This window comes from Melospiza melodia, chromosome 13, assembly GCF_035770615.1.
Source record: "Melospiza melodia melodia isolate bMelMel2 chromosome 13, bMelMel2.pri, whole genome shotgun sequence".
In the NCBI taxonomy this organism is placed as follows: domain Eukaryota; kingdom Metazoa; phylum Chordata; class Aves; order Passeriformes; family Passerellidae; genus Melospiza; species Melospiza melodia.
Genome location: NC_086206.1, coordinates 22,704,572 through 22,986,298, shown reverse-complemented (window position 1 = coordinate 22,986,298; position 281,727 = coordinate 22,704,572). Strand labels below are relative to the sequence as shown.

General features: G+C 46.2%; 16 protein-coding genes, 4 long non-coding RNA genes and 1 other non-coding gene across 54 annotated transcripts in view; 8 read left to right on the top strand and 13 right to left on the bottom strand.

Annotated features, from left to right (window-relative positions):
- Positions 1-1,936: 1,936 nt before the first annotated feature.
- On the bottom strand, positions 1,937-19,074 carry LOC134424480 (uncharacterized). The gene is made up of 3 exons (XR_010029434.1): positions 18,903-19,074; positions 6,001-8,754; positions 1,937-4,860 (listed from the first exon to the last, which is right to left on the bottom strand). It is a non-coding gene; the product is annotated as an uncharacterized LOC134424480 (long non-coding RNA).
- A 25,302-nt stretch (positions 19,075-44,376) lies between these two features.
- Positions 44,377-55,285, bottom strand: LOC134424479 (uncharacterized). Of its 7 annotated transcripts, XR_010029433.1 has the most exons (6): positions 50,183-50,978; positions 49,508-49,571; positions 48,403-49,232; positions 47,960-48,285; positions 47,502-47,619; positions 44,377-46,665 (listed from the first exon to the last, which is right to left on the bottom strand). It is a non-coding gene; the product is annotated as an uncharacterized LOC134424479 (long non-coding RNA). The 7 variants fall into 7 exon arrangements; XR_010029429.1 differs by adding an exon at positions 54,871-55,285 and having other exon boundaries at positions 48,403-50,247; XR_010029431.1 differs by adding an exon at positions 53,680-53,850 and having other exon boundaries at positions 48,403-50,247.
- Positions 55,286-70,351: 15,066 nt separating this feature from the next.
- LOC134424476 (carbohydrate sulfotransferase 5-like) lies at positions 70,352-81,412 on the bottom strand. 2 transcript variants are annotated; one of them, XM_063168297.1, is made up of 4 exons: positions 78,392-78,490; positions 78,190-78,283; positions 77,778-77,929; positions 70,352-71,836 (listed from the first exon to the last, which is right to left on the bottom strand). In XM_063168297.1, exon 4 carries the CDS (start codon positions 71,806-71,808, stop codon positions 70,627-70,629), a length of 1,182 nt encoding a protein of 393 aa, XP_063024367.1. In that variant the 5' UTR covers positions 71,809-71,836; positions 77,778-77,929; positions 78,190-78,283; positions 78,392-78,490; the 3' UTR covers positions 70,352-70,626. The 2 variants fall into 2 exon arrangements, with proteins under 2 accessions (XP_063024367.1, XP_063024368.1); XM_063168298.1 differs by lacking the exons at positions 77,778-77,929; positions 78,190-78,283; positions 78,392-78,490 and adding an exon at positions 81,345-81,412.
- On the bottom strand, positions 81,134-86,232 carry TMEM231 (transmembrane protein 231). Its single transcript, XM_063168299.1, has 7 exons — positions 86,060-86,232; positions 85,814-85,983; positions 84,664-84,792; positions 83,134-83,277; positions 82,758-82,839; positions 82,525-82,630; positions 81,134-81,629 (listed from the first exon to the last, which is right to left on the bottom strand). The coding sequence occupies exons 1-7, from the start codon at positions 86,199-86,201 to the stop codon at positions 81,440-81,442; spliced, it is 963 nt and encodes a 320-aa protein (XP_063024369.1). The 5' UTR covers positions 86,202-86,232; the 3' UTR covers positions 81,134-81,439.
- Positions 86,233-86,599: 367 nt separating this feature from the next.
- On the top strand, positions 86,600-91,338 carry GABARAPL2 (GABA type A receptor associated protein like 2). Its single transcript, XM_063168300.1, has 4 exons — positions 86,600-86,758; positions 87,069-87,124; positions 89,036-89,208; positions 90,758-91,338. The coding sequence occupies exons 1-4, from the start codon at positions 86,725-86,727 to the stop codon at positions 90,846-90,848; spliced, it is 354 nt and encodes a 117-aa protein (XP_063024370.1). The 5' UTR covers positions 86,600-86,724; the 3' UTR covers positions 90,849-91,338.
- Positions 91,339-92,789: 1,451 nt separating this feature from the next.
- Positions 92,790-115,121, bottom strand: ADAT1 (adenosine deaminase tRNA specific 1). Of its 9 annotated transcripts, none has more exons than XM_063168287.1 (10): positions 115,049-115,121; positions 114,364-114,557; positions 113,530-113,598; positions 111,796-111,850; positions 110,888-111,015; positions 108,727-109,345; positions 106,426-106,571; positions 104,157-104,256; positions 101,180-101,266; positions 92,790-96,520 (listed from the first exon to the last, which is right to left on the bottom strand). In XM_063168287.1, the coding sequence occupies exons 2-10, from the start codon at positions 114,530-114,532 to the stop codon at positions 96,388-96,390; spliced, it is 1,506 nt and encodes a 501-aa protein (XP_063024357.1). In that variant the 5' UTR covers positions 114,533-114,557; positions 115,049-115,121; the 3' UTR covers positions 92,790-96,387. The 9 variants fall into 9 exon arrangements, with proteins under 9 accessions (XP_063024357.1, XP_063024362.1, XP_063024358.1 ...); XM_063168292.1 differs by having other exon boundaries at positions 114,364-114,485; positions 115,049-115,101; XM_063168288.1 differs by having other exon boundaries at positions 115,002-115,074.
- Positions 115,122-115,227: 106 nt separating this feature from the next.
- On the bottom strand, positions 115,228-123,709 carry KARS1 (lysyl-tRNA synthetase 1). 2 transcript variants are annotated; one of them, XM_063168285.1, is made up of 14 exons: positions 123,597-123,709; positions 122,767-122,911; positions 122,394-122,559; positions 121,913-122,006; positions 121,463-121,649; positions 121,083-121,208; positions 120,217-120,336; positions 119,850-120,012; positions 119,583-119,756; positions 118,761-118,846; positions 117,936-118,021; positions 117,491-117,617; positions 115,708-115,851; positions 115,228-115,414 (listed from the first exon to the last, which is right to left on the bottom strand). In XM_063168285.1, the coding sequence occupies exons 1-14, from the start codon at positions 123,662-123,664 to the stop codon at positions 115,337-115,339; spliced, it is 1,764 nt and encodes a 587-aa protein (XP_063024355.1). In that variant the 5' UTR covers positions 123,665-123,709; the 3' UTR covers positions 115,228-115,336. The 2 variants fall into 2 exon arrangements, with proteins under 2 accessions (XP_063024355.1, XP_063024354.1); XM_063168284.1 differs by lacking the exon at positions 123,597-123,709 and adding an exon at positions 123,399-123,513.
- Positions 123,708-125,836, top strand: TERF2IP (TERF2 interacting protein). Its single transcript, XM_063168286.1, has 3 exons — positions 123,708-124,215; positions 124,321-124,397; positions 124,966-125,836. The coding sequence occupies exons 1-3, from the start codon at positions 123,723-123,725 to the stop codon at positions 125,404-125,406; spliced, it is 1,011 nt and encodes a 336-aa protein (XP_063024356.1). The 5' UTR covers positions 123,708-123,722; the 3' UTR covers positions 125,407-125,836.
- Positions 125,837-126,002: 166 nt separating this feature from the next.
- CHST4 (carbohydrate sulfotransferase 4) lies at positions 126,003-132,325 on the bottom strand. Its single transcript, XM_063167588.1, has 2 exons — positions 132,234-132,325; positions 126,003-127,896 (listed from the first exon to the last, which is right to left on the bottom strand). The coding sequence occupies exon 2, from the start codon at positions 127,881-127,883 to the stop codon at positions 126,705-126,707; it is 1,179 nt and encodes a 392-aa protein (XP_063023658.1). The 5' UTR covers positions 127,884-127,896; positions 132,234-132,325; the 3' UTR covers positions 126,003-126,704.
- A 4,880-nt stretch (positions 132,326-137,205) lies between these two features.
- Positions 137,206-149,052, bottom strand: TAT (tyrosine aminotransferase). Of its 2 annotated transcripts, none has more exons than XM_063168279.1 (12): positions 148,917-149,052; positions 147,075-147,317; positions 146,791-146,892; positions 145,968-146,035; positions 145,435-145,593; positions 145,130-145,268; positions 144,568-144,620; positions 144,048-144,200; positions 143,015-143,143; positions 142,497-142,580; positions 140,851-140,949; positions 137,206-140,116 (listed from the first exon to the last, which is right to left on the bottom strand). In XM_063168279.1, the coding sequence occupies exons 2-12, from the start codon at positions 147,307-147,309 to the stop codon at positions 139,973-139,975; spliced, it is 1,365 nt and encodes a 454-aa protein (XP_063024349.1). In that variant the 5' UTR covers positions 147,310-147,317; positions 148,917-149,052; the 3' UTR covers positions 137,206-139,972. The 2 variants fall into 2 exon arrangements, with proteins under 2 accessions (XP_063024349.1, XP_063024348.1); XM_063168278.1 differs by having other exon boundaries at positions 146,791-146,895; positions 148,917-149,051.
- Positions 149,053-150,184: 1,132 nt separating this feature from the next.
- On the top strand, positions 150,185-157,326 carry MARVELD3 (MARVEL domain containing 3). Its single transcript, XM_063167590.1, is given in 5 exon segments — positions 150,185-150,215; positions 151,858-151,944; positions 155,092-155,464; positions 155,783-155,949; positions 155,952-157,326. Coding segments are annotated over 5 exon segments (1,302 nt in total). The 3' UTR covers positions 156,596-157,326.
- Positions 157,327-157,966: 640 nt separating this feature from the next.
- Positions 157,967-190,131, bottom strand: PHLPP2 (PH domain and leucine rich repeat protein phosphatase 2). The gene is made up of 19 exons (XM_063168257.1): positions 189,982-190,131; positions 189,530-189,774; positions 184,615-184,748; positions 180,269-180,459; positions 179,716-179,841; positions 178,483-178,637; positions 174,416-174,562; positions 172,736-172,966; positions 171,794-171,996; positions 171,219-171,279; positions 170,604-170,699; positions 169,153-169,308; positions 168,275-168,475; positions 167,609-167,771; positions 166,214-166,344; positions 165,719-165,829; positions 165,073-165,261; positions 164,713-164,944; positions 157,967-163,385 (listed from the first exon to the last, which is right to left on the bottom strand). The coding sequence occupies exons 1-19, from the start codon at positions 190,123-190,125 to the stop codon at positions 162,246-162,248; spliced, it is 4,056 nt and encodes a 1,351-aa protein (XP_063024327.1). The 5' UTR covers positions 190,126-190,131; the 3' UTR covers positions 157,967-162,245.
- A 129-nt stretch (positions 190,132-190,260) lies between these two features.
- On the top strand, positions 190,261-198,747 carry LOC134424470 (uncharacterized). The gene is made up of 2 exons (XR_010029424.1): positions 190,261-190,478; positions 195,691-198,747. It is a non-coding gene; the product is annotated as an uncharacterized LOC134424470 (long non-coding RNA).
- AP1G1 (adaptor related protein complex 1 subunit gamma 1) lies at positions 193,714-228,907 on the bottom strand. Of its 2 annotated transcripts, none has more exons than XM_063168258.1 (23): positions 228,842-228,907; positions 219,896-220,099; positions 215,484-215,608; positions 213,173-213,314; positions 211,876-211,972; positions 210,978-211,054; positions 208,715-208,810; positions 208,156-208,236; positions 207,813-207,911; positions 207,349-207,404; positions 206,820-206,933; positions 203,607-203,747; positions 203,256-203,310; positions 202,057-202,179; positions 201,664-201,753; positions 201,040-201,167; positions 200,368-200,472; positions 199,746-199,887; positions 199,050-199,176; positions 198,524-198,619; positions 198,133-198,293; positions 197,049-197,147; positions 193,714-194,962 (listed from the first exon to the last, which is right to left on the bottom strand). In XM_063168258.1, the coding sequence occupies exons 2-23, from the start codon at positions 220,094-220,096 to the stop codon at positions 194,861-194,863; spliced, it is 2,457 nt and encodes an 818-aa protein (XP_063024328.1). In that variant the 5' UTR covers positions 220,097-220,099; positions 228,842-228,907; the 3' UTR covers positions 193,714-194,860. The 2 variants fall into 2 exon arrangements, with proteins under 2 accessions (XP_063024328.1, XP_063024329.1); XM_063168259.1 differs by lacking the exon at positions 228,842-228,907 and adding an exon at positions 228,343-228,361.
- On the bottom strand, positions 205,331-205,417 carry LOC134424522 (small nucleolar RNA SNORD71). The gene has a single exon (XR_010029447.1). It is a non-coding gene; the product is annotated as a small nucleolar RNA SNORD71 (small nucleolar RNA).
- A 1,307-nt stretch (positions 228,908-230,214) lies between the features above and the next one.
- On the top strand, positions 230,215-236,501 carry ATXN1L (ataxin 1 like). The gene has a single exon (XM_063168260.1). It carries the CDS (start codon positions 230,244-230,246, stop codon positions 232,296-232,298), a length of 2,055 nt encoding a protein of 684 aa, XP_063024330.1. The 5' UTR covers positions 230,215-230,243; the 3' UTR covers positions 232,299-236,501.
- Positions 236,502-238,531: 2,030 nt separating this feature from the next.
- Positions 238,532-250,901, bottom strand: ZNF821 (zinc finger protein 821). Of its 15 annotated transcripts, none has more exons than XM_063168267.1 (9): positions 250,402-250,659; positions 249,263-249,354; positions 248,675-248,742; positions 247,015-247,503; positions 242,389-242,514; positions 241,802-241,944; positions 241,189-241,293; positions 240,149-240,315; positions 238,532-239,454 (listed from the first exon to the last, which is right to left on the bottom strand). In XM_063168267.1, the coding sequence occupies exons 4-9, from the start codon at positions 247,028-247,030 to the stop codon at positions 238,800-238,802; spliced, it is 1,212 nt and encodes a 403-aa protein (XP_063024337.1). In that variant the 5' UTR covers positions 247,031-247,503; positions 248,675-248,742; positions 249,263-249,354; positions 250,402-250,659; the 3' UTR covers positions 238,532-238,799. The 15 variants fall into 15 exon arrangements, with proteins under 15 accessions (XP_063024337.1, XP_063024343.1, XP_063024342.1 ...); XM_063168273.1 differs by lacking the exon at positions 248,675-248,742 and adding an exon at positions 242,611-245,762 and having other exon boundaries at positions 246,165-247,503; positions 250,402-250,658; XM_063168272.1 differs by lacking the exon at positions 248,675-248,742 and adding an exon at positions 242,611-245,762 and having other exon boundaries at positions 250,402-250,658.
- Positions 250,902-251,066: 165 nt separating this feature from the next.
- On the top strand, positions 251,067-258,182 carry IST1 (IST1 factor associated with ESCRT-III). 2 transcript variants are annotated; one of them, XM_063168280.1, is made up of 10 exons: positions 251,067-251,211; positions 252,182-252,281; positions 252,938-253,118; positions 253,343-253,430; positions 253,700-253,783; positions 254,160-254,270; positions 254,573-254,779; positions 255,851-255,943; positions 257,055-257,100; positions 257,254-258,182. In XM_063168280.1, exons 2-10 carry the CDS (start codon positions 252,194-252,196, stop codon positions 257,451-257,453), a joined length of 1,098 nt encoding a protein of 365 aa, XP_063024350.1. In that variant the 5' UTR covers positions 251,067-251,211; positions 252,182-252,193; the 3' UTR covers positions 257,454-258,182. The 2 variants fall into 2 exon arrangements, with proteins under 2 accessions (XP_063024350.1, XP_063024351.1); XM_063168281.1 differs by lacking the exons at positions 251,067-251,211; positions 252,182-252,281; positions 253,343-253,430 and having other exon boundaries at positions 252,986-253,118.
- A 160-nt stretch (positions 258,183-258,342) lies between these two features.
- Positions 258,343-261,846, top strand: DHODH (dihydroorotate dehydrogenase (quinone)). Its single transcript, XM_063167589.1, has 8 exons — positions 258,343-258,720; positions 259,018-259,217; positions 259,445-259,527; positions 260,056-260,243; positions 260,709-260,822; positions 261,088-261,241; positions 261,315-261,474; positions 261,593-261,846. Exons 1-8 carry the CDS (start codon positions 258,343-258,345, stop codon positions 261,645-261,647), a joined length of 1,332 nt encoding a protein of 443 aa, XP_063023659.1. The 3' UTR covers positions 261,648-261,846.
- Positions 261,847-262,803: 957 nt separating this feature from the next.
- On the top strand, positions 262,804-272,207 carry DHX38 (DEAH-box helicase 38). Its single transcript, XM_063168256.1, has 26 exons — positions 262,804-263,145; positions 263,375-263,562; positions 263,718-263,819; positions 264,259-264,424; positions 264,531-264,649; positions 264,760-264,836; positions 264,924-265,079; positions 265,706-265,867; positions 265,953-266,060; positions 266,930-267,042; positions 267,145-267,282; positions 267,502-267,688; positions 267,778-267,963; positions 268,381-268,521; positions 268,691-268,801; positions 268,874-268,990; positions 269,225-269,332; positions 269,442-269,554; positions 270,029-270,237; positions 270,323-270,477; positions 270,557-270,712; positions 270,788-270,922; positions 271,001-271,126; positions 271,506-271,601; positions 271,747-271,868; positions 271,974-272,207. The coding sequence occupies exons 1-26, from the start codon at positions 262,832-262,834 to the stop codon at positions 272,056-272,058; spliced, it is 3,690 nt and encodes a 1,229-aa protein (XP_063024326.1). The 5' UTR covers positions 262,804-262,831; the 3' UTR covers positions 272,059-272,207.
- A 5,059-nt stretch (positions 272,208-277,266) lies between these two features.
- Positions 277,267-281,727, bottom strand: part of LOC134424471 (uncharacterized) — a 7,332-nt gene continuing 2,871 nt past the window's right edge. Inside the window, exon 2 of the long non-coding RNA XR_010029425.1 lies at positions 277,267-278,376. This is a non-coding gene — a long non-coding RNA (uncharacterized LOC134424471). The remainder of the gene's footprint in view (positions 278,377-281,727) is intronic.

Genomic DNA, 281,727 nt, shown 5'->3' with positions numbered 1-281,727 from the left:
TTTTTTTTTTCCTGGGTTTTCCTTTTCTGGATTTTTTCTTCGCCATCTTAGTTTTTTGTTGCGATTTTTTTTCTTGCCCATCTTGGGGTTTTCCTCTGGTCTGTTTTCAGGGATTTTTCTTGCCCATCTTCCTTTTTTTTTTTTTTTTGTTGGTTTTTCTTTTCTTTTCTTCTTCTATTTTTTTTCCCCCTAGGTTTCTCCTTGCCCTCCTGGTTTTTGGGTTTTTTTATCTTTTTATCTTCTTATCTTCCTTCCTTCCTTCCTTCCTTCCTTCCTTCCTTCCTTCCTTCCTTCCTTCCTTCCTTCCTTCCTTCCTTCCTTCCTTCCTTCCTTCCTTCCTTCCTTCCTTCCTTCCTTCCTTCCTTCCTTCCTTCCTTCCTTCCTTCCTTCCTTCCTTCCTTCCTTCCTCTCCTTCCTCTCCTTCCTCTCCTTCCTTCCTCTCCTTCCTCTCCTTCCTTCCTCTCCTTCCTTCTTTTTTCCTTTCATTTCCTTTCCTTATTTTCTTTTTTTCTTTTTCTTTCTTTCTTTCCCTGCATTTCTAATCTTGGTTTTCCTTTCTAGCTTTAGAATAAAAAAGCAGCAGTAGTAACTTTCAGGCTACCTGGGAGTAAAAAAACCTCCAAAACGAAAATGATTTAAAGAAAACGATTTATTCCCTGGGAGCCTGAAATTTTCTACTGCTGCACATGACATAGAGCTTTTATTCCTTTTTATAGATAGTTGATATTTTATACTTTATACAGCGCCCCCTGCCGTGTGCACCGGCGCTCTGCAGGCACAGCGATCCCTGCCGTCTGCACAGGCGCACTGCATGCAGAGCGCTGCGGCGTCGTTCGGTTCTGTTTAATGAAACTCGGCTGAATTCGGCGTGGTTCGGCTCTTGGTCTAAACTCGTTTCAGTTCGGCTCTTCGGCTAAACTCGGTCGTATTCGGCACATTGTCTAAATGCGGCTCAAGTCGGCTACACTCGGCTATCGGTTCCAGTCGGCTATCATCGGCTCTTGGTGTAAACTCGGCTGTTTTCGGCCGCACTGGGCTCTTCGGCTCAACTCGGCTGTTTTCGGCCACACTCGGCTCTTCGGTGAAACACGGCTGTTTTCGGCCGCACTCGGCTCTTCGGGGAAACTCGGCTTTTTCCGGCCACACTCGGCTCTTCGGGGAAACTCGGCTCTTTCCGGCCACACTCGGCTCTTCGGGGAAACTCGGCTCTTTCCGGCCACACTCGGCTCTTCGGGGAAACTCGGCTCTTTCCGGCCACACTCGACTCTTCGGCTCTTCGGAACTATTCGGCCCGGCTCGGCTCCCTCAGGGCGGGAAAGCGGACGTGAGAGGACCCCGGCACAGCGAGGCGTTTACCCAGATGCCTCTCACAAACCCGCCAAAATACGCCCGCCCGCGGAGCCCCTGAGCCCACAGCATGTCTCGGGTACACATGAAACGCCACAGAAAAATCCGTCGGGGCCGCCATGACGTCGGTATTCCGTGCAGGCAGTGCAGTTAAACACCCACACGGTCCTCCACTTCCCCGCCCTTTTCGCCGCCATGCTGAGAAGGTCAAACAAAACTCCGCGACATCGCCCACGCGCCACTCCCAAGCTGGCCGCCTCTAGCTGCACGGCTGCAGTACCGCGCTCTGCCCACAAGGCGGCAGCACTGCCGCCCGCCCCAGCCGGGGGCGCAGCGCGCCTCGGGGCTGCGGCAGCGAAGGCGGCAAAAAAGAACAGGGGCGACCCCCGCCGAAAACTGCTCTGAAATAAATGCCCCAAAACAACCGGGAAGAGGGAAAAAAACCGTCTGCCTCTAATCTAATAGGATAAAAGACAAAACAAAACAAAACACAACACAAAAAAAATTATTAAAAAAAATATTTAAATATTTTTTAAAATATTTTTTCATATTAATATTCACATTTCTATTTACAACGTATATTGATGTACACTGTCCATTTATACATTTCTTTTTATAAATACATTTCTATTCCATATTGCATATATCCCTAAAACTTAAATTTATTTGTATATTTTTATAAATATTTTCACATAGTAAGTATACATTTCTGTTACGATTTTTACTTCGGTAACACTTGGATTATTTAAAATAAAACCTTTGCCTCCATCCACATTAAAGCCAAAAAGAACCCCTTTCTTCCAAACTGTACTTAAATATTTTATAAAATTCTATTTTTCAGGTTCATATTCACATTTACATTTAAAATGTATACTTATGTATACTGTTATTTGTATTCTTCATTACATCACTTCCTATTATTTGTATTTATTTATATTTTGTGTTTATATATATATTTATATCTTGATTGTATATCTCAATATTTAGAAATATATAACAATATCTACATTCATACTATTTAAAATAAAAACCCTGCCTCTAACACAACAATAAAAAAAAACCGAACCCTTTCTTTTAAAAAATATTTAAATAGATTTTATCCTAATGTTCAATTGTTATATTCATATTTGTATTTATAATGTATATTAATGTATATTGCTTACTTATATATTTATCTTTACCAATGTCAATTTATAAATAAATTTATATTCTATATTACATCCGATGCGAGTAGGTATTTATATTTTTTATATTTTTTTATTCATATTTTTATATGGATTAAATATTTCTGCGTCAAGATTTTTACTTCTGGAACACGTATAATATTCAAATTAAAAACCCTGCCTCTACTTAAATAAAAGCCAAAACATTCCATTTCTTTTAAACGATATTTACATATTTTTATATTTATATTCCCATTTATAATTTATATTGCCATTTAATGTTATTTATATTCCATGCCACAACTCCTCATATTACTTACATATATTTATATTTAAATTTATATTCATAGTTTAGCAATTTCTCTTTATATATTTATTATATATTTCTATCTTAAGATCCACATTTCTATATTGCTTATATTATTTAAAATAAAACTCCTGCCTCTAACCAAATAAAAACCAAGGACACCCCTTTATTTGAACCAGATTTAAAATTTACGAAGTAAATTTATTTTTCAAAATTATAATGATATTTATATGGATATTTTTATTTATTTTATGCATAGATTTTATCTATATTAGAGGGAATACCTTCTAATATAATCATAGAAATATATTTTCTGTATTATACATATTTTCTTACTTATATTTGTTTAAATTAAATATGTATAGATATTTGTATTTCTATATATATTTGTATATCTGAATTTATATTTTATTGCTATCATTTAAAAACCCCAGCCTATACCCTAATAAAACTGCCCAATTTACTTTAACTCTATTTAAATATTTTTATATTTACAATCTATATTTATATATCTTTGTGTATATATATATAAAATAGACTATCATTTATCTATATGATAACATGTTACAATTATATACCATATATTATAGTTTTATGTATGTATCTGTTATCTATATTTATGTTTACCACTCTAATTTTATATTTATTTTTAAATGTATATTTATTTCTATTTTCATCTCTACATTAAACCATGTCAGTTCATTAACCCGACGCACCAGAGCCACAACAATACTGTACCTTTGTCAGCACCGGCACGCAGCACACGCCCATCCCATCGCAGCACAGCAAAACAAAACCTATTTCTGTTACTAACGGAACAAATATCCCACAACGTCACTGAACCCTAATAAAAACTCAAATAAACCTAACTGTAAATAAATTTTAAATCCCACTATAAAGTAGCCCAAAACCTCCGCACATGCTCATCATAAACTTCCTCCTAAACCAGTATCTCAAAAACCCCAAAAAACTCAAACACACCTTGAAAATGACACAACTGCTAATAAAAACAAACACCCATTAAAAATTAAATCAAACCAACGCACTAGACTCAAAACTGCACAACTGACCCTAAACATTACTAAAAAAAGTCCCCAAAGCTCTACCTTTATGTTAATGCACAAATAATAACATGTAATCTATAAAAGTTATTTCAAAAAATTAAAAAAAATAATTAAAACCATGAAAATAAAAAACCTAAACTATTAAAATATTAAAAAATATCACTACCTAAATTAAAAAACATATTGCCTATAAAAACCCACCATATAAATGCCCCTGTCCCAAAAAATAAAAATAAAAAAAGCTATTGAACCACAAAGAAATCAGAACTTAGGAACACCAAAACCATAATGTTCAAGAACTCACACCACATCCCTTATCATACACCAACTACAAACAAGATAAAGCAATACAATGAATTCTTAAAAACCACCTTAAAACCACTACATTGAAAAACATTTCAAAAATTAAAAACTGCATCTAACAAAAGCCATCTAATAAATTCACACCCAAAACTCCAGCAGCCCAGCTGGCCCTACCAAAGCTCTAGGTTCATACATACAGTAAACAAAACCAAAATCCCAGTAATACCCATCAGAAATCTATGAAAGAACCCTACTGAAATTAATCCTGCCTCAAATACAAACCAACCCATCCAGAAAGTCAGCTTCACTCAAAAAACAATTTACACAGAGTTAATAATACCAAGAAATGAAACAACACACCATATACCACCAATGAATATCATAGTGAAGGAAAAAAAAAACACTACATTTTTTCCTTTTTGTTTTTTAAACTAACTTCTTTTATTAGCTAGAACAAAAGATTTTGCCAGGACTGTAACAACAACAACAACCTCTTTTTCTTCTTCTCCTTCTGAGATGTCCCTTCTCACTCCCAAATTCCTCTCAACTCCTGAGTTTACATCCAAGCAAAAAGCAAAATTCGTGCACTCGTCCCTCCGATGCTCCTGTCAGATTCTCTGTTTCCCTCCACATCTTCTTACACTTTCAGTCTTCACGCTGTCCCGCCGTGATGAGTCTGACAGAAGAATTGGCACATGTTAACAGAGCATTTCCCTCCCTCCGCTTTCCTCAGCGCATTTCAATCCATCCCAGGCCTGCAGTGATGCACGCTCACCCCAAAGCTCACAGCAAGCGTGCAGCAGCTCAGGCTCACTCGGCTCCAGGGCCCAGAGCCTGCAGGCCCTGCAGCTGCCACACGGATGGACCTGGTTCCCTCCCCGGGTGCCCAGAGGGAAACCTGAGGGCAGGCGTCCACCCCGAGGGTGCACCCGCAGCCCCGGGCAGGCATGGAGTCGCCGGCTGCTCTCTGGGGACGACACCCTCCCTGCAGGCCACACTGCCTCGTCCTCTCCCTCCCTGGGGGACAGGCACCTCCAGGGTCTGTGACCAGCCCCCTTCCGTCAGCATCCAGGGGCTCTGTCAGAGCCAGAGGGCTCAATTCGTGGTGAGTACCGATGGCACACAAACGGCAGCCCGAGGAAATCGTGTTCTGGCCTCTAAGTGCTTGGGACAGGGTCTGATTTTTTGTTTTGTACTTGTATAAGATTAGTACAACAGGGCTCTGATGGATGACATGGCAACAGAGAATTAAAAACTCCTCGACAGGATTACATCAACTTCAAGGAAAAGACAAAAGCTTAGGACCCTTCTGAAATCTACTTTTAATCCAAAGCACGGGGATTGTCAGCATGCTGCACCTTCCAGCTTTTCAAAGCAGCTTACCTCTGAAGACCAGGAAACATTGATTTCTACAGAAACAATGGGCAACCCCCAGGCTAATGTCAGCACTACTGTTTAATAGGGGACCTGCCAGCGTGCCAGTCCAGCTTCAAGTGTGCTTTACTTCAGTCTAACGTCCCCACAAAATTCTTCTCACATCTTCCAACCCTGAAATCTTATTTTCCCCTAAATCTTCTCTTCATTAGCAATTTCCAAGTAACATGGTATTTTTACAACATTCAAAAATGTCATGCTGGACTGTGCTAGAGAGTAATCTGCAAATATAAGCTTAGCAAAGTTTGAATTGACTTGAACAGAGAAAAAACCTACAAGTGAACACCTACACCTGCCTACAAAGTGCTAACAAGCCCCTGGCAGCTGCCAGCATCAAAGCACAGCGGATGTTTCTAATACAGGGTAAGGATAACAACATCACCTTCTGTTCTCTCCAGCTTCTTTTCCCTGCAGTCATATTTTGCTTCTTATGATTTTTTTAGTCTCTGTATCTTCTTGGACAGCACCGAGCCCGACGACAAGGATACGAGAGTCTTTCCCTGCCGTAGGGAGAGAACCAGGAAAACAGTTAAAAAAAGAACAGGGCAGTTTGAAATTCGTACTTGCAACGAGAAGCAGCGCCTAACCAACAGAACAAAAGTAAACAAAGCACGACACCTCCCTGGGGACAGAAGACTTATAAACTCTCCAGGATTCACAATTCTAGCCACCAACCCCTTCAGGACAGCAGGCAAGTGTCCCCTGGGGTGGTGCTGCACCAAAGAACCATCTGAGAGGTTCCAAAGAGTGAAATGCACAATATTTTGCAAAGACAAAAAATCCTGCAAAATAACAAAAATACAATAGATGTAAACTACAGGGCAAGAGTACAAGTGTTCACTTTAAGAGCTGGAACCATCCAGGTGAGCACCTGATAACTGGATCCTCACCAGAGTTTGAACCCTTCAGGACACAGAAGGGTTTTCCCCAGGAATTTCACAGACTGAGTTTTGATAGAAGCACGCTCGCCGGATTCTCAGAAATGTCGCCCATTCTCCAGGTGTCTGGAGAGAACTGCAAATGGCTCTCACGTAGTTGGAGCTGGTTCTGTAAGGTCTCAGGGTGAATTTCACCAGATGCAACTGAATTGGGCAACTCCCAGTGAGACAGAGGGAACCCAAAGCTTGTTTTACCCAAACCTTGGGTAAGCAGAGCTGCAGCAAATACTGAGGAAACAGACATAACAGGGTAAAAATAATAAAACTATTGCTTTTTCTTTAATCTTGCCTTTTTTTTTTTTTTTATTCAGATGAGCAAAACAATGAAGGAGAAGGTGAAAAACTCACCATTACTGAACATTTCATCATCTCTAAGCTGAGCATCCTTAGCATAGAGGACTCCAGAGTTAAAATTCACTGATCCCTGGGAAATAAAACCAAATATATGACAAACAGTCAAACAGAAGGCGTAAAAATTTGTTTCCTCTACGGACTTTCAAGTACGTATCTTTGTATATATCCTACACATTACAACATACACTTTACACCATCTCCTAATATATAATAATTTACCTTTAAACTTTGATAGTATAGTGTGGAGAAATGGCTCCATGACAGAGGTCACGCAGACATTCGCTCGTTAGCCGACCAGGAGCTGGGAAAGTACCGAACACAGGTATTTTTGAGTTTTGCACCTGCAAGATAGCGTGTGCCTGGGCCTAGCTGGGTAGGATAACAAGTAGACAGAGAGACGTGGGAAATAGGGAATGTAGGCCCAAAGGAATGAGGAAGAGTTGATGGTATAGTTTAACCAATAGATCGCTTGGCTTACAGAATATTCATAAGCTTATTATGTGCTGTATAAGTGTCTGATACTCTCTGCAATAAACATAGCTTGCTGATCTCATATTGAGTGTCCGAGTCTTCCCTCACCCAAGAGTATAGCATAAAATTATTAACTAAAATTGGTGATCTATTATTATTATTAAGTTGTGCTTAAAGTTATTTTTGCTGTCATGTTCAAAACAATTTTTTTTTTTTTACTGTAATGAATGAGCAATTGATCTCAAAGTCATCACAAGCCCATCAAAAAAACAAAGCTCTATTCACCGGGCAGGTCTGTGAGCTAGAGGGTAGTTAGGCTTGTACTTACCTCTTGCTGTTCATGAACCAATAAATCCTGTCAACAAAACCAGGATCTTTAGCCCACTCCTATTAAAGATTCTACAAGGATGATGGTTTGATTTGTGTTTAGAAGTTTAGATTTAAAATGGCCAGTTCAATGGATAAATAAAGACAGTTGAAGTAGTATTACTTTACTATTATTATTATTATTATTATTGGTATTAGTATTATCAGCTACTGGAAGAAACAAACCAGTAGTATCTATACTTAATTACTTCTATTTCCAGAAAACAATAAAGAAAAAGAACCAAACCAGAAAAAGTCACTTCCTACCTTTTGTATCTCAGGATGATGAATTTCTCTTGGGCACTTCTCCAATTTATCAAGACTCATAGCACTGAAAGGCAAACAAAACAGTGCTTTATAGAAGGCCAAGTGCACATTTCAAGGCTGAACCACCAACTGATTGCAGTGACAGCAGTTACAACATGAATCAGTCCAAGGGCCTCTCTTAAATGGAATGGAATGTTTTGTGGAACTGCCATTTCTTTCCCAAAATACTAACTTCCAACACTTCCTAAACTTATTTTGCATTTTAAAAACAGAAATTAGTAAGACTCTGTGTGGACATCAGGTTTATTTCCTTCTAATGCACAGAGCTCTGTTCCATCATCCTTCACTTTGGCTCTACACAGAATCATGGTGAGCTTTTTAGGAGTGCTCAATAATCAATTCTATTTCTTTTCCTAGTTCTCTCTCTTCTTCAATAATTAAAGGCAAGTCAAATGAAAAATGACAAGTTCAGCATCAGAGTCACACTTTTCCCCTTTGTCTGCTCAAGAACAGGCTTTAAATCCACTTATTGCTGCCTTCAACGATTCAGACTTGCAAAACCATTCTTACATGTTTTACAGGTTTATCATAAAACCCACAGAACACAAGCTCTGAATTACAGGAAAAGGTACACAGGCAAATATCTAAACTGATTACTTATTTGAAAACACATACCTTAATTCAGATTGCACCCAGAATGTTTCTGTGGGACACTAAGGGAGACATATTTTGTGAGTACCCTGTAAACGAGAAAAGCTAGCATAGATTACAGGACATACTCACTTTTTCTGCATATTCAGATAGAATTATTAATAAAAACAATTAAGTTTAAAAAGAAGGAAGATAACCAAGGTAATTTTACTCAGCTATATTTACTCCCGATTTAGAGAAAAAAAAAAAGGCCCGGGTGCTGCAAAGAAAAAAAAAGTGAACCACAAACGCTTACAGTAGAATTTTAAAACAATCGCTTGGATAAAAGAATCTTATGGAACGTGAAGTAGAAAAAAAGTGAAACCACTATCAGACCTGCCTATTTTCTCACCAGTGTACAAGAAAATCCTAAAAGCAGTATGAAGTCACTGCCTAAAACCGGTCATGGGATGTAACCAAGAACAATTTAGGCATTTGCTAATCTAGACAGAAACCTTTTCTGGATGCTAGTGTCAAATCACAAGTTTTGTCTTTCAGAAGCTCGACAATGCTGGAAAGCATTTTCTCCGGGGCTCGGGAGGGCAGGGGCGGAAGGGGGGGTGACTTTGCAGCTCGCACCTGTGCCATCCGAAGCACACAGCCCGCCCGCTCCCTGCGCTGGGCATTCTCCCGGCCATCTCTGGGTGTCCCGCTCAGCGCCGCTCCATCCGCTGTCACGGCACAAAGAGCCACGAGCACTAACGCAGGCAGCAGCCCCGTCATGCCGGCGATACCGCAGCGCTCCCTGCTCGCAGCGCCCAACACGCGGCGGAGCCGCCTCCGCCCGCAGCACCGGCAGCAGCCCGAGGGAGACGGCTGCAGCTCGGGGGCTCCTCCGGCGCCTCCGCCAGCCCGAGGGCGGCCGCCCCACCGGGACCGCGGCAGCGCCCGGCGCCGCTCGCCCGGGGCGGCTCCCGCAGCTCCCGGCCCGCGGCAGCAAAGCACCGCCTCGCCCTCCGCCATCGGCGGGCGGCAGCGCCCCCGCCCCCGGCACCGCTGAGGGAGGCCGAGGAACCGGGCGGACGCTCCTTCCGCGCTGCTCAGCTCCGTGCGGGCGGCCAGACGGAGGCTGCGCTCCTCCAGCGTCGCTGTCCCGCGCGGGAGAGGCGCCGGCAGCTGCGCGCGCACAGCCCCGCGCGACCGCCTGGCACGCCAGCCACTCATGTGCCGCGTCGGCCGTTGCGTCACACGCCGCGTCGGTAGCACGGCCTGCCGGGAGTTGTAGTCTCGGGCTGACAGCCACCGCTCCGTCCCCCGGGAGCCACCGGGACCTGCACTCCCTCCTGGGCATCAAACGGGTCCTTCGCCCCAGGGCGGGGAAGGACCTGAGGCAGCACCGCTCCTCCCGAATGCCCTCTCTTTTTCCTTCCAACTCTTTTTACTTTTTTCACTCTGTTTTTCACCACTTCCCTTCCCTTTTCCTTTTCCCTTTCCCTTCCCTTTCCTTTCCCCTTTCTTGTATTTCTAATCTTGGTTTACCTTTCCACCTTTAGAATAAAAAAGCAGCAGTAGAAACTTTCAGGCTACCCGAGAGTAAAAAAAAAACTCTGCAAAACGAAAATGATTTAAAGAAAACTATTTATTCCCTGGGAGCCTGAAATTTTCTACTGCTGCACGTGACACAGAGCTTTTATTCCTTCTTATAGATAGTTGATATTTTATATAAATTTATAGTTTATATTGATGCATTATATTAATAACTATATATAATATGCACCTTATTCAAAAAATATACGGGAATTATTTTTTAAATTATTTACCATATCTACTGCTACAACTTATTTTTCCTTATATTTCTAATTTTTATATAAATCTTTAATGTGTTTATGATATATTTCTATACTTATATTTCTACCTTTATATTATTTGTATTTGTAATTTTTACACTAAAACACCTGCTTTGGCAAAGAAAAAACAAAACCATCCATTATTTTAAACTACCTAAATTTTTTTTATATTTATATTTATCATAATATACAACAAATGATAGATATAGATAGATAGATAGATACATATATCACATACATATTTATATCTATTTTATATCCATTTCCTATAATATATTTAATAAAATATATGCAGTATTACGTGTATTATATACTTTACAATTCATGTTATTTTACATTTACAATTTATTATTAATTTTTGATATATCTGCATATAGTTGCAATACATTTATATATTTGTATTTTTGTTTGGGTTGTATTTACATTTATATTCTCTATTCATATATCTATAAACATACACAATACTCTATTAAAATTAGAGTAACTTATTGTAACATATAATGACTTATGTTACATGTTAAATTTTAAAAATTGACCGAATATATAAAAATAAAATTGGCCCATTCCCATTGCTACACATCTATTTCTTTTGTTTCAATATAGTTAGAGTCATAATTGCATATTTAAAATCCAATTCCTAAATGAAATGACAGAACAAACAGCATCAAATTCCCACCAATATCTTCCAAAAACATCAAGATACCTCCAACACCCAAACAAGTGTCAGCGAAAAAACAAAGAACACTCTTTTCAATAACAATTCTCATCACGACAGAAAAATGGAACCAAAATAAAAGAAAATCCTATAGAAACACACACAGAAAATTACAAAAAGTACTAAAAAAAAGTCAAACCAATCTACTAAACTCAAGACAGTGCCACTCACCCTGAACGACGTTACTAAAAAAAAATAAAAAACAACAAAATTCTACCTCTACACTAACTCAAAGAATAAACAATCCTCTGTAAAAATAACTTTAAAACCTGAACTAATTAACAAAATGGAAAAACATCTCAACCACTAAAAACTAAGAAATTAACTACCCAAATAAATAAATACTTTAAAAACCCACCATATAAATACCCATGTTTCCAAAAAAAACCCTGATAAACAATACGCAAATACATTAAAAGACAACAACAACAACAACAAAGGAAAATAAAGAAACCAACAACAAGAATAATACCAAAAAACAGATAAATCTGCAACAAAAAAATTATTCCCCACTGAATAAACCCATAGTGCCTCAAGCTATCAAAATAAAAATACCACCTAGAAACAAACACAAAGACTAAAGACAAACGTAACCATAAACAATGTCCCCCAAATTACCCGTAACCATAAAACATACACTACAATCAAACAAACCAAACAAATAAAAGCCCTGGAAGACGATAAACACACATGCAATTATCGAGATTAAAAACCCGCTGCTATGAACGACAGGACGCTACCCCAAGCCCCCCAAAACAAACACTACACACTCACGCTAATAAAAGCCACCGCAACAGAATTAAAATGCGAACCGCTGCTTCGCGCTACGACCCGTAAAAACCATTGCGCGCCCTTCTAAACATAATACCCCGGCAAAAAAATATATATCCTGTTATGAACAAAAACTCGGTTAATATTTTTTATGAGAAAAAGTTTCAAAAAGGCAGCCAGACCACTGGCCCTGCCCAAGTTCTGTGTGTTTTGTTATTGTAATCACGGGTCGTTGTCGTTAATGGTTGTTTTTGTATTAGTAAAAGCCCTGGCCGGGGCGAGGTAATGGCCCTTCTCCTGGGTGGGGACCTTGCCCGAAGCTAAGTTGTACCTTTCCCAGAATAGTGAAGACACCTGAGAAGGTGGGGGGGGGGTTATGCAAAGTGACTCGCAAGACCAGAATGCTTTGTGAGACCCCCATCTCCAAACTCATGGAGAAACCCCAAAAACAACGAGCCACCTAAGAGTTGAGAGACTAGAGTGATGTCTGGACGTGAGGAACCGAGTGCTGAGCCTGCAGAGACGCAGAACACCTTCGGACCCTCTCGCCCTGACCATGGGAGTTGACCCCGGAGCTGAGACCAGGCCGACTGAGTGAGAGAAACCAACATCTGATACCATCTTATGGGATCAGGAGACCCAAAAAGGCTCCCAAGAGGATCTGATCCCCAGCTCTGCCCCTGGTGGACAGAGCTGCGCATATCCTCCTCCTCTGAGTCGCCCTGGGAGACGACGGACGCTGCAGACCCGTCGAGCCGCCCAATCCTGAGCTGATCACTTTTTAATAAAGGCATTACACAGGAGAAGAAGTCTCCTGGCCCTGTTTATTTCAGCTGGGGGCTCTCGTCCGGAATAGCCACGCCGCAAGAGGACTCAGGACTGGCCATCTTGGATCTTCAGAGGACAGCTGGCTACCAGGACCAGAGGGACCGGCTCAGGACAGCGACGCAGAGGAGCACCGGACTGGTGAGAAACTCGGTGGCGGGAGCGGGAGACGTGCGCATGTGTGTGTGAGTGAGACGAGGGCCGGCAGCCGGACCTTCGAAGCGAGAGTGGACCCCTCATTACTGCGGTTCCGTCTTTTCGCGAGAAAAGCGGCCAGGAACAGGGGGACGCGAGTGGAATTAGTGTGAGTGAGTCGTCTCCCAAGGGGGAATAAAGGGCCCCCCCACTCCGGGCGTGCGGAGTGAATTACTGTGTATGAGTGGCACGCACCCCAAAGTCCTGACAAAGGGAGGTCAGGCACTTTTGTAAGTCTCGAGAAGGATTCGAGTAAGATTTGTCAGTCCCGAGAAGGATTCGGGTGGTTCACAAGCCCTGCAGGCAAAGTAAGTCCTGACAAAGGAGTCAGGCACAAACCCCAGCGAAGGAGGCTGCGGTTTGCTTTTAAGTCCTGATACGGTGAAGCCTAAAAATTGGCAGGTTAGGCAAACTAAAAATCAGGCAGTTGTTTCTCCTGACTGAGGGTGTCAGGCACGACCCGGATTCTTGGCCGTGGCTTCGTGTGTTTAAGTCCCGATAGATGTAAGACCTGACGCTGGGAAGTTGGGCAATCAAGAGATTGGGCAGTTGTTTCAGTATAAAGTCCTGAGCATCAGGCAGTAAATTAGAAGTTCAGTGGAGGAGGCTGGAGCTCCTCAAGGAAGGTTTTTTTTTTGAAATTCCCGGTCAGTAGAGGCACCTTCGGGATTTTTTTTTATTGAGACTTGAAAAATGGGATGTTGTAGTAGTAAAAAGACTGGCAAGAGACTGAGGTATATACATCCCAATAGTCCCTTAGGAGAACTGTTAGTAAAATGGGATTCTATAGAGGCCACGAAGGGATTAGATAAAGTGAAAATGATCCATTATTGTATGGAAGCGTGGCCAGAATTAGAGTTGCAAGGAGGATGGCCTTGGTGTGGGACAAAGGATAAGTGGATGTGCCAACAATTAAATAATTATCTGACAGCTCGAGGGGATACTGATCCTGAGCAATTATTGTATGTAGCTTGCTGGGTAAAGAGCGCTGTTGAGGATGAAGGGGTGCGAATTTGTAAGGTACAGAGGAATGAAGGAGGGGATGATAGAACTAGTAAAAGATGGGACCCCCTGGATTATTTGCCTCCTTCTGCCCCTCCACCTTATAATCCTCTCCTTCAAGCACCTCAAATGGCAGGTCCGGTTCCTCCCCCGGCTGCCATCTCATTACCACCTGCTCAAACTCCTCCTTCTACCTCTTCAGCTTCTGCTATGATGAACCCAGTATCTCCTCCAGTTCCTTCTGCACCACCACAAGTGCCTACTCCACCTGCTGCATTCTCCACCCCTTCTCCAGCTCCGATTAATATCTACTCAGGTCCCTCTCCCCCTCCTATTGCTGTCCCTTTACCTCCTTCTACCTGGGACACAAATGCCTCCTCGCCCAGTAGACAGCTATCAGCAAATACACCTGCTGATGGGCAGAAAGTTCAGGGTAACCCAGAGAACCCTCAAAGTAGTTTGGCATCTGAAGATGGGCCATACTGTAGCACCAGATCCAAGACCTCCAAGGCAGAGAGACTCTTTCCCCTCAGAGAGGTTCCTATGGGAGGAGTGGCGGGAGGTGTTGGCTTTGTGAATGCTCCCCTAACTGCTTCTGAGGTGAGGGGATTCAAGAAAGAGTTGGGGCATTTAGTTGAGGACCCAGTGGGCATAGCCAAACAAGTGGATCAATTTCTAGGTCCAAATATCTACACTTGGGGGGAAATTAATTCCATCCTGAGTATATTATTTTCCCCAGAAGAGGTCCAGATGATAAGGGCGGCTGGCATAAAAATTTGGGAGAAAGATAACAGTCCAGGACCCCAGGTGCCAACAGGTGAACAGAAATTGCCACTAACGGAGCCCAACTGGAACCCTAACCAGGAGGAGGGGAGGAAGGCCATGAGGGAATATAGGTCTTTGATAATACGGGGGATCAAAGAGTCAGTTCCCAAAGGAACTAATACCCAATTGGCATTTGAGGGTGCACAGGAGAAAGATGAAGCTCCTGCTGCCTGGCTTAATCGCCTAAGGCGGAACTTTCAGTTGTACTCCAGAATAGACCCAGACACCCCGGAAGGTCAAATGCTACTGAAAGTCCAATTTGTTACCAAATCTTGGCCTGATATACGGAGAAAATTGGAAAAGATGGAAGATTGGCAAGAGAAGGACATTAATGAGTTATTAAAAGAGGCACTGAAGGTGTATTTAAGGAGGGAGGAAGATAAAGCAAAGGCCAAGGCTAAGATCATGGTTGCTGTAGCTAGAGAAAGTGTAGGGTGGGCGGGTCCACCACCAGGAGGAGGCAAGAATAAGTCAGTACTGTCAGGTACAAGAGGGATGGAGACACCTCAAGGCCCTTTGAGAGAGCGACATTGCTCTTACTGTGGAAAGGCAGGACACGTCAGGAGGTTTTGTAGAAAACTCAGTCTTGATGAGGCAATAGCCAGGGAACAAGATAATTTAGGGAAGATCCTTAGAGGTGACAATTAGAGGGTCAGGGGCTTTACACTATAGGGGACCTGATGTAACATCTAGAAGAGCCCTTGGTAAACTTTGAAGTGGGACCCTTAAATGAAGAATTAGAATTTTTGAGTAGATACAGGAGCAGATAAGTCCTGTCTCAACAAAGTACTAAGAAGTATAGTATAGTATAGTATAGTATAGTGAAAAACATCTGAATTTAGACAAAAAACAACTAGGTAGAAAGGATATCCAATAGCACCAAAACTGGCCAGTAATACTTAACTTGTAATAAGTGATGTGAAAGTAAAAGGTACCTTATTGTTGTCTTGTTGTGTGCGTGAGAGTGAGTCACAAAGTCAGCCTCAACTTCCCGGGCACGTGGGAAGGGGGCAGTGGAAGTGTGTGTATGTGTGACCTGCAAACCAGGCTTGTGTCCCCCAGGCGGGTGGGGGCTGTGGCCAAAGTGTGTGCGTGACCTACAAACCAGACTAGTGCTCCTCAGGTGTGTGAGGGAGCCGTAGCTGCGAGAGTGTGAGTGACACGCAGACAGCCTCACAGGTGAATGTGCACCAGAGGCAACCAGAGCCAGGGCCCTTCCAAGAGGCCCAGGGATACTGAGACCTGTGGGCCAACCCCAAGGTGAGGGGAGCCACAGTGATTTTCTAGCAATAATGATCCAGTTTGTGTCTTGAGGGTGTGAAGGAATGTGTGAGAATAAATATAGACAAATTAGAATAGAGGTAATGTAGATTGTGCATTATAAGTTTTACCACATCTCCTTAGAGGGAAGTGTATTGTGTAGAAGAATGGCGTAAGAAAAAAAAAAAGAGAAAAAAATTCAAGTGTAAGGGGTTGAAAGAAGTATTTAAACTGTAAGTGAAAGTGAGAAACAGAAGCAAGAGATAAATAGATAAGATCTTGAAAAATAGAACAGAAAAACTAGTGAATTAAATACACAGAAAAATAGGGGAATAAAAATACTTTGGGAGTTAAGTTAGCTGAGAAATACAACTCCTTGCAAAATACAGAGTATGTAGAAGTTGATGAGAGAAACATGCAAGCTATGGAAAAAGAGAAATTAACCAATAACATTAAACAGAGAAACTGAGTTTTGATAAAATCATTAAATTGCAGACCATTAATGCCTGTGTTTGAAAGCCCGTTTCAGGTACTCTTCATTACTAATTCGACTGTGCAGACCAAAAGAAAAAGGTTGGACTCACATCACTCTCACCTCCTGGCATTGGACCAGGATTCAACACCAGTTTTTTTTTTCCCTCTGGCATTCTAGCATTGGATCGGACTCCACCCCTTTGTCCTTCTGGCATTGGGCCAGAGTCCCAGTTTTTCCCTCTGGCATTGGACCAGAGTCCACATCACTCTCACCCCCCGGCGCTGGACAAGATTCATCTGCTTCACAAGCTAAATCACCTGAGTACACTGTGGTAAAAGGACCAAAGGATTTAAAGTTGACTCTCAGAAGGAAGAGTCAAAAAGACTGAACTGTGTGGGAAAAAAAAAATTGTTAAGAGTTCTAATATTGCTTAAAATGTTTTAAGACTGTTCTGTGTAAATTATGTTGGTAAAAAGTTTAGGACTGTAAATAAGTAATTCTGGTTAAGTTCCCCAATTTATTTCTAAAGACTCCAGGTTAATCCTCTACAGAACACTCCCCTGGGAGGGGAAACCAAAATTGGTAAGGAACAGACCAAGAGAGGTTTAACCAGAGAAACGGGTAGAAGGGACTCTAAAGAGCTTGGAAGCTTTTCCTCAGTAAAGTTCCCCAAGAGGCAAGGCCGGGTGGGCAGGCTGTGCAAGATGACCCATACCGGACTCTTGGGAAGGGTAGTACTGATGGCTCTGATTGCTGGTGGTGCTCTGGGATGCCCAGCTGAGCCGTGCAATGAATGCTACCAAGCCCGCTGTGAGGAGGAAGTGAGCTCCTTGTCGAGAGTCCACATCAGTTCTAACCCTGATTGTGTTAACCTCTCCCAATTGGTCTTTTATCAAAAAAATAAGAGTGTATTGGATAATATACAATACTGCCACTTTTAGGCAGCCACTCCTAGGAGAGTGCCCTATAGGGGAAGCCTGGTTGTGCTTTGAATGGGATGCTGCTGAAACAAGCTCAGCAGATCTAGTAAAAAGCAAAGAAATGGTGAAAATGGTAAGAAAAATTGTTTGTTACAAGTATTTATATGAGTGTACTGGAAAAGAGATAAACCCCTTTAGGAACACATTTCAGGGGAGCCTTAAACCCCTAGATTTGATCTCGTCTGGCAGCTGCACCGCTGGAGTGATAAAACCAATTTTCTTATTACCCAAAGAAACTGGATCAAGTTTGGGAGTTCCTATATATAATTTGAGAGAAATTAAACAGAACAGGCGCAGTGAAATAGAAATTGAGAAAATCCAAAATTGTAAAAGCAAAATTCGGATCCCAATATCTATGTTAAACAAAATTATTCGTCTCCAGGCAGTATTAAAAACTAAGAATTCAATTATTAGGAACATTTCAAACGAAATAAAAAGGTTAGTATGTGTAAATAATGAAGATCAAACTCCTACACTTGATCCCAGTAGGTGGGAGAACCTGGAGATTTTCAAAAAGGATGTGTGGGAAAAGGTAGTTTTTCTCGCTGTGTGTGCACTTGGAGGATTGCTATTTTTACTATGCTTATTTATCTGTTTCAGTAAAATAGTGTTTGCCGTGAAGACAAACCTGAAGAAACCAAGGAAAGTAACAAGGTTAACTAACCGTGATTACCAAAGTGCACAAGAGATTTATAGTAGATTCAAAACAAAAATTAAGAGTTGATGCGAGCTTAGAGTTTAAGCTCGATCAAAGAAAAAGAGGGGGGACTGTTATGAACAAAAACTCGGTTAATATTTTTTATGAGAAAAAGTTTCAAAAAGGCAGCCAGACCACTGGCCCTGCCCAAGTTCTGTGTGTTTTGTTATTGTAATCACGGGTCGTTGTCGTTAATGGTTGTTTTTGTATTAGTAAAAGCCCTGGCCGGGGCGAGGTAATGGCCCTTCTCCTGGGTGGGGACCTTGCCCGAAGCTAAGTTGTACCTTTCCCAGAATAGTGAAGACACCTGAGAAGGTGGGGGGGGGGTTATGCAAAGTGACTCGCAAGACCAGAATGCTTTGTGAGACCCCCATCTCCAAACTCATGGAGAAACCCCAAAAACAACGAGCCACCTAAGACCATCTTATGGGATCAGGAGACCCAAAAAGGCTCCCAAGAGGATCTGATCCCCAGCTCTGCCCCTGGTGGACAGAGCTGCGCATATCCTCCTCCTCTGAGTCGCCCTGGGAGACGACGGACGCTGCAGACCCGTCGAGCCGCCCAATCCTGAGCTGATCACTTTTTAATAAAGGCATTACACAGGAGAAGAAGTCTCCTGGCCCTGTTTATTTCATATCCGACTACAAAAGCCAATCCGAAACGAACCTTTATCATCTCTACCGGCACCGAGAACCGTGCCGCTCAGGAAGAACACCATATCCCTTAGCGGACACCCGCTGCAAACCGAACCCAGCGATGCCATCAACGCCTCCAAAGCGCCTCCGAGCCACGGCACCGCCGAACTTGGAGCGGCCGAACCCCGCGCTCGCTGCCGGCCCCGGACGGAGCGCGGCTCCCGGCAGGAAAGCGGCTCCTGCGGCGGCTGCTCCGGCACGCGGGGCCGGCGCCGCCCCGGGGAGCCCCGCCCGCTGCCCCTGCCCGGCGGGGCCGGCACCGGGCGCGGGGCTACCGGCGGCGCCCGAGCCCCGCGCCCGGAGCGGACGGAGCGGCCGGCACCGCCCGGGCCGGCGCAGCAGCGCCCGCGCCGCCTCTGCCGCCCTTGGCCGGCCCGGCCCGGCTCCGCTCGGCTCCGCACGGCTCGCACCGGCGCGGCTCCGCCACTGCCGCCCTCGGCCGGCCCGGCCGCGCCGAATCCCCCGTGCGCCCCGGCAGCTGCCCGGGCCGTGCCAGCAGCGCTCCCGAGCGGGAACGTTCCGGGCCGGGCCGCGGGCACGGGCAGCGCCCTCCAATGCAGCGGCACAGCCCCATTGCAGCCCTGCAAACGCTGCCGGAGCTGCGGCTTCCCGCAACCAACCCCGAAACCGCAGACGGGGCGCACCTCACTTCAACAAGGGCAAAGAAATGTGTTCTCCCCTAAAATTTCACCCCCTAGGAGAGCAGAAAAGTAGGGGCGCTCCCCAAATGAAAGCCTTCGACTGATGGGAAAGGGCGATTTCGACCTCCATTCAAACCCTTGAAAAGGAGGGACACCAGGGCTGCCCCCGCCATTTAAACCCGAGGGTGGTGCAAATGGGGTGGCTGCCTTCAAATCAAACCCATAATACCACAAGAATACTTTTCCCATTCCCCTTAGAATAGAACCCCCGGGATACCCCTAACAGCCTGCAAAAGGCAGCTTTTCCTGCAATCAACACCTTTAAAACCACAAGTCAAGAGGGATCCCCTCAGGTCAAACGCAGACAATAAAAGAAGAGGAGCTGCTTCCTTCTCCTTAATCCCTTTTGTCTTCATAAGCTCCATTTGTGTTCCTGGGGAACCGGGGAGGGACTGGCAAGATGAAATTGCAAAGGGGAAGGAGAAAATTCCCCGCTCCGAACCCACACGGGCTCACCTGTTCGGCTGCTGCTCCCCGGCACAAAGATTCGTCCCTCGGCGCCTCCTTTAAGCGATGCTCCACGTACCCAAGCGCGGATCCAGGTGGTGCCCCCGACCCTGTGGGAAGCTCTCGCAGTCCTTCCATGAGACAGCGCCGGGAGTGCCCCATAAACCCCTCCACTCAGCAGCTCCATGCAAAAGGGAGCTGAGGCAAAGCCTCCCCCTAAAACAGCCTCGCCCCGGCAGGAGCCGGCCCCTCATCATCCTCACACTCACACCTGGGCTGCTCCGAGCCCCCATCATCCTCACACTCACACCTGGGCTGCTCCGAGCCCCCATCATCCTCACACTCACACCTGGGCTGCTCCGAGCCCCCATCATCATTACAGCTGACACCTGGGCTGCTCCGAGCCCCAATCATATATTTTTCATATTTATATTCGCATTTATATTTAGAATTTATATTACTCTATAATAAAAATTATATTATATATTGCATCTCTTCATGTTACTTGCATAGATTTCTATTTCTATTCATAGTTTGGTATTATATCTTTATATCTCTATATATTTATTATATATTTCTGTATGTCGATTTACATTTCTATAGTACTTATATTATTTAAAATAAAACCCCTGCCTCTAACGAAATAAAAAGCAAAGACACCCCTTTCTTTAAAACACATTTAAAATTTTAAAAATAATTTTGTTTGTCATAATTTTGTTCACATCTATATTTGTAATTTTCATTTGTTATATTTATAGATATTATATATATTGGAGAGAATACCTTTTTATATAATAATAGATATATTCTTTTGACACAATAGATTTCTTTTACTTATATTTATATGTATTAAATACTTATTGATATCGACATATATTTATGATATATTTGGATTTCTAGTTTTATATTTTTTATGAAATCTCCAGCCTATACCCCAATAAAAGCCAACCAATCCCCAATCTATTTAAACTATATTTAAACATGAATCCTGTCACGGCTGCATTGCACAGCAGTGCCCCAAGCTAATCTGACACTTGTTCATCTCCTGGACCTGAATCTGAACCCGCTCACCTTGATCGCACCTGGCAGAACCATTTTCGTACCTTTTTCTGGCATGCCTTGTTTTTGGGTTTTTTTGTCTTGAGTTTTTGTGACCTTTATTGCCTCTCTTTCTTGCCTTGTTTCTTGGGGCTTTTACTCCCTTTTTCCTTGATTTTTTTCTGGCACTTCTTGGGGTTTTTTCTTCGTTTCTTCTTGCCCATCTTGTTGGGTTTTTTTAGTTTTTCCTGTTTTTCCTTGCCCCGCTTGGGGTTTTTTTTTTCAGGTGTGTTGTTTTTTGGTTTTTTTTCCTTGGATTTTCTTGGCCTTCTTTTTTTTTCTTTTCTGGATTTTTTCTTCCCCATCTTGGTTTTTAGTTCTGATTTTATTTCTTGCCCATTTTGGGGTTTTTCTCTGGTCTGTTCTCAGGGATTTTTCTTGCCCATCTTGGGTACTTTTCTGTTTTGTTTTGGTTTTTTTTTTTTTTCTCTGCCTTTCTTACGTTTTTTTCTGGTTTATTTTTTTTTCTGGGATTTTTCTCGCCCATCTTGGGGGTTTATTCTGGGCTTTTTCATGCCCATCTTGGGGTTTTCTTCTGCGTTTTTTTCTTGCCCATCTTGTTCTTGTTTTTCGGGGTTTTTTTTCTTTTTTTTTTTTTTTTTTTTTTTTGTCTTTATTTTGTTTTATTCCTGTTTTTATTTCTGTGGTATTTCTGGGATTTTTCTTGCTCATCTTAGATTTTTCAGGGAGGGAGGTTTCTCACCCATCCCGAGGTTTTTTTTTTTTTATGTGGGTTTTTTTTTTTTTTTTTTTTTTTTTTTTTTCCGTAGGTTTCCCCTTGCCCTCCTGGTTTTTGGGTTTTTTGTCTGTCTTCCTTCCTTCCTTCCTGTCCTTCCTTCTTTCTTCCTTTCATTTCCTTTCCTTATTTTCTTTTTTTCTTTTTCTTTCTTTCTTTTCCTGCATTTCTAATCTTGGTTTTCCTTTCTAGCTTTAGAATAAAAAAGCAGCAGTAGTAATTTTCAGGCTACCTGGGAGTAAAAAAAACTCCAAAACGAAAATGATTTAAAGAAAACGATTTATTCCCGGGGAGCCTGAAATTTTCTAATGCTGCACATGATATAGAGCTTTTATTCCTTTTTATAGATAGTTGATATTTTATACTTACTTTATACAGCGCCCCCTGCCGTGTGCACCGGCGCACTGCAGGCACAGCGCCCCCTGCCGTCTGCACAGGCGCACTGCATGCAGAGCGCTGCGGCGTCGCCTTTTACGAAAATCGTGCTTTACAGCAGTCGCGCTTTACGACAGTCGCGCTTTACGGCACCTTTTACGACAGCGCTTCTTTACGGCACCTTTTACGACAGTCGCGCTTTACGACAATCTTTACGACAGTCGCGCTTTACGGCACCTTTTACGACAGTTCTGCTTTACGGCACCTTTTGCGACAGTTCTGCTTTACGGCACCTTTTACGACAGTCGCGATTTACGACACCTTTTACGACAGTCGCGCTTTACGGCACCTTTTACGACAGTCGCGCTTTACGGCACCTTTTACGACAGTCGCGCTTTACGGCCGTATTTACGACAGTCGCGCTTTACGGCCGTATTTACGACAGTCGCGCTTTACGGCACCTTTTACGACAGTCGCGCTTTACGGCCGTATTTACGACAGTCGCGCTTTACGGCACCTTTTACGACAGTCGCGCTTTACGGCCGTATTTACGACAGTCGCGCTTTACGGCCGTATTTACGACAGTCGCGCTTTACGGCACCTTTTACGACAGTCGCGCTTTACGGCCGTATTTACGACAGTCGCGCTTTACGGCCGTATTTACGACAGTCGCGCTTTACGGCATCTTTTACGACAGTCGCGCTTTACGGCACCTTTTACGACAGTCGCGCTTTACGGCACCTTTTACGACAGTCGCGCTTTACGGCCGTATTTACGACAGTCGCGCTTTACGGCCGTATTTACGACAGTCGCGCTTTACGGCCGTATTTACGACAGTCGCGCTTTACGGCACCTTTTACGACAGTCGCGCTTTACGGCCGTATTTACGACAGTCGCGCTTTACGGCACCTTTTACGACAGTCGCGCTTTACGGCACCTTTTACGACAGTCGCGCTTTACGGCCGTATTTACGACAGTCGCGCTTTACGGCACCTTTTACGACAGTCGCGCTTTACGGCACCTTTTACGACAGTCGCGCTTTACGGCCGTATTTACGACAGTCGCGCTTTACGGCCGTATTTACGACAGTCGCGCTTTACGGCACCTTTTACGACAGTCGCGCTTTACGGCCGTATTTACGACAGTCGCGCTTTACGGCACCTTTTACGACAGTCGCGCTTTACGGCACCTTTTACGACAGTCGCGCTTTACGGCCGTATTTACGACAGTCGCGCTTTACGGCACCTTTTACGACAGTCGCGCTTTACGGCCGTATTTACGACAGTCGCGCTTTACGGCCGTATTTACGACAGTCGCGCTTTACGGCACCTTTTACGACAGTCGCGCTTTACGGCCGTATTTACGACAGTCGCGCTTTACGGCCGTATTTACGACAGTCGCGCTTTACGGCCGTATTTACGACAGTTGCGCTTTACGGCCGTATTTACGACAGTCGCGCTTTACGGCCGTATTTACGGCAGTCGCGCTTTACGGCACCTTTTACGACAGTCGCGCTTTACGGCCGTATTTACGACAGTCGCGCTTTACGGCACCTTTTACGACAGTCGCGCTTTACGGCCATATTTACGACAGTCGCGCTTTACGGCCGTATTTACGACAGTCGCGCTTTACGGCACCTTTTACGACAGTCGCGCTTTACGGCCGTATTTACGACAGTCGCGCTTTACGGCCGTATTTACGACAGTCGCGCTTTACGGCCGTATTTACGACAGTCGCGCTTTACGGCACCTTTTACGACAGTCGCGCTTTACGGCCGTATTTACGACAGTCGCGCTTTACGGCCGTATTTACGACAGTCGCGCTTTACGGCACCTTTTACGACAGTCGCGCTTTACGGCACCTTTTACGACAGTCGCGCTTTACGGCCGTATTTACGACAGTCGCGCTTTACGGCACCTTTTACGACAGTCGCGCTTTACGGCACCTTTTACGACAGTTGTGCTTTACGGCACCTTTTACGACAGTTGTGCTTTACGGCACATTTTACGACAGTCGCGCTTTACGACACCTTTTACGACAGTCGCGCTTTACGGCACCTTTTACGACAGTCGCGCTTTACGGCCGTATTTACGACAGTCGCGCTTTACGGCCGTATTTACGACAGTCGCGCTTTACGGCACCTTTTACGACAGTCGCGCTTTACGGCACCTTTTACGACAGTCGCGCTTTACGGCCGTATTTACGACAGTCGCGCTTTACGGCACCTTTTACGACAGTCGCGCTTTACGGCCGTATTTACGACAGTCGCGCTTTACGGCCGTATTTACGACAGTCGCGCTTTACGGCACCTTTTACGACAGTCGCGCTTTACGGCCGTATTTACGACAGTCGCGCTTTACGGCACCTTTTACGACAGTCGCGCTTTACGGCCGTATTTACGACAGTTGCGCTTTACGGCCGTATTTACGACAGTCGCGCTTTACGGCCGTATTTACGACAGTCGTGCTTTACGGCCGTATTTACGACAGTCGTGCTTTACGGCCGTATTTACGACAGTCGCGCTTTACGGCACCTTTTACGACAGTTGTGCTTTACGGCACCTTTTACGACAGTTGTGCTTTACGGCACATTTTACGACAGTCGCGCTTTACGACACCTTTTACGACAGTCGCGCTTTACGGCACCTTTTACGACAGTCGCGCTTTACGGCCGTATTTACGACAGTCGCGCTTTACGGCCGTATTTACGACAGTCGCGCTTTACGGCACCTTTTACGACAGTCGCGCTTTACGGCACCTTTTACGACAGTTGTGCTTTACGGCACCTTTTACGACAGTTGTGCTTTACGGCACATTTTACGACAGTCGCGCTTTACGACACCTTTTACGACAGTCGCGCTTTACGGCACCTTTTACGACAGTCGCGCTTTACGGCCGTATTTACGACAGTCGCGCTTTACGGCCGTATTTACGACAGTCGCGCTTTACGGCACCTTTTACGACAGTCGCGCTTTACGGCACCTTTTACGACAGTCGCGCTTTACGGCCGTATTTACGACAGTCGCGCTTTACGGCACCTTTTACGACAGTCGCGCTTTACGGCCGTATTTACGACAGTCGCGCTTTACGGCCGTATTTACGACAGTCGCGCTTTACGGCACCTTTTACGACAGTCGCGCTTTACGGCCGTATTTACGACAGTCGCGCTTTACGGCCGTATTTACGACAGTCGCGCTTTACGGCCGTATTTACGACAGTTGCGCTTTACGGCCGTATTTACGACAGTCGCGCTTTACGGCCGTATTTACGACAGTCGTGCTTTACGGCCGTATTTACGACAGTCGTGCTTTACGGCCGTATTTACGACAGTCGCGCTTTACGGCACCTTTTACGACAGGCGCGCTTTACGGCACCTTTTACGACAGTCGCGCTTTACGACACCTTTTACGACAGTGCTGCTTTACGGCACCTTTTACGACAGTCGCGCTTTACGGCACCTTTTACGACAGTCGCGCTTTACGGCCGTATTTACGACAGTCGTGCTTTACGGCCGTATTTACGACAGTCGCGCTTTACGGCACCTTTTACGACAGTCGCGCTTTACGGCCGTATTTACGACAGTCGCGCTTTACGGCCGTATTTACGACAGTCGCGCTTTACGGCCGTATTTACGGCAGTCGCGCTTTACGGCCGTATTTACGGCAGTCGCGCTTTACGGCACCTTTTACGACAGTCGCGCTTTACGGCCGTATTTACGACAGTCGCGCTTTACGGCACCTTTTACGATAGTCGCGCTTTACGGCCGTATTTACGACAGTCGTGCTTTACGGCCGTATTTACGACAGTCGTGCTTTACGGCCTTATTTACGACAGTCGCGCTTTACGGCACCTTTTACGACAGTCGCGCTTTACGGCACCTTTTACGACAGTCGCGCTTTACGGCACCTTTTACGACAGTCGCGCTTTACGGCCGTATTTACGACAGTCGCGCTTTACGGCCGTATTTACGACAGTCGCGCTTTACGGCCGTATTTACGACAGTCGCGCTTTACGGCACCTTTTACGACAGTCGCGCTTTACGGCACCTTTTACGACAGTCGCGCTTTACGGCACCTTTTACGACAGTCGCGCTTTACGGCACATTTTACGACAGTCGCGCTTTACGACACCTTTTACGACAGTCGCGCTTTACGGCACCTTTTACGACAGTCGCGCTTTACGGCCGTATTTACGACAGTCGCGCTTTACGGCACCTTTTACGACAGTCGCGCTTTACGGCCGTATTTACGACAGTCGCGCTTTACGGCCGTATTTACGACAGTCGCGCTTTACGGCACCTTTTACGACAGTCGCGCTTTACGGCCGTATTTACGACAGTCGCGCTTTACGGCCGTATTTACGACAGTCGCGCTTTACGGCACCTTTTACGACAGTCGCGCTTTACGGCCGTATTTACGACAGTCGCGCTTTACGGCACCTTTTACGACAGTCGCGCTTTACGGCCGTATTTACGACAGTCGCGCTTTACGGCACCTTTTACGACAGTCGCGCTTTACGGCACCTTTTACGACAGTCGCGCTTTATGGCCGTATTTACGACAGTCGCGCTTTACGGCCGTATTTACGACAGTCGCGCTTTACGGCACCTTTTACGACAGTCGCGCTTTACGGCACCTTTTACGACAGTCGCGCTTTACGGCCGTATTTACGACAGTCGCGCTTTACGGCACCTTTTACGACAGTCGCGCTTTACGGCCGTATTTACGACAGTCGCGCTTTACGGCCGTATTTACGACAGTCGCGCTTTACGGCACCTTTTACGACAGTCGCGCTTTACGGCACCTTTTACGACAGTCGCGCTTTACGGCCGTATTTACGACAGTCGCGCTTTACGGCACCTTTTACGACAGTCGCGCTTTACGACACCTTTTACGACAGTCGCGCTTTACGGCACCTTTTACGACAGTCGCGCTTTACGGCACCTTTTACGACAGTCGCGCTTTACGGCCGTATTTACGGCAGTCGCGCTTTACGGCCGTATTTACGACAGTCGCGCTTTACGGCACCTTTTACGACAGTCGCGCTTTACGGCCGTATTTACGACAGTCGCGCTTTACGGCCGTATTTACGACAGTCGCGCTTTACGGCACCTTTTACGACAGTCGCGCTTTACGGCCGTATTTACGACAGTCGCGCTTTACGGCCGTATTTACGACAGTCGCGCTTTACGGCACCTTTTACGACAGTCGCGCTTTACGGCCGTATTTACGACAGTCGCGCTTTACGGCCGTATTTACGACAGTCGCGCTTTACGGCCGTATTTACGACAGTCGCGCTTTACGGCACCTTTTACGACAGTCGCGCTTTACGGCCGTATTTACGACAGTCGCGCTTTACGGCCGTATTTACGACAGTCGCGCTTTACGGCACCTTTTACGACAGTCGCGCTTTACGGCACCTTTTACGACAGTCGCGCTTTACGGCCGTATTTACGACAGTCGCGCTTTACGGCACCTTTTACGACAGTCGCGCTTTACGGCACCTTTTACGACAGTTGTGCTTTACGGCACCTTTTACGACAGTTGTGCTTTACGGCACATTTTACGACAGTCGCGCTTTACGACACCTTTTACGACAGTCGCGCTTTACGGCACCTTTTACGACAGTCGCGCTTTACGGCCGTATTTACGACAGTCGCGCTTTACGGCCGTATTTACGACAGTCGCGCTTTACGGCACCTTTTACGACAGTCGCGCTTTACGGCACCTTTTACGACAGTCGCGCTTTACGGCCGTATTTACGACAGTCGCGCTTTACGGCACCTTTTACGACAGTCGCGCTTTACGGCCGTATTTACGACAGTCGCGCTTTACGGCCGTATTTACGACAGTCGCGCTTTACGGCACCTTTTACGACAGTCGCGCTTTACGGCCGTATTTACGACAGTCGCGCTTTACGGCACCTTTTACGACAGTCGCGCTTTACGGCCGTATTTACGACAGTTGCGCTTTACGGCCGTATTTACGACAGTCGCGCTTTACGGCCGTATTTACGACAGTCGTGCTTTACGGCCGTATTTACGACAGTCGTGCTTTACGGCCGTATTTACGACAGTCGCGCTTTACGGCACCTTTTACGACAGTTGTGCTTTACGGCACCTTTTACGACAGTTGTGCTTTACGGCACATTTTACGACAGTCGCGCTTTACGACACCTTTTACGACAGTCGCGCTTTACGGCACCTTTTACGACAGTCGCGCTTTACGGCCGTATTTACGACAGTCGCGCTTTACGGCACCTTTTACGACAGTCGCGCTTTACGGCACCTTTTACGACAGTCGCGCTTTACGGCACCTTTTACGACAGTTGTGCTTTACGGCACCTTTTACGACAGTTGTGCTTTACGGCACATTTTACGACAGTCGCGCTTTACGACACCTTTTACGACAGTCGCGCTTTACGGCACCTTTTACGACAGTCGCGCTTTACGGCCGTATTTACGACAGTCGCGCTTTACGGCCGTATTTACGACAGTCGCGCTTTACGGCACCTTTTACGACAGTCGCGCTTTACGGCACCTTTTACGACAGTCGCGCTTTACGGCCGTATTTACGACAGTCGCGCTTTACGGCACCTTTTACGACAGTCGCGCTTTACGGCCGTATTTACGACAGTCGCGCTTTACGGCCGTATTTACGACAGTCGCGCTTTACGGCACCTTTTACGACAGTCGCGCTTTACGGCCGTATTTACGACAGTCGCGCTTTACGGCCGTATTTACGACAGTCGCGCTTTACGGCCGTATTTACGACAGTTGCGCTTTACGGCCGTATTTACGACAGTCGCGCTTTACGGCCGTATTTACGACAGTCGTGCTTTACGGCCGTATTTACGACAGTCGCGCTTTACGGCACCTTTTACGACAGTCGCGCTTTACGGCCGTATTTACGACAGTCGCGCTTTACGGCCGTATTTACGACAGTCGCGCTTTACGGCCGTATTTACGACAGTCGCGCTTTACGGCACCTTTTACGACAGTCGCGCTTTACGGCCGTATTTACGACAGTCGCGCTTTACGGCCGTATTTACGACAGTCGCGCTTTACGGCACCTTTTACGACAGTCGCGCTTTACGGCACCTTTTACGACAGTCGCGCTTTACGGCCGTATTTACGACAGTCGCGCTTTACGGCACCTTTTACGACAGTCGCGCTTTACGGCACCTTTTACGACAGTTGTGCTTTACGGCACCTTTTACGACAGTTGTGCTTTACGGCACATTTTACGACAGTCGCGCTTTACGACACCTTTTACGACAGTCGCGCTTTACGGCACCTTTTACGACAGTCGCGCTTTACGGCCGTATTTACGACAGTCGCGCTTTACGGCCGTATTTACGACAGTCGCGCTTTACGGCACCTTTTACGACAGTCGCGCTTTACGGCACATTTTACGACAGTCGCGCTTTACGGCCGTATTTACGACAGTCGCGCTTTACGGCACCTTTTACGACAGTCGCGCTTTACGGCCGTATTTACGACAGTCGCGCTTTACGGCCGTATTTACGACAGTCGCGCTTTACGGCACCTTTTACGACAGTCGCGCTTTACGGCCGTATTTACGACAGTCGCGCTTTACGGCACCTTTTACGACAGTCGCGCTTTACGGCCGTATTTACGACAGTTGCGCTTTACGGCCGTATTTACGACAGTCGCGCTTTACGGCCGTATTTACGACAGTCGTGCTTTACGGCCGTATTTACGACAGTCGTGCTTTACGGCCGTATTTACGACAGTCGCGCTTTACGGCACCTTTTACGACAGTTGTGCTTTACGGCACCTTTTACGACAGTTGTGCTTTACGGCACATTTTACGACAGTCGCGCTTTACGACACCTTTTACGACAGTCGCGCTTTACGGCACCTTTTACGACAGTCGCGCTTTACGGCCGTATTTACGACAGTCGCGCTTTACGGCACCTTTTACGACAGTCGCGCTTTACGGCACCTTTTACGACAGTCGCGCTTTACGGCACCTTTTACGACAGTTGTGCTTTACGGCACCTTTTACGACAGTTGTGCTTTACGGCACATTTTACGACAGTCGCGCTTTACGACACCTTTTACGACAGTCGCGCTTTACGGCACCTTTTACGACAGTCGCGCTTTACGGCCGTATTTACGACAGTCGCGCTTTACGGCCGTATTTACGACAGTCGCGCTTTACGGCACCTTTTACGACAGTCGCGCTTTACGGCACCTTTTACGACAGTCGCGCTTTACGGCCGTATTTACGACAGTCGCGCTTTACGGCACCTTTTACGACAGTCGCGCTTTACGGCCGTATTTACGACAGTCGCGCTTTACGGCCGTATTTACGACAGTCGCGCTTTACGGCACCTTTTACGACAGTCGCGCTTTACGGCCGTATTTACGACAGTCGCGCTTTACGGCCGTATTTACGACAGTCGCGCTTTACGGCCGTATTTACGACAGTTGCGCTTTACGGCCGTATTTACGACAGTCGCGCTTTACGGCCGTATTTACGACAGTCGTGCTTTACGGCCGTATTTACGACAGTCGTGCTTTACGGCCGTATTTACGACAGTCGCGCTTTACGGCACCTTTTACGACAGGCGCGCTTTACGGCACCTTTTACGACAGTCGCGCTTTACGACACCTTTTACGACAGTGCTGCTTTACGGCACCTTTTACGACAGTCGCGCTTTACGGCACCTTTTACGACAGTCGCGCTTTACGGCCGTATTTACGACAGTCGTGCTTTACGGCCGTATTTACGACAGTCGCGCTTTACGGCACCTTTTACGACAGTCGCGCTTTACGGCCGTATTTACGACAGTCGCGCTTTACGGCCGTATTTACGACAGTCGCGCTTTACGGCCGTATTTACGGCAGTCGCGCTTTACGGCCGTATTTACGGCAGTCGCGCTTTACGGCACCTTTTACGACAGTCGCGCTTTACGGCCGTATTTACGACAGTCGCGCTTTACGGCACCTTTTACGATAGTCGCGCTTTACGGCCGTATTTACGACAGTCGTGCTTTACGGCCGTATTTACGACAGTCGTGCTTTACGGCCTTATTTACGACAGTCGCGCTTTACGGCACCTTTTACGACAGTCGCGCTTTACGGCACCTTTTACGACAGTCGCGCTTTACGGCACCTTTTACGACAGTCGCGCTTTACGGCCGTATTTACGACAGTCGCGCTTTACGGCCGTATTTACGACAGTCGCGCTTTACGGCCGTATTTACGACAGTCGCGCTTTACGGCACCTTTTACGACAGTCGCGCTTTACGGCACCTTTTACGACAGTCGCGCTTTACGGCACCTTTTACGACAGTCGCGCTTTACGGCACATTTTACGACAGTCGCGCTTTACGACACCTTTTACGACAGTCGCGCTTTACGGCACCTTTTACGACAGTCGCGCTTTACGGCCGTATTTACGACAGTCGCGCTTTACGGCACCTTTTACGACAGTCGCGCTTTACGGCCGTATTTACGACAGTCGCGCTTTACGGCCGTATTTACGACAGTCGCGCTTTACGGCACCTTTTACGACAGTCGCGCTTTACGGCCGTATTTACGACAGTCGCGCTTTACGGCCGTATTTACGACAGTCGCGCTTTACGGCACCTTTTACGACAGTCGCGCTTTACGGCCGTATTTACGACAGTCGCGCTTTACGGCACCTTTTACGACAGTCGCGCTTTACGGCCGTATTTACGACAGTCGCGCTTTACGGCACCTTTTACGACAGTCGCGCTTTACGGCACCTTTTACGACAGTCGCGCTTTACGGCACCTTTTACGACAGTCGCGCTTTATGGCCGTATTTACGACAGTCGCGCTTTACGGCCGTATTTACGACAGTCGCGCTTTACGGCACCTTTTACGACAGTCGCGCTTTACGGCACCTTTTACGACAGTCGCGCTTTACGGCCGTATTTACGACAGTCGCGCTTTACGGCACCTTTTACGACAGTCGCGCTTTACGGCCGTATTTACGACAGTCGCGCTTTACGGCCGTATTTACGACAGTCGCGCTTTACGGCACCTTTTACGACAGTCGCGCTTTACGGCACCTTTTACGACAGTCGCGCTTTACGGCCGTATTTACGACAGTCGCGCTTTACGGCACCTTTTACGACAGTTGTGCTTTACGGCACCTTTTACGACAGTCGCGCTTTACGGCACCTTTTACGACAGTCGCGCTTTACGGCACCTTTTACGACAGTCGCGCTTTACGGCCGTATTTACGGCAGTCGCGCTTTACGGCCGTATTTACGACAGTCGCGCTTTACGGCACCTTTTGCGACAGTCGCGCTTTACGGCCGTATTTACGACAGTCGCGCTTTACGGCACCTTTTACGACAGTCGCGCTTTACGGCACCTTTTACGACAGTCGCGCTTTACGGCCGTATTTACGACAGTCGCGCTTTACGGCACCTTTTACGACAGTCGCGCTTTACGGCCGTATTTACGGCAGTCGCGCTTTACGGCCGTATTTACGACAGTCGCGCTTTACGGCCGTATTTACGACAGTCGCGCTTTACGGCACCTTTTACGACAGTCGCGCTTTACGGCCCCTTTTACGACAGTCGCGCTTTACGGCCGTATTTACGACAGTCGCGCTTTACGGCCGTATTTACGACAGTCGCGCTTTACGGCCGTATTTACGACAGTGCTGCTTTACGGCACCTTTTACGACAGTCGCGCTTTACGGCACCTTTTACGACAGTCGCGCTTTACGGCACATTTTACGACAGTCGCGCTTTACGACACCTTTTACGACAGTCGCGCTTTACGGCCGTATTTACGACAGTCGCGCTTTACGGCACCTTTTACGGCAGTCGCGCTTTACGGCACCTTTTACGACAGTCGCGCTTTACGGCCGTATTTACGACAGTCGCGCTTTATGGCACCTTTTACGACAGTCGCGCTTTACGGCACCTTTTACGACAGTCGCGCTTTACGGCCGTATTTACGACAGTCGCGCTTTACGGCACCTTTTACGACAGTCGCGCATTACGACACCTTTTACGACAGTCGCGCTTTACGGCACCTTTTACGACAGTCGCGCTTTACGGCCGTATTTACGACAGTCGCGCTTTACGGCACCTTTTACGACAGTCGCGCTTTACGGCCGTATTTACTACAGTCGCGCTTTACGGCACCTTTTACGACAGTCGCGCTTTACGGCCGTATTTACGACAGTCGCGCTTTACGGCCGTATTTACGACAGTCGCGCTTTACGGCACCTTTTACGACACTCGCGCTTTACGGCACCTTTTACGACAGTCGCGCTTTACGGCCGTATTTACGACAGTCGCGCTTTACGGCACCTTTTACGACAGTCGCGCTTTACGGCACCTTTTACGACAGTCGCGCTTTACGGCACCTTTTACGACAGTCGCGCTTTACGGCACCTTTTACGACAGTCGCGCTTTACGGCCGTATTTACGACAGTCGCGCTTTACGGCCGTATTTACGACAGTCGCGCTTTACGGCACCTTTTACGACAGTTGTGCTTTACGGCCGTATTTACGACAGTCGCGCTTTACGGCCGTATTTACGACAGTCGCGCTTTACGGCCGTATTTACGACAGTCGCGCTTTACGGCACCTTTTACGACAGTCGCGCTTTACGACACCTTTTACGACAGTCGCGCTTTACGGCACCTTTTACGACAGTCGCGCTTTACGGCACCTTTTACGACAGTCGCGCTTTACGGCCGTATTTACGACAGTCGCGCTTTACGGCCGTATTTACGACAGTCCCGCTTTACGGCACCTTTTAAGACAGTTGCGCTTTACGGCCGTATTTACGACAGTCGCGCTTTACGGCCGTATTTACGACAGTCGCGCTTTACGGCACCTTTTACGACAGTCGCGCTTTACGGCCGTATTTACGACAGTCGCGCTTTACGGCACCTTTTACGACAGTCGCGCTTTACGGCCCTATTTACGACAGTCGCGCTTTACGGCCGTATTTACGACAGTCGCGCTTTACGGCCGCATTTACGACAGTCGCGCTTTACGGCACCTTTTGCGACAGTCGCGCTTTACGGCCGTATTTACGACAGTCGCGCTTTACGGCACCTTTTACGACAGTCGCGCTTTACGGCACCTTTTACGACAGTCTCGCTTTACGGCACCTTTTACGACAGTCGCGCTTTACGGCCGTATTTACGACAGTCGCGCTTTACGGCACCTTTTACGACAGTCGCGCTTTACGGCCGTATTTACGACAGTCTCGCTTTACGGCACCTTTTACGACAGTCGCGCTTTACGGCCGTATTTACGACAGTCGCGCTTTACGGCACCTTTTACGACAGTCGCGCTTTACGGCCGTATTTACGACAGTCGCGCTTTACGGCACCTTTTACGACAGTCGCGCTTTACGGCCGTATTTACGATAGTCTCGCTTTACGGCCGTATTTACGACAGTCGCGCTTTACGGCACCTTTTACGACAGTCGCGCTTTACGGCCGTATTTACGACAGTCGCGCTTTACGGCCGTATTTACGACAGTCGCGCTTTACGGCCGTATTTACGACAGTCGCGCTTTACGGCCGTATTTACGACAGTCGCGCTTTACGGCAGTCTTTACGACAGTCGCGCTTTACGGCACCTTTTACGACAGTCGCGCTTTACGGCCGTATTTACGACAGTCGCGCTTTACGGCCGCATTTACGACAGTCGCACTTTACGGCACCTTTTACGACAGTCGCGCTTTACGGCACCTTTTACGACAGTCGCGCTTTACGGCCGTATTTCCGACAGCCGCGCTTTACGGCACCTTTTACGACAGTCGCGCTTTACGGCACCTTTTACGACAGTCGCGCTTTACGGCCGTATTTACGACAGTCTCGCTTTACGGCACCTTTTACGACAGTCGCGCTTTTCGGCACCTTTTACGACAGTCGCGCTTTACGGCACCTTTTACGACAGTCGCGCTTTACGGCCGTATTTACGACAGTCGCGCCTTACGGCCGATCAGCACCCCCTCAGGACCATCGCAGCATCCACTCAGCACCATCTCAGCAACCATCACAGCAACCATTCAGCAGCATCTCAGCAGCATCTCAGCAACCAATCAGAACCCAATCAGGACCATCTCAGCAACCAATCAGCACCCACTCAGCACCATCGCAGCACCATCTCAGCAATGACTCAGCACCCACTAAGCACCATCTCAGCAACCATTCAGCACCATCTCAGCACCATGTCAGACACCAATCAGGACCCACTCATACCAATCTCAGCAACCAATCAGCACCCACTCATAACAATCTCAGCAACCAATCAGCACCCCCTCAGGACCATCGCAGCATCCACTCAGCACCATCTCAGCACCCACTCAGGACCATCTTAGCAACCAATCAGCACCATCTCAGGACCTTCGCACCACCCACTCAGCACCATCTCACCACCAATCAGTACCATCTCAGCACCATCTCAGCAACCAAGCAGCACCCTCTCAGCACCATCTGAGCAACCAATCAGAACCTGCTCAGCACCATCTCACCACCAATCAGCAATATCTCAGCACCATCTCAGCAACCAATCAGCACCCACTCAGCACCATCTCAGCAACCATCACAGCAACCATTCAGCAGCATCTCAGCAACCAATCAGAACCCAATCAGGACCATCTCAGCAACCAATCAGCACCCACTCAGCACCATCTCAGCACCATCTCAGCAACCAACCAGCACTCGCTCAGCACCATATCAGCACCAATCCACACCATCTCAGCACCCACTCAGCACCATCTCAGCAACCATCACAGCAACGAATCAGCACCCCCTCAGAACCATCTCAGCAACAAATCAGCACCCACTAAGCACCATCTCAGCAACCATTCAGCACCATCTCAGCACCATCTCAGCAACCAACCAGGACCCACTTATACCAATCTCAGCAACCAATCAGGACCCACTCATAACAATCTCAGCAACCAATCAGCACCCACCCAGGACCATCGCAGCAACCACTCAGCATCATCTCAGCAACCAATCAGCACCCACCCAGGACCATCGCAGCAACCAATCAGCACCCATTCAGCACCATCTCAGCACCCACTCAGGACCATCTTAGCAACCAATCAGCAGCATCTCAGGACCTTCGCACCACCCACTCAGCACCATCTCACCACCAATCAGTACCATCTCAGCACCATCTCAGCAACCAAGCAGCACCCTCTCAGCAGCATCTGAGCAACCAATCAGAACCCGCTCAGCACCATCTCACAACCAATCAGCAATATCTCAGCACCATCTCAGCAGCCAATCAGCACCCACTCAGCACCATCTCAGCAACCATCACATCAACCATTCAGCAGCATCTCAGCAACCAATCAGAACCCAATCAGGACCATCTCAGCAACCAATCAGCACCCACTCAGCACCATCTCAGCACCATCTCAGCAACCAACCAGCACTCGCTCAGCACCATATCAGCACCAATCCGCACCATCTCAGCACCCACTCAGCACCATCTCAGCAACCATCTCAGCAACGAATCAGCACCCCCTCAGAACCATCTCAGCAACGAATCAGCACCCACTCAGCACCATCGCAGCACCATCTCAGCAACGAATCAGCACCCACTAAGCACCATCTCAGCAACCATTCAGCACCATCTCAGCACCATCTCAGACACCAATCAGGACCCACTCATACCAATCTCAGCAACCAATCAGGACCCACTCATAACAATCTCAGCAACCAATCAGCACCCACCCAGGACCATCGCAGCAACCACTCAGCACCATCTCAGCAACCAATCAGCACCCACCCAGGACCATCGCAGCAACCAATCAGCACCCATTCAGCACCATCTCAGCACCCACTCAGGACCATCTTAGCAACCAATCAGCACCATCTCAGGACCTTCGCACCACCCACTCAGCACCATCTCACCACCAATCAGTACCATCTCAGCAACCAAGCAGCACCCTCTCAGCAGCATCTGAGCAACCAATCAGAACCCGCTCAGCACCATCTCACCACCAATCAGCAATATCTCAGCACCATCTCAGCAACCAATCAGCACCCACTCAGCACCATCTCAGCAACCATTCAGCAGCATCTCAGCAACCAATCAGAACCCAATCAGGACCATCTCAGCAACCAATCAGCACCCACTCAGCACCATCTCAGCACCATCTCAGCAACCAACCAGCACTCGCTCAGCACCATATCAGCACCAATCCACACCATCTCAGCACCCACTCAGCACCATCTCAGCAACCATCTCAGCAACGAATCAGCACCCCCTCAGAACCATCTCAGCAATGAATCAGCACCCACTAAGCACCATCTCAGCAACCATTCAGCACCATCTCAGCACCATCTCAGCAACCAACCAGGACCCACTTATACCAATCTCAGCAACCAATCAGGACCCACTCATAACAATCTCAGCAACCAATCAGCACCCCCTCAGGACCATCGCAGCATCCACTCAGCACCATCTCAGCAACCATCACAGCAACCATTCAGCAGCATCTCAGCAGCATCTCAGCAACCAATCAGAACCCAATCAGGACCATCTCAGCAACCAATCAGCACCCACTCAGCACCATCTCAGCAACCAACCAGCACCCGCTCAGCACCATCTCAGCAACCATCACAGCAACCATTCAGCAGCATCTCAGCAACCAATCAGAACCCAATCAGGACCATCTCAGCAACCAATCAGCACCCACTCAGCACCATCTCAGCACCATCTCAGCAACCAACCAGGACCCACTTATACCAATCTCAGCAACCAATCAGGACCCACTCATAACAATCTCAGCAACCAATCAGCACCCCCTCAGGACCATCGCAGCATCCACTCAGCACCATCTCAGCAACCATCACAGCAACCATTCAGCAGCATCTCAGCAGCATCTCAGCAACCAATCAGAACCCAATCAGGACCATCTCAGCAACCAATCAGCACCCACTCAGCACCATCTCAGCAACCAACCAGCACCCGCTCAGCACCATCTCAGCAACCATCACAGCAACCATTCAGCAGCATCTCAGCAACCAATCAGAACCCAATCAGGACCATCTCAGCAACCAATCAGCACCCACTCAGCACCATCTCAGCACCATCTCAGCAACCAACCAGCACTCGCTCAGCACCATATCAGCACCAATCCACACCATCTCAGCACCCACTCAGCACCATCTCAGCAACCATCTCAGCAACGAATCAGCACCCCCTCAGAACCATCTCAGCAACGAATCAGCACCCACTAAGCACCATCTCAGCAACCATTCAGCACCATCTCAGCACCATCTCAGGATCATCCCAGACACCAATCAGGACCCACTTATACCAATATCAGCAACCAATCAGGACCCACTCATAACAATCTAAGCAACAAATCAGCACCCCCTCAGGACCATCACAGCATCCACTCAGCACCATCTCAGCAACCAATCAGCACCCACCCAGGACCATCGCAGCAACCAATCAGCACCCATTCAGCACCATCTCAGCACCCACTCAGGACCATCTTAGCAACCAATCAGCACCATCTCAGGACCTTCGCACCACCCACTAAGGACCATCTCAGCAACCAATCAGCACAAACTCAAGACCCATTCAGCACCAATTCAGCACCCATTCATCACCGTCTCAGCACCAACCCGCACCATCTCAGCAACCAATCAGCACCCAATCAGGACCATCTCAGCAACCAACCAGCACCCATTCAGCACCATCTCAGCACCCACTCAGGGCCATCTTGGCAACCTATCAGCACCATCTCAGGACCTTCTCAACATCCACTCAGCACCATATCACCACCAATCAGCACCATCTCACAACCATCTCAGCAACCAATCATCACCCACTCATAACAATATCAGCAACCAATCCGGACCCACTCATAACAATCTCAGCAACAAATCAGCACCCCCTCAGGACCATAGCAGCATCCACTCAGCACCCTCTCAGCACCGACTCAGGACCATCTCAGCAACCAATCAGAACACACTCAGCATCATCCCAGCAACCAATCATCACCCACTCAGGATCACCCCAGCAACCAATCAGCACCAATTCAGCACCATCTCAGAACCGACTGAGGACCATCTCAGCAACCAATCAGCAGTCACTCAGAACCATCCCAGCAACCAATCCGCACCAACTCAGGACCATCTCAGCACCGACTCAGGACCATCTCAGAAACCTAGAACCGTACCTAGCACGTACCGGGAACGTACTGGAACTACAATGCGCCCCAAGAGGTGCCATCACAGGCGCAGGCAATATTCTGCCATCGACGGGGTTTTCAGGCGCCACCTTGCAGCCCCCTTTCGCCACCCCGCACATCCTGTTCTACTATTAGTGGCAATACCCGGCCCTTGCATCCATGTCACAGGCCTACAGTGATCTCGGCGCAAGAACACTACAGTCTCAGGTACCAGCCCTAAGGTTAATGTGATGTGTTAAGGCGCAATTCCAGTCCCAGAATGAAGACCAGGCCCAGTGATCTCAGCTCTTTTAGTTCTTGACCCAGAAGCTTTATTTTACTGCCAGCTCTCTTCTTCCAGCTCCAGCTCTGAGTTTTTCCAGCTTCAAATGCCAGCATCTGGCTCTTGGCTCCAGCTTGGAAACAATTCAGCTCCCGCACGAGCCTCCGAAAGCCCACCCCCCACCATCCATATGCTAGCCCTGCAGTGATTTTAGCCCCCACCCAGCAGTCCCCAGTCACTTTGCCACCCCCTGCGTAAGTTCTCCTGGATGCCCACAGCCCCGTTCACAGGTCTAGTGCCTTTGCCATTTTCATTCAAGTTGCCAACCCCGCAGTCCACTTCCCAGCCCCACAGTGCGCCCCAAGAGGTGCCATCACAGGCGCAGGCAATATTCTGCCATCAACGGGGTTTTCAGGCGCCACCTTGCAGCCCCCTTTCGCCACCCCGCACGTCCTGTTCTACTATTAGTGGCAATACCCGGCCCCTGCATCCATGTCACAGGCCTACAGTGATCTCGGCGCAAGAACACTACAGTCTCAGGTACCAGCCCTAAGGTTAATGTGATGTGTTAAGGCGCAATTCCAGTCCCAGTATGAAGACCAGGCCCAGTGATCTCAGCTCTTTTAGTTTTTGACCCAGAAGCTTTATTTTACTGCCAGCTCTCTTCTTCCAGCTCCAGCTCTGAGTTTTTCCAGCTTCAAATGCCAGCATCTGGCTCTTGGCTCCAGCTTGGAAACAATTCAGCTCCCGCACGAGCCTCCGAAAGCCCACCCCCCACCATCCATATGCTAGCCCTGCAGTGATTTTAGCCCCCACCCAGCAGTCCCCAGTCACTTTGCCACCCCCTGCGTAAGTTCTCCTGGATGCCCACAGCCCCGTTCACAAGTCTAGGTCCTTTGCCATTTTCATTCAAGTTGCCAGCCCCGCAGTCCACTTCCCAGCCCCACAGTGCGCCCCAAGAGGTGCCATCACAGGCGCAGGCAATATTCTGCCATCGACGGGGTTTTCAGGCGCCACCTTGCAGCCCCCTTTCGCCACCCCGCACATCCTGTTCTACTATTAGTGGCAATACCCGGCCCCTGCATCCATGTCACAGGCGTACAGTGATCTCGGCGCAGGAACACTACAGTCTCAGGTACCAGCCCTAAAAGGTTAATGTGATGTGTTAAGGCGCAATTCCAGTCCCAGAATGAAGACCAGGCCCAGTGATCTCAGCTCTTTTAGTTCTTGACCCAGAAGCTTTATTTTACTGCCAGCTCTCTTCTTCCAGCTCCAGCTCTGAGTTTTTCCAGCTTCAAATGCCAGCATCTGGCTCTTGGCTCCAGCTTGGAAACAATTCATCTCCCGCACGAGCCTCCGAAAGCCCACCCCACCATCCATATGCTAGCCCTGCAGTGATTTTAGCTCCCACCGAGCAGTCCCCAGTCACTTTGCCACCCCCTGCGTAAGTTCTCCTGGATGCCCACAGCCCCGTTCACAGGTCTAGGTCCTTTGCCATTTTCATTCAAGTTGCCAGCCCCGCAGTCCACTTCCCAGCCCCACAGTGCGCCCCAAGAGGTGCCATCACAGGCGCAGGCAATATTCTGCCATCGACGGGGTTTTCAGGCGCCACCTTGCAGCCCCCTTTCGCCACCCCGCACGTCCTGTTCTACTATTAGTGGCAATACCCGGCCCCTGCATCCATGTCACAGGCCTACAGTGATCTCGGCGCAAGAACACTACAGTCTCAGGTACCAGCCCTAAGGTTACTGTGATGTGTTAAGGCGCAATTCCAGTCCCAGAATGAAGAGAAGACAAAGCCCAGTGATCTCAGCCCTTTCAGTTCTTGACCCACAAGCTTTATTTTACTGCCAGCTCTCTTCTTCCAGCTCTGTGTCCCATTCCGCGTTTAGTCCTGAGATCCACAGTGAGTATCCCTTGTAGCAGTGACTCTTTCTGCAGCACTGCCGTCCCCACCCCGGCCCCAGTGATTTCAGCTCCAGTCCCACAAGCTTTATTTAACTGCCAGCTCTTCTTTTGCACTTTCTGCTCAAAATCTTCACAGTAGTGCCACACAATACTACTTGTGCCTCTCAGGACAGGATCTTTGTTTTAGCTCTAGTTCTTGAGCTCTGATCACAGCCCTTACAGCAATTTCAATTCCAACCATGCAGTTCACCTCCCCACTCCACAATCCCTATCCCAGCCCCACAGAGGTTTTACATCAAACCCTACCATATTTCTGTCTCCTCCAGGTCTGCTGCCTCAGCTCCAGCTCCTCAGCTTCCTACTGGCTGCAGCTAAAAGCTGCTCATGCTTCTCATTGCACCTTGGGGCTGTTGATAAGGCCACAAATCAGTTACTGCCATCATTACAATTTCAGTATCTCTAGAAGCTCTCCCATCCACCCACCCAGCCCTAAGTGGCAACCCTAAGTGGCATCCCAACTCTGGGGACACTGGAAGCCTGAAGCTCAACATCCACCCTCCCCCTCACCCTGGCTCTCAGCCCAGCACCTGCACAAAGGCCCCCTCACCTCCCCTCAGGCAGCTCCGGGGGCTGGGAACAGCCACTGGACTCCTGCTCCCCCATCCCAAAAGGCACTCTTGGGCTGGTTCTTGGGCCCTAGAACCCTCTGAGCCCCCACACCCTCAGCCCCTCGTTGGTACCACAGGGCAGGGGCTGGGAACCCCCAGGCATAACCTGCAGGCCCTGTGCTGCAGCTCCATGCCTTCCTCCCATGGCATTTATCTAGCCTCAGCATTTCCACCACTCCACGTTGTTTTGGGCCTGACTCATGCCAAAATCATTATTCCACACCCTGGGGTTTTATGTCCCCACTGCTCTCACAACTGGTGTTTCAGCCCCAGTCCCACAACCCTTACCAAATTAACACGAGATATCTAGTAAAGAAAACAAATCAAACCAAAAAGATGTATTAAAACGGGCAAAAATAAAATAACACAATTAAGAAAAAAAACATTACAAATAAAAACAAAATAAAGTAATAAAAATACAAAAAGCAAGCTTTATTCCTCGTATTCTGAACATTTCTTTAAATCCAGAAACCGCGAAGCAGCTACTTCCCAGCCCCCAGTGACAGCAGGCGGCGCCCCCCCCACCGCGCCACTCCAGGCCCCACACCAGCCGCCGGCTACCCGCGCCACGCAGGGCGCGGCAGAAAGAACTGGACACGGCCGGCCCCAGATACTGCCGCAGGCGTCGCGCCCGTGCTTACCGGCGCTCCCCGGATCAGCTGCCGCGGGGGTCCCGTCCTGGCGCAGCGCCGCTCCTCGGACCGCGCATCCGCAGCTCCCGTCGCTCCCAGCTTCACCGCCGAACTGACGCCGCTGGCGCCCCAACGCCCGCTATTTATGCCCCACGGGCGGACAGCCAGCCAATCACAACCCGAGGCAGCGCCTGCCGGCTCCACCAATCCCAGCCCGCCCATTCCCGCCGCGCTCGGATCCGCGACTCCCCGCGGTCCCCTCAAGCGCTGCTCCCGCCGCCGCCATTGCTGTGGCCGCGTCCGCCCGCTGCCCGCCGCCTGCCCGCTTCCCTGGACCAGAACCTGATCCCGACCAGGACCTGAACTGGAAGCTCCCGGCCGCCCTTGCCGTCCGCAACAGCGCCTGCCGAGGCAGCGGCAGCAGGGACGCTGCTCCGCCGGCTCCCAAAGCGGCGGTGGCGGGAGCGGCGCCTCAGGCGTACGGGCGAGCGGGGCCAGTCTGAGGCGGCGAGCCGCGACTGAGCGGGCTGAGATTGGCGGGACCGCTTCCGGTTTGAAAGGGCGGCTGTGATTGGACAGGGCGGACGGAGAAAGGCGGGCCGTGATTGGCAGGCTTAGGAGCCGTCAGGCTGCGGCCCGTGGGAGCGTGGGGCGGAGCTCGGGCTGCCCGAAGGGCTCGCAGGCGGCGGCGGCGGCGGCGGCGCTCCCGCTCGCCAAACCCCCGTCCCCTTCTCCGGCCCTCTCTCGTGCCCAGGTCCCGGCGAAAGGACCCCCGCAGAGCCCCTACCGGAGCGCCCCTTCGGCACTCGGGGCAGGAGGCGGAGAAGAGTGTAGCCCGGGAGGGGTTCCGGGTCGTCTTTGTGACAGCAGGGCGGACTAGGGAGCGGCGGCGATTTGGTGAGGAGAGGGCTCGGGAGCGGGGAGGGCGTGCAGCGCCCGCTGCGGGCTCTGGGTGCCTCTTCTACCGCAGTGCTTCCGCTTCTGCGGGGACTTGGCCTGCCCCGACTGGCCGAGATCAGCACCCTGGCCAAAGTTAAGTGCCCGCGTCCCCCTGCCCGCCCTCCGCCTGCTGCGGGCCCGCTGCTCACCCTCGTCGTCGGATGTTATAGATGATAAAACAATACTGGCTTTCACATTCATAGATTAGCTTTTTGCATTACAAGTATTTTGATGTGGTAAAACTTATTCTTACTTTGAACTGCTTTGTATAGTGTAATATGCCAGTTTATGTATGCACTGTATATTTCATATGAATAGTAGCCTGATAAATATATGGTAGGCTTTAGCAAAATGTTAAAATAGAAACTAAAATACTTCTATGTAACTAACTCAGAAAATGGTGTAAAGCAATTATTCTGCTTCTTATAACTGCAGACTGCCCCTACCAAGTGATAAGATAATAGTGACACAAAAAGAGCTTAAGCATCCAGGAAGGATTTATCGACTCTTACCAGTGTTATCAGGGAGTGTGAAGCAACAGGATAAAACTACAGGAAGAAATAAAATATGTAGACCTAATTTACAGAACGTTCTGCAGACAAGTCAGAGGTTAAAACCAAACAAGAGAGTTCCTGGAACATCAAAAAGTCAAAGGAATGTTTGAATAATGTGTAAGTTAATGAATATGCCTGTAACCTCAGCAATGTAACAGTATATAGTGAACATGTTTTTAAGCTACCTCTGTGCTCTTTGGCTGTGTGCTAAAAGCATCCCAGTGCTGGATTATTTTGTCCTTTTATCCTTTATTAAAATTTTAAAAATTATAAAGAGTGAACTCTGTTTATCACATCAGTGAAGCTTAAGCTGATCTGCATCCAGGTGTTTTGGGACCTGCTGGGGCAGGCCATTGAGGTAAGCGTGGGGCTACCGCAGTGGAGGCCAAGTATTTCAACACAATAGCATAATCAGCAACGTTAATTAATTTTGTATTCTTCATGCAAGCCTCAGCCTAAAGAACGCTACCAGCCTCTACTAGGATTAATAATACGCATAGTAAGTGTTACTAGTATTAATATTTAGGTAAGAACTGTTAGTGTTAACACTGGCAGTCAGTGTGTTAGCCGGTGTTTACTGTGAAGCTCTGCTCTCCCACAGTATGACAAGATCCTGAAGCTGTCCTCAGGTGCACAGTTAAGTGAGCACTGCTGTCCTTACCACGGTCCCCCAATGGAGCCACGCTCCAGAGACGGGCAGCAGTGACTCTGCAGACGCCTTCCCAAGGTGACAGAGCTCGCCCTCCTTCCCATCTGCAGTCAGGGGATGTGAAGGCAACCATTGCTGTCCTCGGCTTCATCATCTCCAGTGCAGCCAAGCACAGTATAGACAATGAGTCTCTGTCAAGTGAGCTGCAGCAGCTGGGACTGCCCAAAGGCAGGGGAAGCCCTCAGGGTGGCACCATCAGCCAGACCTGCTGGGATGTTGCTTAGTTCCCAGCCCTGCCTTCTTCACACCCAGATGGAGGGCAGGCTGCCTGCTGTGCTGTCCTCCATCACCTCCCTTCTGTACCATCAGTCCCTGGGGGCTCCTCAGGTGCTTTGGTGAGGTTTGGCAGCTGCAGGTCTGGTGTGAGCAGAGGGATTCTTCTCTTGTCTCCCCTCATGAGCAAAGCATGCCAGCCAGCTGTGCTGTTTTACATGTGACTGACCCACAAAATTGCAGGAGACTGAGGACTCGTAACAGGTGCAGGACAGGTTCAAAAGCAACTTGGGACAAAACCTCTGTCTTTGTCAGTCCAAAGGGACAGCAGAGCTCACATCTGCTCACAATAATCCTCTGGGGAGTGGAGCAATGTCTGTATGGAAAGATGACTGGGGGTAAAATCAGTGGAAACCGAGAAGTTACATTTGTATCCTAACAGGAGCTATAATGGGACAGAAATTTTAGGGTAAAATACAGGTGCTGTTCCCAGGATGGAGCTGGGTTGGCATGCTCCACGATGATTCCCCATGCAACCATAAGGACCTGCTAAGGGTGGTGGAGTGGAGTGGGGCACCACAACCAGGCTCTGCCAAAATCTTTGCAGGGGCAGCAACTCCATGGTAATTTGAAGCTTATTAATTGCATAGCAAGGGCTATTTGGCATATGTAGGAACACTTTCCAACCTAGCGTCTGAAGACCAATTTAGAGGAGGCGCCTCTAAGTCGAAAGCCAGCCAGACCTTATGTTCTTAGCACCATTCATTTAGAAGAAATCCTGTGACATTTGCAAATTTAAGAGGTGACACCCCCATTCAGACCATGGCTCCTGGGTGCCAACAATAGCTCTTTTCAACAGCAAGGAAATCTGCATGCCCTAGTGTCTCAAGGTCACTTCACCTGAGAGTCCAGAGACCCAAATCCAGCCAGAGTCCTAGTTCCCAAAAAACTTCTGCTATAAGAAATCCTTCAAAGTGTGCAATTCTAGGAGTGGAAATCCTACAGGAAACACGAGGCTTCAGGCTCCAAATGGGATCTCTTTTCCACACAATGGAAAACTCAGCAAGCCCTTCTGGCAAGACCAGTTCACAGGAGGCCCACAATTCTCAAGGGCCAGGCTTGAGAGATCCGACTCCATGGAAGCTTTAATCTGAGAAAAATCCTGTGATGTTGGTACTTTTAAAAGGCAGAATGGCACATTTAGACCCTGGCTGATGCTTTGGAGAGTGATTCTTTTACACAGTAAATAATGATTTCATTCCAATGTCTGTAGGTCACTTTGGAAACAGCCCCTGAAACCCAAGACCAAGAAGAGCCATACTTCATGACAGCTGCCATCTGGGAGGAATCCTATGACATTTGTGATTCAAGAAATTGAACCCAAAATTTCAACAGCTGATATGCAGATGCAAAAGACTGCTGTTTTCCTGAGATAAGAAATACTCCAAACCTAACATTCTGAAGGAGTTCAGAATACACACCCAGGACTGCCATACCCCCCAAAGCGCTACCTCCTGGCAGATTGTCTCTATGGTAAACCCTGTCACACTAGAAATGTTAGGAAGCAGAATCCAAACTACAGCACAAGCACCTGTAAGGAAAAGGTACCTCTGTTCATGAGATAGAACCCTTTCTGTTCCCTTCAGCCCCTACAGCTGTTCTCATGCTTTCAGGGCACTTGATTGGTTCATTCCTAGATAAAACTTATGTCTTTATTTTCAAACATATTACCCATCTCTAGTCAGAGTTTCCTACATTCCTGTATACAAATAAGTGGATAGAGAGAGGGTTTCTTTCCAAATGAATTTAGAGATAAATTCCTTTTCTTTGCCAATACCTATAAAAATGAAAACCTTGACAGGTTTTAGTATTCTACACCCATCCCTCCCTGTGAAATTTATGGCAGTTTTGGGTCCCTCTGGGAGACGACATCCAGCATGTCATGCTGGACTGTTCTAGAGAGTAATTTTCAAATGTAAGCTTAGCAAAGTTTGAATTGACTTGAACAGAGAAAAAAACTACAAGTGAACACCTACACCTGCCTACGAAGAGCTAACAAGCCCCTGGCAGCTGCCAGCATCAAAGCACAGCGGATGTCTCTAATACAGGGTAAGGATAACAATATCACCTTCTGTTCTCTCCAGCTTCTTTTCCCTGCAGTCATATTTTGCTTCTTATGATTTTTTTAGTCTCTGTATCTTCTTGGACAGCACCGAGCCCGACGACAAGGATACGAGAGTCTTTCCCTGCCGGACGGAGAGAACCAGGAAAACAGTTAAAATAAGAACAGGGCAGTTTGAAATTCGTACTTGCAACGAGAAGCAGCGCCTAACCAACAGAACAAAAGTAAACAAAGCACGACACCTCCCTGGGGACAGAAGACTTATAAACTCTCCAGGATTTACAATTCTAGCGACCAAACCCTTCAGGACAGCAGCCAAGTGTCCCCTGGGGTGGTGCTGCACCAAAGAACCATCTGAGAGGTTCCAAAGAGTGAAATGCACAATATTTTGCAAAGACAAAAAATCCTGCAAAATAACAAAAATACAATAGATGTAAACTACAGGGCAAGAGTACAAGTGTTACCTTTGGGAGCTGGAACCATCCAGGTGAGCACCTGATAACTGGATCCTCACCAGAGTTTGAACCCTTCAGGACACAGAAGGGTTTTCCCCAGAAATTTCACAGACTGAGTTTTGATAGAAGCACGCTCGCCGGATCCTCAGAAACGTCACCCATTCTCCAGGCGTCTGGAGAGAACTGCAAATGGCTCTCACGTAGTTGGAGCTGGTTCTGTAAGGTCTCAGGGTGAATTTCACCAGATGCAACTGAATTGGGCAACTCCCAGTGAGACAGAGGGAACCCAAAGCTTGTTTTACCCAAACCTTGGGTAAGCACAGCTCCAGCAAATACTGAGGAAACAGACATAACAGGGTAAAAATAATAAAACTATTGCTTTTTCTTTAATCTTGCCTTTTTTTGTTTTATTCAGATGAGCAAAACAATGAAGGAGAAGGTGAAAAACTCACCATTACTGAACATTTCATCATCTGTAAGCTGAGCATCCTTAGCATAGAGGACTCCAGAGTTAAAATTCACTGATCCCTGGGAAATAAAACCAAATATATGACAAACAGTCAAACAGAAGGCGTAAAAATTTGTTTCCTCTACAGACTTTCAAGAATGTATCTTTGTATATATCCTACACATTACAACATACACTTTACACCATCTCCTAATATATAATAATTTACCTTTAAACTTTGATAGTATAGTGTGGAGAAATGGCTCCATGACAGAGGTCACGCAGACATTCGCTCGTTAGCCGACCAGGAGCTGGGAAAGTACCGAACACAGGTATTTTTGAGTTTTGCACCTGCAAGATAGCGTGTGCCTGGGCCTAGCTGGGTAGGATAACAAGTAGACAGAGAGACGTGGGAAATAGGGAATGTAGGCCCAAAGGAATGAGGAAGAGTTGATGGTATAGTTTAACCAATAGATCGCTTGGCTTACAGAATATTCATAAGCTTATTATGTGCTGTATAAGTGTCTGATACTCTCTGCAATAAACATAGCTTGCTGATCTCATATTGAGTGTCCGAGTCTTCCCTCACCCAAGAGTACAGCATAAAATTATTAACTAAAATTGGTGATCTATTATTATTAAGTTGTGCTTAAAGTTATTTTTGCTGTCATGTTCAAAACAATTTTTTTTTTTTTTACTGTAATGAATGAGCAATTGATTTCAAAGTCATCACAAGCCCATCAAAAAAACAAAGCTCTATTCACCGGGCAGGTTTGTGAGCTAGAGGGTAGTTAGGCTTGTACTTACCTCTTGCTCTTCATGAACCAATAAATCCTGTCAACAAAACCAGGATCTTTAGCCCACTCCTATTAAAGATTCTACAAGGATGATGGTTTGATTTGTGTTTAGAAGTTTAGATTTAAAATGGCCAGTCCAATGGATAAATAAAGACAGTTGAAGTAGTATTACTTTACTCTTATTATTATTATTATTGGTATTAGTATTATCAGCTACTGGAAGAAACAAACCAGTAGTATCTATACTTAATTACTTCTATTTCCAGAAAACAATAAAGAAAAAGAACCAAACCAAACAAAGTCACTTCCTACCTTTTGTATCTCAGGATGATGAATTTCTCTTGGGCACTTCTCCAATTTATCAAGACTCATAGCACTGAAAGGCAAACAAAACAGTGCTTTATAGAAGGCCAAGTGCACGTTTCAAGGCTGAACCACCAACTGATTGCAGTGACAGCAGTTACAACATGAATCAGTCCAAGGGCCTCTCTTAAATGGAATGGAATGTTTTGTGGAACTGCCATTTCTTTCCCAAAATACTAACTTCCAACACTTCCTAAACTTATTTTGCATTTTAAAAACAGAAATTAGTAAGACTCTGTGTGGACATCAGGTTTATTTCCTTCTAATGCACAGAGCTCTGTTCCATCATCCTTCACTTTGGCTCTACACAGAATCATGGTGAGCTTTTTAGGAGTGCTCAATAATCAATTCTATTTCTTTTCCTAGTTCTCTCTCTTCTTCAATAATTAAAGGCAAGTCAAATGAAAAATGACAAGTTCAGCATCAGAGTCACACTTTTCCCCTTTGTCTGCTCAAGAACAGGCTTTAAATCCACTTATTGCTGCCTTCAACGATTCAGACTTGCAAAACCATTCTTACATGTTTTACAGGTTTATCATAAAACCCACAGAACACAAGCTCTGAATTACAGGAAAAGGTACACAGGCAAATATCTAAACTGATTACTTATTTGAAAACACATACCTTAATTCAGATTTCACCCAGAATGTTTCTGTGGGACACTAAGGGAGACATATTTTGTGAGTACCCTGTAAATGAGAAAAGCTAGCATAGATTACAGGACATACCCACTTTTTCTGCATATTCAAATAGAATTATTAATAAAAACAATTAAGTTTAAAAAGAAGGAAGATAGCCAAGGTAATTTTACTCAGCTATATTTACTCCCGATTTAGAGAAAAAAAAAAAAGGCCCGGGTGCTGCAAAGAAAAAAAAAGTGAACCACAAACGCTTACAGTAGAATTTTAAAACAATCGCTTGGATAAAAGAATCTTATGGAACGTGAAGTAGAAAAAAAGTGAAACCACTATCAGACCTGCCTATTTTCTCACCACTGTACAAGAAAATCCTAAAAGCAGTATGAAGTCACTGCCTAAAACCGGTCATGGGATGTAACCAAGAACAATTTAGGCATTTGCTAATCTAGACAGAAACATTTTCTGGATGCTAGTGTCAAATCACAAGTTTTGTCTCTCAGAAGCTCGACAATGCTGGAAAGCATTTTCCCCGGGGCTCGGGAGGGCAGGGGCGGAAGGGGGGGGTGACTTTGCAGCTCGCACCTGTGCCATCCGAAGCACACAGCCCGCCCGCTCCCTGCGCTGGGCATTCTCCCGGCCATCTCTGGCTTTACCGCCCAGCGCCGCTCCATCCGCTGTCACGGCACAAAGAGCCACGGGCACTAACGCAGGCAGCAGCCCCGTCATGCCGGCGATATCGCAGCGCTCCCTGCTCGCAGCGCCCAACACGCGGCGGAGCCGCCTCCGCCCGCAGCACCGGCAGCAGCCCGAGGGAGACGGCTGCAGCTCGGGGGCTCCTCCGGCGCCTCCACCAGCCCGAGGGCGGCCGCCCCACCGGGACCGCGGCAGCGCCCGGCGCCGCTCGCCCGGGGCGGCTCCCGCAGCTCCCGGCCCGCGGCAGCAAAGCACCGCCTCGCCCTCCGCCATCGGCGGGCGGCAGCGCCCCCGCCCCCGGCACCGCTGAGGGAGGCCGAGGAACCGGGCGGACGCTCCTTCCGCGCTGCTCAGCTCCGGGCGGGCGGCCAGACGGAGGCTGCGCCCCTCCAGCGTCGCTGTCCCGCGCGGGAGAGGCGCCGGCAGCTGCCCGCGCACAGCCCCGCGCGACCGCCTGGCACGCCAGCCACTCATGTGCCGCGTCGGCCGTTGCGTCACGCGCCGCGCCAGCAGCACGGCCTGCCGGGATTTGGAGTCTCGGGCTGACAGCCACGGCTCCGTCCCCCGCCACCGGCAGCTGCAGTCCCTCCTGGGCATCAAACCGGTGCTTCGCCTCACGGCGGGGAAGGACCTGAGGCAGCACCGCTCCTCCCGAATGCCCTCTCTTTTTCCCTCCAACTCCTTTTACTTTTTTCACTCTGTTTTTCACCACTTCCCTTCCCTCTTCCTCTCCTGCTTCCATTCCTTTCCTTTCCCTTTCCTTCCCTTCGCCTTTCTTGTATTTCTAATCTTGGTTTACCTTTCCACCTTTAGAATAAAAAAGCAGCAGTAGAAACTTTCAGGCTACCCGGGAGTAAAAAAAAAAAAATCCAAAACGAAAATGATTTAAAGAAAACGATTTATTCCCTGGGAGCCTGAAATTTTCTACTGCTGCACGTGACAAAGAGCTTTTATTCCTTCTTATAGATTGTTGATATTTTATATATATTCATAGTTTATATTGATGCATTATATTAATAACTATATTTAATATGCACCTTATTCAAAAATATACGGAAATTATTTTTTAAATTATTTACCATATCTACTGCTACAACTTATTTTTCCTCATATTTCTAATTTTTATATAAATCTTTAATGTGTTTATGATATATTTCTATACTTATATTTCTACCTTTATATTATTTGTATTTGTAATTTTTACACGAAAACCCCTGCTTTGGCAAAGAAAAAACAAAACCATCCATTATTTTAAACTACCTAAATTTTTTTTATATTTATATTTATCATAATATACAACAAATGATAGATATAGATAGATAGATACATATATCACATCCATATTTATATCTATTTTATATCCTTTTCCTATAATATTTTTAATAAAATATATGCAGTATATTACGTGTATTATATACTTTACAATTCATGTTATTTTACATTTACAATTTATTATTAATTTTTTATATATCTGCATATAGTTGCAATACATTTATATATTTGTATTTTTGCTTGGGTTGTATTTACATTTATATTCTCTATTCATATATCTATAAACATACACAATACTCTATTAAAATTAGAGTAACTTATTGTAACATATAATGACTTATGTTACATGTTAAATTTTAAAAATTGACCGAATATATAAAAATAAAATTGGCTCATTCCCATTGCTACACATCTATTTCTTTTGTTTCAATATAGTTAGAGTCATAATTGCATATTTAAAATCCAATTCCTAAATGAAATGACAGAACAAACAGCATCAAATTCCCACCAATATCTTCCAAAAACATCAAGATACCTCCAACACCCAAACAAGTGTCAGCGAAAAAACAAAGAACACTCTTTTCAATAACAATTCTCATCACGACAGAAAAATGGAACCAAAATAAAAGAAAATCCTATAGAAACACACACAGCAAATTACAAAAAGTACTAAAAAAAAGTCAAACCAATCTACTAAACTCAAGACAGTGCCACTGACCCTGAACGACGTTAACAAAAAAAAAAAAAAAACAACAAAATTCTACCTCTACATTAACTCAAAGAATAAACAATCCTCTGTAAAGATAACTTTAAAACCTGAACTAATTAACAAAATGGAAAAACATCTCAACCAGAAAAAACTAAGAAATTAACTACCCAAATAAATAAATACTTTAGAAACCCACCATATAAATACCCATGTTCCCAAAAAAACCCCTGATAAACAATACTCAAATACATTAAAAGACAACAACAACAACAAAAAAAAAAAAAAAGAAAGAAAATAAAGAAACCAACAACAAGAATAATACCAAAAAAACAGATAAACTGAAATCTGCAACAAAAAAATTATTCCCAACTGAATAAACCCATAGTGCCTCAAGCTATCAAAATAAAAATACCACCTAGAAACAAACACAAACACTAAAGACAAAGGTAACCATAAACAATGTCCCCAAATTACCCGTAACCATAAAACATACACTACAATCAAACAAACCAAACAAATAAAAGCCCTGGAAGACGATAAACACACATGCAATTATAAAGATTAAAAACCCGCTGCTATGAACGACACGACGCTACCTCAAGCCCTCCAAAACAAACACTACACACTCACGCTAATAAAAGCCACCGCAACAGAATTAAAATGCGAACCACTGCTTCACGCTACGACCCGTAAAAAACATTGCGCGCCCTTCTAAACATAATACCCCGGCAAAAAAAAAAAAAAAAAAAAAAAAAAAAAAAAAATCCGACTACAAAACCCAATCCGAAACGAACCTTTATCACCCCTACCGGCACCGAGAACCGTGCCCACTCAGGAAGAACACCGTATCCCTTCGCGGACAGCCGCTGCAAACCGAACCCAGCGATGCCATCAACGCCTCCAAAGCGCCTCCGAGCCACGGCACCGCCGAACTTGGAGCGGCCGAACCCCGCGCTCGCTGCCGGCCCCGGACGGAGCGCGGCTCCCGGCAGGAAAGCGGCTCCTGCGGCGGCCGCTCCGGCACGCGGGGCCGGCGCCGTCCCGGGGAGCCCCGCCCACTGCCCCTGCCCGGCGGGGCCGGCACCGGGCCCGGGGCTACCGGCGGCGCCCGAGCCCCGCGCCCGGAGCGGACGGAGCGGCCGGCACCGCCCGGGCCGGCGCAGCAGCGCCCGCGCCGCCTCTGCCGCCCTTGGCCGGCCCGGCCCGGCTCCGCTCGGCTCCGCACGGCTCGCACCGGCGCGGCTCCGCCCCTGCCGCCCTTGGCCGGCCCGGCTGCGCCGAATCCCCCGTGAGCCCCCGCAGCTGCCCGGGCCGTGCCAGCAGCGCTCCCGAGCGGGAACGTTCCGGGCCGGGCCGCGGGCACGGGCAGCGCCCTCCAATGCAGCGGCACAGCCCCATTGCAGCCCTGCAAACGCTGCCGGAGCTGCGGCTTCCCGCAAGCCAGCCCCGAAACCGCAGACGGGGCGCACCTCACTTCAACAAGGGCAAAGAAATGTGTTCTCCCCTCCAATTTCACCCCCTAGGAGAGCAGAAAAGAAGGGGTGCTCCCCAAATGAAAGCCTTCGACTGATGGGAAAGGGCGATTTCGACCTCCATTCAAACCCTTCAAAAGGAGGGACACCAGGGCTGCCCCCTCCATTTAAACCCGAGGGTGGTGCAAATGGGGTGGCTGCCTTCAAATCAAACCCATAATACCACAAGAATACTTTTCCCATTCCCCTTAGAATAGAACGCAGGGATTCCCTGTCACCCCCGGGATACCCCTAATAGCCTGGAAAAGGCAGCTTTTCCTGCAATCAACACCCTTAAAACCACAAGTCAAGAGGGATCCCCTCAGGTCAAACGCAGACAATAAAAGAAGAGGAGCTGCTTCCTTCTCCTTAATTCCTTTTGTCTTCATAAGCTCCATTTTTGTTCCTGGGGATCCGGGGAGGGACTGGCAAGATGAAATTGCAAAGGGGAAGGAGAAAATTCCCCGCTCCAAACCCACACGGGCTCACCTGTTCGGCTGCTGCTCCCGGGCACAAAGATTCGTCCCTCGGCGCCTCCTTTAAGCGATGCTCCACGTACCCAAGCGCGGATCCAGGTGTCCCCCCGACCCTGTGGGAAGCTCTCGCAGTCCTTCCATGAGACAGCGCCGGGAGCGGCCCATAAACCCCTCCACTCAGCAGCTCCATGCAAAAGGGAGCTGAGGCAAAGCCTCCCCCTAAAACAGCCTCCCCCCGGCCCCTCATCATCCTCACACTCACACCTGGTGCTGATCTGGGCCCCCATCATCCTCACACTCACACCTGGGCTGCTCCCAACCCCCATCATCCTCACACACACCTGGTGCTGATCTGAGGCCCCATCATATATTTTTCATATTTATAGTCGCATGTATATTTAGAATTTATATTACTGTATAATAAAAATTATATATTGCATCTCTTCACGTTACTTACATAGGTTTGTATTTCTATTCATCGTTTGGTATTATATCTTTATATCTCTATATATTTATTATATATTTCTGTATGTCGATTTACATTTCTATAGTACTTATAATATTTAAAATAAAACCCCTGCCTCTAACGAAATAAAAAGCAAAGACACCCCTTTCTTTAAAACACATTTAAAATTTTAAAAATAATTTTGTTTGTCATAATTTTATTCACATCTATATTTGTAATTTTCATTTGTTATATTTATAGATATTATATATATTGGAGAGAATACCTTTTTATATAATAATAGGTATATTCTTTTGACACAATAGATTTCTTTTACTTATATTTATATGTATTAAATATTTATTGATATCGACATATATATATGATATATTTGGATTTCTAGTTTTATATTTTTTATGAAATCTGCAGCCCATACCCCAATAAAAGCCAAACAATCCCCAATTTATTTAAACTATATTTAAACATAAATCCTGTCACGGCTGCATTGCACAGCAGTGCCCCAAGCTAATCTGACACTTGTTCATCTCCTGGACCTGAAACTGAACCCGCTCACCTTGATCGCACCTGGCAGAACCATTTTCGTACCTTTTTCTGGCATGTCTTGTTTTTGTTTTTTTTTGTCTTGAGTTTTTGTGGCCTTTATTGCCTCTCTTTCTTGCCTTGTTTCTTGGGGCTTTTACTCCCTTTTTCCTTGATTTTTTTCTGGCACTTCTTGGGGTTTTTTCTTCGTTTCTTCTTGCCCATCTTGTTGTTTTTTCTGGTTTTTCCTTGCCCCCCTTGGGATTTTTTTTCAGTTTTTTTTTTTTTTCTGGGTTTTTCTTTGCCATTTTGTTTTTTTTTTTTTTTCCTGGGTTTTTCTTAGGGTTTTTTTCCGTTTTTTTGTTTTTTTCTGGGATTTTTCTCGCCCATCTTGGGGTTCTATTCTGGGCTTTTTCTTGCCCATCTTGGGGTGTTTTTCTGCGTTTTTATCTTGCCCATCTTGTTGTTGTTTGGGCTTTTTTGTTTGTTTGGTTTTGGTTTTGTTTTTTTTTTTTTTTCCTGTTTTTTTTTTTCTGATGTATTTCTGGGATTTTTCTTGCCCATCTTCGGGTTTTTTTTTGGGGGGGGGGGCGTTTTTCTCGCCCATCTCGAGCTTTTTTTCTGTGGGTTTGTTTTTTGTTGGGTTTTTTTCTTTTCCTTTTTTTTCCCCCTAGGTTTCTCCTTGCCCTCCTGGTTTTTTTTTGTTTTTTTTTTTTTTGTCTGTCTTCCTTCCTTCCTTCTTTCTTCCTTTCGGTTCCTTTCCTTATTTTCTTTTTTTCTTTCTCTTGCTTTCTTTCTTTCTTTCCCTGTATATCTAATTATGGTTTTCCCTTCTAGCTTTAGAATAAAAAAGCAGCAGTAGTAACTTTCAGGCTACCTGGGAGTAAAAAAAACTCCAAAACTATAAAGATTTAAAGAAAACGATTTATTCCCTGGGAGCCTGAAATTTTCTAGTGCTGCACGTGACATAGAGCTTTTATTCCCTCTTATAGATAGTTGATATTTTATACTTTATACAGCGCCCCCTGCCGTCTGCACAGGCGCACTGCATGCAGAGCGCTGCGGCGTCGTTCGGTTCTGTTTAATGAAACTCGGCTGAATTCGGCTTGCTTCGGCTCTTGGTCTAAACTCGTTTCAGTTCGGCTCTTCGGCTAAACTCGGTCGTATTCGGCACGTTGTCTAAATGCGGCTCAAGTCGGCTACACTCGGCTATCAGTTCCAGTCGGCTATCATCGGCTCTTGGTGTAAACTCGGCTCTTTTCGGCCACACTCAGCTCTTCGGTGAAACTCGGCTGTTTTCAGCCACATTCGGCTCTTCGGTGAAACTCGGCTGTTTTCAGTCACACTCGACTCTTCGGCTCTTTAGGACAAATCGCACAGTCGCGCTTTACAACACCTTTTATGACAGTCGCGCTTTACGACAGTCTTTACGACAGTCGCGCTTTACGGCGCCTTTTACGACAGTCGCGCTTTGCGGCGCCTTTTACGACAGTCGCGCTTTGCGGCGCCTTTTACGACAGTCGCGCTTTGCGACGCCTTTTACGACAGTCGCGCTTTGCGACGCCTTTTACGACAGTCGCGCTTTGCGACGCCTTTTACGACAGTCGCGCTTTGCGACGCCTTTTACGACAGTCGCGCTTTGCGACGCCTTTTACGACAGTCGCGCTTTACGGCGCCTTTTACGACAGTCGCGCTTTACGGCGCCTTTTACGACAGTCGCGCTTTACGGCGCCTTTTACGACAGTCGAGCTTTACGGCGCCTTTTACGACAGTCGCGCTTTACGGCGCCTTTTACGACAGTCGCGCTTTACGGCCGTATTTACGACAGTCGCGCTTTACGGCACCTTTTACGACAGTCGCGCTTTACGGCACCTTTTACGACAGTCGCGCTTTACGGCACCTTTTACGACAGTCGAGCTTTACGGCAGTCTTTACGACAGTCGCGCTTTACGGCACCTTTTACGACAGTCGAGCTTTACGGCACCTTTTACGACAGTCGCGCTTTACGGCACCTTTTACGACAGTCGCGCTTTACGGCACCTTTTACGACAGTCGCGCTTTACGGCACCTTTTACGACAGTCGCGCTTTACGGCACCTTTTACGACAGTCGCGCTTTACGGCACCTTTTACGACAGTCGCGCTTTACGGCAGTCTTTACGACAGTTTTCTCTCGCCCATCTTGGGGTTTTTTCCTTGGTTTTCTGTGTTTTCTGGGTTTTTTCTTGCCTTTTTTGGGATTTTTTTCCGGTTTTTTTCCCTGGTTTTTTTTTTCCTCGTTTTTCCGGGGTTTTTTCGGGTCCATCTAGCATTTTTTTTTCTGGGATTCTTCTTGCCCATCTTGGTGTTTTTTCTGGTTTCGCCTTGCGCCCCTTGGGGGTTTTTTTTCAGTTTTTTTTTTTTTTCCCTGGGTTTTTCTTTTCTGGATTTCTTCTTCCCCATCTTGGTTTTTTGTTGTGATTTTTTTTCTTGCCCATCTTGGGGTTTTTCTCTGGTCTGTTTTCAGGGATTTTTCCTGCCCATCTTGGTTTTTTTACTGTGTTTTTTTTTTCTCTGCCTTTCTTACGTATTACTCTGTTTTTTTTTTGTTTTTTTTTTTCTGGGCTTTTTCATGCCCATCTTGGGGTTTTCTTCTGCGTTTTTTTCTTGCCCTTGTTGTTGTTCCTTGGGTATTTTTGGTTTTGTCTTTATTTTGGTTTTTTCCTGGTTTTTTTTTCTGTGGTATTTCTGGGATTTTTCTTGCCCATCTTGGATTTTTCAGGGAGGGGGGGGGTTTCTCGCCCATCCCGAGGTTTTTTTTCTGTGGGTTTGTTTTTTTTGTTATTTTTTTCTTTTCTTTTTCTTTTTTTTTTTTTTCCCCTAGGTTTCTCCTTGCCCTGCTGGTTTTTGGGTTTTTTTGTCTGTCTTCCTTCCTGTCCTTTCTTTTTCCTTCCTTTCATTTCCTTTCCTTATTTTCTTTTTTTCTTTTTCTTTCTTTCTTTCCCTGTATATCTAATTATGGTTTTCCCTTCTAGCTTGAGAATAAAAAAGCAGCAGTAGTAACTTTCAGGCTACCTGGGAGTAAAAAAAACTCCAAAACTATAAAGATTTAAAGAAAACGATTTATTCCCTGGGAGCCTGAAATTTTCTACTGCTGCACATGACATAGAGCTTTTATTCCTTCTTATGGATAGTTGATATTTTATACTTTATACAGCGCACCCTGCCGTCTGCACAGGCGCACTGCACGCAGAGCGCTGCCGCGTCGTTCGGTTCTGTTTAATGAAACTCGGCTGAATTCGGCTTGCTTCGGCTCTTGGTCTAAACTCGTTTCAGTTCGGCTCTTCGGCTAAACTCGGTCGTATTCGGCACGTTGTCTAAATGCGGCTCAAGTTGGCTACACTCGGCTATCGGTTCCAGTCGGCTATCATCGGCTCTTGGTGTAAACTCGGCTGTTTTCAGCCGCACTCGGTTCTTCGGTTCAAGTTGGCTGTTTCCGGCCGCAGTCGGCTCTTCGGGGAAACTCGCCTGTTTTCGCCCACACTCGGCTCTTCGGAACTATTCGGCCCGGCTCGGCTCCCTCAGGGCGGGAAAGGGGACGCGAGAGAACCCCGGCACAGCGAGGCGTTTACCCAGATGCCTCTCACAAATACACGCGCCCGCGGCGCCCCTGAGCCCACAGCATGTCTCGGGTACACGTGAAACGCCACAGAAAAATCCGTCGGGGCCGCCATGACGTCGGTATTCTGTGCAGGCAGTGCAGTTACACCCACCCGGTCCTCCACTCCCCCGCCCTTTTCGCCGCCATGCTGAGAAGGTCAACCAAAACTCCGCGACATCGGCCACGCGCCACTCCCAAGGTGGCGGCCTCTCGGTGCAGGGCTGCAGTACCGCGCTCTGCCCACAAGGCGGCAGCACTGCCGCCCGCCCCAGCCGGGGGCGCAGCGCGCCTCGGGGCTGCGGGCAGCGAAGGCGGCAAAAAAGAACAGGGGCGGCCCCCGCCGAAAACCGCTCTGAAATAAATGCCCCAAAACAACCGGGAAGAGGGAAAATAAACTCCTGCCTCTAATCTAATAGGATAAAAGACAAAACAAAACACTACACAAAAAAAAAAAATAAAACAACAAAAAGACATCCACTTATTTTGAAAATATTTAAATATTTTTTAAAGTTTTTTTCATATTAATATTCACATTTCTATTAACAATGTATATTGATGTATACACTGTCCATTTATACATTTCTTTTTATAAATACATTTCTATTCCATATTGCATATATCCCTAAAGCTTAAATTTACTTGTGTATTTTTATACATATTTTTAACATAGTAAGTATATATTTCTGTTACGATTTTTACTTCTGTAACACTTGGATTATTTAAAATAAAACCTTTGCCTCCATCCACATTAAAGCCAAACAGAATCCCTTTTTTCTAAAGAGTATTTAAATAGTATTTAAAACTCTATTTTTCAGGTTCATATTCACATGTACATTTAAAATGTATACTTATGTATACTGTTCTTTGTGTTCTTCATTACATCTCTTCCTATTATTTGTGTTTCTTTGTATTTTGTGCTTATACATATATTTATATCTTGATTGTGTATCTCAATATATAGAAATATATAACAATAATATCTACATTCATATTATCTAAAATAAAAACCCTGCCTCTAACACAATATGAATAAAAAAACCCAACCCTTTATTTTAAACAAAATTTAAATAGGTTTTATCCTAATGTTCAATTTTTATATTCATATTTGTATTTATAATGTATATTATTGTATTTTGCTTACGCACACATTTATCTTTACCAATGTCAATTTAAAACTAAATTTATATTCTATATTACATCTGATGCGAGTAGTTTTCCATATTTTTAATATCATTTCATTCATATTTTTTTATACTTGATTAAATATTTCTGCGCCAAGACTTTTACTTCTGGAATTTTGACTACTGCAGCAGGCCATGGGCAGGGCAGAACAGCTCCGGCACGAATACCCGCAGACACCCGTGACACAGAACGTGACAAACAGGGGGACATGAAACACGACACATCATGCTTGTGGTGAGGGGAGAAGGCAAAAGGGACCCCAAAGACACACTAGGGAACACGGCACACCGGACAACAGGACACAGACCAGAGCTGTTCTGCACTGCCCACCTGAAAGCTGCCATCAAAAGTAGAGCCTCTCCCTTTAGCTGTCCTAAGAGGCCCTTGCAGAAGATTGCTTTTCCCTCTGCTCATTTTTAAATCTGTCCCAGGGATTCCCAACCTGCTACTCTCCCATCTCCAGGCCGTGGCCCCCGACTTATCTTTTGGATGATCGGCGATGTGGATCCACGTTGCACCTGAAATGAGTCTGCCACGGAGGGCCCCATGATCACCTGTAAGCCTCTGGTCTGCTACAATAAAGAAAACCAAAACCAAAGTATGAGTTTAGTGTTATGTGGGCCAAATCCCACCAAGGCAGCTACTTGCCCTTTCCTGAGCGTGCCTGGCTCCCTCAGGCTCCAGCTTCATCCTGATTCCAAGGCTATGGCCTTCATTAGGGGTGGGACCTGGGTAAGAGAAAGGCAAAGTTAAATGGCATTCCTGTGAGTGCACTGGATGACCTTGTGTGCTCTAAGACATGGCAATGCCTCTGCTAGGCTTCTGAACAGCCTTGTGGGGGGGGGGGGCCCTCAAATAAACACCCTTTCTCACCCTGCTGCTTGCAAACCCCCTCCCAAGAACTCCTAACTGGATACCTGATCACCCTCCCTCTCCCAGTCACAATCCTCAATCACCTGAAGCCTCAATCTCAAACATCATCCTTGACACTGGGCAGAGCTCTCTTGCGACACGATGAATCTGCTGAAAAATTGTTGTGCTTGAGAGCTGAGCAATAACAACCACTTCTCTCCGCTGCTCACCTTGGCTGCTGGTATCCAGATTGACTTCCTAAAAGAAAGACAAAGAACAGTGCTTAACACAGTCACCATACACACTTCTGCTGCAGAGACAAATGGGGCCTCACCTGCTCGGGGCAATCCCCTCACCCGGGATGGGGCCCTCTGGCACAGATTTAATCCATCTCAATCTGAATAAAAAAGGTAGGACAAGAGTCAAATTGTTGCAGGATAACTGAGGAGCTCCAGATATCCTGTGCCCATCTACAAACCCCATCTAGAGTCCAACTGCCCCCCACATTCCACATTCCAAGTCCCTGGGACTTGTCCTATCGCACCAGGCTGTGCGGCAGGGCAGAGCAGCTCCATCACAAATGTGTGCTGACTCCCGTGACATAGGACAGGCAGGACAGGACAGGACAGACAACGGGGACACAACAGGAACAGAAATCTCTTGGCAAGGAAAATGGCTGCAAGGACTGAGAGAAGGCAAAAGAAGAAGAGTTGAAGCTAATGGCGAGCTGATGAGGCTCAGAGAACCCTGCAGGAAGAAGATGCAAACTGAATGATTTATTCCAAAAACTGCAAAGATGGAGGCTCGGGAATCCTACAGTCAGAATCCTCTCCCTAACCTCACATCCTTACAAGTCCTAGTCTGCTATAATGGATCATTGCACAGCATGGCTGTCCATACAGCTCAGAACAAGACATGACAAGACATCTGACTGGAAGCTTCTAAAGCGAGATGCATTTCTGATGCATGTGTGAGCTCCCCAGTCAAAAGATCTATGGCATGGGTGCCAGGGCAAGGAACACTGAGATCACGGATGCTAGGAAAGGTTGCTGAGAGGCTCCTCACAGGGCTAAGATAAGAGACATGAGATATCCAGACAACACACAATACACAAAAGACAAGTGACACGAGACACACCAGGACTGCTCTGCCCTGCTGCGCACCTCAGCACTGTGATCAAAAGGGAGACTTTGCTTATATGGGGCCTAAGGGGCAACATCTTGGCTACCCTCATTGCCAGAGCCAACTCAGACCCCCACCTCAGGGAGTCCTGACCCAGCACCCCACGTTCATCCCCTCTGTGGGTTGCAGCCCTCTACTTATCTCTCAGACATCTGGGGATGCTGGTCCCTGTCAGGTGCAAAGAAAGGCCACCTCGTCACCTGGGAAGGTCCTGCTGGCACTGGGCTGGTGTCTCTCAGACAGCTACATTAAAGAGAACCAAACATCAGTGCCTGACCTTGGCACCGCATCGGTCAAAACCCTACCACTCTGCTACTCACCGCGCTCCTAAGAATGCCCGGCACCTCCTAACCCTGACCCTCTGCCACACACGGAATGCATCTGCGCCTGAAAGAAAGTTAGAACATATGTCAAACACCTCCACAATAACTCACAAGCTTCAAACGCCCTATGTCAATCTAGGAACAGCATCTAGAGCCCAAGTACAGCCCACATTACAAATTCCAACTCCCCATGGTTTGTCCTACTGAAGCACGCCATGCAGCAGGGCAGAACAGCTCCGGCAAAAATACCTGCAGACACCCGTGACACAGAACGTGACAAACAGGGGGACATGAAACACGACACATCATGCTTGTGGTGAGGGCCTCGAGGGGGGAAGGCAAAAGGGACCCCAAAGACACACTAGGGAACACGGCACACACCGGAGCTGTTCTGCACTGCCCACCTGAAAGCTGCCATCAAAAGCAGAGCCTCTCCCTTCAGCTGTCCTAAGAGGCCCTTGCAGAAGATTGCTTTCCCCTCTGCTCATTTGTAAATCTGTCCCAGGGATTCCCAACCTGCTACTCCGCCATCTCCAGGCCGTGGCCCCCGACTTATCTTTTGGATGATCAGTCATGAGAATCCACGCTGCACCTGAAATGAGTCTGCCTTGGAGGGCCTCGTGATGGCCTGTGAGCCTCTCGGTCAGCTGCAATAAAGAAAACCAAATCCAAAGTATGAGTCCAGAGTTATGTGGGCCAAATCCCTGCAAGTCAGCTACTTGCCCTTTCCTGAGCGTGCCTGGCTCCCTCAGGCTCCAGCTTCATCCTGATTCCAAGGCTGTGGCCTTCATTAGGAGTGGCACCTGGGTTAGAGAAAGGCAAAGTTAAATGGCATTCCTGTGAGTGCACTGGATGACCTTGTGTGCTGCAAGACATGGGAATGCCTCTGCTAGGCTTCTGAACAGCCTTGTGTGGGGGGGCCCTCAAATAAACACCCTTTCTCACCCTGCTGCCTGCAAACCCCCTCCCAAGAACTCCTAACTGGATACCTGATCACCCTCCCTCTCCCAGTCACAATCCTCAACTCACCTGAAGCCTCAATCTCAAACATCATCCTTGACACTGGGAAGATCCCTCTTGTGACACAATGAATCTGCTGAAAAATTGTTGTGCTTGAGAGCTGAGCAATAACAACCACTTCTCTCCGCTGCCCACCTTGGCTGCTGGTATCCAGATTTATTTCCTAAAAACAAAGACAAAGAACAGTGCTGTAACACAGTCACCATACACACTTCTGCTGCAGAGACAAATGGGGCCTCACCTGCTCGGGGCAATCCCCTCACCTGGGATGGGGCCCTCTGGCACAGATTTAATCCATCTCAATCTGAATAAAAAAGGTAGGACAAGAGTCAAACTGTTGCAGGATAACTGATGAGCTCCAGATATGATGAGTCCATCTACAAATCCCATCTAGAGTCCAACTACACCCCACATGACACATTCCAAGTCCCCGGGCCCTCTCCTATCGCACCAGGCTATGCGGCAGGGCAGAGCAGCTCCGGCACAACTGTGTGCTGACACCCGTGACACAGGACAGGCAGGACAGGACAGGACAGACAACGGGGACACAACAGGAACAGAAATCTCTTGGCAAGGAAAATGGCTGCAAGGACTGAGAGAATGCAAAAGGAGATGACTGAGTTCAAACTGACAGTCAGCTGATGAGGCTCAGAGAACCCTGAAGGAAGAAGATGCTAACTGAAGGATTTATTCCAAGAACAGCAAAGATCGATGCCCAGGAATCCTATGGTCAGAATCCTCTGCCTGCCCTCACATTCTTTCAAGTCCTAATCCACCAAAATGGATCCAGGTGGGTCATGGCTGTCCCTACAGCTCAGAACAAGAACTGAAAAGACATCTGACTGGATGCTTCCAAAGAGAGAACTTCTGACTGGAGAGCTCAGACAGGTGTCAGAATCGCATCTATGGCCTGGGTGCCAGGCCTAGGAATGCAGAGATCAGAGATGCCAATAATGATGCCTGGGTGTCTGACAGGCCCCTCAAAGGCTAACGTAAAAGAAACAGGATACACAAACAACACACAATGCACAATAGACAAGTGACATGAGACACACTGGGACTGCTCTGCCCTGCACACCTCAGCACTGTGATCAAAAGTGAGACTTTGCTTATATGGGGCCTAAGGGGCCACCTCATGAACACACCCCACCTCCAAAGCTGAATCAAAAACCCCTCCCAGTAATTCCCAAAACAGCACCATGCCTTCATCCCCACTGTGGGTCACAGCCCTCTACTTATCTCTCAGACATCTGGGGATGCTGGTCCCTGTCAGGTGCAAAGAAAGGCCACCTCGTCAGCTGGGAAGGTCCTGCTGGCACCGGGCTGGTGTCTCTCAGACAGCTACATTAAAGAGAACCAAACATCAGTGCCTGATCTTGGCACCGCATCAGCCAAAACCCCACCACCCTGCTACTCACCGCGCTCCTAAGAAGGCCCGGCACCTCCTAACCCTGACCCTCTGCCACACGTGGAATGCATCTGCACCTGAAAGAAAGTTAGAACATATGTCAAACACCACCAGGGTAACTCACAAGCTGCAAACACCTTATGTCAATCTAGGAACAGCATCTAGAGCCCAAGTACAGCCCACATTACAAATTCCAACTCCGCAGGCTTCTCCTATTGCAGCAGGCCATGCGGCAGGGCAGAACAGCTCCGGCACAAATGTGAGCACACACCCGTGATACAGAACGTGACAAACAGGGGGACATTAAACACAACACATCATGCTTGTGGTGAGGGCCTCGAGGGGAGAAGGCAAAAGGGACCCCAAAGACACACTAGGTAACACGGCACACCCGACACCACGACACAGACCGGAGCTGTTCTGCACTGCCCGCCTGAAAGCTGCCATCAAAAGTAGAGCCTCTCCCTTTAGCTGTCCTAAGAGGCCCTTGGAGAAGATTGCCTTTCGCTCTGCTAATCTTTAAATCTGCCCCAAGAACTCCCAACCCACTACTCTCCCATCTCCGGGCTGTGGCCCCCGACTTATCTTTTGGATGATCGGTGATGTGGATCCACGTTGCACCTGAAGTGAGTCTGCCTCGGAGGGCCTCGTGATGGCCTGTGAGCCTCTTGGTCAGCTGCAATAAAGAAAACCAAATCCAAAGTGTGAGTCCAGAGTTATGTGGGCCAAATCCCACCAAGGCAGCTACTTGCCCTTTCCTGAGTGTGCCTGGCTCCTTCAGGCTCCAGCTTCATCCTGATTCCAAGGCTGTGGCCTTCATTAGGAGTGGCACCTGGGTTAGAGAAAGGCAAAGTTAAATGGCATTGCTGTGAGTGCAGTGGATAACCTCATGTGAGAAAGACATGGCAATGCCCCTGCTAGGCTTCTGAACAGCCTTGTGTGGGGGGGCCCTCAAATACACAAATAAACACCCTTTCTCACCCTGCTGCCTGCAAACCCCCTCCCAAGAACTCCTAACTGGACACCTGCTCACCCTCCCTCTCCCAGTCACAATCCTCAACTCACCTGAAGCCTCAATCTCAAACATCATCCTTGACACTGGGCAGATCCCTCTTGTGATATGATGAATCTGCTGAAAAAAATATTGTGCTTGACACAGCTTGGAATTTCAGGGAGTTGTACTCCTCAATTAAAAAAAAGAAAAGCCAAAAAACCAAGAACAATCCCAAAAACAAACAAGGAAAAAAAAAAGAAACAAACAAAAACCCACAAAAATAATAAAACCCAAAACACCTAACTCCCCACAGAAACAAAAAAAAACACAGAAACCATTAAAAAAATCCAAAAAAAACAACAAAAATCAACCAAAAAACCCCAAAAATTCCACCAAAAGAAATTCAACCAAAAAAAAAAAAAAACAACAGAGCAAAACTAAAAATTACAAAAGCACCTTACCCCTCCTAAACACAAAACCCAAAATCACAAACCTAAATACTCCCTGTATTCCATGCTGTTTTCTTCACAGAATCTTCCAAGCCTCTGTGCTTTAGATGCCCAGAAACACCTGCTGAAAAGAAGCTGAGATAGTCTGAAAGAGCCTCTTCCCTGAAATGAGAGGAGAGCTCTTACCCCAGCACATCCCAGACAGGGAATGAAGCCCCTCAGCCACGGCTGGGGTTAATATACCCCTGATGGTGCCCGCCTCTCGTTCCCATGGCACCCAGGAAAAGGGAGGGGGCTAATCCCACCAAGCCCTCAGAGCAGCTGCAGCTGTTTGGCTCCTCTGACTCACATTCAAGGGCAGTAAAGGGCTTGTTATAGAAGAAAACTCTTCAGAAAAATAGCAGTGCTTTCTTTTTTACAACAACTACTTGGAGCAGAAGAACAGAAAAGTGGTAAGAAATAAAACTTTGTGGTAAGGTTACATAGCTAGATAAATTGGGTAATTTGCTGTTACCTTACATAATTATTCTGTGTTTAATAAAAGCCATCTAATAAATTCACACCCAAAACTCCAGCAGCCGAGCTGGCCCTACCAAATCTGTATGTTTATACATACAGTAAACAAACCAAAATCCCAGTACCAACACATCCAAAGTTAGCTTCACTCAAAAAACAATTTACACAGAGTTAATAACACCAAGAAATAAAACAACACACCATATACCACCAATGAATATAATAGTGAAGAAAAAAAACACCTTTTTTTTTTTTAATTTAAACTAACTTCTTTTATTAGCTAGAACAAAAGCTTTTGCCAGGACTGTAACAACAACTTCTTCTCCTTCTTCTCCTTCTGAAATGCCCCTTCTCATTCCCAAATTCCTTACAACTTCTGAGTTTACATCCAAGCAAAAAGCAAAATTCGTGCACTTGTGCGTTCGCTGCTCCTGTCAGATTCTCTGTTTCTCTCCACATCTTCTTACACTTTCAGTCTTCACGCTGTCCTGCCGTGATGAGTTTGACGGAAGAATTGGTAAACGTTAGGAGAGGATTTCCCTGCCTCCCTCCCCAAAGCTGGTTTCCTTAGTGCATATCTCTCAATCCCAAGCCGGCAACGATGCACGCTCACCTCAAGGCTCACAGCTGCTCGGCTAAACTCGGCTGTAATCGGCTAAACTCGGCTGTTGTCGGCTGCATTCGGCGGGACTCGCCTCTTCGGCGCGGCTCGGCTCGCTTCGGCCGAACTCGGAGCCGCTCAGTGCGCTCGGCGCACCTCGGCTCGCTTCGGCCGAACTCGGAGCTGCTCCGTGCGCTCGGCGCGGCTCGGTTCGGTTCGGCCGAACTCGGAGCCGCTCAGTGCGCTCGGCGCGCCTCAGCTCGGCTCGGCTCCCTGACGGCGGGCAAGCGGCGGCGCCTCACGTTAAACTCGCCCGGGAGCGCGGGGTGGCACAGGAGCTCATTAGGCTGTGACCGCACTCGCGCTAATTAGCGCGCACGAGAGCAGCGGGCTCGGTTCGGCTGAGCTCGGCTCGGTTCAGGCAGCCTCGTAAGCCTGGCCTCGGTTCGCTCGAGGCCATCAGGTTCGGCTGGTCTCGCCTTGGTTCAGCTGAAAAAAATTCTAAATTAACAGTACAAAGGACTGAGGATGATTAGGTCAGAGTACATGCAACCTTAAAAGTAGTGCATTTAGAGGAGTTTAGGACTGAAATTTTCCTGCATATTTGGGATTAGTCATGCAAACCAACAAATTAAAAAAAAAAAAAAAAAGAGGAAATAAACGTTTTCTACAGTCATTTACTCCCCCATTTTGCCATTTAAAACCACTGTTGCATGTTCTTATGCTGTGGAAGGTGTTTTCACTGGGTCAAAATAGAAGCATCCTAAATGTGCTGTACTTTAGAATAAATCTACTGATACAGACTTCACGGAGGATGCTACAACTGCAAATTAATTTCTCCATTCAATAAGCTATATCAACCCTATTAAGGAACAAGAATAACTCATAAGCATCTAACAGCTGTATTAATTTTCAAAGGGCAAGACATGGTTTGGATTAAGAACCCAGAATGCTATATGTGGCACTCCCTAAAACAGAAGAGCTACGTGAGCAGAGTCCACAGTGGTAAAGGAAACCTGAGAAACTGCGGAGCTGGAAAACGTCGTATTGGTTATGATGAGGGTTGCCCGGCAGCCGAGCGATGGAAAACCACAACACCCAGCATGCCCTGGGAACCAACACGGACTATAGCAAGTTCCGTCCCCTGGACCGCAGCTCCCGGCGTGCGGTGAAGCGCCCCCTTGCCCGCTCCGTTCCCCCGCCGAACAGCGACTGCAGCGCGCCGCGGGGCCACCGCAGCTCCGCGCGGCTCCGGACACACCGTGCCACCCGCTCCCGCCCGGCGCCGTCCTCGGCAACCCCCGCTGCCGCTCCCGCTCGGCACTGCCGCCCGCGCCGCTCCATCCGCAGGCAGTCCCCGCCACTCGCTGCTTGTGCCGCGGGCCCCGCCAGCCCAGCCGCGGTGCCCACAGGCACCGTCGCTCTCCTCGGGTCTTCCCCTGGACTCACCACGCGGTCGCCCGTTCACCGCTCACCTTCAAGTAGCAGTACCAGTGTGAGGCAGAGCGCAGCCACGGAAAGCGCCACTACGGGTTTCTTACCTGGAGTTCCTGGCCAGCAGCTGGCACCGGCGACGTCTCAAAACCGCCAAGTACAGGCTTCATGCTCAGCGGCGGGGCTGGGGACAGCCTCCCCCGGCCTCCACCCGCGCTCATTCCGAGCGTCTGCTCCCGCGCGGTGCTGGAGCATCACCGGTGCCCCAGGGGTTTCTCGGGCGCAGCACCGAATATTAACCGTACACGAACATCTGTCTCTGCTATCGAAGTTAAACGGATCACTTCCGTGCAGCAATATAATCGATACGCAAAATTTCAAGGCTTACTAAACTTCCCAGTGATCTTCACAAATTGCTTATAGTTGTACAGAGAGAGGATAACGGTATGGAGTGCGGTGGCAGGACCAAGCATGCACTTATTCTTTGTCACAGTATTAGAACACAACAGGGACAGCATTAAAACGCTATTTCCACTGTAATTCCACTGAAAGTTTCTTCATATCCTTTGGTTCTTGCAATCCAAGCAAACATTACATTCAAGTATCTGATTGTAAATATTGCCATTCCAAATAAACCCCTACGAAATCTATCAATAAATGAGGTTTCCATTTAAGCCTTTTACAACACAGCTGCTGCAGTTGCCCCACCTTTTGGAAAACTTGTATGGTAAGATTTAAAACATCAAAAGTCTGAAAAAAAATATACAACTGCAAAACAACTTTAAAGAAGAAAGTCAAGTGAAGGAATTTACTATTTACTTTGTTCCATATATACAAATAAAGAAATGTGATTCTTAAATACTTAAAGCATGAAAAAAAAGAAGTGAAGTATTATCAATAAACAGACATCTTTGAGAATCCATCTTTTAATAGAAAGTGCTTAAATTACATTCTTAAAACAATGCTGTGAGCAGCACAGTAACAGGCTGACCAAGTATCTTGCTGTCTTTTTTTTTTAATATGTAAAAAACTCAGGGGAACAAAAAACTTCTTACATTAACAGAAAAGGAGCAGACGAAAAGATAAAGTCATCAGCCAAGGATTTTCCAATTACTATATGCTGTGCAGTATAGAAATATTCAAACAACTACCCTGCCCCAACTCCCCAGATCTCTCAAAAATGTCTCAGTGCTTTGGATTAAATGATGACCAGCTGAATTGATTTTGTCGTCTTGGCAACACCAAATCTAATGTCAGATCTCTTTGTTCTTTTTCTGAATCCACTAGCTGATAACCAAGACTGTTTATAGCACCTTTGCAAACTTCCTGTATTTTCTTAACTTTCTGAAAGGAAAGAACATTTCTCCAGGCCTGTGAAACACTAACTGCATCTCGGGATGTTATTTTGAAGGCTTCTTTTTTTTCCCCCGGTCCCTGTCCATGAGTGATATTATAAACCCAGCTTTTGAGCCTGGGAGTCAAACTAAGATCTGCAAATTTATACATTTCTGAGATTTCTGATAATGGATCTCTTACCAGATCTTCAAAACGGACCATTAAATAGCGATCTTTCAGGAAATTAGGTGGTTTTAGAGTTGCTGTTTCATAAATCTGAACATGACTTCTACAAACCTCTTGCATTACTTTGTATTTGCTATCTTCCACTTTAGTGCCATTGGTACTCAAGACAATTCCATTGTCACGGGCTAACGCTTTTACCGATTGTTCCCGTGACTTAACAACTGCCCTGGGGTCACGGACCAGGTGAATAATTTTGAGATTCAGGGATGGATCAGTGAGGAGGGGGTATAGGACCTTCAAGTCAAAGAATCTAACTTCCTTGATGACAACATGGCTGTAAGTTTTACAGGCTTCCTCCACCTTGCTGAATGGATACCGTCCACAAAGAGTCTTGCATGCCAGTTCACTGGTTATGTCGGTACGTTGAAAAGAGTCACAAGCAGGAGCTGAACACAGAGCCCGACTTGCTGCCCACTGGAAAAGATCGGATAAGTTTCTTTTCCAAGGCATGTAAGCATCAAACACAGACATGTCACACAGAAAGACCGACCTGACTAAATCCCGCACTGCCATGTGTAAGACTTTGGCACTGTTCTGGTACATTGTAACCCACACATGCCATGCAGGCTCCATCAGGTAGAAGACACTGGGGTGCTGGCTGAAAAGTTGACCAACAAAAGAAGATCCTGACCGCCAAGAGGAGAGAATAAGTATGTGGACTTGTGATGGTTTCTCCTCAGACTGAGGCATGAAGCTACTGTACCGGGCATACATGAAGAGTAAGAATCCAGTCTGAACTGTAACAAAAATTATAACAATTGTGCTAGGAATCCGAATCCTTGCCATTCTCACCGAGGAAGAGTAATGAAAAAAGCTGAAAAAGAGAAGGGAGATACTGGTCAACCATTGCTCCTGTGGCACAATAACAATACAACACAACTTAGACAATACAAACTCTTGCATTAGTAAAACCTTTCTTCAAATGTGCGTGTATGTATGTGGCATTAACTGCTTCCTTAATCAGCTGCACTTGGGGATGATCACTGCAGGTGACAGCTGTTGGGAAAAAAAAAGGAAGTAATGTGTGACAGTAAGACCACTGCAGAAATAAGAAAACAAGTAAATGTTCAATTTTGAAGAAAACCTTGGGTTGATGCAGCTCAACCCTCGGATTAAAAAAAAACAAAACAAAACTACAAAATACACAAGGCCCTCAAATTGAACACTGGTAAACACTGCACTAAAAAAATAAGGAAAAAAGAAGTTTCTGACTCGCTCAACTGTATTTCCATTTCAATTTAACATTACAAGGATTTCTATCCCCTAAAAGGAGCGGATGCGAACATTGGTAGCTGTGGGTGCTGAAATAAAAATCATCTAATGTGAGCGCTGTACCCTACAGTGGCCACAGGGTGCCATACCAATTGGTGTTTGTCCACAACCCTCTATTTTCCAAACCGCAGGAGGCAGAAGATGGATGAAAATTCACAACCTGAAGCCACACCTGGCCACAGGTGACAAAATTTAAAAGCTCCTGACATGTATCTTTGGTCTGGAGCGCATACACCCCAAGACAGAATACGCTGAGTTTGCATTCAAGAATTACCAGTTTGGGAGTTAGATTTGTCTGCATATAACGCCTAGAAAATCTTAGGCCTGTCAAGCCCAAGTGGATTTCTGCTTTACTTTGCAGTCAAAGTTCAAGACACATGCACACCCCCCCCCCCCCCCCAGCTTTTAACTAGAGATTTTGGCACCTACCCTTTTGTGCTCTCACTCATGCAGATTCCACTTGCAAGCAAGACAGTAAATGTTAGCAGGCAAGGTAAAGGAAAGTAAGACTCCTCATGTATGCAGATCATCTCAGAAGTTCTACAAATCCCTATTTGTTATCTAGCTGCATTTGCAATTACATTTTTTTTCTTGTTACAGTGAAAGACACATTTTTCAACACACTCTGAACTCTTGAAAGAAAATCATGCAGACTAGTAAACAAAGATATATTCATTTGACATAATAAATTGAATTGAATTAAATGATCACCCATTACAAAACCTTTATGTACACTGCATATTAAAAATGTGAAACTCAGCTTCAAAAGTCTGTAGCAGCAAAAGTGTACAGGAGTTCAACAAATAATCACATTGATTTAAAATAAGTAAGGGAAGAAAAGCCTTCCAAGGACTGTTAAAGGCAAAAATGAGGCTACAGCCCATGGCTTAGCAATTCCCTAAACCATGGACAGCCCATGGTATACTGTACTGCTGTGACCTGCTACAAGAAACAAGGCTTAATGTATTACTTCCTCCTTAGCCGTCTGCTACTTGCTACTCTCAGGCACAAGAGCAGATAGATAAATCCTTAGTTTAGTTCAGCTTGGCCATTCTTCATAGATAAAATCTGCCTTGTTCAAATACTGATTTTTTTGCATATTACATCTCCAGAAGCATCTATAAGTTTGTCTGTTCTGTGAGGATCACCAGCAATCCAGCAGCCTGCACTGACATTTCACCAAACAGAGGGGATGAAAGAATCTAAGCTGAAGTCAAAGCTGAAGTTTCATTTTCTAATTGAAAGATTTTTCTTGAAACAGGCTCTATGCCTGAAAGTCAGCCAGACACAACTACCTTGGATCTTTTTCTTGAGTGCAAAACGTGGGTCAATATCTACACTAAGACTGCATTCTGCAGCTCCTTGCAGTCTCACTTATTATGTAGCTTTCAGAAACTCAATTATGCTTTTTAAAGAATAAATGTGCTTCCACTCTAGCTACACAGAACTGTTGCTCCACTCTAATCATGCTGCAGAGCTGCAACACGAACTGCTCTTTACATGTTATTAGCAGAGTGTGGGAGACTGAGGAATAAAAGCCAAAAGCTGATTTTACATTCACTTTTGCCTTGACTCTCTCAGACCTATCCTTGCTCCCGTTCCCACGCAAGTAGTGTTGCAGACAACACTGTGCCAAGGAAAACACAGATAACGTGAGTATTAGTCCACAATATGTGTCTGAACTAACAAGACTCAAGCGCTACAAATAACATCAAGTGACTACAGCTACACTTCATTATGATAGAAACTGCAAGAAAAAGGTGCAATGCCAAAGTAAAACACTAAGTAAATACCAGTTATCTATATTTAAGATTAATTTCCTTTCCTTTTAGAAAAGTTGGAGTGTTTCTAAGGAATATACACACATGTAGACACCATCAAATAAAAAGCATAATTACACAGGAAAATACAGCATCTGTAAAGTATTCTCTTGTGTGGCTTCCAGTGCATAAGGCCAAATATACCACTTTCTCTGTGAACAGTGCCCTTTATTTCTGCACTTCTCCTCTTGGGCGTGTGTAATTCTATTTTCTTACCACTTTTAATTGCATTCTGCAGTTAAGGTGATTTTAGCCCAGGTTAAACTCGCATTCCCCTAAAGTACAATTTTTTTAACCCAACAAGGTCTTCTGTGATTTTTTGATGAACTTTAGCTGAGGCAGAAAGCAGCTGTTATAAAGCCCCTTCTCATAGAGTTGCTGAAGATCTATATATGTATCTATATATATGTATCTACATATTTATAAATCTACTGAATAGATTACATTATATCATTGCCTTAGTTGTGGACTTGGCATTGTTGGATTAACAGTTGGACTTAATGATCTTAAAGGTCTTTTCCAACATAAATGATTCTACAATTCCAAATGTGAGGAGCGGGACCTCACGATACAGGCTACTTCTGATCCTCCACCTGTTCCACTGCAGGACTCGCTAGATGGTGCTGTTAGGCAAGCTTGCTCTTTCAGCACAGAAAGGCAATATGCCGAAACTGCACACTGAAGCTCCATGCTGAAACACTAGTCTGTGACTTGCTTTGCATTGCCTCTTTCTGCTAGTGCCCTCCTCCTCCACCAACAGCTCTACCTGCTCACCCCAAGCTCCTCTCCGGAAAGCAATACTGGGGTTTGTTACACCTCCTTTTATCCTGCTTTGTTCCACATAAGTGCTTCCTCGTAGTGCACCTGCCTGACTATAGCATGCCTGCCAACTGCAAACATGGGGGGGGGAAAAGGAGAACCAGCAGAGGGGCCGGATGTTTTAGCATTACCACCACTTCAGCTGCCATCTCAGTGACAACATCAGACTGACCCCAAGTGGCAAGGGAGCTACAACAAGCAGAAAAACAGGCTGTAACGGGCCTCAAGTTGCAGCAGACAGCACTCCGACACCTCTCACATCTCTCAGCTGAGACACATGAAGTATGGCAACACTCAGTAGCATCACAATACGTGTTTCTGTAAGTAATGAACACACCTTACTATAAGTTATTTTACTAACAGTTACACTGTTATTCCTTTTCTGTGATAGTAGTAGTACTTCTTTGGTGATACTATTTCTTCAAGGAGAGCTCTGGTAAAGAGAATCATTAGAAGTCTCTCAAATTCCTGAGGCACAATCATCCCTTCACAGGACAATGCAAATTTTCAAAATGTGATCTGAAAAGCATTAGCTTATATGGTTTAGTTGCCAGTCCTGAATCAAGCTCTGTTCCTGGGCTTGCCTGCTAACAGCTACTAATGCAAACAAGATCCTACACTAGATGAGCCCTGGGACAATTCCAAAACAACTATTCTTACATACTGTCCAAAGAAAATTAATTATACAAACTGGCCAACAGAGCAGTCATTTTCTTCATGGCTTAAACTGTCTCTGATAGACTGCTGAGCTGCAGGGCCACTAGTATTTGCTTGCCAAGAAACTACATACATAACAGAAAGCTATCCAGTTTTACCAAGCAGGGTAAAAATACAGTCAGTGATAGTACTGATCCCAAAAAGATCTCATTTCTAAGATGAGCACTTTTCAGACCCAGAAAGGCAGAAAACAAAGAAAAAAATTGTCCACTGGATGATCATTTAGCTCGTGCTTCTAGGGACTTTTATTTGTTTGTCACGTAAGACATATAATGTTGGAATCAAGTAATCAGATCTTTTCAGGTCAGCTCTGAAAGGAGTAGAGTTTCTTAGTAACTTCCTTTCAGCACAGAATTCAACCTGAAGAGACTTAATCGAGTAGCAAAAACTAACTTTATAGCTAAAAAAGACCCTCCTATTAAACTGCAATTTTTTTTTTCTGCGATATTAAAAAGACTGTAGAAAGACAGAAAGAGTGCCTCATATTAGAGCTGTCAAAAAACATGCTCTGTCTTTGAGCTTTGGACAAAAGGCTGGGATGAAATACTCCCTCAGAACAAACAATTCTGGGTCTGTTGTGGGAAGACTGAAAAACCAGGCTGGATTAAAGCAAAAACATTTCAGTGAAGAATTACAAATACCTGCTCCCCTACAATGACCTCTGAGCAACTGAATCTCAGCTGTCTTTGTCAAAGTCTTCCCTGGTCATTTTCTGTCTGAGAAAATTTCCAGCATACTTTCATTTTAAACAGTCCATGCAGCATTTTTAAAGTCAAAGAACTTACAGATTACACAGAAATTACTTCAATTAACGTACTCAGTTGTGGGTCCCTTTCAGCTCAGAATATTCTGTGATTCTGTTGATTTCCCAGATTGATTTCTTCCACTGAAAAATGAATAATGCTGCATTATGTGCACAACCTTTTGTTACCCAAAAATGACTGTCCTGTATGCTGACCTTTCTGAGCAATCATTCAAGATGAATGTAATTATCTCTTATGTACTTAAAATTCACCAAATGCAGCAATACTGACTGTAAAAAGAATGATACCAGTGAATGCCATCACGCATTTTATAGAATTAATAGGAAATTAATAGGAAATCACCTTCAGGTGATCTTTGCTCTATTTATCATGCCGTTTATTCATGGCATGATAAATAGAGCAAAGATCACCTGAAGGTCTACTTCTCCTCATCAAATTTACTCACTGCATTCTTCACCTATCAGACATTGCACCAATGCAATCACCACCAAAATAGGTTCTGTGAGCTAACGTTAGAAACATAGTTTGCTACTCAAAAAAGTAAAATGCTGGAACACGACAAAGCTGGTCAAAGAATAACACACAACAATATTACTAGTAATTCTTGCAGTAAATCACCCCACTGACAAAACATCACTTTCCAGTATTCTTATGCAGGTAGAAATCACACATCTTCATAAGGCAGAAGCTTACTGTATCAACAATATGCAGATTAGTATTTGAATGGGTACAGAAAAAGTTTGTTTGGAGGGTGTGTTCTAGGATCACTGGTAGTCCTAAAAGTTAAAAGACTTTCCGATACTAAATAGGTGAAACTCATAAGCCCGCCCAAATTTTTTAAAATAGCATAGCAAAGCTACAACTAAAATAATAAAATACAGTAAATGTACTGTAGTAATTCTGAATTATAACATTATATTAGCATTTCAGGTGATACTGCTAATTCATCTTTTGGAAATATACTTCTTTTTAGAATCTAGTGCTAAATGAGATTTGAAGAATTGTTTCCAGGAAATCATCACAATTAAAGACTTTATAATACAATGAAACATATCATCCATTTAATTATATGATCATTAAAGTTCTTTTTCTAAAAGGTACTGTTTCCTTTGGGAGATTTAAAAATATTTTTAGAGTTAGATAAAGTCGTCCAGCCAAAGCAAATAGCAGTGTCAAAGCATAGCCTTATAATACCTATTTCTCTATGCACTGCAGCTGAAGATCACAAAGTGTTTTCAGCTACTAGAATTACTGGTGTTCAAGAAATGAGGTCTGCTTAGCTGCAGCTTTTGTTAGGAATTTTACGATAGCAAAACTGGCGTGACAAAGAGACACCGGCAGTGACTGAATGCTATTCACTTACTTGAGACTCTGTCGGCACTGCTACAATAGCGTCCTCAAATTCAAACAGTCCGAGGACGATTGGACTGAGGTGCGCCCTGTGTGCCTCACTTGAAGCAACTGTTGCAGCTAAGAAATACTGACAAATGCTTCCGATCAGCATGTCACCTTCACCTAGAAAGAGGCGGGACACAACAAAAAAAATGAGAAGGCATTTCCTGAAATGATGGGAAGGGTTCTCTAAACTCTCTCATCTCCAACTAAACGAAACCACCTTAACCTGAATCAGCCACGTTCCATAGGGAAAAGGAAGAAGGAAAAAAAAAAGGGGGGGGGGGGAGGCGGGGCGCAGAGGAAAGGAGAGAGAGGGAAGAAAATAAAACAACCCCCAAAAACCCACCTAAAATAACCAGGCTGATTTTCGACAGCTTTACCTCTATCGGTGCGACATCGGCTCCGCCGCAACTGGTATCACCGCTAGTCCGCCGCCACAGGCAGGGGCGTGCGTAACCCGCTCAAAAACATCTCCTTTAAAGTACCGTTGTTTGAGACCGGAAAAAAAAAAAAAAAAGGTCTGACCGGGCCTTCCAATGCCGCGGCATAACCGCACCCCCACCCGCATCAGCCTGCCCGTACCTTGTCGCCGCCTCCCGCCACCGCCGCGGCTCCGAGCTGCCGACAGCGACAATGAACCGCTTTCAGACGTGGCCGAGGCGCCGGGGCAGCGGGAGGAGCCCGAGAAGCCGATCCGCCCGCCCCCGGAGCATCCCCGGGCAAAGGCGCAGCCCGGCAGAGGCGGTGCGCTGGCCTGTCCCGCCCCGCAGGGTCCCGGCTGGCTCGCCCGAACCGGCTCGCGGCAGCCAGCGCCCCGCCGCCTCTCCTCCGCGGGGTCCCGCGTGCCTCGGGCCTTCCCGCCGTAGCAGCCCCCTCCATCCCGGCCCTGCACCCCCAGGCGAACAGAGCTCGGCGCGGCCGCGTCCCGCTCGCCTCGTGCGAGTGGACCGAGAGGATAATACCCCCTGCAAAACGGGCTGCTTCGTGAGTTAAAAAGCTGCGAGGTGGTTTCTTTTCTCCTAGTTCTACCTCTTAAAACACGCCCGAAGCATGGCTTCTTAAACGGCCATGTAAGAGCCGTGTTCCCACGTCAGTTTATGCATAGGACTTTTAAGTTAAAGCTGATTTCTTTTTCCTTCTTACAGAACCTTGATTAATCCTAGCGAGCCACCATGTCCTTTCTCAATGACGAGCATTTAGATTGCTCTGTCATATGCATACAGAAAAGATCTGTGTAGTAGAACTGTGGTGCATGGTGGTGGTTTTGACTTTTTGTGTTGCTTAGCAAGCTGAAGGAAGAGTCCTTGCAGATAGCTTTCTGAGAAAGGCTCTTCCTTCCTAAGCCTCTTCTAACGCTGGTTGCAGTGGATCCTCAAGTACGTATTTTTCCCGTGTAGTTCAGTTTGTTGCTTAAGCTATAAAATCTTGCTTTTCTTTCTATTGCTTGGTTACTTACAAGAGCAGAATGTCTCTTCAAGCTCGAGAAAGGAGTCAGAACTGTGAACCAAGAACTACAGTCAGTATAAAAATCATCTAGGAAGTGACCACAGCAGAGGTATCACAGGGTTTTTTCCCTGCTGTGGTAACATCTGCCTTTATGGCTCCTTTTACCCTGCATTCAGTTATTAGTCCCAGTCATGAAAGACCTCTTTGACAAGAAATGGAAGGATGGCTTCAGGTCATATTAAACAATTACATGCCACCTGCAAGTAACTAACTCTTTTGATTGCCTCCTTTTAATGTATATAGTTTTTTGCTTACATTACTGTAGAGGATTTTTTCCAGTTTTCGCCATCTGAAGGAAAAGAGAAACTTAAGGATATTTTTCTCTGTATTTCTGGAACTAGGCCTGATCTCTATTTCTTATTTCACATGCATTCACTGAACTGTTGCTCTCAGCAGCATCACTTGTTCGAACTTAATGTGAAAGGCTACAACAGGAGAAAAAAGTGAGAGAGGGATTAATGGAGTCTCCCAGTACTGTGGCTTTCAGGCATTAGTCTCTTCTGTGTTTCTGTTGCTACCTAAAAAGACTTCTGTTCAGCTTGGAAGAAGATTCTTACGCATTCCATTTTTGTGGGAGTAGAACACTCAAACCCTTAAACTGCGGTCCTGTGGTCTCTCCAGGGATTTCTACCCCTTGCTCATGTCCACCTTAATGCTTGTGCAGATGTAACAAGTTCAGTCAGGGAACTGACTTGCCTGAAAAAATGATTATATATTTGGTAAAGACCATCTTCACTATAATCAACTCCCTGAATTAACTCATGCAGTCACACAAGCACCATTACTGCTGCAAGGGAGAGCACACCAAATGTACACCAGCAGGAGATATGGGGGAAACAAGCTCACAGCCCCCTTCGTTCATGCTGTGCAGTGGCTAGAAGCACAAAAAAGCAGTAGACAGTTGCTTTGACTCTGGAGATGTTGATACGAAGCCAGTTATCAGTAGCCCTACGCTGCCACATAGAGACTTCAAAGATCCAAGAGCAAACTGGAGACTTCTGGTAAAGGTAGCTCTCCCAGCTGCCAGGATGTTCAATTCTAGAGGATGATGGCCAAAAGATGGCCTACTGCTCGGCTGCTCTTTCATATTTCATAGCTGTACCATGTCTTAACAGTTCAAAAGAACCAAAGACACTTGGATTTTTTTGGAGAATTCTAGCATCTAGAATTGTTTTAAATTCTAGATTTACATGTCCTGCCATAACACTGCTTTGCTAGAATTAATTCTTTAATAAAAAACTGAAAATATAATGGAAATTTTGTTGTTTTCTCTTGTAAGCTTGCCTAGCATAAAAAGTAAGCCCAGAAAAAGAAGATAAAATAATCTTCCCTATGACCACCACCATCAAGAATTAGGGACATAGTCTTTCAATGTCTACCAGGTGATTATAATCTTTATCTGTTCTAAACAATTTAAGCTCTGAAGGTAATTATTCACTTGCTTTGAAACTCTGAGGCTTCCCCGGCAGAATTTTTTGCTAGTTTTCTTTCAATAGATAAAAGGATTCTCTGTTTTACTATTCACAATTCACAATTAATGGTCACGTGCTACAGTAATACCAGTAGTAAATGGTTGTGCAAATTTTGCACACACTATCACCCAAAACCTGATTTCTCACATCAACCTTGAATTTATTCATCATCCAATTTAATAATTAAATTGCTGATTAAGTATAGTCACAGTTACAGAAGTGCATCTCTGACCTTAACTCATCCCTGCAGTTTTCCACTTCATGGTGCACATACATAAATGCATGTACAAATAACTCTTGACAACTCTAAGAGTGCAGTGAATTGATTTACAACAAGTAAAATCAGTTAATGTTGTTACTTTTAGCATATTTTTATTTTCAGTTTTCAAAATGGTTTTTGATGCATTTTCCAGTTGCAAAAAAATAACTAGGCTGTTTTTTACTGTCAAATATATAAACTTTTCCAGCTCCAAAGCAGTGTTCCTAAAGAAATTAGGTGAATTAACATGTATTTTAAAAAACAATGCACAAATAGAGCATACTTAAAATATACTTACAAAATTCTGACCTTCTGAAGTAAGAAGTGTATAGAGAATAAAATCAGGTAACTATTTTTGAATGGCATTTCTATAAAGTCTTCTCAGGCATCTCTTCAGGACTGGTGCTGTTTGTAGGATAGTACTGGAGATACAGGCAGAACTGGTGATACTGGAATTGTAGTCAACACCTGATTCTGGAACAAAAATGTCTTAATCCTACCGAACACCCAAAGAAAGATAAGGAGGATGCTGACATACTGGATCCAGGCAAATTTAATAATTTCCCAAAATCCTGGCTGATATTTAAGGAAAGTCAAGGAGTGTTAATAGAGAACCTTCTGATGCTACCATTGCAATATCTAAACAAGGAAACTCATAGGCAGAAAGGCACAAACCTTGTTACGACATCGGTTTGTGTCACAAATGCTAAGCCTCTGAACCACAGAAACAGCTAAAAGCCTTCCACCACAGTAGGTAACAAAAGCTGGAGAGAACATCTGTTCTAGGAGACATCTAAACCAATTCTAGGTAAAGTACCTGCTTTGTGCCTGAGTCATCAGGAAGTACTTATTGCTAATATTCAGGCAGGTAAAAAAATCTTGTAAGAAGTGTGCTCCATACAGATTCTTCTAAATGCAGACTTGTTCTTGTCTCAGAAAAAGAACAAAGAACATAATCAATGAAGAATTACTTTTTCAAAAGAAAAAAATTCTGGTCTGTCTGCACATGAACAGATGTAACAGCCTCCCACTGCAGGAGTTATTATTTGGTGAGATGATCTTGCATACAGATTTTTAATCATTTGCTTTAGGTCACAGACTACAGTATCATGCTCTGTGAGTGACATCTGTGACAGATCGGGACAGCAGGTACTGCAAAACCAAAGCAAGATGTACTACGAATATTCCATGACAATAGCTAACAAACTGCTTTAAAGGCCTTTTTAGCAAAGCTGAAAAGCAACACGGGTTACCAATAAAGAAAGGCAAAAAGCGGTTATGAAGGCACAACCATCTGAAGGAATGGACAAATAGGTATTTCATCAGCTCCAGAACTGTAACATTTGCTTAGCTAACAAAAAAAAAAAAAAATTTAGCAACACATCTAAGAGAAAACATTTTCATTTGACCTGCACGTGGTGGAGGCTTAAATAATGTAACTCTGTTATGTCACAGTTTGCACAGTTTTTGAAGGATATAAGATAACTTCCACTGGGTAATGAATAGTGGCATTAATGATAAATGGTGTATCCGTTGCTCTTCCAGTCATCCAAACAGGGCTGGGATCTGAAAAGACTGTTGTCACTATAACAGAAAAAGGAAATGTCCAGGTTAAGGGGCTTTTAGGTATTAATACAGAAGTCATATACCTCACAAAACAGCTGCCAATATGCTAACTACTACTGTCCTGTAGCTACATATTCAGGCTTACCATTTCTATCCCAATATGCTGCAATGATGTTTGCCAGATCATAGTCACTTGCAAAAGGGCTTGTGCCATTGACCACAGACACCTGTTACAACAAGGAGACACTTTAATTATTCATCCAGTCTTCAAGACAGTAATTCTAGGTTTCTTACACAAAGTAATCATGCCCTTCAAGGAATGAACATAAACATTAGACTGAACATCTTGGCAGAATAACCTCTTCCTTGTAGTCTAACAAGAAAACACCAGTTCAAAAGTCTTACAGTTCACTCTGTGCAATAGTACAAATAATTAGGGTGTCACCTAAGAGATACTAGGAGAATTAAGAGATTGGGGTGGGGAGGTTGAATTGATGGGGAACGGACAAACATTTCCTCACATTGTATCTGGTATCCAGTCCACAGTGGTTAAGTAATTGCCTCTGGTTTAATTTCAAATCTCCATTCATATAGAGTTGAGACCCTGGCACAGGAGAAAAAAACTGAAGAAAAGCCATGCTCTGCATCACAAATGTCGACATTCTCTGAAATAGTGAACACAAAAAAGGAAAATTTAGCAGGGAGGAGGAGGGACACAATGTACTTTTCTACCTCTTGGTATCTACACATTTTTCTACATGGATTTGATTTTTCTAGGACTCCCAAGTTTAAGATCATCACCTTAGTCTATACAAGAGACCACCAAATAAAAAATATCACTTTTTTAAAAAAGAAAACTACCTTAGCTAATAGCTAACTAACTTTATTATCTCAACAAAGTTGAGATTCAGTGAAGTGCAATGTCTGTGGCCAATGACCAAAAGTTTTGACTAGCCATAACATGTAAAAAGCAGCAAGGTGACTAAAACACATTCATTGGAGACACACTTTAAAAAAACTCAGCAGTCAAAATCAAGGACTTGTACTCTGCAACAAGAACCAAATAAAGAAGGGAGGTCCTTAGTTCTTATCAACTACTCAGCCTGAAGGAAAATTTCCACATTTACAGTGGGATAAAAAAAAGTGTTGCGAATATGGTAACTCTCTGTGATACTAATACCTGACCAAATACTTCAGCCCAAAATCAGGACTGTTGGGCCTTTATTCTGGGCCTCTGGCTTAAGAATGTTTTCTACACCACATAGCTATGCTTGCTAAGCTTGTCCATCTGCAGTCAGCAATACTCTGTAAAGAAACAGCCTAATCTCCCTAGGAAAACAACTTTTTGTCTGTGTGGCTGCACCTAACGCAGCTCTGTATTACTGCTCCTTTCAGATGTATCCCTGGGTTCTCTGTGTGCTGGTGGTTTACTCTTTGCTTTAAGGTATTACTTGCACTGCCATTTGAGGTACAATGGCAGCAGAACTGCACTGTCTTGTCTTCCTATAACACTTCCTCGTCCCAGTTACAAGATACAGAAGATCCTGGCAGATGATTATCGATGCTTCACGAGCTGTTAAGCAAAATGTAAGGAGTTTTAGGCTGCTGCAACAGCCTGACTCCCCACCTCAGAAAATGAACTGGTTATGTCAAGACACAGCAGTTTGTAGGAATGCACATCCTTCTGCCTATTGCAAGAATCTCAGTTATTTTCAGGTGCCACCCACACTGATACTCACTGTTGTGCATTTCTGTCCTGTACAGTGAGTGCACTACAGCCCAAGAGAATATAGAGCTTTAAAATATTAAAAAAAAAAACAAAAAAAAAACCCAAAAAAAACAAACCCTAACAAAGCATATCAAAATACACAAGAGAGCTAGACTAGGAATGACACAGCAAAGGGGGAGAAAATAAAAATATTTTTCAGTAAAACACCTATTTTTGATAGGAATTTCAAATGTGCAAGTTTTTTTTTCATCTTTTGTATAATCACTGCTGGAATTTTACAATAGGTCTATACATCACAACAAACAAAACTAAAAATGCTCACATATAGCTGGTAGGAAAAGAGTAGAATCAGCTGAACGCCAACTACATGCTCTGTTGGTTGTAATGGAAGTTCCAGTTTAAAATGCAACTGATCCATTTTGCCATCTTGATTTTTGTCTTCTTCTCTCATCTAAATAAATTTTTTTTAAAGACGGGAATTTCTGTTAGAAAGAAAACCAAAAAAGTAAAACCCCAGGGGACCCTACAACTGCAGCACGCACATACCAAGGAAGCAAACAGACTGCACAGTCAGGAATGTAATAAAAAGCTACCTATTTACAGAGGACTAGAGACAAAAAGCTAACACTGCTGTCTGTTATACAAGGTCTCACACACCCCTCCAGGGAGGAAAAGTTTACTTCAAGGTCTTTTCTGCCTTAGACCATCCCAACCATCTTCCTTGCATGCCACAAAGCATGCCTTGGTGCTGATCTTCTGTGTAAGACACAGTTCAAATACATGACTGGTGGTCAGGCTTCTGCCTCCTGCTATTGTAGGATGCCTCTTAAATGGCCTCTGTATGCTGATTCCTGGCAGTAAGCCAAGGCTTGCTACGCTTGCGTGCCAGTGTTCAGTACTTCAGCTACTTGCAAAATATAGGAGGGCTCATAAAGAGGCAGACAGAAAAATAACTGCCACTGTGAAATCCCAGAAAGAAAAGTGATTGCAAGGCAGAGATTATGTGTTTCTGAAGGCACATATCTACTTCCAAATCTAGGTGTACCCTGCAGACTTCACATAATGACAAGCCATGTAGCCAGGATAGAGGGGCACAACTAATTTGATGAAAGTAAACCGACGTGTTCATACAAAGCACCAGCGGTGTTCATGGACGTGGTTTAGTGGCAAAATTGGTAGGGTTTGATTAATGACTGGATTTGGTCTTACGGGCTTTTTCCAACCTAAGTAATGCTACGATTCAGTAACACTGAGAGGGAGTGAAACAGGACTCATTAAAATTCCAGCAAATCCCGATGTGAGGCACAAGGTTATACATAAAGCTGCTGCTACCTGAAGGCAGCAGTGCCTGACGGGCCACCCGCTCAAAAGCGCCATCAGCACTCGCGCCCTGAGCCGGCTGCCGGTCCACTGGCCCCACTCTGCAGCCTCGCTTCTCGCCAGTGTTGCCGGGCCGCCCCCGGCAGGCCTACCGACAGGAGCGGGACTCGGAGCCGGTCCTCCTGGAGCCTGTTGAACGCTGGGAATGTGCTCCACGCCAAGAAACTGCCCGGGCTGGACCCGATGGTGGCGACGAAGAGAGCCTCGTACCGGAAACGAACAGTGGGCTGCTCCAGGTACGCGCTCTGCTTCAGCCAGAAACCTGAGGGCAGAAACAGCACGAGATTTCAGGGCTGCGCCAGACCCGGCCAGGCCGCGTGGGGTCCAGCGGCGCTCACCGTGGCTCCGGTAGGCCAAGAGCAGCGGCGGCACATAGGTGAGCGCCGTGATGAGCAACAGCGCCAGTGCAGCGGCGGAGCAGAACCCAGCTCGGTAGCGCGTGTACAGCGCGGGATGCGAGTACAGCTCCACGCCAGCCATGGCGAGCGGCCCTCAGCGCCCCCAAGCACGCCCCCTGCCCGCACTCGCGCCGGCCGCCCCCGCCCGCGCCTTCAGCGCTGCACTGGGCGGAGCGTCGGACTGACGAGACGCCGCGCCAATCAGCGCCGAGGGGACGGGCCCATCAGCCAATGAACGCGCACCGCTGCCTCCCGGGTCCGTCGGCGAGATAGCGCCCGGCAGCAGGATGGGGACACACGAACGGGGACACCTGCCGGGGCGATGAAGTCTGTGGAGCGGCTTCGAGTGCCCCGGGAGCCCTGCGGGCGGCTTCGCACCCGGCAGGTGACTCCGCGTCCAGATGCCACAGTCCCGCCCCGCGATCCGCGGCCGGAAGCGCGGCTGCTCAAGCGGTTGCCGGGGAACAGGCGAGCCGGAAGTCCCGCCTGCCGAGCCGCGGCTGTTGTTGTGACAGGGACCGTGACAGCGACAGGCCCGGCACGAGCCCCCGCCCCCCGCACACGGGCCTCGCCGCCTCTGGCTTCGCTCCCTGCCCGCCTGCACCATGAAGTGGATGTTCAAGGAGGACCACGCGCTGGGTAAGGGTGGGTCTCGGCCAGGCGCTGCCTGGCAGCGGCCCCGCTGCCCTCCATCTCCCGTGTCGCCATCTGTCGCGGTCGGCTTCCCCAGGCGGTCGTCTTGTAAGAGGGCGGACAGCCGCTGGCGGCCCTCGCCGAAGGGTAGTGCGATGCCCGGGGACGGTCTCCCCGAAAATCCAGAGACCCGCTCGGAGACGGGAATGTGATCGCGCTCCCCGCAGGCTCACGGCCCTGCCGGCGCTGCCCTCTCGGCCTAGGACACCAGCAATATAATTACTATGCAATGACTAATTACGAGTTTTGTTCACAGAGCACAGATGTGTCGAGTCCGCAAAAATCCGAGCCAAATACCCCGACCGTGTCCCGGTGAGTAGCCAAGCCAGCTTCAACAGACTACTTACAGGCAAAGGTGGATACAATGCTTTCATCCTGCCCACTCTGATGAGTTCCTACTAAGAAAATTCATTTTCCATTTTGTGACCTTAGATGTTTTAAAGAAGTCCCAAACACATATAACTAGTCCAACATTTCCTCCTATGCCCTAGTGCATATTGAAAAAAACACTTTCTAAAAACTTTCCAGGGATTTTTATGGTATATCATGGTCCTGCTTTCTTCTAATGGCAATTATATCCCACCAAATACCTTAATTGTCTTGAAGATTGTGCCTGATCCTTAGAAAGATTATAAAGACTATTGAAACCTTGACCATCTTCCAACCTGGCTAAATTAGTTAGACGATATCCCTCATGAATTCCACGCCTATAACCAGTCATCATGGTGAATTTCCCCATGCAAACCCTGTTTGAAGAGCCAATGCGAGTGGTGACCCCTCCTTTCTTGGAGGAGCATTAATACCTACCAATCTGCTAAATAGAGAATGAGCTCTCTTCTTCTCTCCGCAGTCCCTTTTACCATATTTCAGTCTCTGACAAGACCACAGTTCACATTCTTATGTAACAGCTAGCAACATGTCCACATTCTCAACTGACTTGCTGGAGTGTAAAATTTCCCACATCCCATCTGACTACATGCCAGTTAATGCCACTCCTGCCTCTCACCTTTTGGTAACTTTTCCATTAGCACAGCCCAGAGAAGAATCTTCATTCCCATTGACTTTTTCTGCTGCTCAGTTGCACAAAGTCACAAGATTTTCTCCAGTTGTAATCTGGCGAGCTGATATGATCCATGCTTTTCTCTCTTGACTAACTATTCCCTCACACATAGACTGCAGCATCCTTGACCATACATCTTCACAGTGTCCATGTATCCATTTCAAAAATATCCTTGATAACCTATGGGGAAAAAAAAACATAGGAACTCACAGTCATAATGACATGCTGCTGTATCAGGGATGGACAGCAAGGTAAAGACAAATACAGGAATTGAATCTCAAATTGCAGCAATCCTTTGTCCGGATCAGTATGTGTTTTCTGCTTGATGATTCAAATTGAGCCACATACCATTGATACCAAATAGTTGGTGTCAATTTAACAGTCAGAAGTACTTTCCAAATTTAATGTTTCACTTGGAATGTAGAGCTAAGGAATGGAGACCCTGGAACCTTGTGTAAACCCCATTTCCTGACCTGCTGAATTTTTCCTTCAAGAATCACTTTGTGTAGTACAATGAGCATCGGGTCTTTTTCACTAGCAATACTTAATTATCCTTCCCCCTGCACCTGTTGCTTTCTGTGTGGTTTATTTTTGTTTGTGGCCACCTTGCTATCTTTCCTTGCTGTAGTCAGTTTCTGATTTCCAGAGCAATGATGGAATACTCCAAATGTCAGTTCAGCAGAATACAAAGGTAGCCTCACCAGTACCAGTACAGAGGAAGGATCACCTCCCAGTCCTTTGCCTAATGCAGTCCAGGACACTATTAGCCTTACTCGTGTCTATGGTACACCGCTGGTTCATTTTCAGCTTTGGGTCCACGTTGCAGTAATTTCATATCATCAACGTACAAAAGGTTAAGTGATGTGCGTACTTTCCTGTCACAGGTGTCTTTAAGGCATAACACACCTTTTTACCCCATGACTGCCAAACATGGGCATAGGAAGTTTCAAGTCATTGTGTATATAAACGTAGGTTTCAGTGCAGCTGTAAAATCAGGTTTTATAGTGCTGAGCCATTTTTACGTCTGATTTGGTTGTGATCAGGAAACCTTTTTGTTCATCCCCTCTACTCACCACTGTAAGCCTGTATGAGCAAACAATCTACCAAAGCTGTCTGTTCATACCAATCCTGAAGAGCCTGACTTTCATACCTGCACTTTACAGGTCATAGTGGAGAAGGTCTCAGGATCTCAGATTGTTGATATTGACAAGAGGAAGTACTTAGTTCCGTCTGACATCACTGTGGCCCAGTTCATGTGGATCATCAGGAAGAGGATTCAACTGCCATCTGAGAAGGCAATATTCCTCTTTGTAGACAAGACTGTCCCACAATCCAGGTGAGCGGCTATTCACTTGGTATTCAGAATCATTACAGCAAGCCCGTGCATATTAGAGGGCAAGTAACACTGCTCTTCAAGGCTCATTTGGTGATTTTGGGAGATGTTTGTCACATCTTAATCTCACTAAAAGTTTTTTTTTTCCTCAGGAATTTGATAAACGTCTTATTTCTTGAGCTAGGCTGAAAAGAAAGGTGACTGAAAAATATATTATGATTTACTTCCATGGCACAAGGGTGAGCTTTGCAGTTAGGATGTTGTTGCATTTGGTTAAGTGCAAAAACACATACATCATCAATATCAAGAAAACAATGATTCTCAGTATAACAAAAAAGGTTGCACATTAAATACTCAATAGCAAATGCCATAAATTATTCTGAAAAAAACCAATAACCTGTCAGTTTACAAAGAAATTGTAACATTACAAACTAGCTGCTGGTTCTTTTTTTTTTTAATTATTTTTTTCTATGAAAAAAATAATTGCAATAGAAAGGTTTTTTGCATTGCTTTTATATAGGAATAACTTTTATTGTTTTCTCTTACATAACTGAATATAGCACAAGCAGCAACTACAACTTTCTACACTAGATAATTTAGTAGCATTTAAGGAAATAGTATGTCATTACATGCCTTAGATGTGATATCATTCTTAATACTTAACTGTAAAAGAAAGAGTCCCTCCAGATACTCCGATACACAATAGGGATCCATGAGAACCATCCTTTTCTGCTTGTTTTCTTTTAACAATACTGAGAATGCCTATATGTCGTCTTTATAACAGTATTACAGAATTGCTAGGCACGGGAAAGGGAGATCCATTGTCTCTTCTCATATGTTCATAATAAGATGTAACATCTCAGCTAGGAAAACAGGGCTTTGATAATTCAATATTAATGTAAAAATGGTAACTTCTTAACCAGTAAACAAAACCACTATCTGTTCATGGTTCTGCTCATAAACCTCTGTATGAGGAGAGAAGGATGTCAATGACTGGTGATCTATTTACTACTCACCAATTCACTTCCATTTCAAGTACTGCTTACAAATCTTCCCAGCTCCTCTCCTGGGCAGAATGACGTCATTGTTTTCCCTGTCACTCACATCCATCTCCATCTTTCAGTTCATTAGCCTTTTCTCAGTTTTGGGAAGTCAGAGAAAGGTGAGCTGAGGAGGCTTCATTTGTGCACCCAGCTGATGTCTACTGCTCCAACTATCTGTAAATAGATGGTTGGAGCAGTTGAGCAGCCAAGTAATTGCTAGGGTTTCTTTTTGATTTCAAACTAGAGACCAATTTCTAACAAAATAAGGAAGCATTCTGACAAAGGCATTTGTGAAGAAATAAAGAAAATTTACTCTGCAGAGTCCAGGATCATTTCTCTAAATTAGGAGTCAACTGCTTTTCATTTACACTCATTTTTTTGTATTGTAACCTATACACAGACTTAATAGTTTTAGCTTTTATTAATCCTTGTTTATATGAAGTTCTGACTGTTAACACTGACAACTTGCATGAGCCAAGCAAACCATTTCTCTTTTTTTCCCTTTTAAGCTTAACTATGGGACAACTTTATGAGAAGGAAAAGGATGAGGATGGATTCTTGTATGTTGCCTACAGTGGAGAGAACACATTTGGTTTCTGAATGGTGGGTCTTGGCTACTGTATCATCCTGCTGTGTATCTTGTAAATAGCTGATCATTTTCTGTTCTGACATCCTCAGAAGTTCCTTCTATATACATGCATTTGTAACTGGATTTATTTCTTAATATATTGCTAGGTCTTGTTTTATTAGACTGTTAAATTATAAAAAGAAAGTTTTGTTAGTTTTGTGCATTATTTTTTCTCACAGCTATGAATTCCCAGAGCCTCAGTTCTTTGGGGGTATACATTTGATGACATTGATTAAATAATAAAGCAAAGTAGTTGGGCTACTAAAACATGAAGAGAAGAACACACATTTATTCTGTTTTGAGATGTTGGTGTAAGAAAAATAAAAAGAATAAATTAGTATTGGAAACACTGGATTTGCTAGCTTATCCAAAGCCAGGAGCAAGATGCTGATCGTGTTGAATTGAGCTGGTATGTTCCTTTCTCAATGAACAAACAAGTACAATAAAAATTCCTGTCACAAACAGGCAGTGCTGTCATTTCTTTACCTTCATTTTGGCAGAAAGTTACTCATCACATTTACTAGATGCTACACAGCTGCTTCTGTTACTTACTAGACATTGTACAGCTTCTCAAACTTTAGTGTGTGGTTGCTGATACCACTAGGAAGAAACAAGGAGCTCTTTGTAGGTTTCAGAACAAATAGCTTCAGAGCTACTATATCTCACAGCTACTTCTATTTAGAGGCAAATCCTTGGATTGTGTGGGAGAGGGGGGAAAAACCAGCTAACTGACCTAATTGCACAGTGCTGGAGTTTGCACTCTGATATTAAAGGATAACACTGCATTGAAGAATTAGCATCACTTTGACCTTCCTAAGCCAGCAAGGAAACGCTAAATACAGTTTAGATTCCTGTTAAAAAGTTTTAATTCATTTTCACACTATGTGGTGCCTAAGAATCTAGTTCTTAAAATGCTTCCAGTTATAGTGGAATTTACCACTTCCAAACTTAAAGCAAATTCATACTAACTCAAACCCCCACGACGATACCTTACGCCTAGAATTGTTTAGCTCCACAGTCATTCACATGTATTGGCAAAAGGACTCAAAAATGTGAACGTAGGAGCCTGTGAAAGGTTGACACTACCCTATTACTGCGTGTTGACACAGTAACTGATGCATGTGCTTACTGCATCTGAAAATGCATTTTCAGATGCAGTAAAAGCACATGCATCACAGTTACTGTGTCAACAGTTACATCACAGTTACAAGATCTCAGTAAGCCTTTCATTAGTCAGAATAGCGCTGCATTGTAAACCACTGCTTTAGGCAACATTCTGTCAGTGCTTCCATCCTAAATTACTTCTAACTCCCTTTTTACACATTAATGTTTACTCTTAACAGAATTTTTGATTCAGAATGAAGAAAAGTGGTTTCACCTGTCATTTTCTGAATTACCTTTTATTACTGGAAAATGTTCTGTTTCCTTTATCCTGAAATGGTACCATTTTTCTACACTCACCAAGTAATATTTTTTCTTAGCTGTTAACAGAGGAGTAAGAAACATTTAAAAATGCTGAAGTTAGTTACATGCTAGCAAACAGATCTAAAACCAAGGGAAGATGTTATGATTGAGGTAACTTTTGGATTACCCTTCATAAGCCCCTAAAACCCCCACAAAACTGCTCTCTTTAACATCTCTGTATTTATTAGTTTAGATTCAGGAGCCCAGACACGCAAGCAGTTCCAGAGAATGTAAGCATAAAAGTTCTACAGCAGTAACTTCACTTTTCATCTGCAGATACATGTTAAATGGCAATAAAATATCAAGAGATTTCCTTTTGAAATTCAGAGGTGAAATGCATCCCTTTAGATAGAACACTCCTGTAAAATTTTACAAAGCATTTGAGCCCATACGATCTTCATTTTCTCTTAACCCTTCAACTGATGCACTGAACAAAAAACAAAGACAGCGACATCTCTATGTGACTTATCTTTAAGCTAAACTGAAATGTTATCTCCAATATAACTAAACCAGTACTGGATGAACTTAGCATTCAGTCAATATTGAGTATATTATTATAGAGCATTATCACATTATAGACATTATTATAGACCAAATTTAGACCATTTACATGGTCTTTCCTCAAAAAATACCTTGCTTCTACATGTATATATTTTAGTTGTATGTATTATGTACCTGTTGTTGCTGCAGCCCTCTTATGACATTATCAGATAGTCTGAGACAAAACTCCAATGCCTTTCTTTCCTCCTTGCCAACAGAATTCTGCCCTCAGCCGCACAACCCTGGCTCTTCCTTTCCTCTAATGCTTAATGGATTTATTGCAGAGATCTTTTAACTCCTAGTGAAAGGCTGCATCTTGTTTTGGGCTGATGGTTTGTTTTTCTACAAATATAGCAATTTAAATATTTTTCAGTTTACTCGCAATGTACTGAGATCAGTAAGCCTTCCAGCCTGTGTTAAGGTGAGCAGTGGAAGTACATGGTGAAGATCAAAACCTTGCTTTTCCAAAGACAGTGGGATGCTAACATCTGGTCTTGTGGAACTACAGCCTCAAGGTCAAACATGATTACTCTCACCCTTGGAGAAAACCACTTGTTTCTATGCTCCAGTTTTGACTTCCTTCAAGATATGCAGGGAGTCTGTCCTGCCTTCTTACTAGGACTGAAAACAGAATAACACATCTAACAGTGATGCTGTTAGACATTCTACTCAATGATTACAGTTTCTTTGTCTTGGCAATTAAGAGCCACTGGTCTCCAAACAAGTTTGGGACAGGCAAGGCCCTATCTGGGTAATACAGATGTGCTCATTTTATACATATGGTGGGAATCTTGGTGCCCTCCTGTGCTCTGCTGCTCCCACTCCCACTTGTTTGCTTGTCCTCATTAACCATGCACTGTGGGCACTTCATTCCTGCTGCTTCCCTCCCTGCCAACTCTGCTCTCCTGTGGCAGAGTCTCTGCATTCTGCTGTCCTCCCTGTGCCTCGCCTATCTTTGTTTTTCGGGGTATCAGCTATACCAGCGCAAAGGAGTGATACGGGCTTGGAACATATCAACTGTTCCTTTCCAGGAGCAATTCTTCCAAAGACCTGCTGACAGTGATCCAAGTTTAGTTTGCTACCAATTACAAAAACAGAGACTGTTCTTTCCTATCTCTGCATTTTTCCCTTCTGATTTTTAAATCAGTTTCATGGTACTGCCAACAGCATTTCCTGACATTTTCAAATGAAACAAATGCAGCATTTAAATACTGATTTTCCGTCACAGAAACGCCATCCAGTCGAGGATGAGCTCCCACAGGCTTAGCCCCTCAGCCTTTTAAATGCTGTTCTGTTTCAGCTCTTTCCTTCTCTTTGCATATTCACTGACTTGCTCTAGGCTTAAATATGTCCTCAGCTCCATCCAAGAAGTGAAGTTAGCATCAGTGTTCAGCACCTCAAAAACTACTTTTAAATCTGACAGGTAAAAAAACAGCAACAGTCTACAGTTCAGAGTATTTTAGAAATTCACAAAAAAAATCTTACCAGCAACAATCCTAACAGCCAGGCTCAAATTGTAGAAAAGAGTTAGAAGAATTTAAACCATATAACTGCTTATGTGAAAACTGATGCATGACTACAGAACTAGTCTTATGTAACCCATTTTAATATTGCAGCTGAATAGGAAATGGGAACATTCCAGTCTGGTCAGCAGGTTCACTGCAGACATTGTTGATTAACTATGCAAAACTAGGTATGGTAAGTTAGTAGTTTCTGCAAGATTTCAGCAAAGGCAAATGTCAGGAACCTGGAAATCTACTGATAGCTCTTTAGGTACACTGTAGAACTCTGTCCTTGGAATACTACTTGCTCGATTACAGGAACAGCTACCATTTATTTTCAGCAGTTCACCCTATAACCCATGTGCAATGGCATCTGGCCATTTTTTATCCTCTGATGACTACTGCAAGTCCCTAATCTACATAATCCCTTGCCCTCTACAAACACATAAAATTACTTCCCCCTCACCAGTACAACTGGTATTTCTGCATGTTAGTTCTGGATTTGAGAGAATGGGCATATACACACATAATTCAAGTTGTTACTTCTTCAGCAAGAGAATTATTCTTACTTGACAAGTTAGCCTGAGTGTGAAGTAACAAGGATTTGCTGCTATCACTTCTCATACTGTAACGTTATGTGTACTGTTTGGTCCCATATGTAGCTCAATAGGTTGACAAAAAAGGCTGTTTGGAGAACTGCTGTGCCCATTTTTCAAATCCAAAACTATAGACCACCAAAGAACAACAAAAAAAAAAAAATCAAATCACTAAGGAATTTTCAAGTTCTAAATTATCCACTTACTTCATCCTGACATTGCCTTGTCCAAAAATTTTATGAATTGTGGTTTACAAGAGAAAAATACAAAAGGGGAACGGGCTCAGGAGCAGTTACACAGTCCTGAAATTGCTCACAAAAGGCAGTAACTGGAACAGAAGGTTTAAGGAGGATTACACACTGCTTCCCCCACAACTGCTCACAGTGTTGACTGTCTTGTCATGCAGATGTTAGCTGGTAATAAAGCATAATGGCAAGAGAAAATAGAAGGAACATGCCAGAGACTACTTTCAATACTCCCCAAAGCATCTCCACCTTTGCCAGGCTATTAAAAAACACAAGGGCCAGTGACATAAATAGCTGAAGCATTTCTGCTTTTAACTGACCATTTCCCACAAGGGAGCACGGAGATGGGCGGTGCTTGAAACACTGAAAAGTAGGTAAATGTTTGCCTGTAATTACACAGGATTGGCCAATTTGAACCAAGTCATTCAGGAGTTTTCTTTCCTGCCTACAGAGGCAAAGCAGTTGAAATGTTATCTGGCAAAGTCCTGAAACTGAGATGCACAGAATATCATAAGTAGTATTATTTGACACAGACTCCTTCCCAGTGCTTTTGCTTCTGCTGTGGCAATATCTGAGGCTATGTTTAGCAAATAGCAGCATATATGAAGGATTCCCATAAAAAGAGACACTTTAACAGAACTAGTTTTTCCAGTTAGAAGCAATGGCGGGCGGGGGGGACACAGAAAATTCTTCCATGCACCAGACAAGAAGAGCTCAGAATGATGAAAGTATTACTTACTATACATGAAGGTTGTCCCAGCAACAGAAAAACAACAACATTATGAAAAGTGGAAGAAAAAAGTGGCACTAAAATTTTCCATAATAATGCTTGAATTTCAGTTGACATTTTTTTCACTGCAATGACTATGGCTGGTAGGCCCTACCTTCAGATACCAGGATAGCACAGCACTGCTTCCTTTCTTTCGGAAGCATATTATTTCATGCAGCTCAGAATTTAAAGTCAGCAATGATCCTTTTCTATATTTCAATTAAAAGGGGGCTTCAACTCAGTAAAAATAAAAGTATTCTCTAAATGGCTTTCCTTTTCACTCCTGTCTCTTTACAGCACATAAACTAGAGGGTGTCATTTTCTGGCCCTTGAACTACAAAGGTATCTGCTGTGGACCAGAGCTTATTCCTGGATTCACATAGTCACATGGATTCTCATGTGAAGTGCAGGTATTCCTTGGCATTCTTGACCCAACCACGCAGAGCTTGGCTACGCAGCACTCTCCAGGCTTCTTGATAATTTAACGCAGCTTCCTTGTAGTCCCAGTAGGTTTTTAGTGTCTTCATCCTGACAGAAAATGCACAAAAATGAAAACAATTCTATGATCCTATTGAATATGAGGTCACAAAATGAAAAAAGAAATAAAACATCTAAGGACCTGATGATCTCCTATGAACTCTTCCATACTACTTAGTGAAATTCTCTTCTAGGGAGACTTGGAGACACCCAGGCTTTAAAGCTAGACATCGTCATCAATCTTGCAAAATGAAGCAAAACAACTCTTCTAGCACTAGAAACGATTGTGTTCCATGACAGCGAAAGCCACTGAAGCAAAGCTGAAAAGGTAGCTAGGGTGCTTTGAATTAGGTGAAAGTAGCTTTAGCATGCTAGAAAACAGGCTGGAAAAGGACAGAATTAACTAGACAGTTTTTCTTTTCCAACAAAAAACTAACAGGGAAGAATGAGACAAAGGAGAAAACACTCTCTTTTCTTTCCCTAAAGCAAAAGAGACACGTCAGTTTTAGTGTCATTCCCCTTCCTCAAGTAGCAACTATGCCCCACAATCTCAGCAGAACAACTGATCACTGCTGAGTACATTACACCAACGATTTTCAAAACAGGGAAATGCAAGTCTAGAGTATCTGAACACAAGTGCCTGTAAGACAATTTCATGAAGATTTTTTTTCCTTTCATTGCATTCCGTTCCAAACCTCTTTCAGCTTCCTGTGCCAAAACACCTGCCAGCCACATGGGATAGGCAATGTTTATACATTAAACCCAATATGAAGGGAAGATCATAGGCAACATGACCTTCACCAAGAAAGAGCCAAACTACTGCAGGAATCCTAATCTGTGAGGTCTGAGAACTACTGCACTAACCTCTAAAACAGGCTCTCAGGCTCAAAGGCAATTATGAGCACCCCCAAAAAAACCCCACAGCTCTACCATAACAGCAGATCATCAGAAGCTGTGTTTGAGGCACTCAGCATTCTGCCATGAACTTATTTCTAAAATACCGTGACATGCAAAGCATGCCGTATATCTATCCTTCAAACCTTGTGTTCAGAAAGGTGCAAGAGTGGAGAACCTGTCTATGTAGGGAGATGTATTCTCTCTTAAAAAACCTGCCCTGCACTCTTATCACAGCCAATCCATTTTGCTTTCTCCACCTCTTTCACATTATTCATACTCTGTGAAACTAACCTGTGAGCTGCTCTCAAAAGTCCCATGTAAGGGCCCCACTAGAACTTTCCCCCACCCTGGCCAGTGGAATGGTAACGGAACCCCATTATCTATACTGGATCTGGAACTGGAATCCTCCATATTGTGAACTGAGCAGGAAGGAAGAATAGTAGTACAATCTTAATTGTGATGGCTCCTGACTACAATTTAAGAGAAAAGAGGATTAGTCATTAATTTAACAAGCCCAGCAAGAAAGTCAGGGCAGGTTTATTTTACAAAGTCTCCCTTAGATTCAAACAAAGGGCCACACAACCAGCCACACCTTGTTCAAACAGCAATGCCTGGAGACTCTCTACGGTGGATGCCACTGTATGACAAGAGAAGGTTTTCACTTCCCCAGGTGGTCAATAAGGCATGTTTTTTTTCCTAACAGCAGGGAAAAAAAAAAACCCAGTAATGAAAAAATCTCCTTTGCCACGTTACCATCAAGTGATCTGCAAATAATACTGCAGAGGATTTTATGTAACAATTCAGATTACCAATAGCACAACACTGTCCAATGGTGTGTCACCATTCCCTTGACAGTGAGCATGGAAAACATGAAAAGAAAAAAAAAAAGATGGACCAGTAATTTCAAAATGATAATGTGAGAGAGAATCAACAGAAGGGAATCAATTTATGCACCAGTAATTTCAAAATGATAATGTGAGAGGGAATCAACAGAAGAAAATTAGGTATGATAGGTGGCAGTAACAGGTAATAAATAAACAACATTAGTCTACCTATTAAGAGGAGTGAGAATTTAAGTAAGGCACAGAAGACAGATCGTAAGAATTACTGCAAAAGAAGAAAGAAGGTGGGACAGCATTATACAGTACTATCTGGTTCTTGGTGAAGTAGCTCATACCAGCCAAACACCACCTCCTTCTCAGTCTCATCTGAAAGCAAATAAACTAAATCCTGAAAAAACCCAAATTGATGAATGTCATGCTTAAGATCTTAGATAAGCTATACAACTACAAATACCTAAATTTGCCTTTTAGAAGAGCCAGCAAAGTTCTGGCCCCAGTAGGCTGTCTACCTGTTCCAATTCAACAGTACCCACACAGATCCTTCTGTGTGAAGAATGAATAAGAAAGTCACAAAAAACAGGAGAAGCAGATTTAGATACATGCACACAAAAAAAAAAAAAAACCCAAACAAACAAACAAGCAAAACCAAACCAAAACTAACCAAAAAAACAAATTAAAAAAAAAAAAAAGCCAAAAAACCAAAGCAAAATAACATCAGAATAGAATCAGTTCCATGTAAAGCTTTAAATTCCCAGTTCCTGAGTCTGACAGTGGACAACAGTAAATGAAGGCAGCATTACATGAAGAACAACCCTTGTCTTAATATACCCTACAACTACAAAACAAGCTATTCAGCAAATCTGAAAGTATTACAGAATGAGCATTCCTCGATGGATCAGAAAAAATGGAAGGCAAGAGAAGTGGACTAGAAGAGTCAGGGAAGGAACTTAGGGTCAAAGTGGAAAAAGGAAACTGCATGACAGCACAGCTTTAGAGCCAACCATTTGAGGGAAGAGATAACAAGATACATTTGAATGTGAAGAAAATACAAAACTGGTAACAGTTAAATACACAGAAGTTTAAAGAAACAATTGGAGAGTGTAGGATTTCTTATCTGAAGTTCACTCAGACTCCAAGAGGGAAAGAAAAATCAAAACATCAGAATACCATGTAGGGAAAAAAAGGGAAGATGAAGGAAACAGCAACACGAAGACACTTTTTAATTTTGCTTTTCAAAAGAAGAGGAGGAAAAACAAAATACTTCCAAGGCAACCAGCTGCACAAGCTGACTGGTGAGCTAGCACCTCCTCTGTATAAATAAAGTTTGTGCAGTAAAAAAACAATGTCACATCTGTGAATCAGCTGGACTTAGTCAGGAGAAGCCCAGACAGACAAACAGTAGAGGACAAAAAAGTCAAAGGAAACAAGGCCAGTGCTCTAGAAAAGCCCTGAGGTGAAGTGATTTTATGTAAGCAGCATGTGATCAGCATAATGAGTCACCTACCCAACAATGCACAAGTTCACAGTCTGTTTTGAGGAAATTATGATGGCTAAAAAAGTGAGGACAAATGCCCACTCAAAAGAGGCTAAAAATTTTATATTTCAAACTGATTTAAGGACAAAGTATCTCTACTTACAGAATCAGTTTAAAGCATCTCAGCAATAGCATGGTCCATATTGACATTGAAACTTTGAAACAGTTACAAGACACTTCCACAGACACAGAAGGTAACTGCAATGTTTAATTCAACAGAACTCAAAAGCAAGTAAGATCCATTAATTAAAGAGCCAGGGTGCACTTCGGGTAAGTTTGTTGCACCTACTATCTTAGTACCATGAAGGGCTGAAATGGCCTATCTCCCCTTCTTTCAGTCACATATGCCTCCTACTTCCTTGGCATGGGTTTTATCTGTTTCAGATTTCCATTAAGTTCGTTAGTCCGAGAGAAAACACAGAAGACAAATTGTTTTCAGCCACATTACCTAGTTGAAGTGGTTCATCATGAGATTGGAGAAATGCTACTGATACAAGGGAGAAAACACGAATCAACAGCCAGTTCAGCTGGCTACTGGCTGAAATGCTGTGGGACCACCTCATCAGCAGCTACAAGCAGTTAAACTGGCTCAAGAGTTGGGATAACTGCATCCTAAAGCTGGTGAAATTATATCTGGAAGTAAGTCTACAATAAAATAAACCTTCCGTAGCAATGGATTTGGAACCCTCTACATTCCCAGAAGTCTCTAAAATAAAAGAGAACTAAGTTTCTGTACATGTGAAACTATGCTTTATAGTACACCACCAAATACATAATGGACATAATGCTATGCCATACTGGATGATTACTGGAAGTAATTAACTCCAGTCTGATAAACCAAATTTGTTCTTAATAATGTAAAAGAAAATTCCAGCTATGGCGTCTTCAGACAAAAGCTGCTTTATTTTCTTCCCAGAAGGTCTCTGTTTATGCAACATATGCACTGCAGAAAGAGCCCTATCTATCCTTACCAACCATATGAGAGAAAAATGCAGAAAGAGCACCATCTCACTTTAGTAGCTCTTACTCCACCATATGCTAAGCTGAAAACTGATTTTACCCTAAACTTTAAAAAAAAAAAACAAAGAAAAAATTGGTTTTTTTACTCAAACTCTTCCTTCTTGTGAATCAAAGAAGTGGAATTTGACAGAATTACTGAACATCAACTAGGTATCAGTAACTCCATGGTAATTTTGCGATGTAGGATTTGAATACATCCAAGGGTAGAGAGGTGCAGGCAGCTGATCCATTAGCTCATGTTTTCAAAAACAAACACCACTTCCTCATCTTGCATCTCTTTCCACATTTTTCAAGTATCAAACTTTAACAATGGACTTATCTAAAATGAGATTCATGAGCAGATACTGTATCATTACAGTACTCTTCAGTTTCATTAAGATAAATTCATTCTTCTAAAGGCAATGATAATGTCTTTACCGTAGAGTGTCTGGTAGATCCTCTTGTGAAATACTTGTCACCAGCTTTTGGAATTTATGGAAGAGTTCCACTTTACAGATTTTGGATCTGATATAAAAAAATTTTTAAAATTAGGAATTCTGATGAAAAAAAAAATCATAAATTCACTCCACCTTACAGCAGAACATCCCATCCCACTTTTGATAGAAAGTATTATGTTCACTTCTCAGTTAATGTAAAAACTTCTCTATCATTTAACTTTTTCTACCCCATCCAAGCTGCCCACATGCCTTTTCCCTTAGTTTTAAATGCTATATTGACAAAAAGCTGCATTGCCCCATTCTCCCAGCCAGCACTCACCAGTTTGCAGAATGAACACTTTAATATCACACTGTTATCTGCATGAAACTGCACTGTCATCAGTTCAGAGCTACAGTAAGGTTTAGCCAGAAGGACTAGTCCCAGAACAGGGGACACAAACAAGCAGAACCTTTTTACAAACTGTTAAATTTTGTATTATTCAAAACAAATAAAAGAAGGAGCAGAAATATCTGGAACAACGCTGATGTTTTCACAATGGTGATGAGGACACATTCAGCAACAGCTGCAGGGCAGTTAAATACAAAGAGGCTCATCAAAAAATAAAGTGAGACAAAGTTTTAAAGATCTTTAGAAGACACTATATACATCTGTCAGCTTTGAGCCCTTCTACTTCCCCAAAGAGATGGCAACCAGAATCCAATCATTGTTTATAAAGTGCAGTTTTGTTTTGAATGGCCCAGCTGTTTGCTCTATTTAATTATCTTTGTGTACTTGTCTTAACAATGACAGATTCAGTTCTGCAACAAATACAAGCTGATTCTTCACAAGCACTGAAAACAAAATCAATTTAAAAAAATAAATCTTCCTATGTTGCTAGCATGTGTTTTAAGAACATCAAAAATTGCATAGTATCATAGAATCTCCACAAGGATCATCGAGTCCAACTCCTGGCTCAGGAAAACCCCAATAATCCCAGCATGTGCCTGAGAGCTTTGTCCAAATGCTCCTTGAACTCAGACCACTGTGACCACTGCCCTGGGGAGCCTGTTCCAGCACCCGACCACCCTTTACCTCTAGGTAAAGGTGAAGAACCTTTACCTAATACTCAGCCTAAACCTCCTCTGACAGAGCTCCAGCCATTCCTCAGGCCCTGCCATCGGTCACCAGAGAGCAGAGAACAGTGCCTGCACCTCTGTGTCACCCCACAAGGAAGTTGTAGCCTGCTGTGAGGCCTGCCCTCAGTTTGCCCTTCTCCAGGCTGAACAAATCAAGTGATCTCAGCTGCTCCTTGTAGGGCTTCCCCTCCAGACCCTTCATCATCCCTGATGGCCCCCTCCTTGGACGCTTAGAGCTTTATCTTCTTATATTCCTGTGCCCAACAGTGCCCGCAGGAGGTGAGGCTGCACCAGAGCAGCGCAGAGCAGGACAGTTCCCTCCTTCACTCAGCCACCAGAGCCGAGCCTGATGGCCCCCAGGATGAGAGTGGCCCTCCTGGTTGCCAGGGCACTGCTGACTCATATCCATTAACCAGGACTCCTAGGTCCCCTTCCACGGCCCTGCATTCCAGCCTCTCATTCCCCAGTCTGTCCATATATGCGTGTCACCCTGTGCCATGTGCAGAAACTGGCATTTGTCTTTGCTAAACTTCATATGGTTGGTGATTGCCCAACCATTTTATTTGTCAAGGTCTTTCTGCAGGGCCTGTCTTCTTTCAAGGGAGTCAACAGCTTCTCCCAATTTAGTGTCACTGGCAAACTTAGTGTACCTTTGAGTCCCGCATCCAAGCAATTTATTAGGAGGCCGAAAAGCACTGGCCTTAAAACAGAGCCCTGCTGAACCCCACTGGTGATGACAGCATGCAAAGATACTCTAAAATTTAATATTCAATTTAATCTGTCAAAGTTTCATCTTGTAGTATTTGGTGGTTTAGTTAATTAAGCATTAACAAAAGCACATACCAGACATTTACCTACAAATTCCTTTTAGTCAGTCAGCCTTACCGTCCTTGTATTTAATGTTATCTAGCATATTGAAAGGGGGAAAAAACCCTCAAAGAACACTTCCCAGCAATCACCCTGAGATTCCTTGAGAGGAAAAAGAATGTTGAAATACAAGTCCTGTTTATTATTAAGCACCATCAGTCCCAATAAGGCTGTAAATTCCTTATTTTCATTATAAAAGTTCCTTTTGTGACTGTTTACCTCAAAAGCGTAAATAGTTCACTTGTGCATTGATGTTGTTTTTAATTCTGATTTCCTAAGGAAACGAGATGTTTGTAATCACACAGTCTTGTAGGCTCTAATAACTTTTGAAAGTTTTAGCGAACTTCAAGCACACGTTGAGAAGAGGATCTTTCAACAATAATTGAGTTCTTACTCTTTTGTGCTAATTGCCAGCAAGGAGATGGCTCTCAAGTTTTAGAGCTGATGCACAAATGCTGTGTTGCAAATTTAATCCTACTGAGAAAAAGGGGTTAGCTGGTTTGTTTGATCTTTCACATGTTTTCTGGAATACTTACATATCGCATATTGAAAATAAATATTCTACAGTGCACATGGAGTCTGTCTTAAAAGATGCACTAAGTCACCTAGGTCACCTATGTTAGCAATATTGCACACATTTCCTTCACAGTCAAAACCAGAAAGCAAAAATTCTGTTTCCTTCAACAGTAAACATCCTTTTAATAAAAACTGATCACAGTTCCTCACCACCATTATCTACAATGTTCTCAACAGGGATAAAGAAATAGGATAAACTTGTTAATTCTCATCTAACTTCCATTATTCCAACTGCCCTTTCTCCCTTACACAGCGACTCTTCCTTTTCCCCTACTCTCTACCTTCCTCCTTCTTCACCATTCTCTAGATTTCCTCCTGCTCTGACAACATCACATGAGCTGACAAAGGCATGTAAGCTAACAAATGAAACATGTCTAGATATAACAATACTCTCACACCTGCTCTGCTGGCTCCCAATCCCCTTCTTTGTTGTTCCCTGGCGGAAGCCGTCTGAGGTGACATCCAGAGGTTGTTCAGGGACTGCACTCCAACTGATAGCTGCAGAAGACATTGTTATGAACAAGGGAGACACTCTTGTCACCTAACAGTTCCTTTCATTCTATTTATTCATGTGTTGCTTCCCAAAATAATTCAAACTAGAAAGAGGACCATGGTTTTCCAGGGACAGAATTCCAGTATGTAACAGAATGTTTACTTTAAAAAAACAAAAACACATACACACAGAGCTTTCGTCTTAGTTAGATCATTTAATAATCCATGTCTCTAAATTTCTGGCCTTCAGCTTTGTAATTTTGTGCATCCAGTCCAGACAACGCATGAAGAAATTTCCGAGTTAGATGGCTTATTTTCACATCAGGCTGTGAAATACTGCCCTAAACTACTTGCACCAGTCACTCTGTTTTTCTTAATTTACCGCCTGCTACTATTTTATTGTGTACTCTAAGTAGTTTCATGTTTGATAACCGACACACACCAAATATTTGTAGACTTTACTTGAAAAACATTATTAGGTAGTAGTCATACAAAAATAATTTGTTGAAAGAGATGGCAAATGCCAACAGCCTTAAACTCTACCCCAAATCTGAGAACTTCGTAATCTTCTCAGACTGTAAACTTCTAAATGCTGAAACTCTATATACAATACCTTACAATTTCTAAGTAATGAGCAAAGCATCAGCAGCATGTCAACAGAAACTGACATGTCGAATCTGTCCTTCCATAGCAAAACAGCAGATTCTTCAACTTCTACTACCATGAGACAGCTTCTGTTTCCTAAATTCTCCCTCTTCTCTGTGTTCATAACAGGCAGAATAGTTGAACATGCCTTCACTCCTAAGACCATCTTGTTACTCAAGATGCTCAAAGACTGCTTATGTTACTCATCCTTGTATTACAATTCAGCTGTATGCTGCCAATTGTACTTACACAGTGATTCAAGCACAATGCTGTATCACCCTAGTAAATTACAATCCTGTGTAACATGAAATAACATTAGATACATATGACTGGTATTAAATCCTCCACATGTGAAATATCTAAAAATCACTTGGTTAGAGGATATCAGTTTCTGACAAGCAGCTACAAAGTCACTTAAAAATTAAAACATTTTCTATTCTTTCACTTTTTCATCGTTATCTCAAACTTCAAAGCACTAAACAGAAAAGATACTTTCCTGAACTAACAGCTGCAATGTTCCTGTCAAGCATCTTTCAATACTCTGTGCAACAGTCCTAAATTTAGAGCTTATTCTGATTTTTATTCCTTCAAGAAAAGAAATCACCTGGCATAAAAAAGCGTGCTAAGGCATCATTCATCTTTCTTTAACAGAATGACCTGAGAAGTGTACAGCAAGAAAGACATACACTGAATTTAGTCACAGCTGCTTTCAGGCCTTTTTTGGTAACTCAACTGGCACTACTTTTCAATGATGAAATTTGTTTTTTATCTCACAAAATGAAAGTATTTTCCCTCCTGGCACTTGTAAATAACTCCAATTTAATGAATGTGAATTTCATTAAGGAACACTTTATCTCCATTCTATTTTATCATTAGCTGTATTGTAATAGAAAACTTCCAGTTCTGATTCAGAAAAAGTCTGATCAGAAGCAGAAGGCAGGCATGTCCAAGTTAAAGAAACTGCTTAGCCATGCACATAGAGTGGCAGTTCCTTTTCTTTTTCCCAAATGAGACCATGTTGCAAAATCACATTGAGATTTAAGCATTCATTCATCACCACCGCAAAAAATTGCCATGCCTAAAATATCTATCAATACAACTTTTACACTACACTACTCTGTATTCTTTCCTCATTCACAGATTTTTGGAGCAATTACAAACATAACTCAGCACGGCAAGTCTTTTGTTCATTACCAAAGAGAATGCAAAACTAACTGAAACAAGAAGTCTTTTGTTTTCTTCTTGTACTCAACTTTTATTTCCCCTGGTTATTTTCTGTCTGTGTTTAATTATAAACTCTTAATCACATCAACCAAGTGTTTATTCAGCCTGAAAACTTCCTACTGGAAACTAGAGGCTGAGACAAATATTATTAACAATTAAGTTATGACCTGAAAATAATTTCTTGCTTTTTGTATTTTGCCACTAGCATACTGGCAAGGAATGATGTTCCATTCCAAACAACCAGATCCATCTCATTTCTATTTGGACTTTTGCACACAGTTACGCAACTAGCCCAAATTAACTCACCTGCACTACAAGGAACAAGTTTTGTTTTGCTGTTACTTTGAACTTCCTGAACTGCCTGTTGGCTATGTTCAAATTGAAGATCTGATTGCAGCAGCTTAACCTCCTGAGTGAGAAAACCATCCGGTAAAGATGAGATGTGCTGACACCTACAGGAAACACAGAAATTTTCAGTATGCTCTTCCCAAACAAGACCATTTTGCACCATTTCCTTCGTTATCTAAAATACATTTCTTTTACATTAAAACTGAATCGAACATGAGTTATATAGGTGAGACAACGAGTTTTGGAGGCATTTTTCCATTCAGAAAAATATTTATTAACTAAAACCCCAAAGTCACATTAGTTTACTAGGACCTTGTCCATCCTAAAAAAAAAAATAAATTGACTTTTAAAAAGGCCTATTTAAAAGCTATTATAATCAATTAAGTCAAATGAAGGACAAAACCTGCAATATACTTCTGCAATCACAAAGATAAATAAAAATCATAAGGTATTTACATAGTCAACTGCATTACATCGGGAATTGTTTCATGAGGCTAAAGGTTTATGATCAATGCCTAAAAACACAAAGTACACCTAGAGTTCCATGTATAATCTCATCTTTGTTACCTTAAATTATGGTTGCATACTGAATGACATTAAGATCATAAAAGAAAAAAACAGCATGTGTTTAAACACTACAATATTTACACAGAGTGGTTTTTTCCTTGCTCTCCTTTCCCTTCACTCTGCCCAAATCCATTTACCATTCTCTACTGCTCTACTCTACTGATTTAGCCTCCCAAGTAAGAAAAATGTTCACTTCCTATCCTTGTTGCTGGGATAGTTTTCATCAGCTGAAGAATCTGAGTAGAAAGAAGGCCAGTGCACAACAGATAACCTTCCTCATTTTGCAGCAGTTCAGTTCATCTCTCATACAGATTTCCCTGAGGTGACAGTTATGTTATGAGAGCTCCACTACACACAGCAAGAAAAAGATCAGGTGTTGGATGTAACCGAGATTAAAGAAGCAGACAAATTTTTACAACCATGAAAACACATATAAGCTTTTCCTCTCCAGTGTAACACAATTGTCTTCTTCCAGCTGACCAGTACAATCTGTCACATACTATGTGTCCTGCAGCACTGCAGTAAATCACAGAACAGCTGAGGTGGGAGGGGACTTCTTGTAGGTCATCTAGTCCAACCATCATTCTCCAGATGGGCAACCTACAGACAACTGCTCAGGACAGTGTCCAGATAATTTCTCAAAACTCAAAGATAGGAGACTCCACAACTTCTCAGGGCAACCTCTGCCAGTTCTCAATCACCCTCAAAGTAACCAAGTGCTTCCTGACATTCCAAGGGAACTTCCTATGCTTCAGTTTGTGCCCATTACTTTTGTCCTATCACCAACACCACTGCAAACAGCCTGGGTCCATTTTCCCTACCACCCCCCTTCACATGCGTATACAAAGTGACAGGATGCCTACAAGCCTTCTCTTCTCCAGGCTGAGTAGTCCCAGCTTTTCTCATATGAGAGATGCTAAAAACCCATTGTGCATCTTCAAGGCCCTCTGCTGGCCTCTCTCCAGTATGTCCACATCCCTCTTGTACTGGGAGACCCAGAACTGGACACAGCCCTTCAAATGTGGTCTCACCACATCTGAAGGGGAAGGATCATCTCCCTGGACCCACTGCGATACTCTGCCTAAAGTGGCCTGAGACACCATTAGCCTTCTTTGTTGGTAGAGCACACTACTGGCTCATTTTCAACTTCACATCTAGCAGGAACCCCTAGGTGTGAAGCTGCTTTCCAACTGGGCAGCCCCCAGCATATATTGGTGCATGGGACTGTTTCTTTCCCAGGTGCAGGTTTTTACTTCCCCTTGCTGAACTTCATGAAGTTCCCACTTTTCTCCAGCCTGCTGAGGTTGCTGTGGATGGCAGCACAATGTCATGGTTGATCAGCCACTACTCAGTCTTGAGTCTTCAGTAAAATGTCTGAGCATACAGTCTGCACCATCATCCAGATGACTGATTAATGAAGATATTAAATAAGTTTGGACCTAGTATTGATCCCTGGGGTACATGGCTACTTACACCTTTAACTACATTTAGCCTAATGATCACTACCTTCTGGGCCCAGTCAGATAGTTTTCAATCCACATCTGCTCATCCAGCTCACACTTTACCAGATCCTCTATCAGGATTTTACAAGACACATTATTGAAAGCTTGCTAAAGTTCTAATATTTGTATGACATGCGTTGCCTTCCAAAGCTCCCTGTCTCCATATGCACCATCTGAGGAGAGCACTTACCTTTCAATAACTGCTCTCCGCATAGCTTCTTGGCTATATGGACACTTTCCCACTATAACTGCTGACAGATACACTGGATACTGCAGAAAATGCATCAGAAGAGCTCCTTGACACCCTAACACATTCCAGCGAGCCAGTTTATCACTGCAGGACATAGAGCATGTTCTGTCTCCTCGACCTGGCTTCACTCGTAATAATCCCACACAGTGGTACCCCAGCCCAGGTATTCGGGCATCATCCAGCTCTCCAGGTACACATTTGGCTCCGGTTCTATGAACATCTACTACCTTTGGTCTCACTAAGCCACTCTCCTTATTAGCTGTTTGCATCTCTGCAGAACATTGACAGCTCTTCTGATTTGCGTTGTCTTCTCGTTTCACAGATCCATGCTGAACAGCCAGGTCTTCAGTGGTTATGGAAAAACAACCACCATCATCAGTTTTCATTCTCTTGATTATACAATTCCTTGCCATCTTCTCGGATTTTCTTTCATCTTCTGGACAAAAGTGATTATGGTCACTTCTACATTCTGCTGATTGTCCAGCTGCATGACCTTCAGTCACTTGCTTAGGAAGCTGGTTCTCTGGTTCACTGATTGGAAAAATAGAAGCATCTCCACCTGGGACAAAAGAAATAGCATGAAAGTGGCCAAAAACCCATCTTGTGATGGGAACACATCATACCAGTAATATTGCAACTACTAGTAGCTTTCACAGATCTGAACTCAGGAAAACTTAACTATGAGAACACATTTTTGAAACAACATTGTCCTGTGCCAAGCTGAATCAAATCTCACTGAAATTTGAGCCAATATATGCTTCATTTCAAGTTCTGCTTTCTATGTAAGAGATAACCAAGAAAGCAAAATTTACAACCTATAAAGTAAAAGGTAATAAAGGCATTTGACAGACTACAAGAAGTGCTGAAGACACACGAAAACCAGTCTGATCTAACCAAGCAATATGAACTTCAAAAGATTAATGAAAGAATAATCTGTCAAGTAAGGGTGAAAACTTTAATCCGTATCACTGAAACAAGCTCAGAACCAAAATTCTGAAACTCAGTTCAAAGCTAAGCAAACCTGACAGGTCTGCTGATATATGTGAGAAATTTCTTACAATGTGAGAAAAAAAAGGCAATGAAATTATTCTCACTAATAAATTTGGAGATGTAATCTCTATTCTCAAATGCACTAATGAAGAAAAATAATATTGCATATTCCAGCAATGCACTCAAGATCATGAAAAAGTACGAGCAACTAACTCACTCTGAAGTACTGATGAGGCATATTTTGAGAGTTCTTAAAACTCCTTTGCTCCGTAACAGACTAGCAGTTGAAGAACACACCAGTGAGAGAGCATGGTAACATCAAGATGTGTGATATGTTGGTAGACCATGACGCTGCACTCCTTCATTCTGTTAACAGATCTTCATCTTTGTGGTGCTGTTTTTTTTAAACTTACAAATAATGTTTTCCACGACAGAAGTTTCATTACATTCCCAAAGAAGTTTTGTGCTGGGGAGCTAGTGATGATTCATGAATGGGGCTTTTATTCTTGTTTTTCAGGAGCGTGGTTTTGGTTTGTTGGGGGGTTTTGTTTGAGTCAGTGTTGGCTCTTCTCCCTTGTTTTTCTTTTTGCTTGGTTTTGGGTTTTTTCTTTGCTTGTTGGTTTGGAGGTTTTTTGGTGTTTGTTTGGGTTTTTTTTTTCTTTGTTTGCTTCATGGGGGTGGGGGTGGTTGTTGGCTGGGTGTGGGGTATCTTTTGTTTGATTGCTTTTAGGGATGGTGGTAAATGCCACTAGTTTTTATTAAAATTTTAATCCGAGGAGATAATGCTTGAAGCAAAGCAACTAGGCTATATGGCAGGACCTCTGACAAGTATATTATTTTCTGGAAAGAAAAATAATAGCTACTGTTTGAAGTGCAACATTCCACTATATAATGAACAGTACATCAGACTTACTGAGTTCTCCTGAATCACATCCAGTGAGATAAAATGCCAAATCTATCTTGGGGCAAATACATCTTGGGGCACGTATTTGTAAACATGAATTACTGCCTCACTCTCAATCCAGACCAAAGAGAGACAAAAGAAAGACATGGGGCAGAAAAGACTCTACAAGTGGGACCAATGGTACTTGGTTCACTCCAGCATACTCACATGGGGTATGGCTGGAGAAGAAAATAAAGATAATATTTGGTTTGAGTTTCCATTTCCCAGTTTCAGTTCCCGGACTAAAAATGCATTGCTGATGGGAAGCTGCAAGCCACAACTGATGGAGAAGATACCTGTTAGGCAGAAAGTTTTCATGAAACATTGACTTCCTTTTTGATGCATGAGAAAAAAACAAAGCTTAAATGCCCTCTAGAGTCTGTTCTTTCCTGATGGGAGTCTATCAGGAGCCAATCAGTTACACTTCTACAGAGAGATAGCATCCAACATAATAAATGTAAACTCATCATTGGAACTTTAATAACAGACCTTAAAGAGTTGGGTCCAGTGGGGTTAATGTTAACCATCTCAAACTGTATAGATAAGGTCCTCTCCCACCACTGTGTGTGTTTTTATCAACTCTGCAATTCATCTTATTCTATGAGACTCAGTTTAGTGACATGGAATTGCAAGAAACGTACTCATTTCTGCAGAATTACTGTTCCCCTGGCTCAGTTTCCTGAACCAGTTTATCCCATGTAAACAAGAGGACTGGCATACGGGAAAGAGCAAAAATTCTATCCTTGAATAATAGTCATCAGATCTGCACTGAAGTCAGATGAAATCAGATCCTAATTCTTCATACAGAGGCTCCAGAAGAACAAGGAAGAAGCTTTTGTGAAAAGGCCTTAACACTGCCTAGAAGTATAAAAATTAGGCTAAAATCCTGCTGACAACAGGAAAAAGTGTGTTGCCCACACAGAAGTAATGCAGTCTTTCACTACATTTTCATATGTGAAGCTACAAAATTTGGCTACTTCAGCAATAGGTCAAAACAATTTTTGTCACAACAACCTCAGGTGGCACTGAGTAACAGCACTGTTACAGCATTGAGTAAAACTTCATTCATGCCTCACCTCTGGAAGCTCCTCTTGGCCACAATTTCAGCATGGCTGTCATTCAGAATGTCTCCTAAACCAAAACCCAAATGCAAATACTAAATCATTACTAAAAAAAAGACAAAACAAATGGAATTCAACATAGGACAGTTCTCCATATTTATTAGTAAGTTTCCTATTGGTTTTAGAGTATTGCAAGATATTTAAACTTCCAATCATGACAAAAGGAGGTCAACAGCCTACACAAAAGAAGGATAAAAGTACTCAGTCTGCAGCAAGTCAGAGACTTTTTTGAATACCAAATTTTTACTCTTCCGATATTTGAGTTGAATAAACACTACCATCCTTCAAAATCTTCCTGACTTTTGTTTTCAAGGGTAAATCCTGATATTCTCAAAACACATTCCACCAGAAAATTTCAAGTGCTTGTTAAGCTTTTGGCTGAAGATTCATTTTGAACTATGTCCAACAATTTAAACTATTTTTCCTGCAAATAATTCTGATACTTACTAAGTATGCACATCTCATCTTCAGCTTTCCTGAACAGTATCTGCCTGTTATGCCATGTAAAGGAACTGGAGCCGTAGATCATCTTTTATTTCAGGCATAAAAGGCCAAGCGACAGAAATCCTCCTTAACACCTTTAAAAGTTTAGAAGTGATCTAACAAATAACCATCAACATGACCTACCACCAAGTTTAAAATGTTAATCATAAGCGGAGAGTATTTTCTAAATTTGAGATCACTGAAGAGAAACAATGGCAAAACAAACTAGTGTTACTTTTTCCTAGTCAATTTTCTACTTAGACTCTTAATATCTAGATTGTAAATGATACAACAGTTTGATCATAATTTTCCTAAATCAGTCAGAAAAATGTCTTTATCAAAACTCTTCTGAGATGGCCAAATCACAAGAAACATGCAAAAAGTTTAAGATACAAAATCTAGTTTCTTCTCTTTTGCTCCACTAATTCATTTCAAAATGAAGGACACTATAGAGAATATGAAGTAGCCTAAACCAGATACAGGCAAAACCCTTTCTCATATCTCAGTCTAGTCCTCCTCTGAAGTCTAAAGAGGGTAGAAAGCCGTGTACCTTCACAAGCATGAACACTTTGCACCCTTAGCTACTTTTCAGCATTCGTCATTACCACAGCTTCTTCCCTGTCCTAGTGGAGGAGACAGATACAGCATGAATTAAAAAATGGACACAGAGAGCAAGGAAAGTCTCCTACAATACACAGTAAGAAATGGTAGTTGCAAGAAGCTGTGTACGTATTCCATACACTTAGTGTACAACACTTAAAACTATCCAGCAGTAATATGCAGTCAGAAAGAAAAACCCTATTAGTACCTTCCTGCTGGTTAGTACCAGCAGTGGTAACCTCTTGCATCAGACCCCAACAAAATTACACTGCAACAGGTAACCAAAGCACAATTATTTGGCTTATGTTTTGTTTTGCTTTTTGTTATGAAGTCTTTGAGCATGCAGACTCAGGGACTAAACCACAAATTTCCAAATAGAAAAAGTTCATTCACCTTTGAGGCAGCAAGTGCAGCAAACCTTCCTGGCAGCCATTGTGGCTGCCAAAGCTCCTCACTCATTGATGAAGGAAGGTTGCCTTAACACTTCTGCCGTCAATCCAGAACAAGTCTAAGCAGTACGCCTTGGACATCTTCACTGATTCTATGACACCAGCAAGAAAGAAGGTAGCAGAGGTAGTCTGCTCTTGACTTTAATATCATACTTACCAGTTTTTCGCATTTTGTTTTGGCCAATACATTTTGTTCCAGTTCCCATAGCAACAACTTCCTTAGTTACTGAAAGAGAAACAACATTAATTGAAAAAAAACGACATTAACTGAAAAAACTATCACCTCCAACTATTGCCAGCAGCATTGCTCTCATACAGTCATTCTAGTAAGAAAACACACAGAACACTGAGTAGAAGGGAATGTACAGAGAGGCAGATCATGAAAGCTTACAGAGAGGAAACAGATTGAAAACTGAATATAGAAGCATTAGTGCTAGGAAAATAGTGCTAGGACTGCATAGAAGGAATGCTAAGACAGGCTTGATATGCTAGACAGCACACAGCAGACACTGCCATAGCATTCCTAGGCACATAAAAAATAAGAAATATGGGATACAATCTGCCTAACAACACTGAAGTGCCACTAAGGGAAAAGAAGATGATGACAAAATAACACAAACACAGGATGTAGTAACCTGTTACACGAGAGCAAACCTTTCTCCCATTCTATCAAACATGTTTTTTCAAGAGTTTGTATTAGTAATTCAGGCCCTGCCTAGACTTTCACCACATATTGAACAGCCAAATGAAGGCTTTCATTGTCTTGTTTACGGTCTGGGAAGAACAGCATTTCACTAAAACCACCTCTTTCCAGACCGAAGTTGTGAATCACAATAATCACAGAGTAAAGAATTTGGGTGGAGACAATGGAATAGGAAGGGATTTATGTCTTTTTAAACGCATCTTAAAAAAAGGAAATATAAAGTAAGCATGAAGAACCTTCTCTACCCCTCCCTTCTCTCCCACCCCTATCTCCAAAATTCATTCTTACCCTGCAAGTTTCCTGGACTATCAAGAGCCTCTCTTTGGGCTGCTGATTCCACTTTGACAACAGCTGCCAGGGAAGTCCATTCCCTGTTTGGATCTGGTTTCCCCTGCTTAGGAAGTCTGGTCCTGTAATGCAGGTAACATAACCCAGCGATTTCATCAGCTGACCACATGGCTCTTGATTCGAACGTGCAGGTTCTACACAGAATTGGATTCCATCACAACACTTGAAAAACAACCCCCATGTCTTCAACGTTATCAACCTTGTTCTGCATGACACTTTCCTGCACCATATTTCAACAACTAAGACCTAACTGCATCATCCCTTTCAGGACTACTTATAGGAAACAAGGTCTTCCAAATCGCAAGAAATAAAAAGCAACGCTAGACCCTTAAGTGTAACAGCAGGTGGGTCTGCTAGGTTCCCAAAGCTAGTACTATGCAGCAATCAACCGCATGCATCACGCCGCCACTCCGGTGAGGTGTCTGCAGCACACCTGAGGCGCCTAGCACCACCAGCGTCCTTCCGAGGCCACCCCCTTGCCGAAAGACCCGAGGCAGCCCACGCTCCGAGGGCGCTGCCTCCGCGCTCGGGCGCACCTCCCGCCACCCCGGCTGCAATCCCTGCAGGCCCCTGCCTACCCGCCGGGACACCGGCGCCGCTGCAATCCCTGCAGGCCCCTGCCTACCCGCCAGGACACCGGCGCCGCTGCTCCTCCGCCGCCAGGACGGGCGGCGACAACCGAACCGCCGGGGCCGCGCCGCTCGCAGAGCGCCCCAGGGCCCGCGCATGCGCAGCCGCTTCTCGCCCGTGGCAGCCGCCGCTCCCGGCGGCTCTTGCGCAAGCGCAGAAAGACTCAGAGACGGGTGCAGAGAAAGCTGCCTTTATTGAAAGTATGCGCCACTCCGACGCTCAAGCAGAGGTGCCCTCGCCGCGCTCAGGCCTCACGCAGAGGTGCCTGCGTCGGTCTGGAGGCTTACACAGAGGTGCCCTCGCCGGGCTGCGCCTCCTTCTTGCTGTCCTCCGGTTTCATGGCGGGGAAGAGCAGCACCTCCTGCGAACAGCGACAGAATCAGCGGCCGCGCCGACCGGCACCACCACATCCCGTGCGCAGGTCTCGCGAGAGCGGCCCTAGCGCGGGCTCCGCGGCTCAGCCGCGGCCCTCAGAGAGCTGAGCAAGGGCGCCCAGGGGCTTTGCCCAGGCGGGATTCCACGGCTCAGAACATCTCATACAGCTCCATTGCCAGGCACTGGCTCCGTCGAAGAGATGGCCAGCTTTGCTGAACCCCATTCCCTTTTCCCTGACAAAGCCAGCAGTAGGAAGGCACTACCGCTGCTTATGCTTACCTTGATGTTATTGGAATCTGTAAGGAACATGGTCAAGCGATCAATTCCCATGCCCCAGCCAGCTGTAGGCGGAAGACCATACTCCAGTGCGGTGCAGAAGTTTTCATCAATAAACATGGCTTCATCATCACCTGCAGCTTTTGCCTAAATGAGGAAATTAATAGTAAAACATGAGTTGTACAGAGTTAGTAGGCATTCCTGCTAACCCCTACCGAAGAGGAGGAATATTGCTATTTGTAGCAGCCATGTAACTGATGAAACCAAAGCCCAATAGAGCTGTGCAAATGAGTAATAGATGAAGAAATCTCAGCACAGAGAACTGTGGAGGTCCTTTGTATAGGTGCTCCCAAATTAGTTCTAGACTCCATTCCTTTCTGACATGTAAGTTTCCTATCTTGGCAAAGGCCCAGGCTCTTTACATCAGTAAAAGCCGTCTTTCAGAGCCATATGGCAGCAGATGAGAGCAGAATGAATTGCTTTCAAAGGCTTATGAGGTTCTTTATTGGTAGCAACTCTCCTTTCAACGTTTGCAGAAACCACAAAGCAGCATAATCGGTGGAATCATCAGTAGCTGCTCCACAAATAGGGCCTGTTTTCTTTCCTCTAAAGTAGAAGACTAAAAAACCGTACACTGAGATGTTAACTAATATACCTGACCCTGAGAGCCTTCAAGTGACAAAAGTCATAGTAATAAAAATACAGATTAGCCAACCATTTCAAATTGAGAAAAAAAGCCAAACTGCTCACAGTTCGAGGAAGACTTTGCAAAGACTGTTACAGCAAAATTTTCTCCTTGAAATCCTGAAATGAAAATCCTACAGGAAACTGTCATCCTTCATCTCAGTCTCCTACTTTACATTAAATTTTGAGGCTAATTTTCATTCAATACATATAATCATATGTCTGCAGTCTGGCTATAATCATGAGGGAACTGCTGCAAGCATAAATATAACAGACCAAAAATTAAAGGTACTTGTAATATTATTCATTCTGACTGAACATTTTGAAATTTACTATCAAGTTAGTTAGTTAACATAAATCTATTTTCCTGGCTTTGACAATTGTTTAAACCTCTCAGGCACTGTGAAGCCATTAGAAAAAATATGAAGATCAGGAACTCTGTTTCTGCCGACCACATCATTTGACCTCAGTCATGTGTGGCCAAGTATGCATTCATGGATGTGCATACCAAATCAATAACAAAATGAATTTCAGTCACTCCTTTTGGAGGCCCACAGAGAGAAATCTACTATTATAAATCTGCAAGCCTAATAGTTCTCAATGTGCATCTCTCTCCCGTGAGTCAACCTAATATATTAGTACTCTGCTCAGGAAATTGAGATATTTCTTAGACAGCATTCAAAGTCTTACAGGACATGAAAATTTATTTAAGAACCTAGAAGTATGATGTTGTATGACTACATAAATACTTAACTAAGGAAAAAAAAACCTTTCAACCTGGGAAAGACACAGAACTTCTTGCACATTTGTGTTTTTCCAGATTAGTACTTTAGGTGGAATAAAAGGGAAGATATCCAAAACAAAGTTGCACTAAAACAAAACTAATCAACAGCAGTATTTCACCTTGTTTACCTTAAAGAGCAAGATTCCTATAAAAGGAATGGCATTTTAATGACAGACTTTTACTTGAGTGACGAACACTCACTCAAAGTAGTAACAACTCTTTTCTGCAGTAGGTATTAACAACAGGTTTGGGACAGACATAGGAAATACTCTTTGCTTACATGCCTGTATTACATTCACTATCAGCATGACACCATACCTTGGCCTGATCCTCAAAAAGCTGACGCTGTCGGAAAGGATCATTAAGTTCTGTGTATGCATTGCACACTTCCTTCTTCATTACAAAGAGTTCAAAGCGTTCTGTTAGTCCCGGAAGAGAGCGATGCCTATGTGAAGTAGACAAAACAGACATACCGTAAAATAATCTTCCTTACAGAAGCAAACAGCACATACATTACTTAGGGGCATGGCTCACACTTAGCACTAACAGCTGTCAAAATTTCAAAGTACTAAGCATTGACACACCTCTTCCCTGGATGATGGGTTTCACAGCTCAGGAACCAACGTCTATCTTGGTTTGTGTTAGAATTCCTAAACTAGCATGCAACATCAAAATCTGTTTTCACATATGCAACTTTTTTTTCTTTTTCAATTAATTAAGTAGAAGATTTGAGCTACACACTGACCATGTGTGATACTCTTACCATTTGGCAAGTGGACTCATGACCTGTGGGTGATCACAGATGAATGTGGGGTTGATACAAGTGACTTCCAGGAATTCACCAACTAACTGGGAAAACAAACACAAAACAATGTAGGGTTGATACAAGTGACTTCCAGGAATTCACCAACTAACTGGGAAAACAAAAGTGAAACAATTATGCAGTGTACAATTATGCACGTTCCTAGCACTGCCTTCACCAAGCACCCTAATTTCCTCTCTTTTGCTACTGAAGAAGGTACCAAAACTCTGAAAAGTTTCCGAAGTATTTCTGCTTATGGTAATGTCTTCATCAACAGAGAGGGCATCCTAGTCAGGCAAGGAAAAATGACACAGTAAAAACTGTATAATAATTCAATTAGCACAATACAGCAAGGGCCAATAGGAAAAGCATCAAAAGAACAGCTATCATGTAGCTATCATTTGGGTACATCAGAAATAAAGAAATACAGCTGATATAACGATATTGTACTCCTACCCTTTTGGTCAGCTACATACAGATGCACACATCTCACAGATAGAAGTGACCTACAATAAAGCAAATCTGTTTTCAACACAAGCAGCCAGTTATCCAACTAAAATCCCCTAATGCTCAAGTTAAGCAGACATAAGTAAACTACACTTTGGTGTAGACGACATGAAAGAAGATTTTGACACTGCAAGTTTTCTCACTGTAATATAACAACAGCTGAAGTGCATTGCAGCATGCTTTTCCTGGTGCAGCTAAACCTTTTCTTCTAAGAGACTTCTGTTGACACAGAGAGATCCTCAAAGACATTAGGATTATAAAAATAGCACCCTTACTTACTTTGTCAAGAAGCCTGGCTGTTGTCCGGGGAGGTGGACACTCAACATTTCTCTCCACACAAAGGTTATCAAAGAACCTGCGAGTTTCTGAATATGCAGACAAAAATTAGAACAGCCATCCCAAAAATCATGTTTTGCTCTTACTAGATCCTTCAACATTTCTTAGAGTGACTTGTAAAATCCCAATGGTAGACATCATGGAAAACATGAGCTTAAATGTTAATCTACAGAAATGGTGTTTGGTTTTAATTGTTTACAGTAAAATAGTAGTTATTTTATACTTCAGAAATTTGACAACAGTTAAGCACACACCACATAACTGCTGGACATTATTATTTGGGGGCTGGGGGGAAAGAGAGAAGGGAACCGGGGGGGAAAACCAATCACTATAAATTATATGAACTTGTTTCCTTATGTGTCTCGATTCCAGGAATAAAATAGCACATAATTACATTTTTAAGAAGGTCCCAAATAATCATACACCCAAGCTACAATTACAAGCACAGAAACTCAACTGCACATGAGATAAGAAATAAGAAGCAAAAAGCTGAATCTCTTCAACAAATCAAGAACTCCATACATCAAGCTTCTTGAGTATATCCTTTCACATATATTCAACAAGGAAGAGCCAAAAGAGTCAGATCCTGCCAAAGATGGCAAGGAATGAACGCTTCCTTCTGGACTCACATAAACCAACAAAACCAGAGGAAAGATAGTACTACTGCAAAAAAAGCAGCTAACAGACTGCAGCCTTAGAACTGGCAACCTTTTGCCTGCTTTCTGTTAATGAAGAATTACAGGACATTCATACTCAGCATCTAACCTTCAGTTTCAAAACACTCAGTTGATGGAAACTTCACTCCCAGGACCTTTTCCAGATCATACACCATGCTAATTCGCCGGAAGGGAGGAGTAAAATCTATCTCATAGGCCTGTCCATCTTGACCATCTGGATGGTAAGTGATCTTGTAAGTCCCAGTAATATGTTTCACCATCCCTACAAAAGGAATGTGAGGTTTAGAAAAGGCGTATGCTACATAATAACTGATTCTTCCAGAATTCTTACTCTTTTTTAAATTGCATACTTCACCTGAAAGCAACTTCTCTGTAATTTCCATTAAGTCATGGTAGTCCGCGTAAGCCATATAAAATTCACAAGTTGTGAACTCAGGGTTGTGAGTCAAATCAATTCCTTCATTCCGGAACTGACGCCCAATTTCATATACTCTGTCCAGACCACCAACCACCAACATCTAAACAAAATGAAAATCTAGTATATACACTTTCTCAAAAGAACCTAAGAGAGCCCAAACACATGCAACTGCAACACAACCTTACAAAACTCATTCATGAGACAAATCCACCTTTCTTCAAAAATAATCTCCATTTCAGCTACATTTGCTTTTTTTAATACAGTTTGAAAAATATAGGCTTAGCCATGAGAGGCTGCATTTTACCTTATGGTAAAGTTCTGGAGCAATTCTCATATATAAATTCATATCCAGCTCATTGTGGTATGTGATAAATGGCTTTGCCACAGCTCCACCTGGAATTACATTCATCATAGGAGTTTCTACCTGTAACAACAAAAAAAAATTCCCCTGTTTTCATGAAATCTGTTTCCAAACCAGAAATGCATAGATCAAACAAACGAAAAAACCCCAAACCAGCTAGTTTTGATGAAAAATCTGTATTTCACTTACAGTTCGGCATTTCAGTGTATGAAAACAATTCTAAACTAAAGTCCACTGAACAAAACTGCGCTTTCTTCATCCAGTCAATAATAACAAATTCATCTGTTGCTCTGAAGAGTCACTCATATTTACTACAAATGTGAACCTGCTGGCTTCATGTTATCAAAGCCAGGAACAGTGCCGTGGCATTATCACAAAATCCTCTCTCTACACTCCAGAAAATTGAACTCAAGAAGGCCAAGTGCAATTTCCTGCACCTGGGTCAACACAATCCAATTCTGCCTACAGGACATAGAACTGGCTTCTATATCCAGAGGCAAAACAACATTTCAAAGATGTTGTTTTCACCCTAATTTACTGAAATATGGAAAGGACAGTAGTAGTTTGGAGTATAACCTTCAAAAAAGGTTCCCAAGCCATAACCTCACCAACTGATAAATAATCTTAATTTTACAAAGAGAGGAAAGGAATTGCTCCCATTACATTAAGCAGATAAAATACACCATGCTGAGGCAATTATTGTCAGTTCTGTAAGTGCTTCGTATATGAGCCTGAATATAAAACATCCTTGAAGCTAAAAAACTGTAAACACATTCAGTATGCAGAAAGAAAAAACACTGATGCCTTACCTCAAGAAAGCCCAACTCATCTAGAAAGCTACGAAGGTAAGTGATGATCTTTGCACGGGTTATAAATTTCTGCCTCACATAATCATTAAGAATTAAATCCAAGTATCTCTGACGATATCTGGTTTCCTGAAAAGAACACATATCTTTAGAATGAGCTAGATAAAATGTCATGCCAAAGGAAAAAAATACCAAAACAAAACTAATATTCTTTTGTTGACTGATAGTATCAGCAGGTAACAAACATCATCCGTTCAGACCGATCTATGGCATTCTTGCACATGGCAGGGATGTTGAACTAAACGATCCCGAAGGTCCCTTCCAACCCGAACCATTCCATGATCTGTCAAATTGCTTCCAAGACTGACAGGTATGACAAATACCTTATCTTTGAGGCCAAAATGAAGATGAGGCAACATGTGCAGGCATGGAGACAAGAGAGTGATTTCATAAGGAATAATACTCAGTTCCCCTTTCCTTGTTTTCCCAGGATTCCCCTCTACACCAATAATGTCCCCACGACGCAGCTTGCTGTTAACACGGAAATATTCTTCCTCGGATTTGTAGAGGCTGCAATTGCAAAACAAACATAAGCACGTTTATTTAAAATTCAATACTCAAAACTGTCCCCAAGTATCTTACAAGACAAAATCCATTTTAAAAAATATATATATATATAAGTTATTTTAACCAGAAGTCAACCACAGCATCTAAAGGAAAACATTACTTGGCTGCCTAAGCCAAACCACAGATAAAATAGAATATTTCATCTCAAAATACACATATCTAGACCACAGAATGCTAAATTGAATGCTGGGAATACCTCTACTTACCTGGAATTTGCCATGACCTGCAGCTTGACTCCTTCACCACGAAGATCATAGAAAATCAGTTTCCCTCCAGCAGCACGCTTTGCGTGGATTCGACCTAAATATCAAAAGTATGCTAGACATCAGGAAAAGAGTCCCTACCCGAAAGGGTACAGGGGCAAAAGCCACAGTACTATCACTTAGAATCATCATCTCTGAACTATTTAACTGTGAAAGAGCAGCAGTTAAGTCCCAAAATGAAATCTAGTGGAAATAAGACTGTAAAAACTTTGGATCCCAGAACCCATGTTACATACAACCTGATCTTATAGTTGCAAGGGATGCTGCACTGATCCACTCAGTCTGAAGGCTATGTCCTGAATAGTTTAACACAGCTACAAGGCTTCACGACTGAGTAAGAGATCAGCAAAATTCAAAAAAGACCAACCCATCAATACAAGCAGCTAAAACTTTAGATTTTCCTGTATCCCAGGTAAACTTTTACCTGCCACTCTCACGGTAATGTTTGTCAGGTGATCTCCTGGCTGCAGGTGACTGTACTTGTCTATAAAATCTGACAGAGATATGTCAACGTGGAACTTGTGGGGATAGGGATCTTCACTGGAGCCCTTAAGCTGTTGGATTGCATGGCTACGGATCTTGTAGTATTGCTGTCACCAAAAACAAACAAAATCAAATTATTTTATTAGAATCTGAAAATATGTTACAGGCTGTGAATTTAAAATGGAGCTGCCCTAATGTAGGAATATACATCTATCCCCTTTCAACCTTTTAATTACCCATGAATAAAAAAATCAAATGCAAGCCAGTAAGACCGATTCACAGAACATCCAATAAGCATGGGACCAGATGCTCACATTTGGATCCAAGCTCTCCTCATCGGTACCAACATTATCCTCAGAAGTCAAGGAAGGCTTATTTGAATGCTTTTCACTTTGCTCTTTCTGCTTTGCTTCTTTTTCAGCTATTTTTCTCTCAGCCTTTAAACGTCTCTTCAGCTCACTACAAAAGAGAAGGAAACCGGATGCAGCAAGTACTCTAATACTTCTACAGGAAAATGATTGGCAGGATTCTGCCAAAACCTAACTGTACAAATAAACCCAGCACGTCTCTTACTTTTTCCAATAGTCAAAATAATTCTTAAACACGTTAAAATATTTTCTACTTTGAACTCCTTCAGTTCATCCCCTACGACACACACACAGAAAGCGAAAGCGAAATTAAACATAGTTTAGACAGACCTTGACGACGCGTGCCTACGTGCTCAAGGACTTGAAGCACTCCATTTTGTCCCTAAGAGCCTATCAGCCCTACGCAGCGTGTAAGTGAGAGAAGGCAAACTCCCCCCTAAGTAATGCAGGGTTCCCGAAGCCACCTTCGCGGTCTAGCCTATTCCCCCATGGCCCTCAGGCTCCCGTCGCGCTCCTGACCCCACCTTCCACGACTCCATAAGGAAAGAAGCGGGCCAAGCCGGACGCAAAGCACCGACCTGCTTTGGTCATGAAGCGCCTGCTGCCGTCGGAGCGCGGGCGCGGCCCTCCAGACCCAGCTGCGGAGCCGCGCAGCGCCGGAGCTCAGCATAGCGCTCCGACGGGCGCCTTGACGGAGACAACGCGCCGGATCAGCTGGACACACTTCACTTTCACCTCCCCGGCCCGGCCCCACCTGACCACCCGCGCACCCTCACTTTTTGCTGAGGTGCGACTCAGTCTCCTCCACGCTGCACTCGCGCGCCTCCGCCGTCGCCGCCATCATCGCCCCGCAGCTGCCGCCGCCTCCGCCCTTCCGCCCTTACACGCCTGCGCAGGCGGTGATGGCGGCGGGCGGAGCTCGGGCGGTCATGGCGGGCGGCCCGGCCGGAGCCGCGCGATCCCGATCGCTGTTCTTGTGGGATGACGGGCATCCTATGCGGTTCTACCTGCGGCCCGGCCTAGCCAAGCTGCGCCTGGCGCCCCTAGTGCTGGCGGGCGGCGGGCGCCTGTGTCGAGTGCAGGAGCCAGGGGCCGTGCTCCTGGCGCAGCCCGGCGAGGTGGCTCCCGACGGGGCCGTCTCCACCGAGTACGTGGCGGAGTGCGTGAAGCGCAACCAGCGGCTGCCGCTGGAGCCCTTCCTGCTGACAGCCCGCGGCCGCCTGGCCTTCACGGAGGCGGAGGATGCGGCGCTGCTGCAGGCGGTGCGCGGCCAGGGCACGGTGCGGGTGAGCGGCCGCGCGCTGTGGATAGAGCTGGAGCGGAGCGGCCTGACGCGGCACAGCTGGCAGGCCATGCGTGACCGCTACCTGCGGCACCTGCTGCCGCGGCTTTGGGGTGAGCGGGGGCCACAGCGGCGGGGCAGGGTTGCGAGGGGGCGTGGTGGCGGCGACCAGCGCGGGTCGCTGTGGCTTGGCAGACGATCCGCGCGTGTTTCCGCAGAACCCCCGCAGACGGAGGATCCCACGCAGATCAGGGGTCTGTTCGCGGCAGCTAATCGGGAGTTCGAAAGCACGGAGGTGAGCGACCGGGGCCAGCCTGGGGAGCAGCAGCCTGCACTGCATACAGTGCTCGGGGCAGGCCTTCCCCGATGTCACAGATGGCACAATAGAAACTCATGATTAATGAAATTATTTTGCACCGCGATATCCCTTCTGCTCTGGCTGAACTGTGAGCTGTCATCTATGTGGTTTGCGATAAATGGCGCCTGGCTGGTGCATTTTTTCTTCCTTGTGCAAGTTAGCATGAGGAGGTTTATGTGGTGGGGGTTGTCACATTAAAAACTGTATTAGCAAATGAAAGTCATCCTTTCACCTCAGGCAAAAAACGTTCCTGCCGTTGCATCAACACTTACTTTTGCCTTTTATGCTTAGTTTGTTCAAATTCTCTCCTATGGTTTATGGATTTCTGTGATCATGTGCAGCCTCATTAACAGATATGGCTTTGCTTCAGTCACTAACTTTTACTATGTTTACTAATTTCTGAAGTTTTAATACACTGTGGAGTCAAAGGTGGTTGGTTGCAGTGGTAAAAGATTTGCCAGAAAATACCATTTCTAATTGGTGATTCCACTTCTCTTACTGTTAGTCGGAAAGTGACTCTTCAGATGTTGCAGAACTTTCCACACAAGATGGAGTGAGAAGGTCCCCAGGAGAAGCAGCATCTGAGCTGAAAACTGGGCCAGAGGACTCTGCTTTCCCTGACATTCAGTTACAAAGGCAAGAAAGACCACAGAACACTTGTTCTTCTTCCAGTGTGGTGGGACAGGTAATAAAAACTATGGAGCACTTCATGGAGAAGTTTGCTGTGGACCTGCACACTGTTACACAGGCCTTTCTGAAAAACAGCGGTGATGTGGAAGCTACTTCATACTTTCTGCAGACAGGGCAGCGCTTGGATGGGTACCCTGTATGGAGCAGAGAGGATGATTTAGAATTGCAAAAGGATGATGAACATGTCAGAAATAAATTGATAGCCAAATTTGGAGCTGAAAACGTAGCAAAGCGGATAGTGTTTAGAGAGAGTTAACAAGAGGACATTACTGATCCAGAACAGTTGCAGAAGTGTAATAGTCATTTCAGAAACACAGTGGAAAATTTGATGGCAGTTCTGAAGTTTTCAGAAATGCTTTGATTTTTTTTTTTTGTATTAAAAGGCCTGTAATGCTTGTACCAGGCCATATATTCTGCTTGGGAAAAATACACCAGCTTTCAGGGCTATGAGTAATAGTTGAAGTAGGAAATGAATGTTAAGAGGGAATTATCAGAGGTTATGTATCTATCACCTAAGCTGCATTTGAGAGAGAACACTATTACTAGGATAAAGTCATAATCTGAAAAACTCAGTACTTGTAGCCTGAAATTGTGCTTTGGTTACTTATTTTAATACTATTTGAAGTGAGTCCTAAAAATCTGGAATTCATTCTTTTGGTGAAATAAAATGGGCTGGCAAAGGTGAAGTTTGGTTTGTCTTTTTTTTAACCTCTCTAAAGAGTTAACATTTTAGGTTTTTAGCATATTGCACTGTGACACTCAGAAAATTAAAGTGGATAAATGGATTCACATAATCACAGAAATGGTTTCCCACATGAAAACCCAGGAGTTTTATTTTCAGCATTAGCTGGTTTATTCAATTTTCCCATAATACAGTAAGTGAACACAAACATTTCCCCACCTTTGCCACCAAGGCTGGATACTCAGGCACACAAATGGAGCAAAAGGAAAACTGGACTTGAAAATGCAACCATAAAAAAACCACCAAAAAAACCCAAACAAACAAACAAAAAAAACCCCAAAAACAAACAAAAAAAAAAAAAAAAACCCCACAAAAACAACTAAAACCCACAAAACAAAAAACCAACACAAAATCAAACCAAAGCTCAACGTCTTTCCAGAAATCAAATGTCTGGTCATCCTTGCATCTTTTCTGGCACTACATATCCTGCATGGCAAGCAATGTTTTCTTTATTCAGCTTCCTTTTATTTTTCCTCCTCCTTGGCAGTGCAATTGCTCCATGTGGTTTCTCTAGTCTTCAGCTGTGGTCTGTGGGGGGTTTGACCTTCTGCCATTTGGTCCTACTCCTTTGGCATTCTGTGTGCTCCAACCTAAACATAAGTAATTTGGAAAACAAACTTGCATTACTTTAGCCTCCATTGTGGCTGTATCTCCAGGGGTCTTGGAGAGTGACCCTGTACTGCTGAGAGCTCTCCTGAATGTAGTCAGGGTTCTTGTACCAGTTGTTCTTGCATCCACGCACGCTTCTACACCTCTATGCCTGCACCTCTGTCCTCCTTGGCTCTAGTGAATAGTTCAGCACTCTGCAGCCTTCAGAAAGTAGATGCAGAGACCAGCTTTCCTGCCTTCAAAATTTGATACTCAGAGGAGTTCAGGGCAAACAAAAGATCCAGAGACATATTTTTCTGCTCTTCTTCAGAATGAACAAGCCGGTAGCCCAGCAAATCCATTGCATCTTTGCACACATTTTGCACTTGTTCTATTTTCTGGAAGGGAAGAGTGTTTCTCCAGGTCTGGGATACTCTCACTGCATCTCTTGACCCAATATCAAAGGCCCGTGCTCCATCACCTTTTCCATGGGTGATGTTGTGGACCCACTTCTGAAGCTCTGGTGTGAAATGGAGTTCTGCAAACCTGTACATCTCAGCAGCCCTTGCTAGGGGGTCTCTGACAATGTCTTCATAGCGAACCAGCAGATACCGGTCTTTCAGGAAGCTTGGAGCAGCCTGACTTCCTGCCTTGTATATCTCAACGTGGCTTTTGCAGATTACCTGCATTGTGTTGTAGGGCCCCATTTCTCCCTTTGTCTTGTGAGACCCCGCCACAATGTTACTGTCGCGTTTCAGTTCTTCCACGGTGTTCTCTCTGGACCTGAACACAGCCCGAGGATCACGTACCAAGTGAATGATTTTGAGGTTCAGGGATGGGTCGGTGAGAAGGGGATAGAGAACTTTCAGGTCAAAGAACCTAACTTCCTTGATGGCAACGTGGCTATAGGTTTTACAAGCTTCCTCCACCTTGCTGAATGGGTACTTGCCACAGATGGTTTTGCAATTGCCTGCAGTGATTATGTCACTGCGACTGAATGAGTCACAGGCAGGTGGGGAACACAAGGCTCGGCTTGTCTCCCACTGAAATAAATCAGACTTTTTCTTCTGGCTAGACATGTAAGCATCAAACACAGACATGTCACACAGAAAGACCGACCTGACTAAGTCCCGCACTGCCATGTGTAAGACTTTGGCACTGTTCTGGTACATCTTAACCCACACGTGCCATGCAGGCTCCATCAGGTAGAAGACGCTGGGGTGCTGGCTGAAGATTTGTCCAGTGAAGGAGGATCCTGACCGCCAGGAGGAGAGAATGAGGATGTGGACAGGAGAAGGCTTTTCTTCCATATGGGCATTGTTGCTGCAGGGTAGGAAGTGGATAAGAAGGAAGGACAGAACTACCAGAATCAGGAGCACCTGCACTCTTCTAGACTTCACCATGATTGCAAGGGACCTGCAGAGACAGAGGAAGTTCAGCATCACAAGATGATGAAAAAGGCAAGATGTGGTGCATCAGGCTCCTGTGCATCCCTCTGCAGGCACAAGATTTTGAAAGCTGCCACTCTACTAGTGACACTGTGACAACCACCACACAAGGTGTCTTTGCAAAGGACATAAGTACTGCAGGGCTGAAGGTTTTCTGCAGCAAAACCACTGTCTGTCAGGAAGCCACTCTAATATAGTCTTATAAGATAGTGAAAAGCTTGTCTGTACTTTTATTGAAGTTTAACAGCTAGTTGAGTGCACTGAAGTCAGTATAGACAAATGTGTACTTCATGTGCATAATCCCTGCAAATGATCCTGCCAATTTTTATGGAGGAAAAATGCAAACCTTTCTCTTTTTGCTGAGGTGTTCAGAATTCAACAGTTCCACATTTTACTTTTAAACACCTTACTCTCACTAATATTTACAATTATTTTTATGCCAAAATGCTGTAAACATACAATGTAAGTTTCCTTTTGTTTAGATTATACTCCTTTTGAAATTTCAGGAAACATTTATTGTCACTAAACATGTATTGTTACCAAAGGAAGAAGCTTGGCACTGTAATAAATCCAAGAACAGTATCTCCTCCAGACAGAGCTTTGTAGGCAATTTTGCTAGAAAGATCCATCTTTTTGTAGGCAGGTTTAACTGCTTACCTGCCCCAATAACCCTCTTCTTAGCCTAACTCCTTTTTAGAGACTGTCACTTGCTGTCCCTCCCTCCAAGCCCACTCATCCTATTGGTCTTTTTTGAGGAGACATACAAAAGAATGTGCTAGTTGAACTCAAAGGTCTGCCCAAAGCTGGGTCCTTGTTTCATACACCAAACCTCTCTTCTGCCTGTGGAGGATGAACTGAATTATTGGAAAGTGTCTAAAAACTTCCATGCCATTGGGGACATTGCATGAAAATACCACAGAAAGAATTCATAGCCTGAATACCAGCTGGCACAGTAATCTGGAGGAAATACACCACTGAAGATGGGATCTGAGGCAGAAAGAATTAATTAATTTTTTAAAAAATACATTAAAGGACACTTTGCCTATTACTCCTGTCTTGTGCACTCTCCTTCTGTCACCCAGCAGTGCCTGACTGTGCCTCAAATACAGGTTGGGTCTGCTGCAGCATGGGCTGCCCCTGGGGACAGGCTCCTTGTGCATCACTGAAGCCCCGGCAGGATGGAGTGCTCCCCAGCACCATCTGCCAGGTTTGTCAGTTTAGCTGTGCCACAGTGGAGACTGACCTCTCTTGCTAGTGCAACTGCTTTGTATTTTCTAAGGTGAAATAAAACTGAAAAAACTTTTCTGTTTCCTAGTCATGGTCAGTCCTTCTGGGGGATGCACAGCAGGACAGGACAGAGAGAGCAGGGCTTTTAGGGCAAGGTGTTAATCCCATACAGAGCAGCATCCGAGCCCAGGCCCTTACAGCTTCGCACGCTCCTTTTGTGAGGTCCATATTGCATGAGACCCAAGCAGCTATTCCCATGCCGGCACCAGCCCCCCTACTCCAGCAGCAGAGGTATAAAACAACTCAGCTGCAATGCAGACATTGCCTCCCTGCTACATGCTTGCCATGCCATCTGGGTCCACAGTAATTTTGAATGTTCCCAAAGTTTCCCTAGCCTCCTCCTTATGCCCTGCCTCAATTTTCCTCTGCAGCAAATCTTTCAGACTAATTTGCACAGGGGTGCCTCCTGCCATGATTTCAGTTCCTCTAGTACTGATGTTTTAGATTTTCACATACAGTCACTGCTGCTAACCAATGAGGAGCAGTACTAATCTGTGCCTCCAACATACATGCATAAATTGGCTTTTTTATCATAGTAACCTGCTGTGAATTGTGTTGAGCTTAGGGTTTATAAGGCAGCAATTATAATTTCTTGGAGTAAGGAAAATACCCAGCCTAATGGGTAATTCTGGTTGTTGCCAACACGTGCTACCACAGTATGAATTTTACTTTAGTAACGTCTGGCAAGGATGGGGCTGTACATTTAGAGAGGGACCACAACATTCCTGTCTCCTGGACAAGAAGCCCTCTGATTTTTTTTGGTTACACAAATGGCCTGTAGTGTTCAGGTCTGACAAGGAGCTGAATCAGGTTGCTATTTGGACCAACCCTAGGAAGAGCTGCAAACAAAGACTGTTGTGAAAATAAGTGATGTATCAGTTTCTTTCTTCCAAATGAATACAAGCAGTGTTTACCAAAAGTCCTGGCTTCCAAACGAACTTCGATGATATCGCTTCCATCTGGCACCATTAATATTATTATTCTAACTCCTGACAAAGTTCCTGGAATATAGCCAGAAGCTATTAATTGAGAAAAATTCTGTTGAGCAGACATGAACAATGGCATGAAGGTAGACACCCAGGCAGATTTAAAACCACAGAAATAGTTATTTCTTTGGAAACCTACATGTGAATTGCCCGAGTATGAGAATGAAATCAGGTTTTTTTCAGGAAACAAGAGTATACTTTTATCCCAGGGTGGGATAGCTGGATGTTTTAGATATTTCACAAAGTGACTGCTTTTGATAGAAAGCAGCAGATGACCTCATGTGAGACCACAGTTTCAACAACTTCTTCACTCATATAAGAAGTAGCGATAATTGTTGCCATCACAAGTCTGTTCCACAGGGAGTAGAAGGATTGAAATGAATTGTGTGCCTGATGAAGAGGAAGAGCAGCATCATACTATACTATCTATCGTACATTCCCTAATATGAGAGAAATACTAATTATATAACCTTAGTTCTCACCACTGCATTTCTCAATCATGGGAGCTGGGATGTTTCTAAACCAAGGTCTTAAGCTTAACATTTTCTCTACAGCAAACATCCACAGTCACCAGTGAGAGAATTAATTTCATATTGCAAAAGTGAAAATATGAAGTTCTCACGGAGCTGGCACGTAAAGATCAGCCCAGAATAATTGAGACAATCTCAGCTGCAGAACAAGAAAAGCACCCTGTTAGCAGTGTGTGTGCTAACAGAGAAGAGCCAAGATTTGGCTGAGAGCAGAAAGAAGTGGAAGAATCTCAGGGCACAGGGGATGCAATATAGAAACTATTGAAAAGTACAACAATCCAGTGTCAACATCTTAGTGTCTCCCATGGCAAAGGTATTAAAATACTGCCTGAGCAGCTAGCAGCAGAGACTTAACACATAGAGACTTTGGAAAAGCTTGATCCTGGCAAAGAGCAAGTGTTAAAGAAAGCAGCAAGAAGCCCAAGGGAAATGTACCCATGAAAAGCCCTCAGCATTAGGCACCATAACCCCAGATTACAGGGAATTTATTGAACATGTGCATGTCTCTGGCAGGTGTGAGGCAGTTACGGCCCAAAACCACCTTGTGCTGTGCAAACCAATGTTGAGTGCTCTGCCAGTCTGAGGGAGCTCTCCAGACCTGTACAGGTTCCCCACTGCTGTAGCGGCCCCAGTATAGCAAAGAGGATTGGCACCAGAGAAGCTCCTGTCACTGGTCTTTGATGGCACTAATGGTGGCTCACAGTTTTTTCAAATGCTGCTTCAATTTGGCCTGGTCCGTTTCTGCAGAATTAGAAGTCGTCTGCCCATTCAGGGGTGAGCAGCTGGAATGACTGTCGCCAGTGGGAGAAGCTGAGCAAGGGCACTGAGAAGACTGTCTGGAGAAGCAGGAACTACCCTCTAAGCCAGACCCATAGCTTCTGTCTGCAGAAAATTGTCACAATTTTCTGGCATCAAGAGCATCTACACTAGATACCAAGAAATGGTTGAAAATCTCACCTTAACAAGTCCTTGTGAAGCACCACCGGACCTGATTCAAGCAAAGTTGCCCTCACACACGTTCGCTGTTGTGGTACACACGCCTCCAGGCAGTCACACAAACAACAGTGCATTCATGCACAGGCGCTCTGTCTTCATCCTGGGGTCTCACATACACGTGTACTTGGCTCCTACCTACACCTGTGCCTGCCCCTCCCTGTCCTCTTTGCGTACATCCCATCTCTAAGACTGACTGCTCTACACTGCCCGCCTACTTTGACCAGCCTTAAACTAGAAACTCCACCCTGCACTAAGCAAAAGGTATGGAAATGGCAGTTTCCTGCGGGGTGTGAATGACCAGGCACTGCTAGTAAAGGAACAGGGCCAGAAAGTTCATGAAGGAGACTGAGAGATACTTTAAACTCCTATTACAAGCCCCCAAAAAGACTGCTGCCTGTAAGAGCAGGAACAGGGATGTCTGTAGCATGTCAGAGCAAAGGACAAACAAGTTGCAAAGAGGATCAGCTTGCCCACCATGAGTGCAGAGATTGGGCATACTTTCCTACCATTGCTCTGGCTGCTTGTCATGTCAGCAGATGCAGATTCACATAAAATCCCTTTTACTCTTCTCTGTCTGTACCTTGCTTGAATTAAACATTTAGGGGCTGAGAAAGAAAACTGTGTGAAAGGAGAAGCTGTGAAAGGAGCAGCTGGACTTGGCCAGTTAATGATTCACAAGGGTGCTGGAGTTGCAATGGGACTGTGCCAGGTAAGGTAGTGAAACAGGGCAGCACTGGGCTCAAGACAAATACTTACACACAGGGACAGTTGCTTTGGGTCATTCCTATTCCAGATCTCATAGATTCTGTCACACAGTCTGGAGACATCTAGACCTCTTAATGGTGTCCTCTGTGTTCCCAATGACCTCACTGCTGCTCTTAAGGCAAGTGGAGTATAGGAGACAGCAAAAGAAAAAATCTGGGCAAGGCTGGTGCTTCCAGCAGGAGGAACAATCTGAATGGGGCAGGTCATGTTCCCTTTCACTTGTTGCATTGCAAACACAGACGGTCAAGCCCTGGTAACCCTGGGCTGGGAAACAAGGTGAGAAGTTGGCAGTGGTCCAGGTAGGGCCCTGTGGAGGACCATGCAATGTTCGGTGCAATCTGGACTTCTGCTATGTGTTCCCATGCTCTGCACTGACACACAGGATTTACCTGTACGTCATTCGGTGTTAGAAAACCTTTGTAAAGACCACACCACTTGAGTGGCTCTTCCTGAAGGATTATTTCTCCCTGTCTAACAGTTGCATGAAAAAAGATGGATCAAAACTTCTGTTCCAGTCATATGTAGTTTGCCCAAGAAATGCTGATCCCTTGGCATCAATATGTATGCTTTATGACAGCACTGAATACTACTGTGCAGTCATCTTGTCAAAGAGTTGAAAGATTTTTCTACCTGTATGTATGCCATGTCCCAGTTTTTAGTCTGGCTTTCCACAGGGCATCCTCTGTAGTATGAGCAGTTGCACAGAGGAGGAGAATATGCTCTTCTTTGGATTTGAGATTTGGGAGGACAAACTAGTCTGGCACACTGTATTTCCTGAGACCTGCACATTGTGACACTTGAAGGACAAAACCTCTGGCTCCTGAAAACAAACAACACGCTCCCCATAAGTCTGGCTCAAAAGCTTTATGATGCAAAGCAGAAGCATACAGGGTTGGAGTAACGCCAAGCACAAATATAGACCATGTGGAAAATGGATTGATATCAGTTCTAAGAAGGACTTTGGAGGTGTTGGTGGACAAGAAGCTTCACATGAGCCAGCTACGTGTGCTAACAGCCCCAGAAACCAGTCATGTTCTGGGCTGTGTGTCACCAACAGCATGGGCTGCAGGATGTTCTGTTCTGGCAAGATCCCACCTGGAATAATGCATCCAGCTCTGGGCTCCTCAGCACAGGAAAAACAAAGGCCTGTTGCAGTATGTCCAGGGAATGACACATTTCTATTTTCTACCCTCTCTCTGAGGACTCAGAGACTAGTGATCTCTGTGAACTGCCCATGCAATCACACTTTGTATTTCTTACACCCTGAAGACGTAAGCAACATGTACTGTGCTCCCAAGCATGCATAAACAGATCACACCTCACCCAGTGCAGAAGCAACAGAAGTAGGCTGAGGAGTAACGCAGATGGTGTAGACTACAGTTTAACTCCACAGTGCTTACACTGGACATGCCTCCCTACCTGAGAGCATGTTTTTGACAGCTGATAAGAGAGACAGGCATACCTATGGCAGTGAAACCTGATCAGCTCTAAGGTTTGACTAACTCCATGCTCTGTCTTCTGCCATCATCTAGAGGAGATGCCTAAGGGAGAGAACAAGAAAAACATTTCCTCCCTGAAGCCAGGGATCTGGAGTACACTATTCACCTCCCTGAATGCATATGTTAAAAATAAGCTAGTGAGGAAGATCCTGTTTCTTTCTCTTGGCTGTGACAAGAGTGGAGAGTGATGTCTGCCAGTAGACAGAAGCTGTCTAAAATCAGTTCAGATCAAGTTTGTCATTGCATTTTATATCACCTAGATATTTTTCTATTCACTTTTCCAGTCTTCTTTTGACCTTAAGATACTTTTGGCAGCAACAGGATTTCCTGGCAATATGGGTACATTTAGCTGCATGTTGTGGGAACTACTTTCCTCTGCCATGGACGTACAATAAAAACTATATTTGGTATAATCACAATTTTTAAAATCAAGACACAGGAGTAATTTCTCCCTATTTTTAGGCTTCAACCTACACGATTAACCTATGCTGTTATATGCCCTGAAGAGCACAACTCATACCAGGCTGATATATAAAGCAGCTCATGGTAATCATGCTGCCAAAATCTCTATCACTTTCAGGTGTGTGATGGGATAGTTCATATTTTCTGCATCTCAAAGGTATGATGCTGGGGAGCTGCTGTAAGAGTCAATGCTGTGATTTTGCATTGGTGAATGTTTCCCTTTCAAAGCAGAGGAATTTCAGTTGTTTTCTAGCTTACACTTCTGAAGCTGTAGAGGAAAATGAAAATTTATGTCTCTGCAATGTCACTGAGTATGACACAAAGCTGCAATGTCGCTGTTCACACAAGCGTCATGCATGGTCTCCTGTGCTGATCAGTGGATTTGAGTACTGCTATACTGTGTTTTGAAATGCACAGTTCAAAAGTAGTTTGTTTACTGCTCCTTGCAGTAAACAAACTTGACAGTAATCTACAAAAAAAAAAAAGTCTCTATGTCAATTGCTCATTACTTTCAATGGGATGAAGGCAACAGAATGGAATTCTGCTTTCAGAAAAGAGTCTTTTTTGTAGGGATGCTGTATACAGTCACCCTGGTTGTTTAGAAGTCATCATTCATAGAGGACGGAAAGAATGCAGCAGTCAGAGAAGCTTGAGAATGCATAGGAGCAGAGGTGCAATGCCTATGTTAAATTCCAGTCAGAGCAAGTTCTTTCTGAGCTGGAGCAGATATTGGCCTATAGGTGTTCCAGAACAAGGAAAAATGAGACAAATTATTGATATGGTGTCCTATATGGCAGCAAGGACAGGCTGATGTGCCTGTGGCTTTTTTCTTGTGTTTGAAGTAAGTTTTAAAGTTATATTTTTATTTAGAGGCATTGTGAGATAAATAGACTTGTCTGAATTGGCACACAAGAACCCAAAGTTGTGTCAGGCAAGAGCAAGGACAGTGGCTGATCTCCCTCTCTCGCCCTTGCGCAGTTGCAGTATCATTTCTTGCCTTCATTGTAATACAGCACTCTAATATCAAGTGGTGGGGGAACAGGAAAATGAGAAAACACAAGAGAAAGAAGGAGGTCACATAATACTTTACCAACACATTACAGAAATGGGAAAAATAGTAAGAAAAAAATAGATATATTCAACTTTTGAATTAATTTCACTGGTCAGCTTCTGTTATGTACATAGGCAGTCTAAAACTGGAAATCAGCACAGGAACTGAAGGGGGAGCAGACCAGCTAGTTTAGAGTGGGGAGAAGCAACAGCAGCAAACAGACCTGAAGCATGAATAGCCCATGCAATGCACTGGAGTGCAGAAGACCCTGTGCCAGCACCAACTATTTCTGTCAGGTATCCAGGAAATAACTCATTCAGACCTATTGACAACACCTCTTTGCTTTGGCAAAGCTTCAGGGAACACTGACCCAAGACAAATAAGGAAAACAAAGACAATATATGACAAAGCAAAGGGCTGGTATTGATCTGGGCTCCCAGCACTGTAAGAGCCCATGCCAGACAGCCAAACCACGAGGAAGATTCCAGTGCTTCTGCCCTTCAGGAGGCTCTCCCCAGTGCTGGGGACTGAGGCTGAAGGCTAGTGTACAACACAAAACCTCAGTCTTGTTCTGAGTGGTTTTTAAGCTCAGCTGGCTTGGTAGGTGCCTTCTAGCTACTGGAACCCTGCTGAGGATGTGTCTTGCGTGGCTGTCCTGTCAGTGGTATGACTTTCACCATGCTAAGCCTTCCTTCTCCTGCAGAGCTCCTCTACACTCTCACAATCTGGTTTACAAAATCCCTCCCATTCACCTCGAGCAAGTACTGTCTCCCAGCCCACTGCTACCACCTCCTCTCACATCCACGGTCTCCTCCTGGCCACTTCTCATGCTTGTGGAAACCTGTGTGTGCCTCTGGTGGGTAATGCCACCAGAGCAGGTCAGCTCCTTTGGCCCCTGACAAAGCAGCATGCCCCAGGAGAACAAGGTTACGTACTAGGCCTCACATACAAAGATTTCACAGACACCTTCCCTTGGGGTTCCACTGCCATGCACTGCCCAGGCCTTACACCTGAGCTCCCAGAAAGGCTGGGCTCTGACTCACCAGGGCCTCCACGATCATCCCCCGGAGTGCTTCCTTGGTCCAAATTAGAGAAAACCACATCTTCCCACTGCTGGTGTACAGCGTGGCTACACGATGGTAGAGAGCAGGCTAGTGTAGACAGGCTCCTGCAGCCAAAGGCCGCGCCCCCAAGGCAGGAAGACCCTCAGGGACCTCCCCTTTGGTCTGCAGACCAGCTGAATGCAGTCAGGGCTACTGGAAGAGGGAGTTGGTGAGGCCAGAGCCAGGAGCCAGGCTACACTGAGATTCCTAAAACACCTGGGGGAACTGATGATCTCGTTGCTGGCAGGTGCAATTTATCCCAGCTTGCCTGCAGTGCCAGTTTCCCTGTCAGGGTTGAACCTACTGCCAGGCTCTTTGGAAGACGAGGACTAGTACACTTAAAGATGAGAAGTTCCTTCATTTCCCAAAGAGAGCCCTAGACATGAGGCTGCCTCCTTGCCTGGGTCCCCATATCTGAAGTAAATCACCCTAATCCTAAACATGGCCAGCCCACACAGCACAGAAAAGGCCAGACACACAATGCAAGCCTGTGCCAGGGTATAGCACTGCTGCTCCCCAGCTAAGACAGGGAGGATGGCTGTGGATAGGTGTGTGAGCCGGCACGGACAGCATGCAGTAACAACCACAAAAACACAGATGAAATGCACAGTAAATTTATTTCCATTACCTCACCAACCAGGGAATCCTCAAAGCAGGACCCAGGCAGAGGCACACAAACAGGGATGCCAGCACTGTGGAGTCTAGTCCATGCTCAAGGATCACCAAATCTGCTATTTTCACATGTATATCAGGGATTATTGCAGGAACAGTTTACCATTGAGATTTGATCTTTACCACAGCAAAGCAGGAATGTCAAGCATGTTCAATAGGGTGGTTCTAAGTCTAGCACAGGCCTATGTTATATAAAGACAGATGTACCACTTACCAAACATACAAGACTAAACAACAATTAGTATAGGTGGTTTTCTACACTTCACCTGCAAGACATTTGAGTGTATTTACAATCCTCCTTGCCAATCTTCCTTTATTTTCCCAAAATCAGTTATAAGGCCACTGGGGCAGCTCTGCTAAAGCTCTGCAGATCTTGTCTGAGCATCTCTGAAGAGCAGTTTCAGATCTGTCTTGACTTTTTCCTTGGTCTCAATGCTGCAGGAGTTTCCTTTGGCACAGAGTACCTCCAAACTCCAACTTAGGCTAGTTTGTATGGCTGGCAGGGTGCTCTAACCTATGCCCACACTGTGACGCAAAGCATCTGTGAGTATAATACCTGAAAAATGATACTAGCACATTTGTGGTTTACTGCTAGTTTGCTATTGCCTCAGGGAAAACCTAGGTGTGGTCAAAAGGATATGTTTACAAAAGATGACAATGGAGGATGTGGCTTTGAGATATCCTGAGATTTATGAGATATATATATGCCTATGTCTCTGGCTCTCTCAGCCTTTTCATTCAAATGTGGCAGGGTCAAAAAGAAACAGGATTGTGTTAATTATTGCAGAATATTTGCATATTAACTTCTCTTTTTTTCTGAAAGAAAAGGGGTTCCTGAAGGAAGAGTGATCTCAAAGGATCAGCTTTCTCTAAAACCAGGATCTGTTTATTATGGGGATTAAAGCCACAGAACCTAAGGTATGTGGAGAAGAGTTGAAGGAAGCAGATGGTACATGAAAGCTGTAGTAGGTTCAAGATGGCATAACAATGCAGCAACATCATGCTGTAAAGGTGTCCTGGTCCAACACACCCGTCATACACCACCCTGCTTGTTACTTGTCAATGTCTTTTCTTGAGCAGTTCTGGTTATTCAGCTCTATTTGAAGGTCTAATGGCATGAAATCTCTGAAGCTGTGTACCATTCACTCATATCCCCAGCTTCCCTCTCTTTTTGTTCTGGGATCACTTTCTGTGAAAGGAAAAGATGTAGCATGGACACTCAGTTGACATGTCAAAGACTTTTCCATACACTGCTATCTTTCTCATTTAGCCCTTCCCTCTAATGGAGTACTGGTACCCAGACTTTGTACTGGGCAAGGTAAGGGGAGACAAAGAGACCATTATGGAACCTGGCAGGACTGGCCAGGTGTAATCTAGAGCTGGCTCCTGTCATTGGGGAGGCAGGGTTGACCTATGGATCCCAACCCTGTGGGAGGAACAGAGCTGCAGGTGGCAATGTAAGGTACTCCACAAGTTGCCCCTTCGATAGTTCCAGAAATGGAACATCTCACCTGCACATCTGACCAGAACACGTGTTGCAATAGGCATTATCATCTCCTCCCATTTCCACTGAATAAACAGACAACAGCAGGCCACCAGTTCCTTATTACTTTATGGAGCTTACGTATTCAGCAATCAGTAACCCTGGTACCACTGGCATGTCACAAACACCACACATAGTATGAGCCATGGGGTGCCACCCCATGATTCACCAGTACAGCAGGAAAGGCATGCCAAGCCTCGAGTATTTAGGCATGGCTGGCTCCAGTCCTGGGGACAGCTGCCTCCCTGCAGCAGCAAGCACAGCACTCACTGCTCTGCTGGGCTCCACATTGGGGGAGGCTGTGAGGGCCAAGGAGAAGGTGCAGACATGACTGTATTTTGGGGAGTGGACAGGCTGCCACAGCAAGCTGCCAACATCATCACGGCAGGAGGGGCTGGCTCCAGTTGGGGTCAAGCTTTCAGGGCCCATCCTGCTCTCAGGGTTGGTGGGTTTCTTTGGGGGTCTGAATCACTCTCACCATATCCCCACCGGCACACAGGATGGCCCTGGGCACGCAGGCACATGCCTGGTGCACTGCAATACCATGAGGTGAGCAAAGGTGACCCACACAGTGACCAAGCCTAACCTAGCGCAACAGTAGGACAGTGCAGGACTGCCATGTCAGAATTTTTATTAATAAAAAAGTTACAATAACTTACTCCCTTTATCACACAAAGGGCTCAGTATAAAGAGCTCTGGCCTCCTAAGGTAACACAGGGAAGTGAGAGGTGGGTACTTCTCTCTTATCCTCCAGGACAGCAGCCTTCTCCTGTCCCCAAGGGGAAGTGTGGCCAACAAAGGAGCCACAGGCCAACAGGGCCCTTGCCACAGGCCCGACCCAGGAACAACCTTTTGCCCCTGCTTGCAGCTGGTTCACAGGTAGCACAGAACAACACAGGGCACAGATGCCGAGTCTACAGAGACATGGGGGACTGGAAGCAAGAGGATGTGCAAGCTCTAGTGGAGGAGGAGAGAGAAGTGTCTTCCTCTTTCCATAATGCTGAGGAGTCTGTGGAGCACAAAAAGTGAAGCAGCAGGACAGTGGCTGCTTACAGGCGGGGAGAGGTGGGGCTGGCTGGAAGTAGCCTTGCCTGCCCAGCTGCTGCCTCATACAAGGTCTAGCCTGACAGAGGCAGGGGGCCAGCTGTAGCTACTTGTCACACTCCAGATCCTGGGCCCCCTCAGCACCCTGGTAGTGCATCTCACAGAATTCCTGAATGCGACTGCAGGCCTCCAAGATCATCTCCTCGGGCACGGTGGTCACTACGCGGAAGAAGTTTGGGTACTCAAAGCACTGAAATGAGAAGAGATGGAGCTGGCAGATTACCTGGGATAGTGCCAGTTTTAGAGCCCTGCCTTGGCACCATGAGCTGCATCAGCACATGAATACAGTCAGTGCAGAAGAGGAGGGCTTGGTTCTTGCTGCCTTAGACCATTTTTCCTGTTGCAAGCAAATCTCCCATCTCCATCAGTGTAGACATGATGCTGTGAGGGGGACAGGCCAGAGGACTTTGTGTGAACTGTGCAGACCAGACTGTGCAGGGAATGGGCTGAAAGGAGTTAGCAAAGGAGAGGGCTGGAGAATATTTAAGGCCCTGTCCATATTCAATGTTGGAAGTGAATGCAAGGCACAGATGTTCTCAGCCTTCCCTGTGTCTGGAGGGGTGAGGGACTGGAAAGACTGAGGAAAGGAACACAGGTGGGAGCACTCCTCTGACGGAGCACCTTCAGCAAGGAAGTGTGGGGTATATGGATTTCAGGGATACAGCTCTGCCAGGCTGAGAAATACTGGGCAAGTCTGGAGTTGGGAGGATCCTGGCAGCCTGACTGAGGGCTGTTAGTGAGCCAGAGACTGCCACACACAGCACGGGGAGCTGACAGCCAGCTCCTACACGCTATTACATTACTATGGACACTTGCATGCACAACTCCCAGCCTGTCCTCAGAGCTCAGGGATGCAAACCCCTACAGTTTCTCCCACCCTGCTTTGACCTCGCAGCTCCTTGGGGCTCTCAGTGTTAGGCTCACCGTGGCTGGCAAGCAGAACACAGACTGCTCCGAGATGAGTCGCTCAGTGAACTCCACATCATTTTCAAACTCCGGAAAATGCTCCATCTCTATCTCAACCTGCAGCAGAGGGATGTAACATGGCGATCAAGGGCACCAAAACTATCTACAGTGTCCTTGTTTACATATATGGCCCAGTGACTTCCCAGTCAAGAGCAACTGTCTGCCCTCAATTTTTGCTTATGATTTGGGCTGCCTGAGAGAAACGTATAAAAAAACCAAAACCTGGGCTTCTGAAAAAGCCTTCATTAACTACCTCAAGATGGAATTTCAGTTAAATGCTGCTTCAATAAAAAAACACCTGATAGAAAAGACATGGTAACCAATTAGAAGTGAAAAGGAATAAATAAGACATCGAGACAAAGCTTGGTAGAGAACTCAATATGCATTAATAATTCTGTCATGAAAGAAAAAAAACTAATGCTTTGGTTTAAAATAAAAAGAAAGAAATATAGCAAGGTCTAGAATATTATGAGAAAAATAAATCCTTGTAGGATGATATAATTGGTAAAATGACACGAAAATGGTAAAATCATCAATAAATATTTCTTTTTTGTATTTGGAAAGAAGGCAGCTGTCCATCTCTCACATAAAGACACTGCTATTCTGGCCATTTGTTTATAGAATCCCAGAATGGTTTGGATTGGAAGGGACCTTAAAGCTCATTTAGTTCAATGCTTCCACTACGGGCATGACTGCCACCCACTAGATCAGCTTGTTCAGGGCCTCATCCAGACTGACCTTTACAACCAAAGAAGATTTTTAAAATCTCATGAAAATATTCTTAAACTGGTAATTTGAGAGATACTTTGCAGACATAAGTTCTGAAAGAGCTAGTAGAAAATAAAAATAAACACGTGATTTAATTAGAAATAAACGGCCAGCCACTGCAGAAATACGATAAATGGGAAAGAATCTTAGAGCTGTGCCTCTACCTAAAAAGCATAAGCAAAATGACCTATGTAGCTCTGAGTGAAATTTGAAACAGGGTCAAGTGATAAGGATTTTTCTATAGAAATGAGTGAGACATATACTGCAGTATTGTCCAGTTCAGAGTCCACATTTTAAGAGTGAATGAAAAACTGGAGACATTATGAAATGGAACAAAATAAAAGGAAAAAAATTCAAATGTGTCAAAGTGTCATAAATTTCTCAACTGAGCTTGATTAGATGAAGAAGGAAATTTTAGCACATTATAAACTTTAAAGCAAACAGGCATAGGAAAAGGCAGAAGAAAAGGCAACACCACAGGCAGAAGACAGGCATGCTAGTATGAAGAAGGCTCCATCTTCTACAGGAGGTATGATATTCTGCCTTGTTTTATAATAGGGGCCTCCAATTGCCAGCAGGCTTCATATCCAGGTGATATGGATCTTGAAAAATCATGGAGTTCTGTGCAGAAGCAAGTGGGTTAAGTGCACTGGCCTCTGCTCTGTGAGCAGTTAACAGCATATCCTGGCCTTCTAAGGTGACCAAAGGATGCATTTACGGCACAGGGCAATTTGAAAATGCACAGTAAACGGAGACCTGCTGGCAAGTACCAATCTGAAACATTGACTAGCTCTGGCAAGCAGACCCTAGTGTGAGTGTTGGCAATCCTCACTTACCATCAGGTACATGGCTCCAGCAGGCCTGACAGGCTGAAGGCCAGGGATAGCTGATAAGGCAGCATAACAAAGGTCAGCATTAGACTGAAAAGCAAGAAGGAAAAATTTCAAAACAGGAGAAAGTCTAGAAAACAGGTCAATGATTGGAAGCCAAATTCTGGACTGGGACTATGAACAGGTTTGCCTACTGTAAATAAAGGGACAACAAATGCAAACAGAATGGGAGATCATGGCCTTGAGTGCAGCAGGTGTTACTGAGCTGAGCTCAGAAAGTCAGTGCCAAACTCCATCCCCTGATGGAGGGATGCAGAGGTAGGCTGCCTGAACGTTACCACAGTCATTACTTCTGCCCATTGCAATGTCTCCCGCTGGAATCTGATCTGTTGAGTCATCCTAATCACAGACAAAACTGCACTTCCAAGTGAGGAGGAGGGGAGGAAGAATGATGAACTAAAGAGAAAGGACTCCCTCCAAACAATTTGTGAACAGCCCTTCTTGATCTATAACAGCCTGTTTACCTTGAGGATGCTTAGGGTGTTGTGATAGAACTCAGGTGGTGTTCGGTGCAAGATACGCTCCAGCGCTCCTTGGACAATTGTACAGGGTCCTAGGATCCTCTGACTCAGTCTCACAAGGCCGTCTCTGATCTGACAAAACATAGTTTTTGCAGCTTAGATTATGCTTCCCTAAAGGAAAGGAACAGCTCCAAGGCTCACTTCCTGTATTTCTACAGCTGTTCACACCCTTCTCTTCAGTGAGCATACAAAGTACTAAAGAACATTTGTTTGACTATATGCCAGGTTTAGCAGACTATTTACAGTGTCATTCTCTGTTCCTCCATTGCAGATTGAAATGCCAACAGAGACAACTTTTGGAGCTTCCCAATCTGACTCAAACCAGGCTGGAATATAGATAATACAAGTAAAGCCAGAGCTGTTCCAAATACAACTTTGCATTTCCCTTTGCTTTGTGCCCACATTCCACACTTTCAAAGCCAGGTAAGGACAATCAATATTAGCTTTTCTGCTCACTCATTTGGTCCTCTCTTCTCCCTCTTCCTCTGCAGAGAGCCTTCTAGGTGGAAAGGTCACTGCAGTAGATGGTTGTCCTTGTAACACTGCTGAAAAATAGCCAGATAAAGTACTGGCAGCACTGCAAGGTGCTTTATTCTTACTTTTAAGAGAAACCATGTAAGAGCACATAGACACCACACATGGACTCCACGTGCCTGATAAGCCATGCAATACTTTCAGTGCACACTGGAGCTCTCTGAGAAGTTAGAAGCACAGAAAAAGGACAAGGCATACATTAATGAGCAGGAGAGACACAGAGTGAGTTACAGTGTAGATGTGGGTAGAAGACCATGTCTGGGAGCAGATGGAGTAAGGACGGGACATGAAAGAGGGGGAGAAAAGCAGGTAAGCACGACTGGGTGACACCTACATGAGACCAAAAGTACCTGCCTGTACTTTTAGTAGTTAAAGACCTGGTGATCCACATACTGAAGACTCTGCAAGTCTGTTGCCATGACAGCAACACATTGGTTCTCACCTCATTACCAAAGATGTCTCTCCTGTCATGAATTAGGATCCAGCCCATCCGCCAGCCAGGGACTAGCCATCGCTTTGCCAAGCCTCCGCAGGACAGGACTGGCACATTGGTGCTGAGAGTTGCAATGGGTTCATACTTGCAGTCAGCGAATACCTATGACCAGAGACTGTGTTAGGGCTGTCCCTGCCTCCTACTGTGAGCATGGGTGTGAGCAAGAGGCTTAGCAAGAAGGGATGCAGGGAAGTGATGGGAAACCGATGGTGAAAACTTCCAGCTTCAAAGTATGAACATGGTAAGTGCACAGGCATAAAAGAAAGCTGTTTGGGAAGTGGAAGGGAGCTGGACAGGAGAGGCTCCCCTAGGACTGTGCCCCAAAGGACTGGGAGCTCCAGGCACAGACTCAAGCCCAGGTAAGTGAGCTGTCCCTCACCTCTAGAGACCTGGCTGCCAAGGCCAAGGATTAGTACATCAAAAGGGACAGGCAGCATTGTGAGTGGAAAGGACTGCAGGGGATGCTCACCATGTCTCCGTAGATCTCATCGGCCAGGATGGGCACACACTGTCTTGATGCCACTGTGGAAGAGAGGGCATTCAGCCTGGCCACCTGCATCCTCCATGGGAACAGACTTGCCCTTTGCTGCAAAGCCTGGCAGAGCTCTGAGGGAAGCTCTGTCTCAGGTCACAGGGTCCCTATCTTCCTCCTACAGACTGTTCATTTGGAGAGCCTGACCACTGGAGATCCCTGCCCTGACTGAGCCTAGTTATGCTCCAGTTGGTGGGGACTGGCAGCACAGCCCTCCCTGTCAGGACAAGGAAGCACAGGGCTCCTGTGAACACTCCCAGTGCAGAGCCAGAGGGAGAAAAATGAGCAGTCCAAGTCACACAGAGCTCTTGAGGAAGACACATGGTCTGCATGTGATAAGACAGCACCTCCACACTGAGCAAGCCCTCATTCCTGAGGTGGAGTCAGTCAGAAGCAAAGCCTTTGGCCATGGTGTTGCAGTGATTGAGACACGAGCAATGGGGGCAGACACTAGACTGCAACCATGCCCCAGGCCCCAGAAACACACAGGCAGGCTCACCTGCCAGGATCTCCTGGAGGTGGCTCTTGCTGAACACAGAGCCACAGGGGTTTGATGGGTTGTTCACAATGAGGCAAGCTGTTTTCTCATCCACCAAAGACTCCAAGTGCTCCAAATCAATTTCCCAGGCCTTCTCTGGCTAGTGAAGTGAAGAGAAAGGGAAGTAAAAGCTGAGGAACTGACTTGACACACAAGGTCAGGTGTGCCAGGGCACCCAGGTTATTCTGCCACTTCCCAGGCAGAGCCAGGGTATTTCTGAGAGGAGAAATGTCAGGGTTGCCCCTTCCAGGCCTGCCACTACTTACCAAGAGATTATAGAGTTTGACCTCTATCCCCAAAGACAATGCCAGAGTCTTGTAGAGGGAGAAGCCAGGCCGTGGCACCAGAATGTTCTGGCCTGGGTTGGCCAGCACTGCCAAGGCAAGCTCTATGGCCTGGCTGCAGCCACTTGTTAAGATGACATCCTGCAAAAAGCACAGAGAGGTCAGTGGGAAGCACAGCCACTCTGAAGTACTCTGGACACACAGGAGTGACATAACATCCAGGCTCAGCTCTGCCAGGGAGAGCTTCTCAGCCAAAAAAGACAGTGCCAGGACCTGACTGAAAGCAGGGAAACTTCAGCTGGTGAAAAGAAAAACCTCCTCCTGGGGAGGATGGAGGTGAAGGGCTCCAGGAAGGGATGAGAGCAGCAGGAGGCCACCTTGGGACAAGGTGATTTGACTAGCCTTTAGTCGCATAACTGGGCAGGCAGGGAGAGCTGGGGTAGGGCCCCCGTGGTCTGCAGGCAGCAGCACCCTGTCTGCACTGCAGTGGGAGTGCCTTGGCTGGGCACCAGTACCTGGGCCTTCAGCGGTGCCTCCGGGCAGTTGTAGTACGCAGCCACAGCTTCCCGGCAGGAATGGTAGCCTGAGGAAAGATGAGTCATACATGGAAAGGGGGTTTTTACAGATTCCTTCCTTCTTGTTACCAGTACAAGGCTCACAGCTGCTGCCCAGCTGGGGAAAGCCCATTTGGTGGCAGAGACTGTCCTACCTCAGGCCAAGCACCATGCAGCCCCAAGGCTGGGCCAAGGGGTGGATGGCCAAGAGCAAGGACAAACCTTGGGCAGGGAGGCAAACTCAGACCCCAGTATGTCCCAGGGACAGAACTGACAGGAGCAGAGTGGAAGGTAGCCAGAGAGTTTTCTGAGCCAGAGGAAGCCGAGGCATGGCTTTCATTTTTTAGTGATGCCACTCTATGCCAGATCTATGCTCTGTGCATGCTTTTGGCACTAACTTCACGTGTGCCAAAAGATGGTGTCAGTGAAGTCAGGGAGCCCAAGAGAACTCCTGGTTAAGGCAGATCAGAAAGGAGCTTGGCTATGACCCATGGCAGGGACACACAGTACCCAAGCTCTTCTAGGTTCTTGATATCCTGTCTGCCCCAATGGCTGGGGCAGCAAACAACTTCTGCAGGATCTCCGAGCCTCAAACAGCCCACGCAGGAGAGAGCACACAGGTGTATCTGGGGGATACACTTACCTGTGTGTTCATGTGACTGTTGGTGAGAACAACTGTAGGGTGCTAATGGAAAGATGTCTGTGGGCTCCATATACCTGCTGTGGGGTAGAACCTGGCATATGACTTCATCCAACTCTCACAGGATGAGCTTTGTCAACTTACCAACAGATGGAGCATAACCATTGTACTGTCCTGAGTCCAAAACCTCCTTCACAGCCCGTGTGACCTCATCATTTGTGGGAAGGTTTCCAAAGACTGTCGGGTCTCCTTTTCAAAGATCAAAAAAACAGTAAAGTTCTCGCTGATCTGTGACAGGCACAGAGCTGTGTGGTTGTCTGACCTATCCCTTGGTGTTCACACAAACTTTGTGCTTCAGAGCCCTGTCATCTGTCAGCCACACAGTTGATCCAAATACCTGGAGGCTTCAGCCACAGGACTATGCTCACCTAAGGATAAGGAGATCATGGCTTTCTTTGGGTTGGGTTCCACCTTCATGCTGTCTACAATGGCTCGGATGGGATTGAAAGTCTTCTTTGACATTTCAGAAGCTCTGACAGCCCATCTTGGCTTCCGACCTTTCACCTTCCCCGGTGATATGGTGTTCCCTGTGTTCTTGAGATGAACATCTAGCACAGGGGCATGATCTCCATGGCCATTCACTTGGATCAGGTACGAGTCCATCCTGAGAGCTGTCAGTGCAAAGTGAATTTCCTGGGCTTAGTTAACACATGTCAAACAAGGAATCTTGTCTAGGGATGCATTTTGGGATGCAGCCCATAAGTAAAACGTCCAAAAGCTGTAGACACTACTTACTGCCTATGGACAAAGCAGCAGCAGCAGCAAGTAGGGCCCTATTTGGTGCCAGGATGTAGTGAAACCCCATGCATAAGTGAGAGAGCAATACAGTGGGAAAGATTAGGGCATTTCTGCGCGTTAGCTGCACCCCTGCATGGTAGACCTCCTGCACTGAGAAGGAAAAAGCCACGCTAAAGCCAGAAGCCAAGAATTAGCAGCATGTTGTAGTCACTGCTTGACTGCAGATTCAATAGTCCACTGACAGAAGGACCAGGCCACCCACTTTCTACCCCCAGCTATCAACTTGTACACCTCAACCTGCAAACACTAGGGCTGGCCCACTATGTGTGTTCATATGTAGTATGATCCTCCAGTCTACAGACAGAAATGCAGCACTACAAATCAAATATCAGATGCCAAGAAGGTAGTTCTTCTTCAGCGTTATCAGGATGTACTGGGCAGTGGCAGGATAAAGGTTAGACACTTCTGTCGGCAGAGAACAGCCCAGCCCAGAGAGCCTAGAGCAAAAGGCAATGCTTAGGAAATGGAGCAAGACTGGTATGGCCAAGAGGGAAATCCAGAAGGGACCACTGCCCCAAAGAGTCTGTAGTTCAACCTGAGTAAAAAGCAACGCACAGCAGAGGAACAGCTGCCTCCAAGGCCCAGAAATGGACACAGAAGTGACTTACACATCCCAGCATGTTATACCCAGAACACAAGCTAGATCAGGCAGAAAAAGCCTAACTTACAAACTGATGATGACTCAGGGATTTCCACCTGCAGCTTAGGGATAGGGCACTGAAGAGGCAGATCTCCTGAGCCACAGAGTCTGTTCTTGCTAATACTGGCACACTACCTTGTAATCCTGCCACAAACTGCTTATTCTGTCCTATTTCTCTGCGCCACTGAAAAGCAAGTCAGTAAACAGTGGCACTTTCCTGATGGTAGTTGCATAGCCCCACACTCGCAGATACAGCACAGCTCCCCTTCCTTGATGCAGAGACTGAGTCAGGAGGGCTGTAGTGTTACTTGGTTCACACAGGATTTTCTATCTGAACAATTTTCTCACTGTTTCAGTGAAGTTTGCACCTAGAGATGCCCCATGCTGCCGCAGTTACTCTACCAGCAATGCATTAGGCCATTTATAGCAACCCAGGCTGATCTAACAGGGTCACAAAGCAAGACTTCAGCTTTTCTGCTGAAACCTTCTGCATTTCCTTTCCATCAGAAGAAAGTCAGCTGAAGAAATATACAGCAGGGCTGCACAAAAAACTGAGTCTAGAAATGAGCCACGTATCTCAATTCAACTGCTGGGCTGTGTCCGAAATACACAGTCTATCCTAGCAGAGCCCTTACACCACCCTGCAACATGGCTCTTCTAAAAAGAGGAGCTGTAGACACAGGCACAATAGATATTTCCAGTGTAGGCAGCCAGGGAAGAACTCCCCACTACCCACCTGAAAGAAGCAAGGCACCAGAACACAGCACCTTACCTTCTACAGCACAGACAGGGACACACCAACAAGTCTGGGGGTCCAGTCCCTAGTTTTCATCCAGGACAAATCCCCTTGAGAGGAAAGTCCTGTGAATTTTTGCCCATGAAATAATCCCCAAAACTGGGCGTTGAGAGTGAATCATTTAGCCATTGGCCCACAGAGAGGGCTGCTCTCCCCACCCAAAAATGACCTCTCCTCCCCTTTGCAATTGTAGTCACTTCAAACACCTGGAACATGGCTCTGCATTAACTCTTTCTGGGGGCAGCCTAAGGACACAGCTTGGTTTCCTGGCATGCCTAGGCTGCCATCCTTTGTCACCACTTTCCTCAGTCTGCAAACACTGCTGGGGGCAAATCTAGAGAGTCCAGGTATTCCAGCACTAGTACCTTGTAATTCACCGAGCCTGGATTGATGGACCGTAAAGCTTGAGGAGGCTATCGGTCTGTCCTGACCTAAGAGTTTCTGGGATCCCAGTGCACCAGCTGACAAACACCAGCTTGTGGCTGCATTACAATGGATTACAATTGGGAGGCATCTTCCTCAATAAACTAAAGGGAAGAAAGCACTCCCCTAACCAGTGCTTTGGAGGCACCAGGACCTGAAGGATTAAAGTAAGCTCAAGTTGTCATTGGTTTGGAGGTTTTTTCCTTTTTGGTTTTTTTTTGTTTTGTTTTGTTTTTTTGTTTTTTTTGTTTTTTGGTTTTTTTGGGGGGGGGGGTGTTGTTTTGTTTTGTGTGGTTTTTTGGGGTTTTTTTGGCAGCCAGCAGAAATTATGCAATTCTTCCCTCTTTGATGGCATTGCAAACCATAGATGATACCGTTCCCAGAAGGCCACTTTTGCTTAGCAATGTGAACCTATGACTTCCTGCCTCAATTCCTCCATGGCTAGGATAAATGAGAGACATCTTGCACTCTTCCTGCCTTTTAAGGGCTGCTCCAAGTCTTCCCTTATTGCCATGGCAGCAAGTGGCCAGAGACTGAAGAGTTGCTCAGGGACAAGACGGACTTGCCAGCCTTCGAGCAAACAGACTGCTGATGCCTTCAGTGCAGAGGCCAGTGGTCACTGTGAATTTTACCTGTTTATACCTGCATCCGAGTTGGAGGACACATTCAACCCATGCTCACTACACAACCATCAGTGAGGCTGCGGCTCCCCAGGTGACATGAGTAGCCCCTTCCCTCAGTGCTGTAGCTGGGCTGGCCCTGCTGGGGAGCCATGACCTGCTGTTGACCACAGTATTGCAATGGGCACTTCTGAGGCCACAATGGGGGCCAAGGATTCAGGGCTGGAGACAGGTTGGAAGGCAGTGGAGCGTGCTCAGCAGGTCTAGCCAGGACCCTTAGCCCCAGACTGGAGGGCAGACTTCTCATTGCAACAAGCCCCAAGGCCTTTGGATAAGGAATAGTACCTTTCAAAACACTTTCACAGAGCAACATCTTGTATTGAAGCTGTTTGGACTGTCTTCTGCTGAAGGCTGCACAATTTCTTTCTTCTTTTGACTGAAACCCGACATGAGTAACCTTTGGAAGTTTATGCAGGTCCTCTCCTGGGTTATTTTCTCACTTCCCTCAGCTAGCCCCATCTCTTGCCATGCTGCAGCCCTGGCAGGGTTAAACACGGCATTGGGAGGCCTCAAGGACGATGCTGTATGTTCTGCCTAGCAACAATCCCCAAAGTGACGCAACTGGAGCCCTACCCGTCATACTGCACACAGCAGTGCGGTTCAGGGAAGGCCACAGTGGAAGTCTGTTGCCAAGGTGGGGAAAAATGTGGCTCTGGAGACATAGGAGGCTCAGTTACATAATGTTGAGAACCTGGTGAGAAGCAGGGTGGGGACAGAAGTATACAACTGCATCTGTGGGTTTCTCCTGCTATTACAATGCCCTTCTCCTCTCACTGAATGTCTCCAGTCCTCCTCCAGACACTTTCACATGGGGTATGCAATCCCTATCCTCCCACCCCTTGTTGTGCAGTGTTTCACTGGACAAAAGCATAAACACACAACTCAGCAATTAGTGTTCTAGAAATATGGCCAAGCCATCCTTCTGTGGTGCGGTGAAAGAGGCAGCCATACCCTGCAGGATGCACTTCTGCCAGCAAGGCTGCCATTTCTCTTCACTGTCAGGCCCCTATGCTCCCCAGCAACATCCCACCCCACTCACTTGCCTCCACCCTCTGTAGTTTGTTTCTCTGTCCCAGCAGGTCAACATCACAGGTATCTTGTGCATACCTCTTCAGCTCCCTCTTTCTTGTGTAGCTTGAGCAATTGATTTTTATCTCTTCCCACTGGAAGGAGAAACTAGTGACAACTTCAGCATTTTTTTATGGTACTGTCTTTCTCTGGTACCAAGGATCCCAGAGTCCCATTTCTGTGAGCAGAGGTGAAGCCAGTAAAACCAAGCAATTTGGCTTCCAGACTGAGCTGCAGACACAAGTGGGACTGACAAACAGCTGCTTGAGGAGAGCACAGGCTCAAGCATTGCTGCACTGACAAACCTGTCTCTGTCAGACTGCAGGTAGGTCATACACAAGGACAGTTTTGCCAATTCAGGGTGCACTGGGAGGTGCAGGGACAGACACCCAACTAGTACTCTGCATAAAAATCCACCAGGGTCGGTACCAAATCACTTCACTTGTTCCCCCTCCCCCCAAAAATTTTTTTTTGCTTTAATTTCCAGCAATTTATGTCTATTCCTTTCAGCAGACTGCAGGCTCTGACCACTGTGGTGCTGGGATTGTACAGAGTCCAGCAGGTACAGGAGCCTTTGCTTGCTCAGCCTGGGCACTGGGTCCATAGCCAGCACATTGACAGACACTGAGTGCACTCCAGGTTTGTGGGGAGTTGGAAGCACCAGTGAGCTACAGGCCCAACAGCCACGATGAAAGACTTGCTATTCCTGTTACAGATGCTGAGAAGAATGTTCCACAAAGTGTGAGTGTTGCTGGTTCCGGAGTACAGGCACAGTGAAAGAAAACATCTTGTCCAGACTTGTGTCTGTTTACATCCAGGTAAATATTATCCAGGTAAGTGAATATTCTGTGTTTGACTTACAACTTCAGAGACTTGAGCTGTTGCATGGTATGTCATAGCAGCTGTCCTCCAATGGCCTTGCAGCCACTGGGACAGTGACCAGCGAACGGGGGTGGTGCGGAAAGAGGCACAGTGGCTTTGTGGGGTGAGATGACACTGTGCGCTTACAGAGGGTGGCGTGGGCAGCACCGGCACTTCCTTCTCACAAGCACACAGACAGGCTAGCCTTCTCATGACTGAATTATGTGATGGAAACCTACCATCTTCTGACTAATCCACTCCTGCAATAACTGTTCATCTCCTTATAAAATGGTGGAGTTGGAGTGTGTGTGAGAAACATTGAGGGTGCCTAAAATAAATCCCTTTTGCTTCAAGCTAAGCTCTCTGTGTTCTGACCACACCAACAGCAAACAGAGTGAATAAAGTATTTCCTGCTCTTGACAAGAGATTTTTACAAGTTTGCAAGTTGTCTAGACACCTCTCTATTAACAAGCTTGCAAGCTGTTAACAGATGCTTGTTTTTTGAAATGAGATGTCTGTGATCAATCTTTTTCTCACAGGTTGTATTTCTAGATATTTCTTTTGCTTTCTTCTGAATCCCCTCCAGCTGATCCACTCGCCTCTGGAAACACAGTGTGCAAGACTGGGGCCAAGCCAGTCTGAAGTGGGGGCAGAAGAATTTCTTCACACGTCCTACATGTGACATTCCTGTTCATACCCCCTAGAAATGTTAGTTTTTTCGCAACAGGATGACATTGTGGACTTGAGTTCAGTTTGTCATTCACAGTAACCTCCAGTTCTTTTCTACAGTACTGCTCTATCGTCACTATGCTGCACTCATTGTCCCTGTGATTATTTATTTATGTGGGACAGTCAATAAATCTGGTGTGGTGTTCAGCAGTGATTGTGCTGCAGCTCCCAGCTGCCTCAAACTGGAGACATATGAGGCAGTTCTTTACTTGCTCCTACCACTTTACCCTCCAAGTTCCCAGGGAGGGCACTGAACCAGGTCAGAGCTCTTGGTCCATGGCAAGCCAAACCACATCATTCCTCCCTTTAGCACAGCAATGATACCAGAAGTAGCCAGAAACAAAGAAGCCAAAAATAATAATAATAAAAAATTACAAAGAGAAGCCTAAACAGTGGAGAAGATTAATACTGGTATCCTCAACTTCCTATTGCTCTGTTCTGCTGACTGGTATTTGTTGCAGTGAAAACAGGAACCCAGAAGATGATGCTGAGTTCAGCTACAGTACTTTGATCAGGAGTGAAGTGACACAAAGTATTTTTAAGATTTCTCATTATAGCAACAGAAATTTAAAAAGATTGACTCACTTCTGTGGTATCTTGAAGCTCATACTTCACTTTTTAGCAGCAAACACTCTAGTAAAACACTGAACACATCTCCAACAGAGCAATACTTCCTGCCTCTGTCTTTGAACAAGTAAATCACAGACAAATCCAAAGAAAGCTTTATCTCAGTTTATTGGATGACCAGCAGCAACACTCTGCATAAGAAACACTTATTTCATCCCTTCTTGTGACTCATGATTATTCAGCTTAGTTCTTCATGTCCCTTTCAGTCAAAAGCTCTACTAAGAAAAATGGCACTGTGCGTGACCCTGAAAGTTCACAAAGGGTTGCTAAAATTTTTAAACCCATCCAGCAAGGAGGCCTGCTTTCTGGCACGTCAACATGAGTGATGCAACATATGCTGATGAAAGGTTGTGTGCAATAGCCTCACAGCTGAGCACCTGCACTATCTCCAGACTGCTCGTCCTAAGCTCCCTATGGATTCTCCATTTTCTAACTTTGCACACAATTTCTGTCCCCTCTGTATGACCTGGGCTTTGAAACAATGGTTCTTTTGTTTTCCTTCTCTCTTACTTCAACCTAAGTAAATTCTAAGATGCATTTTCAGATCTCCAGAACTTTGTGAAATCAGGTGAAGTGTTGAGGAGAGTGTTTTCCCACAGTGCTGAGGTGCAGTTTTTTGGCTTTTCACCATATAAGTCTATAGAGTTATTGCTGTTGCTCCTGTAGAGACAGAAGGGCGAAACAGTCTGTTGCCACCAGCCTTGCAGATGGAGGAAATGTATTTCTGCATTTTAGAGACAAATTTGGAATGTGTGCCTCTCATGGCACATATTCAGGTACTGTGTCTGAGACTTTACAGTGTAACTGTTTTCCCAAAAATGTGTTTTCCTAAATGTAATGAAAGTATTTCTTTGCAATTCTTTTGCTGTAAAAGCAAAGAGCTTTTACAGACAGTGTTTAGTCAAACTCTTGAATAAAAGCATTTGCCTGAATGTGGAGTTTTCTGTATTTTCAAATTGTCCTGCTGTCCTTACTTTTCTCCCTTTTCTGAATCAGCTCTGCCCTTACCAGTCCTGAGAAATGCTGACGCTTGTACGGGTGAGATCCTGACTTGCCTTTGCTCCAGCCATCACCAATAACCACAGGAATAATTCATCACCTCCTCTGCTGGAAGGTGATGGTTGCTGTGCTAAGGGGTCTCCTCCCTCCAGGATGGGAGGACAGACGGAGGGCAGCAGGACATTATCATCAGAAAAAAGGTCCCATCATATAGTCTGAAGTGGCCTCCGGCAAAAAGACACAAAAGGGTCTACTTCATTCTGTATGGCTAAATATAAAATAACATATCTAAAGAAAATTACCTGATCATGGTCCGCCAAGGGCTGAACTGGAATCTCACAGCTGCACTGCAGGACAGCTCCCACGGTGTTAGTGACTGTATCTGGAGACACAGGCTCTGTGCTGGCGCAGCTGGAGAAGCAACAAAATGCTGTGCATTGCCAGGACAAGACAGACAGTTGCTCTGCTGATGTAAACTGCCAGCGCACTTGTGTCTTGAGTGCTGCATAGAGGTGCAATCACTGCTTCGCAGGATGGGTTTAGGGGAGCTAGGGCAGGCCCAGAGAAGCTGGGAGTGGGTTTGCATAAGAAACAGAGAGGCACGGATGAAGTTTACAGAGGCACGAGGTGGCAGAAAAACTGAATTAAGAACACTCACCAAAACTCACAGCACAGGAAAAGGCAGAACTTGTACAATTGTGAAAATTTAGTTAGATAAATTTAGTCAGTTTCCAGTGGATTCTAACAAGCATGTTCTGTGGTAGGTGAGAAACCTCGAGACGTTATCGCCACAAGGGGCTGCGGGGACCGTGTCCGTGGAAGCGAAGGGGAGCGGGCACACATCCCAGTAGCTGGTGAACCCTGCGCAGGTGCCGCAAAACCGCGCACCTGCGCCGAGGAGCTGAGCACCTTCAGGCGGGGCAGGGCCTAGCCCGGTCGGAGCTTCCACCACTTTAGAGAAGTGGCAGCGGGGCGGAGGCGAGCGGACGAGACGGAGTTCACCGCGCCGGCGGTTCCCCGGGGCGGCCCGGCCCGGCCCCCCGGCCCCAGCGCCGGCGGAGCGGGGCCGCGCCGGGCCATGGCGGAGCGGAGCTGCCCCCGTGCCGCGCGGGGGGAACGTGCCGGGGCGGGCAGGCGGTGAGGGCAGCGGGCGGTGAGGGCAGCGGGCGGTGAGGGCAGCGGGCGGTGAGGGCAGCGGGCGCTGAGGGCAGCGGGGGCCGAGGGCAGCGGGCGGTGAGGGCAGCGGGCGGTGAGGGCAGCGGGCGCCGAGGGCAGCGGGCGCCGAGGGCAGCGGGCGGTGAGGGCAGCGGGCGCCGAGGGCAGCGGGCGCCGAGGGCAGCGGGCGGTGAGGGCAGCGCGAGGGCTCCGGGTCGCCGCCGGGGCTGAGCGGACCGGGCTGGCGGCGGCGAGGGGCCTGGACGGGTCACTGCCATCCCTGCCATCATCTCTCCTTAGCGCCGTAGCCGCACCAGAGGCAGAGGGGCCGCGAGGAAGCCGCACCGTGCCGGGGTCGCTGGAGCGCCGCCACTGCCTGTACCTGCACACGGGCCGGGGTGAGCGCGGCCGGCGGGATCCGCTCCCTCTGTCCTGCGGAGCGCAGCGGCTGGCCCGGCTCCCTCCCGGGCGCTCCTCTGCGGCCGCAGACTCACCTCGGCCTCCCCTCCAGCCTGCTGCCAGATGGTGGAGGTTCTGCTCGCCGTCCTGATCCTGGTCTGCAGCTCCGTGTCCTGTGGCTCGGCGGGAGGATACACCGGCCTCCCCGCCCTGGGGGGCATCTACTACTACCAGTACGGCGGGGCCTACAGCGGCTTCGGCGGAGCGGAGGGGGAACGAGCCCAGCAGCTTGACCAACGTTTCTACCTACTGAAGCTGCCCATTGCAAGGGCAGCGATGGTCGTGGGAGGGTGTCTCCTGGTCTTCCCTTGTGTTCTAATTTTGGTTAGTGTTCTGCAGGTCCCGTGGCACTTCCCAGCATGGCTGCTGATTGAATGCACCTTGTACATAGTGATTGCAGTTAGCACTGTGCCTGCTCTGTACTATTTCCTCCATTCTCTGCTGAGCGTTTATAATTCATCAGTGTGCAAAGAGAGAGAGCAGCTTTATCAGAGCAAAGGCTATCAGGGCTTCTGGTGCAGCCTGCATGGGGCAGAGATTGCTGCTGGCCTACTGGGCTGCATGGCTGCCATGGCATACCTGCTCAGTGCAGGCCTAGCTGTCAGAGATTACAGGACGGTTCATGAACAGAAACAGAAGCCACTGCAATTATAAGAACTTTCAAATGATTCTTCCACTCCAGTAATAGTCTTGATTTTTGCCAGTCTTACTGAGATGAAGCAGTATACTTTCCTTTCTTCTGGACAGCACAGCCTTAATGCTACAGAACACTCACCAAGCTAGCATAGCTCTAAATATGGTAGAGTTAGGTTACCCGTAACTTGAATTTGCATTATTGAGTTATTAGTGGCTCAAAGCTGATGCAATGGATTGTCTCGGCCTCATAGGCAGCCCTTCCATCCCACTCTCAGGTGCCCTCTTCTCCAGTGAGGCCTTGCCACAAGTACTGCCACTACATGCTTTTGTCAATGAACAGCTTTTTGTAGCTGAAACTGTCTACAAAAGGCATGTGACTCTGCTGAGAAAAGAGCTCTTAAAAACAAGTGACTGAGGCCCATGGTTGTGACAATTAAATGTTGCTTCCTTGTAGGTCTCTTGGAATTAACAGACCACTGTGAACATGACATTTACAAAGCCATGAAAATATCCTGAAAAAACCTCTCAAACTCAGTCAAAGTTGTGATAAAATGCCTTTTCAAACTCCTGGAGAGGGTGCATTTATGTATGAAATGGTCTTTTTATATGACTTGTATACAAGAGTTTTGCCTAAAAAAAGAGTTTTGCTCCTAATTTTTTTTTTAGAAAAACTTATAGGAAATTTAACTGGGAAAAGTAGCACTAGAATCACCAACTCATGTCTTAAAATAAAATGCCACTTCAGAGCAGTGTCCACTGTGTGCATTGTTCATATAAGGATGGAACCGCTGTAGTTTCACAGATGAGTTCTGCCCATATTAAAAAAAAAACTAAACATACTAGAAACATGCTTTGCCTTATATGTAGCTCTTCTTTCACTGGCACCAGTGACCAAATCCTCACAATTACCAAAACCATGGAACACTATTGAACTAGAGACACTAAGTAAAACAGATGCCAAGTAGGAACACACTAGCTGCTTTGGGGTTTGTTTGATTTAGTTTGTTTTTAGTTCAGGGTATTTTTGCTTTTTAACATCAAGTGTCTCAGCACAGGGATTTACATGGACAGTCCATTGTTGTCCTGTTTCTGTTAACATTTCTGTATTTCCTCTTGTTGCAGCTACTTCTAGAGCTGTACAGTGCTATTGAGAGCAAGTTCACAGGGTAGCATTCCTCTAGCAGGAAACAAAGCTGCCTTAATAATTGGTAAGCCTAATTCTACCCTCACAGTGTTCTGAAAGAAGTTTTTGTATGGAAGGCTGATGAGTGAAATAGCACACAGAGCTCAGTGAATAACCTACAGCACAGCTGCTGCTAGACACAGCTACCTTTGACTGGGATATTGCAGAGATTTTTTCCAGCACAGTAACAGAATCAGAATAAGCTGTTAGATGAAAGTAAAAATCTTTATTGCTAAGTCAGCTGAAAATTCAATGCAAAAATACTCTTCCTCCCTGAACCTCTCTATACATCTCAATGGACTAGTGTTTTCCAACAATCTTAGGTTATTTGCCTTTCCAAAGCAATACACAGGCCACAGTGCTGAGGGCACATTCATTAGACAACCTACTCCCACACACAATAAAAACAGGGATCCTTATAGGTGCATGCTAGAGTGGGATACAGAAAATACTCTCCTTTTTAAAAACAAAAAAAAAAAAACATGAAAAAGGATTATTTAGTAAACAGTTGGTACACTGCAATATTTAACATGCGCCAGATCATATGAATCATTTAAAAAAGGTAACATTTTAAAATGTGAAAAAAGAGGAAAAGTACAGTTGAGTCTTTAGAGAGCAACAGAACAGCAGACAATGATTGCACAAGACCAAAGAGGAGATCTGCCTGAAGAAAGGCCTTTGGCAAGTGACACAAAAGCCACCAGCATCTATCTGGAAGGAGTGCAGAAACCCCACAGGTCCAAAGACTTACGTGTGGCTGAAGGTCCTGTGTACTACAGGAAAGATTTCAGACTTCACAGCAGCTTGTCCCTGAGAGAGGGGAATACTTCCTTCTTCTTGGAACAGGATGTTATCCTCCCATCTAACTGAAGATTCCTGTCTGGTATGAACAGTCTGTGATGCTGCCTCCACTGGGGCCTGTTCCTTGCTCTAGGGGCAACTTGGGGGCTATCTCTTACCTTTAACACCTGAGCCCCCGTTACCCACCACTCAATATAACCTTTATGGGTTCCTTTTACAGAAACCTTTCTGGACAGGACAGAGCAGTGCCTTCAGAGTACCTTTCTCAGCAAGTATGCTTATCAGGAGAGCCAGAATTACTGAAGAGATGGACAAGCAACCTCCTTGGCTGTGGCTGTGTGCAGTGTGGGAGGGCTTGCATTGCTCAGCAGGGACAAAATAGCCTGAGGACCTCAAGGTGAGAATCCCTCTCTAACAGCAAGTCTGCAAATGAGTGGGACATTCTCAGTGATGTGGTTATGTGATGATCACATAGTATCTCTGCAAACTCCAAAAACAAAAATCAGGGAAGGGACTGGAGAACAGAAAGATAACTGGGAAGACACTTTCTATACCCTGCTATGAGTCCTTCAGTAAACTCACCCTTTCATACCTGTTCCACATACAGCAGTGCTCCTTGGGAGCTTGAAATCTAAGGTAGTGTTAATAAATAAAGTAGGGGTGACACACAGGGAGGAAGGAAAACAAAAGGTAGTGGAGGGAAGCACTCTGTTCTGAGAGTTGTGCTCACTAGACAGATGAAGATAACCCAGCCACTGTCTGACCAATGTCAGAAAAAAACCCTTTTCTTTGGATGACAGTGACCTTGAAGCATGTCTCAGCAGTAGGAATCTTGTGTTAGAAAATCCAAGACATTTGCGTGAAAAAAAATATGCCAGTGTGTTTGCTGATACCCAAAACTGGCCTAGGAAAAAGCAGTACTTTTTGTGATGAACAGGCACTATTTTTAATGCATGAAAAAGATTTTGGATGACTGGAGAAAAAGCATCACAATGCTGTGGCTGAAATGGAAAAGCTTAATCCTTGGAAGAAGCACGTGGAAAATACGCAAAAGCTGCTTGAGGACACCAGCACTTGTCTTAGTCAAATAGAGAAACACTATTTGGAACAGGTAAAGTCAACTCAGCCTGTGCTGCCTGGAGTCCATAATACCAGCTTCACAGAAATCTGTGGATTCTGCCTGGAATGTAAGATAACAAGCCATGTCTTCCATGACAGTTCACACCCATAGAAAACAGGAGCTGGCTGTAATTAAACTCCCTTTCTGCTTCAAAACCAGAGACAGCACTGAAGAAAAAGTTCAAGTAGGAATTCCTTCTGTTCCATTCTTCCACTACCTCTAAGAGGTGCAGTTCAGGAATCTGCATGCTCTATTGCAGATAGATGTGTTTTCCTTATTCCTTCAACACTGAGCTAGGTAGAGCCATTCATTACTACCTCCTTGTGGCAATTCTGCATGCAATACTACTGATTCAGACTGGCAAGGACACACTGGACTTTCCCTATCAGTGCAAGAAATGGAGAACTGATTTTCATTCATACATGCTACTCAGCGTGCAGGGCTTTTCAGAGCCTTACTCAGAATTAAGGGTTTCTGCATCAGTCTCATACTGAATGGAGGCTGTTCTACAGCCCTTTCAGGTATCAGAAACTGTGAGGCTAGGCACAGATATTTGGTAAAATTATCACCAGTGACAATCAAAAGTTGCATTTGAAAACATTTGGGATTAACTTCTCCTGCATACTTATATGATGATAACATGAAAGAGTTTTGGTGTTTAGCATCTGAATCTTTTCTGCTGCTTTTCCTCTGCCTAAAGGATTCAAATAATGTTGTTCCTGTGATTTTAAGAATTAGCTTCAACCTCCAGTTCCAAATGAAAGAGGCATTTAAACAACCAAAATTGTGAGAGTTTAAACTTTGCAAAAATTCGGGTTGTTTCATGATTACACTGCAACTAGCACAGAGTATATCCTAAAATGTTCCTCCTCATGCATGATAGAAATACCTTTTCTTCCTAGTGATAAGAAATTCAAGGTGCTCTGAAATCTCAGTAAAATTCCATTAGATTTTGTGAAAAGATCTATATTGACAGAATTCCACAAATAGTCTGCACAGTATTTCCTTCTGAGCAAGGCCCAAATTTGATCCCAAAATAGACAACTCAAGCTTAACAGATTTCTTCAGAAGAAATGTTTAAGTTTTCTTCATAAATATATAATTAATGAAGAAAAGGCACTAGCCCACATCACAGTCAGGATTATTGCACCACCACTGACATGACAAGGACACCTGTTATCCAGCTCTGTCAGAAAGGAAGACAAATCTGCATGCTACAGAGGCAGCGATCTCCACAACTCTTATACAAGATGACGACATGAGCAGCCAACTTACACCTTGTACCAGAAATCCTAATGGAAACACAAGGCCTCTGAGTGCAGACTAGCCAGTTCATCATTAGTGGGACTGTTTTAAACATCTTTTTCAGTGCTGATAAAAATGTTAATAAGATGAAAAGTTTAATTTTTGCTTTTGTGCTGAAGGCTAAGCAGGAACAAGTTTCACCTTGTTTGTGGCCAAATTGGGCACATACCATGAAATGCTAGTTGCTGTGTATTTGGAATATGACTCCTGCTTCCAGAGGCAAGCAAAGACACTGCAGCTGACAATGCACAGGTTTATGCTGATGGAAAAGAGCACTGGATGCTTCTGCCAGTCTTAGAGCAGCACACCACTGTTTACAGCTTGGCTTTTCTGGTTGACCACTGAGACAAGCACAAGCTCCTGGCTTTATCCCATGTCTTCTGTAGAAGAAGCCTCTGCTGTGAAGCATCCATGATGAAGGTGGCCAGGCTGCTGCTGAGGTGGGTCTGTGCTCTGCAGCTAGAACCACTAGATCTACATGTTGCCTTAATCAACCAGTCCTGAGCTGATCTTTCCTGTGCTCCATATAAAATGCATTGTTTGGCACCTGCTTATCACTCAGCTATTTATTTTCTCATCCTGCACAGAATGATCCCACCATAACCTTCACTCTCCCCTACACCAGTGCTCATTAGAACACTGGTACCCTGAGTCCTCCACTGTCCTAAGAACATCCATTGGGAAAAGTTCACAGCATACCTACTGCAGAGTCCTTTCTCCCCTAACCCTAAATAATAAAGTGCTGGGCTGAAAGGGAAAAGAACAGTTTAAGTGCAATAAATAAAAGTGCTTGCAATTAATGTAGGAAACCATTCTCAGGTCAGCTTCATTGCAACTGTCTGTATTCTTTCAAGGAATAACAAAGTCAGATGCTGGGGAGGAGGGTGGGACACTGCATCAGAAATATTCACAGGACTCTAAACACTGAGCATTTCTCCCTCAGCAGCCTCCTCACCCCACACACACACACACACCAGCCCCTTTCTGGCAGAGCTGGCAGAACCTCAGGGTTCAAGGACTTACCAGACAGTCCCTAACACAGAGTTTAGCTGCTGATCTGCGTGCTCATAGAACAGCTGAGATGCTACAGTGGTTAAGTGGGCAGCCCAGACGTTGGCCTTCCTGATTCTTCCTCAACTCCATTAAGGAAGCAGCAGGTGTCTGTACTCCTTGCAGATCCCAGCTCCCTCAGAGGGCATGACAGCCCTTATTAAACAGAGCTTCCTGGGACAGATAATGTGGGAATAGTACTCATAGGGTTACAAAGCTGTGTCAAACTCCTCTGGCAGGGATGCTGCATGTTCTTCTTTCAGCTCCTGATCTGCTCTATCCTCCTGGTGCTGCTTCATTTGTTCCTTCACTTCCTCTTCCAGATCATGTGGCACCACAAATTGATCTTCTGGCTCCATCTGGGATGGAGCAGCAAAATAGCCTGTCTTCTTCTTGGGTGCCTCTGTCGCTACTTCGATGAGGTTGAGGCTCTCCTCCAAGGGCACTATGGAGCCATTGGAAAGCTTCTTTCCATAAAGACAGCATGTGGAAAGAGATTTTTGGAGTCCACACTTCTCCTTAACCCCTCTCTGCACAGTGTTGCTGTTTACACTGTTCTGCCTCCGAATGATGAGTACAAGCCCAGAGTCATCCTCTGGCCCTGGAGCAGAAGAGCTGTACTCTGCAGCAGGATGTTCTAATTCCAGACCCTTTCCTTTACAGCAATGGATGTCCACCTCTACCTCCACTTTACTGCCATTTGTCATCACACCTTCCACAGGCTGCTCATCATCACTATCTAGACCATTGTCAGACTGGTTGCTAGAGAAGGTGGCACTGGAAGGTTGGCGCTGAAAGATGCTTGAGGGGGGCACAGGATGTAGGCTGCAACGTCGTTCTTGTCGTGGTAGCAAGCTGCCATCAAGACCAACAGCACTGTGTTCATCTGATGCAGTAGAGCCCACCTCACTGCTAACCTCAGAAGCAGACAGTTCACTGCTGAACTCTGAAGCAATTCCACTGCTACATGAAGGTGTTGCTGGTTTGGTGGTGGTAGAACTAAATCCCCCAGGGCCTGTCAGAGTGAGGCCGTGCATCTCACACGTGCAGTTGTCCTCACTGATGTTCAGACATACCACCATTGCACCAACATTGTCTTGGCAACCATAGCTTTGTGCTAAAGTGCAGAGTTTCTTTGCAGCAGCTAGTGGGTCGTGTATGTGCCGCACAGCTGAGACAGCTTCTTCATAAGAAAGGTGTTCCCAGAGAGCTTTGTTCCCTAGAAGTAGCAACTCATCTTGTACAGTCAGTGGAATGGAACAGACATGTGGTTTGGGCAGGATCCAAGGATGCAGGTACGTGCAGCCCAGCATCCGAGTACAGCAAGTCACGCCATTGACTTTATTGTCCTGCAGACAAGAGAAATAAGGCAGTAGCATTGGATGTGCTATTAGGATCACTTAGAAAACAAACTTTCCCCTGCTCATATGCTGGTTTGGAGCCTCGAGAAATGCCAGTTACACAGCTGCAGCACTGGAGAAAGGGATCTAGGTGCAGGTACTACAGCACAAACATTCACTGATGACCAGGTACAATAACCGCCATCATCCATGCTGGCAATAACACACTTTTATCCCACAAGACTTTTTGTTGCACTCTGAAGAACTGTAGCAGAAAATTCTGAAATGTGCAGCTAGTCTACCTGCAGTACACTGATCAGAGAGTCTCACTGATTAGTCTTATGTGAAACTTATTTTTTTAGTACGAGACAGTGACTTTCAACTTTCTCAGTGCAAGACAGGTTACCCAGACATTAAACTATTTCCGTGTATTATCTGAAGTATTTCGCTCTTTATTAATGTATAACTGCATTGTGAAATGCGGACACTACAACCCGAGGATAAAAAGAACAGGTAGGTATCTCAAACTGTTTCTGTAATCAGGATGTATTACCCCCTTCTGCTGGACGGTCTCCTGGCCAGCCTGGCAGTGGTCTCTCATAAAGAAAAGTGCCCACAACCCTCAGTCCCTTTTCCAGGTCAGCGTTTTGAGTTTAATTTCAGTGTTCTTAATTTCTGTATCCCCTGGGTGTCAGCACTGCTGCTGCCGCCAAGTATTAAAATCCAGCAGATGAGATGCACAGGGAAGTCTCTTATACAATAATTTCACATTTCTTTTTCAGAATCCATCAATGAGCCAGTTTTTAAACTATTTAATGTGCTACATTAATCCCATAGTTATTTTCAGTCAGTAGTCACAGTGCTACGCCTTGAAGAGCTGTAACACAGTTACCCATTATGCTCATGAAAAATACTGCTATCTAGCAATTTGATACTTTTAAAAGGACCCACTGAGCACACAACTACAGTGATCGGCACTAGTTTCTTAAGATCTTTACAGATGTATTTTTCCCACTCTTTGGAACTTCCCTGTTATTTCCAAGTGTTTAGAAAGGTAACCTTTACAGATTTTCTAGAAATAATTTTAATACTTTTGCATACTACAAGTCATCCTGTGCCCATAGTTCTTAGGCCAAAGAGTTTTAGGAATTTGCAAATTCCTAAAATTTAGCGATTTTGGACAGTGAATCAGCAAATGAAGCAGAGCAGGAAGCACTAGATCAGAACCTTCATGTCACCCTCTCCCCTATAATGTTATGCAGACAGCCGAGCTCATGTATTTGTGCCCAGCTTTTATGTGAGGGTGGAAGCTGAAGTGAAAAGGGTCCAAACCAACCTCTGTTATAATGGCTTTTTGTTCCTTGACTCTCCTAGCTTCTTCTGAACATTGTTCAAGACTGAAGACTTTGGAGAGAGGCAGTGCTTTTCCGCTTCGGCACAGAACGGCTTGGCACGTCCCCACATTGGCCACCGTCAGAGAAAAGTTGCTGGCTGGATCAGCGACCTCATTACGAATGTAGCAAAGGACAGCAGAGGAACCCAGCTTCTGCCCAGCCATGCCCAGCTTCCTGTTGGAGGAGAAGGTGTAGGAGGCTCCTGACTCTACTGGCAGGCATTCTGGAGGGCTGCCTCACCCCACTTAACATTGATATACCTTATGCAAGTCCCACCAGGACCAGCCTGCTCACTGTCCTACCTGTGGGAGACCAAGAAGGTGTTGGACATGAACATGGTGTCTGACTGCTGTACCTCCTCCAGGAGCACATCAGCCATGGTGCACTGCAGCAAACGTGGCAGTTCTTCGTTCTTGTCACCATCAAACATGCCATACACAGCCTCTACCCCCTCTGCAAAGCTCCCCAGTGCCAGGGATGATACACACAGCCTGCCAGAAAAGCATACAAGCTAAGTTAATATGTCTCAAAAAATTATCTTGTTCTCAAAACCACAGCCATCAGGCACCTTGCTGTGAGTGCCATTCTCACAGGGCAGCAAAGTCACTATCCCTACATTCACTAGCCTGGGAGATGTACAGCTGCATTTTATTATTGGAACTCCCCAGTCCTCCTTGACTACATGCAGGAGAGGGCCACAGGCACAGCTGGCAAGAGAAAAAGCATTTTTGCTGCAGAGGGAAGGAGAGTTCAAGTGTACTGGGAAGTGTGAAAATTGAGGCAAAAGGTAATGTGGAGACATGAGTTACCAAGACTTAGTAGAGATCCACAGAGAAAAAGGGAAGGATGAGTTCTTGGGCAAAACAGGTCTGCTTGGGTGCTCAGCAGTGCACTCTGCCCCGTATGCTGGGAAGACAGTGTCAGTGTTCAGCAGACCATAATACTCACTTATTTCTTTGGCCTGCCATCTCAGCTATTCCGTGACTCCAGAAGACAGAAGTGAGTGCCGAGTCTGCCGTGAGGGAGAGCTTAGCATCAATCTTCAGTGTGCTAATGTGACTACAGAGAGAACAGAAGTTATGCTTTTCTAGAACCTGCTGAACAGGCCTTAGGACCTTGTCCAGTCTAGTTTTAGACAGCAGTCTGTGGAAAGAACTGCATGAAGGAAAGGAGTTTAAGGTCTAGGTCTTCTGGAGATGCCTGGCTGCTTATGACAGAGACACCTGGGAAAACTTCATACCACCTGAAAAATTCCTTGCTCTGATGTTTCAGACCCAGACTTTTCCCTTCCCAAAGACAGTAAGTCTCAGCTGCCTCAGGCAGGGAATGTTATTCCACCATGCAGTGATAAAGTGCTTTTACTTTACTATCCCATTTCCTCTCCTGGCAAGAATTACCCTTCCCTGTGCAGGTCACTACTGGGTTGACATGTCAATGGCTCACCTGAAGATATCCAGTGTCTTGTGTTCTAACACCAGGTTTGTGTTTCCACTCAGATCCAGCTCTTGCAAGGCACCTGGCAGTGCCTCAGGGATTAGGATTTCAGTTAACTCATTGCAGCTCAAATCCACAAACTGCAGTAGCAACAAACAGCATGACAAAGAAAATACTGTGTTGTGTTGTGTCATCAGTTACTCCAGTGCTCCTTACAAACATCATACAACCCTGCTACTTATTGTATCTCATACACAGGTCATGGAAATGGATCTGACTTGTCAGAAGAAGAATGATTTATAAGCAACCTGTAATAGCCATGACTCCAATACTGAAAGACTAGGTCACACCAAAGATAAAGGAAAGGCTCTGTTTGCAAACCTACCTAGCTATTTAACACTGCCCACTGTCTCAAATGCAAGAAACCAGAAATGTCAGAGACAGGGGGTAAAGGTGAATGACATGATCTTTGATCAACTCAGAAAGGTGAGAGATCTAGAATGCATATTCTGTGGCCTTTTCTCGGGTTGATCAAGCAAAATCATTGAGCCACAGAATGTCTGTGCTGGAAGAGACCTTAGAGTTCATTTTTTCAACACATCTGCCATGGGCAGGGACACCTTCCACTACAAGAGGTTGCTCCAAGACCTGTCCAACCTGGCCTTGAAACTTCCAGGGATGGGGCAGCCACAGCTTTGCTGGGCAACCTGTGCCACAGCCTCCCCACCCTCATAGGGAAGAGTTTCTTCCTAATATCCAACCTAGACCTACTCTTTTTCACTTTAAAGCCATTCCCCCTTATGCTATCAATCCATGCCTTTGTTCAAAGTCCCTCTCAAGTTCTCTTTTAGCCACTTTAGGTAATGCAAGGTTGCAATAAGGTTACTCCAGACCCTTTTCTTCTCCAAGCTGAACAACTCCAAACCACTCAGCCCACTGCCACAGCAGAGATGCTCCAGCCTTCTGATCATCTTCATGGACTCCTCTGGACCTACTCCAACAGGTCTAAGTCCTTCTTGACTGCCCTTGACGTGCTGAGGACTCAAGAGCTGGGTGCAGCCCTCCAGGTGGGATCTCATCTGAGCAGGGCAGGGGGGCAGAATCCCCTCCTTACCCGCTGTCTATGCCACTGGGGATGAGCCCAGGATGTGTGGGGGGTTTCTGGGTGCCTGCACATATGGCCAGGGCATGTCCAGCCTCTCACCCAGCAGCATCCCCAAGCCCTTCTCAGCAGGGCTGCTCTCAACCATTCATGCTCAGTCTGGATTGATACCGGGGCAGCCCTGACCCAGGTACAGCACCTCGCACTTGGCCTTGCTGGGATCTCCTGTTCTCTCCTAGCAGTTACTCATTCTATAGCCCAAACTTTACCCAGATATCTCTTTATCTTCTCTATACAAATACCTGAATATGGGGCAAATGCAGGATTTCTGGAAAAATGCTGATTTCATTAGAGTGTGCAATAAGTGTATGAAGCAGCTTGCAGTTTGCAACCGTTGTAGGAATGGTTTTCAGCTTGTTTCCACTCAGATTCAGTTCTTCCAAGTGCTCCAGCTTACTAAGTTTGCTGAAATGGAAACAAAAAAATACTGTATCTTACAAACATGAACTTGTCACTTTCTGAAGTTGCAGATGAGGTATCTATAGACACTGCCCTTGACGAGCTACTTTTCTGATTTACTGACAGGAGATCCAAAGTCCTAAGAGATGCTCTATTAAGATGCAGGGTCCCCAAGACTGGCTTGGATTTGTACAACAGACAGACTCTTCACCATCAGTGCTGAAGTTGCAAAGAAATATCACCCCATCCCCACACACATGCAACACAACGAGGTACATCCCTTGGTCCCCCTGGATGGCACCTTAATTAGAACAGGAAAACCTACAGCCAACACTACCCCGTGCCAATCCCCCTTAACATGCTTCTCCTTCCTTTGTGTGTAGAAATGTCAGGTTTTTGTCTTCAAGCCACAGAAAGAGCATCTCACTCTGACTTTGACTCACGTACAATCATGGGGAGGTGGCAGCTTACTCCCAGCATTGTCTTGCCCAACAGCCTTACTGACTTACCTTGCAGGGAAAGTCTGCAGGTTGTTGTTTGCCAGATGCAGGATCCGTAGGTTTGGGTGTCCCACCAAGACAGGGATGCATTGATCTGTGAGGTTGTTATTAGTCAGGTATAGCAGCTGCAGCATGCTCAAACTCTCCTCCCCTGGACATGTGGAGGGCAAGGACTCCAGACTGTTGGCAGATGCATTCAGGTACCTGAGGCTAACCACAGCAAGCGCAAGAATCAGACTTCACATCATCCAAACCACTCCATTAACAAGGAAAAGGAGCTGTACAAATGCCAGCGTAGACAGCAGTATGAGACAGGAAGCCAGACAATACTGCAACATCCCTAGTCACATTAAGACTTGTGAGTCTACTAATGACTTACTAGCTATATGCACTGTGGATGCACTTTTACAGTAAACAGTGAGTACTGAAAAGCCCATGGGTAATACTGGTGGAAGCAGACAACATAAAACTTTACTTAAAGAAGGGCTTCTTTAAAGAAGGGTTAACTCCTGTGTGAATACAGTTAGGAGAGACTGTTCATTTGTAAAGGGTCTCTCTTGTTGCTCTCAAATGACCTGAATCTGACTGGCTTCTTTTCTTTGCACGTGAACTTATGACTACTTTTAAAGACAAAGTTCTTCTGGCAGCTTCTGTTTTCCTGTAATTATACAGTAACATGGACTGATTCCTTCAGATCAGCTTGATGGCTTCCCTTATGGGAATAAGGGAATAACCTTATAATAACCTGAATAACCTCCTCATCAAGGGCATACCTCATAATCTCTTATGCAAATGGCACCTTGCAAGGACAGTCACACAGGTGCCAGTTTCAGCCCATACACTCCAAAGGATAATGCAGACAAAAGATGCTTGATACTGACACTCACTTCAGAGCTTTGACAAAGAGTGTCTCTGGGAGTTTAGTCAACAGATTGTGCTGAAGGTCCAGCACCTCCAGTGGAATGTGTTCTTGAAGAGGTGGAAGGCTCTGCAGATGATTGTGCCCCACCATCAACTTCCGAAGACTTAAGCTTCTGAGGATCCTAGAAAGACACAGGGTTTTCTATTTAACTTGGTTCATTCCTCTTGACATCCACAGAGTAGGAAAGGTAGTATTTAATCCACTTAATTTGCTTGTATAACAGGGAAAAATTAAAATACACTGATCCATAAAATGTAAACAATTATAAAGCAGAACAACACACAGGGTAAGATGACTCAAGTCTCTCTGAATGCTTGGATGCGTATCTTCGTTTCCCTCTACACTACTACTCTTTGGTATCTTGTGATTCGAGTTGGTGTGCATGTGCCCAGCATTCTCTCAGGCAGACAAAGAAAGAAGTCACAAAGGAATGCTTTAAATGCCTATTGTCACTTGTAGGTAGAAAGATGTGCTTCCACAGTGCCAACATAAATTCAAAGCTTTAACTAGTGGCTTAACACTCCTGTGTTATTTCTGAGGCAGTAAATTATTCTTTGCACAATATACTTAAAATTTGGTTCCTTTAATCCATTGGATTGGCTAAAATTCTCTTCTAAGGTCTCACTATTACATCTTTGCTATGTCCTTTTCTTGCTTTTGATGTATATAGTTTTTCTGTGACAATCACTGGAATGTCACTGCTGTTCACCTCTTATGTCTCTTGCTGCAACTTCTCCAACCCATGTTCTGCATTTCTTCCCTGTTAACCACTTCTCCATTCAATTTTAGTGCAACTTACGCCAGGCACTGTGTCATTTATCAAATCACACCCCCATCAAACTCCCTTATTAGGCTGAGAATGTTTATGGTTTGCTTCTTCCTAGGCTAAATAACTGCAGAATTATATTCGTTCTTGGCTCTCATTCACTGCATTTCTGCAGAAACTGAAAGGGAAATAGGGAGAAAAGAGCTGGTTGATGGCGTACTGTGAAAGCTACATTTGAGATCAGCTGAATTGTCCTTTTGTGATAACTGCCTGTCAAAGGTAACAGATGAAATTGCTGTGGCATGATGCAAAATGTATTCGGGTCTCACCTATGACCTGTGTTTACAGACAGTATGATAATAACACATATAAATCACAGCAGCATGTTCTATGCCAGGTGCAAATAGCTGGAGTAGCAGCCGAAAGCACAGGACAGAATTACCTAGCCCCTACTGTTCAAAAGGCTGACCTAGAAACTAGTTCTTTCCAACATTTGAATACAGAGCATTTATGATGCTACACAGAAAAAGTAAGTGAGAGTAAGTATCTCGAGATAACAAGGAATTAAGCAACAGAATAGCACTGCTTTTCTCTTCCCAGACAGCTCATTGTAGAAGAAAGCTCAGCTCTGTTTACAAAGGTTTTCTGACCTCGATGGAAGCTCCAAGAGTAGATTGTAGCTCACATCCAAAACTTCCAGTTTCTTTGCTTCACAGGCCCAGTCTGGGACACACTGTAGTTGATTGCTGAGAAAAGCAAGTGGGAAAAGCTAGAAACCAGCATTCCATATGGAAAAGACACTGAATGCTGCATAATTTTAGTGACAGCCAAACAAAAAGCAACAGGCAAAAAATGAACAGCATCTGAGTTAGTCACGGATAATGCAAACTGAACTGGCTCATGACTTGGCAGGGCATCCTATCTTACAGGTCTCACAATGCTGCTCCAAGGGCAGATGTAGGCAATGAAACCAACAGCAGAGATCACTCAGAACTACTCTAAATGTTTGATCCACAGATCCCTCCCACTCAGTTCAGTAAGCTGCCAAAGTTCAGTGGTCCCTGCTTGAATTTTTTTTTTCCTAATCACAGCCTACAGCTGAAGGACAGCGAAGTCACCTGAAAAGGTCATACTGGTTCAGAAGGGCTTCTGGTCTGGGACACTTTCATCATTGTTTAGTGCTGGGCTTTGAAGTTCTATTGTTTTTAATTGCTCTCAAGATGTCCAGATACTTGCTTTAAATTCTGTTGTGTATTATCACTTACTGAGAGAGTTCTAGACATGTCAGTAGACCAGGAACCGGATAAATATTGACAGCTGTCAGACCTGATGAAGTAAAGCAAATAAGTATGATTGCAGAGCTTCAGAGAGAAAACAGCACAGAGATGCAGCTTAGTTATGAAATGAGACTCACAGTCTTTCTTTATGGAGACTCAAGGTCCCCACTGATACTTCCCATCATGGAGTTCACACTTCATATATCTACCATATGACACACTATAGTGTCTCACTGTCCATTTCTCCATCTGTCATGTGGAGCACAAGAACAAGGGAGAACTGTACTTTTCTTTGTGGGCTCCCAAACAGATCTCAATGGAACATGAATTCCTTGGACATGACACCACAATCTCCATACTGTTACACAGCCTGTGTACACCAATGCATATGTGACCCATAGGAGCTAACCTCACAGGACCCACTGCATATGGTTTCACCACAACGACATCAATGTAAGTATTTTTAAATGCGTGAGAGAGGGCAAAAGGCTGTTTTCCTTTGCTCTCAGGGCTTAAAGGAAAAAGGCAAGTGAAAGGCAAGTGAAGAAGACAAAGAGACATACAGTTGCTGTTGGCATACAGGGCCCGAAGGGAGAAGCCGCTCAGTGTCAGCTCTCTCAGCTTATTTCGCTCGCAGTGCAGCTGCTCCAGGCTGACCAAGGAGCTCAGATCCAGATCTGTCATCTGATTGTCTCGTAAATCCATGTAAGTCAAAGATTTGTTCCCCTCCAGAGTGTCAGCTGCTGCTCTCTTCAAGTTGTTCAGCCTAAACACTCAGAGATGAGTTAAAAAGACAGAAAATAAGACACTGAACAGTGGACATTGGTAAGAGAGAAGAAAGAAGAGGAAAGGAAGAATTCTGGTGAAGGCTATACCAGAGGCGAGCACAGTGAATGAAATGTGTGACAAGCAATGGTGAATTTCAGGCAGTGAATACAAAGAAAAACATTTCCTTTGTCTACACTGCTACACATAATAATTTTAATGATTCCCAAATTCTTAAGAGAGTCTGAAAAAAGACCCAGTCTAGAAAACAGAAACCAGGTCAAGGGGCAGCTACTCTGCATGTACACAGGAAGCTAATGGAGAGAACAGATACTAGACTGCCTTGTGACACACAAAAAGATCTTTGTCCCTTTCTGAGAGATCTGCAGTTGGCAGCCTGGAGAATCAGGATCACATCTCTAGGGCAGGGAGGCAAAGAAGGGAAGAAGAGATCAAGGTTTGATCTCTTGAGCTACCAAAGCTCAAGGTAACAGCAAATCACAAGAGGAAACGAGAGAGCTGGGTCATATTCAGCATCTGGCACTGCTCAATTAAGCTTGCTTTTCCAAGTGGATTCTGCACATCCTCAGAAACAGAACTCCATAAAAGCTAAAGAACCAGTAAGAGAAAAAAGTGAACCTAGTTATTATAGCAAAATGTACCAGAAGTTGCACAGATCCTCTGCTGTAAATGGAAAGTACCAATCTGCTTTATAGACACCTGCCAGTTTCAGCCCTTACCTCAGGTCCACACTTTTGATGTGACCCATGCGGTTCAGCACTGCCAGGTCCAGGGTCTCTATTGAGTTCCCTGCCAGGGCTAGTTTGTCTAAGGTGACAAGTTTCTCACAAATTGCTGGCAGTTCACAGAAGTTATTGAAGGAAAGCCCAAGACAGCTGAGCTGCTGCAGGTTTCCCATCTCTTCTGGTAAGGATGTGAGGAAATTGCCATCAAGACAGAAGGTCTGGAGACTGCAACAGTGAAAAAGAGAAAGAAAATAATTCTGCAATGAGCAGTGAACATCACATATCATATTTTCAATGAATTTTCTCATATAGTTAGCTGATCTCAATGTAGTTATTTTTAAATAACAGCTAATTTTATTCTTATACATGTAAATTTACTAAAGTACTTTTATCATACATGTAATAGGCTTGGAACTTCCAATTGTGCCAAAGATTGTAAGTTAACATAAGCAAAATACAAACCAGTACTTACATTGTAAATGAAAGATATTTACCTAATTACTTAATTTTCTACAAATGGCACAGTTTAATCACTTCCTGCCACACTAATGCACTAGTAGAAGATTTTTACACTCTAGTTGTCCATTCCAACACATACTCAGAAAATAAGGTAGCTCTGTTGTATGATGAATTGTTTCAAAGGTTGTATGGCTTTTGAGACTCAGATCCCACGTATACAATTCCCTTACTGTGATTATGTTCCAACAGAGACCTTTCTGGTTTTAGTGGTGGTAGAAATGAAATCTGAGGCCACAAACGTTCTTATGAATAAGGGCTCAAGGACTCATCAAGATAACTGGACCCATAACTAAGCTATACACCTCCAGGAAGTGTATGCCTACATACAACTTTATCCTCACAGTTTGCATATGGCTAGAAGATTATTGTGGAAATTACTTGTTCACATCCAGTGTGGCTGCAGACACTCCTTCTTTAAAGATATAAGTTGGAGGAAAAGCAGGCCACAATAAATCAACATTTCAATATTGATGTTTATCCATATGTACATTTAGATAAACATCTATTCATGTTTATCTAAATGTACTAACAGTCTTGCAATTAAATTTACCTAAGCTTAAGCTCTTATGCATTTGGGGCAGCTACTGGGGACAATGGACAAGACTCCAGCAAACACTTTAAGACAAAATTTTCAGAGGGGATTGCTCAAGTTTTTTCATGTTAAAATCCTCTAACACAAAAGCAGCTAATTCTGTAGAACACAATCAAACATACCAGTGCTGACAAAAATCACTAGACCCCGTGAGAAGTTATCACAGAAAAGTTTGTACAATATATTAAAACTTCAATAGAAATTACATCAGTACTGAAAATATTAAATTCAAATAACAAATGCAGAAAATCAAACAACTCTGAAGCTGCAGAAAAATGCACATAGACTTATTTGAGAAACAATGCAGTTGCCTTCAGTGCTTTATCTGTATTAAGTTTCCTTATCTTTTCTGCGCTAGAAGTTGTGATGTTTTCCTGGTAGTGATTAAGGGATTGCACATCTTGACCTTCTGCTGGAGTCAAATTAATTATTCAGCCTTCATGGATAAAACAGGCTGCCCTGGGTTTTTTTTTCACACTTTCAAAAAGAGTAGCTGCACGTCAGTAGTGCTCAGCTCAGGCACCAAGGGTACTTATGATCACAGATGTAAAGAACATACTCACTTCAACAGCTTGCCAATCTGACTTGGCAAGTAATGAAGTCCATTACAGGAAATATTAAGCTCTGTCAGATTGGAGATCTCACACAGTGATACAGGAAACTCTCCCAGTCTATTATGAGACAAGTTCAGACTCTTCAACTGAGAAAACCTATTAGCAAGAACACTAGTTAATTCACAAAATACATGTCCAAAAGCAAAAATACACAAACCAGTCATAAAGAATTCATAAGTATTTGTACACTGGTGATACAGTCAGCTAACTCATTACAGGAGTGTCTGCATAAATTTGAGTTTAAGTCATTGATATTCTTCTCAACTGTCATGCTGAAAGTGATCAAATACCATGGGTTTACTGCAGGAACTGATAATGACCTTCTACACTGACTTAACAAGCTTCGTCCTAGTGACTGCTACTAAGATTAAGGTGACTAAAATGCTCGGTTAAAAAAATTTACCTTAAAAGAATTAACTATAGTAAGAGTCTACAATTATGTAGCTTGGGAAAAGAGGAGCTGAAAACGTTCACTAGGACTATTCTGAGAATAAAACAAAGCCAAGCCAAGCTGTAAAACGGAAAACTAGGAAAGCACTTGCTTCATGCTGGGAAACCCAAGAGCTGCACCCAGAGGTCCTGGAACAAGATTGCACAGCCACAGTGCTTCTTGCTCAGCAGACTGCATGGCACACACTGCCCCAAGTACAGAGAGCTCCACAGTCACCACAGCTCCTCCAGTGCCTGAGAAAGGGTTACCCAGCCCTAGCTCCTTCTGTCACCATGCTAGCTCCAAAGATAGAGAAGGAACTTAGCGTGGCTGGGGTAACACACAGCAGGGTTCTCCTCCAAGAGTTCCTGCCTCCTGCTACAGGAAGCAAAAGTATTGTTCCCCAAGTATTGTTCCCTCTTCATCCCAAACTGGAACCACCAAAAATTAATTCAGTGGGGAAATTAGTATCTCACTTCAATGAGATAACTGCAAATTTCATGTACCAGAGAACTACTTCTTGGAAACATGCAGTTATTCATCTGCCTCCCCCACCTGACTTTTCCCAGGCATTGGCGAGTAGCTCTTATTTTGAAACAAATGTTCTAATATCAGTAACAAAACCAAGGTTAATTAGCTTGAGGGAGAATATTACTTCTAGCTTGAGATGTCTTGAAATATAGGACTGAAAGGTTTTGGAGTTGTTTTCTTCTTTATAGTGCGTTTTTTGGATTCAAAATACTAGTAATGATATGTGTAGGAATTATGCATAATATTTCTCCATTTTGCTTTATAACCTTGGGGGATGTTGTTCTTTTGAAAGAGGGAGCATAGCTGAAACTTGGACATGAGTTGTTTGCTTTGAGCACCCCATCATATGAATAAGGGCACAGGCATTTTTGTTTGCTACAGCCACAGACTCTCTTGTACTGCAACTGAAAGCCAAAGAGAAAAAGATGCTATGTTGGTAAAAGCCTTCCTCAAAGGAAGCATAATGCAAAGGTCTAACAATGATACAAAAATTAGAAACTTGCACACAGAACTCCACCATAGTATTGGAAAAGAAGGAAACAATGAGGATGAGCCTATAGATTTGAACAATCTCATTAGCTGGTTCAACTTTAAGAGATTTAGGACAGGTCATGGCTCTCAGGGTTTGAAATCAGCAAATGCTTTAATAAAACTGCTTTCTCAGGAGTTTTGCAATGGCTTTTGCTGCACCTGTTAATGTCAAGCAGTGTTTCCTCTCTCTAACAGCACAGTGAGCAGCTGCTCTGAGAGACACAGCATTAAACTCAACAGCACAACTGATGTTTAGAATTTATCCCTCTGCAAAAATATCAAGGCAAGCACAAGAGGGGCATTACAGTTTCCAAAAGCTGAAGGGAAACTGGTATATGACAGAGCTTGGTCTGAGTTTCCTCAAGCAGACTTCCATACTCAGTGGGGAGGACAATACTCAAAAGCCTTTTGAGCTCTCCTTCTGTTCCTTCTTCTTCGCCTCAGTAAGCTCATGTAGTGATGTAGGAGTGGAGTGGAATGGAAATGCAACTCTCATTCAAGCTGTATATATGAACCAGGTATTATAAGGTATAAAGATTCCAAAATCATTGTGGCTCCTCAGGTTATGGTTTGTGCTCTCACAGGGCATATTGAGACAACAAAGAAGTATGGAAACACAGCAGTGCATCTTCCATGGGATTACCGTCCTCTGTTTAGCAGCCCAAACTGGTGCTGCCCTGAAATATTCCAAGTTCAACACATCCCATTCTGCCACCAAAGCACACCAGCAAACATGTATCAACTAGCTAAAATGCTGACAAGAGACATGCAGATGTATACGTGTGTGCACACACATGTATCAATGAAGACCAGATCTCAGTGTTTTTCAGATAAGGGAGATGCTTGAAAGGCACTACAATATATAAAAAATAAAGTAGGAGATGCAACAAAGCAGGTAGGGCTATTTAATGCTCTTTGCTTAACATTTTCCCTTTAGCCAATTATTTTTGCTCCATTATTATAGTTATAGGTAATTAGACTCCTAGAGCTTGAAGATCTCGGAGGAAGAGATCTGATCATTGTGAAAAATTCTGCTGCTGGGAATTGACTGTCTCAATGCACTGAGAGCACCTACTGCAAGTGAGCAAGGGTCTTCTTGTGGTGCTGTAATCTTAGAAGCATCCTAAAAAACCTCAGATAGAAAATCTTTTCAAAAGGCAATGAGCAGCCTTATGTGGGCAAACTAATGCTATCAGTTTACTCTAGATTGTGTCAAGTGAGAGCTTCTTTTATGGCTTTTGTTAGTTTGCGGATTTCAGCTTCATCAGACACAGCCACTGCCAGGAAAAGAGTTGAGTTTCTGACATGTCAGATTTCTTGTTGACTACGTGCAAGGTCTGATCTTAAATTATTTTAAGCAACTTCTCCAGTAACAGAATCTATTACAATTCAGCATTAGAAAACTTTTAAACAAGTTTGGAAAACCAGACTAGACTCTGGCTTGCAAGGAAACTGCAAAGAATTTCCAAAAGTGAGCAATTTTTTTCATTGTATATTCTCATAGATACCTGGGCATCTCATTACCCTAGAGGAAGAAAAATTAAATACCACAGTAGAAGGCCCCTAGAGACAAAGAAAACAAAAATAAAGCCTTCCCCACCCCACCCTGAAAAAAAAACCAAAGAAACAAAAAAACAAAAAAAAAACCAAAAAAAACCAAAAAACAAATCAAAGTTACAAAAACAACCAAACCTCAAAACCACAAAAACAACAAACCAAAACAAACAAAAAACCAAAAAGCAAAGTTTCTTCAAATACATTTTCCATAGGGAAATGTGTTCCGAACAGAGCCATTGAACAGTATTACTATAAGCTTCCTAACAGTTTTCAAAACTCATAGAGTAACTCCTTGAATTCTTTTTAGCATGGCTGGTATACATATGAACAGACTAATCTCCCTCTAGATTTTTATGACTTTGGGAAATTAATTTAAAAATATTTTTGTAAGACTCCTTCACTTACCTAAGATGACTACATCATGCTTCCATACCATCACACAACTGCTACTCTCTTAAAAGCAGATCATCACAAGTTTCCAAAGCAAAGCTGGAGTCTCACAGGCCCTCTGCCAATTCCAAATACACATTAAGAACTTGCCGAAACAAGGTTTTTCAGACCTAAACTTTTTCCTACAAACTTATTCACAGCAGCATTATTATGCTTTTCCTTGCCTTTTATTTTATACCCCAAGATGGTCTCTGCTTAGCAAGCAGCCTAATATTACTATTGCATCTTGTCCATAGAAATGGCATGTCACCCACAAGGCTTACCTCACATCAGAGTTAGCACAGAATCTGTGGAAGGGAGCTCAGCACAGAATCTGTGGAAGGGAGCTCATGAATACTATAAAATGTTGGAAGTTTATTCCTGCTTGTGCTGCTCAGTTCTGCTTCCAACCCCCTCACTTGTCAGAGCTTCCTAAAGATCAATTGTTTTACCATGCCTAAGAGAACAGGCAATGCTTCATTCCTATATCCACATGTCAAGGACTCCAAATGTAGGAGAAAAATGATTCTTTGCAGACCTGCAAAGAGAGTCAAGACTTCCTGCTCCACTTGTTCTCATAAAATTGTGGCGTAAGTTGAGGTAGGTGATATCTTGACTGTAGAAGAGGTGCTCTGGTACTTCCTCAAGGCTGTAGCATGAAAGATCAACCATGCTAAATCTCATAGACACAATCTGAAAAGAAAGAGAAAAAGCTGCAGCTGTGCAACAAATTTTCTCTGGAAGTCTAATGGAAGACCAAAGAATACAAGCAATAAACAATTTGCAAGAACATGAAAGAATCCCTTGTACCTACCAGGTAGAGTCCATGCAGGAAATGGGAGTCCATGAAGTACAAGCCCATGCCCTTTGCTACATCCCTGACAAGGACGCAGAGCTGGATACCAGCCAGGATTCACACAAAGCCCTGCTCTGTATGTGCAATGGGCACACTGCCTAAAGGCTAGGCTGTAAGAGAGCCAGGGTAATAGAGAAAAACAGATCTTTCAGGAAACTCTATTGAGAAAGCACAATCTCAAGTGCTTTCCAAAGGTGCAAAAAGCAACAGGAAGCAGCTGATTTTCCAGTTCAGTTCTATGAGGTTTACAGAACCTCTGCCTAGCATAGCTGCTTCTACTGTACTTTTAGCTACTTTCCTTTATTAGCTTGTAGAGAGTATAAAATTTGAAACATAACTTGTTATAAAAAGGCTTCATAAATTATGGTTTTGCAGCATTTCATAAAGTCTCTGCAAATCTCATGTCCTTTCATAAAGTATGTTTTGTCTTGAGGTCTTCGGTGATTACTTTGGCATTTTATGACCTGCTTTACCCTGAACTCTTAATATCCTTGCTGACCTACAATGTCTCTGTATCTCAAACCTCAAGGCAGTCCTGTGTATGTTCAGGTCATACTTCAGGCACATTCAAGTATGGCAACAAATGCCATCTGTAGGTTTCTATGGCTGTAGTCAGCCAGTCCCTGAGGTTTGCTCTAGGGACCTGTGATTAAGTTAGTCTTGTAGGTGCAGCAGGGGTTAAAACAGCACAGAACTACTGCTCAACAATGTTGCACAGGTAGAGAAAAAGAGAAGGCTAAGAGAAAAATCTCTGTAGCCCAGAGCATGAAGGAAATAAAGCTGGAAAATATCCTGGGTACTTTCTCCAGCATTGTAGCATCATCTCTGACTGCAGATCAAGCTTGCATCATAATAACTTTCCTGTGGTGTACCCTGCACCCACATCCAAAGCACAGTGTGTCCCCATGGCCTCACCGTGGATGCCTGCCGGTGCCACCGCTGGCACTCTGCCAGCGTTTCAAAGGAAATGTGGTAGGTCTGAGCTTGCGCTCCAGCAGATGTGAAAGCAAGGGTGTACTGCCGACGTTTCATCTCTTCCACCTGTAGAGGGAGAATTGACAACAACAGTCTGCCTAAGAGCCGGCAATTACAACTGACTTGAAGACTAGAGTGAAGTATTAGTGACCGCCAGTAACATTGCATTTTGCCGAAAATGTGGCTGCAGTCACTGGAGAAAAACACAGAAGTAAATCCTGCTTAATATATTTCTGCTGAAATGGATACAAGAAGTAGTAATTTCCAGAGTGCCCATGCAGATTGGCGACTGCTGTGAAAGCTGAACAGTGTTTCTTCATTTCATTAGCCTTCAGACTACTACCTAAGCAGAGCAAGTAGAAAGAGGTTGGGGACATTAATGCAGTAATCTGTTAAAAAAGCCTACATTAATCTTTTGTGGGCAATTCCCATCACTACTACATTTCTTCTTCCTTCCCAGGCTACAGAGAACTAACCAAAAACAAAGCCTTACCTTCCCTCCAACGAGAGGCAAGATGTGCATCTTCCCTGCATGGCTGTCCTTCACTGAGGACACAATGAGGCACGTGCCACAGAGAGTGACGGAGCGCTCTGCCCACTTGTGCAGCTGGGTCTTTCCTTTGCGTACGTTATAGACTCCGGAGAGCAGGATGCGATCCAGCTGCTCCACCTGACACGGCTTTTCTGAAGAAAAAGGGGACATTAGCATTTACTGTCCATATGTTCTTCATTCTTATCTGTGAGTACAAATAACACAGCTCTACCATGCAAAACCAGGTGTTGTAAAGAACAAGCAGACAAACTGCACTCAAAAAAAAAGTCTCATGCAGATGACAGCAGCCGACCAGCAGCACTTCTCCCTCCCAGAATAATATTAGAATGGTTGCCATGCATCGTGTTTTTAATCCACAGGTAGTTACAGACCTCAGCAAATCCACATGCTTGACAAATATTCTTCATTCAAATGCAACAGAAAAGTAATTTTAAACTCTTGTTAAGTCAGCTGAAGTCAGTGAAATCATTAAATAAGTGGCTTCTACTGGACTTAAAAGGAAGTCCTGGAAAATCAACTACAAAGGAAGTTCTTTCCCTGAAGATGACCATCCTGGTTTCGCCTGAGATAGAATTCCTTTTCTTCCTGGCAGATGGTACAAGGCCATGTTTTGGCTTCAGTGTGAGAATAATGTTGATAACATAAAAAAATAATAACACTAAAAAAACTGCTGTTTCGGTTGGTTCAGCAGCACTCAACCAAGTCAAGGACTTTACAGCATCCCATTCTCTGCAGCAAGCAGGTGCAGAAGAAACTGCAAGGGAGCATGGTTGGACCGGGTGATCCAAACTAGCAAAGGGGATATTTCACACCATGCAGTACACAAACTTAAGGAACTGGGAGAGGAGGGCTGAGCACTGCTAGAGAAAGTGCACCGGTGTGATGAATAGTGTGTTGTGCATCACTTGTGCCTTATTCCTCTCTCTTTGTTATTTCCCTTTTCATTACAATTATTATTATTTCACTTTATTTCAATTATTAAACTGTTTCCAGTCCACAGGTATCATCTTTTTCCCATTCTCCTTCCCACTCCACGGGGGAAAGCAGTGTGTGAGTGAGCAGATGAGTGGTGCTAATTGGGTGGCTGAGGTTAAACCACAACAGTCCTTGTAAGTGCCAGATCTGGAGCACTAAGGGCAGAGACAGATCTGACCAGATTTGATTTGCTATAAGCATTTATTTTATTGGTTTAACAGTGGCTGGTCACAATATTGATTGGTTTGCTCAATTTTCTTACACTTGTTCTCAAGACTGCATTATGTAACACCTTATCTGCTATAAAGGCTGGGTTAAGGTTATGGTGTATTTTGTAATCTGGTCTGTGTGCTCAGCACGGTCCCCACCTTTGTGCTCTGGTGCCATTTAGTGGAAAATATCAATAATGACACCATTTGCCTTTTCTCCTCAGAGAGCCTAACCTAGAGAGTGGATACTTCCCACATCCTCTTTTTCTCCTCGAGGTTAATTACAACAGCTTTTGGGAATTTTTAATATCCCTGGGATGTTGAAACCAGTGTGGTTCTCTATTGCTAGGCACCATGAATGTGGTTCAGGTTTTGTTTAGGGAGATGCAACTATTTGTGGCTACTCCAACCCTGTGACAAGCCACTGCAACTACTCTGACTGTACTGGAGTCAGACTGCTGCCAATTGCTGCTGTGCTGGACACACTCAAGGTCAACCATTCAGCTTCTGGAGTCGGGGTTACAGAGGATTTGGAGCGCACAATATTGGGCTGAACTGAAAGAGATACTGGGAGCATATCAAGGGGATTGAGCTGTTTCAGGGCTGATTGGCACCAAGGTCCAGCTGCTCCTGGCACCCTACTGGGGTGCTGGGCTGGATGTTCAAAATGACGCTATGTGGAGTAAGCAGGTCACACTGATCACACAGCAAGCTCGAATAAGAAACCCATACTCCAAACATTTATCAGGAGCAAACAGTTAACTACCAACTAAAGCTGTAACACTGTTTCAGGATTTTAGCAGGATTTTCAGCTTGCCAAATCTCAAGTACTGACGTGATGTCCATACCTGGCTGAATTTAACTGAAACATGTAGTTGTTTATTTACAACAACAGCTTTGTTTCACACACATGACATTTAACATAAGATATCCTTTACTGGTAAGAAACTGTGAGAATCCACAGAAAAAATTGCTTTGATTTCACCAAGCTGAAAGACCAGCCCCGCACTTTCAAGAAAACATTATTATGGGACTAAAAGTGGTATCCTACTAACTGCCACAGCAGCACTGCTCCAAGCATTACTATGCAGCTGCACCAATGCTCCAGTTTCCCCCTCTCCTCCAAAACCATAACACCTCTCCTATGGAGACAGGCTGAGAGAGCTGGGGTTGTTCAGCCCAGAACAAAGAAGGCCCTGGGAAGGCCTTCTTGCAGCTTTTCTATATATAAAGGCAGCTTATAAAAAAGGCATAGAGAGACATTTTATGAAGGCCTATAGCGACAGAACAATGGACCATGTTTCTAAACTGAAAGAGGGCAAATTTACACTGGACATAAGGAAGAAATGTTTTATGGGGAGGGTGGGGAGGCCCTAGCACAGGTTGCCCAGAGAAGCTGGGGCTGCTCCACCTCTGGAACTGTCCAAGGACAGGCTGGGTGGAGCCTGGAGAAATCTGGTCTAGTGGAAAGTGTCCCAGCCCATGACAGGAGGGTGGAACTAGATGATCTTTAAGGTTCCTTCCAACCCAAACCAGTCTGTGATGCCACAATTCTAAGTAAAGTTTTTCTGTGTAAAATCCATTACTTCCTCCCTTATGTTCTCAGGTGCAGACTTTGCAAAATTAGTGTATCATCCTCCATAGCATTCCCTCTAATTCCTCCCCTACCTTTGAGAATCACTTTGTCAGCATTTGCTTGTACTTCCTGAAAACAAGTCTCCCAAACACACTTCAACCCTTATCCTTCTTCCTTCATCGCTTTCTTCTAAGCAGACCAGCCACCCACGCTGACTGAAACTATTCAATTACATTTTCTATCTACTTGGTTCCATTAAGTTGAGTTGCTGTTTGTGAATCCTCAGCAGTTCCTGCTTGACATACCCAAGCTTTCATTTTTTCCTCAGAAGTTCTCCATACCCCTATCCTTGATGCCTCTACTCCTTCCAGCTAAAGTAACTTCTGACTCCCTTGCCCCATAAATCCAGACTAGGCATGTCAGACTTCTTTCCACCTTTTACACTCCTTGTTTTGCATATATACACATATACATATATACGCACACATATATATATATATATATATATATATATACATATATACACACATATATACATATATACACATATATATATATATATTTGTATGTATATATATATATATATATATATATTTGTGTATATATATATATTTGTATATATATATATATGGTGTACACAGTATCTACATTGTTTTGCTTTTTCTTACACACAGCTCCCAGACAAAATGGGTTTGTCTCAGATAGCAGGGTGAAGAAGCTGATTTCTTATAAATGCATTTTTTTGACACTGAATAACCAAAAGATGGCTAGCAGCTTAGCCTGGCTGCCCAGATCCACAATGCAGAAACAATTTTCCATTAAAAGCATCTTAATTTTTTTTTTCTGAAATGCAAAAAGTACACAGGTGAAGTACTTACAAGTAAGGAAACAATTTCCTCATTATCCTTCCTCAGCCTCATTTCTTTTATATTTCCTGTTAACTTCAGTGAACTCCCTTTCTGACTGCTAGTACCACATGCCCACAGGCCTATGCTTGTTATCTCTGGCTCCTTGTGTATACTGTCTCCTGCCCAAACCAATTCAATGGGCGACACTCCAAAGTCTTGCTTCTGCAATCCAGTGCCCTAGGGCTCTGATGGCAGCCTGCATTATTATTAACCAGCTGGCACCTTCACTCTTCACTATTAAAAGGCTGTGGAGGTATTTGACCAGGAGCTTCCTTGCACACATCCACAAACTTTTTGTAAATACAATCTTCATGCACATCTAAACAGAACCCTCAGTGGGAGCTCTAAGTCATCAGTTGCAATATTTGAATCTAAAGGCAATAGAGCAATCTTGTGCCCTCCTGTGGACCTGTCTTTTCTCAAGTCATGGACAGGATCAAGAAAACTACAGAAGTGTGATTTTTTTCTGACTAATCTTTAAAATGCTTTATTTTAAGAAATGCTTACTGGTACTGCATGCTTACTGGTACTGCAGGTGCTTGATGTAGCCCTCTATAAACCCAACACAGCAGGCTGATGACTCAGGAACAGTGACAGTGCACACACACAATTTCTTACCACTGTAAAAGCGAATCATACAGCTGAGATCAGAGTTTGCTGCCTCTTCCTGCATTCTGAGAGGATCATCAAAACCCAACCGAGCCAAGTAGTCATACACAATCTGAAGGGGTTTTTCTGTGGGCTCCAGCCTCCTGTCAAAACATACAAGAAAGAAGTTTGAGAATGCAAAACAGATTAAATAAGTCTCAGTACAGCTAAAGCATGAGGAATACCGACACACCGTCTGTTCTGCTCTTCTGAAAAGGGCAAGCACAGACTCTTGGGTCTCTGCTCCCTGCTTGACAAGCATCACTTAAGAACTGCAGCACTTGTGAATTACATTGCAGAAGAGAAACACAGAGAAACAGCAATTGGCATAAGCCACACAATTCATGGTGAGTATTTCTATTTCATGATTTAAGGAAAACCAGGAGGAATCCATGACAAGACACAAAACCAGAAATACTAAATAAAGCAGATGGCAAGCAAGTAAAAAACCCTATGTCTAATGCCTCAAAAATACAAAAGAATTCCTAAATTTTTCTTCTGAAGGCAGCTTAGAGCAAAGCATTTGAAGAATCCTCATGGAGAATCATAAAAAAACCCCAAAGCAAACGTAAGACAAATTTCCTACTCTCTTCAATTCACATCAGTGGCTAGATTCTTATGCTTTGGCAAGTCAACTCAACCAGTGTATTTAAAAGGATGTTTTAGAACTATGGCAGAACACAGGAAGGACTCAGTGGCTAGCGTGAATTAACAGCAATAAGAGAAGGTTCTTCTGAAACATCAGATTTAGTATATTCAGAATGGAAAACATGTTTTCTGATCCTCTCTTCTCACTTTTTCCAGGGACCCTGTATTGTGATTTTCTTCAATAAAAACAACAGAGTTTCTTGCTAAATTACAAGTTTTCTTTTAGGGAAAAAAAATATTAGTGTAAAAGATTAAGCACTGTTAGGTAGGAGTTAAAATTTTTGGTAGGAGTTAAAATATGTTGTTCCAATAGTCTACTCATTATCCAACATTAAAAATCCCCATTTTTAATCTAAACGTGCCTACCTTCAGATTACAGTCACTGGATCTCAATGGTCTCCTCTTTTTCAAACAGGAGTTTATAAACCACGTCACAAAACATTTCAAACTTCCTCTTCAATATAAGGTGCAAGGTACTTTTAAAACTACTCTTGCAGTAGAATGTGTCTACCTTTATTCAAAAGAACTTTTACCACCAATTTTTTTTTAGTTTATCCCTACTCTGTAAGCACTAACATGATTGTTCCCTGTGTCCATGCACTGACTTCACAAAACCACACGTACACTTTAGCTCAGCCCAAACACTTTCCTGTTCTTGGATCAAACCTGCTCTAGACTCATATCCCTCCAATACTCAAGTCCTCCTGAACCGGATCTTTTGGCAACTTATAGCCTCCTTCCTCTCCTTTGCAGTATTTAGTACACTTGTCTTTTACATAAATCTACCTACTGATACTGAAAAGCAGTGTTTTCCAGGAAATACTGCATGCTAAACTGTCTAGAGCAACCTGCTGCACTGATTTCTCAGTACCCACCACTCCCTCCATTCATGCCCTCCTGAGCTCATACCTTTTAGCCACAGGTTATTAACAGGGCAAACTGAACAATGCAGGTTTGCATTTCTTCCTTCAAACAGCTCCTCACCCAAAACAAGATGTTTACACTGAATAACAGGTTCCAGTCTGTAAGATATTAGCCAATAAGTTTTACTGGTTTGTGCATTGCTTTTCTCCCCATGACATCAGAACACAGAACCTCAGGCATTTTGGGTAGGAAGGGCCTTTAGAGGTCATCCACTCAAACCATCCCACCATAGACAGGGACATCTTCGACTTGAACAGGTTGCTCAGAGCCCAGTCCAACATGTCACTGCAATGAATGACTAATACCTTTGGCAACCAAGCTCGAAATTTTGAAGCATCAAGATAGAATTTGCTAGGTAGGACCTGTTTTCCACTAAACTTTGTTGACTTGCATACATTATTTATACTGTGTGTCTTAATGGGAAACATTTCATTGCTGTATGTATCAAACCTTTTCACTTCTTCTCATATCTTCTTAAGAATAAGAACATTTCTGATTGCTTTTAATTACTATATCAGAGTATTTCCACTATTACCAACAGCTTTACAAATGTCATCAAATAATCAAGGCAGGACTGATTTCATAAAACATGTACCATTTACAAGTAGCTAGTCATCCAGGCTTCCTTTGGAGTCACCAAGATACATCTCAAGAAGTAAAATGACTCAGGTATTTCAAGCAGATATATTGCAACTCTTACTTCACACACAGGACCTCTGGGTCAGAAGAAGGATTACTCTCAAGCAAAGTTTATAGCCTAAAAAGGCAATGTAGCTGATAGTTGAAGAGCAAGCAACGTGGTGTGAAACTGGCATCAGCTCACACTAGAACTGCATAAACTCGTCCTGTATCCAACACAATGAGCTCTGAACACCGGCACATGCGAGAACACGTGGCTGTCACAGCAGCTGTGATCTGGCACAAACAGCCCATGACATCCTCAGCAGCCTCACACACCAGGGACTGAACACTTCATCTGCTCCCAGCAGCTCTCAGGAGAACAGGTGCCAAGGCTTAAGGAGACAGAAAAGCCAAAAAGAAGGAGCAACAGTTTCAGTTTCATTCCTGTTGCAACTGTAGCTCTCCATAAGTAAGGGTCAAGTTTTCGAATCTTGGAAGCTTAAATTTTTGTTGCGAGCGGTATCCAGAGCAAAGAAGGTATCCCTGCAATTCTGGTTTAACCCTTCCCTCTGCAGGAAGACAATATCCGGATATGAATGGATACAAGCATAAGAAAAGATTCTGGTTAGGAGAAAGCTCAAGATCCTTGAGGTGCATTGTGAAAAAGTTCTTCCAGAAACGGACTTGAACTCACAGAATTGAAAAGGAAACAGAATGATCACAAGGACATTGCTGAATATTTAGACAATACATAAAAGAGCTTCTGCTATTCTTCCATACAGCTTTCAATCTTCCAAGTCAGGTGCCAAACCAACATCTGCGATGCTCTGGAAAGAAAGTCACCTGCTGATATTAAAAGGGCAAGGAATTCAGAAGCTGCCTGGGAGACGCATGTAGTTATGGTAAGATGTGATCAGATATTTAACAAAGCAATTTGTATAATGAACATGTTATTAAAGTAATTGGCAAAGTTTGTTCGAGGAAGGAATTATCTCAACAGGGCATGAAGATAATCTTGAGCACTCTGTCATCTTCCTGTGGACATGCAAGTAGATACCACTCAGGTCTGCTTCCTGCTACTAACACAGGGGTTCCTGAAGCAATACTGGTAACTCCCGCTTCCCTACCAAGAACCACTCCAGTGGGAAGTATTTCAAGGATCTCTCCTGTAACAAACACCTATTGAGAATTACAAGGAATAGACATATCATAACCAAGAACCCTTTACAAAATTTATGACAAATCTTAGCCAAGTCCTAGACATACCAAGAGGTAAAAGGAATGGGAAGTAATAATTTAGAGCTCAGTACTTGCTTCCAAAAGGCTGGCAGCAATTTGCTGCCAATTTGCCAATCCGGTGCAAAATCTGCTACAAATCAAAGACAGGCACAGCCAGCTAGCATGAGAAAAGAGAAGTTGAAAAGAATTCAAATGCAAAAGCCACTTCAAAAGTTAAATAAAATCAAAATGTATCTCTCGGAACACATCTACAATCTTTACCTAAGCTTTTTCATTATCTGCAGGAAAGGCTCTGCTCTTCCTTAAAAATGCTGAAAAATCTGCTACCTATTAAGGTCCACAACATGGCAACTTCCTTACAAAATTTTCAAGCAATAAAGAGAGGTTCCCAGCTGCCTCAGTGGCAGTGTTGAAGTGTCCATCTGTTCTCATACAGCATTTCTAACTAATCCATCCCTAATTCCTGTAACCCTAACCAGGGTACGGCAAATGGTTCTAATCAACCTTTTCCAACAGTCAGTTTTAAACAAGTCCTGTTCTCTCTGCATCTCCCACCACCAGTGTTCCCACCCCATTACAGAGCAAACATACATGAGAGTTTTAAGAGCTGGACACATTCGACCTGTAACCTTCATTTCACATCAAAAATCCAGCTACTAGCTCTGTTCAAAATGCATTGTATCTACTGCTTAGCCTTTAAGTAAGGAGACCACAGCAATTATTTGCTCCTGAGAACAGGAGCAGCAATTTTGTATAACTGAATCTTAAGTCCAGAAGAATCAGTGCAAAGTTTAAATCCCAACAAACTGAATGGGAGCTTCTAAACCTAGAGGAGTCAATAACACACTCACAGCATAAAGTTCACGCACATTAAACCCTGAGCCATCTATTTTCAGCCTAAATTGACTTTTAGCATAAAACATAGCATCTGATGCTTAAGCCTTCTTTATATAACGCCTACAATTCTTGCTACAATTTCTGTCTGCCTTTAATTATTTAGCTGGCAACTCTTCTCAGTGAAAAAAGTTACTCAGATGTAAATATTAAATGACATAATTGTGAAAGCACCTTGCTTTTTTTGCTGAGTCTAAGTAACTGTTTACAGCCTCTTAAACAGATTAGGTTGTCCAGAGGCTAAAACCTCCATAACACAGAACATAACAAAGGAATATATAAACCGGTGTCTCTACTCAGAAAATGAAGACCTGTTTCTGGCTGGAGCAACAGTCAAACCCTCCCTGTTAAAACACATAACTACGAGGTGTGTAACCTCTATTTCACCACTATCTAATTTTTATGAAGTGCATGACTCAAGGCTGTACCTGACTGCCAGTTACTACCTCTGCCTGTTCCCTACCTGCTCTGCCAACAGGCATAGGGACACGGTGAACAAGAGCCTCGCAGACCTATACAAAACATTTCGCAGTCAGGTTTATCCTTTCTTGGCCCTCACCTGACCAGGTCTCCATGAAGCTGCAAAAAGAGGTTTTTCCTCCCTTCTCCGTCACAGAGCTCTGAGGCTTGGGTGTCCACTGTACAGAGGACCAGGCGCAAGTCCGAGGGAGCCGCAGTTGCCGAGTCTCTTCCATAAACATACACGCAGCCTCGTCCGACGTCCCCTTTCAGCCAGGTCCTCTCACGGGAGCCAAGCCGACTCCTGCTCTGGCAGCTCCTGCTCCCGGTGCGCTTCGCGTTCCTCTGCAAGGCAGCCCAGACCGAGCGTCAGCACCGCCCGCGGCCGCGCTCCGGCCCGGCCCCGCACCGGCCCGGCCCCGCACCGGCAGCGGCCACTGCCATGGGAAAGACCAAGGTCGCAGCGGGCAAATGTCTCCGGCGTCCCGCAGCCGACTCCCCTCCACCCCACCGAGTCGCCCGGAGCGGCGGAGGCCTCGGTCCCCTCCTCACCTTCAGCACCCGGATGCCGCCGCGGGATCCGGCCCGGCATCCCCGTGTGCCGCCCGGCGCCGCCGCCTCGTCCTCCTCGGGCTCCTGCGCCTCCCTGGGCCCCAGCCCCGCAGCCGGCCCCGCGGCCGGGCCGGCCTCCCCCATGGCCGGCCGGACCCACAGCCGGGCCTCCGCGGCGCCGCCCCGGAAGCGCACGGGCCGTCCGGCCCAGGCCCCGCCCCGGGCGGCGGCAACAGCACCGGCGGGCAGCGCGGCCCCTCCGGAGCCGCTCCGGGGCGGGCACCCCGAGCTCCGTGCCCGCCTGCGTCCGTGTCTTCCGCCAGCGAGAGGTGCCCGGTGCGGGCGGGGAAAAGGCACAGCTCACCGCAACGCAGCAAACGCACCTGTCACCGCTCGCCCTTCACGGAGCTCCAGCGCCGGTCACCGTCAGCGCCCCGCGGCTGCAGGGACGCTGCTCAGCAGCACAACGTGCTCCCGCTGCCCTGCAGGTCCATCACGTAAGCTCTGCCAGTCTTAACTAGTGGCTGCTACTAATAATGTCAGCAACTGCTAGAGACGTCATAATCTACAAATGACATAATCATGACAGATTGCAAGAATTTGAGTATGTTTTAGGGCAGCCACTGCTTCTGCCTCAACAAGATCAAGAACATTTTAAAAAAAGCCTCCCACCTTCCCCATAGTGGAATTACAGGTTTGAAAAGACATGAGAGGTCATCTAGTGAAATGTGACTGTGACTAGAAAACACAAAGCAGGCACACGTGGGGACAGAGATATGGTGACAATCCTTATCCAAGAGCCACATGGAGTATGAAAGGGGTCTTTTAACGGGCTCCTAGAGCAGGCTCCAAACACATTCCTTGTGTTCAGATCCCACCACACCTTTTTAGCACCTGGACAAGCATCGCTGCTCGTAACTAACACGGTCTCTCTCAGGCTGGTATTCCGCAGGAATTGCTCAAGTGTTTTGCAATTGTCCACCCATCTCGATCTCCAAAATTTCCTGTAAAGTTTTTTCAAAACATGGCCTTACTATTTTGCATCATCTGCTGTTGCCATGGCCAAACATTAAGAATCAAAATATTCTATCCCACTGTATTGGTAGAAAGCAACAAGGCAATTTTAAATCATTAAATATTGACTCATTTTATTAGTCACTTCATAATTTGTTTCAACCAAAAGACAATACACACAGCAGAAGTCTAATGCATCCCATGTAAATGTTTACATCTGTTAAGCTCCTCACTCACCTATGACTCAGCATTTACCTAAATTTTTCACTCTCAAAAATAGGTCTCCAGAATTTCAAGTGCCAACAGGTGCCCTGCCTCAAATGGCATGTTTTTCACTTTAAATTTGATGGGTTTGTTGGGGGGTTGTATTTTAGTAGTTTTTTGTTTGCCTTTTTTTCCCTCTACACTGTCAAAGAGGTGGGATGGGGCTCTGTGTAAAATTTAAATTACAACATCATGAAAGAAAAAGGAATATACAGGAGTAGAGAAAGTTAAAAGGGAAGCAGTCCAGCAGCTCCTTCCCTCACAGCCTCCAAGTAGAAAATGAACACATAAAATTGCACCAGCATCACTGCTGCTGCAGCTCACAGCTAGTACCAGCCTTAGGCAAGGCACTGGTACCTTTCCCAGCTGCTTCAGTATCTTCTGAGTTTTAGATCCAAGGTACTGTAAAGACAGTCCCCTCACTGCTATTGCTTCAAGAAGTTGTTCAAGGCCATATTTTGTGCCATCAAGACCTGGACAAAGTCGACTCTTACGACCTTTCCATGTCTTCTCCTCCTTCAGGCCCATTATGACCACTATTGTTTCTGTCATTTTTTGACTGAAAATACATTCACTTGGAGAAAGACATCCAGTGTCTCCCAGTTCCAAAGCCTCCCATGCAGATACCAGTAAGATTAGCCACGAAGTCCGTATCTTGCTGCCCTTATATATTCCCCTTACACTGAAGCGAGGAAAACGTTGACCAGACCTGTAATTGTTGCATTCAACCGGCGGGAAGAGGACTCAGCGTGTGCTTGGAGTGCCTCAGACGTGCGAGTACTCTCCAGAGGAAAACCACAGCAGCAGCACAGAGCTCGGAATGCACATGGGGGTCAAGGAGCAAGCAGATTATCTGGTATTGCAGATAGGGGAAGATGTGAAGCCTGGCCTTCCTTCTTGTGTAATGTCAGCATCCATCCCTTAGTGAGGAGGGGAGAGCTCCAAGGACAACTGGAATGTTTGGCTGCTACACAGGAGTACTTCATAGCCAAGGGATGGCTTCCTGCAAAGTGTATTTTGGGTACACACTTGCTCGACTCAAATACAGGACAAAATGCCCATTTCCCCACAGACACAGTGCAAGGGTGGCTGAAGGAGCCAAGAACACAGAAAGAGTTCACCCCACAAGCTTACCAGAGACAGACAGCTGCTCTAAGGGACAGAAAACAAGCATGACAAGAGGGACAACATACACTGTTCCCAACTCTGCTGCAGCACACTGGCCAGGTGAGAGACCATTTTCTTCCTTCCCATCTAATTTCCTGTACCAGTGCTCTTTCCCAGCAAAACCAAAGGGAGAGTGAGGCATGCTGGCTTTCAGTACGAGTGATCATGTACAACTCTGTGAAGAGAATGGTAGAGCTTATGAGGAGTTCAGGAACCAAGGCAAAGACTTCCCATTAGCTTTTTATCTGGGACGCTCTCAGAGCTCACTGGGGTATGGATTTAACACACTCAGTCTTCAACACTGAGTTTGAGTTAGTGGGGCAATGAATAGCCACAACTGCAGTGAAAACGATTAAGCTAAATGCTCAGCACCAGAAATGGACCCTGATTCAGCCATTTCCTGCAAAACTGTTTCATGATGCTTCCAGCTAAGCACAGGATAGATCTCTCCAGTGATAGCCAAGGCATGACCCTACCACAACCCAAAGTTAATTTTAAGGAAATCATACATTGTTCTTCTAGATTTTATAACCCTACCGATGCCAGTTCCAGGAAAAAAAAAAAAAATCTCTTTGTTAATCCAAAGGCGCAAACCAGTTCAATCAGTAAGGTAGCAAAAATACCCTTCAAGAGAAGATAAATTTACTCCACTACACATGGACCAGCACTTAAATTAGTGTCAGTCCTACATTATATTGCTTAATGCAGTCAAGACCAGACCAGACTGAACAACACTCAGTGGCCTCCTGCTCCCAATTCAAGGGCAGAACAGGTCTTCAGTTTTCCCTAAGTACACTGTGGATCACTCTTGCAATATTTTTTGCAAGTTCTGGAGCCCAGTGTTAGCACTTCTGTGGACACAAGAAGGTATGTCTAAACTTGTGCTCACAGCACTCAATGATTTAGAAAGCCAAAGAACTGAAAGGAAGCAGAAGTACCCAACCTTCAGCTTACCAGCACACTCGAAAATGAAGACCTAAGATATATCCTAAAAAGCACTGAACATCTGGAGTTTGTCACACTGTGCTTTTGTCTGTCTTACATATCACCTCCTAGAGACTGCCAAGAACTGCACCACCTCCCAGGAGTTCCTGCAGGGACATCCCTGAACACAGCTTTCTGTGAGCTCAGAGGGGTACCAACCAGATCTTGCATCTTTGGATCCAAATAAACAACTGGCTTCCGTTCAAAACACAGCTTAGTTACTTTCAGTCTGAATGTGAACTGGCACATTAATTCTGAAAGGGGAGCAAGGATCAACTAAGTAAAAAAATGGGAAAAGGTCTCTTTAAACTGCATGGTCTTTATTTCAGTGCCAATATTACAGATACAACACAAATATCCCAGTCAGAAGTAACTCAAATGGAACCCAGGGGGTCTACAACAGGCTCTGGAAATAAAATTGGGGAGAAGTTCTGGAATAACCAGGAAGAGCAACTTTGCAGCATAGTCTCTGATGAGTCTCCCAGCAGGAGCAAAGCCCTTGCCCAAAAACTGATCTAGAAAACTGAATGTGTCTTTTCTACCCATAAACCACAACTAACAGGTTGAAAGACTTTGAAACCGTATGTGGTAGAAAACCAGCTGCTCCTTTTATCTCTACATCTCTCATAACTCACTTCACTTTCTGGGGAAGCTACAGAAGACTCTGAATCTGCATGGCTGTGCCTACTGATGGAAGGAAAGAAAATTCAGGTGTAAGGGCTTCATTTTCAAGTACAGCACCGAAGCAATTTTACCAACTCTTACCAGCACCTCTTCTCCTGCACTGTGTTCCACGTTTGCAGATGAACTCCAAAGGCCTCACTTGCTCTTGGTATGCAGCACATAACTAAGAAGTGCGTGTATACAATAATGCACTGAGTAGGTCATAAGAAGCCTCCAGCCCCTTAAGACCTAGGGGATACAAGAAGAAAGACGAAGGGCAGCCTGGCATTCCCCAAGACCCCATTTGAGTCCCAGATGAAAATGCGTGAAGGAATCCAGCTAGAAATGAATGACAAAACGCCTTACCCACCCCAGGGAAAAAAAAGACAGCAGAAAGAAGGAGCAACTGCTCACTTGCTGCAGAGAGAAGAAAGTTTCCCTGCTAGAAATTCCAGACTTCTCTTCCAACCAGGCTGTGTTCCTTTTTGAGAGGGAAGGAGGGTGGGGAAGGGGAGAAGGGAATGTTGCTTCTGGCTGTGAATGCGTGTGTGAGGGAGTGCACAGTAGCCTCCACAAGCCACCAGCCTCATCAGCAGAGGAGAGGAGAGATTAATCTTAACAGATATGCTTCAAAGTCAGCAATCACTTCAGGAAAATTCCTCCTCATCAGCAGGTCTCTTTTGTTCCCCATGCCCATGGTGCAGTTTGGGGGATTGCCAAGGATCACAACCTTCTTCCCAGAGTTCTTTTGATTGGGTGGGATGAGAATAAGAATGGTGCCAGAGCCTCATTGCCAAGACTGAGGGGGGAAGTTGTTGACTTCTGCTAGATCCTGCATTGCTGAGCCCTTGTGATTATATGTCAACTTGATCCGCATACGTAGTTGTTGCTACAAGAGAAAAGGGGGAAACAAAAAAACAGAAAACAAATTCAGGTCTTCATTAAAGGCCAGAGACTCCCACCTCATCCAGTTCCTCTCCCCCACCCCACGAATACTCAACACTGACTTTTCCTGAACACAAGAGCTTGTTGGTGTGTGCAGGGTGAGCTATGACACTGCAGATAAACGCTCCACCTGGTGGGACATTCATTGGTCACTGTAGTTCTCAGATCAGGTACAAACTCTTACAAAAGTTACAGCACAGCTTCTACCCATGTTTGTGTCTGCACTGGCCCTGCTCTTGCAAGCACTGAAGTCCTTAAATACAAAATTAACCTCCTTGAAATTCCAGTTAACAACAGAAGAAAGCAGGTGGCAGATCTGTACTCTGTTGCACTGCACTTGGGCCTGCAGTGAGAGATGGGCTGTCCGTTCATTGCAGCAGTCTGGCAACTTCAAGTACTGCACAGCTCAGCAGCACTGTGAAGGAAATAGCCTATGAAAGACTGGAAAGAGAATCTCTAAGAACATTCCCTTCTGCTGTAACTAAATGATGAAATAGCTCAGAGATCGCTTTACACTGTCATTTGGCTGTTACTGGCTGTCACTCAGATACTAGGTGGCCCTTAAAAACAGCTAGAGTACAGCATGCTCCAGTCAGGTTCCCTATTGTCTCTCTCAAACAATCCAAAAATAAAAAGCCAGAAGTTGATAATTTCTGTCTCTTTTCTCCACAGGCAAATACACAAAAGGGACAGCAGAGGGAAAAAAGGAAGACAGTGACTGCTTCAACAAGGCTTAGGATAAAGAAGTGATGCTCTATGACTAATAGATCAACATCATCACTGTCACTTTTTGGTTTATTTGTTGTTTTGGAAAACTAGCCATTAGTTTCATCCAGCATGATGGCTTTATTTTGCACCGCTGTACTCTGAAGTGTTCCTAGGAGTTGTGGCATTCCTATAAGACAGCATGCCACTACCCTAGCTGTGCTTCACCTTGCAGGTCCCATTCTAGCACATTACAGGAAAATACCTAAACCCTCCAAAGTTCAGAAAGTAACTTTCAAGGTGATCTTTGAAAGGTGCTCTACAGCATCACAGTGAAACTGGTAACAGATGTATGTAAGACACAGAATAATTAAGTCTTGTGGCTTAATACAGGCAGAGGTGAGCAGACTACATAGAAATAGAGGGAGATGCATGGAAGCCACAAAAACTATGTACTAGAAGACTGACATTCAGTGAAACTTGGGCTGAAATTTGTGATTTTCTTTCCTCGCTTGCACATCAATATAGCAGAAACACTTTACATCTAGAGCAGTTACATCAATTTTAACCTATGAAAAGCTTCACATGTTTTAAGTTCCTAGAGTCATTTAGGATCATAAGGCTGTTTCAAAGAAAGAAGTATGATCTCAATTTTATTTTTCTTTCTGGTGCCATCTGAGCACTTGCAAACCCTCTTAAGGAGGCAATGTGGGCCACATCCCTCCCTCCCCTCAAGTCTGTTGTGTCCCAGTCTTGAAGCCTGTCTCTGAAGGCTGTAAAACAAATGGAATTACAATTACATCGCTCCTGAAGATTCTTTCCATCAACTATTTAAAACTACACTCATCACATTAAAAACAAATGAGACTACTTAACAGACAATTTTAAGAATATGGATCAAGCTGCTTTTTTGTGTAAAAATATTTCAATAACACCACCACAGACAGCAAGAACAAATGCTGAATATCTTTATGTGTCAAGATGCGTGCCTTCCAAACATCACTTTTACAACCCATAGAAACATTAGGTTAAGTTCCTCTGGCCACTTGAAAACTTAACCACTGCAATGCAAGGCATGAATGACTTCAAGATAGCAAAGCTATTAAACTGTTTTAGCAGTATAACCAAATAGAAGACCAAACCTGTGTCCATAACCTCCTGTGTTTTTCATAACTTCTTCCTAACTCTAACTGAAGTGACTGCCATGAAAAATGTATCATTCACTACCATTACTCCCTACCTCTCATCAGAGATGCACCCCTGACTGGCATTAAATGCATGATTACAAGACAGTATCTTCAACAATTCTTCTTGGAATCACTCACCTTCTGTGGATTCAGGACTTTAATGACCTGTGTGATGGTCCCAGAATTAAATGCAGGGATGACACTGCTGCTGGGAGACAGAAGCTGCAGCTGGAATGTCTGGAAACAGGGCAAAAAGAAAACAATTTGATGTGTAATCAAGTAAGAAGTGACTTGTTTGCACTGAAAGAAAGCAAGGAAAGTTTGGTTTCTGGCCCTGAATAATCACTTCTTGAATTCCCTATCATCTTGTTGTTCCCTAAGAACAACACACTCACTGGCCCATCTGCTTTCTATGCAAGTAGGATCCAGGTAACGCAAATAATAGGAGCTGAGGGGTTACTGCAGTGTACCAAGATCAGCAGCAATGCATGCTTCCACGTGTTGCACTCGGATGAACGGTCAGTACACCTCTAACTTCAGGACTGTTCTTTCCCCGATTCCTTCCGACAGTACGTGTAAAACCTACTTGAATCCAAGTTAGAGGAATACTAGTCCCTAGAAGTGAATGGACTTTCCCAAATTTGGAGAGCATTCCAGTAGCATGCTGCTTCAATAGTCTGCTCTGCTATAAACTAGGCAATATCAGTCACTCGCATTTTGTGCTGCAGCTGAGTGCAAGGGGAAAAAATTCACTTCCTTAAATGAGGAATGCCATTAATCGCCATATTGTGACTCATTTAAATTTTTATAAGAAACTAATAGCTTCAAAAGATTTTTTCTTTCATGTATTCATAGCTACAAAAAACACAGTATATTTCTTAGAAATTAAGAATAATGGGTATGATTAGTGTCTCCAAAATACTGATTTTGACCCAAATATTTTTTTTCCTGAGGTTTAGCCATTTTTCTAGAAAGTAGTGATTTCAAAACACAATTTTGTCCAAGCAGAGTGGTCCAATTTGATTAGAATCTGTGTTCTATTGCATTTACTACATGTACTTTCAGACTGGAAAGAGATGACCTCATTGTGCACTAAGAGAAACTTGGAATAGTTCTCAGCCTTGTTTACCTTGCAAGTTTCTATCTACATGAAAGCACCAATTAGGAAGTGTTTGCAACTGGCCCTTCAATTTCTCACTGTAGCTGCCCTAAGTGGCTCTACCTTTGGTACTGCAGCTTGGAAAACAAAATCTGTCATCTCCAGCTCTGTGCTGTTGGAGGCCTGTATCGTGATTACAGTGACACTAGGGTTGGTGTTCGACCTCTCAAAGGTGAAGTCAATCTTCAGCCCATTCTTGTTGTAGGCAGTAATGGAGGGGATTCCTGTAGGAAACAAAAAAGCAGAAGACCTACAGAATCTGGAGATCATTCTCAACATCATAGTATGCACTTACTTGACCCCAGACTCTTCTGAAAATTAAACACACCCCCATGTGCTCCAGTATCTATGGCACACTTTCAAATTGCCTCCCTTTATTTTTTTTTCTACTATTCCTTGTTTCCTCTTCTAGGTGTTGAGGCACTTCAGGGAAAGGATTTACAATGTCCCTAACCTGCAGCAATATCATTGAAGAGAGGCTGAGTTGTAAGTCCATCGAGCAGGAACGGAGGCTGTGCTATCTGGGGTGCAGGGGCAGATACTGGAGAACCTACAAGAAATGTTGAAGGATTAATACTTTGCTGTCAAGAAATGAAGAGTAATTACTCCTTTGCCAAAGACTGACTGCTGCATTTTGTATTTCTTTACATGAAGCTCTATAAATCACCTGTGTTGTCATTCTCCCCTTCTTTGCTTTCATGAACTAGCAAGTATTCAAATGGAATTAATTCCTCACATCCCATAGTCTTCTCTGTAAAGGCTCACAGCATTCCCAGACTGAGGTGTGAAAATGCTCAAGTCTCACCAGCTAACCATGCAGAATCAACCTCTGACTTAATTCCATAACTCCCACCTACTGATACGGATCTTGGTAGGAGTAAATGTAAACACTAGGACTTAAAAGACAATGAAGAAGTAGCCCACCCTCATCCCATCCCAGGGATGAGAATGCAGACATCTAAGAAATGCAGCCTGCTCACCTGTTAGGTTGAGGTCTCCCAGGAGGTCAAGCAGCTCCCCACCAGCAGTGGCTGGCTTGCTTGTAGGTGCAGTGGGAATTACAGGTGTTATATCACTTCCCCCCAACAAGTCCAATAAATCATTTGCCTAATGAGAGAGTGGATGTAATTCTTACATATATTCAATGTTCTGCTACTTTTCCTTGCAAATGCAGTGTATTCTATTTGTTCTCAAACTGAAGACCACCAGAGCTGATGGCCAGTTAGAGGGGTTCTTAGTTTCACTATGATCCCATGCCCCACAAGAAATCTAGTTTCCATGTTTGAGGGACTGAAGAGATAGGGAATGACTGTGTTCAGGCACACTAAGTTTTGGGGAATCACAAAATATTCTGAGCTGGAAGGGACCCACAAGAATCATTGAGTCCAACTCTAAAGTGAATGGCCCATAAGGGGATCAAACACACAACCCTGGCATTATTAGCACCATAACCAACTGATACAATCCCACCCTGCTCCTCAGCCTACAATGACCTGTCCCACACACCTGTTCTGGACATTAGAGCCATCAGAGCAGAGCAATGATACAATCATCACCAGTCAGAAACAGCAAGGAAGCAGACAAGGGCGAGGGAGATGGTGTCAGCTTGCTGCAGGCACAGGCTGGAACGTGGTCTGACAGGCAGTGGAAATTTATCCTGGCTCAGTTTCTGTTACCTGGTTAGCAGGCTGCAATCCAGAGGGTGGAGGTTTGGTTTCCAGTACTGCTGTCTCTGTCTCTCCATTGGTCTGTACAATCTCAGCAGGGCCATTTGTGGTGACTTTCTCCATTACTGGCATTCTCTCAAGCAGTGCTGGCCTGAAAGAAGCTGACATAGTTACACTGTGCCATCTTCCTGCATCCCAATCCAAATTCTTAGACATTCAAGAGCTGATACATACAGGAGAACCTGCCTTTTCCCTTGAGCTCCAACACAGGGGAACTGCAAAACTGCGTGACAGTTTGAAGCAATCACTGGCATTCTGTGCCAGTGCAAATACACTAGTTATTAGCTAAAAGACAAACAAGCCCTCCTGTCTCCTGCTTCCCCCCAGCACCTGACAAGCTCAAGCACAAAGCAGGACAAATTCTTTGGCAGAGACCATCTCTGATCACAGAACAGTAACACAGGATACATTAAATCCTTAAAACACTCGCTAACCCTGTAGAAGGGAAGGGATTCTAGTTCCTCTGTAACCTTAACAAAAATCACCAAAGTTCTCACAGCACACTGTCATCCCCAGGAGATCAGAGCAGATAATGATCCTTTTCAAACACCAAATCTCTATCAGCACTTACCTCATGTGATCGTATTTCTTGAAAAGTGCATTATATTCCACAGCTCTCTGCTGCAGCTCCACATCAATGCTGCTGCCATAGATGGAAACTACCTTCTTAATGCGACTGTTGGGGGCAAGGGGAAACAAACACACCACGGAATTAGCAGCAATAAGCAAGGGATAAGCCTGTGTCCTCCTGAAGATGATACTGAGTTTCTGTTCAACAGGAGTCCACCTCACTCATGTAAAACAGCAGTATCCACGTATCATCCATATATGAACTGTCCATTCACAAAAGCATCAGCAGGTGATTAATACACCACCTGAGGTATATCACTAAAAAGCTCAACTACCCACACTGAGAAGTGACCAATAGGAAACAAGGCTATTTTTCTCTCCAGCATCCAAAAAAGGAACGAGAAAAAACAGTCCACTGAAACTAAAGTTTTCAAGAAACAGCAGAATGGATTAAGTTCCCACACAGCAGAGGGCATCCCTAGAGAAAACAGTACCCACAGCTGACATCTTCCACCCTGTGAGCAAAGGAGGACTGTAAAAGCCAACAAGTAAGATGACGACTCTTGTAAATCACAAAAGCAGAACATGTTCAAGGAATACTCCTACTGAAGACAGCTCACATTGGTATATTTGCAACATAGCCCTGTGCAGTGTACCACCAAAGGGTACTCACTTGACAGTGCAGGTGAACCTTGTGGAAAGCTTCATGATGGCAGTGAGAGCATAGCCTCGTGTCACAGATGCAGACATATTAGATATCAGGACGCTTTCTAAAATATCAAGAACTTCATCCTCTGTTACCTGAAAAGGTACAGTGAGGTTAGGCTAAGACAGAGAGGGAGCTTACAGCAAGCCTTCCAGACCATACTGTAAAAACCTGTCTCTTGCCTAATGGCCATGTCACACACCTCTGCAACTCTGAGCCTGTAACATTATGTTCAGAGTGTGAGAGACATGCATCCAGGTGGAGATCTTATGGTAGGAGTTTTAAAATACAGTTCCTGTTTCACACATTGAAGAGCAGGTTTATCACTGAAATACATTAAGACCCTAGCAGATTTCTTTAAAATCAGTTGGCACTAAAACCACAGCATTCTGCCAGCTGTAGCAACACTCCACACATCCAGTATTTACACAGTCCATGCCTGCAGCAGGGGAGGGAGATTTGTGTCCAGGGTCCATTACCATCATGGACATCAGTGCTAGGGAACTGCTGAAAGCACTCCCTTCACCTAGCCAGCACCAAGTGGGTCCAGCCTCAGCCAGGTGTGCAGTTGCAGCTCCTTCCAAAGTATACCTGTATTGGTTCCTCCTCTTCACACTGACCGGACACCAGAAGATCTCCATACTCTCCTATGCACCAGGAGGCAACTTGTACCAGGGGTTGCTGTTGGAAGAAAAACCAGAGAAAGCTAAGAGATGCCTGCATGATAAATTAGACCATCTGCATTTCCAGAGGCAAGCTCAGCCTTCCACAGCAGAAGAAAGAGGAATATCTGATTCAATCAAGAATTCTGTAAGAGAATTGGAGAAACTAAAAAGAACATGAACTTATAGAAGACATGCCTGCTCAGCAGTCTCTCTCTTGGAGCCAGACAATGCGATGCTGGCACTCCCTGAGATGCTTAGTAAACATGCATAATTATTGCAGTACAACAAAGAAACTGAAGCCAGCTGTGTTTGGTTTTACCTGGGAGTAATCTCCAAGGATGGCTTTGTAGAGTCTCTGCACAGTGTAGGCATGCATCTCCACACTATTAGTTATTAACTGGATCAGATTGGGAACTGCATCATCACGAACATAACTTCCTGCCTGCAAGAACAATTGTTAGGTTTTACTATGGACCTTCTTAAGTAACACTCAGCAGCTGTGATATCCTTCACAAAACCACCTGATGCATCTGGAAATAAAAATCAACCCTTTCATCCATGAGCACTTTATGGCTGACTTTGAGCAACCTCAGCAGGGCAGAAGTACAGGACAGTACATTTACCAACAAATGAAGCTATACTCAGAAAAATCCACACTACAGATACCCTGAAACTGCAAGAGGATAGAGTGCAGAAATAAATACAACCTTATGAGTGGTTTATCTGGCAGACAAGAAAAGGCAATTACTCTACTGGAGAAAGTAATCTGAGAACAACTCTCACAGCCAACCTTCCAACAGAAATTAATTCTCACTTCAGACGAAACTACTTCTCTCTGTTTCAAGGTGACAAAAGAGCATCCCAACCAGACTTATTTTTTGCTGAACTTCTCAAATTTGAACACTCATACTGATAAATCTCTTCTCACTCCTTTGTCTCACAGAACACACTGTCTGCCCAAGTTATCAAGATCTCTTCCCTCGGTTGCCAAAGCACTGCTCCAGTTCCACCTCAGCTGTGATGTTTATAGATAAATTCAAGTAGATAAAAGAGTAATGATTAAACCCAAAGAAGGTGAACTAGAAGGCTGTTGACACAGTTTCATTAACAAGTTTTGATAAACTCAGAGTAATTCCAAGAAACTCCTTCACCCCCTTTCTCTCTGCAAGTCATTCCAGGCTGCATTCACTCTCCTCTGAAAGGACTGTATATTGGAATCACACACTACAAGAGCTGTCCTTAGAAGCTAGTGTGATTACTGCAGTAGAAACACTGCTACACACTGTTACTCTTGTGTGTTTCTGAAATAGTACAGTTCTTCTAAAAAAAAAACAAAACAAACCACTCGGTGATCCAAGGCAGCCAGTCAGAAATATGGCTATCATAAGTTCACTTCCTCTATGTATTTTAGCATTTGTTATCTGCCAGCCTTTAGAAACATCTCCAACTTGATGGTAACTTCCTCCAGAATTAAGAAAATTTTATGTAGTCACACACAAGAGAGGCAATTTCACTTACCGTTGTTAAGACTCTCATAATTGTGTCTATGTGCCAGCGCTTGGAAGGAGCATATCTGACCAAATTAAGAAAACAAGTTAGAACAATAACTGCCAGTCTTCAACACCAGCAAGAAAACCAGCATCATCAGAACCCCCCCTTTCAGTTACTTCCTGGCCCACTGCTTCGTGAGGAAGGACACCAATACTGAGGGAGGGCTACAACTGACAAGCCACACATAAATCAGTGAACAGAGAAGAAATGAATCAACACATTCTCTCTGGGGAACAAGCAGGGAGAGAAACAACACAAAAGGTGTTCACAATCCCAAGGATGTACCAAAAATTATTAGCAAGTAAAACAACGCCATACTTTTCAGCTGCAAGAAATATTCCAGATGCACAGTCTGCCTTGAACTCTGGTTCACAAGAATCTAGGAAATACAGTAACTCCTTCATCATTCCACGGACATTGTTCCCATTAACAAGAGCGAAACTCAGTTCCATTGCACGCCTAGGGCAAGAGACAGAAAAACAAGTAACTTCACCTAGTGAAGGAAGTAAAAAATCCGAAATCCAGCTACAAAAATGCAGTTAACTTTTAATTAAGAGGAGATCAATACTTACTAATCCTGTGAGAACAGCCCTTCACATTTAATGTGCAGTATTTTTTTTTGTTCGTGGGCAGACAAATATCCACTCTCCAAAAAATTAAGGGGGAGTGGGGCTACGGGGTGCTCCAGAAACATCTATCCATGTGTTAAAGATGGCTTAAGGCTAGTAATATCTTTCAGCAGCCAGAGTCCAACAGGATTAAAGCCTAACTGTCCAAGTGTAATTATATACTGGTCATTTCTGACACACAACTGTAACAATTAAAGCATGCCACAACAACTGTAACAATTAAAGCATGCCACAGCATATTTTCTCCACCTTCAGGGATCCAGAACAGACCTGTTTCCAATTCCATATATTAGCGATTCAAATACAGTAGAGATTTAAAATATTGAGAAGCTTTACTGTATCCACTTGGATAAACTGGATACAGTAAAGTTTCTTATACTGTAGCATAAGACTTCTAGAACCCAAAGTTACCCTGGTATTGTCCATTCCTCCTCAACACAGACCTGCTGACACCACAACTACTCAGAGTACTGGCTCCTTGCTATTCCTTTTTGTGCACATTGAGAGCTCAGAGGCTACTCCCAGACCCTTCTACTTGAAGCTTCTGCAATTGACTTTAGCACAGGTCTCTCATTCTTCTGCCATATTTTTGAATGAAGACTACTAACTTCAGATGTGATTGATTTCTGCACAACTTTGCAACAGCTGTATTCAAATGCATTAAAACAGGCTTGCTAAATAACCCTGAGTGAACTTTAATATGGAGTTGGGCACACACTATTCTCAAAAATCTGAGAACATCCAGACAGCACTACTTCTCTACATTTTCCTAGTTATTATCGTGATAAGGATTTTTACAGAATGGTGAATTGTAAATGTGTTACTTTGCTTTTTACCCAGCGAGTACCCAGGGACTGAAAAAATACAGAGATATTCAGAATTAGGTTGGAAATACCAAACTAAATTGCTAACTTTTAACATTTAAATCTATGTTTAGCTGATGACCTACACAATTATTAGAACTGTTTCCACCCTTCCAACTAGTTCCCAACTCCCTTACACCTGTCCCTACTGGGTTACAAGTTTTCCCTGTTTATGTTTAATATTTCAGTCACTTTATAGCAGATGCATCAATACTGCAGCTGTGCAGGAATACAATGTTGTCTTCATACCAGGCATTTATCTCAGCACATATTGCTTACCTTCAGTCATATTACATGTTTCATTCCTGTCACAAAGCTCTTAATCATACAGTTTAATCAAATCAAGCAGAAAAAAAGGCTTTAATTAAATGGCAAAGACATTCTGAATTATGCTACATGGATCAAATATGAACTGCACCAGTTACAAGAAGATGAGCAGAAGCCATGCTTCAGATAACCAAAAGCAGATATGTCTTTCCCTCAAGTCCTTGAAGCTTGCTGCCTGGGGACTCTGACATATATCCAGTCAATATAATGCTTCAATGAAGACAGTGCATTGTCAGCAGCACGAGTGTCAGCATGGCAACATTGTGCTCTGCTGATGGATCACTCAAAGGCTTCATCCTCCAACAGCACTCAGACATGAAGCTCAGTTGTTTGTAGCCTACCTGTCTGTTTTCCTAGCAGGCACCAATAAAATGTTTTTGTTGCCCTCTACCCACAATCTAGGTAAGGCTCTGCTGTTCCACAACCGAGCCCCATGCTGCCTCTGACACCAAACAGCAATGGCAGCCTGGCTTGCTCAGCATTTAAGATAGAAATTTGTGGTTTGGGATAGATTGCAACCTTAAAGAGAGATTATATGATACCCAGTACATAGCAGTCAAAAGTAAGTTTCAGAAGCAAGACAAATCCAATTTTTTTCCTGTTTGACACAAGTTAGTCTGAGAAGAGCTGTTAAAAAATCTACATCTGATTCAAAGATGGGCATAAGTTTGAAGAATGACTATCAGAATGAGGATCTATGGCGTATCTAATCAATTTGAGTAGATGGAAAAGAAGAGGTTAAACAATTCTGAAGGTATATTCACATGATGAGTGCTCAGTGGAAGTCTGGCCTGTAGCAGAGATATTCTATGAAATGCAACAGGAAAAATGCTGCTGTCCCCAATACTGCATGCTGTATGCTGCACTGAGCCCAGACCCTTCTTTGCAACCCAGTTACAGAAAGAATAATAAGAAGGAGGAGAGTTCTGAAATAAAGAACAAGAAATCAAGAAGCTGAAAGGCTCAGTTTAGAAGAGCAGCCTTCCACATACGCTGGGCAAAGTACGACCAAACAGTTCAAGAATTTCCGTAAGTGACAGAAACAGGAGGGAGTTACTATCATGAGTAAAAGGAACATAACTGAAGTAATGAGAATAAACTGGAAGAAATTAAGACAGAGTACAAGACGAAATATTTCTGTGGTGAGAAGTAAGGTTGCAAGCTTTCCCAATGCCCAGAGAAGCAGCAATACACTACTTAAAAGACAAATGAACACCAAGAATGATAAAAGGATGTGGTATGTACACAAATTGTGTGAGCAATCAATTAAGTCTGAATTCTACTACTCCATATTACATCTAAGAATACATTATTTGAATGACTTAACACTGCTCCAAGACAACATGGCACTGCCCGTTCATCTGGGAAAGAAAACCAACATGGAGCAAATCAGAATAGCTTTGATCATAATCATAGTGCACAGAGGCTTTCCATCTTGCTGAGAGCACACAAATCTAATCTCCACTGATATTGCATTCTGGAAAAATTCAGGCAAACAGAATTCACCCCCCCCCCCCATGAATAGTAACAGCAGCTTTCCAAAGAAGGTGGAAGTATATCTTCATTATCTTGTTTGAATTATGGAACCATATTATACCTTCATAGTAGTGTCACTTACAATTCCCCAGGATTATTGTCATTTTCCCCCATGCTCTGCTCACTTTCCACAGACTGTCAACCTCAAGAGTCTATTTCACTGATAATCTGATTACCTTTTAATGGAGACATCCAGATCCTTCAGGCAGTCCACAATGGTGCTTCGGTGTCGCTGTACTGCATTATGGTCTGTCTGCACAGTTTTCAACAATGACGTCAAAGCTACATATCTGCAAACAGAACATAAGGTCATCAGTAGCTGACAGAAGCCATTTAATTTGTATGCACAGACACTGTCCCCTTGCCCCAAACCTAGTCTTATCTTGCAACAGAATAGGATTCTCTTGCACTCAGTAATGAATGAAAACTCTGCAGGGGACTTCCTGACCTATCTTCACAGGCGAGCTACCACACTAAATTGTAACATGCCTCCAACTTATCAACTAAGAAGGACAGGGCCACAGATAAGATTTGCATAGAGAAAAGAATGCACCAAGAAAAAAGCAAGCTCAACAGCCACACTAACCCCAAGAGCAGTGATCCCAACATGGTCTCCTGGAAAGCTTTACCTCAGTGTCATCTTTGTGTGATTGCTTCTCACATATTTTAAATTGGTGTTGTCAAAACACATTTTGTACAACTTACCTAATATTTTTGTCGTTGTTTAATAAGAAACGGCCTAGGATGTTAATGGCTAAGACCTGCAGAAAGAGTTAGGGAAGATCAATGATCTAAAAGGGCTGCTGGTTATCTTCATCATTTCACAATGACTTCAAAGGCAACATGTCAAAACTAGCATTGCAGTTCTTAGCCAAAAAGAGCTCTAGAAGCTGCCTAAGCAGAGGAAATGCTAAGGGATGCATCACAGGCTCTCACTTGCACTCAGGACACGCACTCTGCAGGAAATTTTGCCTTTTCATTTTTATTTTAAGAAACCCAAACACCCTCTCTCCTCCAAAACAAGCACACTTTCTGCAAAGGTTACAGACTTATCTAGAGTCAGATGCAGAACTGTGTTATGGTGAAACAAACTTGCTTCATGTCCTCCACACAAATTACTCTAATGCAATCCTAGGAAAAAAACAAAGGCCACAGCAAAGGCAACTTACTCTCAGGCCGCTCTCAGATTTTATATCCATAATAGTCAGCACAGTTTCATAGAGAATGGCATTTCCCACATTTTTACTTGTTTCTGTATTAGTGGCAACCTGCAGAAAGGAAACAAAATAACTTCAATGCATTCAAAGCAGATCCCCTTTGTGCTGCTCTGCAGAACAGGCAGCGAAAGCAACCAACCCATACAAAACAGCATCGCACTTGTAAATATTCATCTCTTTCAACAAAATTTCACTCAGCACAGCAAGCAGCTGTATCCTCATTAGTGCTGCAGAACCTAAATTATTAAGAAACTACGAGAAAGTTTCAACCAATCATCAACCTTGCAGACCTTACCTGTGCAAGTATATCATTCATTGCTTCACTAGAATCATCATCATTTCTCCCTAAAATTCTTAGTAACCGCAGGATTCGTACCTATTTTATAAAACAAAGCAAAGAAAAGCTTGGATGGCAGTGTTTGACATAGGGTCGTAGTGGCAAAAAATCAAAAGAAGCTGCTGATTTCCACTCTTAAGCAAAATGCTTATGCCAGATAAGAACTTCATCAACAAAAACAGGCTTCGGCTGTGCTTATTTTCTTCCCACTAGCCAGAAATATTCAGAGTCCCCTCTCTACCAGGCACAGCCTTCCAAAATCAATACGTGCTGCTTCTTTCTTTTGTCACATAACATGATAAAGCACTACAACTACTGGTTAAACGAAGGCAGGTGTCATCTGCCCTTAGTGAAAGACACTAGGGCAGATGAACAGCATTTGCACAATCAGCTCAAAGGAAGACCAAAGAAGCCTTAAAATCAACACAGGTGTGACGGTAACCACCTCATCACACATAAGGCTCAAAACACAGTCCTAGAATTAAAGCTATCGGTCACTGTTTGCATCAGTTCTTACCTGCAAAAAGGGGTCACTGATCCCAGACACATCATGCTCTGGTGAATATCCAGACATGATAAGGTTCTTCAAAATACGAACTAATTGGGGAACAAGCTGCGAAGAAGAGAGTTGTCGTATTAGGGCACTGTTGTTTCCCTGACCCCAGCTTTGAAGCAAGGTCCAAGAACAAATCTTGTATTTGAAAGCAAGTCAGTCTCTGGATTCTTCCACAAAGTTCAACTTGCACACCTAGAGCTGATGCTGTATGAATACCTCCAGCTTGGCTAAGACACAACTAGAAACAGTTAAGCTGGGACCAGAGCACCATATTGTGTCTTCAAAGTGGTAAATCTACATCTGTGGTATAGTGTAAGAAGAAAATCAGCCTAGTTTCCCTGTCATCTCCTTTTGTTCCTACCTTTGCTCTTCAGGAACTACAAACTCCTCTGAAAACATGCATTTCACGAAATGCACAAAATTAACCCTGAACTTCCTGTATCTGCCTTAAAGAGGAAACCGAAGGGTGCTGCAACATCTACCCTCCGGACATAGTAACAGACAAGTGGAGCATTCCTGGAATCCTTATTCATGTTTGCTTTGCCTTCCAACATGCATGAATTATCAGGACTGAGGACAACAGAACAAAGGGAAACATTACAGCCATGGAGTTTGGTTGAGGGCCACCCACTCCCATCTTCTGGAAAACAAATTACACCCATGAAGACTATCAGCACTGCAGTTGGACTGGGTAGCTCCTTGCAGCACAGAAAGCCTTTACAGCCTCTTACAGGCAGTTAACTGTCTGCCCTGCTCCTTTCTGGGAATCACCCAAAGTTGCCCCATGATTCAGACAAAACACAAAGCCCAGGGCTACAACTTGCACAGGCACAAAAAAAAAAAAAAATCTGTCAAGTATTCCTCAAATGAGGGAAGGCTTGAGGAAAGCAGGCTGATGTTTGTAGAAGGCCACAACTGAGATTGAGGGATGCCATGGATGTAGAGATTTAGTGACAAGACCAGCACACAAAGAGCATTAGACAAGTACAGATGATCTAAGCATGTGGCATCAATCACAACTGTGTCATTCAGAGGCACTGCCTCACAAGGGATAAACATCTACAGATTCAAGGCAAACATGCATCATCTAAAAAAATTAACTCTTACCTTTTCATTCTAACTCAGCAGGATTCCAAACAGACAAAAGGGACAAAACAGACGAAGCAAGCATTAGGGATAGGTCAATGTTATACCATTCACAGCATAACAACTACAAGAAATAGCTAGAAAGAATGCCCCAGTAACAAAATTTTGAGCACTCAGGTCTTCTCCCTTTTCCCATAGCTATCACATTAAGCAAGCAATTAGTAGCAGGGATGGTACCTGCAAAATGAACCTCATCTGACTTTTTCTCCTACTTTGACAATTTACATTTTTACATTTACAACCAAGGCAAGGGAAGATGCATGCCAAAATGCTAAGATGCACCAAAGAATGTACAGTTTTAAATCCCTAATGATATAGACAAGGAAGAACGTAAATGGGCATGCAAATAAACAAACACCTTTAAGACTTATCAGAGGAGCAAATGGCTTGCTCTGCTCTACCAGCTTTGTTCAATTTCTCCTTTTTGATCAAAAATTTAGAATGACAAGGCAATTTTCAGGTGCTCTTCTATAGGTAGTCTTTCACATGGCAATAATACAGCAAATTATAGCAACAACACAAGGAAGTCAGGAGGGTGATGGGAAGCAAACATTCCTAACCAGAGGAGGAAGAGTGACATTGACTCTCAAACCCCTAAATTAAAATGGAAAATTGTGTAGCATAGTATGCATCAGGCACGAGGTATCTATACAACTAGAATTTAGATTGGTGTTTTTGAACTGAGTGCATATAACTGTTTGGCTGTGGTTAAGGCATTCAGGTGTTGGTATAAGCTTCAGTTTTTCATCTTACTCTCTATGATTACTTCATTTGTGATTCCAGTGTCATCATGCAATTAGATAGAAGAAGTGAGGAAAAACCTAAGGGACCATCAAAGACAACTTTAAATCTAACTCTAGGGTAAGTTACAGCACAATATTAAAAGACTGATTGTTTGTAACTTAACCACTCAGTGAAGGGGATTAGGCCTGGATACACATGAAATTCTCACATTTAATGATTAAAAAATTAATTTAGCAACCAGTCAGTATCATTAAATTCTTCACCCAAACAGTTGCAATGATTTTACTACAAGGCCATGAATCTTAACTTTGCAATATTACCAGGTTACACTTACCTTTCTAAAGTGTGCAAGCATGTCTGGGCTTCTCTCACACATCTCTGTGAGGAGAACAACTGATGTGTGAAGAACACCTAAAGGTGAGGGAGGGGGAAAAGAAAAATGTATCTCCATTTAACATCATTCCACTGGCTCCAGACATTTGATAAACATCACAAGAAAACAACAGGAAATCATTAAAAAATGTTCTTGAATTCAACATATCATATCTTGCAGCTGTGTCCAAGGGAAAGCAGACAGCAATGTGCTCCTGTCATAAAACTGCAATTAAAGGCCAAGGCAGGAGATAAATTGGACTTGGTCTGCAGAAACTCGCATACTAAACATACAGTAATGGTCATAGTTGGGCTCCTGCCCTCTAAGGTCTCTTCTATGTCCAATCCAATACGATTCAATACAAATGTAAGACTCCAGAAGGACAGCATGTGTTAATTGCATTGTGGGTGTCAAGTTCCTCACACTTCCTAATTTTCTCTTCGGATTTGGGTTGCCTAGCAGACCTTATGCCACCTTCCTCAGGAGGCCTCAGAACTCCATTTAAAGAAAGATTACACAAAAATAATATCTCCAAACCTAAGAAGCCACTTCCTTAGAGTCACGCTAGGCAGTGTACAGGATAAAAATCAAATGCTCCCATTTCACCCACTCTGAAGTGTATCAAAACACAATGAAAGAGTTCCTTTTGTCACCTATGCCATGTTAAAGTCCTGTTGACTAGCAGAGTCATACACATCTCTTCCTTCTAAATGACATTTGCATTCACTGTGTAGAAATGGAAAGAAACAAATCATACAAATACACCTCTGAAGTTCCCTCCAAACAAAGGGCTTAGGTAGCAAGTGCACTATCCTCTAGAGAATGGCCTAGCCTTGCTAAGTGCAGTCTCAGCTATTACCGTGGTTCTTCTCGTTCAGCAAGTTTTTGGTGGCTGGCAGGAACATCTCCATAAGTTCAGGCACCTTTCTGATGACATGAACAGCGCACAGTGCTGCCTGGATCGGAAAGACACTTTTTACTACACACTGCAAAGATAACAATACCTGTTTTGGGAATATCTAGCACAGTGGGAACTATAACAATCTTCATGATAAACAAAAGCCTGGCACATTTTTCCATCTCTCTATTACAAGTGTTACTCAACAGCATTCCAGAAGAGAGTTCAATAAACAGGGAGCACTGAACTACAAACTAATACTCCCCTAGTAATGGTTCATTTTTACATTATTCACACAAGAAGTGTTATTATTTGCAAAGCAGCTCAGCCTTTAATAGGGCTACTTCAGCCTGTCTTCCTCTTGCTGGGAAGGAGATAATGTATTGGAAAAAAATAATTAAACTTACTGTAAAATTATGGCTTATTTACTTTCCCTCCTTCCCCAAAAAACAACTTCCTCCTGCAGGTGCTGCGTACTATGAGAAACAAAACTACATTTCCAGGGATTTTTGAAAAAACATGTGCCTATTTCTTCTAGGATGGAGAAGCAACAGGAGACACTATTCCCTGCAACTGCCTGAAAATCAAGTGCCTCTTTCCAGAACACAGCAAGACCTCTTGGCATTGCCTTCTCTCCAAACTCTCTAGACCTAGCACTAGACAAAGAAGTAACAATGCATCTCTTCCTAAATCTTAGTGCTTCACACTCTCACCAAGACTTATCAATAAATAAACGTAAAAGAATAGGGACAATCACACTTTGCTGATGGTATGGCACATTTGCTACAGAAATTAGACAATTTATAAGTGTTTGTCCATTTCAATCCCTCTAGTTCTCGTACTACTGTTACCATCATCAACAGAAGACATCAAATAGGTGCAAATATTCTGATACCAGCCTGCACTGTTAATAACGAAGGTCTTCTCTTATATGAGAAGATAAATCAAACTGGCGACCAGAATTTTGAGGCTAATGTCCATGAGGGGGCAAGCATTCACATTACCACCAATAACATTATGGGAGAAGAGTGTAAAAACAGAAGCAACTGCCTCACTAACTGGGTGCTTGCTTATCTTTTAGAGGCTTACATACAATCCTGCTATTAACAGACAGGGAGTTTTAAGCTCTGTCTTGCACACTGAAGAAAATATTCACTCAGCGTGATCTCAGTCATTTAGTATTCCAGATATTAACAAGGTGTTCAATCAATCTTGCCTTTTAATCCATAACAAAGTATTCAAAAGTTTCCTGAAGTACCTTCTTCCTAAGATAGGAATTGGAAGTTTTGAGGAGCTTTTCCACCTCTCCTGCAAGGTCTCTGCACATTTCTGAGGAGCCCATGCAGCCAAGAGTACAAAGTGCCAGCCCCTGCACATACTGCGTGCTGTGATTAAGGTCACTGCAAAGGAGAACAAAAAAAGTCAATCAGCATGCACACACAGAAATTGAACACACAAAAAAAAAAGGGCATCTACAGCTAGAGTCATCTATCCAGCAACACACGGCCTGAAAGAACTTTCTGGATTCACAGCTCTGTGGGAGCACAACTTGGGATCAACGGAAGCTTTGAGTGCATATACCGCAGGGTTTGCTACTCATTCTACTTAGAATCCTCAATTAAAAAGATAAAAATACTTGGTTTAACTATCAGGTTGACCTGTCAGGGTATCCAGGGATTGAGGTGAGAAGAGGGAAGACTATGCAGAATTCCATTTAATATGGTTTTAGCTTTGGAACTTGCATGCAAAGTACAGAGCAGCAGTGACACTGTGGGCTGTCCCAGTTTAAATATGGTCTACAACAGGCTTTAGCTTCTGCATTTACAAACCAAACAGTATAGAAAAATCTGTGCAAAAGTATTCTCTCTCCTGACCGAAAACCACAAACCCCACCATTCACACACCTTGAAAATAATTCATACAAGAATTCTGTTTAGCAATTTTTCCTATTCATATGCCTAAGGAAGTTGTGAAAAGTGGTCACTACGAAGCTAAACTACCTAACATGAGATGCTATTCATAAGGCTAGCTACAACATCACACTAAGCACAAGACAACATAGCTTCTATATGGCAATCCCAACAGCCTTGAAAATTAAATTCTACACCACTTTTCCATCTGTGTCTGGTACTAAGGTTGCCACACCACACCAGGATTCAATGCTGAAGAAAGTAAAAAATACAGTTTGTGGTCTGGGAGGCAACAAGAGCTGAGGACTGCAAGATGGAAGAGCTGGGGAAAGAAGCTGAATCAAACATGCAAGAGGTGCCGAATGCAAAGACAGTATTCTAGTTCTAACATGAAGCAGTTATGGCAACATGCAGATGAAGGAACAGGTAGCACATGCTATTAAATAGGTTGGTTTTTTGTTTCCTTCCTTTAACAATTTTTTGGCAGCTATGTAAAGCTGTGTGTATCACAAGTACATGCTTCAAGAGGTTGCTTTCCTTTTCGTCTCAAAAACCTGGGTCTTGCTATAAAACACGAAAAACAATGCCATAAATAAATCCCTTAATGTCTAGGTAAAAGCAAGACACAATGGCAGATACAGAAGCTGAAGGAGAAAGCAATATACAACCCAGAAGATGGTGGGAAGCTGTCCACCATTTTTGCTCAGCTTCCATCAGACCCATTTCCAGTTCAAACTCACTACACCCTTACGAAATTCACTGGAGCGTAAACAATCAACGGAGGTGTTAACCTTCACCCTGGTTCAAATGGAAGCACCTCACTGGTATAGCACTTCAATGAAAGATCTTTAGACCAAAATCTTGTCTCCTGGATGCTAGGTTCAAAGTTAGCAGATCCTCAGGCCCACAGTTTTGTCAAGTTTCTTTTAAAGCACTTTGAGGCCACAGTCTAATTGAAGATCAATACTTTACTTGCTAATATCTGAGAGACTAAAGTGCTAATAATACATACATAAGTATGTATTATTACATACATAAGTACATAATAATAAAAACCGGTACACCACACACAACCTTTGGGTAGGTCAACCAGAACCCAGCTGTTCCATACCTGCTCCAATCCATCTTGAAAAGAAAACACACTCATCGTCACCCACTAAACTATGATGTAAGGAAGTCCCACTTTAACATTGCTTTGCTGAGAGAAGTATTAAAAAAATAGTCATTCCCATCCCCTCTTGTCTGATTTCAGCAAAATGACAGCACATCCCAAGCTGCTGCCTTGCTTCTAATGAAAACCATTCGTCAGGACCATTAGATTTTAAAAAGAAAGCAAGATACATAGCCTTGTTCCTTGACAACTCTTCAGAGTTTGTCAGCAGAAGCAAACAAACACACAGGACATGTGTTGCTTGCTACATATGCCTCTTCAAAACTAATGCAATTTTATATTCTGTTCCCACTAAAGAAGCTATACAGGATGGCCCAATACAGAGCACTACAACAACAGCCTTATTATGGTCAACAGCACACAACAATTTCAACAGTTTTCTAACACAAACGAAAAACCCTAAAGTACTCTTAAGTATCACTGTCAGAAGGATACTTTCCAATACTGAAACCTCAAATCATTGTTTGATGGAGAGGTGGTACCCTTACTTCTTGATGCAATTGGTCATAAGAAGATGAACATCCTGTCTCTCATCCAGCAGCAACATGGCACCTAAATACCCAATGCGCTTGTCTGTGAATTTCTGAGATGCGATAAGCTTGAGGCACTCCAACTGGAAAAAAAGGAAAAAAAGAAGAAAAAAATACATAATTAGCTTGAAAACTACTTCTTAGCTAGAGAAGAAACAGTTTGAATTTTGATGTGTAGTAACGTAGGTATCTCAGAATGCACTTTTAAAGGTGTATTTCGTTTCCATTTTGGTGATGTGGAAAACCAAGAAAGATTAAATGACCTGGCTAAAGTTCCAACAAAGCCAGCAGGAAGGTCATTAGCAGCTCTGGTGCCTTGAAGTGGTCAGACACTGTTGGTCCTCCGTGACCTCAAATATACCAGATATGTTGGTTAATGTCGGATCACAAAAGTAAATGATAGCACATTGATAGAGAGGAATAGCACACTGATAGAGAGGAAAGATACATCAGTAAACACAAAATAATAAAGATCTGGAAATCTAGATTATGTGTCATGCTTGATATGCACATGAAATTTTTTAGCTAAACTTAAAAGGTTCAATTTACCTACTAGGAAGAGGATCAATGCTCTGTAAGCTGCCAAAACAGGGACATGTAGTGACAGGACAAGAGGTCATGACTTCAAATGGAAAAAGGGGCAAGTTTAGGCTCAATATTAGGAAGAAATTCTTGGCAGTGAGCATGGTGAGGCCCTGGCACAGGCTGCCCAGAGAAGCTGTGCCTGCTCCTGGATCACTGGAAGTGTTCAAGGCTAGGCTGAACTGGGCTTGAAGACACCTCGACTAGCAGGTGTCCCTGCCCACGGCAGTTAGAGCTAGATGACCTTTCAACACAAACCATTATAGGAGTCTATGACTCTAAAATCAGGTTGTGTTTATTGTGATCTGTAACTAACTTTCTATCTAGGCAAAAAGTAGATTGTCAGAGATAGTTATGTTTTCGCACACCTCTGTAATCTCTGGAACACCAGAAGTTTACTAAAATCATGTGCATTCCAGCCACTACAAGTTTCCCCTTCCCCCTGTAGAAATGGCAACTGTGGTCAATAGCATAGAAGAGATTCCCAAGACAACATACATAGTTTTCATCTGCACTCTGCTAATTTAAAATATAACTGTCAGCTCATTTTTACATCTGACACTTTGAAAAGCAAATACCATCCACCACAGACATATTCTGACATTACAATGCACTAAAATAGTTTTCTGTAACAGATAACTAATCAATTATAATCTATGTCTACTTTCCTGACAGGGAAGTAGAGTTCTATCCCTCACAAACTATTTCTGTAAGTCTGCTTTACTAGCTGGGGCAGCAAATAAGCACACACGATAGGTCTGAGGAGGGGTCAGACAGAGCTGGCAACAGATCCATAGCAAAGGGGGCACACACAGGCAAAGATATGAGGTGTCAGGAAAAGGGATTCATGTCTTCAGCTAGACAGAAGCTTGAACAGGGCAAGACACAGGTGAGATGCAAGAAACACACACATCAACAAGAGTAAAGTTGCACAGTATATTGGTAAGAAAATTATAGGTGAAGTGCCAGAGAAAAAGTGCTATGGCCTAGTCCCCGTCCTGCAGGTTCTCATGACCACGTGGCATTAGAACACGCACTCAGCTGTTGACATTGTTATCATATGCAAAAGCCCAGCTAGTGCAAAGATGACAAATCAGGAAGAAAAGGCTTGAAAGAAATTGAGTTCAGTCTGCAAGGCTAAATGGGATGAAAACCTCGAATAAACATCTCTGAACAATAAGACCAGCTCTCTGCAAAGAAAACTGCATTTGCCCAAATGCCCGAGATCAGCCACAGATAACATACAAAACACTAGATATCAAGCTCTCATGTTTCCAGTGCTTTCTGTAAGAGAATAATGCACCTCTGAAACAACCTTCTTTCCTGGGTTTACAAGATACTTATACAATCCTCCGCAAAAACGCAACATAAAATTGATGACACCTAAGCTACAGAGTAAGAGCCAATGAAGGCAGAAGATGAATGACTGAGGAAGAGCATAAGAAAACTGATGACTGCAACAGACACTTTAAGATACATTTCTAGTACTTTTGAATTTTAAATATATTAGTGAAATTTACCCCATGAAAGGCTGATGAGTACTTGCTTCACTTGTATAGAAGCACATGCAAACTACATTAATGCATAGCAATACTAAGAAACATGATCAGCTGAAGCTCTTACCAGGTGTAATTAGTGGAAAAAAATCTTGATACTGTTAAATCCATTTCATTCAAAGGAATCTGCTACATCACCACTGTAACAGACACTACTGGCATGTAACCGGACTACAACTGACCCAACTTTTACTGACATAGGCACTCTTCTATCTGCAATTTTTTTTCAAATAGAAACAATGACAATAATAAAGTTATCTGAGCATTTGTCCAGGCTGTCCGACGACTTCCCAACTTGCACAAACAGCCTTTGCACATGCTCAGGAGACAGCAAGCCATCCAGTGCGTATCAGCGTGCACTGGCTAAACACAGCGCTCATTCTCATACTTGTGTACAAGATACCCCAGGTCAAAGTTGTGGAGCCCTGGGTTGGATAGAAGTAGACCAACCACTCACTCCTGGTTACCAAGACTGTTAGCTGCCCACTGCTTACAGCTTTAAGAGAGGCTGTAACACCACTTGTGGCTCTCCTGTTTTTTTGCAAAACTTCTTTCCTGCATATTTATCCCATCACTCTCAGATGACTACTGTCTACATTGCAGGACTGTCTATCTGCAAGACTCCACTGTTGGTAGAGCCTGTGTCCTCAACAGGTCCCCAGCTCACACAAACTGTACTCCTATACAACAGTGGCACCTTGAAAGATTCCCTCCAGTGATAAGCGTTAAGGACATGCAAAATTCTCTAACTCACTCTCTTGCAGAATACTTGTTAAAACCCTTTTCAGCATTGGGCTCTCATGACAATGCAACTGATAAACTACAAGAGAACCAAGGGCATTGAATGAAGTACTCTGTTCTCCAAATAGTCAGAATAGATGCTTCTTTTCAAGATGTAGCAAGCCTGGCAATAACAGATACTGAACAATCTGCTTTAGCCTTCTTTCACTAACAGTGAATTTACCATTACTAACCAAAGCAGAAACTGAAAATTGCTGCTTTAGTTAGTAATGGCAAATTAGTAAATTTTCTTAGTAATGGTAAATTAAATCATTAAACTAAATGGCAAATTATAATCTTCCTTGGATGGGATTAAATACTTGAGCAACAAGATAGAAGAATGAAATTTTGCTCTTAACATAGCCAAACGTTGAAATTCTAGATGACACTTTTGTAACACTTTTCATTATTCTTAAGGGCCCCAAGATAATTAATTTTTGTGACAGGAAGTTTCTCCCTTGGACCGGAGAGCCCAGCTATGAAAAACGTTAAGAACAGAATAATACACAACTTCACTTGCTCTTTTTAAAAACTCTTTATCCTGAGAGAATAATCCAATAATATACAAGTAAGATGAGGAACTTGATATGCTACAGCAGAGCCCAAACTCACTAATCCTAACTATCTGCGATTTGATTTCACTGATTTGAGCTTACTGTTTCAGTGAGACATATTAGGACTGGTAAATTCAGTCACAAATGGACAGACACACAAGACATGAAGCTACATGAAGGGATAATTTGACTGATTTAAGCTTTATTGAAGACCTAGGTTAGATTACTACTAACAGGACACTTACTGACTTCTAAGCAAAACAATGCCCTAAAGACTAAACAAAGCTAACCTGAGAGACACCTTGTAGATCAAGAGCTTCCATCTTCCTATCTCCTCTTCCTAAAATTTCTGTCAAAAATAGCACATCAAAAATAATCCAAGAGATGGAAAACTCACACCTGCATTCTCCATGTCACCTGACTAAGATGGGGATAAGGAACACAAGCTTCTGATTGCCAGGAACAGACCAGCTCTTTTCTATCTCAAATACATTACTTTATATGGAAAAGTGCATAGAACCTCCTTGAACTATGCAGTATTTTTCAGAGACAGAACTCCAAAGTGCTATTTTGATCCAATCTAAAAACATCCCTATGTCTTGGACTGTGGTTTAAGTACTACTGCTCTGCAGAAACATGGATGGTGAGGAGGAGATAGTATGGCAAAAGCAGACTAACCTCAAGTTTCAAAACAAAATATGTAAGCCCCAAACAGCAAATATCACTACTGAAGTCTAAACTAACTAACATAGGTTCAGAACATATGTGAAAACACACCTCAAAACACCCCAAAGGTGTGAAGAAGAACTGCGCCTAGGAATGCTCTGATCAAGTTAATGAGCCCAAAACACAGAAGACAGACTGGCTTATGCACAGAAGGCACTAAATTTTAACCTACCTGGCCAAAATGTGCAGGATATCCCAGCATGTGCATATACAGCAGCTTTGCCACGTTTCTGCATCGGTATGTGTTATCTTCCTCTCGGAAGGATGACCGGATAGCAGCACATTCTTTTTGGATCATCTCACGCTCTTCTGCCTGGGTTCTTGCTGTCCGGATGGTCCGGATCAACTCCCGCAGTCTGATGGGGGCTGGCATCCTCTGAGAGAAGAAAGAGGACTGTAAAACTTTTACTGTCTCTAAAGGTTTCATAATGGTCTCACACTTCCATGTATTCTTTTTTCTTTCTTACTCTACAACTATGTAAGTAAAAAAATGAAGAAAATGTAGGCTACTTCAGTAGCATGGCTAAGAGTAAACTCAAGAACCCGAGGACTTCACTGTACCTTACATCTGCTCTTCCAGAACCTTAGAAATGGGAATTACTCCAATTTGAGCCAGCTGTCAAATGAACATAACATGATTCCCCACCTGAAACAGGCAGAAACAGCACTCTGCAAGGTACTCTCATATTCACATCATTTGCCTCTCCCCAGAAAAGCCAGGCTCCAAAGAAAAATGACCCCAGAATCATGACAACTTAGGACAGAAATCCGCTACAAAACACACCTCTGTTTAACAACTTGCACAAGATTTCATCTAAGTGGCCATTTCAGATGGCCTCGCTTCAAAAACCTGCTAACTTGTGCCATACACACTTCCTTCTTAGAAGTGTGGAAGTCAGCAGAAAAGCAAATGGAAGCACAATCTTAGGTGTGTGGATATTTCAGAGAATCCTGCTTCAAACAGAAATAATCAGGTTTACATCATCCTTCTATTACACCCAGTTAGAACAACCCTTTGTGAAACAAACAAGCCTGTGACATTACTGTCTGGCAGTATGGGTGTGAAAGGTGTATACATGAACACAGAGTTGTTTCACCTCATCAGATGGAGTCATCTGACCCACAGAGCAATTTAGTCTGCCAAGTTCCTGTTAAGAGGAAAGCGGTTATCAAACAGAATCCAAACTTTAGGATTTATGTTCAACAGTTGAACTTTTTAGTTCATGTTCACCAAAGCAGACTTCCGACTTTTGGGGAGCTCAGACTATATAAACATCTTTACAGCCTTCTTTCATCCATGCCAGCGTTTGAACAGAACTGAGCCCTTCTGATAAGGTATCAGACCAACTTGTAAGAAGTTGCCATGTCAGTCTGCTAGAGATTTTGTCTGGGTCACCATTCCCTCTGAATACTGTGTCAGACAGTTTAAGCATTGCCATATAAGAAAAAGATGCGCATTCAGGTGCTGCACTTAACTGGCTTACATGATGCCACTGAACACAGAGGCTGGAACACAGAGCTAACGGGATTTCTTTGCTTGCAGAAAAGCAGAGAAAGATGCATGTACAAGTAAAAAGGTGGCCTTACAGTAAGCCAGACAAAGGCAGCTCTGAGTCTTGATTACAAACTCATACACACACTAGGCCTGTTCAGCCAAACCATGTAGACTCCTCATATTTAAGTTCCCCATCTTCATATTTTAAAAGCTTGAATTTATAGAGACACAAAGCATTCAGTTTTGAAGGTGAAAGAGTAGAGATATTCTTCCTGCATAAGGAAACTTTGTCCCAAAATGCTGACATGTGTAGGATCAAGACTATTGGACACATTAATCCTTACTCTTGTCTCGTCTCTCCATGTCAATTCACAACACTTCCTCATATTAGTGTGATATGAATAAATTAACGGTTGCTATGCACTCATGCTGCACTAACAGGCATAACAGAAATAGTCAGGGAAAAGTAAGAAATCCATCTCCAGAACAAGCCCTTCCATGACCACAACCTTTGCTGCCATGCCCTCATGTAATACAGCTCTACATCCTTTCTCAAGGGGAACAAAAGCGATATGCTGCATGTAGCACTTAAGGGGTAGATGTCATATTGATGTATTTATAAAAAATGCCTTATATTTTTTTGCCTATTATTTTCCTGAAAACTGGTAACACTCCGTGGAGTTCTGATTGCAGCACAGTGCTCAGCTTGTGTTTTTCACAACAGTATCATAAATGCAAAAATCTCTTTCCTGGGTGGCAACTGTCCATGTTAAGTGCTGAATTTTTAAGCCTAGACTCATCTACTACACACACATACCACATAGTTCTAAACTGATCTCAATAAGCCACGTTCTTGTTGGAAAATTGAGCAGAAGTCAGAAAGACAGAAGTGCTACTGCAGAAATATTCCTCTGCAGCCCATAGGCAATAATTTCATAATCACTAAGATCCCTCATGTGCAGGCTCATGCTGAAAAAGGTGAGTCCAGTCCTTCCACTGTGTTCACACTGGCACTCCAGGCACAGTGCACCAACCTGCGCATGCAAAAAACAGCTTTGCTCCCTCTCTCCCGAAAGCAGGCCCCAGACACAGCAGCCTGGCTTGTGCACAGACAGGCAGCAGTGACAACATGCGGCTTTGGGAGACCTCTGATGGGCTGGAAAAGAGCTGAAAGCTTCACTCCAGCGTGAATCCACACTGATGCTATGGCTCTGCACCCTAATTAAGCTTATCTACAACATTGCTGTTCCTGACAAGAAAAGCAGCGGCTACTACTAGTCTAGCTACAACCATACAATCAATTACAACCATGACTGACTCCTTTATTTTAAAGGTACAAAGTTTTTGAAACACTAACACATAACCTGCAAACAAACTGAGGTTTGCCAACAAATTGTTTAGATACCAAAAAAGCTGTTTTGTTCTCACTCTATATCTGAAGGTTTATAAACTGCTGAACACTGATATCGGCAGCCTGTGACTTGTACAAGCCAACTCCTTTCCTTGCCAGCGGACCAAAAACTTTCTGTAGGGATGCCCATGGAAGGCTTCAGCATCTTAAGCTTGGCCCTGGACAGCAGAAAATAAAGGAAATACTGCCTAAATAGCTCTGGTCAAGGGAAAAACAGAATTCAACAACGTTAATATATATGTGAAGTACAGCTTTTTATGAATACTTTTTTTCATCCTTTTCCAGTGGTTAGGCAGGACTTCCTGTCTCAGCAAAAGGCAGGTACAATGACGACAAACTGAAGATCTAACATCATTCAGATTTTGAAAAAAGTGAATAGTCAGTACTTACAAATACCCTTGCATAAATAAAGAATTAGCAAGGCGCACTGTAAAGATTATTTTTTCTCCTCACTTCACAATCACAGGAAAGCAGGCAGAACCAGCACTTCAGAAAGCAAGGATTGATGAGTAAGACCCAAAAAACAATTTCTGAGGCTTCCTGCTGTTCTCACTTGTGTAACAGCTAATACAGTTACATAGACAGTCTAACCCGAAGGACTAAGAGCAACTGTATCTCACACACACACACTCCCTGCCTGATGAGAACAGAAAAATGCAGACCTGCTCTGATGGAGGATTACAAAAGGATAAAAAACAGGGCTGTGATTTATTTTCCAATATTCAGAAAAGGGACTTCTAGCCTTGTGCTGCAACTACATACTTTTTTTTTAGTCAATGTCAAATCATTCAGCTTTTAATATACCTTTGAATCCATCCCATACAAAAGGTTTTGCACCCATCCATGTAAAACAGCATCTTCCCCTCACAAATCACCCTACATGTTTATCCTTGAAGCTTGAGCTCTTCTTATGTACACTCGTCCAGTATTTCAATACGAGGTAATTCCCATGCAATGCAGCACATTGTTTTTTTTCCCCTCCACAAGAAAATGTTCTCTTAACATCAAAAATTCTTGCATCAGGTACCTGCTCTTTGCCTTCAGTGACTTTAAGATTCTTCTGCATGCTAATACATTGGAAATCTCATCATAGTTTTGAGTTTCAGACATTTCAAGTGTGCGTAAGCAGTAGTTACTGCAGATGAGAAGAAACTTTGGACATGAGAACACTTATATTCAGAAGCATTACAGAAGAGATTAACATTTACCTAGTCTCAGCAATTCCTAAGCCTATTACAATGCCAACAGACCTTTACTGCAACAATGGAAGGATAACTATATCATCTAGCAACAGCAGACAGTAGAGCTTCCCTTTAGCTGGTGCCTAAGTGCTTCTTAGAACTTCCTCCAAAGTAGCAAATCTTGTTCTTCTGGATTAGTTAACATTTTTCACCAGTACAGACACATTCTTTTACTCTTTGCACATCAACATAAATGACAAGGCAGTTTGTAGAAGTTGCTACCTATTTCCTCCTTGGGTTGAAAACAGGAGTTTCCTTCAGCCATTTCTTTGTCAAGTACAAGCTCCAAAAATCAGAGATGATTTCTGAATACTTGAAAAGAGCCTACTAGTTAATATTTACAATATCTGGTAGTGTTGCACACAGAATTCTTCAACCTTACCAGATCTTTTTTCCTCTTCTAAGTTCAAAAGCCTTGCTCCTTAGAAGAACATACTATCAAGATCAAAACTTCTGAGAGAGTTGGAGACCTAATTCAGATTAGTTCAAGTTGTATAGGTAGCTGGTGTTTAAGTTCCTTAGAAAACAAAATTCCAGCTTCTTTCCTGAAATCCAGAGACTAGGAAAGGTGTCGCCTCAGTGATCCTCTTCCCTCTGCTATTCAAGAATCCTTCCCATGAACTAATAAAAAGGCATTTTCTCTCTCTTTGTGTAACTCATTCCTACTATACACAAGTGGAAAAAGAAACAACTAAACCAAACCCAACAAAAATCTTCATGAATTACACCATTTAGCTTTCATTTAAATTGTACTGATAAATCACTGTTTTCTCCTTCATAAGGTCTGTTACTAGTGGAAGCTTGTCACGTTTGAAAGTTAAAGATTTTATTCAACAGGCCATTATACCAAAAACATTTGAGTACAGAACTTCACCAGAAATCTCTCTTAGAATACAGCCACATTCAAATACGATGGGTCACCTCTTATATTTACAACACACACCTAATATAATCAAAACCCACCTTGAAAATGCTCAAGTGCTTTAGTTAAGCTTTATTCCTCTATCAGGAACTGCAGAGTAAACACAAAGGACAGTCCTTAAACACTGAGTTGAGAGCACGTCCTCTGGAAACTATTCAGAAATATTAGCTTACATTTAAAATATCCTATGTGTTTCTAAACGATAAAACTTTAAAAAATAACAGCTGTTTTAAAACTTCTTTAGGACAAATTATCAGACATTTAACATTCCATTATTATTTAGCCTTTAATTCTGGAAACATTAAGACATAAAGGCCATCAAAAAATGAAATTATTTATAGAAGAGATCTACTGTTTGGGGAAATGGTCTGAATTTTCAGTTGTGGTGATTTCACACCAAGTTACAGCTTTTCATGTAAATAGCATTTCTGAACTTGGTTCTGTCTAGAAAACACCCCAAGCCTGAAGCAGCACAGGTTTCAAACACATCTAAAACACACAACTCCAGTTGCTCCACCCCAACACATACATAAGCAATCACACTCCTCAAGCAACACCAGCTTTTGGGAAGTTACACAACTGAAGCCAGACTAAACTCCCAACTGAAATCAACAGCAGAACTCCACTACTTGCTTAGGTGCAACTGAATCCAGCCTAGTACACACAAGAGCAGAGGATCTGTCCAGACTCCATGAAAGGAGTAACTGCAGCGCTGACACACAACACTGATGGCTTCCACTCCACATTGCTATCAGTAGGCTTCCCACTTCTTTCAGACACTTAAAAAGAAAAATATTTTAGCAATAAAACCAAAAACATACTCTCCAAGTAGAGATGAGGGTGTCAACAAATGCAGAGATATTAGTATATGGTCTAGTATTATCAATATTTATACAGATAACAGTAAATATTAAATTATTATAACTATTTATACAATAAACACCAAAGCAAGGAGCACCATCATCATCATCAAGAAGGGCAAAGGCAACACAAATGAGCTGAGAGAAAGAGCAACCAACCATGGAACATGGTAAGTGCGACAATCTCTGGTGAGGAAAAAGCTATTGAATGCAATAGAGAACTAGAAAGCAACATCAGAAAAATCAGAGAGCAATTAAGTCAGCAGGGGGCTTCAAAATGCATTGTCCTAAGAAAAGGCATCAGAGTTACACTTTGCTTTATGCAGAGACAGCTGGAGGAGAGCAGGGGAGGTCAAATAAGAAAAAAGTATCCCAAAACAAGAGCTAAAAAATGGTCCTGGAAGAAGAGATGGCCCCACTTCCAGTTACATTGAAAAAAACCAAACCCACCAACAAGAAATGCAGCACAACAGTACTCAAGAAGGAAGGCTCGGGGCTGCTCAAGAGCAGAGAGGAAGAGGAGAGGCAGGACAGAGGCTGAGGACACTGGCAGTGGGAGTGGGTGGGGTCTGTGCAAACAACCGCAGACCCCCTCCCACTCCCTGCTGACCGAGGCAAGGTCCCAGAGCACAAGTCAGCACTTTGGATGAGGTATCCCATTCCTGCACGGCTGTGCATATACACCAAACACAGCAACTCCTGAACTGCCTTCCAAAGACATACTGAGCTCCTAACCAGTACAAACATTAACCTCGACAACTGCCAAAAAGAAAATAAATATCTCCCTATTTTTTTAGAAGCTAAAAAATGTAGGAAGAAGAATTAGCACAGCTATATAGCTGATCACCATGACAGATACAAGCAGAATTCCAGATTTTCTGGCTTGTGTTTCAATACTTCAATCACCAATGACCTATAGGTACTCTGGCTATTTTACTTCCTGTTCACTCACTTTCCTGCAGAGCTAAACTTTAAGTAATAATAAAAAGCCACTAGTTTATCACAAAAAAAAAACCCCACACCCCTCTATATCCTAGCTAATGCCAGAGAAAGACAAGATGACACATTTTTACATTAATTAACATGAACTGTACAACAGGCCACGTAACTTCAGCAATGCCCTAGGAAATTCTAATCTTTGATTTCACTTGTAGCATTTCTGCCAAACAGCAGATATAGGCTGCACTAATACCTGTGATATCAGCAGATTCACTTGTACTCACATTACTGTAGCTCTGTCTTTTGAGTTACAGCCTCATCCTGTATTTACTTTTGAAGTCCAAAACTCTCCTCCAGTGAAGTAATGCTCCTCCCGTGGCAGAACAGACCCTTTCCCTAAAGAACAGCTGAGTATCATCTAGGACAAATTAGCACCACCTGCATTCAGAAGGACTTGCTCTATCATTAAAAAATGGGATGAGGTCAAACAGCCCACCCCCTGCAGTTATATGGGGCCAGCTCACAAATACAAATATTCACGCTGGAGAGGCACCAGCAGCTTTACTGAGTGCTGTCACTTTTAGCAGCAGCGAAGGTGTGTGTGAGCCTGCACGCTTGGAAAGCTGATGTTCCACACCTGAGCTGCACTCAGCAGGGTGGGCTCTGTGTGCCTGAGAACAGCCAGCCTGGACTCTGTGCCACTGCCCACTCTTCTCACACCACGGCCTGACACACTCACTGATCTCCCTGCACACCAAGAATCAGAACATTCCTGTTATCCCTTCATCTCTCACAGGGCACCACCAAGGTACTACAGGACCTTTCCATCTCTACCACGCCACCTTCAGGAAAACAGACCAGCGCTTACAGGAATAGAAAAGAAAAACAACAAAAAAGGAAGAAAATGTTTTTTATCATAAAAGGAGGAAATCTGAAAGTTATCTCACACAATGGGAACACAAAAGCTGGATCCCTTCACAAAACAATTACCCAAGACTTACTTTTCCCTTCTCAAGAAATAGGAATCTAAATACCTTTCCTCTCCTTCTCCCAGCACAAAAGAATGGAAGGGTTCACACCAGCCTCCTCAGATAAAAACCCTCAATATCTCCTGCCTTCTTCAGCTCTTGAGTACCCAACAATTTTCAAATCCTGTGCCAAACACCAGGGAGCACACGAGTAAACAGAAGAAAGAATTTGGCAACAGAACATGATATGCAAACAAAAAAAGGAAAAAATACCAAGTGTAGTTTGGAGGAGCAGTAGCAGGGAAACAGGTACAAAAAGTTGTGCTCTTCCACACAGAAGTGAATCGCACACAAAAAAAAAATAGGAGAAACAAAACAGCACAAATTTCTCTGCCATTTTAAATGTAGGCTGCTAAAGGATTCCCCTGCATTTACAGGAGAAAACACACATATATTTTACTGTTTAAGCCACTATGGACCAAACACCTTTTGGCCACGCATGTGACACTCCTATCCTTTCAAAGATGTTCCACTGGGATTCTGTGCTGTCCCATTAATACTTCAAGCATCAGAAACTGAAATTTGTCACTCAACACTTTAACACATCACTTTCAACACAAGAAAACACACACCTGTTCCATCTGTTAACTTTAAAAACAACGTCTACTATAAAACAAATTACAATTTATCTTATAGCTCGTGCGAGAACTCAACCAGCCTTGAAGAAAGGACTGGAAGGCACTCTTACAGACCGGCTGTCAGACGGCAGCTCACTGCAAATACCTTTAGCCAGAGCGAACACCTCTGCCATTAAAACCCGTGAACGGTAAGTAATGCAGGCGCTGTAACCCTCGGAGCGCTTGTGCAGCCTAGGCAATAAGGTACCGAGAGAAAGAAGGACGGGCACAAGTCCCGGCTTCTACCCAGACGGCCCCGGGCCACAGCACGAACCAGCTCCCGAGGTACGCGCTCCGCTCCCGCTGCCCCCGAGCGCCGGGAACGCCAGCCGAGGCAGAACCCGCACCGCCGTGTGCCCGGCAAAGAACGGCCAGGGCAGGCACGGACCGCTCCCGACGCCCGAGCTGGAGGCCCCGGGGCGCAGGGCAGAGTTCAAAGCGGGCCGGGCAGAGGCGGCGAGAGGGCAGGGGGCGGCCTCGCGGACAGAGCGGCCGAGGCCCAGCCGCGGAGTTCAGCCCCAAGACTCGCGGGGGCCCAGGTGGCGGGAGCTGGAGTCAGGGGAGGCCCGGCCTGGGCGGCGGAGGCCCGAACCGGTCCCACTCACCAGGCCGGTCCCTGCAGCAGCAGCGGCGGACAGAGCCGGGCATTCAAAATGGCGGCGGCGCGGCCGCGGCACCGATACCGCAGGCGGAGGGATCCGCGCGCCGGCTCGCCCGCCGCCACCCCGCAGGCTCTCCCGACCGCGGGTGGGGAGCGCGGCCGCGCCGGGTTCGGCGGGAACGGGGCGGGGATGGCGAGAGCGTGGTTCAGCACCGCCGGTGGCGGGACGGAAAATGCCGCTTGCACTACTTTTCTTGGCGGAAGCACCCGTGAGGTTGTTCTTACACGAAAAGGTGCGTCTGCACCGTGGCAGTCCCTGATGACGTCACGCGCGGGGCGGTCCCGTCAGCGCGCGCACCCCGCGGCGGGGCCGGGCGGGACCCGTCGCCCGTGTCCGCGGTTCCGGGATCGAGGGGTTCCGAAGCCGCTCCGAGCCCGCCGAATCTCGCACGGTTTAAACGTCCACCGGCGGGAACGCAACGTGCCGCAGTAAACGAGGCGTCTCTGGAAGAGAGTACAGAGCCACCCCCGCCCCAGGCAGCTGTTCAGTTCCCGCTTCCAGAACCTTATGTCACATTAACGATCACCGAATGACGAGGAGCCCGGTCAGCAGCACGGGGCCGGCCGGACACTGCGAGAGTGCGAGACAGGCACGGGCACTTAAGATCGAAGGCTCCCGCAGGGGAACCGGGCCACTCTGCCGCCGTGCCCGCGCTGCCGGGCAACCGCCGACAGAGCCCGTCTGGGGCGCGGGACCAACAAAAGCCGCGCGGCGCTGCCGCCAGGTGACCCGCGCTGGTGGCGGGGCCCCGGGCCCGTCCCGCAGGCCGGGCCGCTCCGAGCCCCGCGCGGACGCAGCTGGTTGCCACGGCAACGGCGCTGCGGGTGCCCCGTGACGCCATCCGGGTGAGGCGGAGTCACGACCCCTGAGCGGTTCCGGCGGTCGGCGCGCGCGTCATTGCCATGCGCCGCGTCATCGGCGTGCGCCGCGGGTGGGGAGGAGCCGGTCCGGGCGCCGGGCGGGCCCGCGGGGCCGGTCCGGGCCATGGCGGGTGAGCCGCGGGCACCGGGCGAGCACCGGGCGGGCCCGCGGGACGCGACGGGGCGGGGCGCGCGGCAGCGCGACCGGGGCTTCGGGGCCGGGGTTGGGGGCGGCGACCAGGCTCGGGCGTCTTCCGTCCCCGCGTTCCGACCCTGGGCCAGGGGCCGTCGCCGTGCCCGTTCCCGGAGCCGGGGCTTGGGCCGCCCCCCCGTTCCCGAGGCGAGGACTCACGGCTCCCTCTGTTCCTGGCGCAGGTGAGGCGGCGGCCGGCGGCGCGGATCCAGGAGCCCGCGCGTGGCAGCCCCAGTGGGTGCCCCCATGAACGAGCGTCGCGGCCGGGGCTGCCGGGACACCGCGGGGCGCCATGAGAGCGGGCCACGAGCGGAGCCAGGAGTGTCTCCCGCCCAAGAAGCGGGAACTTGCCGCCGCCAACGCTGGCACCGAGGCGGGCCGGGCCGGGGGAGCCCAGGGCTCGGGCGAGGGCCCCGAGTGGGCCCGCACGGCTCGGCCGGCTCCCGCCACGCCGCGCTACGGTCCTGGCGAGGCCCCCGAGGCGGCGGCGGGGCTGACGGTGGACCAGTACGGAATGCTCTACAAAGTGGCAGCACCCCCTGCCACCTTCTCTCCCACGGGCCTGCACCCTGTGGTGAACGTGAGCCCCCTGCCCCCCACCTTCAACGTGACCTCGCCCATCATCCAGCACCCGGCGGTGCCCTTCCCCTCCATCCACTATGCACAGATCCCTTCGGCTTCCCTGCAGCTCATCGGTTCCCACTACACAGTGCCCTATGCCGTCCCTCCTGCCTTCATGCCTAGTCCTCTCCTGTCTCCTTCCACCAACCTCACTGCCCCCCACGTCCCCCACTTTGTGCCATATGCCTCCCTGTTCACGGAAGAAGCTGCTCCTTCCCCCCAGACTACCTCTCCCACCCACAGCTTCAACAAATCCACCTCCGCAGCCTCTCCTGGGCAGATGCAGCACCACGCTGCGCCCCAACCAGTGGACATGGCACCGGGGAGAATTCCTGTTTATTATCAGATGTCCCGCCTCCCACCCGGCTATTCAGCCTATGAGGCACCTGTGGCAGGTGGGAGCCCAGAGTCTCCTCAGCAAGACAGCCAGCTGAGCTCAGAGGGGGCTGCGACCAATGGTGGGCAGAGGCCCCTGGAGCAAAGTGTGGCCAGGAGGCCCAGCGAGGCTGTGGACTCTGCCAGCAGTGCAGCTGAGGACTGTCTGCCCCCAGGGGCTGCAGCAGCATGTATGGGTGATGGACAGTTCCTCCCAGGTTACCAGATGCTGGGAAGAGAGATCTCTGTGCCTACTCACAGGAGCACCCCAGATGCTGATCTGGAGGTTCAGAGGGTGGTGGGGGTGTTGGCATCTCAGGATTATCATGTTCTGGCAGCCCCAAGGAAAGAGGACCCGAGCCCTTTGAACCTTTGCCATAATACCCCTGATGGGCAGGGAGACGTGCTGAGGAACGCCACAGACAGGGCTGCAGCTGGGAACAGCCCGTGTGGAATGTCCCCCGAAGAGACTGTTAGACAGAGACAGTTAGCCAAAGGAATGGTGATAGCCAATGGCAAGCCAGTACTTGTTCCCATTGGATCTGAGCCCGTCAGGTCTTCCACGTCAGAAGCCCTGCTGAGGGAGAGCCCAGATGCCCAGGCTCGAGGAAATGTGCTTGAAAAGGAGCTGGCGCAGTGTCAGGCACCCAGCTCCTCGCAGCTGCCCTCTCACTTCATGAAGGGAGCCATCATCCAGCTGGCGACGGGCGAGCTGAAGCGGGTGGAGGAGCTGCAGACTCAAGACTTTGTTCGCAGCGCCGAGGTGAGCGGAGGCCTGAAGATCGACTCCAGCACTGTGGTGGATATTCAGGAAAGCCAGTGGCCTGGGCTCGTCACACTGCATTTTGTGGTTGGGGAGCAACAAAGTAAAGTGAGCATCGATGTGCCCCCGGAGCATCCCTTCTTTGTGTATGGCCAGGGCTGGTCCTCCTGCAGCCCCGCGAGGACTGCTCAGCTCTTTGCTTTGCCCTGTCACAGGCTGCAGGTGGGGGACGTCTGCATATCAATCAGTTTACAGAGCGTGAATGGCAACTCTGCTTCTCAGGCCAACTCTCCTCTCGGGGATCAGCTGGTATCTGCTAGGGAGAGATCGGAACGAACAGCTCAGGGGCCCCGAGAGCCATCTGACAGAGCTGCTGAAAGGAAGAGCCACACAGATAGAGCCAGCACGGCCCAGAGCTCCCGTGCAGAATCTTCTCAGCCCGAGGCTGGCAGTCTGTACAGTTTGGCCCCAGGCTTCCAAAGATACAGCGTGCAGGCAGAGGAGCCTCGGCCTCCTCTGCTCCGTCCCTCTTTCATTCCCCAGGAGGTCAAGCTGTCTATTGAAGGGCGTTCGAATGCAGGGAAATGATCCCTTAGAGGTGTGAGCTAGGGCAGCCACAGCAGGTGACCTTCACCATCAGGTGGAGGAATTGCACAGACTCTGTCTAGGCTCACCAACAAAGGCTGCTCTCTGCCTTGCAGGAATGGCTCCGCTCCAGTTCCATGGCTGACCGGTTGTTCTTGGAGAGTCAGGAGGCCTCCAGTGCCTCAGGGAGCAGCGACAGGCTGGCTGGGGTGGGAGCAGGGATGTGGTCATGAGTGTGTGATGAGAGCATTCCAGAGGCTGCTGGAGGCTGGGGCTTTCTCCCCCCTCCTGGGATAACTGACACCCTGCGGGGCAGGGGATGAGCATTCGGGGCAGGGAGGGAGATGAGGAGGGCAGACTTGGCTTAAGGTAGCAGATAAAATTGCTGAAGATTTTATTTCTCCTTTCTCATGATGGGGAGAGATGGGTCCCCACTGGAGTTTGGGGGCTCTACTCCCAGTATCCCCTTTCTTCACACATGCACTTTAAAAGGACCGTTCACCGATGGAGCTCTCAAGGGCAGGATGGAGGTGCTTCTCTGGTGGTTCTGATTAATGTCTCTTCCACTGAATCCAACTGCTCTTTCTTCTTGCAAAGAATGTACAGATTTGAATGAATCACAGAAATTCAAGAGGAAGGACCAAAAGGATGGGCTTGGGTGCAGGTGAATAGGGAACTTGAGCACTTGAGATGGGACACAAGTTGGGATGGGAGATGTTATTTCCTGCTATAAAGTCTACTTAGTTGTTTTGCCACTAAATCAAATCTTTCTTCCCATGTTAATAACTTTCAAAAAACCCTCCTGGGCTTATAGCTTTTGCAGAGGCTTAACCTGGGGATGAATGGGGTTGGATTTTTTTGTTTGGTTGAATTTTGGTTTTGGATATTTTATTGGTTTGGGTTTTTTTTTTTTTTTTAATCTGGAGCAAAATACATTCAGCATTCTTCTCTGAGAAGACCAGTACTATCTTGTAATTAAGTCAGAAAAATGTTCCAGATGGCTAATTCTTCCCTGCAGGCAGTTTCCTGAATAAGCTCCAGACAAGACGTGCAGGCAAGGTACAAAGTTTGTGCTAAGTACAATTCCACGATTAATGCAGGGGCTCTAAAAATACCGTAGTGTCACAGGGCATTTTGGGGTCATTTTGTGTTAGTTTTCCTGATGCTTCATTTCAGAGTTCCTCTGTAGAACAATGTGGTCAAATCAAGAGTAGTCTTTTTCATGGTGAAATTTAATACAATTGTGTATGAGCCGCTGATTGTGGTGGTAACACTATTGAGTGAAGTCTCCTGTAGTTACACTAATCTGCTCTCTCTGATGGTGTGCTATGACACCATTGCTCAGCTAGGACAAAAAATACACATCACTGTTCATCACAGAACATCAGTGTTCTGGTGACAAAGCGGTTTTCACTGACTTAACCTGGATTGAGCATTCTTTGTGTTCAGGTGCCCATCTCTGTGCTAGGACCAGGCTTTGGAGGGGGCCTTTCTTAGTGTGCAGAGTCCTGATGTTCAGCATGCTGTTTCTGTCTCCCTGCTCTCATCTGCCTGAAATTTGTCAAGTGTGCCTGACTCTTGGGGTGCCACTCCTCTCTGTCACAGAATGGTGTGTGTCAGCACCTCTCCTTGCAGTGGTGCTGTCTCAGGGCTGTTCTGCACTCCCCAGGAGTGTGTCCTGTAACTGGTTGGCTTCTGCTGACTGCAATGGATGCATGTTCTGTCTGTGTATTAGGCAAGTTAGTCTCTAGAATGTCCTTTCCATCCCGGCCTCAGTCCTGTTTTCCTAGCACATTGCTAGCCATTTCTGTTGCCTTTAAAACACCTGCACCAGGACAGGCCTTAGGTGAGATGTGTGCTAAACATGCCCTCAGTGTTTGTGCCTCACAGGGTTCTCAGAATGAGGATGCTGCCTGTCCCACGTGTAGCTGCTCCCAAATGACACACCACTTCTGGTTTCATCAGCTGCGTTTGGGATGTGTGAAGTGGCAGTGACACTGTTGTGTGAAGATTCTGCCTTCTCAGGTGCAGCAGCTGTGGGAACAGATGCTGTTTTCACAATCCCTTTGTCAGTGAAGTGTCCACCTGGGCCCCTCTGTCACCCAGGGGTGTCACAGCTCCTGCTGACTGGACTTGCCTACGTAAAACTCTCTGTTAGTGTTGGTAATTAGAACTTAATGCTCAGGATATCTGAGGTGTCTGTGGCCAAAGGCAGGAGGCAGAGGAGCCTGGGTTCTCATGCCTGTTCCATGCACAGTGCATGCAGAGGAGTTCTGGGCTGCGACAGGCACTTGAGGAAGGGATCTCGTGTGGCATGTGAATGTAGAAGGGCTGGTTACACCACAGGGGCAATGTCTCAGCAACTGATGCTGCAGAGCCCCTTGAGTGTCTCTGAGCCCCAAAGTCTGTCTTAGAGTGAGGGTTTGGAGAGCTTGCCTTAACACCATGTGTGTTACTGTAACTCCTCGATCTCAGCCACACTGCAGTGGTCTGAATGGACAGCACTGACAAATGAGGCAAGATGCTGTGACTTAAATAGCTTTGTACTGTAGGCAGGTGAAGGGCTGTGAAGGTGCTTGCCCTGTTGTTTACCTGGCTGGTGACCTGAACTTTGGCTTGCTGCACCTCTGTTGGGTGCGGTCCTGAGCTCTGTGGGACAGGCCGTGTTGAACTGGACCTTGGTGCTGTTATCCAGACTCTGTCAGTCCCGCTGTCGTGTGTTTCACCTGCCAGCTCTTCCCTGGAAGCAGTGGTTTGAAGCACAGCTCATGATGGGGGACTGAGATGAAGAATCCATGTATCTGGCTGTTTGCCCCAAAGGGTGGGCAGGAGGGGGCCACTGGCAACTCTTCAGCCCAGCTCAGCAGTACTGGTATCACAGGAACATGTCCTCACTGGACAGGGCTGTATGGCTTAGCACCACAGTGGTGGTTGTGCTGAGCACTGAGGCTCTCCCGGGACAGGGAGTGTGTGAGACAGGCTCTGCTGCAGTGAGAAAGGCTGTGAATGAGCCCATGGAGGAGGCTTTTATTTCTTGGGTTTACAGGGAAAGAAGGAGATAAAGCCAGGAAGACATTGCAGAGTGGGCTGGTTACCTGGGCTTTTCTGCTGGCAGAGATGTGACAGACTTGTCAGAGAAATATACCATGTTCCTGCTGCTATTGTCTAGGGTAGGAGAGCCGCGGTCTGTCCTGCCTGGAGGAGGCCCTCATCTTCTCCAGCTCACACTCTGTAGCAGGAGTCCGTGGGATGCAATAATGGGTGTCTGTAGCCATCTGTCCCATCCCATGGAACATGCCTTGGGTTAGCTGCACAGCAGAGCCAAGCCTATCTCTGAGCTGTGCATTCACAGCAATGAGAGCTCATCACTACCAGACTATGCAGAGGAAGCTCTGTCTGGAAGAGAAGGAAGCTGCAGAGGGTCCTCTGCCTTCCCCTTCCAGCTGCTGAGCAGCTTTTATATTGCACTTTTCACATTGTGTCCCTGTCCCCACCCCACACTTCAAGTCACTTTGTCCCATAGAGAACTAACAATCCTTGTTACTCAGAAAATATTGTAAAAGAAACTACAGCAGCTGGAGTAGCCCAAATGCTAGTTCCTGCCCGCAGCAGCACGCGTGCCTTCCCCAGCGTCACTCACAACTGCTCCCTGTCTTTCAAGCCATGCTAGAGCCTGACGCTTGTCAGCAGCTGCTAAGATGGCTACAAATACTCATTCTGTACAGTTTGGCCCAGGGTGTTCCACATATAGTTTAAAATGCTGATGGTCCAGGCCCTTCCACAGCCTTCACACTGTCTGTCAAGGACGGAATTGCCCCGTCGGTCTGGGCTGCTGCCGCCCACCCTGCCAACACGCCCCTGGCACACTCGAGTTGTTTTCGGCTTTCATGGCACCTTAGCGCCCGGGAGGGTGTGCTCAGAGAGCGAGAGAGAGACATGGGGGAGCTGGCTGGGCTGCCCTGAGGCAGAGAGATGTTTGTAGATAAGTGCTGACCCCTCACTATAACCCCCAGTATATGGCTGTATTAACATGTAACCGATGCAGTGTATCTAAAGCCTTAGAACTAGTCAGGTGCTCCCCTCCAACTTTGTCCCTGCCCCTTTCCTCCTACCTGATCTTTAACAAAGCATTAATAATTCTAAGGATAATCTCTATTTTGTTGTGCTTTTTTTGTAACTGTTTTAAATAAATCAATTTGTACTGTATATTTGTACTTTGGTGAGATCCTTTTTCCTGTTTTACCATTTTAAGTCTGTACTTGCCTACAAACAGATTGTATTTTTATTGTTAATGCTTTTATGAATATTGCATTTAACTTGTTGACTCTGTAAACACAGTATATATCTATATACATATATATATATATATATCTATATATAAACCAATAGCTTTTCCTTTGGTGTTTGAGACTTTTTGCTTGTCTACAGTATCAGTGGTCATTAGCATGTGGCTTCTCTGGATTTACACAGTGACCTGGAGAGTCATGTCAAGGGCAAGATACAGAGTGACACATGGATTATAAGTCATAATTCCGGGTCTTCAGATACTTCTGTGTTATGTGGTCTCTCCTGAACCCCCTGGAATAAAGATAAGGTGTCAGTGACGCTACAGGGAAGGTTCCAACTGCAGGTTGCGGAGTAGAGGTACATCTCTGCTGGGCAAGTAAAACATGAGGCAGAGCAAAAGCAGATACTGCCAGAAGCAAACCCGGGGTTTGAGTATGAAAACGAACACAAGTAAGGATAAAAGTGAGAGATCAGAGAACAAAGGAGGACATGAACAAAGGAACATGGAACTCAACAGCTCCTTTACAGTGCCTTTTCCCAAAGAGAGAGAAGCAGGGATGGCTCCTGAGTGTCAGTTCTACATGATGAATGAACATCATGTTAAAACAGCTTCTGTACAGGGAGGAAACTAGATGTTGCAGTGGCAGGAGGAGAAGACTTGCACTGAAAAGGTTCAATGCTGTTTCCTAGCAGCATCCCCAGGGCTGACTGTGAGAGTGGTTCATTATTGCCAGAAAAATGCAACATTATGCATTTTGAAGGTAACTATTTTAACTAGGGCTTTAAGGGACTGCAATCAAATGTTTTTCAAACTGAAAAATGATGAGGAAATGAGGGTTTGAAGTAGTCTGATAAAAAGATTTTGCTTCTTGTTTTAACTTTACTCTTCTGATCTCAAGTAGCAGTCTTGCAGTCACCATTTCTGACTTAAAGAGAAACAGCCATCAGCAAGAAGACAGTACTTCCCAAGGTGTTTGATCCACTGTATGACTCTAGACCCTAACTGGAAATGCTGTGGAGGTAATAGGGGTTTTCAGGCTACAAATACAGAAATGTGACATACTGGCTTTTGGTGGGCTGATGTCTCAAAACCACAAAGCTAACACCATGGACTTTCAGGTGCTCATTCTTAAAGAAGCCAAATAATGGAGAGTGTACCACTTCTTTGCTCTGCCGTGAGTCCTGTGCCACTGCTTTGCCTTTTGCAATTTAAAGATGCCTAGATACCATTTCCATAGTTGCATAGTTTTAATAGTGGTTTCTATTAGTAACAGGAACCTTTTCCTGTAGGCACAGGCTACAATGACATTTTGCCTCCAGTATGTTTGTGTTGCTCTTGCACTGGGGACTCCAGCACTGGACACAGGTCTCCAGATGTGGCCTCACCAGTGCTGAATAATGGAAAAGCACACCCATAAAGTCCTAGAAACTGACCTGCACTATTATTTACCATTCAATCAACTCTTTCACTTGCAAGCCTGAAATGCTGTTTAAGTGAAAATAACTTGTGAGTAAAGCAGCAAACTTGTTTGCTATTTGTTTACCTTGGCCAGCCTTTCTTTCGCTGTTTTTATGAGTGAAAACTTTATTTCACTGGTTTTGTCTTAAAACAGGACCTCGGGTTCCTTAGTTTTTCCATGGATGACACTGCAAAATATGTAAATATGTAATAACGATATTTTAAAAAAGGGTGTGCACAGGCATTTCCAGAAGGACATCCTCCTTTCTTTCCTTCTTACAGGCACAAATTGCAAAGGATTTAGTCCTGGAAGAGTTTGTGGATTATCTATCTTCAGCTCTGTAATTCATGCTGCAGTAAACAAGACCCTTTTTTATTGAAGTGGAATACTGCAGAATTGCAGTAGCCTAGACCCATTTATGGGGCAAGGGCCCAAAACCATGACAAAGCACAAAGGGTAAAGAAGGGGACTAATACATGTGAACATTAATTAATGTTAATTAATACATTAATTTATTTTCGTTCTGTCACAGGCTGTGACTTGGCCCCCAGAGCAGACTGTATCCTCAGAATCTGCTCCCACGAGAGCTGCTTTGGCAGGCATCTCTCAGCTCTGTTCTCCTCCTGGGTTCAGAGGAAAACCGGAACCACCTGTCAGGGAGGGTCAGGCAGGGACCCACAGCAGCCTCCTGGGCGCAGACGCCTGCTACTGCACACGTGGCAGGTGCAGCAAAGGCAGCACAGTTCTTGGCTGCGGTTTAGTGCAACGCACTGTTGCTCTGCTCCTCAAAGGTCACTTTGCCCAGCAGCTGGCTCTCCAGCTCCACATTGCTCACTGGCAGCTGAAAGAAGTTCATCTCAGCTGCCAAAGCGGCCATGGCAGAGGGGTCCTGGCCGAACTGCGCCCGGAGCATCATATCCATTTTCTCCAGGCGCCGCTTGAGCCTCTTGGCTTCGCGCTCGCGGATGAGCCGGGCCTGTCGCTTCTCGGGGGTCTCGTTGGCGCGTTTCAGCCGCATGGCCTCCCGGTCCCTCTGCAGCCGCCGCGCCCGCTGCTCATCCGTCTCCTGCATGCGCTGCAGCCGCTTGGCCTCCCGGTCCCGCATGCGCCTCACCTCGCGCTCCTCGGGCGTCTCATTGTCCCGCCGGCTCTTCTTGGCCGTGCGCTCCCGCTCCAGGCGCTGCAGCCGCACCTCCAGGGGCTCGTTCTGGCGCCGCAGGGCCCACTTGCGCATGCCGGGGCTCTGTGCCTCCAGCAGCTTGCGGTACGCGGCGCAGTTGTTGCACACCAGCAGGATGCCCGCGGGATACACGGGGGTGCAGAAGGCAACATCCTTCCCCTGAGCGCCGGAGGGGCCCTGGCTCTGTGGTGCCGGCAGCCGATTCGCACTGAGCACCTCTGGCAGCTTCTCACTGCAAAGCGGGAGGAACAGGGTCAGAGGCTTGGTGCTGTGGGCAGAGTCCCCGTGGGCTGCCGTGAACACTGCTCCCGCTACAGCCCATGGCAGAGCCCTCTGCTAAACCATTGGCCCACAGATATGTCTGAGTATCTAAAATAAAGCATGGTCCTGTCCAGGGCAAGGAACTGGATTAGCCCAGAGCAGTATCTGGTTTGGAAGAGTATAAGAGTGGGAATAAACCAGCAAGCTGCTCCTCCCCATCATCTCTGAATTTCCTTCTAGCCCCACTCCACTGGTCAGTGGATAATATCCCACTAGGCCGGACACAAAGAAAGAACATTTTGGTCTCTGCCCGTAGTCCTGCTCTGGAAATGATGAACCCATGTGGATAGTGCAGCCTTGCTCCAATGGATTGCTGGGCAAGGGAAGGGGTGGATTGTTCTCCAGTGACTGGAGCCCACAGCGCTTTCTCTAGCTCTGCACAGCGCTAACAAAGACCCTTTTACCAGCACAGCCTGCAGACCTCTTGGCAGGGGACGCAGAGCTGCAGACAGGAAGGGATCAAGAGAATCTCACTCACTGGGGGTGGTTGGCACTGTCCTACAGGCCTCAGTGGGTCCAGAGCCACAACTTCTGAGTCGTTCAAGGCAACCCACCTAATCTTTAATGTGCTACCTAGCCCACTCATTGGCCAGGATGACCCTGACCTGTTGAAGGTGGCGTGGCTGGTGAAGCGTGCTCCACAAACTGCACAGTTGGACAGCTGGTCCTCTGAGTGGATCAGGAGATGTCTCCCAAGGGATCCTGGGGAGCTGAGGGCTCTGCCACACACAGGACACAGGTAGCTCTTGGCACTCACCACCGCTCCAGTGTGCTGCAAAACAACCACTCAGGTGGTAGTTACATATTTCCCAGCTCCCTGCCCAATCCAAGGCATGCTCACACCATTCTGTTCAGCCTCTTGAAATGGGAACCCTTTACCACTAAACCTCTGTCTGCCAGCTTTTAGACGAAGCTCAAGACAAGTAATTCATTGTGTCACAGGTAAAACAAGGAGAAAAGCCCTTTATAGCTCAACTCCAGTGCAGGAGAAAAAATTAAGACCAAACTACTTGGACTGTAAGACCTGACCCTTGTTTTCAGGAATGCATTTGAGGGACTGCTGGTGCAGGACAAAGCATGACTCAATAAAAGCAAGGCTGGATGCTGGTGAAGAAGCACTTACAGGGAGACAACTGGTACGGGTAAGTTCTGTTTCATTCCTTCTGCTACAGACTTTGATGTGCTATGAAGAAAGCACTGACAACAAAACCTAAGATTTCACCACAGATTTCTTGCAAAACTGGAATAATTTTGAGGAAGTACAGCTACTGTCATGGATAATTACAGGAACTGTAATGAAGTACAACATAAATGATCAGGAAGAAGATTTTTTTATCTCACTGAATGCTATAAAAATTGCTTCCATGTTTAGTTTGAAGGAACTGCCTGGTTTTAGCCTGAAATACTTGCAGAGACTGCCTTGGCATAGAGTTATGTTTTCCAGATCTGTAGACCAGGGCCTTGCTAATTCTTTCCCCAAGACACCCTCTGGACACAGTTTACAGCTGTAAACTTCAGTCACATCCTAGCTAGAAACTCAGTTCTGTGATTGCAAAGACCAGAACAAAGTTACCCTGTGCTTTGAGTTGGTTCTGGATTTTGAGGCTTCAGGCCAGAGACACTCCACAGTTGGAACTATCCCTACCTGGTAGACGTGTGCAATGAGTTGATCTCTGCTTCCACACTCGAGCTGGCAGAGGGGGCATTGTGACAGTCCCAGTATGGGCTCAGCGTTCACACTCTCAGGCACCTAGGGGCAGGAACAGCCGTTGGCTCTAAGGCACACCGACCCCCGCAGGCACCCCGCCCCTCCTCGGCTCCTCCCAGGCCTGCCGCGGGTGCTTGACATCTCAAAGAAGCCTCCTTCATGTAGCCTCTGAGCAAAACCCCTGCATCTCACAGAGAGGGGGCAGAGGCCTCACAGCCTCACTTGCACCCAGGTTCTTGCTAGCACAGTGACTCTAAAAGGCAGGGCTTTTTCTGTGGCAAGGGGAAGCCAATCACAAAATGGTACCGGAACCAAGGGAAGGGTTTTGCACTCTGCAAACATCTTGGCCAGTTTGTGCCTGCTGTCTCCTGTTCCAGGCAGCCAAAAGGCTCTTCGTACCCCTTCCTCCTGCCAGGAGACATTGTTTGGAGGAGGTGGGAGGGAGAGAAAGATAAAGAAACACGATGGGGAGAGAAAGTGTTCAGACAGTACCCAGTACCCTTCTCTCTCCCTGGAGGCTATAGTGAGTGCAGAGCCAGTACACACTTGCCTCATTTTCTCTTATCAATGGGGTTCCAGCCACAGGTCGTTCTGCGTTTTCTAATTCCTTCTTCACTTTCACCATTGAGCCATCTTCCTCAGACGTATGGGAAGAAACTTCATCCTGAGTGGTTTCCTCATCATCGCTGCCACCTGAAACGTGCAGAACAGTTTTACCACGTGTCAGGACACGGATGGCACTCATAGGCTTTAACTGTCCTGACCAGCATTACAAGGGGCCTCTGCCCACTCCCTCCAACTACAGCTTCCATTTAAACTCAGTCTAAGGCACTTGAGTCCTGGGCATGGCATTTTACACTGCCTTGCTCAACGACTGCCAGATCTTCAGGCAGAGCTGCTGCTGTCCCCACTCTGCTCTGGTGAAATGGCACTGGGTCCCATGGCATTGCCCGGTCTGTGCTGCGCTGGTCAGGTCCTTAGGACAAAGTCCTGCACTGGAGCAAAACACTAACCCAGAGGAGGAGCTGGGTAAGATGGTCCTCAGAGGACTCGGACACACTGTGCAGCCCTCAGCCTCACCCCTTTCCAGTCTCCCCAGTCTACTACCTTAGTGTTACTGGAAGGGGAAGAACTCACTGCTGCTGGAGTCAGGGTCTTGGAGTGGACGAATTGTTGGCCTTTGGTCCCCAAGAGTTCCACGAAAGTTATTTTTCATCATGGCTTGGCGGGCTTGCTCCTCCAGCCCTGCAAAGACTTGCTCCCCTAGCAGCCACAAAGACAAAGAGTCAGACTGGTGCTGTTCCACTGCTTCCCACCACCAAGGCTTGCCAAAAATACAACAGGCATGGGGTTGCTCACCTGCACCGTGCAGAACCTCTGGAGTCACCTCTTGGAAAGCACTTAGATCACTTCTCTGCTTGCCTACCCTGCCACACCAGCCTCTGGCACCTGCTGATGTGAGTCCAGTGCCTGGATGTAGAAGAGTCTCACTAGTGGCAATGTGCAGCACTGGGCTGCCCTCCGCATACTATGTGTATGCCACTCCAGCCACAAAATGCCTCTGACCCCGTATATCTGCCATAAATACCAGGTGGCTCTTGCTGCTGCCAAGCTCTCCACCAATATCCTACAGCACAGCTCAGGATGGGGGGAAGCCCCTGGGGACTGTGACAGTATCCCAGATCAGGGATAGTACTGTACAGCTCTTATAAATTATTAACTCTTATTCCTAGCTATAGCAGGCATTTTGCACAAAAATAGCACCTCCCTAAGTGCTGGTACCTCACCTGCCCTTCACAGTGTCACTTTCTTCTGTCTCAGGAGGGATGAGGACAAGCTGCCTTTACAGAAGGTGTCTATGCTTGAAACTGGTGTTCTCCTGTGTATATGATGAATAGAAAACTACCCTGCCTTGCCCAGGAATGGCTCTCACTAAAATAAATCTCATTGGCTCTTCATGTGCTCAAGGGAATGACCCCAGAGGGCTGAGATGCATGCTTAGGACAAAACAATTTGTTTAGTTGAAAACAGTGACCGCTAGTACCTCAGCTCAATAGGACGTGGCAAATACCTTGAAATAAAGTATTTATTTGTACTCTGAATGAAAAGTTCTTACAGCAATCCCTGCTCAAAGAAGTTTTGGTTCCAGAGAATAATAGTAAAAGGCAACCGTTAATTTTCATATTAAAGCAAACAAATTACATTGTTCCAGGTGTAGTCATGATTTACCTTTTCCAGTGGATGAGCTGGGAGGCTTGGGAAAGGTGCTGAAGTTCCCAGTAGGCTGGCTTTTAGGTGGCATTTATCAACTGATTTGAAAGTGCTCAAGAACCATTCAAAGCACAAATGTGAAAATGCCAAGGAAAACGCAGTGCATTTTTCACATAAAATCAAAACATAGCTTTCAGAAGACAAAGTTACCTTTCAGTACAGGGCCACAGCTGGCACCACTATAACCAGGAAACTGAACTCCCGAGAAAGAGCACCAGTCCTGTTACAAGGACAGGTACATTCCCACGTGCTGAACTGTTCCAGCCACTGCTGCTCCATGTTCCCACTCACACTGCCTTCCTTGGGGCTCACCTTGCAATTTTGGCAGGGCTTTAAAAAGCTGTGATTTATGGAAGATTTCAAAGACCTTCAGAAGTTTCACTGAGACCGTGGGAGAAGAATTTTAGTTCCCCATGTCCCCATGTAGGTTTCCGAAATAATTTGAAGGCTTTTATCATTCTCTTTCAGAAATGTGAGAAAGAGTGCTGTAGAGATTTGAGAGCACAATCCATGTGCCTGAGGAGAGGTGCTGAGGAGGGCCAAGTCTATTTGTCATTGAAAGCAGCAGGACCATCATGACTGCTGTGATAGCCCTTCAGAAGCCATTCCAGCACTGAATGGTTTTCATGACCTGGAGTGCTGTTTTTATATCGGGACCATAGCCCCACATTGATGGGACTGAGATACAGACTGTACAAGCAGCAGACACCACAGAAATCCAGTGCCTCTCCAAGAAGCAGAAACCCACAAACCACCAGGATAAAAGTCCATAGACCAAAAAAGCATTGCAAGAGAAAGAGAAAGCATGATGAAATGAGGAAACCTGCAGAACACAGGACAGATATAAAACCACAATGGGAGATGTGCTGCTGCCTTTGACAGAGTTCCAAAACAGAATTCCCAAATGCCACAGGCTGCTCGTGGAAGCAATTACTTGTTTGTTTTCTTCCCCCTATTCCCTTTCAGACAGATCACACTCCCACTGAGCAGCAGCCTGGAGTCCTAAGGCAGGGCAGGTTCCTGCTCAGCTATACAAACCATGCAGACAGTCTGCAGGATTTAAGAGCTGGGATCTTTATCTGAGGTGACAGAGGAAGGAACTCCTCACATAAGGAACACTGGTATCAGTCAGTTACTGAGCAACTGTATGTGCCTCCAGCCTCTGTGCAACACCCCCCGAGCCCAGTGAGTATTGACTCGGCACAGTGCAGAGAACAACCAGCTTACAGCCAGCAATGCAAGCTGTTAACCAAACCCGTGCTGTTAGCAGGCCACGTCCTGTGCATCCTCCCCAGCCTCTATCTAAAATCATCACGGGACTGGAAAAGGCAAACATGGAAAAATACTGTCTTCCCCTTGTACAAAATTTCTTATGTATTATAGTAATAGCGTACAAAAGAACTTAGGAAAGAGTGTCCTGTTCATCTACTGACAGACTAAGTCCTCCTTTGATAAAACTTACAACTTTAATGTTGGATAGGTCCAGGGTTAAACTTTTGATGTTTCTGCACACACATGCTCATAAACAGACACACTCCCACCTCCACCCCACTTTGGATACGCTTCCATTCACCTGGAAGAGGAGTTGGACAGGCAACAGCTTTAGGATCACTGCCATAAGTAAAGGATGTTATGCTCAACAGTGAATTCACAGACTCTTCTCCAGAAGTTTCTTTATTAAATACAAACAGGGCTGCAGGCTGACCACAACACCAAAACAAGTCACTGTAGTTGTTTACAAACAGCTAGAGATGTAAGACAGGAGAGATGACACAAATGCCTCTGCTTTGTATTCCATTCTCCTCTCCATACTGCTGGGAATGAGAGGGATGCCAAGTCAGCAGTGGTGGAAATAGGGGACAGCCCTGTGGTACTGTGTAACAAGGGCAGGCATGACTGCTAGGGTACCAGCCCTGAGCCCTTCCCTTCTTGAACTGTATAAATGCAGGATAACTCTCAGGTGTTCTGGAAAATAAACACATAAACAAACAACTCCCACCCCAAAATCCACAAAACAAAATGCAAAGGGACTACATCATTCTCCTGCCTTCCTTCCTAAACAGAACGGTCTCTCACAGATGAGTCAGTTTACTCCCTCCTTGTACATAAATTTAAAGTCCCTGTTCATGTAGGTCTTCTCTGTGTTCCTGGACCTGAAATTTGCAAGTCTTTCCACCACTGTGGATCTATTCCACCTGCCCCATGGCTATTCTGGGTTGTCCACACTGCTGTAGTGGTTACTGAAATGAAAAACAACACAATTGAAACAGTTAACAATGGCAGTCCAGAGCCCTTCAGAACCAAGGGATTTGATGCACGTAACATTTCTGCTCAGTTGTGAATGCTGGGTTCTATTTCTTGCAAGGTACTTTCCCTTCAAAATGGGACTATTATAGACAGGAGAATCCAAGGAACACCAAAGAGCACAGAACATGTGTGTGTTAGAGAGAGAGGGAAGGAAACAGAGGATTAATGGGATATTGGAGCCATGATAAATAGAGCTCAGAAGCAGAAATTAATCTGACTAACAAAAGCTCTTATCCAGAGTTCTAAAATCATCTAAGCATCAGCTGCAGAGGACACAGGCAATAGAAAGCAAAGCAGCTTGTGGACAGCAGGGAGAGAGAAGTGCATGCTAATACCTGCAACAAATTTTGGCAAGCACGAAGACAGCAAGTAGTCCATGACTGGTGGGGTGACAGCACAGTAACAGATGAATGCAAGAACAGATGAATTGCTTAGAGTTTTTATACTTTTATACTGCATACTCTGGGAGAAAATAAAAGACCAAATTGAAACAAATGACCAAATTAAGGTATCTCCCCACAAGCAATCTAACTGCATTTTATTTTTTAACAAGCATATTCCACTATTACTGCTCAGTTTGTTAGCACTTTGTAAGGTATGCTTTTCATGCACCACATGGCAAAATAAAATTATATTCTTAAGAGCCATTTATGTGCTGCAGGGGCAATGACTAAATTAAAATTGTGGGACTGGCCATCATGCACAGAAAGACTTTTGTGATAAATTTTACCATAATTTTTATCATTGTTTCAGTATTATTTTGACTTTCCTTACATATCAACTTCTATTTAAAACTGTTTTGATTTGTAACCATACAATCTCCTAGCTGGTTTGCTCTGCTTGCCAAGCAAAGGGATTCTGTCCTAAGTGAGGACAGAAAACCATGGTGTTGTGAGAGCAAGGTGAAATGAGGGCCATGCCAAGCCTGCAAAGTAATCCTGGAAAGAGGAGACACCAAGCAAGCCAACGAGAGGAAATCAGCAGCTGTCACTTGCCCTAATCAGTCCAAGAAGGAAGAGAAGATGGAGTGGCCATGCAAGGAAGAAGTAGGCACCATCCTCCCATCAAATTTGTCCAGTCATATATGCACAGTCGTATTTATGCAAATCCAAAAGGCAGTCCCCCAGCCCCGTAGCCTGCCAAATCAGACCCCAGCTGCAGGCAACTGCGTAAAAAGCTGCATACCTGCTGTCCCTTTCATTCCTCTCCTCCCAACCACTGCAGGCCCTGTGAAGAAGTCCCAGTAACGTGTCTGCTATGTCTCAGCCTGACTCCTCATTCTGCTGGCTCACCCCGTTCTTGGAGCCGGTGTTTTCTCCGATTATCCTCTTCAGGGCACTGCACGGCATTTCTGGGCCCTCCAGACACACAGCAGGCTAGGTAGACAGAGAAGTCCCAACGATTTCGTGGTGTTCATCATAAGACAGATAAGATTTTCCATCCCAAGGTGAAGACATCACCATTGACAAGTTTCTGGTATCTCTTGGTCCCCTTATTTTCTTGTGGTCCTACTTGCTTCTCTCGATGGCTCCTGATGAACAGTTGCTCTGTAGCAACGTACTGCATGTAAAGGAGATGAACAGGTCCCAGAACTCCACTCCGTGGCATACCTGATGCTATAACCTCCTGCCCCCTGGCAGCGTGTTTGTCAGACAGCTTCCTCCAAAACCAGGACTGGAGATACAATCATTTGTATTGCAGATAAAAAAAGCAATATTCACTGTGAAAACAGTGCACCACTGAATTTTGTGATACGTAGAGTTTGGTATACGATAGTACAAGCTTCTGAAGAACACAGCCCTTATGCAGTGAAGTGCAGAAAAGTACCCAGCTAAACACCATGGAAACTCTATCTGCACAATTAGAGCTGCTGTAGTGCTTGGTTTCCACACTCAAGAAATCCCAACTCTGGACCAAGGAAGATAGCTTAATTGCATACATAACATAAACCTGAGCTCAATAACAGCAGTAATACCTGGGCACTCTAACCAGCAGAAGTGTGTGGACACAAGGCATGTTACTGGCATCACAGGATAAAATAACAGACATATCAAATTCTTCTAAGAACAACTCCAAAGTCATTAATATGCTATCAGAGAAAATTAAATCTATACTCTGCCCACAGTGGAACCCAACAACCAGAAGCAGGAATCAGAGAGCACAAGGCAATGCAGGTGCCACAAGCCCCACTCCTTGAGAACCTCACTCTGGCCAGCAAGGACAGCTTGGCTGGCTCTGCCAAGCTGCCCAGCCAGTGGGGCTGCGAGTCCCAGGCAGAGACAGCTCTTCCCAGGGCACTCACCGAGTGTGCAAGGTGCCAGCTCCAGCCCAGTTTCCCCTTGCACTGAGAGCAGCATGCACAGATGCCTGTTGCGTACCTGTGCACAGAGGCAGCACACATACACACAGACATGCAAGCCAGCAGCACCAGCAATGAGGCCGTGTTAGGGCTGCAGCACTCAGCTCTGTCTCGCACTCCTGACAGCTACTGCAGCCAAAAACACACAGGGCCCTCTCAGCAGCCTTGCTCTCACAGATCTACAGAAATGGAAACTTGTTTTCCTAATTCCAGCCCAAATTCCAAGCATGTTTCCAGCCACAAACCTGAGTATGAACAAGGGCATAATTTCAGGCCCCTCAAATTCCCTCTGCTGCCAAACAAAAGCTGTACATGTGCAGTTTCCCCTCTGAAGCCAAACCCCCATCTCTGCCTCCCAGCTCCACTGGTGCCTGGCTGTAGGCTGCCCATGAGAAGTGCTGATGCACAGCATCTTCAACTCTTTCACTGTCAAACAAATGCTTAGGCCTTGGCAACGATTGAGAAACAGAGATCCATCTTACCCACCTCAGCTCAAGAATGATCTGGCAGACAGCAGTTATTTGTCCTGTAATTTACTTGGCCACCACCCACTCCTTGACAGGAAAGAGCAAATGTCTTTATTTCATCATCTGGTAGAAACTGAGGTACAGTGAGCTTAAGTAACATGCCCAAGGCCAGCCAGTTGAGTCTGTGGTAGGATGAAGATCAAAACCCAGGACTTGCTGGCTTTTAGCCAGCATGCTCCAACCACCTTGCCTAGAACTTTCTTTGCTAGCAAGAGGCCAGAGCTTCAAGCCACATTTTCTAGTGTTCTAACGTGTACTTTTGACAGTGTGAATGCAAAGGCCAGCTACAGGCCTTGCATATACAAACCTACACTCACAGCATTAGCTGTTCAAGCCTACCCCTGTCCTACTATGCCAGGACACAGCCAGCTTCCCTGATGCACAGAGCTCAGTTTCTCTTCTTTTATACCCTAAGATAAAAGATGAGTAACCACCATTCCCCACAAGCTGTCTCTTCCCATCACTCCCATCATTCCACTCCTCCCCACCTCACTCCAGAACCCAGTCAGAGCAAGGGTCCCACAATGCTGCATAACATCATACTCACAGTGAACTTTGTTAGGAGTGGTCTGTTTCCGACGGGACATGTTTCCCTGACCTGAGGGCAGAGAGTGTTCCTCCCCTCTGCAGAGGGCTCATCTGAGAAGAGAAGAGTCTGTCACACACTTCACTGAAACCCTCCAAGTCCCTGGCCAAGCTCTGCTGGCTGTCCCAGGGTCATTCCCCACCCTTCTGCCTATGCGGCTCATTCTGCATCACCACAGCTGGATTCCAGGCCAGCATCCAACACAATCCACAAGCATGTCACAAAGCATTCTTCATGGGCAGTCCTACCCAGTTCTCAGGTAAACATTTAAACAATCCTGACCCCCTCAAAAAAATGAGTGTCCCCTTCAAAAATTACTGCAACCTCAGTCCAAACACCTTCTCTCTCCTGCCTATTCCTGCAGTCTAGTATTCATCCTTGTCGTTGAACTGACAGAGGAAGGGGGCATTTCCAACAGTCCTCTCAGACAGACAGACAAAAGGAGGAGCTGAACCCATTTCCCACAAGACACATGGACACAGAGATCCCGTCAGCCTCCTCAGAGGGACAAACACACGAATTTCATCAGCCTCTTGCTGACAGAGAAACATGGACATCAGACAGACGGACAAAAGGATCCTGTCAGCCTCGCACTGCCAGACAGACACAGGGATCGCATCAGCCTTCTCAGACAGACGGACACGAAGATCTCGGACACCTCCCCATACAGCGGAATCCATCCGGCAGTCCCAGCGCACGGGAGACGGCAGGAAGGACCAGGCCCGCAAGCGGCCAGACATACAGACAAAGGGATGCGGCTCCTCCAGCATCAGAACGGACGCGGGAACCCTGCCCAGGCCCCCGACGTCCCGACCGGGCAGCCCTGACAAACCGACCGGCACTGGCAGCGGAGGTCCCGCCCCGGGGCCCGTTTCACTCCTCGCGGGCGGCAACCCCAGCCCGGCCCGGCTTACCCGGTCCCGCCGCAGGCGCCGGGAGCCGCAGACAGACAAAGGGCAGCGGACAGACAGACGGGCAAGATGGCGGAGGGCAACGCCGGGCTGCGCGAGCGCGGGCACGGGGGCCACGGCAGGCACCGGGAGGGCACGGCTCGCCCGCAGAGCTCAGGGGCCGGCTTTTCGTTACCTGAAGCGTCTCACCTGTTTGCCATGGATCCAGCCCAGCGCGTGACTCCCGACCTCCCGAGGGAGCTCATCCGTGCCTGCGACAGGGCTCGCTTGCCCCGACCGTGTCCGCCGGCAGCTTAACGGGAGCCCTCGTGCCACCCCGGCTCGCCAGACTCTCGCGTACCCTGCAAGGCCAAAACGCAGGGTGTAGTACTATCTCAGACCCACCGCGCGCGTTACGAGCTCGCGCACCTGCTGAGGAGAACCGCCCCGCCCCGGGGACTCGGGGCCGCCTCCCCTCACGGGCCACTGAGCGCCGCCGCGGGAGCAGCGGGCCCGCTCGGAACGCCCGCTAGGCCCACTTACCCGGGAGCTGCGGCTCCGGTCCCAGGCCCGGCCTGGACTTCGGTCCGACTCTCCTCCGCGGTGGCGCCAGCGCCGTGCGACCCTCAGAGAGCCGAGGACCCCGCGGCCAGGTCACAGCAGCCGGCGGAACGCCGCGTTGCCGGAACCGCCGCGCCGGGGGCGGGCACCGGCGGGCGCCTATCAGGCGTGGTACCGGTTGGGCGCGATTAGGATCCCTCCGCCGGACGATGTAGTCCCTCTGCGCCGCTCTCCCAGACTGTGCCCCTGTCTCCCCGGCCGCCGGTGCGCCAGGGCCGCATTTGCGGAAGCGAATCGGGACAGCGCCCGCCGCGCCAGCTCGACTGTGCCCCGGACTGCGTGCCGGCTGTGCCGGAGACTGGCTACGGAGAGTGCCGGCTATGAGGATCACTCCGCACGCGATGAAGGCTTGCGGAAGCCGCGCGCCATTTTGGGTGGCAGAGCTGCGGAGCCGCGGTGGTGAGTCGGGCCGTGGGACGCGTGAGCGGGGCCGCGGGGAGCATTCGGCGTCCGAGAAGCTGACGGGCAGCCTTGCCTCAGGGTCTCCCGCAGCCCTGGGACTCGTCCCGGGACCTGCTCCGCTCGTGGTGTGGGATGTTTTCTCGCTGCTACCTAGCTGGGGAGGGAGAGGGATTTCTCCCTTCAGCCCTCAGGTGCAGCTGCGCCGGTGGAGCTCATGCAGGGTCTCCTGCGCACTGTCCGAACTGTCCCTGGGCATTAGGCCAGACGCGGCGAGTCTCGCCGAGCGGCTGGCGTGGCTGGCGGCCGTCCCGGCAGCCGGATCAGGTCATGGCTCGCTCCGCTCTGGGCGGTGGAGCCGCCGGCAGAGAGGGATGGGGAGGTGAGATGCAAACAGAGGTCTTTCTATGTGCTGTCTTTTAAGGAAGCTTTTCCTTGATGAACGGTTTTTGGCAGACAGAATGCTATAATTAAATAATGTTAGGATTTGCTTTCTGTAGGGTTAAGAAGTTGAACTGGTTCCTGGGAGACTAAGCATGTGTTCAGTAGGCAGGAACAGTGTGGGGAAGGTGAAACGGCAACTTTTTCCTTCTGATGATAACATCAGAACAACCTTAGTTTCTAATAGTCCTCTAGTTAATTATATAGCTGGTTTATAATTTGTATTTCGATAGGACAGAGGTGGGCTTGGCTCTTCAGTTGACTTTTCCGTTTTTAAAAAAATGTCCAGTAAGTTTCCTTGAAGTTCTAAGGCCAGTCCTATTGGTCTTGGTGAGGTGCAGGGTTATGAAGTGGGAAAGGCAATAATAAGCACTCGAGGTTCAGTCACTTATAAATAACTAGATTCAGCATTGGCAGACCAGGGCTTGCTTGCTTGGGGCATTTCTTGGCCTCCCCCGCAATACAAGTGTCTGATGACAGACACTGACTGGCAGTTGTTGGTTCCAGTGGGCATCCCTCTTCTCCACAGAAAGTGTTTATCATGTTGGGCTCGGGGTTCAAGGCAGAGCGCTTGCGAGTCAACCTGCGCCTCGTCATCAACCGCCTCAAGCTACTGGAGAAAAAAAAGAGTGAGTATTAAGAGGGCAGGTGTATTAAGTATTAAGAGTGAGTATTAGGGGGAGTATTAAGGGACCCAGGATGCTTTTGGGGCTCAGGAGACTTGAGAAAGTATTTCTGGAGTTGGGAGTACTTTCATGGGCCAAGTATGGAGTAGCTTTCTGCTCTTCCTTGCTGGACCCAGGCCTTAACAACCTGCCCTGGTGCACAAGGAACTGGAAGAGCAGGCCGGCCACAGTGTGGCCTCTGTCCACCTTCCTGGCAGCTGTTGGAGTGCAATTTGTGGGGTGGTAGCTAACAGCTAATATTTGTGAGCTATGTGTGTTAAGAGCACAGTGGAGAACTCCTGGGGTGCTGTGGGAGATCCTCCCCACCTGCCCTGCCCTGACACAGGTCAGGTCTGTGATCCTGGTTAACTCTGTAGGGAGGTTGTAGGTACAGGAGTGTTTCCAGCAGCCTGAAGTCCACTTTCCCTACTCCCACGAGTTAAATGTGCTGGGAGCTGGACACGAGGGCTCTGCCGAGCCATGCCCGGGCGTCTCGTGCTGCAGGGGTTAGATAGGGGAGAGAAGCTGGTGGTGGCTCTGTGTGTAATGGGGACTTGTGGGCGGTCTGGAGGCAGCAGCCCAGGCCAGCACAGTGACCGGGCTCGGGATGTGTGCTGCAGCTGAGTTGGCCCAGAAGGCAAGGAAGGAGATTGCAGATTACCTGGCAGCTGGAAAAGATGAGCGTGCTAGGATTCGTGTGGAGCACATCATCCGTGAAGATTACCTCGTGGAGGCCATGGAGATCCTGGAGCTGTACTGTGATCTGCTGCTCGCCCGCTTTGGCTTGATCCAGTCCATGAAGTAAGCTCTGGCTGGGAGGGTCCTGGACTCATGAAGGGGCACTGCTGGGGGCAGGTCTGGGGTACAGAAGGGCACCCGTGTTTCTCTCCAGAGACCTTTTCTTCCCCATGTACGGGAGGCTGTGGAGCCCAGTGCATGGGATGGGAACTTAAAGGCTAAGGAGATGGAGGGCAGCAAAGGCTGGGTGCATGGGGTGGAGAGAGAATTGCTTTCTTTGGTTGTAGGGAGCTGGATTCTGGCCTGGCAGAGGCAGTATCAACACTGATTTGGGCTGCACCACGCCTCCAGTCAGAAGTGGCCGAGTTGAAGATTGTGAGTAGGGTTGCTTGAGGGATGCTGCCCATGCAGGGTGGGGGTGATGCTGCCTGATGCTGATGGAAGCCCTTTTCTGGGACTTTATATCAGAGGATTTCATGGGCTCTGCTGATGGAAATCAGATGTCCTTGGAGCATCTGGGGTGGCTGCAGCTGCTGAACTGGAGTGCTCAGTGGGAAAAATGAGGGAGGGAGCTGAGTGGATGTGAAGTTTGAGGTGGGAGAAAGCAGGACTGTGCACCTTCTAGAGTTTCTCTCCTGCTGCAGGTTGCTGATCAGCTGTGTGCTAAGTACAGCAAGGAGTATGGGAAGCTGTGCCGGACAAACCAGATTGGGACAGTCAACGACAGGGTAAGGAACTGGTAGAACAGGCAGAGCTGGCAGAGCAGCCACGCCTGCTGAGGCTTGCTGCCCCTTGGGCCCGTGGCTGGTGCGTGATGCTTGCCATCACTCTGGAGCACAGCAGGTGCTGTGCAGCCAGGGCCCACCTGCATTGGAGCATGGCGCTGAGGCCCCAGGCAGGAAGGCCCTGCTTTACTGGTTGCGGATGGGGAAGGGTAGAGTGAATAGAGCCCTGGCTTATGGCTGCCTGCAGCATCTTGTACTGGGTTCAGGGGCCTCCCCACGGCTGCCCGCTGCACCTCCCTGGCTGGGATGGCACTGGTACAGAGCTGTTGGGTGCTGCATTGCCCTGGCTCTACTAAGCCTCTCCACCCTTGTGTTCCAGCTGATGCACAAGCTGAGTGTGGAAGCACCACCCAAGATCCTGGTGGAGAGATACCTCATTGAGATTGCAAAGAACTACAATGTGCCCTATGAGCCTGACTCAGTGGTGATGGTGAGTCAGCCTCAGGATGTGGCATTGCAGAGAACTGGGTAGTCCTTGTGCTTTGGTGTCTTCTAGACAGCCCTAGCATAGCGTGATCCTTCTTCCTTCATGCACTTCTGTGGCATGTGGCAGTAGTTACACATGCTACAGCCTGGTTTGCATTCTGTTTCCCATTAATACCGCTGTATAGCTGCTCTCTGTTCTGTTGTGTATTCCCATCTTGTCCATTGACAAATGCTTCATCTAATGTGTACAGAGGGCAGTGATCATAAGAGATGTGTTGGTGAACAGAATTCTTCCGCCCTTTCCAGGCTGAAGCCCCGCCAGGTGGAGAGGCAGATCTAATTGATGTGGGCTTCACGGATGATGTGAAGAAGGGTGGCCATGGAGGGGGCGGAGGTGGTGGATTTACAGCCCCAATGATAGGTCATGATGGCTTGGTACCCATGCCCGTGATGATGCCTATGCCCGTGCCAACAACAAATCCACCCTTCTCTTATCCACCTCCTAAGGGACCGGTAAGTTCCTGGGCTTTGTGTGTTTCCTTTTTCTGTGAAAGACTCCTATTGTGGTGCTTAGCCCTGTGCCTGCTGACTGTACCTGTTAGCTCAGTGTGTCAGAAGGCCATCTTCTCAGTGTGATTCTGCATGGGACAGAGGCTGTTGGCAGTACAGCTGAAGCTTAATCTTGCATCTTGACTGTGGAGGTTCCTACCCCTGTTCTGCAGCCAGCCCTCTTTGCCTTCAGGGAACAGAGGAGTCCAGACTTAACTCCTGAGGCAGTCTTCTGACTGCCTGGCTTTTGTCCAGGAGTTGGAGCTGCACTTTGAAGTTGGTAGGCTGGTAGTGTGCCAGGATTCAGTCAAGGAAATCAGGTGAGTGTTGTGGGGTGGGAATAGCACAGAAAAATGCGGAAGTGCCCTGCCTGCAGACCTGCAAGGGAGAAGACTGAGCCAATGGCTCTTGCAGAGGGTTTGTTGTAAGGGTGGAAGGTGGGAGCTGAAAAGAACTCCTCCGTTCTCTGAATTAAGTAATTTACAGGATATCTGTGTAGACTGGAGAGCAGAATAGTGGGATGGCTTTGAGTCTTAATATGGTCCCAGTAGTGCTGAAGTACTTTTTGTGGAAAATCTGGGCTAAGTATCATCACCTGGCTGTTGGCCCAGGCATAAACATGCTGAGGGCCTGTGCCAGGTCTGGGTCCTTGAGGTGCTGTTGTGTGACAAATGAGGGCAATTCAAAGCCTTGTGTGAGCCAGAAACCTCTTTCCTATTCTGCAGTACTGCACACAGGGCCAGAAATGGCAGAGTATTTCCTTTATTGGCCTGGTGCTTCTTGTGCCTTGAAAGATGAAATGTTTACCTGTGCTGGTTCTTCTAACCCACAGTCCAGTTAGCTGGGTCTGCCTGCTCCAGGTGACTACATCTGTCTTAATACTTGAGAATCCCTTCCTTGTAAGCATAAACTCTTACCCATTTGAATATGTGCCTGCATTTATCTAAGACTCTACTTTCTGTGACTCCCATGGCAGCTGTAGGTGTGTGGTGTCTCAGATGAGTGGTGTGCTGCATGACTGATCTCTCTGTACAGGAGAACTTCAGTGGCCTGCCAGTGGGGACCTACCAGCCTTTCAGTAACATCCACCCACCACCAATTCCGGCAAACCCACCCACATACGAGTCCGTAAGTGCCTGAGATGAATGGCTATTGCAGGCAGCAGAGGGGTCCTCAGTGCACTGGTAGCCACAGAGAAGGGAAATGCTTGTAAAGTATACTAAGCTAAGCTTTCGGGCTTTTGGGGTGGTGCTGGCATTGCTTGCTACTGTAGTGAATCAGGGAATGCACATGATGGAAGGATGACTTGTGGAGAGAAGTTCCTCGTTCAGCTCTGTGCTTTGGCTGCAAAGGAAACCCAAGATTTCTCTTGCTGCATTGTTAAAGTGGTGTTAAACAGTTAATAAGCAGAATCCACAAGTTCTGTTTTTTGCAGTGTGAAGAGTTTGTCACCTTGAGTCTATTTAGTTATGGCTTTTGAACTAATTAACGGCCTGGATGACAATTTTGACTGACAGATGCTGTATGTTTAGAGACTCTTCCTTTGACAGACTTTCCTCAGTCCTTGGGGACAACAAAGCAGAGGCTGGAGACTTCCCGTTCTATGCTTGTCTCTGGTTTTGTTGCTGCAGTTTGTCATCATGCCTGCCACTCTGCTTTTGGTGACATGCTGTTGCATTATCCTGAGTAGGGAGGAGCACAGTTGAGCATTGTGGTGCTGACACTTTTGTGTTCTTACAGGTGCAGCAGTGCAGGTGATTTGGGTAGGAATGGGTGTTGAGGGCTGCAGCATGCAGGGAATAAGAAGCTTTACTAGCACAGCTGTGTGTGCCATGAGCCTTTTTCCCAGACAGACTGAGACCCTGCTGCTAGTCACAAGGGCCTGTCAGTGGTTTATGGAGAAAGGCAGCAAGGAGCTGTGATGACATGGATGAAGAGGGCGGTGTTTTCTCACTGGTGGCCTTGATAAATATTTCAGACCTGATAGTGGATACACTCGATTGATCCAGTTCAGAATATGGTCAGTGAAGCTACTTTAGTTGACAAGGAGGGAGAGAGAAGCTGAAGAGCTGCCTCTGTTTTGTGGAAGAGAGGCACGTTGTTGTAAAGCCACGGCTGCCTGCTAGGGGTGGGGAGGAGTGTGCACTGATCTGCCGGAGCTGTGCCTCTGAGCTCTGCTTGTGTGCTGGTGTGACAATGCCTGGTGGACAGAGCTGTAGTAACGGAGAGTCTTTTTCAGATTGATGAGCCTAACGCTGACAAGGATGCTGCTGCACTAGTGCCTGGTGAGTATGTTGGGGTTTGGAAAAGCTTGGATATTACGGGCTGTTCTGAAAAACCCTCTGGTACTGCCCGTTGCTGGAATGACTGTGGAGCTCTGTTTGGCCCAGTGAGTGTATGCTGATGGTGAGGTGCAGTGATACTTCTCTTATCAACAGGGCCTGAGCCCAAGCCAGAAGCTTCTCCTAAACCAAGAGCTGGAGCTCCTAATAGCTTTGATAACTTTGTACTGCCTGAATTGCCATCTGTGCCAGACACACTGCCAACAGCATCTGCTGGCGCCAACTCTTCTGCCTCAGAAGACATTGACTTCGATGATCTTTCACGGAGATTTGAGGAGCTGAAGAAGAAAACGTAAAACTTCCTGGGCTGCAGGAAGGAGGGGAAGGAGATGTGTGATATCTCCTCTCTGAGGCAGACTCTCTTTGAAATTGGTTTCCTGTATTAACCTCCAATGAACGTGCTCTTCTTTTTGAGCTCTCTTCCTGCTGTACTTACACCAAGTGCTGCTGCTTTCCTGATCTTTTCTGCTCCAGGAGATGAACTGTGGGGAATGTTGTGAGAGTGAGGCAAGGAAGAACCCCTGTCAGTCTGGGTAGCTGTATGGGGAAGCTGTGCATGATGTTCTGGGCACTGTTCCTGGCTGCCTCCATGATGGCTCCATGCCTGCCAGCAGAGGCTTTCTCTTGGGGAGCCCTCATTGGCCCTGATGGTGTTCTCAGTGGAGTCCATTTGCAGTTTGCAGAAGGGTAACAGTGTCTGCCTGGGCCTGTTGGGTATGTGACTAGCCCCCGAGAGGGCAGAGCTAGACAGGCTGTGCCGCTGCCTCGGGGTTTTGATGCGGGTGCTGAGCAGCTGTGGCCCGTCGAGGTCTGGAGGCAAGGCACAGAGGGTGGTCTGATGGGATACGCAGCAGCACCTTGTTTACCCTGCCCGAGTCGCGGCCGAGGCATGCCGGGACTGTAAGGTATCTGTTGGTGACTCTGCAGCCGTGCCGTGGCTGCCGCTGTCCGTGTCCCGTTCCCGTCCCTGCCCTGTTGCCGGGGCTCGCCCTCTGCCGCTCCTTCAATAAAGCGCGGGCCGGGCCTCTCGTCGCCGCCTCTGTTGCGCCGCTATTGGCTGGAGCGGTACTGCCTCGGCCAATCACAGAGGGGGTCCCCGGAAGAGTCCTCGCGTGGCGCGCTGAGCGTGATGGCGGCGCCGCTGCGCGTGAGCGGCCGGGGCCCTGTGGGGAGCCGGGGCGGCCCATGGGAGCCGGGGCGCCGCTGGCCTTGGCCGGTGGCGGCTGGAGCGGGCAGTGCCGGGGCGGGACGGAAAGGGACGGGTGGTGCGGGATCGGGGCCGGGTGCGGGGTGGGGAAGGGAGGGGATGGGCTGAGTGCGGTTGCGGCGGGGAACCGTGGCTGGTGCGCTGCTAACGCCCTGGCACAGGGACGGCTGCGGGCGCTGGCGCTGGGAGGCTGCGGGCTGCTCCTGGGATCGGCGCTGGCGGCAGGCGACGAGCGGCTGTACGCGGCGGTGATGCCCGCGCTCCGGGCGCTGCCTCCCGAGGCCGCCCATGGCCTGGCTCTACGCGCCGCCGCCCTCGGGCTGCTGCCCTCCACCCGTCCCGACAGCCCCGCGCTGGTGCGTCTCGAGGGCGGCGGAGGAGGACGGGGGAACCGCGCGGGGAGCAGGGCGGGCAGTGGGAAGGTCGGAAGGGCGCTCAGAACCGAGGGCTAAGGGCTGGGTGGCAGAGCCCGGCGTGGTGCGCAGGCGGCTGCGTCCCGTCCAGTCCCTGGCGGGCGACGAGGCACCCTCGGCAGGCACCCCTTAAGGACGCCGCGAAGGGCAGGGGAGGCGGCCGGCTCTGTCGGGAGGGGGTCTGGAGCGAGGCCTTGGCAACGGTTCCTGGAGTCTGTGGGCTCTGCCCCAGCCCCGCAGGAGGTGCGAGTCTTCGGGCAGCGATTCCGCAACCCACTGGGCCTGGCTGCTGGCTTCGACAAGCAGTGTGAGGCTGTGGACGGGCTGTACAAGATGGGCTTTGGCTTTGTGGAAGTGGGGACTGTCACGCCCAAGCCCCAGGAAGGGAACCCGAAGCCCAGGGTCTTCCGGCTGGCAGAGGACGAGGCAGTCATCAACAGGTGGGATCTGAGGGCAGCTGCTCTGCTGCCTGTGTCTGCCTACAGTCTGCCCTCCGTGAGGGAGGGTGAATATTTGGGCGGCCCCACATTTTTGGAGGTGTGGTGGCTTTTGGTTGGATGTGCTGAGCAAAGCTGCAGAGACCACACATCTGCCTCATGTTTCTCACGTGTCCTGTTCAGGGCCTGCAGACATAACCCAGCCTTGAACCGCCTCTGTCCTGGTGCAGGTATGGATTCAACAGCCATGGCCACGTCGTGGTGGAGCGCAGGCTGCGAGCCCGCCAGGAGACACAGATCAGGCTCACTGCTGGTGAGACAAGCTTGTAAGCCTTTGCTCTTGGTGTCTGCAGGGTAGGTTTGGGCAGTTCCCGGTACCTGTAGCCCAGGATTGGTGTGTAATGCCAGTATCCAGGCACAGGAGCGCCTTGGCTGGAGGAAGACTTGGACAGCTCTTGGGGCTATAGTCTCACCCCTGGCATTGTGACTAGACACATTTCTCCTGCTGTTTTCTCTGGGATCAAGCTCCACTTGCTGCTTTGGGGAGGATGTGTCTGCTAACATAGCCAAAGCCAAGAGGACCCCAGCAGAGCAGGTCCTGTGGGCAGCCTCTGCCTGGCTGAAGGCTGTGGTGCTGGGAGGTGCTGACTGGGGTGGCTGTGGCAATGCTCCTGTGGTTGCAGGACAGTCCCAGGCCCATCCTCATAAAATACATGGGCTATATATATGTATATATCCTCATCTTAACTTTAGCTGGTCCTGGGACCTCCTTTTTTGGGTGCTCTGGCCATTGGGTGGTGGTTGGTCCTGCTGCCCTGGTTCAGCTTTGTCTGGGTTGCAGCTGGGATGCCTCTTGGAGTCAACCTGGGCAAGAACAAGAGCTCTACTGATGCTGCAGCTGACTATGTGGCTGGGGTCCGGACACTGGGCCCTTTGGCTGACTACCTGGTTGTGAACGTGTCCAGCCCCAACACCCCAGGGCTGCGGGACCTGCAGGGCAAGGCTGAGCTGCGGGACCTGCTGAGCAAGGTAGATGCCTCCCCCCCAGCCTGCCCAAGCACAGCTAGAGCACTGAATGCACCCCATTCTCCTGGCAGTAGCTGCACTGCTGCAGCCAGTGGATTTACCCGGCACAGGGAGGAATGGGGGTGGCTTTCCTGCATGCTGGGCAGGACCATTGAGATGTCCCTGTTGGCTGCTGCCGTGGGCTGTACTAGGGCATTGTATCCCAGCAAAGGGCTCAGGAGCAGTGAGGCGTTGCCCTCTATTTGCTCCTGTAAGAGGCGGCGAGCCATCCACCCCACAACTTCAGGCATCACTGGGGACCTGTGCCTGCTGTGTGCTCCAGGCCCTGTGCCAAGGGTGCCTTTCCTGGTTTTGGTGCCAAGTAGAGGAGCAGGGCTCTCCCTGTGCTGCCTGTGGTAGTGGGTGTCCATAACTCCTAGCTGGGGCAGGAGGCCTCTCCCTGCCGTGCACTGCCATGTGCATCGACAGGTGCTGGTGGAGAGGGACCTGCTGCCCTGCAAGCAGAAGCCAGCCCTGCTGGTGAAGATTGCCCCTGACCTCACTGCACAGGACAAGCAGGACATCGCCAGCGTTGTCTGTGAGGTGAGGAAGTAGGAAGAGAAGGCCACTGGAGGCAGGACGATGGTGGTCCCAGCAAGTCACGTCTCGGAAGGACACGTATGCCTGCAACTCTGGCTGCTATAGGGATGGTGTCCTGGGTTGGTCAGAGTCTGTGAAGGCCCATGTGTGTCACCCAGGCAGTGAGGGGCAGCTTTGGGTTACATGCTGGGTGCTCCTGACCTGGCAGGAGGGGAAGGGGAGGTCGGGCTGCTTCGGGAGCTGTGTCCTCACCCTACTGCCCCTGCAGCTCGGTGTGGATGGGCTGATAGTGAGCAACACCACGGTGAGCCGGCCCAGCGGCCTGCGGAGCCGGCAGCGCACGGAGCCCGGCGGCCTCAGCGGGAAGCCCCTGCGGGAGCTCTCCACACAGACCATCAGGGACATGTACGCTCTCACTCAAGGTGAGGGCCCGGCCGGGCTGGGGGCGCCTGCCGGCGCTGCCCGTGCCAGCCTGAGCCAGCGCCCTGCCCTCAGGCCGGGTGCCCATCGTTGGCGTCGGGGGAGTGAGCAGCGGGCAGGATGCCCTGGAGAAGATCCGTGCCGGAGCCTCGCTCGTGCAGCTCTACACAGCGCTTGTGTTCCACGGGCCACCAGTGGTGGGGACAGTCAAGCGCGAACTGGAGGAGCTGCTCAGGTGAGTGGAAGCCAGGCACGTCCCCAGAGAGCCCCTGATCCTAGCAGAGCTCAGGACAGCTGTGTGCTGGTGCCCGAGCAGTGCCACCCCAGTCCTAGCACACACCATCCCTGGGTAGGCAGCAGGGCTTCAAGAGCGTCATGGAGGCAGTTGGAGCAGATCACCGCTGCTGACAGGCTGCAGAATGAAGGTGTAGCTGGGAGGAGCCGTGGCAGACAGGGATGGGTGTGACAATGCCAGTGCTGGGCAGACTGGGACTGAGATGAGGTCCTGGTTCCAGGATGTTCATAACACTGCTGCTTTTTCAGGGCTGTGTTTTGGCTTCCCTGTGGACAGCAGAACTGAGTGTTAATAAATATTTGGCTCACCTGGTCCTCTGTGCTGCTCTTGGGATACCCCATGGGCTGGAGGGATGCACCTTAGCTCTCCTCAGCTGAGCAGAATCAGCTCGCCATGCTGCTCTCACTTTTCCTGGTGAGAGAAGCCACCAGGGTAGCTGAGCTCGGGGCTGGACTAAGTGCCTCTGGCCTTCCCTGGCAGAGACTGCTTCCTGAGGCCAGGCCCTGGGGCGGGAGGGAAGGCAGTGATGGTGCTGGGTGCCAGGACACAGCTGTTTTGGAGATGGCTGCAGTCATGCTTGTCAGCTGTGGAAAGGGCCTGATCAGAGGTGCTGCTGTTTGTTGGTTTTGTCTCTGGGATCTCTGGTGCTGACTTTTCCTTCACCCCGAGCTCACTGCAGTCATGTGGGGCTTTTCCTGAGCAACAGCTCGCCCTGCACAAAGCATTCCCTCAGCAGCCTCTCACAATCCACCCTGTAGAGCAAGACTGCACAACAGCACTTCACCAAAATTTTTTACGGCTGCTGGGAAGCTCGGCACACTGGCTTCCTGTCAGGGCTTGGCAGCTTCCCGGGAGCCTGGTGCTAAGCAAGGTGGGGCTCTTTGTGCTCTTCCTGCTGGGACTGTGCTGGCTGCAGGCACCAGGGGCAGGGGGGCTGGAGCCCGCGCGCTGCGCCAGGGCGGACGAGGTGGTGAGAAAAGGGGCTCGGAGCCAGCCCCACGCAGGCACGCCCTGCGGGAGGAGACTGTTACGAGCCGCCCCACGCTCCCGTCCCGTCCGTCCGGGACTCCGGGACCACGGGGAGGTTGCGTAGCCGGAAGTCGGCTCTGGCAGGGGGCGGGGCCTGTCGGCACTCTATGGTGGCGGCTCTGCCATAGGCTCTGCTCGCCGTCTCTATGGTGCGAGGGGCTAGAGCGGCTCGTCCCGCCGAGCACTGTGGGGCGGGTATGGCGGCGCTCCGGGAGCCGCGTTACCGGCGTTGAGGGAACTGCGGGGCCCGCGCAGCGCTGCGGCCACGATGGAGGCGGGCGAGGAGTCGCTGCATCGGCTGTCGGGGACGGGCCCGAGCGGCGAGGCGGGCGGGCTGGTGCTGCGGGCGCGGGGCCCCGAGCAGCACGTCTTTAAGGCCCCGGCCCCGCGCATCTCCCTGCTGGGACTGGACGTGCTGGCGGCGCAGAAGCGGCGGGAGCGGCAGGAGGAGGCGGCCGGGGGGAAGCGATCCCGTGTCGCATCCTATAAGGACTGGGAAGAGGGCCGTGACGAGGCGGGCAGCGCCGAGGAAGAGGAAGAGGACGAGGCCAACCGGAGCGACCGCAGAGCTCGCAGGAACAGGTGGCGTTTGCGAGGGAGCCCCGGGTGCCGGCGCTGGCCGCGCCCGGCCGGGCTGGCAGCGCAGCGTGGGCACAGTCGGTGACAGGCGGGGCTGCGGCCGCCGGTGGGGAGGGAGGAAGACTGCGGGGCCGTGTGGCACAGGCTCCGACTGGAGCTGTACGGGACCAGCCGAGGGGCAGCTGTTGCTCAGCACTTCTGAGCATTTCCCCTCTCTGCTCTGCCTGTCCAGACATTACCGCTCAGTCCACGTGGAGACACCTTCCTACACAGGGGGTGTAAGCGAGGAGTTCCTGGAGCGCAGCCGGCAGCGGGAGAGGGAGCGGCGGGAACATGGAGTCTTTGCCTCCTCCAAGGAGGAGAAGGAGCGGAAGAAGGAACGCAGTAGGGATCGGGACCACGATCGTAAACGAGACCGTGGTAATTGCTCAGAGACCTTTGTGTGCTTCTTGGTTTGGGTCTGGGTTTGTCCTGTGCCTTTTTTGTAGCCTTTACTAATGTTTGTGGTGATTTTTGCAGCAGGCTTGTGAAGCCTGTTTGTGCAATAGGCACCTGATCCTATTTTGTTTTTGCAGAGGAGCGGGACAGGAGTCATCACAGCAGATCAGAGAGGGACGGCTCATCAGAGCGGAGCAGCAGGAGGGGTGAACCTGAGAGCCCCCGACATCGGCCTAAAGGTGGGAGTGGGACCTGGTAAAGCTCTTGTGTGAGACCTAACAGGGTTTGGAGTTTTTTATGCTTGGAGTTTTTTATGCTTCCTGCTGTTTTTGCAGGACAGGGGTGACAGAAAAGTTCGTACCTTGTAATGTTTGTGGTTGAGGCAAGCATAAAACTCCCAGCTCAACTCGGATCTGGGAGCAATGTGCCAGCTGTGCATGTTTGAAACTCTGGCAGATCTTAGCAGAGATCTCAGTGGGGTCTGATCTGGGTCTGTGTGATGGAAATATGATCCTTTGAAATTCCTTGGAATCACTAGGTCAGTCCCTTTGCTTAGAGGGAGGGCCAGTGGGCACCCTCTCTCCATGCTCCTTTCTTGAAAAATGTTAGGTGACTCCAGTGCCCAGGGCTGGAGCAACTGCTGGAGCAACAGGTGTCTAACCCCATCTCTTGTACCAGATGCAGCCACACCGTCTCGCTCCAGCTGGGAGGAGGATGATGGTGGCTACAGCAGTGCCCATCGCTCACAGTGGGAGTCTCCATCTCCCAGCCCTTCCTGCAGGGACTCGGAGCGTGGCCACCGGCTGCCGTCGCTGCGGGACACGGACCGTCGGGAGCGGGACAGGTACCGGGGGCTGAGGCTGTGCTCTGGGCTGTGGGGCTGCAGAGGGGACTCTGTGTGTGAGAAGGCTCTGTCTGGGCACCAGTCCCTGCCACCTGCTGCGTTTCAGGTCTGTGAGGAGCCGGTACTCTGATAAGACGCCGTTGCCAACCCCATCGTACAAGTACAACGAATGGGCTGATGACCGGAGGCACCTGGGGGCCACGCCGCGCCTGTCCCGAGGGAGAGGTGAGCAGTCTGGGCTGAGCTGCCCGGGGTGGGCAGTGTGGAATCCCCTTTCCTGTGGCACAGAGTTGGGGTTTCCTTGAGAACATTCTGGGCTCTCTGGCTCACTCCAGGGCGGCGCACAGAAGGGGAGGAGGGCATTGCCTTTGAGACGGAAGAGGAGCGGCAGCAGTGGGAGGACGACCAGCGGGTGAGTCTGGCACGGGCCGGGGGCTTGGGGTCGCCTGGATGGGGATGGGGATGGGCAGAACTCAGTGCTGCACCTCTCCCTTCCCAGCAAGCTGACCGGGACTGGTACATGATGGATGAGGGCTACGATGAGTTTCACAATCCTCTGGCTTACTCCTCTGAGGAGTACGTGAAGAAGCGTGAGCAGCACTTGCACAAGCAGAGGCAGAAGCGGATCTCGGCACAGCGGCGGCAGATCAATGAGGTAAGGCCAAGATGCAGGGTTGGCTGCTCTGAACTCCTAGGGTTTGCTGCCTCTTGAAAGATCCACTTGTTGAGCCCTTGCTCCCAGGTGGAGAAGGACACTCTTAGGCCAGGCTGAAGGAATGCTCACAGGGAAACTGTGGTTGAGTTCCCCTGGAAAGCCCTGCCCTGCAGCTCTTGCATGGGCAGAATTCCTAGTTGGAGTGGCTGGTGGATTGCAGTGTCCAGGGCAGCAGAAGTGCAGAGGACCATGTTCCTGCTGTTCTAAGTGCGAGGTACGTTACTGGGGCTGTCTGCTGTTGGCCCAGTGGATGCTGGGGACAGCTGCTCTCTTTACATGAGCAGGATGGTGTCCAGGCTTCCTGATGTATTCTGACTGCCTTGCAGGCAGTGTCTGTCCTGCATTTTCTTGGGGACAAACCTGTTGACCATGTGTTTCGTGTGGGTAGTTTCCTGTACTCTACTCCTTCCAATTACTGTTCCTTCCCTTTTGCTTACTTTGAGACTCACTAGGTTTGAACCATCCTGTTGCCAGTGCAGAGCCCAGGCCCAAGCTTGGTGTTCTAGTGTGATGTCTGTGGCTTTCTGTGGGGCTTCATTGTGTTTCTGATACGTTGTTTCCTGCAGGATAATGAGCGCTGGGAGACAAATCGCATGCTGACCAGTGGTGTGGTCCATCGGATTGAGGTGGATGAAGATTTTGAGGAGGATAACTCTGCTAAAGTGCATTTGTTGGTGCACAATCTAGTGCCTCCTTTCCTAGATGGAAGGATTGTCTTCACCAAGCAGGTAGAGACTGTGGCTGAAGGCACTGATGGCAGGGAGCCCTGTACATGTGAGGCCTTTTTAGTGAAGCAATGCCTTTTCCCTGCAGCCAGAGCCAGTCATCCCTGTGAAGGATGCCACCTCGGATTTGGCCATCATTGCTCGGAAAGGCAGCCAGCTGGTGCGCAAGCACCGGGAGCAGAAGGAGCGTAAGAGGGTATGCTGCAGCCCTGTGCCTTGCTGCCTGCTGTACACCCTATGTAGTTCCTCAGAGCCTTGTTTGGACTCTGCAGCATTCAGGCTTTGGCAGCAGGGATGATAAGGAGTTCATATTTTTGTGACCTGGGACATCCTAGCAGCCCAGCTTACTGCATTGCCTCACAGCAGCTGCTGTGGTGTGATTTTCTTGTGCGCTGCCTTGGCACATAAATCACCATGCATTTGAACATTTGGATTATGGGAGAAGGAAGCAGATGGAAGAATGCCAGGTAGCTTAGGGACTGTCAGCCGGCAGTATGGCAGCAGGATTTACCTAGTCACGTCTCAGCAGAAGAGTTGTGAGGAGAAGTATGGGGTAAGGTAGTAGGTTAGTTTTTGAAGATGTTTTCTAGGGACTTTTTCTAAAGCTCACATAATAGCAGTGGGGAAAATACAGGTGTGTTCCTTGTACATTGAAACTGGGCTGGATTTGACCTACTTAAATTATGAGCGGAATGGTGGTGGTAGCTGAACTGGCAGCAGAGATGGGAGAAAAGCCTGTTGGCACTTGGCAAGGGCAGGAAGATTATCTCTGGTTCACATCTGTTTAGGTTTAAGTTCAAATTTAATGGAAGGGTCAGCAGCTGGAGCTATTTTCTTAGGAGGCAGTTGGTAATCCTTTGCCTGAAGTCTCTGTATCCATCTCAGTGCCTTAAAATTCTGCTTCAGTTCATTTGGAAGAGGGGAACCTGATGTAGGAGTGGAGTGTGTGTTCTGCCTTGAGGAACTGGGGTACTAATATCCTTTTCTTAGTCTTAGGAGTAGGATTGGGGAAGAATTTTGTCTGTGCTTGCTGTGGCAAAGTTATGCTGTTCTCTCTCCTTCCAGGCTCAGCACAAGCACTGGGAGCTAGCAGGCACCAAACTGGGAGACATTATGGGGATCAAGAAAGAGGAGGAGAAGGACGAGATGGTGACAGAAGATGGCAAAGTGGATTACAAGTAGGGGCTTGTTCTGAATTACCCTGCTCAGCTGGTAACGGGGGCTACAGGCATAGCAAAGTGTGTGGAGAGGCACTTTCAGGACTTGCGGTGTTTCCTTAGAACAGAACAGAAGTTTGCTGAACACATGAAAGAAAAAAGTGAAGCCAGCAGTGAGTTTGCCAAGAAGAAATCGATCCTGGAGCAGAGACAATACCTACCCATCTTTGCTGTACAGCAGGAACTGCTCTCCATCCTCAGGTATGGCTGCCAGGGCATCCCCAGGGCATTGGCCTACGTTTGGGAGCTCCGTTGAGGAATTGTAGAATCATGACCTTTGGGAAGCTGTACTCTCAGGAAACAAAACCCATTGCTTTGTGTTTGCTCAGCTCTCCCACCTGACTAGGATGATGCTTAGCTAGAGAACACAAAGGCCCTCCTTTGAAGGTGTATGAAGAGATACCTTTTCCTTTCCCTCAGAGACAACAGCATTGTGATCGTGGTGGGGGAGACAGGGAGTGGGAAGACAACTCAGCTGACACAGTATCTCCATGAGGACGGCTACACTGACTACGGCATGATCGGCTGCACGCAGCCCCGCAGAGTGGCTGCCATGTCGGTGGCCAAGCGGGTCAGCGAGGAGATGGGGGTGCGTCTGGGGGAGGAGGTGAGTCTGGAGGGGAGTGCAGGGGTACCACCCCATGACAGAGAGCGCATGGGACTGTTGGAAGACTGCTGGTATCTCTGCCCTGCCAGGTGGGCTATGCCATCCGCTTTGAGGACTGCACGTCTGAGAACACGGTGATCAAGTACATGACAGATGGGATCCTGCTCCGTGAGTCGCTGCGGGAGGCTGACCTGGACAACTACAGTGCCATCATCATGGATGAGGCACACGAGCGCTCGCTCAACACTGATGTGCTGTTCGGGCTGCTCCGCGAGGTGGGTGTGATCCTGGGCTGTGGCAGCAGCAGGGGCCGCGTCATCTGGGGCAGCCCTTCTCTGACAGGACTAGGAGAGGGAGGCAGAGCTGCCACATCTCTGCACTTGACTGCTCCAGCATCCTGGTCCTTGCATCTGGGGGGTTCAGTTTTCTGTAATGCTACCAGAGTCTTGATGGCTAAATGTCAGAGCTGCCTATGCAGAGGACTTTGCTGGATTAAGGTTTCCTGGACCGAGGCTGGCAGGTCTTTTCAACTGCACTGACCATAGAGCATCAGTGTTGCCTGGCATGCACAGCCCGTGCCTCTGGAGTACAACAGAAGCTCTGTCCTGTGCCATTATCTCAGTAAGAATGAAAACAGCCCACAGCCATGCATAAATGTGCCTTCCATATTGTTCCTTTCATCTGCTTCTTAGGTGGTCGCCCGACGCTCGGATCTGAAGCTTGTTGTTACTTCAGCCACCATGGATGCAGACAAGTTTGCCTCCTTCTTTGGGAACGTTCCCATTTTCCACATTCCTGGGCGAACTTTTCCTGTGGATATTCTTTTCAGCAAGGTGCAGTTAGTTTTGTGCTGTTGGCAGGAGGGGGTTGCGACCTAGCTGTACTGTTTCTGAGGGGGACACACAGGACAGGGGAGAAGCGGCTGTGATGTGCTACAGTCTTGTACGTAGGACAGGGCAGGTAAGGATATTGGTCCATATTAACCTGGACTGTGCTGTTCAGACCCCACAGGAGGATTATGTGGAGGCTGCAGTGAAACAAGCCTTGCAGGTCCACTTGTCTGGTGCTCCTGGAGACATCCTCGTCTTCATGCCTGGCCAGGAGGATATCGAGGTGAGTTGGAAGGACAGGCACTATCCTACCCCATCGTTTCAGTCTGATGTTTACACCCCTCTTTGTGTCTAGGTGACCTCAGAGCAGATTGTGGAGCATCTTGAGGAGCTGGAGAAGGCACCTGCTCTTGCTGTACTGCCAATCTACTCTCAGCTGCCCTCAGACTTGCAGGCCAAGATCTTCCAGAAGGTGCTGATGTGTGCTTTGTGATTGGGGTGGGGACAGGGAAAACTGGATCAGGAGACAGTACAGAGCAGGAGTGAGAGGTGTAGGTATATGTTAGTATTGCACGTGGAGGGTGAGAGAAAGCATGTATCCCACCCCACTCTCAGGAGTCACCTCCATCCATCTGCAGCTCTGCACTCCTCCTCAGTGGGGCAGGGCCATGCCCAGGGGTGTGACTGACACGCGGTGTGCTTGCAGGCTCCTGATGGGGTCAGGAAGTGCATCGTTGCCACTAACATTGCAGAGACCTCGCTGACAGTGGATGGTATCATGTTTGTGATTGACTCTGGCTACTGCAAATTGAAGGTGAGCCAGGGTTTTCTATACTCTCTGGTTTCTGGGGTAGGTTGAGGGAGTTCTGAGGTCACGATCCAGCCTTCCCCTTACTTCTGTGTGACTTTCTTGTGCCCTGAAGGTTTTCAACCCCCGTATAGGCATGGATGCACTGCAGATCTACCCCATCAGTCAGGCCAATGCCAATCAGAGGGCTGGCCGAGCTGGCCGGACAGGCCCAGGCCACTGTTTCAGGTAGGCACGTCACTGGTGTTCCTGTTGTATCCTCAGCTTGGCATCAAGTTATGTAGATCTTTTTCTCACTGGAGCTGTTCATTATGTTGAACTTTGGTGGGGTGTGGGCAGTCGGCAGGCCTGAAGGCCTTCTTTGGACCCAGTCCTTCTGCAGAGAAAAGGATGTGCTCCACTTTCTTCCTATGCCCATCTTCACTTGTGGCTGGTCTGCCTGGATGCCACTGAGATAAGAACCAAGCCAAAGGCCTTTCCCCGGCTGTGCTGTGAGACCAGGGAAGGGCTGTGCTTGGTCATGTGCTGTGCTGCAGCCCAAATACCCCAATGTGATGGGGAGACCTCACTTTGGCTGGACTATTAGTGGCTCCCCAGGGTCCTGCTGTTGGGTGCAGGGCTGCTGCCCTGTGCCAGGCTGGCATGTCTGTAAGGAGCACAGTGGCCCAACAGGAGGAGCATGCTCTTGGCCTCTCTTCCCAGGCTCTACACCCAGAGTGCCTACAAGAATGAGCTGCTGACGACCACGGTGCCTGAGATCCAGCGCACCAACCTTGCCAATGTAGTGCTCTTGCTCAAGTCCCTGGGTGTGCAAGACCTTTTGCAGTTCCACTTCATGGATCCGCCCCCTGAAGACAATATGCTGAACTCCATGTACCAGCTGTGGATCCTGGGGGCCCTGGATAACACAGGTATTGGCAGCTGGGGTAGGCTGCCAGCCCATGGAACTGGGGCCTACCCAGCTGCTGATCAGTGATCCCTGTTCTGTTCCTACAGGTGGTCTGACCTCTACAGGGCGCCTCATGGTGGAGTTCCCACTGGACCCTGCACTCTCCAAAATGCTTATTGTCTCCTGTGACATGGGTTGCAGCTCTGAGATCTTGCTTGTTGTCTCCATGTTGTCGGTGCCTGCCATCTTTTACCGGCCTAAGGTATGAGATGCTGCTGTTCCAGCAGCTCAGGGCCCTTCCCTGCCCTCTGACTAACACATGTTCTTTGCTTACCCTTCAGGGCCGAGAGGAGGAGAGTGACCAAGTGCGGGAGAAATTTGCTGTTCCAGAGAGTGATCACTTGACTTACCTGAATGTTTACCTGCAGTGGAAAAACAACAGCTATTCTACCCTGTGGTGCAATCAGCACTTCATCCATGCCAAGGCCATGCGGAAGGTGAGGCTGTGGCTGTAAGGCTGGGGGAGACAGCCTTGTGCAGAAGAGGGATCTGACCAGCACACACCTTTGCAGGTGCGGGAGGTGCGTGCCCAGCTCAAGGACATTATGGTGCAGCAGCGCATGAGCCTGGCATCCTGTGGTACAGACTGGGATGTTGTCAGGAAGTGCATCTGTGCTGCATATTTCCATCAGGCTGCAAAGCTGAAGGTGAGAGGTGTCTGAGCTGCCTGGGGGCTGCAAGGTCCTGCCTGGGAACAGGTGGCCTAAGCACATTTGTCTTTGCAGGGCATTGGGGAGTATGTGAACATCCGCACAGGCATGCCCTGCCACCTGCACCCCACGAGCTCTCTGTTTGGCATGGGCTACACACCAGACTACATTGTGTACCATGAATTGGTTATGACTACCAAGGTGAGCTTGAGCTGAGGGCTAGCAGGAAGGGTGATGAGTTCTCCAGGGGAGATGGGAGGGCTTTGCTGTGAGACTGAGATCAGTCTGAGTGGCAGATATCAGCCTTTTCCATCTATACCAATTAGACATGTTGGTGTCATCTGTTTGTCCCTTCCCGTTATTTTTCTCTGGCTTCTGTGGGATATGTTTGATTCTCCTTGTGGTCAAATCCAACCTGTAGCAGCTTCTGAGGCCAGGAGGAATTGTCTGGAAGGGGTATGGTGTCAGCCTGAGAAGTGCCATCAGCAGCTGGGGGAGGAATGGAGCTGCTATGGCTCTGGGAATGGTGCCTAGGCCCCAAGAATGCCATCCTGCTATCCTAGTCTATTTGTCCCTGCAGGAGTACATGCAGTGTGTCACTGCTGTGGATGGCGAGTGGCTAGCAGAGCTGGGCCCTATGTTCTACAGTATCAAACATGCCGGCAAGTCGCGCCAGGTAAGTATTCTGTCCTGGATGAGCTGGCAGACTGCAGGCCCTCTGCATTCTGCTGCTGTGTGTGTGTATGTTTTGACATGAAGGGAGCAAGCTTGTGGGCGTGCAGGGGGTCTGCTGTCCCTGACCTGCTGCTGCCTTGTTCCAGGAGAACCGGCGCCGTGCCAAGGAGGAGGTGTCTGCCATGGAGGAGGAAATGGCTTTGGCAGAGGAGCAGCTGCGTGCCCGCCGGGAGGAGCAGGAGCGCCGTAACCCGCTGGGCAGCGCAAGGTGCGTGATAGCCCTGCCTGCCCACGGCTTGCCTGCTTCCCTGTGGGAGTTCAGGTGCAGGAAAAGGTTGCATTTTCCATTAACTGCCCTTGTCCTCTTTGACAGATCTACTAAAATCTATACCCCTGGGCGAAAGGAGCAGGGGGAGGCCCTGACGCCACGACGCACCCCAGCCCGCTTTGGTCTCTAAGAAGGCACAACCTGTTGCTTTGAGGCCTAAGGTGGTGCCCACCTACCCTAATCAATGTGTTCTGAGGTCTCTACAGCTTGTAGCCCTGGAAGGCTTTGGTGCTTGGCACTAATTTTATTACAGAACAGAAAGAATTTTATTTGTTTAAAGGTTGTCAGTCTAGTCCTTTCTTTGTTTTGCACTGCTTCTTGTCCTGGAAGAGGTAGCTCTGGTAGCTCCACCTCCTGGTGGAGGTAGCTCTGCAGAGTCATGCAGGGCTGGTGCTGTCAGGTTGTTGCCCTGTAGAACCTGGAACAGGGCACAAAATTGAAGTGACCTGAAGGACAAGTACAGCCTGTCCGTGTTTCGAGCCTGGCCCATACCCCTGCGAAGGCAATTCTCTGAGGTGCAGGAACCTCCCCAGATGTGCCAAATTTTGGCCACTCTCTCACAGTTGGAAGGACCCTAACCTTTCCTGCAGCCCCAGACAACCCTTAGTTCCACGATGTCACTCAGCCCTGCCTGGGGCAGCCGCACCCTCCCTCCCACGGTACTGGCACTGCCCCTCCCTGTCTGAGGAGCACCTGCTGCCAGCAGGAGAAGCCTAGCCTGGGGCTCCTGGAAAAGCAGGGCAGAGCTCTGTGGGACTGAGCCCTCTCCTCAGCAGCACCTGATCCTACTGCTGCCCGCAGCCTTCCTGTGCCATGCTCCTCACCATCTTGTGTCCCTGGCATGCTGTGTGACACTACTCCATATGCCACTGTGAGGTCACCAGGTCCTGGGCATCATCCTCAGAACTGGTCCAGGACATGGCAGCACCCCTGTGTCAGGGCAGGGCCTTGCCACCCTCGTGCTGCCCCTGCACTGTCCTCAGGCCACGCTGCTGGGCTGTGGCCAGGGCCAGGTGACAGTGGGGATGGCAGCGCTCAGGGCTGTGCCCTGTGCTCAGCCACCCACACAATGGATAGGGCTGAGGGGACCTACTGCAGGGGCACATCGTGACAGGGCCATGGGCCACAGGCCCCAGGGGAGGCTGAGTGTGCACAGGAAAGGCTGAGAGTGCGTGTCTGCTTGTCCTGCCCTGCCTGGGGCCGCCCCACAGCGCCCAGGTGGGATCAGTGACACGGGTCTCTGGGTGCCAGTGGTGGTGTGAGCACAGGCCTGCTGCTGCCTGCGCTGGTGACACGGGGCGCTCTAGGCTGTGTGTGCTCCCTTGCCAACGCTCAGTGCAGTTTCACAGGTACGTGTTTTAACTGGAAATTTCCAAGGCTGAACTGGGCCCAAAAGGTGAATGCAAATGTACCATAGCAGAAGTCATCAGTTGCCATGACAACCTGCTCCACCAGTGGGTCACAGTCACGGGTGATGGGATCAGGCACAGCACCAACAGTCCTGTGAGCAGGGCTGCTGACCCCCCCTGCTTCCAGAACACAACTGAATTTGGCCACAGTTTCTGCCACTGCAAGGAAATAAAATTTCCCTGCAGACTTCAGTCTTGTTCAGGCAGTGACAGCCAGGGCACAAAGCATCCACAGTGCACAGAGCCTTTATGGGACAAAGCCTCGTGCCACGTATGCTGCACTGTGCCATGTTACATGGTGCTACGGGCAATGCTGCTCTATACCACAGAGGTGCCACACTGTGCTGAGCTGCAGGCAGCGCTTGCCTTGAAGGGGTCAACACTGCTCCAGCTCCTTGTGAGCGTGTGGGGCAGCCCCACGGCCCTGACCCACAGCTGCCTGCCCATACTCAGCTGGTGCTGGGAGGACGGTGGGGGTCAAAATTGGCCCCTCTGCTGTGTGAGCACAGTCCTGGGGGTGGGAGTTGTCTCACTTTAATTACTGCCGAAATGCTACTCTTTTCAGTGCCACCTTAATTGAAATTAAACAGCTGCCATGTTCAGGCTGGGACAAAAGTGAATCCTTTTTCATTCCCCTCCAGTTTAATGAAGACTGACATGCTGGGAGCAAACAAAGGCGATCCAGCTGCTGCCTCTTGCTGGCACATGCGTCAGCAATTACCGGTGACCCTGCGGGCCAGCACAGACACCCCGAGCACCCCGCAGTCATCAGCCCCAGGCAGCCCAGCCCTGGGTCTTGGAGAGCCCCTGCTCAGAAGGGCTGTGCAGGGAATGGGGTGCCCACAACACGGGGCATGCCAGCATGGGGGTCTCAGTGCCCAGGTTCTGTATCCAGGCTTTCACTCCATCTGTTAAGAAGTGTCTGGCCACCAACCATGACCCAGCATGGCCTCTCACCCTCCCCATGCTGCCAGGGTCCTGCCATCCCTGTGGGCTCACCCAGCTTCAGCCTGACAATGTTCAAAGTCACCAACTAGCCCATGCAGTGCCTCAGCCTCAAGCCAGGGCAGCAATGTCAGCCCAGGAATCCTTTCCAGTCTTGAGGTTTTTTCTGTTTTAGGACCAGGATTTTGCTTCATGCCATTCAGTACATTAAAATATGCAAAATGAGGTGCTGCTACAAACCTCATTAACATCCGCCTCCAACATCATTAAGATGTTTCCAAGAAAATTAATTGAGAGACTCATTAAAAATAAATTAAGAAAAATGTGTTGCAGAGCGCCTGCTCCAAGCTCGTAAATCACGGCTCAGAGCTCCAGGCCGCTGCACAGGCAATTAACGCCAGCCAATTTGTTTTATCCTGGCTGCGAAAATTAGAAAGCAGACATGGAGATTAGATTAGGCATGTCTGTCAAGCGGAACTTGGAGTGAATATTTTAGGATACAAAATGGAAATCAGAAAAACAAAGCTGGGACTTCATTCAGGAGAGCTGGAGGGCAGAGTGGCTGGGGTGGAAGGAGGTTTGCATGTTCTCTGTGCCATGGCTGTGTGTTGATGACACCCATCTCGTGATCATGCCACCACCAGCTCTGTCCTCCCCTGCACGTCGCCCATCCTTGGTGGCTGTGCAGACACCAATCACCCCTCTTGGGGTGCATGAGCTCACAGTGAGCGTGTTCTGAGCTGCTGTGTGACACAGCCCAAGCCAACACGTTGCCCGTATGTGCTGATTACACACTTGGATTAGCAAACAGAGCAGCTGGGTGAGACCACTGCTTGGGCCTCCATCAGCTTTAGGCCATTGGTGCCCCTTTGTCCATCTCCAGTATCTTCCATCACAGGAGCTGAAACCACTTGATATTCATGAACCAAATTGCAGGGCCCCTCTGCAAAACAAATGCTGTGATCCCTGTTTCACAGAGATGAGCCAAAGAAGACATGACTTAAGGTGTTTGTACTTACACGAATGCACAAGCAGCTCGTGCAGCAGCTGCTGCACTGGCACATCCTAGTATCATGTGGGACACACTGGTGGCTGCTTGTGTGGCCAAACATCCAGCTGCAGTGGTGGCATGGCCCTTCATGGCTGTGGGAACCTGTGTGCTGCTGGTGCTCATGGTGCAGGGGGACCACGGAGCTCTAGGAAAGGCTCCAGAAGGAGTCATGGGCACTGCACAACTCAAGTGGCGTTCTGTGAGGGGTTTAGTGCAGAGCAAGGCGTAGTTTGGTCACACATCAGAATGCAAGAGGAAAGTGGGAACAGAGCAGACAAGGCTCTTGTATCAGCAGGCAGAAGTGCACCCCGGTCTGATGTCTGTGAGATGACACAAACCAAACTGAAACTGGAGTTCAGCACAGAGAAATGGTTACCCCTTGGCAGAGCAAGTTGGACACTGTGGATGGGCCATCCATGGCCACTTGGAACCAAGTCCGGATGGCACATTTCCAGCTCTGTCCACCTATCAGCCCCTGATCCCAAAGCAGACACAGATGCTGGTCCTTTAACGAGGTCCTCACTGCTCTGCTGGTGCCCTGAGCCAGGACTCCCCATCTGCTCATGTTGTACCACCCCTGCCATGGGCAGGGACACCTTCCACCTTCCAAGGTGCTCCAAGCCCCGTCCAGCCTGGCCTTGGACACTGCCAGGGATGCGGCAGCCACAGCTGCTCTGGGCACCTTGCAGCAGTGATGGACAGGGGCTGAGGGGGAGCTGCGGTGGTCGGAGCGGGGCTGAGGGGGGGCTGCGGTGGTCGGAGCGGGGCTGAGGGGGGGCTGCGGTGACCGGAGCGGGGCTGAGGGGGAGCTGCGGTGACCGGAGCGGGGCTGAGGGGGGGCTGCGGTGGTCGGAGCGGGGCTGAGGGGGGGCTGCGGTGACCGGAGCGGGGCCCGGGGGGCTGCGGTGACCGGAGCGGGGCTGAGGGGGAGCTGCGGTGACCGGAGCGGGGCTGAGGGGGAGCTGCGGTGACCGGAGCGGGGCCCGGGGGGCTGCGGTGACCGGAGCGGGGCCCGGGGGGCTGCGGTGACCGGAGCGGGGCCCGGGGGGCTGCGGTGGTCGGAGCGGGGCCCGGGGAGCTGCGGTGACCGGAGCGGGGCCCGGGGGGCTGCGGTGGTCGGAGCGGGGCCCGGGGAGCTGCGGTGACCGGAGCGGGGCCCGGGGAGCTGCGGTGACCGGAGCGGGGCTGAGGGGGAGCTGCGGTGACCGGAGCGGGGCCCGGGGGGCTGCGGTGACCGGAGCGGGGCCCGGGGGGCTGCGGTGACCGGAGCGGGGCCCGGGGAGCTGCGGTGACCGGAGCGGGGCCCGGGGAGCTGCGGTGACCGGAGCGGGGCCGGGGGTTCCCCGGGGGTCCGCAGTGCCGGGGGGCTGCAGCGGCGGCTCGCGCATGCGCGCTGACAAGCCCCGCTCCGCCTCGTTCCCGCCCGGCAGGGGTCGCTCTCGGCCCGCGCGGCGCTCCCCGTGAGGGCGGCTCCGCCCCGAGCACCCCCGGACGCCCGCCGAGCATCCCCCGGCGCTCCCCACGGCCGTCCCCCGAGCAACCTCTCCGGGCGCCCCTCGAGCATCCCCGAGCACCGTCTGGGCTCCCGCCTTGCACCACCAAGCACCCCCCGGGCACGCCCCAAGCACCGCCCAGCACCTTTGTTCTGCCGCGGTCCCGGTCGGGGCTGGGCCGGGGGTGCCCGGCCGGCGTTGCCGAGCCGAGGTTCCCGGAGCGGGGCTGTCCCAGGGATGGGGGTGCCCGTGCCGGGGGAGCAGGTGCAGGGAGTGCCGGGCCGGGGCTGCCCGGAGCAGGGGTGCCCGGTGGTGGGAGTGCCCGTGCCGGGTCTGCCCGCTGCTCCCGCCGCATCTCAGCCTCTACCCGGGGCAGGCGGAGCGCTGGCAGGTCTTGAACTGAGGATGGGATTCATGAACGGGAAAGCGGGATCATCGTCTCCGTCGGTAGAATCTTAATAAGCCTTAAAGGTTATTTCTGAGCGGTTCCAGTGACAATTCATGGTGTTGGCAGGGAGCCGTACCCCGGCCGATCCCATCCGGTACTGCCCGGGGCATGCTGCTGTGTTTGGGATGAGGAACAGCGACAGAAATACAGGCACTGTGGGCGCAGTCCACCGGGAGCGATAGCAATCGGGACTTGCAGGGCGCTGCATTCTGCAGTGCGAATGATCTCATTATCCTTGCGAGGGTCTCAGCCAGCTACTTGAAAAATACTTATTAAAAACCACAGCAGCTCTAGGGAGAGGGAAGGGAGAGAGAACAAACTGGATATGTAAAAACAGAGGGGGGAAACAGTCACAGTAGCAATAATGGGTCGGGACCTGCTCTGCCCTGCTGTCTTTCTAGTGGAAGCTGAAAGGCCATGACACATCCCAGAGCGTCCCAGCTCTACTCCTCCAGCTACCGCATGTTCCCAGGAAACCTCGTGGTGGGGAGTGTTGGTACGTGAGGAGGCCCTCCCAGCGCAGTCACCCAGGAGCCAGCCCTGCCGCTGCCGCTGGTCAAACACCGGGTCACCTGGCTCATTCCCCTGTCCTGCCCCTGCCACAGCAGGCCACCCAGGGCTGGCCTGGTTGTGTTTAAGCACTTCCCCCCAGGGTCAGGCGCAGACGGGCAGAGGAGGGAGCCCGCAGGTGTGCAGCGGCCCCTGGGGCTGCCTCCTGCCCGCTGCTGGTGCTGCTGTGTATTCACACCATCGCGGCACATCCCCACTGCTGCTTCTGACAACTGCATCTCCGTTTTCTGACTCTGTGGGTTAAGGGCATACACAAGCTCTGGAGGACCTGTCATGTGTTCTCTAAGGAACCAAGAAATGGAAATCAGCAGGAAGTAGAAATTCTGCTGGAGAATGGAAAGAGCAAATGAAAGCAAAGCGCTGCTTGGGTCTGGTCACAGGACACAAGGCATTGGTGGTTCTTGCAATTACAATCACTGAGTTGCTGGAAGAGGGATAGCGCCTCTGGACGGCCACATCAGCAGCTCTGGGGCCTCCTTCCAAGCCAGCAGTGACGGCAGCACTGTGTGGGAGTCAAGAAAAAGCAAGAGGCCTGGGGGGAGACAAAAATCAGAGAGAGCTGGGTAAATGGAAAGAGACTGGTGTTGGGGAACACAGGGAGAACATCCAAAGGGCAGGAGGTAATGGGGACACAGACATGAAGCAGAAAGAGAGGGTCCCCCCTTCCCTTCCCTTCCCTTCCCTTCCCTTCCCTTCCCTTCCCTTCCCTTCCCTTCCCTTCCCTTCCCTTCCCTTCCCTTCCCTTCCCTTCCCTTCCCTTCCCTTCCCTTCCCTTCCCTTCCCTTCCCTTCCCTTCCCTTCCCTTCCCTTCCCCAGAGCCCACCACAGTCTCCGTCTGTGTTTTCCCTTGTACTGCCAGCCTGCCTGGTGCCAGGAGGCTGTAACACATGCTGAAAGGAGCAAGCAGAGCCTGGAGGAGGTCACTGGGTGATGAAGGCTCCAATCCCACCATCTGCATTACATGTTCTGCTGTGCCACAGGCTTTGGCCAGAGTCCCGCCCATGGTGGGGAACACATGAGTGGATGAGGCAGAGATAGGAGTGTAGATATGCTATCAGAACTTTTGGATTCAATTTCCCTTCTCAGCAGAATAGTTGTGTGCAGTTTCTTACATGTGCTGCTCTGCAAATGAGCTGTGCAGGACATGGCTGCAGTCAGAGACCACCTGGAGAGCGTGATCTGCTTGGAGCATGCAGTTTGGCTGTGCAGGGCTGGCACGGGCAAGGGCAGGCTCTGGCTGAGGGACAGAGCTTTTCTCAGCTCCTCAGGGGCTGTAGCAGTCTGCTGCCTTTGCCTTGCCCCACAGTAGGAGAGCAGCCACAGAGCATTCACAGAGGAGGGAGGAATGGTCACAGGCATAATTCCCTGTACCCTGTACCACGTGTACCATGTACTGTATACCACATACCAGGACTCAGAGCCGTTCACAGACACCCTGTCAACATCAGCAGAGAGACAGGGACTGAAATACATGGCCAGGACACTCAGGGCAACTGTGAGCCAAGCTGAGCCATGTTATTTTTGTAGACACCAGTGAGGAGCCCTACGGGATACCTGTATCTGAGAGCCAGCTCTACAGCACAGTCATTAAAGACGGAATAAAGAAAATAATAGAGCATTGATTAAAATGGTTGGCAAGGCTGATTTCTCTCCATGCAGCCTCTGACAGAGCGGACTTTGGGGCTGGGGAGGAATAGGCAGTCCCCAGGCTGTGAGGCTAATGCAGAGCCATGGCTGTTTGTATAACTGCAAAGCTTTTAAGAAAGACTTGGGAAAACTAGCTTGGATTCCAATGAATATTTACAATTACACTGCTCCAAAGCTGAATCCAATCACAGCACTGCAATGTGCAGGCTTCGTGCATCAAAAGAAAATGAGAGGAAAACAGGAAAGATGGAGTTGCCTTTGGAGGGACTTACAAACACAGATCTCTCTGCTTCTGGCAGAACTAAAATGCTTTATTTCTGATAGGAGCAATTTATTCTTCAGGCATTTTGCTTGATATTAGAAAGTGCCTGGCTGGTTTTTGAAGTGAGTGTCTTCAATAGAAAGTCTTTAATTCAAAATGATAGCAAGAAATGGAAAGTGTTGTGCTTTGTAATTTTGATATTGTGCTTACAAAGTCCAGAAATAGGGGAGCATTACCCAACTGGAGCAGGGGCCCCTTCCACTCCCTTCCACTGTGTCATTGATCACCATGTAGAAGCAGGCTGGGTATTTAAACCATGCTGCTAATATGGAATTTGGCTGGTTACTATGCTGGTTGAGCATTCACTGCTGCTCAATATTGGCCTCTTCATTCTTGCAGTAGAAGGTATGCAAAAATAATGGTGATGGGGAATTAACCTTGATAAAAAGATGGAGAATCTGTGACTGCTGAATCACTGCTGAGAGCGGTGTGTCGCAGAATAGGAAGTGTGTGACGAAGCAGAGATGCTGCCTGAAGTAGTAACAAGACAGCACCACACAGCTGAGCTTTGTCAGCTGCTGCTCCGGTGCCCGGTCTGCATGGCCCACACCGTCCGTCCTGCCCGTCCTGCCCACACCATCCACGCTGCCTGCAGCTCTTACCCACAGCACTGTAAATAGTCAGTGGCCTCCATGTGGTCCCACTGCATGAAACACTACTGCTCTCAATTAATTTGAAGTACTTAAGGTATAGCCTTGCATTCCATCATGCAGACTTTCCTTAGCACCACAGCAGCACAACAGCAGGCGCCTCAAAAGAACTAGATTAGGAGTTACACTACAACATTCAATTTGTTTGCCACGTTGTCTGCTTACAAGCACACGACCTGGGAAAGCCACCTCTGCAGTGCAAGCCCCCTCCTTCCCCACAGCCCACCCTGCACACAGGGCAGCGGGGGGCTGCTTCCAGCCTGCACTAATCCCTCTGTGCGGCTTGAAGATGATGCTGTCTTCTGGTGCCTGCCACCTCATGGATGCACAGATCTCTGCTGCTGGATGGCAGTGTGAAAGGATGCTGGTGGGAAGTCCTAGGAAGCTGGCTTCTGATCTGAGTCAGTCGCGCTGTTGGTGCAGAGACGCGCTCCATCACACGCAGCCATGGCACAGGGTGTTCCCTGCAGCTTGGCACGGGCTGGAGTCGATAGCCCTCAGCAGGAACTTGCAGTCAGTATTATACTGTCTAAGAGGCTTAAAATCAACTGTGATGTTTCAGTATAGCTACAAAAACCTGTTTTCTATTTCTCCACTGGTGGCTTGTTCTAGGACAAGACAGTGCAATTTGGTGATTGGTTCCTGGAGTCTGGTTGGTGCATCCATGCTGGGGTACAGAGGCCACAGGTCCCACAGTGCTTCCAGGAACGCTCTGCCAGCCTCAGCCACCCGCAGCCCATGGGCTCCGGAAGCAAAAATGGGCTCTGGCATTCCATCAATGTTAGTGGATATTTTTCTCCCATTAAAATGTTTTATTTATTTTCTAATACATATGAGCTTTGGGGGTGCACCACACCCTGTGTGAAGCAGTCTGACACAGCACAATATTAAAAAAATACCTGGTTTTTGCTCTTTTTGTTATTACCTGCTAATTTATGGGGTGCTGCTGGTTCTTACATTGAAGGGATGATGAGAAATCATACTCCAGGCAACCTCTATTTGCTAAACTTGGTACTATAATCCCCTTCAGTCTATTTTTTTCCAGCCTAAAAAGACTATCCACTTTTTACTCACATGGAAAATATTCTTTGTATTTGATCATCCTTGTTGGTCTTCTCTGAAACACTTCCAAATCTTTTTCTTGAGAGAGGCAGACAGAGCTTCATATAGAAATCACAGTGCAGCTTTCACTATGAATCTGTTCATTGGCAGAACTGTGATCTGCTCTCCATTATTTTCTTCATAATTGTTAACAGTCAGTTTG

Coding starts and splice junctions, on each gene's coding strand:
- LOC134424476 (XM_063168298.1), bottom strand. CDS start 81,412: ATGCCATTCAAAAATAGTTACCTGATTTTATTCTCTATACACTTCTTA. Junction 71,837..81,344: donor CTTCAGAAGGTCAGAATTTT/GTAAGTATATTT, acceptor TCTCTTTTTCAG/CTTTTTTCATTACTCTTCCT.
- TMEM231 (XM_063168299.1), bottom strand. CDS start 86,201: ATGGCTGGCGTGGAGCTGTACTCGCATCCCGCGCTGTACACGCGCTAC. Junction 84,793..85,813: donor TCCGAGTCCCGCTCCTGTCG/GTAGGCCTGCCG, acceptor AAATTTATTTAG/ATGAGAGAAGAAGACAAAAA. Junction 83,278..84,663: donor TCTTTTCCTACCAGCTATAT/GTGAGCATTTTT, acceptor TCACTATTTCAG/AGAATGTCGACATTTGTGAT.
- GABARAPL2 (XM_063168300.1), top strand. CDS start 86,725: ATGAAGTGGATGTTCAAGGAGGACCACGCGCTGG. Junction 86,759..87,068: donor CAAGGAGGACCACGCGCTGG/GTAAGGGTGGGT, acceptor TTTTGTTCACAG/AGCACAGATGTGTCGAGTCC. Junction 87,125..89,035: donor AATACCCCGACCGTGTCCCG/GTGAGTAGCCAA, acceptor TGCACTTTACAG/GTCATAGTGGAGAAGGTCTC.
- ADAT1 (XM_063168287.1), bottom strand. CDS start 114,532: ATGTGGTCAGCTGATGAAATCGCTGGGTTATGTTACCTGCATTACAGG. Junction 113,599..114,363: donor TAGTCCAGGAAACTTGCAGG/GTAAGAATGAAT, acceptor TTTCTCTTTCAG/TAACTAAGGAAGTTGTTGCT. Junction 111,851..113,529: donor AAACAAAATGCGAAAAACTG/GTAAGTATGATA, acceptor GTTTTGGTTTAG/GAGACATTCTGAATGACAGC.
- KARS1 (XM_063168284.1), bottom strand. CDS start 123,490: ATGCTGAGCTCCGGCGCTGCGCGGCTCCGCAGCTGGGTCTGGAGGGCC. Junction 122,560..122,766: donor AGGAGAGCTTGGATCCAAAT/GTGAGCATCTGG, acceptor TTTTGGTGACAG/CAATACTACAAGATCCGTAG. Junction 121,650..121,912: donor CAGGTCATGGCAAATTCCAG/GTAAGTAGAGGT, acceptor TTGCAATTGCAG/CCTCTACAAATCCGAGGAAG.
- TERF2IP (XM_063168286.1), top strand. CDS start 123,723: ATGGCGGCGGGCGGAGCTCGGGCGGTCATGGCGGGCGGCCCGGCCGGA. Junction 124,216..124,320: donor CCTGCTGCCGCGGCTTTGGG/GTGAGCGGGGGC, acceptor GTGTTTCCGCAG/AACCCCCGCAGACGGAGGAT. Junction 124,398..124,965: donor GGGAGTTCGAAAGCACGGAG/GTGAGCGACCGG, acceptor TCTTACTGTTAG/TCGGAAAGTGACTCTTCAGA.
- CHST4 (XM_063167588.1), bottom strand. CDS start 127,883: ATGGTGAAGTCTAGAAGAGTGCAGGTGCTCCTGATTCTGGTAGTTCTG.
- TAT (XM_063168278.1), bottom strand. CDS start 147,309: ATGGACTCGTACCTGATCCAAGTGAATGGCCATGGAGATCATGCCCCT. Junction 146,036..146,790: donor TGGTTATGCTCCATCTGTTG/GTAAGTTGACAA, acceptor ATCTTTCCTCAG/GCTACCATTCCTGCCGGGAA. Junction 140,117..140,850: donor TGTTCTGCTTGCCAGCCACG/GTGAGCCTAACA, acceptor TTCTCATTTCAG/TGCTTTGAGTACCCAAACTT.
- PHLPP2 (XM_063168257.1), bottom strand. CDS start 190,125: ATGGGGGAGGCCGGCCCGGCCGCGGGGCCGGCTGCGGGGCTGGGGCCC. Junction 180,460..184,614: donor TATGATTCGCTTTTACAGTG/GTAAGAAATTGT, acceptor CTTTTTCTTCAG/AAAAGCCGTGTCAGGTGGAG. Junction 179,842..180,268: donor TGCCTCTCGTTGGAGGGAAG/GTAAGGCTTTGT, acceptor CTCCCTCTACAG/GTGGAAGAGATGAAACGTCG.
- AP1G1 (XM_063168258.1), bottom strand. CDS start 220,096: ATGCCAGCCCCCATCAGACTGCGGGAGTTGATCCGGACCATCCGGACA. Junction 207,912..208,155: donor TGAATGATATACTTGCACAG/GTAAGGTCTGCA, acceptor TCCTTTCTGCAG/GTTGCCACTAATACAGAAAC. Junction 201,168..201,663: donor AAGAGGAGGAACCAATACAG/GTATACTTTGGA, acceptor GTACCTTTTCAG/GTAACAGAGGATGAAGTTCT.
- ATXN1L (XM_063168260.1), top strand. CDS start 230,244: ATGAGAGCGGGCCACGAGCGGAGCCAGGAGTGTCTCCCGCCCAAGAAG.
- ZNF821 (XM_063168262.1), bottom strand. CDS start 249,302: ATGTCCCGTCGGAAACAGACCACTCCTAACAAAGTTCACT. Junction 242,722..249,262: donor CACTCCTAACAAAGTTCACT/GTGAGTATGATG, acceptor TTCTACATCCAG/GCACTGGACTCACATCAGCA. Junction 239,455..240,148: donor AGCCACGCCACCTTCAACAG/GTCAGGGTCATC, acceptor CCCGCTTTGCAG/TGAGAAGCTGCCAGAGGTGC.
- IST1 (XM_063168280.1), top strand. CDS start 252,194: ATGTTGGGCTCGGGGTTCAAGGCAGAGCGCTTGCGAGTCAACCTGCGC. Junction 254,271..254,572: donor AGCCTGACTCAGTGGTGATG/GTGAGTCAGCCT, acceptor CGCCCTTTCCAG/GCTGAAGCCCCGCCAGGTGG. Junction 255,944..257,054: donor ACCCACCCACATACGAGTCC/GTAAGTGCCTGA, acceptor AGTCTTTTTCAG/ATTGATGAGCCTAACGCTGA.
- DHODH (XM_063167589.1), top strand. CDS start 258,343: ATGGGAGCCGGGGCGCCGCTGGCCTTGGCCGGTGGCGGCTGGAGCGGG. Junction 261,242..261,314: donor CATGTACGCTCTCACTCAAG/GTGAGGGCCCGG, acceptor CCCTGCCCTCAG/GCCGGGTGCCCATCGTTGGC. Junction 261,475..261,592: donor GAACTGGAGGAGCTGCTCAG/GTGAGTGGAAGC, acceptor ATCCCTGGGTAG/GCAGCAGGGCTTCAAGAGCG.
- DHX38 (XM_063168256.1), top strand. CDS start 262,832: ATGGAGGCGGGCGAGGAGTCGCTGCATCGGCTGTCGGGGACGGGCCCG. Junction 263,146..263,374: donor CGCAGAGCTCGCAGGAACAG/GTGGCGTTTGCG, acceptor CTGCCTGTCCAG/ACATTACCGCTCAGTCCACG. Junction 267,964..268,380: donor TGTTCGGGCTGCTCCGCGAG/GTGGGTGTGATC, acceptor TCTGCTTCTTAG/GTGGTCGCCCGACGCTCGGA.